This window comes from Gossypium raimondii, chromosome 6 (genome assembly GCF_025698545.1).
Source record: "Gossypium raimondii isolate GPD5lz chromosome 6, ASM2569854v1, whole genome shotgun sequence".
Taxonomy (NCBI): Eukaryota; Viridiplantae; Streptophyta; class Magnoliopsida; order Malvales; family Malvaceae; genus Gossypium; species Gossypium raimondii.
In genome coordinates this window covers 58153844-58442201 of record NC_068570.1, presented here as the reverse complement: position 1 = coordinate 58442201, position 288358 = coordinate 58153844, and the positions used below count along the sequence as shown (strand labels likewise).

General features: G+C 32.0%; 30 protein-coding genes, 1 long non-coding RNA gene, 7 other non-coding genes and 3 pseudogenes across 57 annotated transcripts; 28 read left to right on the top strand and 13 right to left on the bottom strand.

Annotated features, from left to right (window-relative positions):
• The first annotated feature begins 42201 nt into the window (after positions 1-42201).
• On the top strand, positions 42202-43546 carry LOC105774563 (gibberellin 3-beta-dioxygenase 1). The gene is made up of 2 exons (XM_012597096.2): positions 42202-42783; positions 42885-43546. Exons 1-2 carry the CDS (start codon positions 42326-42328, stop codon positions 43519-43521), a joined length of 1095 nt encoding a protein of 364 aa, XP_012452550.1. The 5' UTR covers positions 42202-42325; the 3' UTR covers positions 43522-43546.
• An 8167-nt stretch (positions 43547-51713) lies between these two features.
• Positions 51714-55870, bottom strand: LOC105774810 (plastidic ATP/ADP-transporter). 6 transcript variants are annotated; one of them, XR_008196700.1, is made up of 7 exons: positions 54883-55870; positions 54217-54471; positions 53961-54104; positions 53523-53870; positions 53045-53440; positions 52696-52821; positions 51714-52229 (listed from the first exon to the last, which is right to left on the bottom strand). XR_008196700.1 is itself a non-coding variant. In XM_052632257.1 (6 exons), exons 1-5 carry the CDS (start codon positions 55621-55623, stop codon positions 53081-53083), a joined length of 1848 nt encoding a protein of 615 aa, XP_052488217.1. In that variant the 5' UTR covers positions 55624-55870; the 3' UTR covers positions 51714-52229; positions 53045-53080. The 6 variants fall into 6 exon arrangements, 3 of the variants coding, with proteins under 3 accessions (XP_052488217.1, XP_012452836.1, XP_012452835.1); XR_001127553.2 differs by having other exon boundaries at positions 52696-52818; XR_008196699.1 differs by having other exon boundaries at positions 51714-51870; positions 52696-52818.
• A 16420-nt stretch (positions 55871-72290) lies between these two features.
• On the top strand, positions 72291-76633 carry LOC105774426 (boron transporter 4). Its single transcript, XM_052633011.1, has 14 exons — positions 72291-72451; positions 72922-73048; positions 73138-73220; positions 73299-73491; positions 73573-73711; positions 73786-73951; positions 74044-74210; positions 74297-74470; positions 74560-74655; positions 74741-74857; positions 75021-75340; positions 75445-75727; positions 75812-75949; positions 76368-76633. Exons 2-14 carry the CDS (start codon positions 72945-72947, stop codon positions 76398-76400), a joined length of 2013 nt encoding a protein of 670 aa, XP_052488971.1. The 5' UTR covers positions 72291-72451; positions 72922-72944; the 3' UTR covers positions 76401-76633.
• Positions 76634-80362: 3729 nt separating this feature from the next.
• LOC128041946 (uncharacterized) lies at positions 80363-83102 on the bottom strand. The gene is made up of 2 exons (XR_008197124.1): positions 80936-83102; positions 80363-80664 (listed from the first exon to the last, which is right to left on the bottom strand). It is a non-coding gene; the product is annotated as an uncharacterized LOC128041946 (long non-coding RNA).
• A 9989-nt stretch (positions 83103-93091) lies between these two features.
• LOC105773940 (protein DUF642 L-GALACTONO-1,4-LACTONE-RESPONSIVE GENE 2) lies at positions 93092-96098 on the top strand. The gene is made up of 3 exons (XM_012596160.2): positions 93092-93253; positions 94597-95109; positions 95379-96098. The coding sequence occupies exons 1-3, from the start codon at positions 93181-93183 to the stop codon at positions 95915-95917; spliced, it is 1125 nt and encodes a 374-aa protein (XP_012451614.1). The 5' UTR covers positions 93092-93180; the 3' UTR covers positions 95918-96098.
• A 2332-nt stretch (positions 96099-98430) lies between these two features.
• On the top strand, positions 98431-101751 carry LOC105774180 (cytochrome c oxidase subunit 5b-1, mitochondrial). Its single transcript, XM_012596563.2, has 6 exons — positions 98431-98824; positions 98993-99078; positions 99488-99541; positions 100589-100655; positions 100805-100884; positions 101381-101751. Exons 1-6 carry the CDS (start codon positions 98674-98676, stop codon positions 101441-101443), a joined length of 501 nt encoding a protein of 166 aa, XP_012452017.1. The 5' UTR covers positions 98431-98673; the 3' UTR covers positions 101444-101751.
• Positions 101752-106845: 5094 nt separating this feature from the next.
• On the top strand, positions 106846-110170 carry LOC105774598 (uncharacterized). Of its 2 annotated transcripts, none has more exons than XR_008196708.1 (9): positions 106846-107023; positions 107145-107259; positions 108177-108213; positions 108375-108444; positions 108665-108769; positions 108850-109000; positions 109165-109307; positions 109684-109777; positions 109865-109882. XR_008196708.1 is itself a non-coding variant. In XM_012597142.2 (9 exons), the coding sequence occupies exons 1-9, from the start codon at positions 106993-106995 to the stop codon at positions 109947-109949; spliced, it is 771 nt and encodes a 256-aa protein (XP_012452596.1). In that variant the 5' UTR covers positions 106860-106992; the 3' UTR covers positions 109950-110170. The 2 variants fall into 2 exon arrangements, 1 of the variants encoding a protein (XP_012452596.1); XM_012597142.2 differs by having other exon boundaries at positions 106860-107023; positions 109165-109247; positions 109865-110170.
• A 9002-nt stretch (positions 110171-119172) lies between these two features.
• On the top strand, positions 119173-120236 carry LOC105774678 (uncharacterized). Its single transcript, XM_012597239.2, has 3 exons — positions 119173-119373; positions 119453-119908; positions 120002-120236. The coding sequence occupies exon 2, from the start codon at positions 119458-119460 to the stop codon at positions 119875-119877; it is 420 nt and encodes a 139-aa protein (XP_012452693.1). The 5' UTR covers positions 119173-119373; positions 119453-119457; the 3' UTR covers positions 119878-119908; positions 120002-120236.
• A 2898-nt stretch (positions 120237-123134) lies between these two features.
• LOC105773761 (probable polygalacturonase At1g80170) lies at positions 123135-126615 on the top strand. The gene is made up of 9 exons (XM_012595861.2): positions 123135-123598; positions 124454-124585; positions 124686-124856; positions 124952-124972; positions 125066-125273; positions 125374-125455; positions 125532-125640; positions 125756-125872; positions 125970-126615. The coding sequence occupies exons 1-9, from the start codon at positions 123356-123358 to the stop codon at positions 126249-126251; spliced, it is 1365 nt and encodes a 454-aa protein (XP_012451315.1). The 5' UTR covers positions 123135-123355; the 3' UTR covers positions 126252-126615.
• Positions 126599-131188, bottom strand: LOC105772152 (probable disease resistance protein At4g14610; annotated as a pseudogene).
• A 3519-nt stretch (positions 131189-134707) lies between these two features.
• On the bottom strand, positions 134708-138389 carry LOC105772151 (disease resistance protein RFL1-like). Its single transcript, XM_012593467.1, has 2 exons — positions 138197-138389; positions 134708-134943 (listed from the first exon to the last, which is right to left on the bottom strand). The coding sequence occupies exons 1-2, from the start codon at positions 138387-138389 to the stop codon at positions 134708-134710; spliced, it is 429 nt and encodes a 142-aa protein (XP_012448921.1).
• A 227-nt stretch (positions 138390-138616) lies between these two features.
• On the bottom strand, positions 138617-146342 carry LOC105774125 (uncharacterized). Of its 7 annotated transcripts, none has more exons than XR_001127270.2 (7): positions 145566-145781; positions 145011-145096; positions 143574-143637; positions 141753-143046; positions 141047-141623; positions 140096-140180; positions 138617-138865 (listed from the first exon to the last, which is right to left on the bottom strand). XR_001127270.2 is itself a non-coding variant. In XM_012596485.2 (6 exons), exons 4-5 carry the CDS (start codon positions 143041-143043, stop codon positions 140125-140127), a joined length of 1926 nt encoding a protein of 641 aa, XP_012451939.1. In that variant the 5' UTR covers positions 143044-143046; positions 143574-143637; positions 145011-145096; positions 145566-145781; the 3' UTR covers positions 138617-138865; positions 140096-140124. The 7 variants fall into 7 exon arrangements, 1 of the variants encoding a protein (XP_012451939.1); XR_001127271.2 differs by having other exon boundaries at positions 141047-141608; XR_008196779.1 differs by lacking the exon at positions 145566-145781 and adding an exon at positions 146193-146341 and having other exon boundaries at positions 141047-143046.
• On the bottom strand, positions 145926-148676 carry LOC105774126 (probable disease resistance protein At5g63020). Its single transcript, XM_012596486.2, is given in 3 exon segments — positions 145926-147875; positions 147878-148255; positions 148499-148676. Coding segments are annotated over 2 exon segments (1125 nt in total). The 5' UTR covers positions 148096-148255; positions 148499-148676; the 3' UTR covers positions 145926-146968.
• A 1370-nt stretch (positions 148677-150046) lies between these two features.
• Positions 150047-152911, bottom strand: LOC105773673 (pentatricopeptide repeat-containing protein At1g80150, mitochondrial). Its single transcript, XM_012595751.2, has 2 exons — positions 151095-152911; positions 150047-150510 (listed from the first exon to the last, which is right to left on the bottom strand). The coding sequence occupies exon 1, from the start codon at positions 152504-152506 to the stop codon at positions 151289-151291; it is 1218 nt and encodes a 405-aa protein (XP_012451205.1). The 5' UTR covers positions 152507-152911; the 3' UTR covers positions 150047-150510; positions 151095-151288.
• A 1134-nt stretch (positions 152912-154045) lies between these two features.
• Positions 154046-155317, top strand: LOC105773675 (DCC family protein At1g52590, chloroplastic). Its single transcript, XM_012595753.2, has 5 exons — positions 154046-154312; positions 154399-154456; positions 154574-154681; positions 154864-154956; positions 155113-155317. Exons 1-5 carry the CDS (start codon positions 154135-154137, stop codon positions 155192-155194), a joined length of 519 nt encoding a protein of 172 aa, XP_012451207.1. The 5' UTR covers positions 154046-154134; the 3' UTR covers positions 155195-155317.
• Positions 155318-155813: 496 nt separating this feature from the next.
• LOC105773674 (RHOMBOID-like protein 5) lies at positions 155814-157201 on the bottom strand. Its single transcript, XM_012595752.2, has 4 exons — positions 156651-157201; positions 156412-156575; positions 156148-156317; positions 155814-156077 (listed from the first exon to the last, which is right to left on the bottom strand). Exons 1-4 carry the CDS (start codon positions 156968-156970, stop codon positions 155814-155816), a joined length of 918 nt encoding a protein of 305 aa, XP_012451206.2. The 5' UTR covers positions 156971-157201.
• A 4976-nt stretch (positions 157202-162177) lies between these two features.
• Positions 162178-165631, top strand: LOC105772453 (disease resistance protein SUMM2). Its single transcript, XM_052632783.1, has 2 exons — positions 162178-162408; positions 162701-165631. Exon 2 carries the CDS (start codon positions 162705-162707, stop codon positions 165402-165404), a length of 2700 nt encoding a protein of 899 aa, XP_052488743.1. The 5' UTR covers positions 162178-162408; positions 162701-162704; the 3' UTR covers positions 165405-165631.
• Positions 165632-166432: 801 nt separating this feature from the next.
• Positions 166433-167553, top strand: LOC105771639 (phospholipase D alpha 1-like). The gene has a single exon (XM_052632784.1). The coding sequence runs from the start codon at positions 166671-166673 to the stop codon at positions 167154-167156; it is 486 nt and encodes a 161-aa protein (XP_052488744.1). The 5' UTR covers positions 166433-166670; the 3' UTR covers positions 167157-167553.
• Positions 167554-173782: 6229 nt separating this feature from the next.
• LOC128031843 (probable disease resistance protein At1g12290) lies at positions 173783-176743 on the top strand. The gene has a single exon (XM_052632306.1). The coding sequence runs from the start codon at positions 173864-173866 to the stop codon at positions 176564-176566; it is 2703 nt and encodes a 900-aa protein (XP_052488266.1). The 5' UTR covers positions 173783-173863; the 3' UTR covers positions 176567-176743.
• A 2988-nt stretch (positions 176744-179731) lies between these two features.
• LOC105772452 (disease resistance protein SUMM2-like) lies at positions 179732-183198 on the top strand (annotated as a pseudogene).
• Positions 183199-193836: 10638 nt separating this feature from the next.
• Positions 193837-197223, top strand: LOC105772454 (disease resistance protein SUMM2). Its single transcript, XM_012593712.2, has 2 exons — positions 193837-194142; positions 194410-197223. The coding sequence occupies exon 2, from the start codon at positions 194414-194416 to the stop codon at positions 197099-197101; it is 2688 nt and encodes an 895-aa protein (XP_012449166.1). The 5' UTR covers positions 193837-194142; positions 194410-194413; the 3' UTR covers positions 197102-197223.
• Positions 197224-199015: 1792 nt separating this feature from the next.
• On the top strand, positions 199016-202383 carry LOC105772455 (phospholipase D alpha 1). 2 transcript variants are annotated; one of them, XM_052632939.1, is made up of 3 exons: positions 199016-199099; positions 199968-201849; positions 201946-202383. In XM_052632939.1, exons 1-3 carry the CDS (start codon positions 199016-199018, stop codon positions 202377-202379), a joined length of 2400 nt encoding a protein of 799 aa, XP_052488899.1. In that variant the 3' UTR covers positions 202380-202383. The 2 variants fall into 2 exon arrangements, with proteins under 2 accessions (XP_052488899.1, XP_012449168.1); XM_012593714.2 differs by having other exon boundaries at positions 199950-201849.
• Positions 202384-202894: 511 nt separating this feature from the next.
• Positions 202895-204874, bottom strand: LOC105772458 (pseudo histidine-containing phosphotransfer protein 6). Its single transcript, XM_012593718.2, has 5 exons — positions 204673-204874; positions 204442-204572; positions 204214-204357; positions 203599-203671; positions 202895-203174 (listed from the first exon to the last, which is right to left on the bottom strand). The coding sequence occupies exons 1-5, from the start codon at positions 204739-204741 to the stop codon at positions 203121-203123; spliced, it is 471 nt and encodes a 156-aa protein (XP_012449172.1). The 5' UTR covers positions 204742-204874; the 3' UTR covers positions 202895-203120.
• Positions 204875-211489: 6615 nt separating this feature from the next.
• On the top strand, positions 211490-213889 carry LOC105772456 (protein POST-ILLUMINATION CHLOROPHYLL FLUORESCENCE INCREASE, chloroplastic). 2 transcript variants are annotated; one of them, XM_012593716.2, is made up of 8 exons: positions 211490-211691; positions 212427-212550; positions 212656-212740; positions 212836-212914; positions 213025-213138; positions 213207-213319; positions 213391-213501; positions 213591-213889. In XM_012593716.2, the coding sequence occupies exons 1-8, from the start codon at positions 211616-211618 to the stop codon at positions 213708-213710; spliced, it is 822 nt and encodes a 273-aa protein (XP_012449170.1). In that variant the 5' UTR covers positions 211490-211615; the 3' UTR covers positions 213711-213889. The 2 variants fall into 2 exon arrangements, with proteins under 2 accessions (XP_012449170.1, XP_012449169.1); XM_012593715.2 differs by having other exon boundaries at positions 211491-211691; positions 212424-212550.
• Positions 213890-214143: 254 nt separating this feature from the next.
• Positions 214144-216451, bottom strand: LOC105772457 (phosphatidylcholine:diacylglycerol cholinephosphotransferase 1). Its single transcript, XM_012593717.2, has 3 exons — positions 215969-216451; positions 215592-215729; positions 214144-214605 (listed from the first exon to the last, which is right to left on the bottom strand). Exons 1-3 carry the CDS (start codon positions 216347-216349, stop codon positions 214318-214320), a joined length of 807 nt encoding a protein of 268 aa, XP_012449171.1. The 5' UTR covers positions 216350-216451; the 3' UTR covers positions 214144-214317.
• A 5212-nt stretch (positions 216452-221663) lies between these two features.
• Positions 221664-225615, top strand: LOC105772451 (disease resistance protein SUMM2). Of its 2 annotated transcripts, XR_008196940.1 has the most exons (3): positions 221664-221908; positions 222235-225215; positions 225509-225615. XR_008196940.1 is itself a non-coding variant. In XM_052632701.1 (2 exons), exon 2 carries the CDS (start codon positions 222239-222241, stop codon positions 224942-224944), a length of 2706 nt encoding a protein of 901 aa, XP_052488661.1. In that variant the 5' UTR covers positions 221664-221908; positions 222235-222238; the 3' UTR covers positions 224945-225615. The 2 variants fall into 2 exon arrangements, 1 of the variants encoding a protein (XP_052488661.1); XM_052632701.1 differs by having other exon boundaries at positions 222235-225615.
• A 5942-nt stretch (positions 225616-231557) lies between these two features.
• LOC105773505 (PTI1-like tyrosine-protein kinase At3g15890) lies at positions 231558-235055 on the top strand. The gene is made up of 4 exons (XM_012595479.2): positions 231558-232065; positions 232641-232791; positions 233756-234018; positions 234107-235055. Exons 1-4 carry the CDS (start codon positions 232022-232024, stop codon positions 234762-234764), a joined length of 1116 nt encoding a protein of 371 aa, XP_012450933.1. The 5' UTR covers positions 231558-232021; the 3' UTR covers positions 234765-235055.
• A 3239-nt stretch (positions 235056-238294) lies between these two features.
• Positions 238295-239280, bottom strand: LOC105772150 (uncharacterized). Its single transcript, XM_052632107.1, has 3 exons — positions 239122-239280; positions 238933-239040; positions 238295-238825 (listed from the first exon to the last, which is right to left on the bottom strand). The coding sequence occupies exons 1-3, from the start codon at positions 239278-239280 to the stop codon at positions 238295-238297; spliced, it is 798 nt and encodes a 265-aa protein (XP_052488067.1).
• A 2593-nt stretch (positions 239281-241873) lies between these two features.
• On the top strand, positions 241874-245585 carry LOC105772650 (E3 ubiquitin-protein ligase KEG). 2 transcript variants are annotated; one of them, XM_012594047.2, is made up of 6 exons: positions 241874-241950; positions 242060-242130; positions 243244-243614; positions 243740-243831; positions 243907-244380; positions 244479-245585. In XM_012594047.2, exons 3-6 carry the CDS (start codon positions 243249-243251, stop codon positions 245389-245391), a joined length of 1845 nt encoding a protein of 614 aa, XP_012449501.1. In that variant the 5' UTR covers positions 241874-241950; positions 242060-242130; positions 243244-243248; the 3' UTR covers positions 245392-245585. The 2 variants fall into 2 exon arrangements, with proteins under 2 accessions (XP_012449501.1, XP_012449500.1); XM_012594046.2 differs by lacking the exon at positions 241874-241950 and having other exon boundaries at positions 241964-242130.
• An 802-nt stretch (positions 245586-246387) lies between these two features.
• On the top strand, positions 246388-249293 carry LOC105772653 (uncharacterized). Of its 2 annotated transcripts, none has more exons than XM_012594053.2 (5): positions 246388-246778; positions 247366-247507; positions 247984-248219; positions 248709-248882; positions 248990-249293. In XM_012594053.2, the coding sequence occupies exons 1-5, from the start codon at positions 246596-246598 to the stop codon at positions 249074-249076; spliced, it is 822 nt and encodes a 273-aa protein (XP_012449507.1). In that variant the 5' UTR covers positions 246388-246595; the 3' UTR covers positions 249077-249293. The 2 variants fall into 2 exon arrangements, with proteins under 2 accessions (XP_012449507.1, XP_012449508.1); XM_012594054.2 differs by having other exon boundaries at positions 246392-246778; positions 247987-248219.
• A 2174-nt stretch (positions 249294-251467) lies between these two features.
• Positions 251468-257546, top strand: LOC105772652 (kinetochore protein NUF2 homolog). Of its 3 annotated transcripts, none has more exons than XR_008196683.1 (12): positions 251468-252026; positions 252110-252328; positions 252864-252954; positions 253022-253201; positions 253730-253819; positions 254708-254815; positions 255655-255708; positions 256045-256159; positions 256256-256413; positions 256513-256608; positions 257026-257151; positions 257292-257546. XR_008196683.1 is itself a non-coding variant. In XM_052632245.1 (11 exons), the coding sequence occupies exons 1-11, from the start codon at positions 251863-251865 to the stop codon at positions 257098-257100; spliced, it is 1350 nt and encodes a 449-aa protein (XP_052488205.1). In that variant the 5' UTR covers positions 251468-251862; the 3' UTR covers positions 257101-257546. The 3 variants fall into 3 exon arrangements, 1 of the variants encoding a protein (XP_052488205.1); XR_008196684.1 differs by having other exon boundaries at positions 257254-257546; XM_052632245.1 differs by having other exon boundaries at positions 257026-257546.
• Positions 257547-260244: 2698 nt separating this feature from the next.
• Positions 260245-260315, top strand: TRNAG-GCC (transfer RNA glycine (anticodon GCC)). Its single transcript has one exon. It is a non-coding gene; the product is annotated as a tRNA-Gly (tRNA).
• Positions 260316-260325: 10 nt separating this feature from the next.
• LOC128042208 (small nucleolar RNA snoR114) lies at positions 260326-260412 on the top strand. Its single transcript, XR_008197413.1, has one exon. It is a non-coding gene; the product is annotated as a small nucleolar RNA snoR114 (small nucleolar RNA).
• Positions 260413-264341: 3929 nt separating this feature from the next.
• LOC105774223 (probable disease resistance protein At1g52660) lies at positions 264342-267057 on the bottom strand. Its single transcript, XM_052632176.1, is given in 3 exon segments — positions 264342-265925; positions 265928-266574; positions 266775-267057. Coding segments are annotated over 2 exon segments (2061 nt in total). The 5' UTR covers positions 266571-266574; positions 266775-267057; the 3' UTR covers positions 264342-264507.
• A 1859-nt stretch (positions 267058-268916) lies between these two features.
• On the bottom strand, positions 268917-271213 carry LOC105774034 (probable disease resistance protein At1g12290; annotated as a pseudogene).
• Positions 271214-274916: 3703 nt separating this feature from the next.
• TRNAG-GCC (transfer RNA glycine (anticodon GCC)) lies at positions 274917-274987 on the top strand. The gene has a single exon. It is a non-coding gene; the product is annotated as a tRNA-Gly (tRNA).
• Positions 274988-274997: 10 nt separating this feature from the next.
• Positions 274998-275085, top strand: LOC128042207 (small nucleolar RNA snoR114). Its single transcript, XR_008197412.1, has one exon. It is a non-coding gene; the product is annotated as a small nucleolar RNA snoR114 (small nucleolar RNA).
• Positions 275086-276275: 1190 nt separating this feature from the next.
• Positions 276276-276346, top strand: TRNAG-GCC (transfer RNA glycine (anticodon GCC)). Its single transcript has one exon. It is a non-coding gene; the product is annotated as a tRNA-Gly (tRNA).
• Positions 276347-276352: 6 nt separating this feature from the next.
• LOC128042210 (small nucleolar RNA snoR114) lies at positions 276353-276441 on the top strand. Its single transcript, XR_008197415.1, has one exon. It is a non-coding gene; the product is annotated as a small nucleolar RNA snoR114 (small nucleolar RNA).
• A 1508-nt stretch (positions 276442-277949) lies between these two features.
• On the top strand, positions 277950-278020 carry TRNAG-GCC (transfer RNA glycine (anticodon GCC)). Its single transcript has one exon. It is a non-coding gene; the product is annotated as a tRNA-Gly (tRNA).
• Positions 278021-278275: 255 nt separating this feature from the next.
• Positions 278276-280984, top strand: LOC105771456 (putative pentatricopeptide repeat-containing protein At3g15930). Its single transcript, XM_012592925.2, is given in 2 exon segments — positions 278276-280685; positions 280688-280984. Coding segments are annotated over 2 exon segments (2088 nt in total). The 5' UTR covers positions 278276-278761; the 3' UTR covers positions 280852-280984.
• The last annotated feature ends 7374 nt before the right edge of the window (positions 280985-288358 follow it).

The following is a 288358-nucleotide window of genomic DNA, read 5'->3' as shown; positions in this document are numbered from 1 at the left end:
CCATAAAAAAGTTTTCAAGACATATCACACCATGAATAAGCATTTTCTTTTTGTTTTCTTGCCTTCAAATAATTCATCATTTTGGGTCTAATAATTCATCTCGTCATTAAATTACATCTTAAAATTAATTACGTATTAATGCAACAAGTACTTAACTTTTATGGCTAGAAATTAATTATGCAATTGCTTGAGGAAAAACAACATGAAGATTCAAACATTATATTTATTTTGTTGATAAGACATAATAGGTAAATAGAGAGGATATATATAGGTCTCCTCCAAAGAAAGTATAGACATATCACAACATTCATCAACTTGTTTGCTTTAAATAATTCACCTTATGCTTTAGGTCAAATGCTTACCTATGCTCTAAATGCTGTGCCCATACCCTTTATATTATCTCTTGTAACTACAATAAAATTTTGGATAGATACAATACCCATGAAAATATATTAAAAATAATAAGTAATCATTGGTATAGTGATAAACAACTTACATTACTTAAGTCTTTGTTTGTTGGTATCAAGTCTCAAATCCAAATTTGGATAACTTCTTCCCTTTCCTTTGATACACTTTAACTTATTTATTTATAATTTTACATTAACATTGTTAGTTTATGTTGACATGATACGACTAATTAATTTAATAGTGACATGTGGCAATCACTCAGAATTACATGTGAAAATATAATTTTAAATTTATAAATTTTAATTTTTTTAATTTGTGTTTATTACGTAGTGTTCTGAGAGACTACTATGTGACACCATTAGATTAGCTAGCAGTACCACGTCAGCATAAACTAACGATGTTAATGCGAAAACACCAATTTGATTGATGAAATACAAATTTAGGGACCAACTAGATAAAAAAAAAATAGAAACCAAATAGATAAATGACTAAATTATATATTATCCCATATATCAAATATGAATTCTAATAGAATTCCTTAGTTTTTTTTTTGTGTGTGTGTCCAAAACCACCTATTAGCATATCATACATAGAACGGGGTATCACTCATGTATATATATAGACATACATGTATACTTTACATATACATACATACATACATATTTATTAGCTAGTATTGAAGTGTAGTTGGATTTATTTGTCATATATTTGCATGAGACATGAATATGAATTTAACTTGGTTTTACTATTTCTTGAAGCAAAAAAAGGAAAAGATTTTTCATTTTGGCATAAATCAAAAGTGGAAAGGGTAAATAGAACTTTAAATGGAAATCTCTAATTCAAACTATTACTACAACACTTCCTTTTGTATAAATCAAGAGAATTAAAATGGAAAAAATGGGAGAAAACCAATAATATCAGTGGTCTTTTGGCTATTGGTTTGCCAACATGCTTGTAATAGACCACAAGACAAAGGGCATGTGGCCAAGAAATATTGCTATTCATATGAGAGCTACATCTGATTTTGGCATTTCCTTCATGGGGTTTTCTTCCATTTTTCCCCTACTTTATTTATTTATATTATATTTTATATCTTTTTTGTGTTTAGTGCAAATCCTTTTCCTTTGTGCTATGGAATCTTAGTGCAACGCAAGTAGACAAACCCCATTGGCTATTTTTCGTTTCTATGTTTCATTTCTTGTATTTTGTTATTTTTCTCCCCCTTTTGGGACCTCTTTGTTATCTTCTTTTTGTGCTTTCGTTTTATTGGTTGAAGAATATCGAAGGGATGACATTTGATTCAAGCAATTGTTGTGGAGGGGGGGAATTCAACTTTCATAAAGGCTACAATATCTTTCTATTTTTAAATCATGTGAAAAAAACTATTTTTAATAATTTTGATTTAAGACTTAACTATTTAGTATTATCACTAAAAACTGCTTGCTTTTCAGAAAATATAACATATATTTAAATTTAAAATATTTTTTTAAGTAATTCATATAAATTATTTGTAAGATTTAATCATATTATATATATTACGAAGTTTTGGTTAAAAATGAAAATGTTGAATTAAACCGTTGATATTTACTTTTAAAACCAAGTGCTTGGATGGAAATGCTTAGTTGTAGTGGCCACTTCAGTTGCCACTGTGATGAACATACAAAAATAATGTAAACAATAGACATAAAAGATTCTCTACATAATTCGGTTTCCTTATGTATGTAGAGTTTAACTCAGTGAGTAAATTTACTATCTTTTTCACTAATACAACAAGCGAATCATGTGCTACCACTCTCCAATATAAAGACTTCACTTATGTACCTAAAGATCAAATCACTCACCTCTAAATTCTCACCTGAGGATTTAGGTTGTAAACACAAATTATTTACTCTTAAATGCACTCACAAAATACGTTTCTCTATGAATAATAAAGTATTGTCTATGTTTTGTATATCAACCTATACAAGTCTCTCAATATAGAAAAAATTTCGAGACTTGCTAACATATTAGAGATCAATTACAATTCAGCTCTCTACAGAAGGTTCTTCCTTAAGAGGAAAGCTTATGACTTCAAAAATCGAAAAGTAAATGGATAGTAAAAGGTGATAGAAATTTTTAAATACAAATATATTAATTTTAATACAGAATGTGATATTATCGAATATAAGATAATATAACGTAAATCAAAAGGAGGTAAAAGATAAATTCAAAAAAAAAAAGGCAAGAGTCTTGACACCTTTTAGCTCCTTCAACTACTACGTGTTTTTCTTTCAAGAAAAGGAAAAAAGATTTAATTTGATAAATTTCTCCACAAATTTATCTTCCATTGTACATTAATGGATAAAAGACTTGGGTTGAATTAGAATTATCAACTACAGGTAGGACGGTCCAACTTGATGAAGACACGTGGGTTTGAGCCATTAAGGTAGCTGTTTTTGTGTCAGCTCCAACTTCAAAGACAATAATATTGTTGGTATTATTTGATTGAACCACCAATCCATCCATATCCATGGTTCATTGTCCATTCTAGCTTAGCCATTCAACCTCGGGTCTCTCTGATGGAGATTTTTTGTACGGTGGAAACTAGTAATGCTGTTCCTTGGACAATGGTTGGAAGTTGCTAGAATTCTTATCCAAGCATTCTTCTTCACAAATGAAGCTTCAATTGAAGATAAGAGTGAACCTTGTTTGTAGAATTTGGATAAGATTATTGTTGAGTTGAATTTGGATTATCGAATTGATTTAATACAAGTGTCTTAATATATTTTTCCAAAATTCATCGATTTGTTATTTATTTTTAATTAGTTTTGAAAATTTTTATTATTAACTTAAAACTCGAATTTAAATATAAATAATTAAGTTCGGAGTAAAGTATAAAGATTGAACTATTAGATTTGACTAATTCAATTTTTATCTCCAATTGAATTCAGTGTTCTTCTAACTTGAAAATTTTGTTTTTTTTGCTAATTTACTTTTTTGGGTAGGAGATGTAGTAGGTTCATTTTTTGTTAGAACAAGTTTTATCTTTTTGCTTCAACCATTAAAATGAGTATTGTGAAGTTTCGACGAGTTTGGCCCACTTCAGTATGACATGTTTGACAAATCAAATAGCTTGGTTCAACTAGGATGTTAAGACTCCCAATCGACTGCTTGATATGGTTGAGGTGATTGAACAAGAACGAAAGTCCTATTATTTATTTGGTGATTGAAGTTTTATTTTAAAGATAATTATCAGATTCTCACGAGTGTTTTTTTCAAGGACTTATTTGCTGAATTAAAGGAGTTTATTTTGCTACATTCTTAACCTATAATAGGCGGCATTCTCCCTTGGGGAGATATCGACTTAGAGAATTGAATAACTTTAAAAAACTTGAGTATCTTGTTCTTTATCAACTTGTTTTATTTGTTTCTTATATTAAGTGTTGGTTTTCTTTTACCAGAGTTTTTGTGTTAACACTTGGTCGAAATTTTGTCTTGCTGGTTTCGTTGACTAGAGTGTTTATGTTAACACTTGGTCGAAATTATGTCTTGTTATTATCAGGTGGTGAAGGATGAATTTCTTTACTAGGGCTGCATAAATAAAGATTGGTTGTGTCGTTTTTCTTCCTTTACTTATTTTCATAAACCGTCTCTTTTCGTTCTAATTACCGTTATAACGAAGGTTAAGTAAAGTTATCAATTTTATATCTGTAGAGTAATTGTTTTTTGTACTTCTTAATTAAAAATAATAAAAAGTTATAAATATTTAAATCTTAATTATGTTGAATATTATTATAATGGCTTAATACCTATTTGGTGCTTGTACTATTCACAAACTCTTAGTTTGGTGTTTTAGGAATTTTTTTCATCACTTTGGCCCTTGTACAATCATTTCTTCTATCTTGTTATCCCATTTCACATTTCCGTTAAAACAAGTCCCATGTTGTAACACCTCTAACTCGGTCTGGTCGTCGGTCTCAAGCTATAGATGGCACAACACATAACTGAGTAAATCACATTCATAATTATCTTTAGCTTAAAAGAAATAGAAAACATTTCATATATTCATGTTTCAAACCATTCACAATCAAAACCGAGTCTCAAACGAGCTTACAGAAGCTTTTAAGTTAACTCGGGAACAAATAAGGACTTAATTGAAAACTTAACAAAAAGTATGAAAATTTTTGCAAACAAGGGTCATACAGCCGTGTACCCAAGCCGTGTGATAAGCTGTGACCGTGTCGAAAAGGAGTCGCATGGCCATGTAACTCACTGAAGTCGTGTGGGACAAAATGCAAAAATTCATCAAAAATCACATGGCCGTGTGCCAAGGTTGTGTAATAAGTTGGGATTGTGTGCAAACTACGTGATCATATCTACAGTACTCACAAGGGCTGGCATCGGGAACCATGTGAATCATAAACTAACTTACCTCAATGGTCACACGGCTATGCCGCCAACCTGTGTGGAGACACACAGCCGTGTGCAACAAAAATGTACCTTTAGGTGCAATATATCAATTCAACCATTCAAAAACTTATACCAATGCTACTAACCAATCTTACACCTATTCAAAACATGCCAAATCACAACATAAACCAATGTCCTAATCAACTAACCAATATGCCTCAATGACACAATTTCACAACAAAAACTTTATAAACTATTGCACATAATTTTGATGCCAAATCATAGCATTATAAACACTCCTAATCAACCTCTCAAAATGTATCATTCAAACATCTCAAATATTAACCAAATATACTCAACATTTACCATTCAAGCTTCCATTACATTCTAGCCATTTCAAGCTTCATTGATAGTACCACATCAAAAGCTATTAATTTACAAATTAGTCCTTATTTTCAAATATATTTTTAGTTAATTTTCATTTTAGCCCCTAAACTCAAAACTAACAAATATCACTTTACAAATTAGCCCATATTTCATCTCTAAGCTTACAAACTAGCATATTAACGCTAAAAGCTTCCAAATGCATCAATGACAACATCTAAAGTCTTTAACAGTTTCAAGAATTAATTCCTGGACTAGCTAAATTAAGCTTTCGGGATCTCAAAAACATAAAATTTACAAGAAAATGACTAAAAATGACTTACCAATTAAGGATGAAAGCTTGAACGTTGGAATGGGGTTTTCTTCTTTTGTAGAAACGATTGGGAAAGAAAAGATGAATGAAATGTTTTTATTTATTTGTCTTATACATTCTAGTTATAATTAATAAACATTATTTAATTAGCCTAAACTTTAATTACTTAAAAATAAGTGTAATTAAGCAACTTAGTGGATGAATACATCATCTTCCACTATTCCTAATTATAAATGGGTCCAATTTTTCAATTGGTCCCTAAACTAAATTAAATTAATAACAATTAAACTTTTATCATTTTTATAATTTAGTCTTTTTCCCTTAATTAATCATTCAATCAACAAAATTAATGGATCAATATTAACATAACCCTAATATAGACTCGTAAATATTAAGTTATAATATCTACTGACTCAATTATTGGAAAACGGGATTCTAAAACCACTATTTTCAGCACCACTAAAAATGGGTTATTACACATGTGAACTTATCCACACTGTAACACCCCAAACCCGACCTAGACGTTATGGCCGAATCTGGTGATGTCACATGGAAAGGGATTTGAAGACAAGATTGTCGAGTTTAAAAACCGTTACAGTAATTAGCTTTTATTTAATTCGAAAAAAAAACTAGTTGATTTGCTTTAAAATTTGTCTCTTAGCAGAAGCTTTTGTAACCAATTAATTTAGGGAAAATCATTTCTATTTACGAAAAACCTTAGTTTTTTTTTAAAAACAGTGTTTTATAGAGTTGCAGCTTTTAAAAAAAATTAATAAAAAATAGTATAAAGTCTCAAATTTAAAGCCAACCAATCCATAGTCCAAAAGATACATCAAAAACCCCAAATAAGTAATAAATTCTAGGCATTAACGGAAAACAGTCTAAAATTTATGTGTGGCCACCGTCAAGTCCTCCGCTACACCGACCCGTCAAGTCTAGGGATTACTTGTACAGATTAAACAGAGAAAGGGTGAGTTTTCACAAACTCAGTGTGTAATCCCCACAGAAAACATGCTTACAGATAATCAACAGAATTCAGTTAGATACATTCTGGGGCCTGTGCCCAACACAGAATCAGTTTGGGCCTTAGCCCATTCAGATACAGTCTCATAAATACATTAGGGCCTTGGCCCATATCAGATACAGAATGCAGATATAGTAAATCAGAATCCTACCCACCAGCCTCTACACACCATCTCCGTCCAACCCTACACACCATGTGGGGATTAAATCAACCCACCCACCCCTATACACCATCTTTGTCATCAAATGCAAAGACATAATCGAAAGTTGCAAATGAAATACGCTAGATAATGAGCTTAATAGCTTTTCAGACACTTCCTCCAAATATCATCAACCCACCCCGATGCAATGCAACATACAAAATATGTCATGCCATTATGCAATTAATAGTACATACATTCAGATATCATAAGTCATTCTCGGTATAGAAATCAGATAGATAGATCACACATATAGGGGTCTAAGTAAAGCTTACCGACCCTACAGTAGGTCCACAGTCGACTTGGGTGACTCGTGCAACCTTACAGAACTTTTCAGAAAAATGGGCTTACACATCCATGTGGCCCACTCGGCCCAAAATGGCCTTGGCCACGTAATCTATTTTTAATGTAACCCGTGCTAGTTAATTATTCATATATGTTTTCACTATTTACTTATATGTTCCTTCAAAGTTGTCTACTTGAGTCACTGATACTAAATTATTTATATCTTGAGCTACAGAATTCCGAATTAAGATCCGCTTGATGTCTTTGAAACTAGGCTCAAATCAAATTTTTCCATAAAATATTCAGAATTTTTGGTTGAGCCAATAAGTACAGTAAAATCTTTAAACTTACCCCTGTTCTGCTTCTGACAGCTTCGTCCCTTCTTTGCTAAAAATTAATTATCTCTTAATACAAAATTTGGATGATGTTTCCATTTGTTTCTATTGAAAATAGACTCATTAATAATTTAAACATGTAAATTTTAACCCCTAATTATTTTTATCCAATTTTTTATGATTTTCCAAAGTCAAAACAGGGGAACCCGAACTTAATCTGACCTTGTCTTACAAAGTTTATATACCTCACGATTTACAATTCTATTACTTACACCGTTTCTTCTATGAGAAACTAGACTCAATAAGATTTAATTTCATATTTTTTTAATCCTCTAATTCGATTTCCACAATTTATGGCAATTTTTCAAATTTAGCCTACTTCTGCTGTCCAAACAGTAAGCAATTTCGACTTTTCGCCGAATCTTTTTTTTTTTTGCGTTTCGGGTACACACCTAGTTTTTTTTATGCTAAAATAGTCCCCGAGCACTCCAAATCCTATAATCAAGATACTCAACATCAATTTAATGGATTTACAAGCTAAGTGACAACCAAGAACGAACAAAAACCCAACTTATCACCAACGATAACCCTCCATTTAACTATTATTAAGACGAGAACACTGAATTCACCAGTCCGAGCCTCCCCCTATGCCCAAATCACAGAGAAAAAATAGTACTACTTCAGTCGTTAGGAGATTCATGACAGAAACGAAGAGAAACACTTACCGAAACTAAGCGAGCACTAACTGTGTGCGAAAACGAAGGAAAATAAATGGATTAGAGAAAAATCAAGAAGAAGAAAAAGAAGAAAAAGATGGAAAAACCCAGAGAATTTCGGCAAGAGGAGAGGGGAAGAATAGACGATAGAATTTTTTTAGAAAAGAGTGTCAAAATTCGGTTATGGGAAAAAAATAAAAATAAAATCCCGATAACCCCCCAAATCCCTTAATTTTTCCCCTAATTCCCACTACACATCCACTACTCAGAATCTCCCTGTTACACAACTCTATCCCGAAATCTGAGAAAAAAGATAATACCCTTACTTGCATAGGGATTCGAACACAAAACTTCCACCATAATAACACACTAGACCAGCAGGCCCATTCTAATGTAATTTATCCAACAATCAAATAAAAGGCTACTGAACAAGAGTAAGGCCTAATTCATTCAAAATACCAAAATTTGCCCAAGCGAAGCTTGAACTTGGGACCTCCCAAACACTCCCAAAACACATAACCACTATAGCTAACAAATATTTGTGTCTATAGCTAACAAATATTTGTGTCATATTTTCACAATAACGAAATTAGAAATTTTGGGGCGTTACACACACCATTTTAATCCAAACCATTTTAATCACTTTCTTTTCACTTGGATTTATAATTTCTTTTTCCTTAAAATAAAAAACAAAGTATTAAAAGCAAAAAAATCTTTAATTAGGGATGGGCTGATTGGTAAGACTAAGTTTTAGTGTTTATGGTTGCAAAATTGTGGGTTTAATAAAATATCTATTGCTCTTGCAGCATTTGTGTAAAATCTTTATAATAGCTGAAACCAACTTGGTGAGTATAAGTTACTGATGTGTGATCCATTTTGTTGGTTGGTACATATGATTTGAATATTTCCTAATCACCTACACTAATCAAGTTTTTCATCAAACTGAAATTTGAATGCTCATGGTTGGTTCGTATGCTAGTGGATTTTTGGGTTTTAGGGTAAATTAGTTTATAGTTGTAGAAAGTATTTATTTGAAGTGCTTATTTGTTAATGGTGTTTGGTAAAATTGGTTGAAGAAAAAATTTGTTTGATTTGCAAGTTAAATTTTGATCAATCTAACACCCCTAACTCGTATCGTGTTTGGTACGAATGAGAGATGCCATCAGAGTTTGTATGTTGAAAAAATATCGTAAATCATTTAAGAAATCAAATTTTGAAACAATTTAAGAAATTATAGAATTTAAATAAAAACACTTTGGAGTCTTTAAAATTATTTTAAAACTATTCACAAACATTAGATGGGTGGTTGGAAGTGTCCAGGAACAAAAACGAGTTTCGGTAGGCTTAAAACTCACAAAACAGTGTAGTGACACTATCTAGGGAGCTAGGTATCGATACATAACCCCTATGTTCTAGTACTTAGTTCTATGTATCTTACCTAGTATCAATGTATCGATAATTAGCCATTTACTGTAGCTTTCTAGCTACTAACTTATAATGTTCCGCTACCTTTAATATAAGTACTGAAACTTGATCTCCTGTGGCTAAATTGAAAAACATATCCAACACTTCCATACCATAAGAAAAAGGTTCAATTTATTGTAAGACAAGTTTAAACATCAAGGGGTTGAATTATAAATCAAACTTAAAGATTACAAAATTAAAGTTCAATGTAAGTCTTTCTCTACATGTCAATGTTCATGCACAAAATGATACCTAACATAAATGAAATACAATCTCAATCTCAAATGGTGATGCGATGCTCCCAGCCTAAATCAAAACCTTCTTAACAAGTCCACAATATACACATTTAAATGTGATCTCAATGAACTCAGTAAGTACACAAGGATAAACCTATTTATCTTGTTCTTTATTAGTGTTGAACCCCTTTAGAAGTGATTATTATAGTTTTCACTAATATTATATTTTAGTGTTACTAGTAGATTCAAGCCTTATTACTAAATTATAAAGACTCAACTTACATATTAAAGGTTTATTAACTAATCGCATTATGAAGTTTAAATAGATGACTCCTATGGAGTGATAAATTGAAGTTTAATCAAGTGTAGAATTCCTTTAGCTATAATTTTTATCACAATTTCACATAAGTTTCACTTATGGCCCTTTTTGTTCCATACATATAAACGAACGTATATTTTATTTCTATCATTAGGAGCATACAGAATGAAGAGATTTCAATCTCTTATCACCATTGTAAGGCTTATATATAACTTTGTTTGTAGCTTTTCCCTTATAGTTGAGTAGTTAATATCTCTTCTTAATTAGCTTTCTCAATTATTCAATTTCTTTGTATCTTATTCAATTTATAGCCCATAGAAAACTCTAACAAATGTAACTTGAATACTCGTGACCCATTTAGAGAGCACGTAAGTGCTTAGCAATTAGGCATCACACAAATTCCTTCAAAATCACATTAGAGAGCAAATAACTACGAATCCTCCAAAACGCACAAGAGAGAATGTGAGTGCAAAACTCAAAGGAGTACAGATTGCATATAAGTGAAGGGTCCGAAGGTAGCAGGGAAGCTCTAAACACATAGATCCCAAACCAATTATGTATCTAATCACTATTGGAATGCCAATTATATCCTAATTATTTTACTAAGTTTACTAGGGTACATTATGTTCATAAGTAGTTTATATTAATAGAGGCCAATAACACATTTATTATTCATATAGAGGCATAATTCTTAATTTAAGTGTTTAGAGATTTGTCAGACAACTCATTGTTTAATCGTACATAAAGGCACGTTGGGTGCTTTTCATATTCACATAACCACAATTGTTAATTTAGGCCTTATAAGCATAATCAATTTTTTATATAATGGTTTCCATGAAACTATCACATCCTAAAAATCAGGTTAATAGGAATTGAGTTAGTGAACTAAGAGTGGTCACGTCCTATTTTTTTAATAAATGTTGTAGAAATCGTGTCAAGTAAATTGATTTGGTTCAGTGGTTAAGTGTTTTGTTTATGTATTTGAGGTTCTGTGTTTAAATCTCTTCCCTTGAATTATTATTATTATTTTGTTCCTTTATTTGGCTGTTCACATGTGAGTTGTATTTTATTCTTGTTAGCTTGTTGATAAGAATGAGTCTGTTGGTTCAATGGTAATACCTTAGTTTACCCTTAAGTCACTAGTTCAAATATTGTTGTTGCCAAAATTAAATTAGTTTTTGTTACTGTTCTATTGTGCTGCCCAGATAATCAGTGTATGGGTTAAATTTAAACTCTGATTAGTTAGATAGGGTTAGTAGATAATCTGGTAGGTTAGGATTTGGTGTTATTTTATTTTTTAAAAACTTGAGAATTCTTCTCTTCAAATTTCTCCCCCACTTTGATGTTCCTCTGTTCCCACTACTTTATTCCTCTCATTTTCTATTTTCTCTAACGATTTCTTTCTTCTTTTTTTTTTTTTTTCATTTTTCTTTCCCCTTTCTTTCATTTGTTGCCATCTTCCTCTGATACTGATGCTTGCAGCTGTTTTTTCATTACCACATTCTTTTCTATCGTGTCGCCATCTAGACTGTGATTTTCCTATTAAAATCTTTAAGTAAGTATAATTCATTAGTTTTGTCTTAGGAAGGCTGTTTCGGTATCTTTGGGAGGCTTTTTGGTTTAATCTTGGTTGTGATTTTGCTAGGGGTGGATCGTGAGGTGTATACTTTTTCGGCGAGTTGAGGATTTCAGCAATTTCTTTTCTCTTCAAGGGTAAGTTTTCAAAACGTCAATTTAGGGGTTGATTTTCAATGATTTAGCTTGCGAAGGTCGAATGCCTATTATTAATGGCCAAATGTTTTAGGAAGTTTGGACTGAATCGTTGTAAGTTGTTAATTGATTGTTTGTGGATGTCATATGTACAAAATTTGGTGCATTGTTGTTTTGCCAACATTCCAGAAGTAATCAAGTGTATGACTAAACTCGAAAACTCATAAAAAGGACGCGAAATAGAATCTGTCAGATCACGTCACACGGTCATATTGTCGACCGTGTAAGCCTCACGGGTGTGTTGGTCGTGTATCTGATTGAGTGGGCCACACGGGCGTGTGAGCCCATCCCTGGCAAACTTGTTCGGATTGTTTTTTGGGCTGTAAGTTCAGGAATAATGATCTTTTTGTGTATCTGTAAAATGGTTACAATGTAACTAATTAAGACTTTTTGGTATGTTAATGTTGCTAGTATAATTTCTAAAAGCATGCTAAGTTTTGTAAAGTGCCATATCTAATCTATAAATCCGTACTCATCGTTGGCATGTTTTTGTGCTACTATGTTTAACTGTGCTTGTTTGATCTTAGCACAAAATCGGAAAGTTAAAGGACTCAAACTATTTTTTATCTAATACATGATAACGGTAATAAGTTAAGAAGAAAGCCCTAGACCGACCTTTAGGGTGTTTTAAAGAAGGCTTTCTAAAGCTAACTTTTAATGAAACCAATCATATTTGCCTCAGTTTTGAAAAAGCCTTCTATTTTTTACTTGCAATTGTCCCAAAAGATGTTTGACTAATCATTTCCTTTGTTTTCATGTTCCAATTGACAAAAGTAATGTCTTACACAAAAACTTTCCTCAAGCTTTGGCAACAATGGGGGTATCTCTTCCTTCAATCCCTGCATAGAACAAACATTCAAATTGGTTAATGGAAAATCAACACATAACAAAAATATGATTGGCAATGGATAATTACCTTTTTCATTTCACTCATTATAGTGAATCCCTTATTATTGGAGTATGCCCAAAGATCAATCATGAGATGGTTGTAATAACATACTTGATTTATCATGTTTATTAATATAAGGCGTTACCATTATTATTTCAGTTTCTTTTCTGTGTGTATAAATAAACTGTTTTATAATAATGTCCTGAGAATAATATGATTATTCTTAAAAGATCCTTAGTCAAGTATTATTGTTGGATAGGACAACGATAATGCATTAAGACTAACATGCAGTTGATTGATGATAAAGAGTTGTCATTGATATGAAATGTTAGAATCGATGCATGAATATGTGTGTTAGAGAACAACATATTGGATTGACCCATTATGAGTATGTTTCTTGGATTCTTATGTAATTGTCACGACATTACTCATAATGATTAATATGTATATGATCTTAAGACTTGAGATCATCATAATCCCAACATCGTGAGTAGTATATCTTGATACAGTCAAACATACACCGTAGTTGGTTGTTCTATAAAGGCTGATGTTGGATATACCACAATCGATGTAGAGGGATATGGTTGGTCGATATAGAATAAGTCCCTCATACATAATGGGAGTAATATCTTAGGCCACTTGATTAAGTGAGACTAGAAATGCATGGCCATGCTCAAATAAGTTGATATGAGATGTCATACTTATTTGTATATCGTAGTCTGCTTAAGATATCAATGAACATGGAATGGACTATACAAGTGTGACTATTCCATGACTTGTGTCCAATCCAGAGATAAAGGACTTAAGGATTATTGCATAAAAGGTTAATCATAAAAAGGTTATGTCGAATCATGATCTCTTGTGACTTAGGTAGCATTGATGCATTGCTAGATGCCACTCATTGTTTGTAACATTGGAATCATTCTAGTATTACTGCTAACGTTACAGGAACCTACAGGGTCACACCCTATAGTTGAAATGAACGGAATAAGCCATAGTTGGTATTGTTTTGGGGGGTCGCTTGAATTAAATTAATTATAGAATTAATTTAATTCGGTAATCAAATTTCCAACATATTATGTACAAGATTGTTGTACGCATAATGAGGACACGCATTTCGTTAGCATATGAATTCAAATAAATATATGGTTTACCGAAATTATATTATAATTAATGTAATTATAATTTTTGGTTTAAAATATTATTATATTTATTTAATTCCTAAAAAACCCTAAAAATAAAAGATTTATAAGGATCCTGTTTTTCCTTTGCTTGGGTCTAGCAGCCGTCAAAGAAAAATCACTTTCAAAACTGTTTTGGGGATTTCTTTCGTTTGTAGTCAACTGGGTGGATTACATAGAGGCTGAGATCACGATAGATTGTGGCTTGGTTCGACAACAGATCAGACTACTCGTTGTTGAGGCGTTGCTGTCTACTCTGAATAAACATTAGGTAATTTCGCAACCTTTTCACCCCGATTCGTTCCTCACACATGGAGTCCTGGTTGGGATCGCTGAATTTTTATTTTTCCGCTGTGCCATAAGGGTGCCGGCGATCCAACACTTATCATCAGGCAACCCAAGATCACTTTAAAGGTAATGTAGAAAACATGCCCATGTGTGCTTCTTCTCTAACTCAACTACAACCTATGCTATAGGATAAATTTGATCATTATACTTTCTACCAACAACAAATAACAACTCACCTTTGAAGAGTCCCTTCAAAAAACAACCATCCAAATGAATAGAAAGCCTAAAAAATTATTTAAAGCCATTTTTAATGGCACTAAAGCATACATAGTCCATTGAACTTAAGGGTTTCAATTGTTGTTGGTCTTTCCATCATCAAATCCACATTGCCTTTGGATTTTTGTCTTTTAAAATGACTACAACATCTTATAACCTAGAAAACTCATACCCAACTCTACCATTGATTAGCTCCAATGTCCATGTTTTGGCTTTATTACAAATGGTCATATTCACATCGATATTAAACTCTTCCTTAACATGTATTTTCATCTCTATTAACTTCAAGCAAGGCATAATTATCAAATGCCTTAGATAATATTTTGCTAAAAACTTAGACTTAGATTTATTGTTTAAAAAGGTTATGTAATAATTATGTTGATCTACAAAAAGTTTTAACCATGAAAACCCCATCACTGTTATCCTTAGAGGAGAATATCAAGAATAGACAATATCTGGCTTTACATTTGGCTCTAACCTTATGTTTATCATTTCTTTGAAACGTAAAATCAAGCCTCTTTGCAACTGAATATTTGTCCAATGTTTCTTTGAACTGATTTGAACCCTCCAATATGATTTCAAGTTCAAATCTAAGCACTAAAACAACAAGGTTAAATAATACCTTTTTACTATTTTTCATACAAGTTCCCATCTTCATCAACCTCAAAATCACCATCGTTAGATGACTCTAAGTAATTTGTATCATCACTACTACCTAAACCTCCATTGTCCAATCTTGTAGATCTAGCTTTTCCTACCCCTAACTACACGATCTTCCTCACTTGCAACAGATCCAACATTATGTTAGTTCTCATTCACAAATTTTTATACTTGTTCCCTATTTCCCTAATTTCATCATCAGGAACAAGTTCTCTTCCCAAATCCCCATGTCATTAAAGTTTCCTAACTCATCATTATTTTCACTATTGCCCTTATGGGACCCAGACATAGTATCATAATTTATGCCACATATTGTATGGGCAGTGAAAATTGTGGCTATATTAACAAATTTGAATTATGCTCGTCCACATTTTACTTCCACATCCGCAGTAGACCCACCCACTTTACCCATATTTACTCCAACATACCTAAAATCATCATGTGCCTCACTAGAATCCCTAGAATGCTTATCTACCACATTAGAATACTTAGGATCCTCATTTGCCACAATTGGAAATAATGGAACCATCACAATTTAATCATCTCTGGTAATTATATGTTCCACATACATATCCAACTTGCTACAAATGTTTCCTAGTGAATCATATCAATAAAGGAATTATTGGCATGAACGACCTTAATACCACTTTCTAAGTCATATCTAGACTCTAAGTAATCGATATCAACCTCAAAATCAAACTCCTTCCCCAAAAATGATAAACTTGAGTTTCTAATAGTTTCCAAAACTCTTTCTCTTGGCAAGCTATGGTACTACATTGTATGAAATAATTTTCCACTTCATTATGTATAGTTTTCAAACTCAAATATGCAATGTATCTGACACAATCAACTAACATTTGCCATGTATGTGACAAATCAAAAGTAATTTTCCATTAGTTTTAGATAGTTTTCAAAGTTAATAAAAGAGGATTTGAGTGTGAATCAATCCTAAGAACATTATGTATATAAAATGCAAACGGGACCAACATAGTATTTTTTATACAAATTTTCAATCCAATATAAAATGCATATGGGACCTATAGTAAGACTTTTGTCTGCCACAACACACTAACCTTTGTTAACCTCTTTCGAAAATCCTTGCTATAGTGGCCTGTAGAATTGCCCCAAAAGATTCTCTGCAAGCAATTTGAACCCGTGTCAAATGCAATAACTATTGAAATATTTGGTACTACATATACATAAAGTATAAAAAGACAAAATAAGGAATCTAAAAAGCAAAAAAAAAACCAAAATATTATGCTAAAATTGATTAAGAAAATGAAAAATTGACCAAAAGACTAAAATATCATAGCATATATCCAAAAACTATATATCTTTCCTTTTAATATGAAAAATCGATTAAGAGATTTCTCAGTTTGTATCAATGAAAAAATTTATCATAAACCTAACCTTATGTTTAGATAAATATTGTTAAAGGAAGAGAAGGTTAATGAAAGGAAACAATATATTTATATTTTGTTTCGACGATTAAAACTAATAAAGAAAAAGAAATAAAAGATTTATTTTGAATGAAATTTTCAATTTTATCCTTTTGCATAAATAACAATAAGAATAATTAAATTAAATTAAAAATAATATATTTATATTTTATCTTTTGTGTGTGACCTTTTCATAAATAGCATTTGAATACTATTTTAACAAAGAAAAATAGTTTTAAAAATAATTTGATACATTAATCTCTAGATAAAGATAACATTGTTATTTTTTAATATTAATTTAAAAATAGTTAATAATCTAAACAATATATACCAAATAAATTTGAAAATCTTTTAAGAAATAAATTTGAATATTAATCTCATTATAGGTTCTTATCACAACACACTAACCTTTGTTAACCTCTTTCGAAAATCCTTGCTATAGTGGCCTGTAGAATTGCCCCAAAATCCGAAGATTCTCTGCAAGCAATTTGAACCCGTGTCAAATACAATAGCTATTAAAATATTTGGTACTATATATATACATAAAGTATAAAAAGACAAAATAAGGAATCTAAAAAGCAAAAAAAAAAAAAACAACCAAAATATTATGCTAAAATTGATTAAAAAAATGAAAAATTGACCAAAAGACTAAAATATCATAGCATATATCCAAAACTATATATCTTTCCTTTTAATATGAAAAATCGATTAAGAGATTTCTCAGTTTGTATCGATGAAAAATTTTATCATAAACCTAACCCTATGTTTAGATAAACATTGTTAAAGGAAGAGAATGTTAACGAAAGGAAACAATATATTTATATTTTGTTTTGACGGTTAAAACTAATAAAGGAAAAGAAATAAAAGATTTATTTTGAATGAAATTTTCAATTTTATCCTTTTGCATAAATAACAATAAGAATAATTAAATTAAATTAAAAATATAAAATAATATATTTATATTTTATCTTTTGTCTTTGACCTTCTCATAAATAGCATTTGAATACTATTTTTAACAAAGAAAATGGTTTTAAAAATAATTTGATACATTAATCTCTAGATAAATATAAGATTGTTATTAAAAATCTAAACAATATATACCAAATAAATTTGAAAATCTTTTAAAAATTAAATTTGAATATTAATCTCATTATAGGTTCTTATCATATCTACTATTTTTAATACAACGCCTAGAACTATCTATAACCCTTTCCCAACCCTTAAATAGGAAGATAATGCGCTTCGACGCACTCGAACTCATGTCCTCCTACACTGACAATAATGTTAATGCCAATAAAACTAAGAATCAAACAACTGTGAAAAATAAATTTGAAAATTAAAGACTATTAATAATGTAAGAAATAGTTAATACAAATAAAGTAAAACAAGGGAGAATGAAGAATTCTCAATTTCTTTTACTTTTCCTCTCTTACTAAAAACAAATTATCTAAACAAACAAAAGATATCATTTTCCTTCAATTTAGTTAGCTTTCCTTATTTAAAAGGCTTAATATAACATTTGGTATCTAAACTTTTTTTGCTCAATTTAGCATCTGAACTTGACACTCTTTCCTAATTTGGACCCAATTTGGTACATGAACTTGTTAATTGTTTTTTCCTAATTTGGTACCTAAGCTTTTTTAGGTTCAATTTGGTACCTAAATGTATTAAATATTATACAAATTATGCAAAACACTAACGGTGTTAAATCCTTTTTGTTATGCTACAAAATATTATTAGTATTAGAGGAAATTCATGTTAAAAATAGGTATTGAGCTATGCTTAACAATTAATATTAAATAAAGAAAAAAGATTTTTAAAACTCCAAATTAAAAGAAATTTATTATTTGCAATTAATAAAATAAAACTAAAAGTAATTGAACAAATAAAATACAAAAATATCATATCATCTCGCACACGTTGGTCCTACATTAATTATTTTACTACTTCATCAAAAATAACATTGTTAGTATATTAGAGTAATTTGTAAAACGTTTGACAAGTATCAAATTTAGGTACTAAATTAAGAAACGGTATAAAGTTCAGGTACCAAATATTAATCTTATTTAAAAATACCAAACCAAACCCTGAATACCCTGAATTTCAAAGGATTTCTTGATTGTCAAATCCCCAAAATTTCGCCTAATGAATTGAGTAGAAAATTTCAAAATCCCCAAAATTTGGATTAAACTCAAAGCCAGTTACCTAATATTTTTCACTCAGTCATCCAATAATTTTGAAATATTTTGAAATAGGAAATAAACGAAACCCTTCTATTTTCTTTGTTTATTGAACCGAAACAATTTTTTTTTCTGTTAATATTTAGTCTTTTATTTTAAGAAAAATGAAAATATTAATCCATGTGGAATGATAGTTTTAGAGCTGCTAAAATATGAATTTATGTATAGTTAAGGGCTAAAATATGAATTAAGTATAAAATTCTATCATCAATCTTAGAAAATTTGCCTTTTTTTTCAACTAATTTTTCTTTTGACGACGTACAATAAGGAGGTAAAGCCCTAATAGCAACATGATTAACGCGACTCGAATTTAGTCCACACTTAAAATGATAAACACCCTAACAATTAAGCCAAATCACGAGGCTGTTGTTAACTAAAAATTGATGCTTTGTTTAACAGCAAAACATATCAACTTCTTTTTATCAAATTATATTATAGATCACTAAAATTGTATAAAAAATTACCACACTGTATAAATTCTCCCCGAGAGAGGAGGCAGCGATAGCTGCCCCATCTTTTTGTCTTTGAAAGGTAATGGTTTATTTTCAGTTTTGGTGTCTCTATTATATTCAAAATTTTGATTTAGTCTTTACGCTTTAAGTTGGCATACTTTGTCGCTTCCCCAATTTTAGTCTTTGTAAGGTAATGATTGGTTTTGACTTTTGGTGCCCTCTCATATTTTAATTTTAGTCCTTATTCTTTAATTTGGCATAGCTTGGTTCCATTACTTTTATATTGTTTGTTATTAGTATTAATTAGTACAAATAATTTATTATTATAAGGTAAAGAGTAAGCAAATTTAACTTTCTTTCATTACCTTTTTGTCTATCAGTAATTAATTTTCACAAATTGACTCACATTTAATATATAATTTTTCTTTTAACATTATAAGTTCTTTATCATATCTGTTCTTTTTGATACAATACTTAGAACAACTCATAGTCCCTCCCCAACCCTTAAATAGGAGAATAATGTGGTACAGTACACTCGAACCCACATCATCTTGCATTGGCAACAAAACTAATACTAATCAAACTAAAACTCAACCGATTTAATACATAATTTTTATAAATTTGAATGTTCATCATGGATGAAAAGAAATTAATAGACGGAATCCTTTTCCAAGATATACATAGTACACCAAAGACAAGACAAACAACACAAAAAATGTTCTAAATTTTCCACTCACGGGTGAAGAAATTCTAATGATCAGTAAAATTTACATTTCTTGGCATTCATTAAGAAAAATAAAAATGATTGATGTATTTACTATTGGGGTGTCTTATTTGTCTATCTTTCATACAGGATACGACAAATCATAATGCCTTTTGTTTAGTAGAATATAGACAATATGAATATATTTTGTCAATCCTTCACCATATTTGTCTGAATGATCTATAACATGGGGGTGCTGGTGAATGAAAGTGATGCTAACCAATGAGCTTCAAACCATATGCATCTCTCTCATTTCTTTTATTTTTCTTCTTTGGGTTCTATTTTAGAATGATGTTAACTAAAAGGGAAAGTTAAATTAAGTAGGTAAGCTCCGAATTTAGACAAATTGTCTTTTACCATCTATGCTAGAACTCTCAATCATTGAAGGAAATAAAAACTATCTACATCTATCATACTATTAACATTTTTATTTCAATTTTCATTCACTAGTTGAAATAAATGACTAATTCACTTTGCAAACAAAAGGTGCAAACCTGACTTTTAGTCCTTGTATTTTTTATAAAAATTATTTTTGTACTTTTAATTTCAAGAATTTAATATATTTATTTTAATAATATCGAAATAAAATTCAATTAAACCCAATTATGTAGTTTTTTAAAAAAATTACTCACATGATCAATATTTCATGCGTGAAATGTCAAATAAGCAAATAAAAATATTAAATCTGAGGTGTAAAGTTTCAGGTTTCAAATCAAAGGTTGTAAGGTTTTGCGTAAGTTTCAGAGAAGTATAATGAAAGTCTGATACTTTTTTTCTTTTTTGCTTACATAACTTTTATACGACTTTAAACTAGCCATTGAACACTTTTTTTTCTTTTTTTTAAATCTCATATAATTTAATGAAATTTCTTTGATAGTGTTATCAATTGGACTTTCAATCAAAAGAGTATATGGACTCAGTTCATGAAATTAAAAGTAGATGCATTAAATTTTATATGTATGAAGAATACAAGGACTTAGAGTATAATTAAACCCAAATTAATTAACCAAGAATCACGAAAATTAAATTTTGCAGAAAAAAATAACACAAGATGAATATGTATTTGATCAAATTGAAATTGATATGCACTATAAAGTAGATAGACAAATATATAATTTCAATTCAACTCTTTTTTCCTTTAAGATAATCATGAAAATTTTACAATTTTACTATGCTCACATTTGATATTTTATTATTTAATTTTACGATAATATTAATTAATTCAAATAGTTATCATCTTTTAATTATTTAATTAAATATTTTAGTATTTTTTTATAAATTTCATGCTAATAAAAAAGTTATTTTAACATAATTTTTAGTTGGAATAAGTGTTTTTTATTTATTTATAAATTACATTAGTTTTTTTTTAGATGCAATATAAATTACATTAGTTATTGAAATTATTAAGGGTGCTAAATTATATCTTCCTTTTTTAAGTCATTATAAGATAATGATAAAATTGTAGTTTCGATCTCTCTATTATGTTCACATTTAGGATTTAGTCTTTATATTTTAATTTGACATAATTTAATCCGCTACTTTTTAATGGCATTAATTAGTCTAAATAATTAACACTCATAACTATTCTGATTAAAATCATTATGTGAATTTCTCTTAAAAATATTTTAATACAATATATATTATTTGTATGAAGTTGGAATGGATATTTTTAAAACAAATTCAACCTCAACATTTTGACCGAATAATTAAGGGTATCAACTATATATTTCAACTAACAAATGATATTTCAGTAGAAGAATCAAATATATCAAATTAAAGTATAGGTACTAAATTTTAAATTTAAACATAGTAGAAGGACTATCATAATTTAATCTAAAACAATCTATACTGAACACAATTCTTCGTTATTTAATTTAATAAATTTGAGTTGTGATTAATTTAATTACGAAAATATTTTATTAATAAATGATTTTCTCCATTAGATTATAAATTTCTAATTACATTATTTGAGCAAGCATAAAAGTAGTAATGGGAAGTGATTTGAAACAATGGGTTTGTCACTAAATAAATAGACAAATACATATATTCTTATAAAACATATAATTGAAGAAGTTTGATCTTATCTATTTCGAAGAACAGTAACAATTAACAAGTCAACACGTTTCCATTAACATATAGAGATAAAGATAAGAGAAAGTAAAATTATATACATATATGTTGTAATGCATGTAATTAGATACATAAATGAGATTCATGTATTCATATGATACATAGTATTATGAAATGAATCATCTACGCTGTACGTCTGTAATTCATGTATGTATTATATACATTGAATTGTGAATTTATGACCAAGAGTCTTATACAAAGCAATGTTTCAATCAAGTGGTTACTGAATAGGATGTTAGAACGTGGTTGTTGTGGAATCTCTTTTCGATGTTGATAGGAGTATTACCTAGCTGGTTAATGCTATATTTTCAGTGGTTAAAACGCAAAGTAATGGAATGACTGTAACTCTGACTATTGTTGGGGTGTGAAGATCAGAGCTTGGTGGTGATATATGTTTGATTAGTCATTAAGAGTTAGGTCGAATGACGGATGTTTTTGTTCTTTGTTTATTCAGGTGTTTTGTTATTTTAACTAGGAAGGTGATTGATTTTTCCCACTAATTTTCTAGTTTCAATTATGCACATTGATTGAGCAAAATAAAAATTAAAAAAATGATAAGAAATACAAGTAACATAATTATTTTATAACTAAAATTACCAAGAATATTTTTCTTTATTTTATTTATAATATGTTATCCACATGATCAAATCTCATAGTAAAAATTTTGATTTCTCTAACATGAGCTATTTAGGAATCTGATATATGTTCTTGTTCATAGATCAAAGTTTATATTTTTAAATTTTGGCTTAAAAGCAAAATAGGCTCTCAAGTCATATCACTTTTCCCACTTATATATCTATAATTTTTTTGTCAAAAGTGGTTATTGAATTATTAATTCGTCTTATTTTACCCACAAAACCCCCAATAAGAATGTGCCACGTGTCATTTTATTATTGAATGTATGCACTTTTGAGGTAGAATGGAACAAAATTAATAATTTAAGTACCACTTTGACTAAAAAATTTTATGTACTTAAGTGAGAAAAATGACATAATTTGAGGGCAAATTTTATAGTAATTAAGCCTTAAATTTACTATAATGTGATATATTTAAGAAATGTTATATTCTTTATATCTACAAAGCTGTGAACTTATAAATATGTTTATAATGTCAAACTCTTGTTACCCTTGATATTTCCAGAAGCAATCATCTATTATGGGTACTTGATTCATCTTAATGCTATGAATTTTGGTGCTCTTTGTCATGTTTGATGTTGTTATTTGTTGTATTTATTTATGATGATTCCTACATATTATTTTTCTATTGTTGATGAAACTTCAATTTATAAAGATGTTTTTCTAATTGGAATTGACCAGAATTACTTGGGATTTTTGTCCAAAAAAAAAAAAAAGGAGAATAAGCTAAGCTTAAGGGAAAGCTGAAACTTGATGTTGTTGATGTTAGTGTTGCATTCCTTGCTTGAGAAAATTGACAACATAGTTTTGGGTAAAAATGTTAAAAGGGGAGAATTGTTGAGGCAAGTTTTTGAGTTGCATTTGACACTGCTCAGGTTTCATAAATTTTTTTTGTTTATTTGCATGTTTGACCCAAGTATCTTGGTCATTTGCTTGCATCCTTTTATGAATTTTGTGCAACCAATCTCGTTATTATAATTGGAGAAGAGATTGAATCAAGTAAAATTACTTTTCAAGGATTTTAGTGTGACATACTTACATTATATATTTAGATATGCAATCCAAGAAGATATGGGCGGACTTTATGAAGATTTCTCACAACCATTTGCATCATTATATTGTGGGCAACTAATTTCATGAGATTTAGGCAGATTAGGATGTATTAAAGGCTAATTTGTGAAGATGGATTTGTGATCTGAATATGGAAGTCTTATTCAACCTTGAAAGAGCTACTTATTGAGACAATTATGTGAATAATGTCGACTGCTCTTATTATTGCACAGTCACATAACTTGCCTTATTTAAAAATTGGCATTCCTTTGTACCAAAATAGTTGGACTGTGATTTAGTTGATATTATGGACGTGTGTTGATCCATATTTGAAAATAGATTTAGTGAAAAAACAAATCTTTGAAGATTAGATCGATCTGAATCAAACAAATTGATAGAATAGAGTAAACAACCGTTTGAAATTTGACAAAAGTGTTTATGTGGACTTTTTTATTGGTCTAATAACAAATTTAGTCTTCTAGTGTTTACATATTCTATCAATTTGATCTTAAATATAAAATTTTAACAAATTTAGTCCTCAATATTTACAAAATTTATCATTTTAGTTCAAATTCTAAAAAAAACCAATAAATTCAGCACTCGACTTTTATAAAATGACAAATTTTTTTTTTTTTAAATTTCTAAACCCCAAACATAGATGCGCAGACAGATTCTGATGGATCATAGAGAAAAGATTCAACAATGAAGACCTGCATATGGGAATCGTGCTTTAAACTTTAAGCATTGATTGCAAGAGTAATGATAAAAAAGCTTGATGAATCAGTGACAACGAAAACGATGAATATGCAGTAATGTCAACGGTTCTAACTTCTTGCTGCAGTAGTATGGAAGCCGGTAGTGAAAAGGACAGACCTAAGAATGTAAGAAAATAAACTAGATAATAATATTGCTACTTATCAAGATAGAAGGAGATCTTATAGTCTTCAATTATTGAATTTTAATTATGAAATAATTTTTATAAACTATTTAAATTTGTAAATTTTTAAATATCAAAATTTTTTCGGGATAAATCTATTAAATTTTTAGAATTTAAACAAAATGACAAATTTTATAAACATTAAAAGTTATATTAAAATCAAATTGGTAGAAAGGCTGATTGTTTTTGTTATATCCATTAAAGAAAGCCCACGTTAGCATTTCTATCAAATTTCAAATGTTTGTTGAACATCTAGTGATAAAAGAAATTGATTTCTATATTTGCATGAAAACAGTTCAACCACTTAGCACCATGTTAGCCATAGAAAAGCTACATTATCACGTAAAATAGGCAAACTATAGGACAAAAATCAATTGCTTCTTTGTTTAATTATTTAATTTTTTGGTCAGACTTCCCAGAAAAAGAACTTTGAGCTCAATTGAGAAAGCAATTCAATATAATTAGCAAAAAAAGAAAAAAGAAAAACTTTTGTTTGATTACACTTTCATCTACATTTCCCAAGAGCATTATAATCAGTTGATAATTTTAATTTCAATATATAGTATCGTATTCAATCTAGTAAATTCCATTTCCATGGTAGAAATGTAACCTGATGGATCCAATCTTACAGTTCCGAAGCCAGAAAATTTTTTTAGGGGCTAAAATTAATTTTTAATTTTTAATAGCCTATATCTTTATAGTTTTTAAAGGATTAAATTAATTTTTATTATTTTTAGGAGGGGCCAAAGTATAATTTTATCTTACTAATTTAAAATTTTAATATTTTAAAATTCCTAAAGGGTTTAAATAGACAATTTTTCATTTTAGGGAGGGTCGGGCCGTGCCAACCCCCCTAAATATGCCAATGCTCTCATACGTTTTTTGTCACTAAAGAGAGCGAGAAGAGAGAAAAGGAAAGGGACAAGAAGAAGAGAAGTAAAATAAAGGGAAAAAGGAAAAGGAAAGTTAAAAGGAAAAAAGTATAGGGATTAGTTGTGCAATTTAGCCTAATTTTTTTAATCTAAAATGATTATTTAATGTCCCATGTCAGCTTGTTGTTACATTATTTACTACCATTAACAGCTCAATGGTCAAAGTGTTACAAATCAATAACATTACTGACTATTTCTTAATAAATTATAATTTGGTGACTAAAATGTAATTTAAACTATACATAAGTTATTATTTCTATAATTTACCCTAAAAATTAATATCGTTTATAATTATAATTAAAAATAACATTTATAAAATATTTATTTTTTAAATAGTATTTTTATTGTAATTATAAGAATTAAAATTGAAAGATTTAGTTTCTATCTGAAATGTCTAGTTTACCCTTATTTATTTCAATTACTTTCTAAAAATTGACTACAAATAAGATATAGATACGATGAGGGGAAGGGAAAATTATATCTTGGGTGTTGGAGCCGTTGTGCAACTGTAACAACCGGACCTAGTGACGTATATGGCACCTGATGTGCATGTGCTTATGGCATGACTTTTCGGCAATCACCACCCCTAGTGTATCTCTAGTGTCCATGCGCCCCCTTAGCCTCGATAGCTCATGTTTAGTCTATTCTATTAATTAAATTAATATCATGAGTTGAAAATATATAAATATTTGAGTATTCAAAATACGTAAAATCTATAAATAAATAAAAACCTAAAATAGTTTAGAATAGAATTAATTGACTGAATTAAAATTTACGTATAAAAATAATATTTTGTGATTACGTAAAATCTACGCATATAATTATGCATAGTGAATCTTAAATTGTTAATATTTTATATAATTTTTTATAAATATATTTTTTGCTTTTGAGGGTTAAATTACAAATGCAAGTATGAAGTTTTGAAAAGATTTGAATAAAATGATTAAATTAAAAAAATAGGTTTGAGCAAGAAACTTAGGTATGTGTCTTGATTTAAATGGAGCAGTAATTAAAATTGTTATCTGACATATTGTCATCCCATTTTCCATCTTCAATATTGTATCAAAGAAAAGATAATTAAATATTTTTATGAGGTTCTGAAAATTAAATATAAATATATGTTGGTTTTTATGTTTAAAAAGATTATATAAGAAAAGAAAAAACAATTATGTGTGTATGTATATATGATGATGGGGCCTCATAATATAAGATAATTGATATGGGTAATAGCACCCCAACCCCATGATGACATCGATATATTGTTGGCTTGTTGCTATTATGTTGTATGTGGGGTGTCCATGCATTGTAACCACGAGAAAGTGCCGAATGAAACTAAACCAATGGGAAAGCTCGGAGCATTCTAAGCTCCATTATCCAAAGAAGAAAGAGAGAAGCCTCATCTCTCTCTCTATATAATATATATAATCAAGGAACAAACAAAAATTCATTAGATAATTATATGCTTTGCTTTGGGACAACCCCAAAATGTTGGGTTTTTTTTTTTTTTTGAAAGAGTGATGTTTTATCTTTTGTTGTTTTGGGAGACCCACTTGGGTCATTAAGGACAAAAGAACACGAATCTAACCCCTAATACCAAAAGGAGCTTCACACCTTTTCATGGAAATGACCAATTATATATATACATAGGAGCACTCGTCCACATTGTTTATGTTCTAGACAGAAATGCCCTTGCATAAGTTCCAAAAAGATGTTTTTGTCGTCTTGCTTCTTCTCCACCATGAAATATGAGACAAGTCCATCTATCTTGGAAGAACGAGTGGGGAGCTTGGGGGGCAATTAGGTCATACACGTACAAGTGAACGTGGGTAGTATTGTCAACTAGTGGAAGAGATTAGCAATGGGCCAGGATTGGTGTTGGGGGGAAATGTTGATATTGATGTTTTTCTACTCCAAGACAAGACAAAGGCACATGGAGAGAGAAAGAGAGTAAGAGAGGCTCCCCTTTTTTTCTTTTTTAATCAAATATCTAATAATAAACATATCGAATTTAGTGGTGATCTTAAAAATTTTGAAAGTTTTTTACTCAATTTCGTTTATGTTAACTTTAGTGCTCGAATATATTCTACACTTTTATAACTACAAATATAAATAAATATATTGGTTTTATTATTGAAATTTTAGTTTGGGTTAGACTAGTATTGTTAGTGCTAGTTACAGGTGTAACATTCAACATTAGTTACAATTTAAGGAAAGTGGTATAATATTACAATTTGCCTTATCTGATTGGGTTGTTTATTGGACATTGCTCTTTGAATACTTTTTAACAGCGCAATGATGAAGACTTTAAATGCAAGAATTAAGTCAAATAAGGATTGGATTCAGTCTTTTAATACATCGAAGTTCTTTTAAATAGAATATTTTATTTTTAAGGAGTTTGATGACTAGACGATCTTTGTCGAATATATACCTTTGATGCATATATAGAGAATGGCTTGTTTAGGTTAATACATACGAATCATCGAACACTTTATATGTTCAATTAGTAATTGTTTTTTTAGTGTAAAATTGTAAGTAAATTGAGTTGTGTTCATCAATTTGCATTTAACCTTTCAGGGGAAAAGACTTGAAAAGAGAGAAAGATATTGTTCTAAGCATAGGAGTGAGGTTGCAACTTGGTGAATTAGTTGAACTTAAATCACAACTTGTATTTGTTTACTGTGAATCACTCTCTAAGTAAGGTCTCGCAGATGTAGGAAGTTTCTAAACTACATGAACAATTTTTTGCGTCAATCTCTATTTTTATACTAATAGTTACTTCATCTAGTTGCAGTTGAACGAAAATCTAACAAGCAAAACTTATTGAATTTTCAATTGGTATCATAACAAGACACTTGATGTACTAAGTGGATATTCTATCGTTGATTTTCAATTGAGATGGAAGTTTATTAGTTACTAAACCCTTATGTTGGATGGTACAAACTATGCTTACAACAAAGCTAGGATGATGGCTTTTATAAAGTCCATGGATGAAAAAGCCTGGAGCTCAAATTTGACTAGTTTGAAACCACCAACAATTGATATATCTGGTGTGTTGACTCCCAAACCTAAGGTTACTTGGACTAATGAGGAGGAAAAATTGGATAGTGAAAATTCCAAAGCTGTTAATATAATCGTTTATGAAGTTAACTCTCAAAAGTTTTGTAACACCCCTAACCCGTATTCGTCGCCAAATTAGGGTTACGGAGTATTACTAAACAATCAAAAATATTTACACATTATACCATTCAATATTATAATCACATCATAACCCATTCATACACATGCATACAATCCCTAAGTCGAGCCCTTGAGGCTCTAAAAATAACCCAAAAACAATTTGGGACCAATTTGAAACAGTTTGGAAAGTTTAGGAGAAAGATGCAAAATTTGCCAAAACAGAGGTCATGCGATCGTGTGGCCAGGCCGTGAAACAATCAAACTAGGGACACATGGCCGTGCCCCAGCCCGTGTCCTCACTCGTGTAACTCTCTGAGTAAGGTCACACGCTTGTGTGCAAGGTCGTGTAACTCTTTGAGTTGCCCTACACGCTCGTGTGTTAAGTCGTGTAACTCACTAACTTGCACCCTAAGGAAATAATCAAATGACACCCAGCCATGTTGCAGGCCGCATGTCTCACACGGCTGAGCCACACACCCGGGTGTCAGGCCGTATGGACCCAAATGAACCTTAAACGACAAGTTTACCATTTCAAACTTACTTGGGCTCTAAGTAATCCATTTACCACCCAAAAGACCTATTCAAAGTGACATTAAACAAGCTAAAAACATGCTAAATCAACCATTCTAAGTGCCTAACCAATATATCATCATTGCTACCACAAATATATACAATTTCACAACAAAAAGAACTATCATCCAAAGTATGTTAAATCACACCATCTAACATTTAACCAATATGCCTCATATAGGCACCTCAATCATAACATTCCATTAACACATGCCATAAACTTGCACTAAAACATCTTCCTTAGTTCACATATTATATTAGGTTAACTACTTGCATTTAGGATCATACTTTAAAGTTTTACATATCAAAACAAAGGCAATGATAAACAAGCCTATTACATGCCATATAATCCGAAATGAACGTTCTAAAAACTACCGAAAATAAATGGATAGTGTGACTTGAGTGCCGATCTGATCGTCCAACCTTCAAAGTATCTTCAAGAACAGAAAATAACACAAGTAAGCTCATTGAAGCTTAGTAAGTTTGACGTACTAAAACGATAAATCTTACTGAAGTAAATACAACAAATCATTCAACGATAATACAACTATATGTGTTCCCTATCATCCACAATATAAACCAAGTGAATTGTAAAGTTCAATTCAAGCTCAAATACATGTCATAACCATCAAAATCACTAAACAAGTTACAATACAGAGATTTACAATCTGGTGAACGACTTACGGATATAAGTACATAGATATTCCAAGTGAAACACGCCAATTGCTAGTAAGAGCTAATCCATTCGATAACACACTAATTACTCTAAAGAGCTAGTCCACTCAATAACACGCCAATTGCTCCGAAGAGCTAGTCCACTCGATAACACGCTAGATGCTCATAAGAGCTTGTCCAACCAAAAATACGCCAAAACAGGGAGTATAACACAAAAGTTCGCAACAAGTGTTGAACATTGGCCTACTTGGGAAAAATGCACATATCACACCACATCAATCTCCACTCTAATCCCCCACATAACACGCCAACATTTGATAGTACTCTATCCCGTGTTCAATCCAATCCAAGTATTAAATTTCAATAGCATTTCTCAAATAACTTTACATCATCTATAATCAAACATATCTATTATATCACATTATATCATCAAACATTTCATATAGATGTTAAATTATAAACTGTACGAACTTACCTAGACCGAATTGTAGTAGTTGAAGTTCAGGAACTATTTCGCAATTTTTCCTTTTTCACGAATATCAACAGGGTCTTGATTCATGCAAGAGAGTGAACTAACCAAACCTCTAAACCTAAGCTTTCATGGTGTTTTTGGCTATGAAGAAAAGAAAATGAAGAATAAATGTCTTTTACTTCACTTAATTTTGTTTTGATTTAATAAAAGTTACCGTTTTGCCATTAAAACATGTAACATTTTATAATTTTCATCCATAATGTCGTCCAATGTTAATGTTATGGACTAATTATTACATAGGTCCTTCCTAACTTAGTAATTAAGCTATTTGATCACCTAAATGCTATAATTACTATGTTTTACACTTTTTACAATTTAGTCATTTTTCTTTAATTAACTATCTAAACGTTAAAATTTCTTTATATAGTCCATGGGTGAAAAAGCCTGGAGATCAAATTTCACTAGTTTAAAACCACCAACAATTTATATATCTGGTGTGTTGACTCCTAAACCTAAGGTTACTTGAACTAGTGAGGAGGAAGAATTGGATAGTGAAAATTTCAAAGTTGTTAATACAATCTTCTATGAGGTTAACTCTTCGAAGTTCAGGTGAACTTCTAAATGCACCATTTCCAGAGAACCTTGGATAGTTCTTGACACTGCTCACGAGGGGACAAACATTGCAAAGAAATCCAAACTTCATATGTTGACTACAAGATTCGAGATTTTAAGGATGTAGGGGAATAAGTCCCTAATGGAAGCTTATACAAAGCTTTGTGATATTTTAAATTAGGATTTTACACTAAGAAAGGAACAATCAAACTCGAAGCTTGTTAGGAATGTGCCTTTTATCTTTGACAGAGAAATTTGCAATCAAGGTGACTACAATCGAGGAAGCAAAAGACATAAACATAATTATGATATATGAACTCATAGGTTTATTGCAAACTTTTGCGATAAACCTTGATTAGAAAAGAAAGAGTAAAGGCAAAGGTGAGAAGAACATTACTTTTCAAGTTATATCCCCTATTGCAACTAAAGTTGTATCTATCACAACCCATTTTTTAGTGGTGTCGAAAAGGACGGTTTTGAAACCCCATTTTTGATATTCGAGTCCATAAATGTTATTATTTAATATCTATGAGATTATTATTAAGTTTTATTAAAGTTTGGTCCCTTAATTTTGCCAAATTGATGGTTAATTAAGGTACATGGACTAAATTTTAAAATTTATTGCTAAAGATTTTTAATTAACTGAAGGATCAAATGAGCAATTAGGCCTTTTATTATTATTAGTTAGTGGAAATGGAGGTGAAATCCACCATGTTTGATTAGTAGCCTAATTAGATTAAGTAAATTATGCTTAAATAATTAAAACATGGTTAATTAGTACAAGACAAAGTATAAAAGGTAAATTAATTGGTTGTCATATTTTATTTCCTTCCTCCCCATGAATACAAACAAAAGAAAACATATTAGCCATTGTTGAAGGCTCAAAGCTATTCGGTCTTCAATTCTAAGGTGTTTCAAGTCATTTATTTGTAATTTTTATGTTTTTGAGGTATTTCTAAGCTAGCCCATGTACTAATTTGCAAAAATGATAAAGTTTATAAAAGTTTTCATTGATTAATTCTTAAATAAATTGATACTAAATTGTTATATTTTAAGCTTAGAAGTGAAAAAAGACTAGTTTGTAAAGTTTATTTGCTAGTTTTTGAACATAGGGACTAAAATGTATAAATTTTGAATTTGATGTGAAATTTCTATAACTATAGATAATAGAGGGTTATATAAGGATGTAACTTAGATTGGTTTCAAGCTGAAACTCAAATTTGAAAGTTATGGCAAATTCAGTTTTAGGGACTAAATTGAATAAAATGTAAAACTTTAGGGGCATTCGAATAATGAAATTGAACTGATACATGCTTATAATAGGATGATATAAGATGTCAAGAATTGATAAGTTTAATTGAATAACTGTATAGATTGAAAATTGATAAATTTAAAAGATAAATTGTTGAATAGTCCTTGAAATTTTAACTTGTTTGTTGATTTAACCGAGTAAGTTCATATGGTATTACTGTATTTAAATTTTATATACTTGAATTGTGAATTTGTGTATGTTTAATAATAATTTGAACTATTTGTAATTTGGTATAAAATGTGAGATGTGGACTAAATCGTAAAACAAATGATAAATTGACTGATACTTTTTATGTACCGGCATGTTACCTATCGGCTATGTTTATAAATGAGCATGATTAATCTGAGTAAATCTGAATATGTATTATGATGTCATGTGCATTGGGGTGGGTTATGAATATGATATAGAGGAATTTCTAGCAGACTATGCTATATGATTTTGGCAGTTTACCCGTAAAGTATGATTCTGGCAATTAAACTGCATTATCCGTTTCTAGTGGTTTTCCGCGTTATAACTGGTAGCTCGACTGCATAGTTTTTTAGTGGTATATGACCACTAATCCTGTGTGTTTTAGTTGGACGGGTACTTAATAACCCTAATTGATGTGTTAGGTGGACAGAGATGGTGTATATCGATTGGGGGTCGAAATTATTCTGTATGACATTGCAATGCTAAGCATGCATTGTATCTGAATTTCTGCTTTAATATGTTTTGTTTGTGCATTATTTGACTATCTGTTATGTTTTTGGGCCTTGGCACATATTGGGCTTTTAGCTCACCCTACTATTTTATCTTCTAAAGTAATCCTCAAGGCTAGGATTGGGTGGCGTTCAGAAACTCTAAGTCGGATTCTCATAAACAAACTGGTTTATATTTTAAGGTTTATCTTGATTTTAAAACATGGACTGTTTTTCATACTGTTTATAGTTTTGGGACTTTATTATTGGTTTTGGGCTTTTGGTGGGTTGTGGTAAGCTAGTTTGATTAGATTGTCGGATTTTTTTGTTAACTAACCAGGTTGCACGTTTGTTTTCAAAATTGAAAATCTTGAACTTTTCTGTTGCAATTCATAATAGGCAAATTGAGTTTCTGAAAGATAAATAAGTTAATAATATGTTTTTTTTTAAATCAACTGGATAATAAATAACAAATGTTTTAGAAGACTCTCACTTAACAACGGTAAAGTTTTCTAAAAATAAGATAGCAAAACGGGTTTTGCAAAAATGTTTATACAAGAACAAACAATGTTTAATAAAGCAAATAAGTAAATTTCCGAGTGAACGATGTAACTTTCAAAACCTGGTCATAACGGATATACCGGTTTAGAGGTGTTACATTATCACTTACACACTTTATTTTTCTTAAACAATTATCAATTTAGCTTCCATCATTTTTTATTAGTGTGCTTGAAAGAAAGATGAAAATTTAAAAGAAAAATAAATTTTTTTCCTTTCATTATTTGATAGAATTGAAAAAATAAAGAAAATAAAATTTTGAAAAATACATAATTTTCAAATTAACTTACATTTTTTTCATGTTATCATTTCAATTTGAAATTATTTATTCATTTATAAGATTTTATAATTTCAAACTAACATGCATCTTTCTCCCATGTTACCATTTCAATTTGATTGTTTTTTATATAAGAATTCAAGTACAACTCACACACTCACATTCACACATTAATAGGCTACCACACAAATTATGTTACGGATCAATCACATATTTAGAACGGGTGAATACCCTTGATCAATGGACCCAATATTAAAATTCAATTATTTTTATGCATTAAAATAAAAATATATATTACCTCTTTTATTTTTTTCTCATCAAGCATACCAAAAATCATTCTTTTCCACCTTTCTATTTTTTTAACTTTTCCATTAACCAAATTTTATATATATATATATATATATATATATATATATATATATATATAAGATTTTCGAATCATACATGGCATATGAATAAAGATTTGCTTGAGTGTGTATTATATATATCCGAAATGGAGAGAACATGGTCCTTCCTGTGTTTTGTTCTTTCTCTTGTCATTTGTCCCTTCTATCGCCACCTTCAAACACCACTCAACATTACATTATATTTATCTCAAATGTCAATCATAAATAAATACTCATCACCCTTAGCTCCCTCAACATTCATCCATTCTAGTTACTTGGATTTATTAGACGTGTTTAAAAATTAGGCCACTTGTTTGGTTTAGTGGGGGGTCTTTTTAGATTGAGTTCTAGGTAAGGTAATTATAAATATATTTGAAAACTTTTATGGAATGTTGTAAGTAGTGTAGTTGTATGGTATGATAAAAAATAGAAAAATTGAATATATAAAATGTTGATATAAAGAGTATGTTGTAAGCAAAATGCCATAAGAAAACTAAGATGATGGGAGTATGGGAATCGGGAGAGGATTAGAGAGGAGACCAAAGTAGAAGAGAGTCTTTTCATGGTGTTGATAAGTCTCTAAGAGGTTTTCTATGGTAGTTCATGAAATACCATGTATTGATTTTGAATTCCTTGCAAATTAGATGATCTATGGGTGTCGTATCATCATAGGTTATCATAGATAAATTTTCAGTATAAACTATTATTTATGGTAAATGAATGATCTAATCTACCAACGACTACCCTAATATATAACTATTCCCATGAAGAAAGATTTCCTTCTATGTACTTGTATTACTAAGGATAATGACCGCTCCTCTCTTATGTCCAGATGACCCTATTATTCATATTCATGAATTTCATTCATGTGATTATTTTTAAAATAATTATCCATGTGCTAATCAATATTCATATACATGAGTTTATACCAAATACTAATATCACTCATGTATATATTAAATGTACCACTCATATAGTTTATGAATATATAAAAACAAGTACAACCACTGTCACCACTTGAGTTGTCCTTAACATGTACACTGAGCCAATATGTGTATTGGGAACTAATTCCTCCACTTCTTTTTGGGGTAATCAATGCCTCCACTTGACTGTATTGGGAAAAGCAAAATTATTTGTGTTTATATAGGATCCACTAAGAAAATTCAACGACAAAAAAGAAAATTTTATTTACCTAGACTGATTTGACTGGTGCTTAGTTACTCGTTCAATATGATGGAATCAATTCATTTGAGTAAGGTCCTTAACAAAGTCTTCAATAATTGAAGTCCACAATACCTATATCAAATTATTATTTAATAATTAAAAAGTATTTCACTATAATATTTGTTTAATATTCAATAAATAGCAATTTGGCATCGCAAGTGATACTTTATTGAACAAAAAAGACTATGAATAAAAAAGTCAAAAAAAATATAGTCACAACTCAACTTGTGGATAGATTTTAATTTATATATGGGTTGAGTTGGATCGAGCCCAAGTTCAAGTGAGGCTTGACCTGAAAACTTATTTCACCTTTTGTATAATAGACACAAATTTTGTGTCGAAAGTAGAGGTGATCATGGGCCGGGTTAGGACGGGTTCGGACTGGGCCCAAGAAAAAATTTTAGCCCGCTTTCTAGGCCCGGGCTTGGTCCGAAATATGGGTCTAAAATTTTATCCAGGCCCGGACCGGGAAAAAAATATTAAGCCCAGCCCGACCCGGCCCATTTTTTTATGATAGAAAAAATGATTTTACCATTTTAATAGCCTATATTTTTATAATTTTTAAAAGATTAAATTAAATTTTTTATCATTTGAGGGGCAAAGTGTAATTTTACCATTACTATTTTAAAATTTTATAAATTATAAAGAGTTAAAAAAAGAATTTTTATTTTTATTTTAGAGTAGAACCCTTGCCCATGAAATATCATATCAACAAATTTAACAATACTAATAATTAAAATTAAATTTTAAAATTTGAAATATAAAAATTAAAAATTTTAAAATAAAAATAAAAAAAGGGAGGAGGGAAGGGCTTAGGGATTTTTACGGGCTTAGGGAAATGGGAAATGGGAAATGGGAAATGGGGAGGGGAAATGAGAAATTTATTTAAAAATATATATATTTATTATATTCGGCCGGGCTCGGGCCAAAAAAATTTTGCCCGAGGCCCGACCCGTTTTTTTAAACGGGCCTCATTTTTTGCTCAAACCCATATTTCGGGCCTATATTTTTACCTGAACCCTCCCATATTTCGGGCGGGCCATCGGGCCGGGCCGGGCCTCCCAAGTCATGATCACCTCTAGTCGAAAGTAAGAACTAAACAATTTGAAATGAATTAAAAGTTTATTTATCAAACTTTGAAAGTTATAATCTCTTGGAGCTTCTTGAATAGAAAGCAAATAGTTTTATTCATCTCTTCCATTAAGCTTTGATCTAAGGGTGCATTTGGTTCATGAAATCTTACATTTCTGTGGTAATATAAGATTCTGAAATTACATTCCTTTATTTGGACTTTGAAGATTACTTTGAGTCGATAGTCTTGCATTCCTAACAATGTTATAATTTGTTAATATATGGAAATTCTCAATACCACATCTTCCTTAAGTAATGTAAGATTCTCGTGATAATGTTGATTTTATGATAATTTTACCCTTTTGTATAGTTTTTATGTCATTTCTGATCATTTAACCATTACACCTTTTAATAGGTCTAGTTTTAACTACTTTACTCTTGTGTGTTAAGAAAAAATTCTATAACAAGAGCAATTTAGTAACATGTGTTGTAACCTCCCTAACCCGGCCTAAACGTTAGACGTTATAGCAAGATAATGAAGGCTGCATTAGCCACCGAAATGACCAAGTGGCCCGTTTTACTCACGAAAACCCTAATAAGGTTATTTTTAGGAAAAACGCTACTTCCGAGCTTGAAGTACACTAAAAAATTCATTAATTAGGTAAACTTTATTTAGTGCCCGTATTATTAATTGATCACGATATTTTTGAAAAAACAATTAAGTTGTCATTTTTATTTATGAAAAAACCCATTTCATTCTAATGCTACAGAAACTTTAAGTATTCCAAATTTTACTTTAAATCAAGTAACATGCATTTACCGGTTATTAAGTTCAATAGACATGCATGAATGAAAACCGCAAATTAAAGTTTACCAAGCCATAGTCCAAAAATAATTATTTCAGTCCAAACCAGAGAAAAATTATAATTATACATTTAATTAAAAATAAACAGTCTGATGTCTGAGTTGCTGCTCCACATGCTGGCTCTGGTCCTAGTTACGAGGGTTACCTAAAAAGTTTGAAACTAATGGAGTGAGCTTATTAAAGCTCAGTGTGAGTCAACATAATGGGAAAACATTTAGTCAATCAAACAGTTGACAATCATCATTTTAGAATAGTACATGGCAAGACCAATTAGTGTATGAACATATTATGCATATGATGCGATACAAAAAGGTTTCTACCAAACCATCCGCTACACACTACGAGTTCCCCACAATTCGTCTACCAAACTCCAAACAGTGTGAGCCAAAGCTCGATGTGGATAAACCACCAATCAATATTGTAGATAAACTACCGGTAAAAATGCAGACTAGCTGTCGATAACGTGGACCTGCCACCAGTATCAATAATGCAATTAAGTCGCCCAGTCTCCTTGGTACGCCAAGTGCAGTATACTGACTCGATATTTCAGAATTAAATTGCCATTGGTATTCCACAGAACTCCTCCGTCAACCACAAAACCCAACCCAATGCAAATGCAAAATGTCATACCATTAGTGCAACAAATCATGCTTATCAATAACAGTTCAGTGCAATGGCATGCTTATCATGTTTTTCAGTAAACAGTATCGGGGTATGCCTTTGCATACTTTCAATTAACAAAATCAATGGTATATGAACATGCTTTCAATACAATCAGTGTTATGCATAAAAAGTAACACAACACATACTTATAACATTATCAATCATGGAAACTTCATAAGCACATCAAATAGTGTCACAAATTTCAGCATGCTTTTCCATGCGTCAATGATCAATATCCATCATATTGTAAACATTACGAAGTATGTCACAACTTACATAAAATCAATCACAATTATGGCACGTACCCATACAATGCATACATCCTATACATAATTAAACAACCCCCAAACTGGGTCCTAAAAGGTCATCTTGACTTGACCTTGGATTAATGTGGTCCACATCAAGGATCGTCAAGACTTAATCTTGAAAATAGGTTTGGAGAATTGCTTTCTTAAGATTTCTTAAGAATTGATCCAAGGGTCTACAAAACTTGATATTGTGTTGATAACATTCACTTCAAACATCGTTTAGACTTGAGCTTGAAATTGAGTTTAATCTTTGTATTGACAATATTGGATTAGAAAGAGTTTACTCCAAAGGTCTTCAAGGCTTGACCTAGGATGGTTAAGTTTGATTTGAGGGCCTTCTAGATTTGACCTTGGAAGACAAGTTTAGCCTTATTTCTTTAAACAATTAAGGTCAAATAGCAACTTTTAAGAATTCCTCAAGAACTATCATAAAGTTCTTCTAAATTCCTTTAGAACTATTGTAGAGTTTTTTAATGCTACTATTTTGAACTGGTGTCGAATAGTTTGGAGATAAATCATTTTTATAATGTCAATGAAAAAGTTTAAGCACATTGTTAAGAGCACATTTTTGCTCTGGAGCATCATTTTTTTTCTCAGTGAGAGTTTATGGTCATACTTAGTAGCATCATCATTTATTTGGATTAACACTTAGAATTCTACTTAGGAGAATAATTTGAGATGAATAGTTTAAGCATGTGCTTAAGAGCATCATATTTTAGATAAATAGTTTAAGCTCGTGTTTGGGAGCCATACAACAATTTAAACTTGCATTTAGGAACAATGCCTTTTATTGGCCCCTTTGACATGTGATTAGAGTCCAACCATGGTTATTTTGATATTTCAGAAAAAGATAATTACCCCCCACTCCCTTAAAGATCCACCCTCTTGCTTGGGCTCGAAGTTGACAGGATTAAAAAAGTCAAATTTTAAGGTTCTATCTAATATATTGGATCAAGAAACTGTAGTTTTTTCAAAACAAAGCATTTCTCAAGTGGATGACTAACTTAACACATTACCAAATATGTTACGTTGTCATGTTTACTTCATTTGGCTAGAATATAATAAAATTTATTGTTATAGATTTTATTTGTTTAAACAAATTTATTCTTTCATACTGAGATAAAAATTCATATAACTCTTCCACCGAACTCTAAACTTTATATTCTATCTTTATTATTGAAGCCTAAACCTTTAGACAAGTAGTGTACATATAATATTTTCTTTCACATTTTTTTGGTGAAATACAAACATCAACTAACGAGACTCGAATTCAGACCACATCTGGGGCAATGAACACCCTGACCATCAGGCCATGACTCATATTTTCTTTCACATTTCAAGAGTTAAAAAGCATGATTATCAAATTATGCATCAAATTAAATGAAGAATCACACACGCACACACATTTGATTAATTTTAGACCTACTTTAGAAGTAAATTCAGTCGTTACTTGTAAGACAAGTAACTTGGTTTAAAATGATTAGCATGTTTGATCATTACTTGTAAGACATGTATCTTGGTTTAATAATATAGGAGTCAATCCTATGCATTTTAATTCTCTTTTATTTTATTATAATATTAAATATTAGTCCTTTCGATAGTATCATTTTATCAATTTAAGATAAATCTTTGTCATCATGAGAATATAATTTCGTAATTTAAAATTACCACAAAAATTAAAAAAAATTCAACCCAAATCCCAAAAATATTCACATCCTAAGTGAGTACAAATAAGAACTGTTGTGATAAAAAAAAAAGTTTCCCCTTTCGGTGAAAATAAACCACACGGAGGTATTGCTTACACTGCAATTCATCCTTCAAATTTTGTTGACTAAAACTGTGACGGTAGTTCCCTCAATTAAAAATTTCCTTTTGATGGTAGTCTAAATTTTTATATGTTTTTTTATTGAGTTTGTATTACGGATCAATCGAAAACAGTTGAATTATAAAATTTTTATAATATTTTTATATATAAATTAAGTTATTTTTATGAAAATAATTTTATTTTTCAAAATAATAAATTAATAAAAATTAATTATAATAAATATATTTATTACAATTTTTATATTAAATTCAAGCTCCCGTACCTACAGCATAATGTTCTTGTCATTTAAAGGGGCCAATGGATTTTATAATCAAAATCACATAAACTTCCTTATTAAACTTTGCGATAAATATTAAATTTGCTAATGGATTTTGATTTAATATGTAATTTGGTATATAAATTTCGATTTTGTGTAATTATACAGATGAAATTTTGATTGTGATTCATATATACATATGAGGCTTTGATTTGATTCGATTCTACACATTTAGAGAAATAAATACATCTATTTATTTTTCATATTGGATTAATATAATTGTTTATATATACAATATATAAATGTACAATAGTCCTACCAATATGTGTTTGAATCCTGCAATTATCATTATGAAGGTCTTTATTTGAATCCTACGACCTTGGCCCAAACAATATTAATCTCGGATAATAAAACAAATGATGACACTTACAGTTAAACAAAAAAAACACATTAAACCAAAGTTCATGTGTAGTTTTGATATTTATCCTTAAAATTAAAATGGTTAAGATATTTTGTTAGTCCTTGTACTTGTTTAGAATTTGTTAGTTCATATAATTTAAAAGTTAAAATTCAATCCTCCTACTTTTCAATTTAAAAATCTTGGTCCAATCATTATTATCATTGGTAATTTCACGAAAATTATTAACTTATCATGTTTATTTCTTGTCAATCATATGCTACATCATATGAGGACAACCTAACCAAAATTCTAAGTTGATAAATTTTGACAAAAATATTTACAATTTTAATTACTAGAATGAGATTTTAAATAAAAAAGTAGGGATTTAATTTTAACTTTTATTGTTATAGGGACTAAATATCAAGTTTTGTCAAAATACAGTGACTAATAGCATATTTCAACCAAGTTAAAATAATGATAAATTAAACCCAAGGTTACTAAATTATTAGTAAGTTTATGTTTTGGTCACTCAACTTCAAAAAGTTACAAAATGGTACCGAACTATTTGGAAGTTTCCATTTAAGTCATTAGGCTATTAAAATTGTTGATGTATGGGCTTCTCCACTCACATCGCCTGCACCAATTGAAACCTCTTTTTTCCTAATTTTTCTTCTACAATTCTTTTGTCTCCGACATTAATTGCCAATTGACTTGAATCTAAGATATGTTTTTTACCCGTCAATGGATAATGATCCATCATACTGATCGTCAAATCATTGTTTAAGGCTCGCTAGCCGGACTTTTTAAAAAAAACATAACAATCCAGTGATTTAAATAAAAACTTTTGAATAGTTTAGTGATCATTTTGTAACTTATTAAAGTTGAGTGACCAAAATATAAATTTACTAATAATTTAGTGACTTTGGTACAATTTACCCTGATATCAATCTTTCCCAAACTTAATCAAAGGGTATAATGGGCCGGGCCAATACCCCCCTCCAAGGTATTCTTTTAACCCATATATTAAATCAATTTCTCTCTCATCTATCTTGTAAAAAATATTTAAAAATATTAAAAGGAAAAACTTCTCTCTCTCTCTCAACCTCTTGTTTGGTCCTCTATATATAGTCACTAGAATCCATCATATCTCTTCAATTCCCTTCATTTTCTCTATTCCCTTTTTACAACAAAAGTACACCCCCCTCTCTGCTACTGCTCCCTCACTAACCTCCTTTCCAACTCATATTCAAATCCCTTTTTCTTAAGCTCTCGATTTTTTAACTATGCCTTCGAGACTCTCCGATGCCATTATTAGACTTCATCCTGATTTCACTTCCCTTCAAGAACTACCCGAGTCCTACGCATGGAACCAACGTGACGATATTGACTACCCTTCCTTCGACTCCTCAGCCGAATCCGTGCCGATAATCGATCTTAATGACCCTAATGCTCTCCAAAATATTGGCCATGCATGTAGAACTTGGGGTGTTTTCCAAGTCATCAACCATGGTGTCTCCACTACTCTACTTGACATGGTTGAATCCACCAGCCGAACCCTTTTTTCTTTACCAGTTAACCAAAAACTGAAAGCTGCTCGATCACCTGATGGTGTCTCTGGTTATGGTTTTGCAAGGATTTCTTCTTTTTTCTCTAAGCTTATGTGGTCTGAAGGTTTCACTATTGTTGGTTCACCCGATGAACATTTTCGTCAACTTTGGCCCCATGATTACACCAATCACTGGTGAGAACACCCATTTCATCGTTGTGCTATATATACAGTATATGTTTGATTTTGTTTTAGTGGAGTTTTTTTTTTTAATTTTATTTTGATTCTTTTTTCAGTGATGTGATTAAAGAATACAAGCAAGAAATGAAGAAGCTAGCAGGGAGATTGATGTGTTTGATGTTGGGTTCATTAGGGATAACAGCCAAACAAGATATCAAATGGGCTGGCCCGAAAAGTGAGTTCAAAGAAGCTTCAGCTGCTTTACAATTGAATTATTACCCAGCTTGTCCCGACCCAGACCGAGCTATGGGCCTCGCCGCGCATACCGACTCCACCCTCCTTACCATCCTTTACCAAAACAGCACTAGTGGGTTACAAGTACTAAAAGAAGGAGTAGGGTGGATCAAAGTCTCTCCGGTACCGGACGGGCTTGTGATAAATGTAGGTGACCTCATGCATATTTTATCCAATGGCTCCTACCCCAGTGTCCTTCATCGTGCCATGGTGAACCGGACCCGTCACCGGTTATCGATAGCCTATTTATATGGACCACCATCAAGTGTCAAAATATCACCCCATCCTAAACTAGTAGGCCCGACTCACCCACCCCTTTACCGACCAATTACTTGGAATGAATACCTAGACACCAAAGCAAAGTATTTCAACAAAGCACTCTCATGGGTTCGTGTTTGTGTCCCTCTAAATGGATTGGTTGATGTAAATGAACACAATAATAGCGTAAAAGTTGGCTAAAAGACAACCATATTTTTGTTCTTAATCACCTTTTTGTTCTTTTCCTCTATTGATTCAAATTTATACTCTTCATTAATTCATATTTAATTCACTATTGGTATATAAATTTTTACTTATAATTAATTCCATGTGAGAAGGATCTAAATGGATAAATTTTATATCAAATCATATAAAGGGATGAAGACAAAAGGGTCGTCTCTTCTCCTCCTTTTGTCCTTGTTTTGAAAGAGATTGAGTGGAAATATATTTTTATTTTCCATTCAATATTTGAATATTCCATTTGAAAAGACATCAGAACCGACAACATTTTAGCCCCGGATATGGAGGAAGATCCCCATCCAAAGAATAAGACACTGATCAAGATCATCAATTTTGAGTCTGTTCAATAATATAAGATCAAAACATACAAAATGCTGCAATACTTTATCCCAAATTTAATGTGTGTCCTGTTTATTCACTATTTTAAGTTTTGGAAACATGCTTTCGTATTTATATTTAATGTCATTTTCCACCTAAATAATTTTACAAAATATAAAAATTTAGGATGATATTTGATTCATGGGAGGTTACATTATCGGTGGTAATTTTATATTTTGACATCATACGATTCATGTTCGGAGTTCGTAATTATTTCTCTCAATAATATTATCTTCAAAAGAGAATATATATCTTACCAGAAGGAAAATCTCAATACTTAATATTAGTCTTACATTTTGATGTGATTTTTGTGGCAATTTTCCCAATTCATTTTCGATAAATCAAAACGAAAATCATTAATGAATCAAACTCTTTCGTTTATATATATTTACTCTCAAGTGAGATTTTAATTGCATTCATTTTCTTAATTTCATTTAATTAGAATGGTTCCAACGGTGGATTTATTCGTCCAAATCAAATGCCAGTTTAAAATTTAGAAGGGTTTCGGAAAAATTAGTAAGCTTAAAAAATTAAGTTTGAGAAAAAATTAGACTCGTTTAAAATGTGAGTCAAGATCGAATTTGAACGTTCAAAGCTCAAGCCTGACTCGGCCCATTTCCTAATTTTCCAATATATTATATTATGTTGTCTTTATATATTATATAACATATAACAATTAAATCTATAGCAATATATAATACTATAGGTAAACATTTTAAAAAAAAAAAACACGTTGCCTATATATAAAATTAGGTAAAAATATGCTATAAGTCTTTGTACTTTTCAAAAATTCAAAATTTAGTCCTGTACTTTTATTTTCAAGAGTTTAGTTCTTCTACTTTTCCGATTTTAAAATTCAAGTCCAACTATTAACGATTAACACTATTAAATTTTTATTGTTAAATTTATTGACTTGACATTTCGAAATAAAAAATACTCACTTAGTAGTCACGTAATTAAAAATGACGTCATAATTAACCTAAATTTTAAAAAATTAACAATCACGAATTTTGAAATCGGAAAAGTAAAGGAACTAAATTCCTAAAAATAAAAGTACATGGACTAAATTCTAAATTTCCGAATAGCACAGAGACTTATGACATATATTAACCATCAATTTACAATAAATGAAAGAAAATATATAAAATTATTAAATTTTAGATTAAAAATAATGTAAATGTCATATTTCAAATCAGGTTAAACTTAGGCAAGCATAAAGTGTGTTAACCCGACCCATAAGCACCTTTACATTCAAGTACAACTCATACACCTACATGCACAATCAACCACACATATTCCCATGATTTAGGAATGGGATGAACACCCTTGGATGGGCCAAATGATGGGGTTCGTAATTATCAAATTTAAATGTCAAATTGACCCTCAAATTATACCCAGTTTTCGCTTAAGTGCCTAAAGGGTTTTTAGTCAAAAACGGTACCTAATTATGAATTTTATCTCATTTTACTCAAAAACACAATACCAACCAATAGGAACATGGCAAATGGACATTCTTATTAAACATTGCACACTTTTTTTCAACCTTATTTGTGTTAATAATAATTCAGTACAATATGCATTTAAGTAATTTCATATACCGTCAACCAAATAATAAAATTTTACCTTCTAGCTAAATAAATCAAATAAGATGATGTAACATAGCCGTTTCAACAATCCTATCACTAAGGGTAGGTAGTAACCTTGGCTCCAAATAATAAAATTGCATTTAGATTCTTTTAAAATTATAAATTTATAAATTAATCTAATAGTAAAATTACATTTTAACCCTGCAAATTTCTATAATTTAATTTTGATCTACAAATGATTTTCTTGATTTCGTCTCTGACTCCAAGAGCATAGACAGTGGGCAAACAGTACCCTTCACCTTCCAAAATTTATAAAATTAATTTATAATTTAAAAAATATAAATTATTATAAAACCTTAACTTCCTAAAACAATTTTTTGATTTCGCTCCTATCTCACTCATATATTGCATATATATGTGACTAAATGACAGTAAACCCACCCAAACCCTATTGAATTAATAATATAAAATCTAAATTATAAATGTCATAAACTTAAAAAATATCAAATTGAAGAAAGGAACCTAGAGCCCACTGTTAGCTCTATTATTATGGATGAGGGAAGACGAAGCAGGACAAAATTTTGTGTGAGCAGATATGAACAAGAGAAAAAACAAGAAAATGCGGCCATGATTAAATGAACATTCAATCTTTTTCTAAAAGATTTAATAATATTGGAATTTGGAGCCATTATTGCAGAGACAGATGTGTGTCGGTCATTTCGATTCACGAAAATATGTTTGTGTAAAACTTGACGACGATATTACGCCTGCAACCACGTGCACTTCCTCTCTGTCACTATCCTCCTCCTACTCCTACCTTCTCATCGGATTTTGGACTTACTTTTTACATTCTAACTATTTTTTTACGTTAGGTTTTGAGTTTAAATGTGTAAATAAAAAGAGTGATTTTTTGAAAATGTCTTTAAACTATATTTTCAAAAGATTATGGGATTAGGTGATTTTTGTAAAAACATTTTTAATTGGAAGTATTTTGAGTTTGATTTGTAAAAAAATATTTTCAACTAGAAGCGTTTTTCAACGTAATTATGAGAAAATGCTTCCAACTGAAAACGCTTTATGCCCTCAATATCTTTTCATGCCATCTTTTGTGAAAATAAAACTTACTCTTTATATAAATTTCAAGTCTCATTTCCTTTTTTTTTATAGATTCATAATTCATTTGCATTTTATTCCTAGACAATTTACTTACTCTTCTAATTAATAATATAAGATTAAATGCTATACTTAATTTTAAAAATTAAAACAAAACTTTTACAACCTTAAACTCTAACAAAATATATTTTATAAAATCGACCTAGTACCGTAATTTTTCGTAAAATGACTTAATCTTATATATTTTTCAAAATCGACATTTTGAAAAATTTATTCAAATAAAAGTATAAAAGAGTTTTATTTGTCATTTAAATATTTGATTTGATTTTTATTGGAATTCACTCCAACTCGTCTAATTATCAGCTTTAAGGCAGATGCAAGCAGTCGCAATGCTAGAAGGGGTTGAGATGGATGAAGTTAAAAAAAAAAAATTAAGGGTTGGAATTAAATTTAATTTTTCGTGTAATTTTATTTTGTATTAATTTATAATTTCATCATTTTTGAAAGAATTAATTTTTTTTTCATTTTGGAGAGTAAAATGTAATTTTATTATATAATAATTTTTAATTTACCATTTATCAAGAGATTAAATGATAATTTTTCTATTTGAGGGGAGCCAAAACTCAATTTTAAAAGTCAAAATATAATCTTATTATATTAACTTGCGATTTCCTAAAATTAAAATGATAATATAGAAAAATTTCCATTTTTTTTAAGTCCTTTGGTAATAGCTTTGACTCTCAAAATCAGGAGCAAAAATCTGATTTGTCATTTCCCTATTAAAAAGGATAAGAATGACGTGGAAACACAGTTGCGTACAATCTCTTCTCTAGTTATAGATGTAAAACTTTCCTTCCGTACAGTTAACCTAAACAAATCATGCTTATATAAAAGTTAGTATGAGTTTGTAAAATTACAATCAATTAATTTCACTAAAAAACTTTGATTATATTGAAACTCTTCAAATCAATCTTAAACTAATACTTGTTTGACTTGAATACCAAATAATCAATATTACGATAAGTAAATTCGATAAAGAAAAAGATAGCAGCACGATAAATCAAGTAGCAATTGGCACTAACAAAAGATTAATTTTAGACTAATCGTATTTTCTTTGATTCACAACTTTGTTAAAGTTGTTGACGTTATGAGAATCAATCCATTTTACATCAAATCCCCACGATTTATTAGATACACTATCAAAATCATATCATTTTGATTTTCAATTCAGATTCAACTTTCAAATCCCAAATTCCCATAACAACTTCAAAATCCAAACCATTTTTTGTTTTTGTCAAAATGGACATAATTTTGCGGGGTCAGATCCCACACTTACCCAAATATGTTCATCAGCTAATCATGTTGATTGTTTTTTTTTTATAATTTCCATATTCGTTTTCTTCGAAAATCAACAGCTTACAGGGCGGTGGTAAATAACAGCAAATAGTTTATAATAATAATCATCATCCTTATGATTTTGATTCGCTTCTGCGGCCTATAATGTCCTTTCAATGACTCAATTTGTGACTAAAATATTGCTTAATAACCGAATTTCATGGTTAGAACAAAGAACAAAACAAATCATTACAAGACAAAAGTGTGTGTTATTTTTCCATCGGTTACTTCAAACCATTCCATCCAAGTAGCATCTTCTATAGTAATATGAAGAAAATCATGTCTCAATTCAATGGTATCAACCACCAATCACCATCTAATGCTAAAATTCGGGATTGTTTTGGCCCTCTGGATATAAATTTTATGTAAATTTATCAGATACGTATATAGATATGTTCAATTTTTTTGAAACTTTTTCATGCAAATAGGTTTGGTTTACAAGCTGACAAGGAAAACTAGGAATAAAACTAAGCAATAATAGTCTTTTATTTTGTTATATGCACATGTTATATATTGTAAAGGACAAACTGTCTAGCTTGTTCGTGCACTAAGTTATTGCACCACTTGTTGTTTTGTTTATTGTAATATGGTTAGACAACAAGTTTTGAGGAATAAGTTTGTGGCTTTCACATGTTTGGTATTTTTTTATAAGGTCTTATAATGAAAATAATGCAATAATTATATGAAAAGGAAACTAAAAAACAACGAGAGTTTATGACATTGAGAACACTTCTATATGATGGGATGGTCGAAGCTAAAATTAGGGGATAATTTTGGTTAAAGAAAAACTAATAATCGACTAAGTGAAACTACATGCAATAAAAATGTCAAGCTTAGTGAGCACATTGTTGTTCAAGTCTAGGACACTTGAATCATTGTAGTTTAAGTGAGTGTAATTGTTTGAGAGTTCACATTATACGATTGCGAGGCTGAGACGCTGAGGAGGTTGGTTGGGTTTATTGTACTAGATTTTAGTTGTAGATTCATCTTTGGACAGGCTTGCATATGTAGAATTGATACCAAGCTGCATAAACAGTTTTTATGTTTATTCTCGTAACTTATTTTAAAAGAATATACAAAAAATCTATTCATTAAGTTCTTACCAAACACACTTTCACTAACAAAAGGAGAAGTGAACTAAAATTCCAAGTTAGAGAAAGAAGTTTACCTCAAGTTGCAACTATGCAAATGACATATTTGGCACTTAGGCGAAGCACTTGAAATTGTCATTAAGGTACTATATATGGCCTTATCTAATTCTAGCTAAGATAGGCAAGATTATTATCCACTTCAAGACTAAGTTTTATGTCCAAATACGTAGCATTAAGTGAGTTATTATTTGGTTTTGCTATCCCTTAGTTTTCTCATGTTTTAACTATTTCGTTTCAATTTGAATTACGTAAGAGTTTAATCTCATTTGTTAGTAACTTTTATATATATATATATGGTTTTTACAATCAATAAAGCAATGCAATTTTCACCTTTTTCTAAAACCTTATATGGTATCAGAGTTTTCTTCTATAAACAATTAATCATGGCTTAATTGAAATGTCAAATTTCATTTTATTCCTATTGTGCAATGCAAATGTGCAAGCTTAATGCACACTTTAGTATCTGAAATATATTATTTTTCCCACAAGTTTTTTTGGCCCATTTCAGTCTCTAATATTATCAGGCATTCTCAGTTTAGTCCTTAATGTTATCAACTATTTTCAATTCAGTCTTTGGACTTTAAAAAACTCGGTTGGGATATCTAACCAATCATAAATTGCCACATGTCATATGTTAACGTCACAATGACATCATCATCATCCGAAAAATCATAAAAATCTCTAAAATTATTAAAAATTATTAAAAATACAAAATATAAATAAAATTATAAAATGATATATTTTAAAAAATAAAATATGCTAGAATTCTATAAAATTATAAAAAATATAAAATTATTAGAAATTGTAAAATAATGTAAAAATATAAATTATTAGAAATTGTAAAAATTGTAAAAATTATTAAAACTTTTAGAATAGTAAAACTTATTGTATCTTGGAATAAAGTATACATTTCCTAATCACATTTAAATTATTAAAGATTTGATATAATATTTTTATTTAGTTAAAAAATAAAATTATTTTTTATAAACAATTTGACATTCAAATATTTACGAGCATTTGATTTGTAATTGTGATAAAAAATATTAAGAAATTCAATATATATATATATATTCAAATATTTTTGGGCAACAGATGTGTATGTTGATACTTATATATCCACTTCATTTTTAAAATTATTATTTGTGAATTAACATATTGATCTAGAAACACACAATTTGTCTTGAGATAGTATAAAAATATTTGGAATAAATAAATAATATTATTTAAATTATTATTTTAATTGAAATAACATTACTTTTTATTATTTAAATAATTTGAAAAAAATCTAAATTTATAACATAAAAAAATCTTCCAATTATAAATTTTGATTGATTGAATTATAAAATAATTATCGAGATTTCATGAGATCAATATCTCATGTTTAAGTTCTAGTAGATGTGGTATATAATTTTTTTAAAAGTATTAAAATTTTAATATATTTTTAAAAAAGTTTAGTTTTTATAATTTTATAATTTTTCTTATAATTTTAATAATTTTTTATAATTTTTAAAAATATTTTTTTTTTAAGTTTTCAAATGAAATAGACATCATCATATACACGTGACAACATACGATTGGTTAGATATCCCATCAGTTAATTTTTAACATCCAAATGACTGAACTGGAAACATCTGATAACATTAGAGACTGAAGTGAGCCAAAAAAAAAACCTTAATTTTTCTTGTTATGCGAACTATGTTGTCGTTTGAAAAGTCTAAATCGTGCTGTGAACTCTTAATTATGTTGTTATGAAGCATGCAAACCTGCTTATGTTTGCTTGTGAAGCTCGCATGTTTGCTTTTTGTTACTGTTGCTATATTTTAAGTTAGCGCAACTTTTGTTAAGACTTAAGTGGCGTGTTTGAGATTAGGTTGGGAGTCAATGGAGAGTCATTTCGGTAACTAATCTAACTCGTCAAATTCAGGCCGAAACTTTCAGAGCAGGTTTGAAGTGTTACATTGAAGTTAGCGCAACCAACTATTGCACAGTCATCCATAGAAGCTGAATGCATAGCAATTGCTACAGTTGCATCTGAAACTCTTTGGGTCAACCATCTTTTACAAGAGCTTCAGGTTCCTCCAATTCCCCCATCAATGGTTTATTGTGGTAATTTTGGTGCAAGTTTTCGCTGCCAACATCGTCTGTTGCTTAGTAAAATGAAATATTTGGAGGTTGACATTTATTTTGTTTGGAATTATGTTGAACGCAAGTAGCTAGCTGTTTCACATGTCCATGCAGCTGATCAAATTGCATACATCCTCACCAAGGCTCTTCTAGAGGCTTTTTTTTCATCACAATCTCTCCAAGTTAGTTGTTGAACCTCACCACTAAACTTGAGAGGGGTGTATTAGTGAAAGACCCAATCTTATCTGACTCAAGACTACTTAATATTGAGTGAGTTATTATTTGATTTTTACCATCCCTTAGTTTTCTCTTGTTTTAGCTATTTGGTTTCTGTTTGAACTATTTAGGAGCTTTATCTTATTTGTTAGTCACTTATAGATAATGATGTTTTTCACAATCAGTAAAATAGTGCAGTTATCATCTCCTTCTAAAACCTTATAAAGGTGACCTATAAGTTACAGCTTCTCTTTCATGTCAGTATGTTGAACAAAAATATTAGTCTTGAGGTTGTGCCATTTTTGCTCCTCTAGAGTTAGGCCCCGATGGTTAGCCTTTGGTGTATCCTGCAGCAGTCATAAACAAGTTGCAAAGGATGAATGCATGAAGCAACTCGAGTATGTCAATAGGCATCAGGGAAATAAGCTCAAAATGAAATCACAAGAGCTACAAACTGAAGTTGCAAACAATGATGAGCTGGACAAGCTCGGTTTACAAGCTGATATGGAGTTGAAGCAAGTTGAAAGGATCTGAATGAACTGATCAAGCCAAGCCAGGAATAAAATAAGCCATTATAGTCAGTTTATGTGTTTTGCATTTTACATGCTACATCATAAAAGACAGCCCTCTAGGTTTCTGCTATATTTCATTTTGGGAATTCAAATATTTTACCACAAATACTGAGTAGAGTCGGTCATCCTCATACCTATATCCAAAAATGTACGGAACAAGTACATCAAATATGGTTAGTTCAAGAAAGATGAAGAGTTGAAGCAATATAGCACGAAATTGTTATCCAATTCTAACTCCATTATTGCACAGACCTTTCTTGAAGCATATATCCAAATCTAACTTCGAATCAAAAATTATTGATGCATTCTGTTTCATACATTTCTAGCTATTTTTCACAAGCATTCCTTTAGGTTAAAGTTCTCAATTACATGTAAATTTTCTAATCAACAAGACAACAAAGAATATATTCATGGAAAACAAACCACTGGCAGTCATGTTCTTAACACTTGCTTTGATTCCAGCTATCATGAATTCATCTAATTCAAATGCTCATATGCACAAAGAAAAGAATTTAAAAATATATGGAAAATATGACCTATCTTTTCATTGATGAATATATGTATGTATTTAGATAATATAAGAATCATAATTCTCAAAACCTGAATCCAAAGTAAGGAGTGTTGATGGTTCAAGGACAAGAAAGGGTCAAGGGGGTATCGGAGTTGACACTCCGGGACACACTCCAATGCCTGTTGATGGGCTGCCTGCCAAGTCCTTGCCCACTGCTTTTTATAAGCAAAGAAATGAAAGTGTTTTTATGCGCGTATCGAGTATAAACAACTTCAATAAGCAATATACATAAAGATTTTTAGAACAAAAAGGGGTTTTGATTGATGTCCGATTCTAATGCAATATCTGCAGGACACAGTAACTAAGCGTTTTCTCTTATAGCTATTATTTTTCTCTCTATCTATATATAAAAGAAGTATATTCTAGACGAGTTTTTACCTATCACTGCTTATCAGCTTCTTAGTCTTCTGTTTTCTAAATATTTCTCGGAGTTGATGTTTCTGATGAACTTCCTGTTGAGTCATCTGATGCAGCGTTTAGTAATGAACTATTTGCAACAGAGTCATTTCTAGGTTCAGACACGACGGGGATCTTAACAGCATCTCTTTCCATCTCCTTTTCGAACTCTTCTTCCCTACGCAATGCGGTGAATTGTGTGTCCAAAGACTTGGCTGCTGATAGCCATGTAAAAACAATCATCAAAAGTATACCACCAAGGTATGGGGTTGAATTTGCAAGTGATCCAAAGGTCAAGATCATAAACTGTTGAATCAGAGCACCCCCTGATTTCCCTAATGGATTGCAAACAACATCAATGGCAGCCTTCCCTTTCACCTAAAGAAATCATCAAATAGGTTACATGTAAACGACCGGAAGTTCTGAAAAATATTTGAAATTGTGAGTAAAGATTCCGAACCTTGGTGTCTTCATCTAAAGGAATATAGGCCATTTCTTTGCATGGATCAAACAAACTGTACTTAGCACTCTTGCTGAAAATATTTTGCATGGCACCAACATATACAGCTGCAAGAAGAGGGGTCATGCCGAACTCTGCAAGGGCTGGTCCAAGTGGATCACCAAATAATATCAAGGAAAAGAAACCGACTCCAGTCAGAAGCAGGACAGTAGGTGTAATTTTTGCCGCAACTCCCCATCCGTATTTGTCGAATATAAATTGACTTAGTAGCATCATAGTGAATGTAGCTATCCCAGTTGCAGTCGAGAAATCACCCATGAAGGAGGAGTATTCATTTGGACTTGGAAACTACAATATGGAGGGAGAATCATTAGTTAATAAGCCTGTTAAGATTGAAACTATTTACATACAAGCAGAAAAGGAACCATATAATTTTACCTGTGCTTTGAGCTTCGATTTCCAGGTAACTTCGACAAGGTTGATGCTAATACCATATGCAACCACCAAAGTAGCAAGATCCCTAATGTACCTTGATGATACCAAGAATTTCAAGCTCTCCATTGTTCCCATTTTAGGCTTTTCCTGCAAGTAACATTAATCAAATTGTAGACACAAAATAAGCATGTCCCGGAGAGCCTAACAATCGAAGAAAACAAATACGGTAAACAAGGAGAATAGGTAGCCTATGGATTACCTTCTTCTTCCAGCTACGTGTGGGAAGAGGAACAAACTTATTCACCCACCAGTAAAGGAAACAGATAGTGAATCCCATCAGTACAACAATGCTCATCATTCCCTTTAAGGAGATGGCCCAACCGTCGACTCTGGTACCTAGATTTTTCCTCAAATTAGAGAAGTACTTAACAGTTCGACCGGAGAAAATGAGGGCAACATTAGCTCCTAGTCCGAATAGCGGATAGAATCTTTTTGCTTCCTCAACAGTAGTTATCTGCAGAAGGAAAATGAAACCAAAAAAGGTATATAAATGCTTAAAGTCTCAAAACTTGGCAGGTGCCACTAAACATGTAAGGTGAATGCCACCATCATGCTTGCACAAATGAAAAGCAACCCGAACTAGCAATCGAAAGGTAAATCGATGATGCAAATTGAACATAGCTAACTACTTTTGAAATGCAGAAAGCAACCAGAATTAATGGAAAAAATTAAATTTAATGATGCAAATATATCATTGAACATACTAAACTAGTGTTCAAAACCAAAAGCTAGCTAACTCTATCACTTGTGGTTACCATCAGATGAAGAAAACATGCCATTAAAATACATAAAACTAGCATATGCTTATACAATCATGCAGATTAGCAATTTCCAAAATTCAGTAGGCTAAGATCATATAAATTACCTGATTGGCAAACCCCCAGAACAGAACTGAAATGACAACACTGCCCCAAAGTTCAGCCATGACATAGAACAAACAGAAACTCCAAATCCTCATAATTGCAAGAGGACCAAGAAACCTTGGTCCAAGAACTGCTAGAAGCTTATCAGAAAGGGCTTGAGGGTGGATATAATTGCTGAGAGGATACAACAGGAACCCAAATGCACCAAAAAAGGCTATAAAAGGAACAATAACAGTGTAGAAAAGAGCCTTCTTAGACAACACGTTAGCCAACTTTGTATATAACAACATGAACCCGATAGCCATTGGCAAATTAACCCATGTCTTTAAAAATGGTATTATCTCTGCACTGCTTCCTTTAGCTGTTACAACCAAGACATCCTTTGTATCCCTAAGGATTGTATAATTGAAAAGTATACAAAAGAACATTAACCCAAGTGGTATAATCTTCTTAAGTGTCAGAATCTCAATTCCCATGAATTTTGGCTTCTCATTTTCATTAAAAAATGGCTGCTTCCCATCAGCTGCAGAAGCAGCCTTAGCCTTGCAAATGAAGGGTACACCATTTGGTTTTGCTACAACACTTGGAACTCTTCTATAAAACAAACATAACCCATTAAAGCCTAAAGGTTTAGAAGCAAAAAGCCTATGGGTTAAGCCTTGTGATGGATTCAAAAGACTACTAGCTTTGGTTGGTTTGGGAGGTAATGAAAGAAGCCCTCTGGTTTGTAAAACAGCTTCCATGTCTATCTCCCTTAAGTTTCCTTCAAAAGAACTGAAAATTTAAATAAAAAGAAGAACAAAAACTTAAAGCTTTGAACATAAAGAGAGAATCTTTAATCAAAGTTAAAAGACTTTAGAATCTTTTAAGTTCAAAAGTAAAGAATTTTTTTATTAAGGGTCATTAAGAAGAGATTAGAGCAGTTAATAAGAATGACAAAATTTTGCAGATTAGAAGAGAACACATGGAGGAGGGTGATTTACGTATTTATATGGGAAACCAGAAACAAAAAGAAACTGAAGAAGGAATCCCAATACAATCTCACCCAAGCTTTTACCATTTTTGAATGAAAATATCAATTTGGGTATTTAAAAAGTGATCCGATTTTCCTTCATTGCCTTTGGAGGACCAGTTTGAAGATAAAAGTTATGGAATAAAGTAAATTCTTCACTTTTAGTGACACAACGTCGGCAAAGGAATAGATATAAATAATGGGTGATATCTGTTTGGTTAAATTGTTTGAACTAAAAATATTACTAAATTTATCATAAAAGTTATAAGTTTTATAAAGTAAATCTAATTTTTCTTTAAGAAAAACTTTGGAAAATTTGGGAACATAAATTTATCTTATTTTTAGGCACTAACTATAACCTTAAAATAAAAATTTTAAAAACTTTAAAGGATTTAAATGAAATTTTACAAATTAACCTTCAATGGACAATCTATATCAAAATCATCATTATCGATTGGCAAACCATAAGCAGTATCTGATCACTAAACACAAAGGCATTCCAGCATTCAAAGAAATGGCAAATGAAATCGCCACACTGCTTTCCAGCCAACGCTAATTCTTGATGCAAACACACAACATTTTGGTCAAGTTATGGCTAAATGTTTTTAAGTTAATAGGTAATATTATTTGGTAAATGATCCCACGATTGTAAAATAAATTAATTTTTCTATACAATAATATATATATAAGTCTCTCAATTATATAAAATATTTCAAGACTTGTTAAGCGTAAACATGGGCTCTTGTCAACTAAGAATGCAATGTTCCAATCTAATCCAATCTTTCAACTATGTTTATTAAGTGATATGATTTTCATTAATAGGTTAGATACAACCCACATAATCAACACAACTCATAATCATGTCTCAATAATTGTCCAATGAGTGAGCACTCCTCCGGGCAATCCATTACTTTTTTTTATATTTTTCAACATCCTCCTCCTTTGAAAACTGAAGACTCCCTTTCAATGAAGTAGTAGAAAACATAATCTCCCCCTTTGGATAGTCCACCACTTCAAGAATAGCTTTCAGGATCTTTAAGCATTCATTCTTTTCTCCTTTTTGGGTTAACAAAATGTCAATCTAATCTTCATTGAGCAAGGCAAGTAGATCAGCCACCAAAGCCTTTTGCTTGTCAATCTATTTAATCACAAATTTGGTTTCAGCTCGCAACCTATCACAATGCCTTTGGTTGAATTCAATGAAGCTCTAAGTTTAGCAATTGTTCGTTGTCTGATGCCTTTGGGGATGGAAGTAGTGCTTGCGGGAGTGGGCACTTCCTAGAAAGGAGCCTCTTCCTTGTCATCCTTCTCGGGGTCAGAGCCTGAGACCCCTTCATGTTCATTCAAAACACGTTTCCCTCAAGCCATTTGTGAGAAAATTTGAACTTAGGGACAGGCTTCTCATACTGTTCGGTAGCACAAACGATTCTTGAATTTTGGGAGTATAAGACTTGGAAAATCAAAGATGGTGGTAAGGCAACCAAAACCTTGTAAAAAGCTTTTCAACATACTTTGCAATTTCATCAAAAATAAGTTAACCAAGGTCAAACTCAGTCATCTCGACCACTTTTCTCAACAGAATGGCCATCCTCTTACTCGCTGTATCCCTTTGGCTACTTAGAAGCCAATTTCGAGTGGCAATAGTAAAGATAGCAGCATAAACAATGGACAAAGAGAAAGCATGTAAAGTACGTACCTCTTTTTGGCCAATTATGGCTCTTTTCAAAACATTCCTTATGTAAGCACACTATCTGCTATACCTACACCTCAACCCGCTACATCCCATTTCTCCTTCCCACTTGTATCTAAAGCTTCAAACTACTCGGATACGTCGCGTACAACCACACAACCCACGTTAGTGCATCAGAGTACCATGACACCTACATCCAACACTCCCATGGTCAAACATCTCATAAGCTCTCAACCCAACTTTACATCTGTAAGTAGGGGTTTCCCGAACACCTCTAATCACCTTGAAACCTCTTTCCACAACCCATTTGATTATACCACTTTTCCAACCCAATACCCAAACCAATCTCATCCCAACTCCTTTTTTCAAAAACCCAACCCAAATTAAACCCCAACCCAAAATAAAAACAAAATTAAGAACCTGAAAACCTTATCCATTTCCTTTTTTTTTTCTCCTTAATTTTTTATTGTAGTGATAAAAAAATATTAAAAAGTTCATTTTAGACCCAAAAGCTTTATAATTTTATTTTTTTATTTTTGTTCTTTTCATTTTTTTAAAGAGGTTATAAGTACAATCATAATCAGAATTACAATGTATTACAAGACTAATACAAATATTTATTCCAACCTAAATCAAAATATGATGGAAATTAAACCACAATTATTAGTAATTTAGTACTCAACCCTTTGTTTTTTTTCATTAAAAAGAAACCCCAACTCTCTAAAGATAAAGAGGGCAAGGTGGCCCCCAAAAGGAGGGCTTTCAACCCAAGTGGGGGATTTAAAATTAATTTTTCCTTTTTCCAATTCTACTCATAAAATCTTTCACAAATTCTGTTTAGCTATAATTAAATTATTGCTCGAATTAGTATTATTTCATATGAAAACATTAATTTCATTTAATCAAACCCTTCATTGAATGAAAATGAATTAAAAATGGTCACTGCCACTTCCTTCAATGGATTTTATCATTTATATAGGTCTCATTTCGACACATAAGATTAATGGAAACATTAAAGCAATATAAATACTGCATTGTTTTGTCGATTGAGTCTTAACTCAATTAATATGAATATTGTTATCAATGTAGGAGGACGTGAGTTTAAGTGCGTTAAAGCATATTTCTTTTAATTTATAGGTTAGAGAAAGACTATAAATAAATTTAAAAATTAACTATAATGAAATTATTAAAAAAATCCCTCAAATAAATAAGTGACAACATCTAAAAAAATCGATAGAATTTCCAAAGAAGGAAGTGTACGATAAAGTGAGCCTTATACGTATTTAGAAGGCAAATTATGAAAAGAGAGGAAGACAAGTGTACTTTGGATTTTGGATTTTTTCGATTTTCAGACAAAACAAGGCACAATATTGACCATACAAAATGCTAGTCCTCGTACTTTGTTCTTTTCCAAATCAGTGAACAGCAGAAAATTCTAATTTATTTTGTGAACAGTTTAAATTGAATTGCAAAAAATCTTTGCCAGATAAACTCAGCCAATCGTTTCCAAATAAACTCAGTCCATGTTATTCAGCAAAATGTAAGTGCTTTCCTCCATTTCATGACTGGAAACTAATCTTGTTAGGTAAGGCTTAGATTGAAGTACAATTTTCTCAAAAGATCGGAATTAAATAATAAATTTTTGAATGATCAAAACATAATTTTATAATGTTTTAGTTTACAATTTCGAACATCATAATTTTCTTCATTTTAAAGGAAATTAAAGTACAAATTTACCATAAATTATTTTTTAATTTAATCATTTAATAAGAATTTATATAACAATTTTTTCATCTATTTTTGATAATGATGACTCCAAAATTCAAAAAAAAAAACTAAATTCCATTTCTTCCGGACACTAAATTTGAAATATTGAGCAAAAGTTAAATCTTTATCAAACCATATGAGGAAAAAGAATAGAATTTTCTTAGTCATTCATTTTCAGATAAAGAAAATGATTAGCATGTGTGGCATTTAGATTATTTGAATAATATTTGATGTACCGTCGATGTATAAATCTTATGTATTATCAAGAATAATAACATGACATATCATTAAATTAAACAAAAAAATTGGAATACTTGTTAATGAATACTAATAATTTTAATTAAACATTAATCATAACTATTATAAATAATATCAACAACTCTCGATTTAGTATCTTGGGTTTAAGGTCTAAGATCTCGAGTTTAGGGTTTTAGGATTTATTTATAATTGATTATTATTTAATTATATATGTTTAAATAAAATTATTAGTATTATTTACAAGTTCTTCACTATTTTTATTTTATTTAACGATGAAATGTCATGTTACTATCCATTGATGGTACATGGAAGTTATATACGGACAACGTCTCAAATATTCTCCTATTTTATATTTAATGTAAACAAAAATAAATATTAAATACGTGTATATTTGTTTTTTTTTACATTTTTTATATATTAAGAGAAATATATTTTTGTGCATATTGGAATATGTGTCAAACGTAAAATTAAAAAAATTGAAAAGTTTGAATAACATAATTGTTGATACAAGATCTCAACAAAGGAGGTTACAAAGAGATAGAATAGTGAGTTCACCTAAAGTAGGCGGGGAGCTAGAATATGAGGTTGTGGGGAGAGAAGGAGAATATAAGGAACAAGGAGGAAGGAAACTCAAGTTTTCTTAAGAAAGAAGAAGATCATTTGTCTCTCGTGCTTTGGGATATATAGGAGGGTGTCCTCTTGTTTGGTAGAGCCACATAGTCGACAATATGGAGGGTAGGCCTACCCGTGTGGTCTGTTAGGTAGTAGGGCCATTACAAGTCAATTGTTATCATACATGACACTATGTGGTCCTACTCTAACATTTTCCTTGTTGGGACCGTATAAGGTTATGATTTCCATGAAGGGTCCACAGTGGATCATCTTTAGGGTGAATCAAATAGGATCCTCAAAGGGTCAACCATAAATGATTCTGGATAGAAGATCGCTACAAATGATATCTAGTGGAGGATTGCTTTCAGGCTATTCTCATTGGAGGGTTATTGATAAGTCATCTCATGTTCTACCATGTATCCTTACTAAAGTAGGGGTATAACTATAATATAATATTGTTGTCTCAACTTAAATTTTACTTGTGTTGGCTGATAAAAAGATTGAATGTGGAACAATTTCTTTATTAAAAAGGAGAGGAAAATATGATATAAATAATACAATTTTTTAAAAAATATATAGTTTGGTTTAATTCATTTAATGGTTTTAATTGTGAAGGTTCCAATCTAATGAATAGTGAGGCTTAATTTTCTTGATCTCCTTTTGAATTTTCATTCTATAGACTTTTCTTTTCTGAATAAAATTTTATATACTTTTTCAAACTTTTCTTTTTCATTCAGGTCCAATGCTTAATTTGGTAGAAAGTGATGTTATTGGGTTCTTGATAATTTTCATATGTGGTATTATAAACTTGTATCATTCACTTCTCTTTAATAATTAGTTTTACATAGATTTTTACATTGTTCATATATATATATATATATATATATATATATATATCATTTTATTTTTGTGACATTACATGTATTTCTTTTTTTTATCATCATGTTTCCATTCAATTAATAATTTGCATAGATTTTTCATTAGGGCCGAATCCAAGAATTTGATATGGAAGGCTAAAATAAAATTATAAATTATTCGGTCAAAACTAAAAAATTTAATAATTTTGAGAGACTAAAATTGTTATTAATCCATTTAATCAAAGGGCCAAGACCCTTGCCCCCTTCGCTACCCCCATTGTTTAGGAAATTTTAACTATTTACCGAAATTTCTAGCTTATACCAATACCAAAATTTCTAACAAAAATATTAAAAATAAAATATGTGTATATATTTGAAGAGGGATAGAGTGAGAGTTGTCCAGAATTTAAAATCGAGATTAAATGTTAAGCTCTTTTTTACAAAATGTCAAAAACTACTCATAGCCCCTCCCAACCTATAAATAGGAGAATAATGCGTTTTAGTGCACTCGAACCCATATCTTCCTGCATTAATAACAATACCTATGCCAATTGAACTAAGACTCAATTGACTTTGTATTTTAATTTTTAAAAATTGATAATAAATTTATTTTACCTCCACATTTTATTTTTTGGTTAATCTCTTAAATAAAAAAAAGTATAAATATAAAAACTATAGCAAATATATACATATATAAAGCTCAAAGTGAAACCCAAAATTAGGGATGTGAATCTAAATAAAACTAAAACAAGTAAACAAAAGCAAGACCAACATAAATACTAGGGTAAACTACATCATCATTAAATTATTAATAAGTTTGTGTTTTAATCATTTAACTTTAAAAAGTTACAAAATTGTTATTGAACTATTCGAAAATTTTTATTTAATTCACTAGATTGTTATGTTCTTTTTTTAAAAGTCCAACTAGCGAGCTCCAAGTGACGATTTGATGATCGATGCAATGGATTAGTACCTATTGGCGAGTAAAAGAATGGTATTTAAGTCCAAGTTGATTTGATGGCCATTATCGAAAATCAAAGAATAAAGTGATTTTGATTTTAATTTACAAATTCGTGATGTTCAAAATTGTTTCATGAAAAAAAAACCAGCTTGTAAAAGAGAAAAGAAAGAAGAGCTTTCAATTGGTGTAGGTGATGTGAACAAAGAAGCTTTACAATAACACTTTTAATAGCCCGGTGACTTAAATGAAAACTTTCAAATAATTTAATAATCATTTTATAACTTTTTAAGTTAAATGAATAAAACATAAATTTATTAATAATTTAATGACCTTGGTATAGCTATAAACCTTCTAGCTTCTTTTTAGGTATCTAAAGTGTTTTTAGGGTGAAATTTATACTTAAAGCTTTGCTCCTTTAAGCATATTGACTATTTTACTAATCACATTAATTAACTACTAGATTTTATCACACCTACAATGTGTGTGAACAAAAATAATTTATATTAAATATATATTTATAAAACATGTCAACCAATATTATTGGTGAAGTGAGAAGGGATTTTTATATAAATTTTTTGTTCTTATGTTTGATTCTCAAATGATTTTTTCAGTTATTTTATTTGATGTCTAAATAAAAGTATGAAAAGACAAAAATACTTTTATATTAAATATATATTTATAAAAAATGCCTCGCATTTTCGAACCCTTTCAAGCACTTATCGTTACCTGTATCGCGACACGAGAACGTTAGAATTGCAACACCTCCAACAAGCGACAACATTGCAATGAGGCGGTTTTCGACGATGCGACATCACGGGTCCTTCTTCTAGTTAAACTCTATTTTCTTTTTTCATCGAACTTTGATTGTTATAGGGATATTTTAGTCATATATTCACACGAATTTCATCCTATAAAAGGGAATGTCATGTTTTGAGATTAAAAAAGATTAAGATAGTTTTGAGAGATCTTTAAGGGGATGTCATGTTTTAGTCAGAGAGCTTTGTTTTCGGGGTTTAGGGCTTATTTGTTTTTGGCTTATCTCTATCTTGTACTTGTTCAGATTATTTTCCGTTTTAGTGAAATTTTCTTTATCCTTGGTTTTTATCCTCTTCAGAGGAGTTTTCCACGTAAAATATTTGTGTTCGATCTTCTCTACCTTTTCTATTTCGTTGTTTATACGGATCGATCCCCAACAATAATATTAACTATCCTTTAAAATAAAAGTATTTTAGTAATATTATAACTGAATTGATATCGAGTTGACTCATGATACCAACTCAATCAATCATTTTATACATATAGTATAGATGAAAAGATAAATATTTCAAATAAAAAGCAAAAATGACAAAATTTACAAAAAATGTAACTTCAATATGATTAAGTGAAAATTTGAAAATAAAAATAAAAATAATGACCAGATTAAATATATAAAAGTTTTCAAAAAATAAAGTTTTAGAAAATTGAAAATTGAAAAAAATTGAAAAAATAAAGTTTTTCCATTAAATTATTGATTAAATTTTCTTTTCCACCACATGATTACTATAACTAGTCAAGGTTGTCTCTAGCTATGAAAATACCTAATTTCTATAGTTTAGTTATTTTCCCAATTTTTCTAGCTTGGGGATAGCTGAGTACGGCCATTAATGAAGGAAGTTGACAATACGTACGTTTGAATTCACGAATTTTGAAGATGTTATAATGACAACAATTAACATATTTAATATTATTTTATATGGTTTTTACACTTTAATAATTTATTTTATATAAAATTTAAAATTTTAATCATTATAAAATGATATATTAATATAAATATTTTATTAACTTTAATTCTCACCATTTATAATTATATATTCTTGTAGCATGGTTCTCTCTCAACTCTTGTGGCACGAAACTTTCTTATTTATTTGTAACATCCTAAAAATTGGGTTTGAAGAAATTGGGTTTTGAAACTAAGAGTGGTCATCTCTAGATTTTGAGTTTAGATTTTGGAAACTTATGACAAGTAAATTGATCTAGTTTAGTGGTTAAGTATTCGGGGTATATGTATGAGGTTCTAGGTTTGAATCTTGTTTTTAGAAATTTTGTTATTTTGCTTAAACCCTTACCTTTGAATGTTGGGTTTATAAGTTAAATTCTGTCAATTGATATTAAGAATGAACTTGTTGGTTCAATGGTTAAAGTTTTTGTATACTCTTTGGCCCTGTGTTCGAATCCTGGCGAAAGCAATAGGAAATATTTTATTTTAAATTTTGTGTAACTCACTGTTCATGAAAATTGGAGGCACACGGGCGTATGCCCAGGCCGTGTGTGGTTATGTGTTATGCAGGGTTCATACTGGCCAAGGACACTGGCGTGTGTCCAGGTCGTGTAACTCACTGATTGCGGATTGGGACCACATGGGCGTGTGTCAGGCCGTGTGAAACAAACGGGCAAACACATAGGCATGTGTGGGATCGTGTCACAGACGTGTGAACTAACATTTGGACTTTTTCCCTTGGGCCACAAGCATCGTTCGAAACGAACGCAGGCCTACTTTAAGGCCTGTACGATCTGAATTAGGCAATATAACTTGATATTTGATGATCTGATGATGAACAAGTTGTGGTCTACACGTATGTATGTTATGTTTGAACTTAAGTGAATATGATTTGTCAAAATGTAATGTAGTATTGTCTGATGTGCGCGAATTATCCAGGTACAATCTATAATGTAATATAATTATTTTTATATTAAATTATATTAAAATATTTCAAATATTTTATTTTATATTTTTAAGTCTAAGTTTTAAAGGACTAATCTGAAAATTAATTTTTTTTGTTATTCAATGTTACATGGAATAATCATTCTTTAGTGATACCAAAAATAGCTATTACGAGAAGATAAGTAATAAGAAAATGGTGATAATTTCATTAAATGAGTATTACGTTCAACCAAACAAAAGAACAGTTTACCATTCATTGAATAAAGGGAGAATGCTATTACATTCCCCCAACCAAACATGATATTAATACTAGGATTCATAGCTATCAGGACACTTGCCTATGAATCAACTAAAATGTTAGGTATAATCTAAGAATATAGCAACCAATAAAATTGGTGTTTGGTATTTATGAAAGTTGATCAAGTATGGTACATAGCTTGTTTTAATCAACATATGCAATTAATATTGCAACGTAAAGTTTGCTTGGCAGTTGCGATGAGAGAATAAAACAATAAAATAATAAAAAAATGCAGACCGAGTATTTTTGTATCCAATTAGATTCAACCACCTGTGTAGGGCTTTGCTTAAAGAGCAAATTCACGAGACAAACTTCAACAGTACAAACTTTGCTAGCCAAACCAATCCATGATAATTGCATCCGCAAAGATAATACAATTTGTATGCACTCACTATTTACCCAAATATTCTTTATACGAGGCTAGTAAACACCCCTAAAGATATGTATATAATAAGTTATCACAAAAAGCACAAAGAAAAGTCTCGAATAATGCTCACAAAATACCAACTTAGGGTGAGTTTGGATGGGCAGTGCATTTACCTGCAGTTAGTAAAAATAGCGGTGGTAGTGAGATTAAATACTGTAGCGTGGGACAAAAAGTAAGCTAAACACACCGCACCCAATCACCCATCCAAACCCACCCTTAGCTCCCTTTGATACCTATGGAGGAATAAACTTTATCTCTGTATAGGCTTGTATTGTAATCTCTTGTTCAATAAACTCCTAAAATATCTCTTTATTAAAGTCAAATGATAATCACAAAGGGAAAGAGATAAAATCCCATATTTTAAGGACTTTCATATCCTTCTTAATTGCTCTAGTTTCTTATTAAAAAAATTCCTATCTTATTGCATAAAATTATGGTAAATTTCACTTATCTTACAAGTAAAAAAGATCATGTTATACTTGACTTTATTTGATAATATGTTTTGATATAACAAATTAAAATGTTTTTGAATAAAAGTTAAAATTGACAAAATGATAAAATCAAATTAAAATGGTTTCATTTGAGTTAAACATTTTCAATAAAGTTAAAACTATTTTAAAACAAGTGAGTATTGCTCCAGGCGAAAAAGTATCGATACTTTATGGCCAAGTATCGATAGTTTTTAAAATATCGATACTCATTCTAAAATCGATACCAAATTGACATTCTGTTTTCAACCAATTTAGCTAATTATTGATCCAGTCTCGATGCTTTTTATATGGTATCGATAAAAGTCCATTTGTATCGACATCTTTAGCTCAAATGGTCATTGAACTTTGCATTAAATGCTAATAGTATCGATACTCGTAGGCAAAGTAACGATACTTTTTATTACAGTTGAATTTAATGATTTGGTATTTTCATCCCTAATAGCTCTATTTATTTTCTCAACAACCACAACGGTTAGAAATGAATTAGAGGGTATAAATACCATCTTCCAAAGGACCTACAACAACAAGAGAGATCATCAAGCATAAAGATCAATCAAAGTAACTTTTGTGCTTAATTCTTTCATACATTTCTTGTACACGCTTGTGAGCTTTCATTGTTATTCTTTAGCTCAAGTGTATTCTTGTTTATTTGTGCTTAATTGACAAATATTCTGATCTTGTAATGATTACTTCTTAGTTTGCTATTTGTTGTTCTCTTTGAGAGAGTTGCAATATTAAGATTTTAGGTAGAAATCTTAAGGGAGATTGTAAGATTAAAATTTGCCCTCAAAGGTTGTTAAAGCTAAGGTAGTGGAGTAGGCAATTGAGATCGAACCACTATAAATCGTTGTGTTCTTTGTTGAATATTCTTTCTTTGCTTCCACCATTTTTCTTAAGGGCCAATTCACTTCCCTCCTGACGATTTCGAGTTGCTTAATCAAGTTAACACACCAACACAGACTAATTTAAGAATCATGGTGTTAAAACACAATTAATTTCTCAAAAAAACACACAATTAATGGTTGAAATAAACATTTCTTTAAGAATAAATAGACTAAAAAGTTTCCCTATAAATTATTGACTAAAAGGTCAGGTTTAATCCATAGAAATAATTGGTGTTTGGTATATATAATGAGCACTTCAAAAATTAAGGCCTTAATAACACAATTAATTTACGTGTCTTTGATTAAGTCATGGAGAGTTTCAAAATTAATTATTATTCAAAACAATGTAAACCTTTTACCACCCAAGTCAAATCATATGTAAAACTAATTATGCTCATTAAATTATTATTATTTTAAATTAATTATTATTGCCAAATATTGTACCAAGTTAATAAATTAGGAATATAAATTCAACAGTTTGAGACGTGTTGGACACCGTCTTCAAAAGATATTTCCTCGTATAACATATCTCTCAAGATTTTACCAGGCTCTTTCGTTATAAAATTAGAACATGAATCGATAATATATTATATAATTAGATGACTTAATATCAATAGTTAGTTTTGGTAATTTGCATGTCTGTTTTATGGTTCATGTTTAGGGTTTGTGGTTGTCCCTCTTAACAATGTTGTCTCCTATGTTCAAATATAAGTTCTCCTCTTAAGAATGCAATATGCCTATACGTTCTCTTAAATTCAACCATGATGTGTGCTGTAGTGGTTGCTCACATCATCCCTAAACCATTACGTGGGAAGTTCAATCCTCGCCCCGTCAATCTTTTTGAATAACACCCATGACGAAAAGATTAACGATTGCTACCAACAATGAATACTCTAATTTCGGAAAAAGAAAAAAGAAGAAGCTAAATTCCGTTGCAAATACTATGTATGACATATGAAAAACAAAACCTACCTATACAATATACCTAATTCCCCCAATTTGTACACAACAAATTGTTTCTTTCAGCATACAAAAAATAAATCTGTCATCTATAGTTACCCCTCAATTTGAGATCCTATCTTTAGTTGGTAATCTGTTCCATAAAGCCATCGAAGCCACAAGTGAATATCTCGGAATGTACAATTGGGAACCAATATATAAATTGAATTATTCACATGTAAAATACTATATAAATTTATAATATTTTATAAATATAAAATTATTTTAAATAAATTGAAAATATTTTTTTCTTTATTTCTTTTCTTATATAATAATAAATTTAATCTTGTCGTTTACATTTTTTATTAATTTTCTCTTTATTTGTTTTTCGAGTTAAATTTTGGTTATTATTAATCTTTCAAAAAATAGTTAAATCCATTTTTTAATAGAAATGCTAACTAAAATATTAGTTTTTAACATTGTTGGCCTGGTAAGTCGCATGGTAGTCCATGTGCACATTATGCTAACATAGCACAATTTGTCTTATATGTGATGCCAACAAATAATTATAAAAAATTAAAAATTAAATCAAATTAAAATTAAAAAATTCGTAAAAATTTATAAAATTCAAATAAAAAAATAGCATGAAGTATACGTGGATTGTCATGCTGGCTGCCGTGTTTAAAATTTTAACATTTTAGTTAGCATTTTTGTTAAAAAAATCATTTCAACTCTTTTTCGAAAGGCAAACTTGACTCTTTTTAAAAGGTTAAGGACCAAATTTTGCTTAAAACTAATACGAGCCAAATTGACAAAAGATGCAAACGTTAAAAATTAAAATTGACATTATACCTAAAAAGAATTAAATTCACAAATACCCTTTCAACCCTTAGTTAGACCTTGTCCTAGCCAAAAGCATCTAAAATTGAAATAAGATTGGTAAATGTAATGCATAATATTTTTTGGTCCTCCAACTTTATAAAAATTTTATTTTAATTTTCTTTTAATAAATTAAACTTTTTTATCAAATCACCCTAAAATGAATAAATGTTTTTTTAAATTTTGTTGACATTACATACATGTATGACACATCAATATTTAATTAATATTTTAAATTTTAAAACATATAAATTATTTTTAAAATTTTAAAATCATTAAAATTATTTAAAAATTATAAAAAATATTTTAATATTTTTAAATTTTAAAAAATAATTATATGTTGATGTATCATATACATGGAAATCCACGTGTATGTCACATCAGTAAAATTAACAAACGTTAACATTTTAATCAATTTTGAGGTAATTAGACAACAAAATACAAATTCAATGACTAAAAAAAGCGAAACATTAAATAAAAGGTTAAAATGTGAAAAAGTCATAATACCTAAATATAATTTATTTCCTTTATCCTACAAAATTCTCTTAATGCACTAAATATATATAATTCTATAAGTATTAATGAATTACATGATGATGCATCAACAAGCAAAACTAAAAGCTAAATTCACTTAACTTAATTCTCAATAATATGTTTAATAATATACATCAAATATTAACCCATAGAATAATTATATTATCAAAACTTATTTAACTAAAAAACTTTGTACAATTCAACCCAAATTCTATTTTTTATCAAATAAATTTATTCAAGTAATAATTGTCACAGCAAAATTGGAATTTTCACTTAAAAATGCGATAAATATTTATTTTAGTACGTTTGAAGCGTATTCTCCTCCTATTTAAGGTTTGGGAGGGACTATGAGTAGTTCTAAGAATTGTATCAAAAAGAACAGATATGATCGATAAGAACTTATAATAAGATTAATGTTCAAAAATAATATAATTAATAATGAAATAGGAAGATATTTTAATGGTTAAAAATATTTTCACTTATATTTTATATTAATTGATATAAGGTAAGCACATACGTCACCATAACAAACCAATTAACCAAACCATAAAACCTAAGTTTCAATTTTTTTAAAAAAATTATAAAAAAATTCAACTTAAAAATCAAAAGATGGGACAAAGTTCTTAATAAATGTTAATTTGGCATTTTTAGATTTGGCCTTTCTAGAGTCATTCTCAAATGTATATTAATTTTAAAATAGAGTTATTATTTATTAATTAATTATTATTTTGAATAACATTATTTTAATTATATTCAATAATTCAAATAAATATGATTTTATGCTAATTACTATAATTAAAAATTAATTAAATATAAAATGCGTTAAATCACGTCCAATCAATGTAATATTAGAGACTAATTTCAACACGCATCTTAATCTTTTTTTTTAACAAACTAATTTATTTGTCATGTAATTGTCCTCATATATAAATACATATTATATTACAACTAGACCTGTCCATGGGCCGGGCCGGGCCCACAAAAAATTTCAGCCCGTTTACTATGCCCAGGCCCGGCCCGGCCCGAAATATGGGCATGAGATTTTGCCCAGGCCCGGCCCAAAGAAAAAATATGGGGCCCGAGCCCGGCCCGTTTTTAATTAAAATTAAAATTAAAATTATTTTTTTAATAAAATTAAAACTAATTGTTATTAAAATTAATTGTTAGTAAAATTATCAAATTATTAATTGTTAATTGTATTAATTGTTGTAATAAAATCTAACATTTGATTAGTAAATTTATCAAATTATTAATTGTATTAATTGTATTAATTGTTGTAATAAAATCTAATATTTGATTAGTAAATTTATCAAATTATTAATTGTATTAATTGTATTAATTGTTGTAACAAAATCTAACATTTGATTAGTAAAACAAACTTGATGTTTTATTATTATTATTTTGTAACACTAGTTAAGGAAATGAAAGTAAATAAACTTAAAATAAAAAACAATTATATTTTAAAAATAAAAAATATATATTTAATATTTTTCGGGCCGGCCCGGCCCAAAAAAATCTTGCCCGAGGCCCGGCCCATTTTTTAAACGGGCCTAAAATTTTACCCAAGCCCATATTTTTACCCAAACCCTCCTATATTTCGGGCGGGCCGCCCGGCCCATGGACAGGTCTAATTACAACCTACATTAATATTTAAGTCCAATTTTACACGTGGCATAGTTACTTTTGTGACAAGTGGATAGTCTCTTTACCATTTTTTTACATTGAATTAATGTCAACCTTGGAAGTAGGAATATATTAATCCATGTCCGAATTTTTTTTACCTAATTAATTAATTTTAAAATATTTTATCTAATATATATTTAAATTATTTCTGTGTCACCCCCAATCGGATTTTTAAACATGATAGTTCAAATTGCAATTTACATGTACTTCATGCTAATTTTTTTTAAGGTTTATATATTTAAAATCATTTGTTGACATAACATGTCAACATGCGGACTGCTATACTAACATTGTTAAGAAAATTAATGTTTTAGTCAAGATTTACATTGAAAAACATAATTTGACTTTTATCAAATTTAGCTAAAAAAGGGGTCAAGTTGACGATAAATGTAAACATTGAGAGCCAAATTTAACATTAAAAACCAAATACAACTTTAATTGAAAAAGTAAATTTAAGATGACTTGAGTTCAGATATCATATATTTTCAAAATTATCAAAATATAAAAAAACATAAATATCCTTAAATTAATATTTATTTTTGGTGTATAAAATAAATTAAAACTCAATCAAAGCATTAATATATAAAATAAAAATGACATCAATTTCAACATTAGAAAGATAGAGTGATATCACTCCAAAATCCAGTATTAATTAAACTATATGTTTTTGGTTTATTCGTACGGCTTTTATAGTATTATAAGTGATCTAAATAAAATTAATTTAGTTTTTGCGTTATATGTTATCGAGCGGTCGATTTTCACTCATGAGAATGAAGCATATTTCGTAATCAATTGTTTATCTCATTTGAAAAATTAAAACGACAGACAAAATTAAAATTTCTTTTAAAGAAGCTAAAATGAAATATAAATATTTAGAGGATCAAAGTATAAATTTATCATTTTATTAATCTATAACTTCATGAATTGTAAAGGAGTTTATTCTTAAATTTTACCATTTTAAAATCTAAGACCCTACTTATCCTTCACGCCACCTCAAGTTTTATATCTTAAAAAATTTAGACAGAGGTCGAAATATAAATAAAATAGTCAAAATTGAAACATAAATTGTTAGAGAAATCAAAATATAATTTTATTATTACGTTATCTTGTAACCTCACAAATTTAAAACGAATCTATTTTTACAATTTTATCATTTTAAATCAAGACCCTTACCTACCATTGACGTGGTCATGTTAAAAAATAAGTTTTATATCGATTTTTGATTGGTTAAGAGAATCTCTAATTTTAAGGAGTATTATACATCAAATAAAATTTGATTGAACGGTCCATTCGGTTCGATTTTTAATTTTTAAATAATAATAATTTAAACCTATTGAAGAAAAAAACGTACGGAGGTTGGGTTTAGGTGAATAGGCACCACCAAAATGAGGCAACATCAAGGAATTTCCCTACAATTTTTGGCCAATCTCATTGGCTATATTGCTTTCTCTTCTCAGCCCTAAGATTAACAAAACTAAAATAAAAAAAACCATACAAATACATGAGTTTGTCACTAACAGTTTGAACTTAGAACCCCAGTCTAACATCCAGAGACTGGTGGCTGTTCTATATAAGCATGTAGGGAAACTCTTGTTCTTGGGTTGCCATTGTTTTTTATCATTTTGTTTGCCATTGTCTCTCAATATATTATTATTGTTATTTGGTTTCTGGTAAAAACCCTGTTTTCTTTCTTTTTTCCGAATCTTTGTCTATAAACCAATCTGCATGTTTTGAATCATTTGTTTTATATATATGCATGTAAGGCATATATGCATATGCATATGTTTTTATGTTTATAGTGTAGTTTATAACATGTGAGGGGTGGGTGGGTTATGAATGTGAAACCAAACATGTTAGGCACTAATGTTATGTTTGGTTGACAGGAAAATAGTGATGAAAGTAAAATCAAAGTTTTCTTTTGAAAAATCTTGCCCTGTTTTTTTCTTCTTCCAAGTCAAAGTTTGTATGTGTTAAATTGTTAGAATTTCATAAAAAAAATATGACTTCAATATAATAACAATCCAACTGGTTCATATTTTCTATTTCAGTTTCCAAATCTTTTCCACTAGAAATGGAAAACTTGAAAGCCCCTTTTAAGGGTATTGCAAATGATGTTAAAGGAAGAGCAGGTTGCTATAAACAAGATTGGATTACTGGTCTTCGTTCAGGACTGGGGTATAATACATCTCTATGTATTTGATAAAATGCGTAAAATGAAAGTAAATTTTGGTATATATTCAAATATTTACTCTCCTTTTTTGTAGGATATTAGCCCCAACTACCTATATCTTCTTTGCTTCTGCTCTCCCCGTTATCGCCTTCGGCGAGCAACTGAGCCGAGATACAGGTTTGTCACTGTTCCATTCACGAAACAGTATTCAATGGTGAAGTTAAAAGGTTATGTTTAACATGGATTTGGGTTTAGATGGGAGCCTAAGCACGGTTGAAACGTTGGCATCGACTGCCCTTTGCGGTATTCTACACTCAATATTCGGTGGCCAACCACTTTTGATTCTTGGAGTTGCAGAGCCAACTGTTATCATGTATACATATTTGTATAACTTTGCAAAAGGAAGAGACGAATTGGGGCAGGAACTATACTTGGCTTGGGTCGGATGGTAAAACGAGTCTCCGTTGTTATCAGTTTTGCGGAAATTTTGGAAAGTACTTGATCTTCTAAGTTGATATATGTTTTGCAGGGTTTGTGTTTGGACTGCTCTCTTGTTGTTTCTGCTTGCAGTATTCAATGCTTGCACGGTAATTAATCGGTTCACAAGGATTGCAGGCGAGCTTTTTGGCATGTTGATCAGTGTTCTGTTTATTCAAGAGGCTATCAAGGTAAAATCTGATCAAAAGAAAATAAATCATCTACTATATGAAGTTCTAAACACCTACCGATGATTCGATTGCAGGGAGTTGTGAGTGAATTTCAAGTTCCCGAACATCAAGACGCGAAGTTAGAGAAGTATCAATTTCAATGGCTTTACACAAATGGATTGTTGGGAATCATATTCTCGCTTGGCCTTCTCTATACTGCCTTGAAAAGTCGACGGGCGAGGTCATGGTGGTATGGCACAGGTTTGTCAAGCAAACAAATTCATAGCATTTGACTATTTTCAGATTTAGTATACAAAATAAGCTCTCATAAATGGCTGCTGAATGTTGTACAGGGTGGTTTAGAAGCTTCATTGCAGATTATGGGGTACCTTTAATGGTTGTAGTGTGGACAGCAATGTCATTTAGTGTACCAAGCAAAGTTCCTTCTGGGGTTCCAAGAAGGCTTTTTAGTCCTCTGCCATGGGAATCTGCATCAACACAACATTGGACCGTAATTAAGGTAACCATACTCGTTTATCGTATATGTCTTGCAAGAAAAGGCTACAAGGTTCAAGGTTGACAGTGTTATAAATAATCAAATTGCAGGATATGGGAAGGGTCCCTTCATTGTACATCTTTGCTGCATTTATTCCAGCTGTGATGATTGCGGGACTTTACTTTTTCGACCACAGCGTTGCTTCACAAATGGCACAACAAAAGGAATTCAATCTCAAAAATCCATCTGCATATCATTATGACATCTTGCTGCTTGGATTCATGGTAAACCTCATGCTCGAATGGTACCACCACCCGAATTATAAACAATCTTATCGTATACTCACGTTTTACCACTGCTAACATGCTTGCAGACTTTACTTTGTGGACTAATCGGCCTCCCTCCTTCGAATGGAGTCCTACCACAGTCTCCTATGCATACTAAGAGCCTTGCAGTTCTCAAAGGGCAGGTGGGTACATACATTCTAAAGCAAAGTTTCCTATCAAATATAATTGACGTGGTTACATGCTTAATTTTCTGTGTATGAAATGCAGATCATCCGACGAAAAATGGTGGAGAGTGCGAAAGAAAGCATAAAGCAGAAAGCTAGTGAATCCGAAATATACGGCAAGATGCAAGCGGTCTTCATTGAAATGGACAGGAGTCCAGAAGTAAGTGTCTAAGTGATCCTTTATCTTGAAACATTGCAAATGACATCTTAGTCCACAACTCGTAGTTTTGCTTCAACCCCAAATTGCCGGTCCATATTCTCTGAATACATAGCGATAAGTCTTATACAATGCCTGCATCTGACCTTAACTATTCCAATTACAGACTGCAGTTGTTAAAGAGTTAGAAGACTTGAAGAAGGTTGTTATGAAAGGTGAAAATGAAGGAGAAATCAAAAAGGAAACATTTGATCCCGAAAAGCATATCGATGCCTACTTGCCGGTTCGAGTTAACGAACAGAGAGTGAGCAATCTTTTGCAGTCACTCCTAGTTGCTGCATCAGTATGCGCTATGCCTGCAATCAAGTTGATACCTACATCTGTTCTTTGGGGATATTTTGCATACATGGCCATTGATAGTCTTCCCGGCAATCAGTTCTGGGAAAGGATGTTACTTCTCTTCATCACACCTACTCGGCGATACAAGTATGCAGCATTCTCTTTGCTTCAAGTACCTTGATTGTTCACAATAAACACATTCCTAGGCAATTTGTTAATTCCTCTGCTGCATCAATGATCCAAATTTGCAGGGTGTTGGAACATGTTCATGCTTCATTCGTGGAGTCGGTACCGTACCGATTTATGGCGATGTTTACACTCTTCCAGTTCATATATCTCCTCATATGCTTTGGTGTAACATGGATTCCTATAGCTGGAATCTTGTTCCCATTGCCCTTCTTCCTTCTCATCATCATAAGGCAATACATTCTCCCAAATCTCATTCTCCCAAATTATCTCCGTGAACTCGATGCCGCCGAATACGAGGAGCTTACCGGTGCCTTCCCAAGAACATCCCTCAGCTTCTCTTCAAGGGTATTTGCTATCGGTCATTTTCTATTTGTAGAGCCATAAAAAACTAACAAAAACAGCTAAAAATGTTGATTTCTTTTTGGTTAGGAAATGGATATATCTCGTCTTGAGAATGAGGCTGATGCAGTTGAAAGGTTTGATGCTGAGTTATTAGATGAGTTGACAACAAGTAGAGGAGAGTTAAAGCTCCGAACTGTTAGCTTCAGTGAGGAGCGGAAGGGCCAGGTAGGATGCTCCAGTTTTTTTGTACCTGTGTTCGGCATTCATGTGTGACACATAAGCACAATGATATGACTTTCAAAAATCTCCCAAATACGTTAAAAAACTCGAAAAAGAATCTAACCATACGTTTGTGATATGCATGTCTATATCCAATACTCGTACTTGAGATTGAGTAATATAGCTTTTTCGTGCATGATAATTTTTTCACTCTATTACTTTAAGTCTTCGTTTTTCTTAATTTACTTATATCTGACATTCGTATTTGACACATAGGGATATGACCTTGAAGAATCTTTTACGTACATGAATTAACTTAGAAAAAACTAATCATACCCGTATATAAATAACATAACTCTTTCATACATGATTATCTTGCTAATGAATTTTGTATAATAATGTCTTTTATATTTGTCTTTTGCAGGTTTATCCAAAGGATATTGTTGAGGAAGAATGAGATTGAGAGATAAAGTTGAAAAACATGAACATCATATAGGCTTCTTAGATGTTTTCCTTTTTTTTTTTCTCTTCTTTTTTTTTTCCCCTTTTTTCCTCCATGGTTGAATCTGAAAAATTCCACTTAGCCCTTCCATATATGTCAAATGCAAATATATTTCTATGTAAACTACAAAAACATGCATGTAGTGTGTTTTTTTCTACCTTCAACACGCAAATCTATTTCCATGTAAAGTGTAAATCTATTTCATTATTTTTTTTTTCACAAGAAAAAAAAACCTTGGTTGCTCAAACTAGACTAGACCAATCAGTTAGAGTATAGGTTCAGAGAGACATTAGATTGATTGACTAGTGAATCGGGAGAAATCAAACTAAATATTTTTATGAATTTTTTATGAATTTTTTAATAATTAATTTAATTGAATCGTATGAACCAGTTAAACCGACAAACCAATTACTTGATTGGTTTAACCTCATGCAAAAAAAAAACAATTAGGAAATGATCATTTTGAACATAAATTCTGTCTAGTCACTAATAAAATAATAATTTACCGACGAAATTAAAATCCACCAAAATATTTCATCATAAAAAGCATTTTACTTGTAGTATTAGCAACAAAAGAACCTTGGAGGCTAATATTATACATGTAAACGCGAGTAATCGTGAGGCCATAGAGATTTTCGATTGACAATGTTGTTGTCAAGATAGTAAAAATACATTTTAAAAAAAGATTGGAGAACGAAAGGTCTTATAATAATAAAATTTCGTCACTAAAAGTAAAAAAAATACAAAGAGTTAGGGTCCCTAGCATAAGCTATGCAAACCTCAAACATTGTACCTATTTGATGATGACATTTGAGGTAGGGTGTTGAGAAAGATATACTAAGTTTGTTTTTAAGTGTTTTCAACTTGGGATTTTGTAAGCTTCTACGTTTTCTTTACAAGTCCACTAGTTTAAGTTATGGCCCTCAATCTTTTGTCTTTTCTTTCATTACACATTTACTATAGGTGAAATCGATTCTTTTAAGAGAATTTTTTGAAATATTGTTTGATTAAAGTTGATAAACCGTCCCTTAATAGGTTGGTATCAGGGGCGAAGTCAGAAAATTTTTCTAGGGGGACCGAAATTAAATTATAATTTTTACGATAGTAAAATCGTAATTTTTAAAGGAATAATCAAAATTTTATCATTTTAGGGGGGTAAAGTGTAATTTTACATTTACTAAGGACTAGTTTAGCATTGCTTTTGAGAAGTGCTCTGGAAAATTAATTTTGAGAAGTACTTTTAAAAAGTTTGATTTAAGATCTAGGTGTTTAGTATTGCTGTTAAAAAGTGTTTTTAAGAAATAAAATGTCTATTTTAGACATGGTGTTATAAAGTAATAAATATGCATTTGAATAATGTTCAATTAGTTAATATTATGATATATTAGTAAGAAAATAAAAAATTATTATAATTTGTTGTTAATATTTTAATTTATGAAATATAAATTTTAAATATTTTTAAAGAATTAATATTAATTATTCATAAAATTTAATTGAATAAATAAACTATATTTTAAATAATAAAATATAACCAATAAAAATTTAAAATATAATATTATATATAAAATAAAATTTAATAGGAAAATAATTACATACAAAATATAAATATTATGTAAAATATATTATAAGGGTTAAAATTGTCATTTGGTCCAAAAGCATTTTTGTCAATAACAAAAGCTAAAAAAAACTGCTTTTGCTTTTAGGTTCAAAAGCACTTCTAACTCCAAAAGTTGTTTGTTCAAAAACATTTTTCAAGCAATGCTAAACAAAACCTAATATAAAATTTTAAAGGGCCAAAATGTAAAAATTTTTATTTTAGGGGGGGCTGGGCCCCTCCTAGCCCCTAGTTGGTATTATCCCTAGTGGGGATTTTGTCTCTCGACTCTACTGAGAGCCCGAGTGTTTGAAGAGGCGACAAGTTCAATAGTGGAAGAGTTTCGTTGGGTGTCTGTAGAGATGGATTCTACATGTGCACTTGATCACCCACCAAAGAAATCTCAACATTTGCATTTGGTGGGATTTGAACATGTGTCCTATAACATAGAGGGAATTTATGAAAAAAAAAAAAAACCTCACTCAAATACCGACCTTATCACGATTTACCAAGACAAGCTATTACTAACAATGCCTAAAACACAAAGCAAGAAGGTAAAGACTTAGGCCCCATGACTTTTGGCATCAAAACTATGGGGCAAAAGTGTTTTTTCACCCAAACACAAAAGTTGATATTTAAGTATTTTTAGCTTTTGGCATTTGTGTTTGAGAGTGAAAAGTATCAAAATACTCTTGTTTATATTAATTATTTAAAAGGTATATAAAAATAGATTAATATATATTTTATGTATCATTATATTAAAATATTAAAGTATAATTTATTATTATATTTAAGTTTTTAAATGATTTTATGTATCATTAATTTTACAAATAATATATATTAATTACTTAAAAGGTGTTTAAAATTTATACTTCATGTGCCATTATGTTAAATTATTTAAACATCATATCATTTAACTAACTTTCTTTTGCAACAATGGAGAACACTGAAAATTAATAAACAATACTTTTTCATAGTACTCTTCTCTTGCACTTTTGAAACCCACTTTTCAACTGCAACAACAATAGACAATTACCCCTTAGAAACTTTGTGGTTACAACTCCTCTCTATCATACATATTGCTAAAGTACAAGTTGTCAAGACTCCTACCCCTCTTAAAAAGTATAAACCCGAAACTCTATTATCTCGTCTTGGAAAAGGTCACTTTATAACTATTATCTCATTTCAAGAAAGGTCACTTTATAACTTTTCCCTCGACTTGGGGTGACAATTGTTAAACATATCTCACCAACCAGGTCTTAGACAACCTCACTTGTCAACACGTCTCAACAAGCATGATCCTCACAATCACATGCTTGGTTGACATGTGAAACGTTTCTAGTCTACTTCACCAAAGATACGTGTAAAACCTTCCTACATGAAACACACATCTGACTTTATCATGTTTGCAATTGATATAAGTTATTTGCTCAATCTAATCTCATGTATTACAAAAAATTTAAATTACCTATAAACAAAAGTTGTCTTCTCGCATTATAATCTATGTAATATAATTTAATGTTTGTTAAACCTCAAGTAATCAATTAACCAATTTTTGTTTATATAATTTATTTTACTTACAAAAACATTTTAAATAACTTACAAAGAATATTAAATAAACATATGATAATTTTTTATTCAATCAATTCGAAAGATTATAACTACATCACCGGGAAATCATTGCACTAAAAATGCTAACAATCCAATTAAAGCAAATCTTAGCACACCTCCACCATCATAGAGGTGGTGGAATTATGTACTTTAATGGTAAGATATGTCTTCACATAAAGACATATATAATGGTAAAATACTAAAGGCAAAAAAATCAACAAGGTGAAATCTAATGGCCTACGACACAAAATTCATCTATTAATATTGTTTGAGTCTTAACTCGATTGTTATTGGTATTTATGTCAGTGTAAGAGGACATGGATTCGAGTGCATTGAGACGTATTATCTTCCTATTTAAGGGTTAGAAAGGGGTTATGAGTAGTTCTAGACATTGTATCTAAAAGAACAGATATTATAAGAACCTATAATGAGATTAATATTTATTTTTTTATCCATTAGTTGCATATAATACGCTAATATTGACAATATCATATTTATAAGAGATAATATTATAATTTTATACTCAAATTTGGTAACTATATCTATTTTTCTATTTATATTTTTTATTCACTTTAGTACCGATTTTAATAATTAAATTATTTTAGTTTTTAAACTTGAAAAATGTAAAAGTTTGATGACGTAATACAATTTTAGAGTATCGCATACAATATTCTAATAATTGAATTAGTGGTTGAACCAGTCAAATTACTAATTCCAATTCAATATGTTTGATCGATTCAACTGCTAAACCAATAATAATTGTAATACCAATTATTTGCCTGGGCCCACATAATAAACCAAAACAAATATAATAATAAACAGGCCCGCACAAAACAAAAGCACAGCCCAAATCTTTAAAATACAAGCCCAATTAAAATAGCCCAACACAGCAAAACTAAAAACCAAAAAACAAAACCCTAGCCGCATGTTTGCCTAGCAGCCTCCCCGCCTCCAGCAAAGCCTCCAGCCGCCGCACGTCTCGGGGCCGATCCTCCACGCGCGCTCCACGAACGCCTGCAAACACAGACTCAGAGAGTCCATCAGCAAAAATATAGTGGAAAAGAAGTTAGTTTTGGGCTATATAAAGCCATATTTTTACTTTGTAAAGGGAGGAGGGGAGAGAAATCAGAGGAGAAGATTGAACAATACAGATTCGATTTTTTTTAACAAAGGTTTTTTATAGTTTTATTTAATCGGTGTTTGTCATTCACAATTATTCTTTTTCCTTATTTTTGTTTTTTTCTTTTTTTATTCGTCTAAAATATAAAAAAAAAGGGAAGCTTACCTCTTTCGTCGGAGTCGTCGAATCGGCGCCACCTTGTTGAAGAATGTTCTCGAGAAGAAATAGAATCTAAGAAGAAGAAAAGAATCTAGAGAGAAAGAGCTAAAGAGCAGAGAAGCTGAAAATTCAATATTCAATTTCATGCCCAACCTCTTTTCTGTTACACGTAATATAGTCAACCCATTACCTAATTCTACTAAACGCACCCGTTTTGTTCAATCCAAACTCACCGTATTACTAAACGTATTTAACAAAAACGCAGCACTTTAACTAATTATTATAACCCACATAACAATAATAGAACCATAATAAGAACCATAACAATTTCCCCCTTTAAAAGAAATCATTGTCCTCAAGGATTAAAGGTAGGGAACCTGCGTTGTAACTCAGATAACTTCCCCCAGGAAGCATCCTCAGGAAAAGTGTCTGTCCATTCAACCAATACTTCCACTGTAGCATGATTGCCTTGTCGGACCATCCTCCTATCCAACACTCACACTGGAGACTTAAGGAGAGCACCATCCGAGGTAACCGGTGGTAGCGTGGGAGCACTCACTGCTGAACCGATATGCTTCTTTAGCTGGGAAACATGGAAAGTGTGATAAATTCGAGCTAAAACGGGCAATGTCAAATTATAAGCCACCTATCCTACTCGAGCTTCCACAGGAAAAGGACCAAAGTATCGAGGTGACAATTTTTGGTTTCTGAATTTGCGCAGAGAGTGTTGACGATATGGCTGAAGCTTCAAATAAACTAAGTCACCCACCTGAAACTCCCTTTCTGTTCTTTTTCTGTCAGCCATTTGTTTCATTCTGTCTTGAGCTCAGGACAAGTGAAACTTAAGAACCTTCCGTATAATCTCTCTATGCTGTAAGGTTCGATCGACTGAAGCTACTGGGGATACACCGACCACATAAGTTAGATGTATAGGTGGGGGTTGTCCATAAAGAGCCTCATAAGGCGTTGTGTGAATTGCTGAATGGTGTGTTGTGTTATACCACCACTCACCATGGTAACCATGATAACCATGCTGAAGGTTTCTCCCCAACCATGCATCGCAAGTATCCCTCCAAACATCTATTTAACACCTCGGTCTGCCCATCTGTCTGGGGATGATAAGCTGTAGATTTCTTCAACTTGGTTCCCATGTGTTTGAACAACTCCTGCCAAAACTGACTCAGGAAAATTTTGTCCCTATCGGAGACAATGCTCTCTGGAATCCCATGAAGCTTGTAAATATGGGTGAAATACTCTTGTGCCACTGTAAGAGCCGAGAAGGGATAATCAAGTGCCAAAAAATGTCCGTACTTGGTCAAACGATCAACCACTACCAAGATGGTTGATTTCCCTTAAGACAATGGCAGTCCCTCGATGAAATCCATGCTAATGTCAGACCAAACCCGTTCTGGAATAGGCAACGGCTGCAACAGACCAGGCGATGCTGCATTGTCCGACTTACATCTTTGACACGTCACACACTCGTGAACCCAAGCATGTACATCTTTGGAAAGCCCCTTCCAATACAATATAGTTGATATTCTTTGGCGAGTTGCATGGACTCCAGAGTGACCTCCCAAAGGTGTGTTGTGGAAGATGTCAAAAATCTACTTTCGCAATGTGGCATCCTTGCCAACCACGACTTTGTTTTTCCTACGCAAAAAGGTGTCATGCCATGAGTATTTGGAATGCAACAGTGGCTGCACACGCATTTGCTCACAAAGTCGCGCAAGTTTTGGATCACTCTCATACAAACCAACAATCTTGTCCCAAATTGTAGACCAATCTGACTCCATAGTGCCTTCACATTGCAACAACTGATGCTCCGTTTCTGAGGGTTTCCTAGATAATGTATCTGCTATTGCGTTTTGCGCCCCTTTTCGATACATGATTGAATAATCATAACCAAGCATCTTAGCCACCCACTTTTGTTGATAGGGTGTAATAGCTTGTTGTTCCGAAAGAAATTTCAAACCCTGATGATCCGTTTTTATGACAAAAGGTCGACCCACAATGTAAGAATGCCATTTTTTTACTGCTAGTAACACTGCCATCATCTCATTATCATATATGGATAAAGCTTGGTATTTTACTCCCAAAGCCTTACTAAAGAAGGCTATTGGCTTTCCCTTTTGTTGAAGAACAGCGCCCACTCCTTTCCCACTAGCATCTGTTTCAATACAAAATTGTTCCTGAAAATTCGGTAGAGTTAGAACTGGGGCTTGACAAATCGCTGACTTGAGGTGCTCGAATGTTCGTTGTTCTTGTTTGGTCCACTCCCATAAGACCCCCTTACGCAAAAGAATAGTGAGCGGCTTAGCCATTAACCCGTTCCCCCGTATAAACCTCCTATAATAACCCGACAAGCCAAGGAATCCCCGTACTTCTTTAATTGATTTTGGAGGAGGCCAATCTAATACACTCATTACCTTTGATCGATCCATGCTAACAGTCCCCTGGGCGATGATGTGGCCTAAATATTCCACATGTGTAGCTCCAAAACTACATTTAGACCTTTTAGCAAACAACTGATTTTCTCGAAGTAACCGCAAAACTGCTCGTAAATGATCCAAATGGTCAGACCAACCTCTCGAATAAACAAGGATATCATCAAAAAATACCAACACTGATCTTTTTAACATAGACCGGAACACCGAATTTATCAAGGCCTGAAAGCTCGAAGGTGAATTGGTCAAGCCGAATGGCACGACCAAGAACTCGTAATGACCCTCATGGGTTCGAAATGCCGTTTTGAAAACGTCCTGTTCACTTATTCGAATTTGGTGATAACCAGAACGCAGGTCCAACTTAGAGAAAAAATATGCTTGTCCCAATTCATCTAACAACTCTTCAATGATAGAAATGGGAAATTTGTCTTTAACTGTCAACTGATTCAGTTGTCTGTAGTCGATACAAAGACGCCAACTCCCATCCTTCTTCTTGACCATAAACACTGGAGAAGCAAGAGGGCTATTGTTGTCTCGAATAATCCCAGCCTGTAACATTTCTCGAACTAGTCTTTTAATTTCGGTTTTCTGCACTGTTGGATACCGATAAGGCCGCATTTTCACCAACTGGGATTCATTGACTAATGGAATCTTATGGTCGTGGAATCTAGGGGGTGGTAGTTGAGTAAGAACCTGAAAAATATCGTCAAAATCTGCAAGCAATTTTTGTAACTCAGGAGGTGAAGACTCCAAATTCAACTCAATCACAGTCTGGTTACAAGAAGTTAAAAGCATTGGACAAGGCCCAAAACCTGCCAAACTCATACATTTAGAAAACCGGCCACTCGAAACAATCTGCATTGGCCCCGGAACAGTACCCTTTAAATTGCATTTCTGGTTTCTAAACTGAAATCGCTTAGTCAGCTCTGCAAAGTCCCACACAATCGGCCCTAATTAAAGCAGCCACTAAATTCCCAGAACTAAGTCAAACCCTTTGACTGAGAGAACTAAAAAAGTAGTTGTAAATTGATTTCCCTGAGCTTCCCATCATATTGCCTTACATACTCCATGGGTGGTTAGTTTGACACCATTTGCCACCATCACCTTTAAGTTAGGTTCAGGTTTAATGGCCAATTGTAACCGTTTAGCCACCCTAAAATCGATGAAATTGTGTGTACTACTTGAATCTACCAAAACTACCACTTCAACTTGATCGATCATTGCTGGAAACCTCATAGTGTTGTGACCTTGTGAGCCATGCAACGCATGCAAAGATAACACCGGCGTAGAACTTCCCGACCCTAACTCCATAGATTCCAACTGCTCAGGACAGTCCTGGAAATCATCTTGAGAAAGACTCATTACTTCAAAATGACCGTCTTCCTACGGTTCCACCACTAGCTGATAAACCTGAGACTTAGAACACTTGTGGCCAGGAGAATACTTGAGACCACACCAGAAACAAAGGCATTTCTTTCTCCTATCTTCCAACTCCGCCTGCGATAAAGATTTTGAAGGAATTTTCAAACTGCCTTTTCCAGTTATTGACTCGTTTGTTGAACTGAAACTATGATTTCTAAAATTTCTTGCTACAGGCAACAATGGTCGGCTCCCATTCGCTCCTACAGGCAGTATATTATCATGCTTAGCTGGACCAAACATAATATTTTCCACTTGTCGAGCTAAGTTGAATCCTTCAACCAATGACTAAGGTTTAAACAACCTGAGATATTGGCCTATCTCAGGCTTAAGATTACTGAGAAATATACTCAGCGCATACATTTCAGGCAAGTTAAGCTGATTCAGCAGACTCAAGAACCCATCATGATACTGATCGACAGAACCGATTTGTTTAAGGGACACTAACTCCCCTATTGGATCAAGAAAAGAGTCTGACCCGAATCGTTCCCTCAGCCCATCGTTCCCTCAACCCCCTGGCATACATTTCTCATGACAGTTGATACAACCCTCTATGTCTCCTAGCAAAGAAATGATGCCACTAAAAAGCTTTACCTTCCAAATGTAGCATCACAAGCGAACCTTAGCATGGTCCCCGATCTCTTCTGCTTCAAAATATTGCTCAAGTTTGGACCACTATCCACGGAAGTTGTCGCTATTGAACATCGGACATGCCATACTAAACGAGCCACGATCCGTTTCAACAAGTATTCCCCGTGACAAGGAATTAGAATGACCCAAATCCGCCATCGGAGATACTATCACATGTTCCTGCCACGAAAATCCGGGCGCAGATCTTAGAATACCCTTGCCCTTGCTGCTACCCGCACATCCCACGGCCACTGAAGGTCCCTAACCAAAATATTGCTCAAACAGAGTATGCAGCTCGGAACAAAGTTCAGTACGTACCTCCGATTTGATATCTTCCTGAAGTCCCTTCAAACGAGCATCTAGCTGAGAAAACTCTGATTGGATGTGAGAAAGTTCACCTTGGATCTGACCCAGTTCTTTTTGCATCCTCGTGGTTACATCGTCGCCGGTCATGAAGATCGTATAGCTCTGATACCTTTGTTGAAGAATGTTCTCGAGAAGAAATAGAATCTAAGAAGAAGAAAAGAATCGAGAGAGAAAGAGCTAAAGAGCAGAGAAGCTGAAAATTCAATATTCAATTTCATGCCCAACCTCTTTTCTGTTACACGTAATATAGTCAACCCATAACCGAATTCTACTAAACCCACCCGTTTTGTTCAATCCAAACTCACCGTATTACTAAACGTATTTAACAAAAGTGCAGCACTTTAACTAATTATTATAACCCACGTAAAAATAATAGAACCATAATAAGAACCATAACACACCTCCGTCGCGATCGGAGCCCCAGCGCGCGGTTGAACGGCGGCGCGGAGAATGGGTTGAAAACCCTAGCAGAGCCTTTGCTCTCTTTTTGTTTTTTTTTCTTTCCTTTATGCTGCAAATGAAATTAAAAAAAAATTGTTTTAAATTGTATTAGCAAAACGGCGCCGTTTAGGTGGCCATGACCCACGCGGTGACTCGACCCGGAGGGGAGGATTTGCGCGTTCTGGCCTTGAATGGGAAATTTGTGCATTTAGTCCCTCCTTTTTGCGACGCACTTCAATTAAACTCATTTTGTGTTTTTTAAATTAGCCGCATATTTCATTTCTGTTTCAATTTGGTCCCTCGCTACGCAATGTTTTGGAGGGTGGGATTAATTTCCCTTTTAGTCCCTCATAGTTGTTCGCGTGTTCAAGTTTGTCCTCTTTTTATGTATTTTCGGATCTACCCCATTTTTTTTGTTTTTTAAGTTCAATTTAGTCCATTTTTAGCTTTTTTTTTTGTATATATTCTTTTTTTATGTTTATCATTATACCATTATTTATTATTATATTATCTACTATCACTGTTATTATCATTATTTCTATCTTCATACACGCATTATCTTTTTATATATAATACATATATGCATTTTTTTGGCATAGTTTTGTAATATATATAATGCATTTTATGTAGTATATGTATACCTGCATACATTTTATACATTTTTTATTTTCATTTTATTTCTTAACTTCTGTATACATATATATACATTTTCATAATTTCTTAATATATTATATTTCCATTTTATAAATACATACATTTTTACAAAACATATATATCTTTTATATTTTAATTCCAAAAACATTTGTTTTACTTTACTTTTGTAAATATATACACATATACATACTTTTATACTTTTAATTTATTTTCACAATTTTAATATACATATATACATGCATTTTATTAGTTTTTGGTTTTATATTTTCATTACTTTTTTATATATGTATATTAATATATGTGTGCTTAATATATGCACACACCTATTTTCAAATTCACTTGTAAATTGTGCTTGTGCATATATGCATTATGTAAATATTTATACATGTACAAATTAAATTAGAGTATCTGCTTCATAATTGTACATCAACTTTTTAACGTACCTTTTAGAAAATGTATATTTTGGTTGCGTCAAAGCATTAAAATCATCATATTTTATAAATTTTTAAAATATTTGGCATTCATGATTCTCGAGAAAGATCGTGTCCTAACTTACTGGATTTCGATTATTTTTTTTCTCGATGGATTTAGAGAGCCAAGTATTTATTTTGCAATAAATTTACACAAATTTCAAATGAAGGCTTATTCTCGGGAATCCAAAAATGTCGGGTCCTAACTTACTGGTCATGACATTTTGTTATCTCGAAATAAGAATTTCTAAATCAAAAGACAAACTTAATTTTGAAGATTTAAAAATATTGTGCCCTAACTCACTGGGTGTGATGTTTTATTTCTTTAAAATAAGAATGTTTTATTATTTTGATTCCTTCACGAGAAAAAGAGTTTTCTTTTAAAATCTTCTCAAATTTTCGACACCAAGACATTAAATAATCAAATTCGGTACCGATTTTGGGCGTTGCGAGGGTGCTAACCCTTCCTTGTGCGTAACTGACTCCCGAACTTGTTTTCTCAAATTTCGCAGACCAAAATTATTTTTAAGGTGAGTCGATCACACCTCAATCAAGGATCGGTGGCGACTCCAATTTTTGTTTAAAAGTCGACAACTAAATTTTTGTGTTCTTAAAAAATGGTTTCGGCAATAATTAAATAAATAATTTAAAATTATGTAAATTTTCAATTTTTACCAATATGCAATTAACACCATTTTTTTGCACTTCTACATTTTGTTTTTTATTCTTGAGATCTATTTCATAGGAAACTGCAAATCCCTGCCAAAATGTAATTTAATATATAGTTGAAACTTGAAATCCTAAAATTTTGTCAGAGACCCCTTCTGTCAATCACTTGTTACCAGAATTTGATCCAATAATTAAGTTAGTAAATTGCATGGAACAGACAAGACAATGTGAGTAATATAAAAGAATGATTTGGACATATCTTTATTTTATATTGGTTAATTGTATAAGCTATCAAATTGGGATCTTGGACCAACATTTTACCCAGAAATATTCTGCCTATCAATCGCTTCAAACTTTATTTCTTATTTAACAACAAAACATTAAATAATTTAGTATAGAAAACCAGGGCTTTTTCTTTTTTATTCTTTCAGTAGATGATGAGAGATAAACATTTTGTTTTTTCTTTTGCATGTAATTGTTTTTCTTTCAAATCCTGGAATAGTTCATTGAGAGTCAGCATTGTAGCAGAAAACAAAAATCGACGCAATGATTATTTTACGTTAGTGGAGAGATAATCTATCGTCTTTTAATCTCGTATAATAAGATTGTACTTAAGATTTAGATCATTTTGTTTTAAGTTTTTCTCTTGAAAACTTAGAGTGTAAACTAAGCGACTCACTTGTTTACTTACAAAATGCATTCATAGTCATGAATTCTTAATGAATAAATTAAGTGCTCTACATGTAACTTACTCGAGCTTCCAATACATAAAAGTTTAAGGGACTTGATTCAAATATTTTTATAAAATCCAAAATGATTCAAAGATCTCCAAAATAAGTTTTCAAATCAATCAAGCCAATCTCCACAAAATAAGAGATTTGATTTGCTTGATCTTGATTGATTCAATCTTCAAAGATTTGTTGCTCCGCAAGATTGATCTTCGAATATGGGTCAGTGTACATGTCTATAATATCATCTAAGTCATGACCCAATTATTTTGGTACAAAGGATTTTTTATTCTAAATAAGACAAATTATGTGCCTTGTGTAGTGTCAAGAGTACCGAGCATTGCGTGAAGCACTGCTCTCATATCTGTCTCAACAATTACCTCTTTCAAGGTTGAACATGACTTTCATAAAATTCTAATGAATCCAGCTTCACAAAGTTTCTATCTTGATATATCCAAATTTCATCAAATCAAATACACTTAATATAAGGTTACAAAGCATTAAGATAAAATCTTCATAAAATTAGCTCATATCTTCTTGAATTGCATATCTTAATATATAAGGTAAGTAGATCAGATTAAGATCCTTGAAAAGTAGTTTGTTTAATCGAATCTCTTCTCCACTTATAACCATGAGATTGTCTTCACAAAATCCTCAACAAAAGGAAATAATCAATATATTTTAGTTAAACATACTAATAGATAAGTAAAATTATAAAATTTAAGCATGCCACTGCTCTAGAAACTTGCCTTGGCAGATTGTATTGATGTGAGAGGGAGAAATCCATTAATTATAGAGAATTACAATAATATCCACACTCGATGCATTCAAATAAATTAACCGATCACAAGTTAATAAACAGTTCTAACGAAAATTCATCTCAAATAATTCTACGTCTGAAAAACATCTTTTGAGAGTTTACTAGTACAATAAAATTTAAGTATAATTACAAATATATGCTTGAGCAACTACAAAGTATAATCAAACTAATATCGAACAAAAGGACTAAAAATCAAAATAATTTAGATTAAAACTCACATATGATAGTCACACATAGTGAAACTAAAAAGCTCACATTACAACTACACATATTAAATCTTAAACTTAAGTGCTCAAAACCCAAAATTCACAAGTACAAATTAAACAAATACCTTATTGACAACTTAAGATTTTTGAACTAAAATTACCCATTAATCTCCATATTTTAAAATTTAAATTCATAAATTTTTTCGATTTGATCCAACTCGACCCAAACTAATGCGAGTATCAAACATCTAAATGATTTTGCATGTAAATTGTTAATTGTTTTAGATGCAACTTCTTGAAACTTTCATCCAATCTCAAAGTCCCCATCCCCATAATGTTATTGCACATGTCAACAATAATAAACTTTAGAATTATTGCCGACAAACAAAGAATAGAAAAAAGAAAAGAAAAACAATTGAAAGTCCTAAAATCAATGCCAAACTCAAATCAAAATCCTCGCTTGCATTTGCACATGGTTTGCCTCGGATAAGATCTAAAATCTTGCCCCAAACCCTTTTTTTTTTGTCTATCAATGTGTTGTAATATGACTTGATTGTGATGTTTTGTTGTTAATCCCCCCACGAGCAAACCTAATTAAAAAATAATGGACTATAAAAGTTGGCTTGACAAGACAACCAAATTCAAGTAATTCAATTTGGTCCATCTTCCCTATCCCATGTGCCTTTCCCAAAAGGATTTTGGTCATTATTATTTGATATTTGTTTGAAAATTATTTATTAGACAAAAGAGTAATAAAAGTAACTCTGTTGGAATTACATTTTATGGTTTCTACTTAAAAAAATGGACTAATTAGTTTTTATATATTGGATCAAAAAGTAAATTATTTTTTTATTAAAAATTTTATCTATTTTTATTGTTAATAACTGGTTCTTACACGTCAGCATGAGATACATGTGGCACGTCATGTGTCATTATTTAATTATCTCGTTAGCCATGCCCAGAACACGCGGGGAGGTAATATAATTGTGAAATTATATTTTAACTCTTATCAAAATCTAAAAAAAAAATTCCGACTTTACTCCTGGCTATGCCAGATTTTAATAGTAAAAATAAATAAAAATTTAACAAAAACGACCAGTTTACTCTTTGATCTAAGATTTTCAACAGTTCATCAAACATGCCCTTAATCTCTTAACTTGACCATTTTTTTTTCTAGTTTTGATCCATATGATGACATAGCACATTGATATTATGCTAAGACTTCATCTAAAAATTATAATGTTTTTATAAATTTTTTGTGATAATGTAACACAATCTCGTAGTGCCATGTCAAATAAAAATCGAGAAAAATTGCTAAAGTTAAAAACTAATATGAACAAAAAATTGAAGGACCAAATTAAAAAAATACCAAATTAAGATATTAAATATTATTTTAAAACTATATATATAATCAAGAGTATAAATTACTTAATCTCGTGAAATTGAAATAGTTATTTTTCTTACACAAAATTAATCCTTAACCGACACAACAATTTGAGGATAAATATCCCACGTGGCTTTGAAATAGCTTGTCCTAAACCTTCACCAGAAGAACACCAAATCTGAAATCATTTTTTCACATCTAAATTACGTTTCATTTATTTAAGAACCACAAGCATTGTAGCAAGCAATTGAGTCCCCAATTTTTAAGACAGGCTTATATATAAATAATCCAAATGTATTACCAAATTCAGCCATTTAAGGTTTTTAATTAAAATCGCCTACCTGGAATTAGTATTTACTTAAAGATTGATGAACCCGTATGTTAACCTGATGGTCAGGATAGTCGCCATTATAGGTGTGGTCTGAGTTCAAGTCGCACTAATCGCGTTAATATTAGAACTTTATAACTGTTATATGTTTATATATATAATATATTAAAATCCTTTTACTACACTCTACAAGATAAAAAGAGCATGTTACTAGTGACTAAAGGGGTGTAACTAAAGAGGCAGGAAGTATCCCTTTATTCAATTTAAGTTTTTTCTAAATAATTTTTTTGATTTTGACTCTTAAATTTTTAAAATTGTATTTTAGTCCTCTATAATGAATTGTTCATTATTTGGTAAAATTAGTGACTATATAAAAGATAATTATTTGATTTATTCAGGGATAAAAGGGATATGCAGTGACTTTACTTGCAAAAATAATAAAATTGTATTAAAGTCATTCTAAAAATTATAAAGTTATAAATTAGCAGTATAATAGTAGAATTGTATTTTGCCCTTCCAAAATTTATAATTCAAATTTAGCTTACAAAATGATTTTTAGCTTTATATAGTAGTAGTGAAGGTTTTTTAACAAGCAAATTAAAAGAATTAGCACGTATCCTTAAGTTGTATTTACTAAAAAATTAAAATTAAGGTAAGAGTAAAAGAAAATTCACTATCAATGTATCAAACAATAATTCTTATATAAATATAGGTTGATTTTCTTTAAATAAAGTTACAATTTTATTTTTTCTTGTTAAATAAAATTATTAATATTTATTTTTAAATCTCTTAAAAGTTTTTATTTTCATTAATTGTCACAAATTAGTTAATTAACACGGGATAACTTTTAATCTATTATTAGATTATGTCACACCCACAATTAGGGTTGAGCAAGAACAACTGAAAGCTGACTTCAAACAAGGTATTTGGATAGTTTACGGAATGCAAGTTTAAAAACCAAAGTTACCCGAAACCAAACCTAATTCTATTTTCTATTTAATATATAATTAATTTTTAATTTTTATAATATAAGAATAAATATTTTATACTTAAAATAGTGAAAACAATTTAAAAGTTCTTGAAAATTTATTATTTTTAGAAATATTTATGAAAAAGACCTTGAAATTTTGTTAAATAATATTCAAAATCCATAAACCAAAGTTCATTTGGTCAAAATAAGTCAAAAAATCTAAAACCCAAAATTAATATGAAAAACTAAAAACCGAATCGAGCTTAATCGAATTATAACGAACAGTTCAACAAATCTAAAAAAACCCAACCGAATCGAACCAATATGACCCTTACCCTAAAATAGGATTTTGCAATTTCTATTTTGTTGGTGAATTAAACCCTAACAGTAACACGACTTGAATTCAGACCACAGCTGGAGTGATAAAAATCATGACCATTAGACCAACACACGGAGTTCTAATTTCTACTTCCTATTTTCTTTAATTAGATACATTGTTACTTGTTAGTAGATTAAATAAATATTAAATTAATCACTAAACTATATATAAAATACAATGGCATTCATGTAGTTTTGGTAAATAGTAAGGGCTTTCTTGTAGAACTAAGCAAATAAAAGCCTCACACTAGCCCTCATGATTTTCCCATTCAAATTCTCTACTTTTTCCTTCCCTTTTTCTTTCTTTCCTCTCCCTGTTTTGGCCCTTTTTTTTAAAAAAAATGCAGAGAATCATAGCAGTGGTGTTGTTTTTATTTTGCGCCACTTCTCAATTAGCCTCTTCTCTCAATGATGGTAAGCTCACTTCTCTATAATCCATGCTAAAGCTTCTTTGCATTGCCTTTTTTTTTCATTGAGTGTTACTTTTATGTGTGTATATGTAGTAAAATGATTTGATATATATTCGTGAGATGTGGTGATTATTTATCTCGTTTTTTAATCATATGATTGAGAATTATGTAATTTTTCATAAGAATGAAACGCATTTCATGGCTCTTCGAAATATTACTTTTTCTTTTAAACTCTTAACACACAAGTGAGGAAGATGAAGTTGAAATCTTGTATTGTTTAGCCTAATTAAATGCATCTCAAGTTCCATCTTTTTTTCTCCTTTTCCATGTTAGTTGGAGACCATTAATCACCCTCCATCTACTGTTCTTAGACAGAAATAATATTATGGAAGCCCCTGTATTAAAAATTAAATTGTATTTTATCTTTTTTATTAAAAAAATAAGTAGATTAATCTTTATACATTAGATAAAAATTGATCTTTTTTTATAAAAATTTCGTTTATTTCTACTTGTTAAAAATAACATGATTGACGAGATAATCAGATAATTACATGTGATGTATCATATATATCTTGCTCTAACGTAAAATAAATTTAAGAAAAATAAATGAAATTTTTAATAAAATAATTAATTTGATTTTGATCTAACATAATAAAAAAAAATTATACAAAAGTTTGTATAATATTTTAGCTTGTCGTAAGACAAAAGTTAATAAAATTGCATGCTACATATGCTGCACCCTTCATCCACGTGAAACCAGATCGATTTGGCACATTTTCCACGACAACCTGACAGTAAATAACATGCATAGCTTTGGCATCTATCTTACCAAACTGACCCCTACATGTTTTAGCCATACATAGGCCTAGATTTTAAGAGTTTTTAAAATTAAGTGTTTTTTACTCGTTATATATAGCATTGAATTTTAAGTTAAATGTTAATTCAACTAGAAATTCAACTAGAACGACTAATTTGGCAGGTATTTCCTATCATATTTTAAATATTTTCGTGTCATTGCGGATTAACTTAGGATACAGTAAAAAGTGAAAAACTATACATTTGGTCATTGATGTGCATGTGCATGCATTAAAACATTTCCTTTTGAAAGAGAATCTAAATGGGAAATTGGTTTCTTCATTAAAACCATTTCCAACATAAGAGCTATGGTCCAACATAGATTCTTTGATGGTCCTTAGAACATTTCTCAGTAGGACCATCTTGACATTATTGAATAACATTTGTATTTGTCATTCAACATCATTCCTTTCTCACATGAGATTCATAAAAAATTAGGGTCACACTTAAAATGAACTAAAATTCGATTTTTAATTTTTTAATTTTTTTTAGGTTTGTTGCCAAATGGAAATTTTGAGTATGGGCCGAAGCCATCGGAATTGAAAGGAACTAAAGTGATGAGCCCCAAAGCAATACCGAATTGGGAAATTTCAGGCTATGTTGAGTACATCAAATCAGGTCAAAAACAAGGTGACATGTTGCTAATAGTACCTGAAGGAGGCTTTGCAGTTAGGTTAGGCAATGAGGCATTGATCAAGCAGAAGATTAAGGTGATTAAAGGCATGTTTTACTCTCTAACCTTCAGTGCGGCTCGGACATGTGCACAAGAGGAAAAGTTGAATGTTTCGATTTCTCCGAACTACGAGAAAAATGACTTTGGTTTGTTCCCAATTCAGACGATGTATAGTAGCAATGGATGGGATTCGTATGCGTGGGCATTCCAGGCTTCTGAGTCTGTAATTGAGATCTCGATACATAATCCGGGTGTGGAGGAAGATGCTGCTTGTGGCCCTCTTATTGATTCCATAGCATTGAAGACCTTGTACCCTCCAAAACGCACCCGAGGTAAAGACAACCATTAAACTCGATTTGATTATAAAAAATTAATAGCCTGAATTTATCTAATCGAACTTAGAATGAACTAAATTTGAAATGATCCGAATAAGTAAACTTAAATGACTTAAAGGTAAGATGACAAGGTTTGAAATGGTCTGAACTGAAAATAACCAAAAATTGATCCGAACTCAAATGATTTGAAAATTTAAAACCCGAACTGATTCAACCCCCGATGGAAAGTTTGATGATAGCTAACATGTTTGATCCAACATTTGCAGTGAATCTACTAAAGAACGGAAATTTCGAAGAAGGTCCTTACATCTTCGCAGGACCAATATCCGAAGGTGTCATAATTCCACCCCACATTGAAGATGATCACAGTCCATTACCTGGTTGGATTATCGACTCCCTCAAAGCCGTTAAGTACATCGACAGCGACCACTTCACCGTCCCCGAAGGCAAGCGAGCAATTGAACTCATTGCCGGTAAAGAAAGTTCCCTCTCACAAGTCGTGAGGACAACGATTGGTGGGGACTACGTCCTTTCCTTCACCATTGGTGATGCTAACAATGCATGCGAAGGTTCCATGGTGGTCGAGGCATTCGCTAACAAGAACACTGTCAAGGTCACGTATGACTCAAAAGGCAAAGGAGGATTCAAGCAAGCGAGACTTCGATTTAAAGCTGACTCGACACGAACCAGGATAATGTTCTATAGCACGTTTTACACCATGAAAAATGACAACTCGGGTTCTCTCTGTGGACCGGTGGTGGATGATGTGAAGTTGGTTAGTATTCGAAAATTGCATCATTTGTAAAATTCATGTTTTAAATTTGTTTTGCATTGATTATGCTACAAATTAATGTGTTTCATCCATTTAATTAGGGGTTTACTTTAGGATTATTTAATGTATCAAATTAATGAGTTCACCACCATTGTTTACATTTATGTATCTACTTTCTTCGTTAAATTAAATGGTGTGAGCGAAGTTCTTTTCATCCTTTTTCAATAATCACAGTACATATGTAATATAAAAGTTGGACTATTCGTTTAAACTCGAAGACTTATTCGATTTTGAAGAAGTTATGAACAAAAATATCATGTCTTAAAAATGGGCTTAAAAAATTAAGTTTGTTTAAAATTTGATACGAGCTTGGGTTTCAATAATTAAGGTCCTAGCTTGACTCGACCAATTTTTTAATTTTCTTTTATTTTTGTTGATGTGCCTTGGTATTGTTAGAGAGCCCTACGAAATCATTAGTTGAAGGGCACATCACATAAGTCAGGCATTGTCCTCGGTTCAGATTTTTTTCTCTCCCAATTTTATTAAGAGCCATTGCAAATTCATAAAGTGAAAGCGCCTTCAAGTCCTTAAATAGGCGAAACCATGACAAACTAGAAAGCTCAAGTGATAGCATCCTTCCTCATAAATTACCTGCCATGGAGTCGAGTCCAACTATGTTCAAACTCTTTAATTTTCAATTCTTCAACTATGTGCGTAACCTCATAAAGGAGCCAACAACACCCTTTATAAAATCTTCGGGGCCCAAGAACCATCCAAGACACTCATTATACTCTTTCTCTCTTAATTGATGCTTTCTCTTTCTGTCTCTCTATCACCATACTCAACCACCTATGACTCTCTACTCTTCGATTGAACCATCCTCCACCACCCTTTCACTGAATATCAATAATTAGTGCGGTGAACCAACTCTCAATCTCCAAATTGTCACAACTAATATAATGAATACCAAGTCAATTTCTAGTGATGAGCTCCTCAATGCTTTCGGATGGGATTTGTAACTAGACCAAACCTGGTAATAAAGTCTGTGGCGATACTGTTGGCTTCCCGGTGGATATTCTAAAATAGATACTTCATCATCTATTGTTAGGATGCTTTAATATGCCTGATCATAGCTGAAGTGTTATCCTTTGCAATGCATTAGTAGCTAGAAACATTTCAATCACCTCCTTGTTGTCACTCCAACAATCATTCTTCGAATTCCCAACTACCATGCCAGCAACGTACCATCCAGCATAGCCCAAATTTCAGCCCATATAGTCCTGAGCTAGTTCCCAGAGTCCTACAGTAACCCCTTCCACTTGCCCGAAGAGGTCATATTTTGGCAACCAATTCCCACCAGCAATGAAGTTGTAAGCGTTTGATCCAGTCCTCCATTAGATAAGGGTGGACAAATACCTGCAATTTTAACAACAATTGAAGAAGGAAGCAATCTAGCAGAATATTTTTGCCAATTCCAAATGCCCAGATTCATTGTTCATTTCATACACCCATCAAAAATCAATGCATTGAAGCCTCAAAGGTCCTACATTTGGTACCAAAGTATCCAACCAAAAGCCTGCATTTTGCCCCACCTCCTATTCACCATTATATTCTAAATTTGAAATGTAATTTAAACTTAATAATATTTTTATTTTTAAAAAAATCTAAAATAAAAACTATTTGTATGTATCGTTGTTGGAATCAGATTAAATTAGTCAATTAAACCGGTTGAACCCAAAACCAAACAATATACTTATTTAAACAAAAAAAGTTTAACCACTTGAATTGAGAATCATTCCGAACTAGAATTTTTTGCCCAAAAATAGGGAGTGTTTGAGTAAAAATATAGGCTCGAAAAATGGGCTTAAATAAAAAATAATGCCCATTTTTTAAATGGGTTAGACTTCAGGTAAGCTTTTTTTAGTTTAGGCCCACACCGGCCCGAATTTACAAAAAAAAATTTGCTACAATTTTTTTACTATTTTGCCACTATTTTTTCATTTTGCTATCATTTCACTATTATATTACTACTATTTTATTATAATTTTTGCTGCTATTTTATAGGTATTTGCTTGCTAAGTTGCACTCATCTTAGTATTATTTAAGTAATTTTTTTATTTGTTGGGAAACATATATCTTTACTATTTTTAGTATATTTGATGTATTATATTTTTTAAAATTTATTTTTAGATAAAATATAAAAAATTTTAATATTGGCGGGTCAAGCTCGAACTTTAATATTTTGATCTGGGCAGAACTTCAGTAATATTGTAGGCTTATTTTTCAAATTGAGTAAAGCCCAAATTTAAAAAACTAACTTAAATTTTTTACTTGACCCAACCCGAACTTAACCCTGCCAAACTCTACTCCGAAATCATAAAAAACCAAAAATCAGGAAATCCTTTTTAACATTCATATTTTTCATTAATTTTTATAAAATTTTATTTAATTATTGAATTATTATTGGACCGGCATTTTCCACTAAACATGGCAAGATCACCCGAACCACACGAGAACCCCAAAATTCTCTCCCCCCCCCCCCCCCCCAACACCAAAGTTCGCACGTGTAACAAAATTGGAGCGTGCAAAATTGACCCAAAGAAGCAAACCGTTAACCTTCCATCGCCGGCTTCAGCCCTCTCCATATTTCTTTGAAACCCTCATTTCCCTCATTTCGCCGTTCCTTTTGCACTGAACAACGAATTTTTTGGGGTATTTTTCAAAAGAAGCGAAGGCATCACCTGAGATAAGGAAACACTTAAAACCCTAAAATCTTAGAATTCAGAAATATGTGGAGAAGGCTGTTGACTTCACAGCTCAAAACCCTAGCCACAGCTCCATGCAGATCCGCTTCTAAAACGGTGCCGCTTCCATTCAAATCTAACGTTTCATCATCGCCTTTCTCCTATCTCCTCACACGTCACTTCTCCGCCTCGTCAGGTAACCCTAAATTTCCGTAGATCCTCGCCAACGAATCATTTTGATTTTGTCAACGAATCATTTTGATTATTAGGTGTTGTGGGTGGAAATTAGAAGAGAATTCGTATTCGATATTGATTAATGATTTTTCCGGTGTTCTTAATTTTTGGACTGGTTTTGGTTGTGTAGCGGCTAGTGCTGTAAAGAAGACGGTTGAGGATGTCATGCCTATCGCCACTGGTCATGAGCGCGAGGAGCTTGAGGTTGAGCTTCAGGTGATTTGCTTTTTCCTCCTCTACTGTTGCTATTTGGTCTTTAAAATGTGAGAACTTTTATGTGATGTTACATTTCTGCGATAGACAATTTCAGTTGTCGACTATATTTAGGGGTGAGCGGTCATTAGGTTTGGTTTTGAAAAGTCGAAAACCGACTTAACTGATGTTCTGAAGATTGTAACTAACTAACTAACTGACTGGTTTTGGTGATAACTGAACATAATAGAATAAAAAGTCAGCTAAGTCAGTTAAACCAATACACAGACACACATTGACTTCAGTTGTTGGCTATATTTTTATAAGCATTATGGCTACATTTAATATACTGCTCTCTCAGTTTTAGGCCACTGCTTTCTCATTCTCATTCCCATTCTGATTTTTGTTTTTTGTTTTGTTTTGTTTTATATAGGGAAAGAAAATCCTTGAAGATGTGAACAACCCTGTTGGTCCTTTTGGCACGAAGGTTAGTATGGGTTGCAAAATGTCATTCGCATTGTATAAAAATTGGAGAATTTGTATTGGACTGTGCGTGTATCATCTTACATAGAAGCAATGATAGATGGTTTTTGACACAATTTTTTTTAAAAAAATTTTGCTTAAAATTTGCCATTTTTTAATGCAGTCATTCCTTTTTTCTGTTTGTATGTGATTTTCTGCATAGTTTCATTTACTTGGATTTCTTGTCCAGTTAAATGATTTATGTTTTAACTGATGTTTATATATCCTGTAACTATTTTTGTCCTTAGATTGCTATTCTGATGTCTCATAATGTAACTAAATGTTTAGAAAACGATGTTACCAGGTGCATTATTTGGCCATTTTATCAGTAAATTGCCTTTTGATGTTATTAACCAGTTGGAATTGCCTAGTGTTTCTTTCCAGCTATTTGTTGGCAATTATGTTACCTTTTGGTTCTTTATTCTTTTTTGGTTTCAAGTAATGAATATTAGCAACTTTGATATAACTTGTATGAGTCTTTAGATTTAGTTTCCCTCAAGCAAGGGGTTCCTTTTTTCTTTCTTTTGTCAGCATGTCCTCTCACTGGTGGGCTGCTAGTCACCAGTAGACTAGAACTAGGGGAGGGTGATGTTGAATCTAAATGCAAAATCTGGCTGTCAAAATATTTTATTCTTAGGTGACATTAGGATGATTTGGTTTAGTTTCGCTTCCTCCATTGAGGTTCCACCACTTATCTGGAAACGCCGGAATATTATAGATATCAGACAATGCAGATAAAGGAAAATTGTTTCTACATTCAATGTTTTATTTTCTGAATGTGTTAAAATTTTTTGAGCACAATGTTTATCTACTATATTGTTGTACTGCAATGTTTTATGCATTTATGTTAAATCGTGGCTAACTAATAATCTTCTTCTGTAAACTTATCATTTTGAGTATGGGCTTCTTTTTTATGGTGCTAAAACCTTTCTACTGGAAATCTGAAATAATTGACCTTTTATGAAATCTTGATTGATGTCATTTTTTGACATTTGATTTTATCTGCTTTTAGGAAGCTCCTGCTGTTGTCAAGTCCTACTATGACAAGAGAATAGTTGGATGCCCAGGAGGTGAAGGAGGTATGTTTCTTTCATCAAATCTCTGTTTCTGCTCATCTTGGTCTGAACTGTGTGTCTTCTTGTATGCTTTTTCTCTATAATATACAAAATTGTGTCATTCGGCTTGAACTAATATAAATTCATTTGACTGTTTTAAAAAACAAATTCAGAGGACGAGCATGATATTGTCTGGTTTTGGCTGGAGAAGGGCAAGCCACATGAATGCTCTGTTTGTTCACAGTATTTTGTGGTGAGTAGATCTATTTGAGCTCATGTCTAAATGTCTATTTCTTTGCATTCAGTGGGTCCATATCCAGTTTAGATATTTCTGTTAGCCCATACATGGATTCACCAATAACTCTAAAGATTTGAATTGGTTGTTAATGATCTGGGGTGTTATGGAAGAAATAAACAATCTGTTAGATTTAACTACAAATGTTTGAGCTATATGATATTTTATAATTTTTCCGTCGTCCCTGAAGGACGCAATTGAAACTACAATGACATTCAGATTTTCAGATATACATGAATTGGTTTGAGGTTAGGGTCATAAGTGCTATAACTGAAGTGAGACATGGAGACCTCAAGGTTGACAGACATTTCATCCCATTCCCTTAGGTTATTGCCCTGCAATTCAATTTAAATGAAAATAACACAAGTAGCATTCTTACCATTCCAACCCCAATAGTACAATGGTTTTTCAAGCATCGTAGCTTTTCTTAACTATATATGTTGATGTTTGGCAGCTCGAAGTTGTGGGCCCTGGAGGACCTCCAGACGGACATGGTGACGACGATCATCATCATTAATTGCAGCTTTCAGGTTTATTTTTTCCTATTGGAATAAAATTGGAGAGGATGGAACCAAGTCCAGTTATAGAGTTCATTGCACCTTCAAGTGTTTAAAAAAAAATCTATCATGTTTGGTTTTTGATTGGCCCTTGGTCTTGTTTGGAGATGGTATCTCTATTTTTTCGGTTTTTCAGGGTGGTCATCTTTTTGAACTATAAATCATCTTAGGTTTAACTTCAATGATTGCCAAATAATTGATGGCTACCGTCCCCATTGTTTCATTACACATCTTGGTGTTGAATTTTGAAGGAATCTTACAGGTTTAATCGCTTTCGGATTCTTGCACTTCCTTTTTTTTTCCCTTTTAAATATTAATTAGGTGGCTAGGAATTGTCGTAGTCCTCAGTTAGATTATCAATTGGATGGGTCAGGTTGATTTTGGGTTTTGAAACTTTCCAATCATTTTCGGGTTGTGATCATTTCAGGTTTGTATAAATTCAGATATGGTTCACGCCATTTTTGGGTTTTTTTTTTTGCATATTTTTCATGTCTGTTTTACTTTCTATGTTTGGGGTTCGTGGTTATTCACAATAATATTATCTCTTAAGATTTAAACACGTGTTCTCTCTTTGAAAGCAAAATATGCTTTATTACTACATACAACACTAAATGAAAATTTTTAGTTTGTGATTGAACAAGTGAGATTCTTTTTTATTGTCAAATCAAGTTTGGTAAAGTTTGGGTTTAGGCTAATTAGGTTGATTATCCAGAATTGCATTAAAATTAAACACATCACTTCAGTGTCCTAATCTGTTAGGAATTGGGACCTTTCTTTGTTCTTATTGACATGTTACTGTCCATCAAATGTACATACCAAATTTCCAAGAAAGCCTTTTAGGCAAATATTTGGTATGAGATTTTAGGACTTAGAATCATCCACAAATATACACTGATAGTGTCCCAAACCTAATATACTCTCAATTTGTTGCTGCAAAAATGGAAATATGTTACCCTGTTATTTGTAAAGTGTCCTATTAATATATTCCTTTTAAAGAAAAAAAAAGCTGCCTCAATACATTTTCAAGTATTGATACCATCAAAATATCTGACAGTTTTGAGTACTTACTTAAAATAACCTATTATTCATTGTATCCATTCCATTTATACCTAACTGGATTAGTGTCCATAATCAATATCAATTCATCATGTGGGTGGAAATTAAAATAAAATATATTAAAATTTATTAGTAGTTAAAAATATGGGGTTTTTTTAATTTTTTAATTTAAAATGGTGAAAATCATAATATCCATATAATTATATATTTTATTTTATAAGTTGGTTTCTTTGTAATTTAAGTGACTAATTAGTATAGATATATTAGACACTTAAATTACATATTTATTTTAGAAAAAAAGAGTAAATCTTAAAAATTAAGTATTATTAGAAATAAGTTAACATTTTCTTTAAATAAGTTGCGTGCATGGATTAGCAGGAAATTTCCTTCAAAAAACTAAAATTCAAAACATTCATTTCAGATGAAAAGACTTGAAAGACTGTGTGCAGAAAGATTCAGAGAAAATCATAAAATGTGTGATATGGTGTATAAGGATATAATATTCAAAACATAACTTGTCAGTTGTCCCTTCAATCACTGATCTTTAACCTACATTCACTCATTAAATTATGTTTCCTATTCCGAAAAATGTTCCTAGTAATGACAAAAAGAAACCCTAGCTATAATACCCTCCTATGCATCAAAGGGAACCAGCTTCTTCTTCCTTTCTTTTTTATCTTTTGGTATCGGGTACTTATATAAGACATTAACCAGATATGGATTTGAGTTGGGTGGATTCCAAAACGGAAGACAAAGCTTTCACCCCTGGTTCACAAAATATTAGCTTAAAATTTTAATTAAAAATATCAAATAATGTACGGCTGAACTCAAAGTTAATGGAAGAATAAGTTTTCTAAAACTATATATACATTAGCCTTAATAGATGATTGCCGATTCCAGTGATTAGTTTGATAAACTGGTTCTATTAATTGATTTGACAAATTAATAAGTAATTAGTAAAACTTAATTGATATATCTAAAATGACAATTAAGAGTATAATACATTTTATTATTAAATATTTATTTGTTTATAATACACTATTATCAAGAAATTAAAACATCAATTATGGAAATTATTTAGTGAATATTTTTAAAATTTAAATAAACAATTTTTTAACTTCATTATTTGTAAATATTAACCTTGTGGAAATTGGTGAATATTAAACGTGTATCAATATAATTGTAAAATATATTGTTAGTGATAATTATGTCACGCTCTGAATAAACATGTCAAGTAGTATATTTCAATTAATATAAAGTTGTATAACAAATCATTTTATACCAATAAATTAAAAATAAATTAAGAGTAAATAAGTATTCAAAAAATAGATACATATGATAAAAATGAGTAATTTTTGAGCAAGCATAGTTAGATATATCATTCCACATATCTCATCCCAAATCAGCTGTGAAAAGAGTTGGCCGTCCCAGCGTTTTTTGTTTTGGAGGTCTTAGCTCAACAAGTTCGTGCAAATCTCCATTCACCATTTGACTACCAATTCCTCTACTTGTGCTCGAATCAACTAAAAAAATCCAAAATTCTATTTACCAAACACCCCATTATATTATTCATGCAATTCAATTTTCTTTTGTTATTATATATTATTCACGTAAGACTAAGCAATTTCTTTTTCTTTTCCTTGTTTGGAATACTAAAACTATTAAAATTTTATTTTATTTCTCTAGGAATTATGAGAAAACAATTGAATTGATCAATTTTCTATTGTTACAGATCTATCACTAAAAAAAAGATTTTGATTTTCCTAAAATTTCCGATATAAATGAATTAATAATATTTGATTAGAATTAAAATGATAGATTAAACTGATTGAATCAAGAATTGGTCAATGTATTAATCTAAAAATGATTAGAAATTAGAACATTCAATTAAATCGACGATTAAACTATATTTTTATTTTTAATATTAATATTTTAATAATTTTGTAATCGAATTAACCAAACCAACAATTCGATAACCTAATTGATTGACTCTTATCGCTTAGAATCAACTCTATTTTCCAGCATCAAAGTAAAAAAAGGAAAAAGCATCGAGACCAAGCCTATATTTCTCTATAAACTAGTATGTAGGTTCATCTTTAACCCACATTCACTCATTAGTTTATGTGTTTTTATTTTTTCACTGAACACGAAAGATAAAGTGAACCCTATAGGTAGCTGTTCCTGCATGGTTTTCAACAAAAAACGTCTTCTCAATCCATTATATCTTGTACCACAATATTTTTTTTAATATTAATGAATAAACCATAAAATTTATTATGTATAATGAGATAAAACATACGATGTGAAAACTGAAAACCCTTTTTTTTATTTTTTTTAAAAAAATCTCCTATGGAATCCTTATAGCTTTCATTTTCACTGCATTTTGGGAGCCAGCTTTGCAGATGAAGTAGAAGAAGAAAAAAAAGATTGTAATTATTCTCTATTTTCTTTTTTGTAATTTAGTTCAAAAGATTCCAACTTTTCAACTATATAGTTTTATTAAACACAAATTGGCTGCTGTATTATTAATAAATTAAGCTACACTCAAAGGGTAGTGCAAAGCAGCATATGTTGTCTTTCAGCTATATAAACCCTAAGAATCAATCAACTAAACTCTAAATTTTTATCATTCCTATATGTATATATGTATGTACACACTAATTGATTAATTGATTCTTGCCCCCATATGAATGTCGTGGTAGGGTAAAGGAGGAGTTGACAATTAAAAAGTTCCCTCAATTTTTTCTCCAAAAAAGAATAGGAAAAATATATAAATATTGACAAGTTGACCTATATAAGACAATAGATGTCACCATTTAACACACTAACCAATTATGGACTGCCATGTCAATTTTTTTCCCCTGAAGTCAACTAGTTAAATATAGAGTTTGGTTTGTTTATGCTTAGGAAAAAAAAAGTTTAGAGTTGGAATCTAATCTTTCCTAAAATATCATGGAGTTAGATTGTATTTTATCTTCTTTACTAAATAAATAGATAAATAAGTCTTTATATATTAGATAAAAGAGAAAATTAGTCTTTTATTAAAAATTTATCCATTTTTACTATGTGGCACATTATATGTAAATGTCTGGTTATTCTATCGGTCCTAGTTTTTAACTGTATAAATAGATGAATTTTTAACAAAAGGATCAATTTACTCTTTAATCTAATGTACATGGATTAATTTACCATTTTTAAGTAAAAGGAAAAAAATACAATTTACCTTCTAGCACAAATACCTTTGTGATACTTTTACCCAATTGACAACAAGAAGATGATATAAAGGTGGAGTGCATATATATATATATATATTATATATGTATATATATAAAGCTGCATTTTTAGGTGGATACTGACGGGATAACATGGGCTAGAAACACTAACTTGAATGGAAAATGAGAAAGCAGTTAAAATGGTGGGTCTACAACTCAAAATCAATAGTAATTTTTTTGGTATTTTTTATCTTTGTTTTATTGTTTATGTTTAGGGCTTATAGATGTTATGTTGTCTATAGGATTCGAGTCCTCATTTTTTTATAATATAAATTACCTTACCATTACATTGACAGTAAAAAGTTTAAGGCTTGGACTTAATATACTTATGGTGTTGGCCATGGATATATAAACAAACAAAACTTTTATGGTGGGACTAGGAGTATTCAGCAAACCAAATATATTATAATGGCAAACAAGAAAGGAGATAGAGGGAAAAAAAAAAAGGCCACATGCTTTTTTTTCCTGCTGTGTTTTCCCACATAATAAAATCCCAGGAATGGAGAAACTACATAGTTTATACATGTGTAACATGTATATATATATGTATATATGTATGTATGTAATTATTATTTGTGTCATTGATACCTTTCAGGATATATCTATTATACTAAAAATTTGTAAGGATGTTATGAAAGTTGAAACTTCTATGCTTTTTCTACTTAATGGGGGTATCAATCAAATCATCAAAGAATTCATAAACAAATGATTTCAGAAAAAGAAAAAGAAGATATTTCAAATATATAGTTAATGCTTTTTTCTTGTTTTCAGTAATATTCTCTTGAGTTGTTTCTGTGGGGAGATTTGCTTTTTATTTATTTTTTAGCCACTTCCCAACAAGCATAGATTCTCACTATATTGTTACAAATCTCTATGGAGGGATGGGATGTTTGTGCTCTTGCCCTTGCTTGGATCCCTATGCTATATGGAAAAGATTTTTTTATTTTTTTATTTTCTTTTAAACCCTTCCTTTTCAATGATGCCTTTTTTTTTTTTTTGAGTTTTCTAGGCAAAATTTTAGGCTACAAAAATATATAGCCAGTTGTACACAGTACTCACCTGTTTTATTCCATTATCACACACACACTCCTTCCTATATTTGCTTATAAATAGGCAATACCCCTTGGGTTTCTTCATTGTATCACTTCTTTTCAGTCCTGTTAAAAAACAACAACAAAATCATGAGCTATTCACATTATACCATGGCTTCTGGTTAGTTATGCTTTCTTTCTCTCATTTCAGCTTTCTTGAATTCATTTGTACTGTTCTTAGCAATGGTTTTTAGAGCGTTGTAATAGCTTGAAAACTCCATTAATGGTGTTAATGTTTTTAGGTAGTAGAACTGGTAGAAGGACATTTGAATTTGGAAGGACATATGTGGTTAGACCAAAAGGTAAACACCAAGCTACTATAGTGTGGCTTCATGGCCTTGGTGACAATGGCTCAAGGTAATTGCATGTTAGCCTTTTGTTATATTGCCTCAACCAATACATTGAAACTTTAGTATGAAAGTTTATGGTGAAAGTAAGATAGAGGAGATAGCATTTTGCTTCTTCTACTAGGCACATTAGTCTTTATACATTAGATTAAAGACTAAAAATTAGTATCTCAGCGTAAGGCACACACGTCACTGTTTGGTTATTCTATTAATTATTCCAGCTTTTAATAGAAGAAATAGATAAAATTTTTAATAAAAATGATTAGTTTGCTCATTGATCTAATTTACAGATACAAATTTATCTATTTTTTAGTAGAGGAAAAATATAATCGACACCTAATATAGAAATCTCTATGATATTTTTACGAAAGTTTATACATATATATATATATATATATCTAGTAGAGTGAAGCTGTTTTGATCACTGTTTAACTCAACTTCATTCATTGAATTCAGATAAATTTTACTGTTCTATGGATTTAATTTTATCTCAAAACAAATAAAGTTGTTTGAGAATGTCAACATCATTTTGTGTTTTTCCCACTGTTTGAGTTGTTTTCTTTTTATTTTTACTGTCAATTGGAATAAGTTCTATGGAGCAAAACAGTGAAGCTGTGAAATAATATTCAATGTATAAATATATATATTCTTCTGCTTCTGTCTCATGTGATGTTAAGCACTTAAGCTTAATTTGGAAGACTTAGAAATGTCAAAAAAGAGTATATTCCATGTTCATAGATAATGGACCACAAATTAACCTGTTTTTTTTCTGCCAAATTGGGATAAGAAAATTTATCTTTTCACGAAGGATATTCATTATATTTTTCTTTAGTAGTATAGTCTTTTCAGTTAAATACTTTCTATTTTCTTACCTTTTACAATATAAACAACACTTCTTCAAACTTTTGTTCCTAATTTATTTTGCAGTTGGTCTCAGCTCTTGGAAAGTCTTCCTCTTCCAAATGTAAGGATGCTTTCAAAAATTACTTTTGAACTTAATTTGTTTTTGATTTGCATATTGCTTTGTCCTACTTAAAAGCTCAGTTGAATTTGTTGAACTATGACATACAAGTTTGATCATCCATGATTTTCATATATATATATATATATATATATATATTTCAGATAAAATGGATTTGCCCAACTGCTCCTACTCGTCCTGTGGCTTTACTAGGGGGATTTCCTTGCACTGCATGTAAGAAACTCTGGTTTTATCTTATCTTACTCGAACTTGGTGCGAGTGCTGAACATGGGTACATATCTGACACGAGTATGGTCAAAATTTTAGAAGGGAATACTTGAATGTCATATAACCATGTACATGTCAGACATGTATGCCAGACACTTTTATCACCTGGTTCGTGAAGATGTCAATGCTTTGGCACTCATAATTATTTAATTGCTTGGCATATCAGGGTTTGATGCTGGTGAGCTTTCAGAAGAAAGTCCAGATGATTGGGAGGGTTTAGATGCTTCAGCAGCACATATTGCAAACTTCTTGTCAACTGAGCCATCTGATGGTATTTTAAACTCTCCATGCCATTCCACTATATATATATAGATTGGTTTTTGAAACTGGCGTTTGCTTCCTTTTTGACAGTTAAGGTGGGTATTGGAGGCTTTAGTATGGGTGCTGCAATGGCACTCTACTCTGCAACTGCTTGTGCTCTAGGAAGGTATGGAAATGGTATCCCATACCCTATCAACCTTAGAGCAGTTGTTGGGCTTAGTGGATGGCTTCCCGGTTCAAGGTACGACATCTTATGTTACTCTGGTTCGAGTGTGAATATTTGGAGGATACTTGAACAATCTATCCCCATTCCTGTGCCCAAATACATGTTGCAAATCATGACAGAGTCTGAACCTGTATCACTTAAGTGCCATACGAGAACTCTAATCAGGTGTTGGCTTACAGGGGCTTAAGGAACAAAATACAAGTATCACATGAAGCTGCAAGGCGAGCTGCATCCTTGCCGATTTTGCTTAGCCATGGAACCTGTAATTATCTTTTTCCATGTTTAAGCATGACATATTGCAAAAATAGCACACAATAGAAAGGTAAAAGTACTATGAAGGATCCTGAACTACAAATCGGATTGCATTTTTTCCGTTCTACTAAAAAAATAAACAAATTAACTACTGTATGTTAGATCAAAGAGCAAATTAGTCTTTCTATTAATAGTAAAAATAGATAAAATTTTTACTGAAATAACTAATTTGCTCTTTGGTTTAATATAGAAGTACTAATTTACTCATTTTTTTAATAAACAAGACAAAATACAATTTAACTCCTAATACAGGATCCTCCACTTTTACCCAGAAAAAATATCATCTAAAGATGCTCAAAATACATTGTTAACATCCCAACATGACAAAAGTTTTGCTTGTTTATTCAACCAAATAACCATTACCACGTTATAATCTTTTATTACAGGTGATGATGTTGTCCCCTACAAAATTGGAGAAAAATCAGCTCATTCATTGAATATAGCAGGATTTTGGAATCTCACTTTCAAAAACTATGAAGGGTAATAATAATCATTTAGGCCTTTTAAAAATATCTCATCATGAAAAACATCTTTTAAGTTTTTTTTGGTCTGAATTTGACTGTTCAGGATTGGCCATTACACAGTCCCTAAAGAGATGGATGAGGTCTGCAATTGGCTTACTACAAAACTGTGTCTCGAGGGATCTCGTTGAATGTAACAAAACATCAGTTCTTAGTTTGAGAAACGAACAATGGCAGACACAAAGACAAAAACTACATATGTACAAGTAGATGGGGTATATGGTATAGTTGAAATTAGCCTTAATTAACTTGTCCTCAAAATAAAAGTTTTGGTTTCTTTAAAACTTTAAATCCAGGATGTAGATCTGCAATAACTTAGTCTTAGTTAATGAGATATAAGAAATTAGTCCCATTTGGCTTCTGTCTCCATTTTTCGGAACCATCCGGGTTTCAAGACATCTCCTCTACATTGCCCTGTGCACCGGGATTCGCTCATTTTCTTGGTGTGAAGCTACATGTGCCGGTTGAACTAAATAAACTTAAAGATGACAACCAAATCCCGGTGCATAGCGTGAAGCAAAAAAAGTATTGAAATTTGGGTCGTTACAGTTTTACAATATGATATTATATACAAAACATAATTATTTCATTTTGATCATATAACAAATTTTATAATATGATACAACAAAATAATACAAAGGCTAATATTTGATCAATTTCTTGATCAATTTCCTTCCCTTTTTCCTCTTCTTCCAACAATCCAAGAACACTAACAGTGTCACCTGTATGTTGAACAATCTTGCTCACTCCTTCCCCGATGCCTTGCACTACTTTCCTTATCCCTCGGACTAAACCGCCACCCTTTGGTAGTGCCGCAACAATCGACTGCATCGATGCACCAGCAACCATGCTGCCAACATAATCATCCGCTGTAAGCCGATTGCCTTCGTCACAAGCACGAACCGTGTTTGAATCAGAAGATGACATAATTTTCACACCAAAAGATAATCTCTAAATTCTCAATGTCCTATTAAAAATTGTTGTAAATGTATGTATATATAATAGCCAATATATACAAAACCAAAGCTACTTGGGTTTTACAGGTAGCCAGCCAACTTAGGATGTTTTGACATTGTTAAAGCTGATTCGTTGCTATGTTTTTATCGTTGTAAATTTGTACGCTTCATCCGTCCTATACTGTTAGTACTAAAGTTTTAAATAGAAACCATCTTATGTAGAACACCATGCCATTATTACTTGGGCACGTTACAAAGTTAAAAAGGTAATTTTGGATACCGTGAAATTAATAATAATAGTAGTTGCGATTTGTGAGTATAGTTACTTTAACGGTGAGATTAAAATCAGTTATGAAATATATATTTAGATTCAATTGTAACAGTGAAAAGAAAAGTGAATTAGAGTGTGTAGGCTAACTGGCCGATGGGTCTCTGTTGACCAAGCAATTTCTTCTTCTATTGTTGTATGAAAGGTTGAATCTGAATTAATTACGATTTGCCAAGTGCTGATGAAAGCTTGAATTGAGATCACCAGTGATAAAAATAGGGTGCATTTGTTGGCTATAAATTTGTTTTTTATTATCACTTAAGAGATTGATTAAGACTAAATAAATTTGATAATTAAACTTTGATTAAATAAAGAATGTCAAGCCAAAGTACACCTCAGAATATTACAGACAAGGTTGAAGAAATGGCTGATCAAGCTCAGGTAACAATATCTCTATATTTCTTATATGATCTTATGTTACTTAGACTCGGGTGTAAATGTTATACATGAGTAAAATTTTTGCGGGTTGTCTTTATATTTGACGTTTAAGTATACATATATTGTTGTTGTACAGATGAAGAAGGATGAGATGATGAGCCAAACATCCATGAACTCTCAGTCTTCTGATCAGAATGCTAGTTATACTTCCCAGGCCTCCAACTTACTTCAACAGGCATCACCCAATTTTTTTTTTTTTCGTTTTGAACTAAATTTATGTTAAATTAATTGACCTCGAGGGATTTCTGATTCTTTCGAAAAAAATCTTCAAAGTGCCGTCTGTTAAGAGTTGTTAGATCTCTCAATACATCTAATATTGTCCCAAATCGACTCCATCGAAAGAAGCACAAATTCATAAAGTGAGAGTGTCTCACTGGATTGAGTTGTGCACATGGCCACAAGGAAATGGTCCTCATTTCCTAAGGTAAAATTTGAACCCAAGCCCTAAATGGCATCAAATATATGCTACCATGTAAGAGCAAAGCCAAGAATTCTTTATTAGGGTCGAGATAAATATATAAATTGTCGCGACTCTAAAATTTTTATGATAAAAAGATTAAATTGAATTGATAGTTTTTAAGGGGTCTAAAATTGCAATATAATCCTTTTACCAAGGGCCAAAGCCCTGCCTGCCTTCCTTTGGATTTGTTCCTACGACCACACGGCCTGATCCAATGAAATGTTTCTGTTCAACTCCATTTTCGGTTTAAACTTTCAACAAAGTCGGGAAACAAAATCTTAACCTAGGACGGTATTAAATCTATTTAGAGATCCATCGATTCTAAACAGAATACCCTTCAATTTTTTTTTCAAAAATAGTTGATGTCCCCTCAATAGGTAAGTATTTCTCTTAATTAACAGCTTTTACCTATATATATATATATATGAGTGCAGACAGGAGAGCAAATGAAGAACATGGCACAAGGAGCTGCTGAAGCAGTAAAGAACACTTTAGGAATGAACAATGCTACTAATAATGCTTCTAATGTCCCGGACACCAACCATCCAAGTAACCCATTTTCCAGGGGTTGAATTTTTCCTTACCCGGGTAATTTACATTTGAGGTCACAGAATTTAGCATCAATTATCATGTACGTCACATATTTTTAATTATATCGAATTAAGTCGATCAACTTTAATTATTAATAAATTAATTTCTGTATGTTAGTTCTATTAAGTAATTTTAATGGAAAATTTTGACTCGGTAAACCTCATTCAGATATACATTCGAGCTTGCTTTGACATTAAAGTTATTTAACAAAATTAACATAAATTACTTAATTTGTTAATAAAAAAGTATGATGATAAAATTCAATGAAATTAAAGATTTGTGTCCTATATGAAAATTGATGTTAAGTTTAATAACCTAAGATGTAAATTATCCTTTCCTCAAAGCTTTTCTGCTTTGACTTGCTAGAGCATTTGCTATTATAATTTTATAAATATAATTATTTTTTTCATTTTTTATTTTTGAATTTGAGATGTAAAAGGCTCTCTTGTAGTCTCTCTATGCTTTAAAAATAAAATTCAATTTGTTAAGATTTAAAATTGTGCAAAAGATGCCACATCCAATATTCTGGCACTAAGTTGGCTTTTTGATTGTTATACATTGTAGAGTTTAACATAAAGAGAAATTGGGTGAATTTATCATATTTGTTCAAGATTGCGTGACTAGATTTGTAATTAGAGGTAACTACACTTAGATGTGCAAAGGTGAGACTGCAATTTAGTGTTGCAGTTGGACTTAAATCATTATTTGTAATTGGTTCTTTGAGGAAGGGTCTACAAACATAGGTCAAGTTCAAACTACGTTAATAATCTTTGTGTGCATAATGTCATTGTTGTTGTCTCGACTATTGTGGCTACATCTTTTACCACAACATAACCAGAAGAACATTCGATTCGTAAAAGAGCAAACACTTAGTTGATTTGATGAAGATCTTGTATTTGGGAAGTTCAAATAGAAGTAATGAAGGTGTTCTAGTAGGCGCAACCTAGACAACTGAACTATTCTGCAAAACTAAAAGGTGTTGTGCCCATAGCTGAAAACACAATAGCTGACAGTGACAACGATGATGATGTGGACATGCAAATGGTTGAAACATATACAAAGTGACGCTAGACAAATGAGATCGTTTGTGTAATGTGAATGAACAACTCATTGGTGAGGTAGCAAGTCTCAAATAGAAAAATTCAAAGATGGCTAAACTTGTTGATAAAAAAAAGTGTTCCATTATCTAAACACAAGACTAAGCTAGATGTTACAAAAGCAATTCTTAAAAAGCTTGGCACTAAAAGTGAAATGTTGGATGAGATATTAGGTTCTGAAAGAAGAGGATGCAGGACTTTGTTTTGCTGTTGATTCATTTACACCATGCAAACCTTTTGTTACTGCGAGTTGCCATTGTATACTTGAACATCAGTTGCAACTTAAGAAAGAGCTGGTAAAACATTATAACTTGTCTTATTTATTTGATATGTTTGGATCAAATATGTTGGACCTTTAATTGTTGATTTTTTAAGACTTTTTAGCAACACATTAGTGAAGACTTTACATGTGAGAATCAAGCCAAGCAATGATTGGATTCAAACTTTAAATACAATCAAAGTTCTCTTAGATAAAATTTGGTCTTAAAGGAGCTTGAAGACTAGAAGATCCCTATTGAATAGATGCTTCATTTAGGACTTTTTTAAGTGGCTATTTTAGTAGAACTAAAGATTGATATTGATTGTAATTGAACAAACATTTTATGCATATATAATGGATGAGTTGTTTATGTTAGAAAGCACTTTATTTGTTCAATTAGGAACTATTTCTTTGAGAGCAAAATTATAAGTAAGCTAAATTATGTTCATTCGTTAGTTTACATCTAAAGCTTTCAGGAGGAAAGACTTAAAAGGGGGAGTGATCTAATTCAAAGTATAGGAGTAAGGTTGCAATTTGGTGAGTGAGTTGGACTTAAGTCACATTTCGTATTTGTTTATAGTGAATTACTCTCTGGACAAGACTCTACAGATGTAAGAAGTTTTTGAACTACGTGAACAATTTTTTGTTATCTATTTCTATTATTCTACTAATAGTTACTTTGTCCAGTTGCAACTGAAGAAATATCTAATAGAAAAAAATTATTTTATTCTCGTGTAGTTCTACCCAGGTGCTTATATAGAGGTTGTCACAACTCAACAACAACCACAAAAAGTCGTGAAAAAAAGGAGCATAAATGTTTTATCATTTCACACACTGAAGTGATGGCACATCCACCAAAACCTTTGGTATAACAATGGTTACTCAAAGCATATAACTGGAGATATGTCAATTTTAAAGGATGTACTTGTGAGCTCTTTGATGGTAGAGTGCCCTAATTTGGAGATGAAAAAAATGGTAGAGTTACTAGTAAAGGTACACTTAGTATTGAATGATTTCCTAACCTTAAAAATGTCTTGCAGAAAGACTTGATAAGCATATTGTGTGATCAAGGTCTCCATGTGAGATTTAACAAAAGCAACTATTTAACAAGAAAATAAGTATTTAACACACAATTTTAACAAGAGGGACTATATTGTTCCTTCATCTAATGCAGCGGAATTAGTTTATCCTTTTTATTAGAGGGATCAAAATGTAATTTAAAATATAGTATGAGAAGTGCTATGATACTTTTACTGAAAATTTGAGAGAATGGGTCGGAACTTTTTAAAACCAGTAATTATATAAAGGGAGATTTAAACGCCTACTAACAAAATATTATTTATAAAACAAAAGTACTGTTGTCAGAACTAGATTAAATCGATTAATTGAATTGAAAATTAGTAATTTGCTTGGTTCAACTATATAACTGAAAATAAAGCAAATCATTATCATAATAAAAACGATAATTCAACCATTTATGAATTTTTCAATTTTTTTAATTTCATTAGCTTTTATTTAATTATTATTAACAAATTTCATTAGTCTAATTGGGTTCAATCATTAAACCTACTCAAGTTTCAGGTGACTTATCCAACTTAGGGTGAGTTTGGATGGACGGTGCGTTTACCTGCGGTTAGTGTAAAACCAGCGGTGACGGTGAGATTAGATATTGTAGCAACACTGTAGCGTGAGACAAAAAGTGGGCTAAACGCACCGCACCGCACCTAATCGTTCATCCAAACCCACCCTTAATCTATTAAGTTTCACTCATTTTAATTTGAGTTTGGGTGAAGATTTTATAATCTCAACCTAGATTAAAACTAAATCAAATAAATAATTGGCATAGTTTTTTTAAACTAATTTCAATCGTGGATCCAATTCTTTCAAAATAGGATAAAATTGGGAAGCTTTCGAGAGGGGGAATATTAAGATGATCGTAATCAATGCATGGAAACGATTCCCAAGGCGAATAAAATCAGCAGCAGCCCACTCACTCCCCCCTTTCTTTACAGTTTGCTCCCTGCTTCCTTTACCGCTCTTCAAGAGAATGGACTCCACTCCCTTCTTCGTACGTCTCTTATAATCTATTTCTCTTTTTTTCCCCCCCTTAATTAGTTGCTTTTGCATTTAAATTAGGATAAATAAATTAGAGATTAATTTACATTGCAGTGATGGGCTTTATTTTAGATTCATTTTAATCACAAAATAACAAATAAATTGGGGTCATAAACATGGATAATGAACAAGAAAAAGGTGTTGATAGAATATTATAAAGCCAAAAAAAAGTGATTTTAAGAGAAGAAAAACAAAATGGAATTGAAATGGTAAAGCAAAGCAGCTGGTAGCCGCATAAAAAAAGAGAAAAAGAAAAAGATGGTCAAAATCATAAAAATAGAAAACCTCGAACTACATGTTATTCTATTTATCATCACACCACCCTCATCTTTATTGAAACTCTCCATTTTGCTCTTCCTTTTTTCCTCACTTTTTTTTCCTTTCATTTGCCTTTTTCTCTTCATGCATGATTCCTTAATTAGTTCATTAAGTAACATTTGTGTATATATATATATTAGAGGACTGAAATTTAATTATAAAGTTTTAAAAAGATAAAGTATAATTTTTATATAATTTTTTTGGGTTCGTGATTACTCTTTTAAATAATGTTATTTTCAATATTCGAACTGAATTCTTTCTTTTAAAGTGTAATGTGTTTTACCACTACATTTGGAGAAATTATTTTATGGACTCTTCTAACACATCATCCATGGTCCCTTTCTAATTATATAATGGCATTTCAACAATTTTTTCCATGTCATTGACACATAATTTTAGTAATTTTTTTACCCTAAATCTCTAATCCCGAACCTTGACCCTAAATTCTAAATCATGAACCTCAAACTCGAATTTCAAATCTTGAACTCTAACCCCAAACATTGAATCTTAAACTTGGGCTTAGGGTTCGAGGTTTAGGGTTTGAGATTTACAGTTTGGGTTCAAAATTCAGGGTTAAAAAATCACCAAAATTATATGTCAATAACATGGAAAATGATTCCTGAAATGTCATTAAATAATTAGAAAGAGATCATAGATGATGTGATGGGAATGGTCCATAAAATAATTTCTCCTACATTTGATATTATATTTTCATAAATTACCTTACATATTCAATAAATAAAATGGTTTTTGAGTTGATAGTAAATTTGTAGGAGAATTCCTTTACTCAAAATTGGAGCTTTTTAAGTACAAAATAAAGAAGGAGAACATTCAAATATACGTAAAAGCAACAACAATTTTTCTCTCATTTATATGTGTTGACTGCCATTGTTGTAGGATATTGAAAGTGACAATACCAAAATAATTGAGCTAAATTTAATTGGATGTGGCCCTCCTTTGGTTTTTTAAATGTTCAGAATATTCATTACATTCCAAGAAAGAAAAAAGAAATACTTCTCATGATTCTTGACCGTCAAATGAAAATGCAATCCATTTTGTTCTCTTTGTCCTGTGAAAATTGTGGGAAACGATTACAAATTATGTCGTTGTTGATTGAATTTTAATTCGATTAATTAGTATATGTATTATTATCAATGTAGGAGAATGTAGGTTCGAGTGCGGTAAAACGCATTATCCTCCTATTTATGACTTGGAGAGGGGCTATAGATAGTTTTAGACATTATCTTAAAATAGAGTAGATATGACCAGAATATGTAATGTGTAATGAATGGTTAATTTTTATTAATAATTTATAGGTAAATTATACCGTTGTTCATTTTAAGTAAGGGCTGTTTCTATTTTGGTTATTTTATTTTATTTTTGTAAAAATAAAATTTATCAAATTGATCACTTCACCGTTAAATGGTATTGAAAGATTACTGCAATCAAAATAAGAATGACTCTTGTTTAGAATAACAGACAAATAGTTTATCCTTATTTTAGAATAATCAAATTGCACTGTTAGTCTTTCATTATCATTTAACAATAAAATGACAAATTTGATCCATTTTTATCTTCAAGCGACGAAAGTAGAAAATAAATAAATAACCAAAATAGAAACAACCCATGTTTACAATGACTGTAACTATTTCTCACCCTCCTTTCTCAAAGAGGAGGGTCCAAAGGGCAGTGGTCTCCAAGAGCCTTTTGTGTAATGTTCAGGGTTTCAGCACACTTGATGGAACAAATTTCTTTAGGGTTAGCTTTGTTGTGCTTATAGGGTTACAGAATCTCCCGTTTGCTTTTGTGTGGGATCCTCATTTGTTGGACTGATGTTAGATATGGCAAAAAACCTTATAAATTTTTGGACAAGTCGAGATGGTTCAAGAAAATCTTTTTCGAGTCAGAGTCAAAATTAGAAGCTACTGCATCGAATAAAATTAAAATGAAAGAATTAAAAATCGAGATAAACAAAAAATCGTCACGTCCTACACGGCCAACTTGCCCTAAATTGCATGAATCATTATGGTCATTATCCCACTTGAGTTTTGTTATTCCTCCACCCTTCAAAGATAACCTTTCAAACGCATCCTTCAAATTTATTCCTTACAAAGGCTTTATTTACTCCTCAAACACACCCCTCAAAAATATTCCTCGACTTACCATCGTGTAGGTCAATGTAGACCTCACTCACTAATCGCCGTCTCTGAGCTCAACTATCGCATCCCATTTGAAGTGATTGACTGCATGTCCAATCCTTACCCTATTTAGGCCTATGATGGGAAACCACTTAATCACTTGTACTTGACCCACCAATAGACTTAACATGTAATATCTCGGAATTGCAGCTAAGAGTATAAAAACCCTCAACTTCACAAGGAAAAGGGACTTCTTACTCGACTTTAATTCTACCTCTTCCCAAAACTCCCTTCACGGTAACTCTCCCTTATACTAAACAAGATGAACCACCCATTTCCGCCTTCATCTCCATCCTATTAAATTCGAATACTACCTAGACTAAATTTAATTATATTTCGAATTCGGAATATTAATTCTTTAAACCACATATAGTATAATTTCCCCACTTTAATGTCACAAAAGAAATATGCATCGGGTTACTAAAAAAATTTAATTAAAAAAAAAGAGCTAAATTGTTTCTATATAATCCCAAAACCCTAGAAAGGAAGTCGAAGCCGAATCATTTGTTCAAAATTTCCAGTCTTTGGAATCATAATTTTTCTCTTTATCCCTTTTCTTTTTTTAGATATTTTATTATATTATATATTTAATTTATTTAATTTATCAAGGCTAAATGTGAAGAACACGAAAAAGTACATATACAGTCCACCATTTATTCCTTTTTCAGTGGTCGAAGTGTTTGTATATAAAGAGCTTCTCAATAAGCCATTACTTCAAGGGTTCTTTCAACAAGTACTTCATCATTATATCATCCAAATTCACCATATTTTTCCCATTTTATTTAGCAATTTAAGGTTGGTTTTTCATTTTATTTCTTAATTACATCTGTAACTTCGAATCTTAATAATGTGTTTTGTGTTTTTGTTTTGTAAGAAAACATGAGCAGGCCAGGAGATTGGAACTGCAGGTCATGCCAACACCTCAACTTCCAAAGGAGGGACAACTGCCAACGCTGCGGTGAATCTCGATACGGTATTAGAGTCGGCTCGACATTGGGGTTCACCGCAGGCTCGGACGTTCGACCTGGTGACTGGTATTGCACGGCTGGAAACTGCGGCACCCACAATTTCGCGAGCCGGTCTACTTGTTTCAATTGCGGCGCGTTCAAGGACGAGTCGGCTGGAGGTTTCGACTTCGACATGTCCCGATCAAGAGGGTTCGGAGGTAACCGATCCGGCTGGAAATCAGGGGATTGGATATGTACCAGGTTAGGGTGCAATGAACATAATTTTGCTAGCAGAATGGAATGTTTCAGATGCAGTGCTCCAAGAGAATTCAACAATAGAGCTTCATATTAAATCACATGCATGCTACTATATCCATTTTTGGGTACATTTCTTTCGACCTTATATTATTAAATATTTCTTCTTCTTTTTTAAATTCTAATTCTAATTAATATTTTCATTGGAATTGATGTTGTAGGTGTTTTGAGGCAATTAATAGGAGATTATAATGAGAGAATGTTACTGGCTTTGATGATGAACACCACAAGCATTTTGTCATGTTTCTTTTATAAGATTCTTGGCAATGTAGTACTTTTTCTTGTGATGATTATTTATGGTTTCAATTCTATGGTTTTATTGTCTTTTATTTTAGAGAGTTTTATTTATATTTTGTAATGGTGCTTTGGCTTTATTAAAAGAAGATGATTCTCTTCTGTCTTTTCTCTTTTCTTCTTTTTTTCATTAATAGTTAAAATAAAATAATTATTAAAAAATATTAAATCCGATTCAACTGATTCAATACGTTTTTAAATCAATTAAATCGATTTACTGAGTAAATTAATTTTTTTACCTTATTCTAAACTTGTCATTTGGTCAATTTCTAAAAACACTACTTTTGAAATTTAATTGAATTTATTACTTGAATTTAATTGAATTATTATGCAAAGTTCACTATGCTAAATAAATCCTTTAGAAAAATAACAAATTAATAAAACCATAAATTGATGTTATAAAATAAATGTAAAGGATTTCCCTATACCTATAAAAATTTGAGGTGAAAAAGGTGAAATTAAATATTAAATTTATGGGTAAGATATTATTTCGTCTTAATTAAATCTGGAATCAAATCGGATTAGACTTAAATATCTTCATTTTTGGGCTAAAGTTATTCTTTTAACATAGAAAACAACACACTTATATTCAAAATATAAACTTTTGGGTCCGAACATTTTTGAATTTCTTGAATTGTTCGTGATAATTCGGTTCAATTCTTAATTATTTTTATATTTTTATTAAATATTTTAAAAATAATTATTCAGATAAATAAAAAATCAATAACTCTTATTTAGTATTTATCTGAAAAATGATTTTATATGAAAATTTTAAATTATATTCATATTTTAAATATAAAATATTTATTTTTACATTATAAAACATTTAAATTATTTAAATAAAAATAAAATTAGATTTGATTCAAATAATTACAATGTTTTAATTTTAATTTTATTTAATCAGTCCTACTTTGGGCTGCATTTTGAATGGTAGATGAGATGGCCAACTAAAATAATGGGGCCCACCCGTTTTCTAAATATGCGTAACTTACCTTTACCAATTCAAGAAAAAAGTAAATATACATTTCAGTACTTGCACTTGGTTTTAAGGTTCAAATTGGTACTTAAAGATTTTTTTTGTCAAATTAAGTACTTGAATTTGGCTTTAACCTTCAATTTGGTGCCTAAAATTTACTTTGATCTAATTAGATACCTAAACTTGGCTTATTGGTTCAAATTGATACTTAAACTTGATTTTCTTTTATCCAAATTAGTACTTAGTTATTTGAGTCAATTAGAACTATGAAGTCAAATTCATGCATCAATTTGAACAAAAAAGTCAAATTCAGGTATCTAATTGGATAAAAAAGTTTGAGATAATGACATATTAGCCTCTAAACTTTGATCAATCTTTTAATGTGGTACCTCTACTTTCAAAATGTCCATTTTGATACCTTGTTTTTGTGTCATTAATCAATCTGGTACCTCTAACTAATGGCATTAATTTCTGACATGTCAGCACACGTGTCCAATTATAAGGTGATTTGTGTACTTTTGTTAGCATATTATTTCATTTTTTATTTACGTTTTCTTTATTTCAATTTTGGTTAATTATTTATTTTTGTAATTTTTATTTTTTAGTCCTTTAAAGTTGTTAATAAGCTTGTTGACATGGCAAAATGGGCCACATGTCACCTTTTTATTGGCCAAAATGCCATATAACAAAGTTAAAAGTGAGAAATTATTTTATGGACCCTTCTCACCACATCATCCATGGTCATTTTTCAATTATTTAATGACATTTCAGCAATTCTTTTCCATGCCATTGATACAGAATTTTGATATTTTTTTATTCCAGAACCCTGAATCCCGAATTTAGAATCCTGAATCTCGAATCCCAAACTCAAACTCGAACCCAAAACCTCGAATTTTGAGCCCCAAGCCCCTAACCTTGAACCTCGAATCCTTAAGGGTTTGGGGCTTGAGGTTCAAAGTTTGGGATTTTGGGTTCGAGGTTCAGAGTTCAAGGTAAAAAATTACCAAAATTATGTACCAATCACATGGAAAAAGTTGATGAAATGTCATCAAATAATTGGAAAGGGACCATGAATAATGTGGTGGGAAGTGTTCATAAAATATTTTTTTGTTAAAAGGAGGTACCATATTGATAAATGGAAACAAAGTTCAGGTATCAAAATTAACTTTTTGAAAGTAGAGGTTTCACATTAGAAGATTGGTCAAAGTTTGGAGGAAAATATGCTATTATCCCAAATAGTTTAAGCCCCAAATTAACTAAATGAAAAAAAAAACCCCTTAAGTAATTAAGTTTAAGTATCTATTTGAATCTTAAAGTCAAATTCAAATACCAAAATGTATATTTACCGAGAAAAACACCTTAACTAATTCATCAAAGCTCTTTAAATTAAATCAAATTTAAATTTCAAAAAAAAATCCATGATTCATTATAAGCTATAGTAGAATTTGACTTAAGGGATTAAATTATGCCATTAGTGAATTTAGTTTTTATATTTTTAAATTTAATTTTTTATAAAAGATAATTGTTTAATTATTAAGTTATGCTATTTTTAAACTTTAATGTAATAAATATATTAACACATATGTAATATCATATCGATTATTACTTTCACGTATTACTCACTAAAAAGCTAGTTAATGGATTTTACGGCTATCATTTTGTTAAGATCGAATTTCAAAACTCGAAAAGTATAAGAACTTAGAATAATCAATTAAAAGAATACGAACTAAATCTCTAAATTTACCTAAAGTATAATACTAATAACTAAATTTAACCAAATGAATTTAACATCTACCGTTTAGGTAAAGACTAAATTTCAAATTTTGAAAAATATAAGGACTAAAGTTGATCAAATTAAAGTGTAATTCATATCTTATGCAGAGTACATGGACTAATAACAGCATTTGACCTTTTTAAAAATAGTTGAAAACGATACCGTTTCAATCACAACCGAAATTCTCGTGACCTGATCTTTGCAGTTCTTACTAGAGACTGTGTCCACAATAACACAAAGCCTTACCAAAACAGTAATAAAATGAACAAAGCAAACTAAAAACCAAACAAATAAAGGCAATGAAAAGAATCTCTTTTGATTTATAGTGAAGAAACCAAACCATAAACATCCCATGTTTTGAAGCTTCCTACATTTTTTTCTAAAACCCCACACACCATTTATCAAATCTCTGTTACAGCTCTTCTTTCTTTCTTTCTTTCTTTCTTTTGCTTTGATGTTTCATATAACAACATGAAAAATCTGGGTTTAATCGTGTATTGTTCTTCATGTTCAACATGGAACATCATCGTTTTCATTTGCAGTTTTATGTTAATGCATTCAAATGTTGTAGTACATGCAGAAAGCTTTGATTTTGACTCACTTTTACAGCTCCCAAAATCTGGGTCATCAGCAAGAATCCGACCCAGAGCTAAACAGGTTCTCTCTGTCAGTGATTTTGGTGCTAAAGGAGATGGTTACCATAATGACACCAGGGTATCAATTTCATGCCTTTTTCTTTTTCATATTATATATAATTTTCAGTTTTAGAAATGACGAGTATGTTGTTAATTTAGTGTACTTGTGAGTTGAATGGTACCCTTTCTGAGAAATTGAAGAATTTATTGATTGTGGTAAAATAATCAAGGACAGGGTTATCTCATTTTTGTAGTAATTTGGGAATGTTTGAGGAATGAAGGTGGGATTTAATATCCTTCCAAGCAGTTTTCTTGTTTAATACTGATTGGTTAGTAATGTAATTGAAATTTATTATTAATATTTTGCAATTTGGGTAGAACTGTATGTATACATTCTATAGTCTGGTTTATTAAATAAGGATAACTGATATAGGGTAAAAGAACCATGGAGGCCCTTGTACTAGGAGTCAGATTGCATTTTGCTCCCTTTACTCAAAATATAGACAAACTAGTCCTTGTACATTAGATTAAAGAGTAAATTGGTTCTTTCTATTAAAAATTTCATCTATTTGTATTGTTAAAAACTGGCTTGGTTGTGGAATAACCAGATAGTGATATATGACGTGCCACGTATACCTCATGCTAACATAGATGGACCAATTTTTAATAGTAGAAATGGATGAAATTTTTAACTGATTGATCAGTTTTCTCTTTGATTTAATGTATAGGGACTAATTTGTCTTTCTTTTAGGGGAGGGGGTAAAATGCAATCTGACTCCTAGTATAGAGGCCTCTACGGTACTTTTACCTTGATATAGCAATCACCAAATGTTCTTTTTTTTTTTTTGTAAAGTTTACATTTTGATGTTAAATTAACCAACTTGCTAGACATAAAATTGTTTGCTGATATTGTAATATGTCCCTGCTTTTTCAGGCTTTTGAAAATGCCTGGAATGTAGCATGTTCTTTCCCAGGCAGGATAAGGATTGTAATACCAGCTGGATATACTTACCTGGTTCATCCTGTTGAGCTTGGTGGGCATTGCAAGTCAAAGATCACTTTGATGGTAAATTTATAACCAACATTTCTTTATCATATGTCATTCTCTTCCTTATATTAGTACTTAACATTCCTTCCGGTCACCGCTTGGAATTGTCTTTAAATAGATTTCAGGTACCATTGTTGCTCCAAAAAACCCCAATGTCTGGGATGGTTTGAATCCTCGCAAGTGGCTTTACTTTCGTGAGGTTAAACACCTACATGTAGTTGGGGGAGGAACTATCAACGGAATGGGACAACAATGGTGGGCTAGGTCTTGCAAAAGAAAGAAAACAAATGTAATGATTGATGCTCCAAGTTTTTGTATCTATGTTTCTTTTCCGATATTTTTCTCTGAACTATCCTTAAAGTGGCTTTGATTTCCTTTTTGCAGCCATGTCGGCATGCTCCAACCGTATGTCCTAGTTAGTGCCATGTAACTTCTTTCTTACTAGCATGCCTCAGGGAATGTTATGTTCCCCTAATTGTTTTCACAAATGAAATGTAGGCTTTGACTTTCCACAAGTGTAAGGATCTGAAAGTCCATGATCTTATGCTGGTCAACAGTCAACAGATGCATATAGCATTCACTAATTGTCTAAGGGTTTTGGTATCTAATCTTAAAGTGATAGCACCCTCTACTAGCCCCAATACAGATGGAATTCATATCAGTTCATCCCGTGGTGTTGAAGTCAAGAATAGCGTTGTAAGAACAGGTTGGATCCTTTTCCGTCTTTTCTTATTTTATTTCTACAGCTTTTATACATATGAACATTGAAGTTTCTTATTTTGATTTTACACTCAATATTCTTTTAGGAGACGATTGCGTTTCAATAGTTGGCAATACTTCTCGTGTCCAAATCAGAAACTTTGTTTGTGGACCTGGTCATGGTATAAGGTAAGATCATTTTTCAGACTAGTTAAGGTCAGGGTTAGCATGAGTAAGTTGATTAACTTTGATGTGCTTTGATTAGCATTGGAAGCCTGGGAAAATCAAACTCTTGGGCACAGGTTCGTAATGTACTTGTTGATGGAGCTTTCATTTCCAACACCGAGAATGGGGTGCGGATCAAAACATGGCAGGTATCATCAAATTCTCATAAATGTCTTTGTCCCGTGTTCATGTGTGTGGAAAATGGGATTACTGACTATGGAATTTACGCTTGATAAATCTGGGTTTTTCTTATATCTTTTCTAGGGAGGTAGCGGTTATGCTTCCGATATGCAGTTCATGAATATATTGATGGAGAATGTAGCGTATCCGATCATTATTGATCAATATTATTGTGATTCAGACCTGCCATGTGCTAACCAGGTATCGGTTCTTTATAATGCTTGAGGCCTGCAAAGAATTTCATAATTTGTAGTCGTGATGGGATTACACACTGTCTTATCGTTCTTGGAGTATGCAGACATTGGCTGTTAAAGTGGACAATATCTCCTATGTGCACATTAAGGGAACATCAGCTGTGGAGGAAGCAATAAGATTTGCTTGCAGTGATAGCCTTACATGTGAAGGGTTATATTTGGAAGATATTCAACTCGTTTTGGAAACTAGAGGCATCACTAAATCTTTTTGTTGGGAAGCTTACGGCTCAAGTTCGGGTCTAGTGCAGCCCGCTCCATGCCTAACATGCAGTGATGGCTTCATTAAGCAGAAAGTTCCTTATGGCCTGCCTATTGGTTCCTTTTGAGTGGATCGTAATACTTCCATCCAACCATGTTGGAGTCAGCAACGGCATAAGCATTGGAGCATTGCTGCAGAGCTTTATTTGCTTGAAATCCAAAAAACACCTTCTGGATGTGCAACAAATTTCTCTCAACAAGTGATCTAACAGAAAAACGAACTTACCGGAAACTTGTACTGCCAAAATGTAGGGGAATTATAGGTACCTTATAATACACTTTCCCCTCTTCTGAGTAATGTATGTAAATAGCAGCTTAGCAAAGATTGTAATCATGCTGTGTTCCACATATATATACATATGTGGATTCAAGAATTTGACATTGTTTAGGGAAGTTTTACCTTTAATAAACAAGTGGAGTACTTTTTGATCAGTTTGCAAAGGAAAACTTAGCATAGTTTACTTTCACGAAACTGTTGAAATGATAGCCAAACATAAATAGAAGCAGGAGATAAAAACTTATCGGACAGAAGTGAAGCACTTTGCCATATTTAAAACTTGAAACTAAGAATAAGATCTGAAAAAGGGCAAAAAAGTCTGTCGAGTTGCTTCATTTTCCCATTCTATTTCTGCCCACCAATCCTCATTTCCATCAATGGTGATTCGATTCCCTTTTGCACTGTCAGAATTGAGGGGAAGCTTCTTCAGTTCAGGACAGATGCCTACAAAAATGCATTTCAAACATGGGAAGGGTAGGACATCCCAATATACGCTCTTCAATTTCCATAGACTGCATAAAACAAGTTTTTCAAGCTTTAAATATGGTATAGGGTATGGAACTCTAACATCAGCCACTTCACCAAACTTTCCTTGGCTCAATATTTCTTCAATTTTAATACACTGAACTAATCGAAGGTACCTTAGATTTGGAACAAGAATCAGCCAAGTCACGTCTGTCAATTTGTGACAATCTTGAAATGAAACGCTAGTCAAGGTGTGAAAGGGTGAAGTGTAACTAGTACCCGGAGAGACCCAAGTGTGCAGCTTTTCCATTTTTATTTCCTCTACATTCTCGCAATTCCGTAAATTTAGTGTTTGTAGACACTCCACATTTTCTAAACATAAAACATTGAACACATTTGACTCTTTAAAACCACTCAACCTTAATTCTTGGGTGCAGCATCGAAACAAGTTGAAGCTAAGAAATCTTTCTAGAGCAAACATGCTTGTGAATGGTAGCATACTTAGTATATTCAAATGTTGCACACGTTTCAATTCCTCTATAAGATTTTCATTACCACCATTCAAAACATTGTCTTCCTCTGGATAATCCTTGTCAAGCTCGTTATTCTGAATATTTGCAGCCTGGAAAAACTAGATATCAGATGCCGTGGGATTCTTCTGAGATAGGGTATGCAACTCAAGTCCGACATTTTCAGTTTTCTCAAGGACTTCAACTCTATTGGCAACTCCCTTATAGCTGTATGAGATAGATCAAGACATTCTAATGAAATCAATTGGGAAATTCCCTTAGGCAGTACTTGTAAAGGACTGTTATTTGACAAGTTGAGAACAGTTAAATGAGGTATAAACTGGAGGAACCCATCATTGATCACTTTCAACTTATTTTCCTAAGAAGCAAGGAATGAAGGTTAGGGCATTTAGGTGTTTCTCTGGTAACTTCAATATTATTTTTCATGACTGACATTCTTTTTGCACATTCCCATATCTTAACATCTGGTTCTTCAAATAATTGAGCCCCTGCTTTTACAAAAAAATTATTCTCTTTTGCTTCAAGCTCACATACTATCCATAAAACCATGTCACGGATTACATCATGCATCTTGACAAAATCTTCTCCATCCCTTTCCCATAAACATGCATTAAGAAGAGAGTTGATAATATAGTCTCCTTACATTTCAGCTTCACTAATTCTATCAAATTCATTCAACATCTCTTCACAAAACCAATACTCCACTAATCTCTTTCTAGGAATACAATAATCTTCTGGATACAAACAACAATATAAGAGAAAACATTTCATTGTCACATTAGACAAATTATCATAACTGAATTTTAAAAGTGGAAATACCTCATTTTCCATTTTCGGTGATGTACATCGATGTACATCGCTTTACCATCTCAATTGCATATTTCCAATCCCCGGGTGTTGTCTTGCAAGCCATGGCACTGTTGGAACACTGGCAGCAACAACCAAACAATGAAACACTAAGAGCATAAGCTCTTCAAACAGCAAGCAGAAACACAAAGCATCAAGAGCATAAGCTCTCGGTTAACAGGCAGAAAAAAGAAAAAGAAAGAACAATGGCAGCAGCTCTTAGAAAAAGAACAAAACAGAGAACAAAGGAGGAAGAAACAAAAATAATTTACTTGCTCACAAACGTGCAGCAAGGAAGCAATCTAAGTTTCACAACTGATATGCTTAATTTTTCAATAAGAAAAACAATACATTTATAGCCAACCACATCAGTTATTACTACCTAATACCACTAAGTAGCCTAGTAACTTTAAAAACATTGCTTGTACACATGGATAAGCTGACTTATCAGCTCAACCAACCCATCAAAACATCAACATCAAAGTTCATTCTCAACCAAACTAAATTACAGAATCATTATAGTACCATGCATTTTAACAAAAACATAATAGCAGCATGGTTGGCCATTTTTAACACTCCTCCTTGGACTCCATGCTGCAAATACCAGTCATTCATCAAGTTTTTTGAACTTGGCAGCTCTTAGATGCTTTGATTCAAGCTGACCAATTCATTTTCAACCTTGGCCTCATTCACAAACAACAAATCTGACTTACACACTTGACTATCCCAGTCTTTTGTGCCAAAGATTTGTTCACCAAATGGAGTCTTCTCCTCCTTCACAGCCTTGGTTGACAACTTGTTTCTTCTTGCACAAACAGTTCCTGAGTATAGTTGCTTGCCTTCATTCTGCCATTTTGGCTTGCAACAATACAACACACATTGAGCTTCCACATGTTGCTGAACTCACACCTTTGACAGACTCACATCTTTGCATATTGTCTTCAACAGGTGTCTTCATCAGCTCGCACTTTGCTAAGCTTGCAGCTTTGACATCTTGCTAAGCTTGCACATTTGGAAAGCTCACACCTTTCCTTGAAACTCCTCCTTCAGCTTATTGAAGCTTGTTTGGAGGTCTCATAAGTTTGAGCCGATGTTGAGCAGGGGAAGCAAAATCAATGGTCCCTTAAGACTTAGGCTCATGATACCATTTGTTGGAACACTGGCAGCAACAACCAAACAATGAAACACTAAGAGCATAAGCTCTTCAAACAGCAAGCAGAAACACAAAGCATCAAGAGCATAAGCTCTCGGTTAACAGGCAGAAAAAAGAAAAAGAAAGAACAATGGCAGCAGCTCTTAGAAAAAGAACAAAACAGAGAACAAAGGAGGAAGAAACAAAAATAATTTACTTGCTCACAAACGTGCAGCAAGGAAGCAATCTAAGTTTCACAACTGATATGCTTAATTTTTCAATAAGAAAAACAATACATTTATAGCCAACCACATCAGTTATTACTACCTAATACCACTAAGTAGCCTAGTAACTTTAAAAACATTGCTTGTACACATGGATAAGCTGACTTATCAGCTCAACCAACCCATCAAAACATCAACATCAAAGTTCATTCTCAACCAAACTAAATTACAGAATCATTATAGTACCATGCATTTTAACAAAAACATAATAGCAGCATGGTTGGCCATTTTTAACAGGCACGACCAATTGTAATTAATGCAAGAGGCAACCCACCACACCTTTCGTCTACTTGTTTAGCTAGTTTTCGAATATCTGGATGGCTATTGAGGGTTTCATCTCCAACCTTGTCTTGGAACAATTTCCAAGCCTCTTTTGGCTCCAGGTACTCCACTTTGATTTTCTCCCGAGCTTCCATTTCGCCACATACCTCCAAACATCGAGTGGTGCAAATAAGTTTGGAACCATTGTCTTGGCTTGGTTTTGGTATCCCAACTTAGTTCAAATCCACCCTTTCCCACAAATCATCCAATAATACAACAAATCTCTTGATGCGCAACACCCCATAAATATCTACAGCTTTCTCTTCAACACTTTTATTCTTCCAGGATTCAGCTGAAAATCCAATGTTTCCACCGATCTTATTTTGAATCTTTCCTATATCATAACCATTAGACACCAGCGCCCAAATTACAACATCGAAACCATTCGGTGTAGTGCTGAACTTGTTGTTGATTTGGGTCAAGAGAGTTGTCTTGCCAACGCCCCCCAAACCATAAAGGCCAATGATCCCCACATCTTTGTCCACAATACAGTTCCATACTTTTTCGATGGTGGGTTGTAGAGCAATTGGCCGCTCTTCAGGTCTTACCACCACTGAAGCTGCAGGTTGACTTTCCGCTACCTTGTCAAAAACTCCTTTACTTATGAGATCATTTATTGCTTGAAGCATTTTGGCCACTTTTTTACCAAACTTGTAGGTAGACAAGCAATTCTTGGAAGCAAAGCCGCCGAGACACAAGTTATTCATTTGTTGAGGGCCATTTGCAACCAATTTTTCAGCCTCAGTTATCATAGTTTCAGCTTTTGAAAGCCGTAGCTGAACTCGCTCAAGTCGCTTCAATTCAATAGTCGTTGTTTAGCCATATCAACCATCCTTTGCACGTCGTCCCTTTGTGCTCTCAGATCTTGAAGAGCTTCAGTTAAAGTTGGAAGAGTTTGTTTAAGCTTGCATACGTAATTAGCATGCCCGATAATGGAACCCCAGCTACGAATGATGAAATTCTCTAAAGCAACTCCTACTGAGAAGCAATTGTTCATGATTCAGGCAGGTAAATAAAAGATAAAAACGAGGGAATGAAAATGAAGGTTAGATGGATGAAGAGTGGAATTGTTTCTAAATGAATTCTTAGGGACAGCTAGAAACATATTGCCAAAAGATTACAATTAAAGACGGGTAGTGTGGAAAAATCAAAGAAGGTCACTTGGTCTTTTTATAATATAAAAAAATGTACTTCAAGTTAGGTTATACTCTTATACTAGAGGTTTACCCTGAGCTAGGCTGAATTAAAATTTTAGGCCTGTTTAATAGGTTTGGATTTAAATTAACTCTAAAAATAGATTTAAAATTTTACTTAAGCTTAACTCGAATAAAAATGTCTCTAAAATAGTAATAAAATAAACAATAAAATATAAGTTATACAATAACAATAAAATAATAGTAATATAATAGTGAAATGGTAATAAAACAGTAAAAATAATAATAAAAAAAATAGTAAAAAGAAAGTTGCAGTTTTTTTTTTTACATACTCAGGCCAAGTCGAAAAAGCCTTACCTGAGGCCTAGCCCATTTTCTAAACGGACCTTATTTTTTTGTTAATGTCAAATTTTTGAGCCTATATTTTTACCCAAACCATCCCACTTTTCGGGCAGGATCACTTGAGTCGGCCCACGAGTAGGTCTATGTTATACTAGTTTTCTTAATTGATAAAATATAATATGATTCTATATTTAATTAAATGAAACATGTGTATTATTATAAAATAATATTTTTTATTTTTATTTTTATTTAAGTTATATTATTGTTATGATATTTTTATAAAAATTATTCATTTATAAAAAATATTATATGTATAATATTAACCATGAAATTTTGTTAGTTTTTATCTATTAACATATATTAAATAACAATTCTATAAACTTATTTTAAATTTTATATCCAATGTTGAAGAATTTTCTTTGAATAAGCTTTTTTTTCTAAATTTTAATTAATATGATTATTTTTAACTATATAATTCTATTTTTTAAGTTTACTTAGAAAATTAGAAAATTTAAAATTACAATCCAAATTTATTTAATAAAATGTATAGAAAAATATTAATTAATTTTTTATAAAGGAAATTCATCAATTCATTACATAAATATGACTATAAAATTAGGAAAAAAAAAACAACAAATAGGTGATGAAAGACCAGTTTCATCAACACAAAAAAGGCTTAAATCTTAGTATCAATATAATATTATGGCACATTGACAATTAACTCTATCACAACTCAAGCACAATATATTTAGAATAATTGCAAGCACTTAACACGATAAGAAAATCAATCCCAAATGGTCTAAAATGGCAGGCAAACATTGCAAAAAAAACCGAGCATCTACCAAACTGGAAAAGACAACGACAAAGTCCCTAAAATCACTTGCAAAAGTAAAACTATATGCAAAAGCAAGACTAAAAACTTGTACAAGATAAGACAAAAACTTAAAAAAAATAAAGATTTATTAAATAATGAAAAAATATATATAATACTTAAGACAACACAAGTTTAAACTAATTTGTGAAATAATTTATTATTCTGAAATACTCTCAAAACAGAAACAAATTAAGAAGTTGGTGAACAACTACCATTCAAGTATCTATGACCAACTTACTTTCTAAGAGAAACTATTAGTGGCCAATAGGGGTTCAGTGACAACAGACACTATTATATGTCCATCATAACTTGTGAAAACATTAAAGAAACTCACAAAACATATTAGCAAACTAAAAAGAAAGCATGTAGAGTGAATGAGGAAAACAATAAAAAGAAAGGGTTAGTGAGAGGGAAGGGGGAAAAGACGAGTAGTAGCCAACGCGAAGGCTAGCACCTTCACTGAGCAAAATAAGGGAGAAGAAGCAAACGGCTTGAAGAAAAAAAAGAAAAATTCTTAGGGTTTTTTTTTAGTTACAAATGAGGAAGTTGAGCTTTAGTTCAACCAAAAACCAAAACCACTATTAGTTATAAGATCTGCGTTAAATCTCCAGCTCATTTAGACATCACTTCTGTTGTTATGTTCATTGACCTTACCACATGCCTGATTTGAACCTGCCAATCCCTCTTCATCCAGCTACAAATCTCCAACCCACCTTATGAGTTCCCATTTTCCCTATTCCAAGTATTGATTCCACAACACTTTTGCTATCACTCTCGACTAACAACCTACACACCCCTTTGTCCTATGCTATTCTAACCCCATCCAAAACTGCTTGAAGTTCAGCATCTAAAACCGAGCCAACCCCTAAGTTGCAACCATAACCAAATACCCAATCCCCTTTCAGATCTCTTACCAAACCCTCAGCCGTGGCATTACTAGATTTAACATCAACTCCACCATCTGCATTCAATTTAACTTATCCAATCGGAGGTTTTTCCCAACCCATAGAATTTTGTTCCCGCAAGATCGCTCTCTTTTTCGTTGACAACATAGCCCAAGACCAACTAGTCATGACAATATCATTTGTACTCAGATGTTGGTTAGCAAATATTTCCTAATTCCTACCTTTCCATAACCTCCAAACAACATTAGAAAACATGATTTCCCACCTTACCCCCCTTAACTAACAAATTATCCTCATTCTTAATGTTAACCAGTAACCACTGTTCAAAATCAAGGGTAAAGAAATCATTAGACAAACCATCAGGAACTAACCTTTTCCAAGCTGCTTGCGTTAATGGACAAGTTCTTAGAGCATGGTCGATATTTTCTAATACATGGCCACACATATAGCAAGATTTATGTTCGGATAATCCCCTTTAGCATCTTTCTTCATTAGTCAATACTCTACCATGGATGCATAACCACAGGAATTGTCTTATTCGTTGTGGCACCCTCACTTTCCAAATCATTTTCCATTTCCATCCAAGAATTCTGATTGAGAGTTTTGTAACCCCTGCTACTGTGTAACTACCAAATTCAGCCGCCTTCCAATAGCAAATATCTCTTCTTTCACTTTCCAAATGTGGACAAGATTCAACAAGCAAATTGATAATCTGGTGAGGTAATTCATCAATGAAACACGACCAGTTCCAATCGCCTTCTAGTGTCACCACTGCGTAGACCGTAGCATTCGGAAATGTTGGTTGCGGTACAGTGCAATAATCTGTCAATGGACCCAAGTCCCTAAACCAGGTATCTGTCCAGAATTTCACCTCTCGACCAATTACCACCTTCCAAGCCATATTCCCCTGAATGTCCTTCCAAACGCTTCTCAGAGACCGCCAAATATAGCTGCAACTACTAGAAGATAAACTCTCTGGTAAACATTCAGTTACCTTATATTTTGATCGCAAAACTTTCACCCATAAAGACTCCATGTTGTTATTCAAATGAAATAGATATATGTATAAATAAGTTATCATATAAATTTACATTTTAATTAATATTTTCATAGTATACTTAGAACTGTATTGTTAATAAATTTGCATACCAAAAATTTTGGTTTAAATGCTGTTGAAAATATGTTAAAAATATTATTTCATGAGAGATATTAGGAAACTTTGATGGACTGAAATAGTGGAATGATAGCAAAAATAGAAATAGAAACATATTGGAACAAAAGATGATGAATATAGTAATTCTCTCTTATGGAAACCTCTTTATTTTGTCAAAAATGAAATATCATACAACAACGACTCAACAAAGCACTACGCAGTCTTTAGGATTTTGTACATTTCATTTAGGAAAATATCTGAAAGAGGGCAAAAAAGCATCTCGAGTGGCTTCATTCTCCCATTCCACAGTTGCCCACCAATCTTTGCTTCCCAAAATGGTGACCTGATTCCCTTTCGCACTGTCTAAGTTGAGAGGAAGCTTCTTCAGTTTTGGACAATCACCCAACAAAGAAATACTTTTCAGACCTGGGAAGGGTAAGGCATCCCAATATATGCTCTTCAATTCTGGTAGATAACCTAAAGCAAGTGTTTTAAGCTTCAAAAATGGTTTAAGTTACGGAATTCCAACCACATCTGCAATTTCACCAAGTTTTCTCTCACTCAATATTTCTTCCAGTTTTGCACATCCAAATATCGAAATGTGGCAAAGATTAGGAGCAAGAATCAACCAGGTTGTATCTACCAACTTATTACAACCTCTAATTACAATATGGCTTAATGTGTGAAAGGTTGAAGTATAATTAGTATTCGGAGACAGTTTTTGTAACACTTATTATCCATGTTCATCGCCGAAATAAGGTAAAAAGTATTATCAAACATGAAATACATTTTTATCATACAATCTGAGGTTTTTTTATTTTTTAGAAAAATTTTTGACATAATTCCTTTTTATAAACGTTCAATTCCTCCTGCAAATTTTCGAAACACAATTTCAAACAAATTCGATATTTCAACCAATACAATTATATATTTAAACACAGTTAAATCATTCACAACATTCTAGGTAACTTTGTTAATAATTTAAAGAAAAACAACCTATCAATTTAATATCCACTAACATTTAAAACCAAATAATAATTAATATATATATTATATATCACTTTACATTAAGTCATCTATACATGCCATAATTCAAAAGTATTGGTTACAAAATACCAAAAGATGTAGATAGTGTGGATGATGTTCCGACTCATCCAATTTCCGAGCTGATTGATATCACTATAAAACAAGGGAAAATAAAGGCGAGTAAGCATATAGCTTAGTAAGTATGTATGTAATTGATAAATAAATTTCTAGCATGATATCATAGATAATATAATTTTTATCACACATAAATCTATTATTTATTCAATTGTAAGCAAACTGTTTTTCTGCGTCATAGTCACTAAATTATTTCTATCCGAAGCTACGGAACTCCAAATTAAGATCCGTAAATTTTTCCTGAAACTAGACTCATATACCTTCTTACCATAAAATTTTTAAAATTTTTGGTTTAGCCAATTAGTACAGTTTATTCTCTAAATGTTCCCCTGTTTCACTGCTTGACATTTCTGACCTCTCTTCACCAAATGTCATTTATCTCTTAGTACAGAATTCAAATGGTGCCCACTTATTTCTTTTGAAAATAGACTCAATAAGAAATTTAAGCATGTAAATTACAAAACATAATTATTTTTGTACAATTTTTAGTGATTTTCTGAAGTCAAAACAGAGGATTTCGAAATCATTCAGACCTTGTCTCACTAAAATTTCGATATCTCAGAATATATAACTCCTTTGGCCATTCTTTCTCTTTTTTGTGAAAGAAGACTCATTAAGATTTAATTCCATGTCTTATTCAACCACTAACTCAATTTCTATAATTTTTGGTGATTTTTCGAACTAACATCACTGCCACTGTCCAAATCTGTTCTGTTTCAAATTCACTTATTCACATAACACTATAACCATTTATTTTGTAAGCACAATACAAAACTTCATCACTCTAGTTACTCTTTTGCAACTTATCACATTTCAATCATATATTCACATTTGTTTACCATACCCGTATCACTTTGAACATGTCGGTATAATAGCAAACATTCGGTGGTTTGCACATAGTACCACTCATCTAATTATTATCATCCGATACACGTAGTAGCCTTCACATAGTACTACACACGTGATCAAGCTTTTCGGTTCACGTAGTTGCCTACACATAGTACTACACACGTGAATAAGGCCTTCCAGTTCACATAGTGGCCTGCACTTAGTACTACACATGTGACCATTATTTATCGATACACGTAGTAGCCTGCACTTAGTACTACACACGTGTTCGCAGACATTTTATTCAAGCCTTTCTTATTCCGACAGTTCCACAGAAATTTCTACCCATCAATGATTTATAATTTATCCATAACAATTCATACTCTCAATATTTCCATCCAAACTCATAACAAATTTAATAATTCAATTCAAACCACTTCAATCATTACTCGCAATTGATATATCCACAATTCAAGTTTTTTAACAATTCAACTATCAATTCCAAATATCTAAGTGTTATATAATATTTCATATTCAACCATTTCTCATATATTATAACAAAATATATATAAAAAATAGTTATGACAATTTATTAATTACATACAACTTATCTCGGTGCAAAATATAGGAAATTTTGCAATTCAATCCACAATCTTTTCTTTTCCCTTATCGAGGTTGTTTCCACGTCTCTCTTGATCCATAATAGCAAATTTAGGTTGTTTAATATTCAAATTTATCAAAACAGTCCTCGACTCAACTTTAGCAAAAATTACAATTTTGTCCCTAAACTTTTACATATTTGCATTTTTGTCCCAAAGTTCAGAAATTAAATTTTATTCCTTATTCTTATGTTTGACAACATGCTGAACACTTTTTCCTTCTATGGCAACATCAAATTCTCACTCTAACTCTTACTTATGAGCATTAAATATTTTTACCGATTATGTTATTTTGCTCGGTTTCACTTAAAATCGGCTAGCAAAAGTTGTTTAAAGACGATAGCAGCTAATTCCAAGTCATGCGTAGGATAATTCTTCTCGTGTGGTTTCAGCTGTCTTGAAGCATAAGCTATTACTCTGCCCTCTTGCATTAGTACAGACCCAAGACCATTTAACGATGCATTACTGTAAATTATAAACTATTTTCCTCTTTCAGGTTGCACCAACATTGGCGCCTCAGTCAATAATGCCTTCAATTTCTCAAAACTTAGTTGACATTTTCAATTTCTCAAAACTTAGTTGACATTTATCAATCCATTCGAACTTGACACTCTTTTGCAATAACTTAGTCATAGGAGAAGCAATCATCGAGAATCCTTTAACAAAACGTCTATAATATCCAGCTAAGCCCAGAAAACTTCTAACCTCGAATACATTCTTTGGCGGCTCTCAATTAACAATTGTCGAAATTTTACTCGAATCAACCCGAATACCATCACTTGAAACTATGTGTCCCAAGAATCAGACTTCATGAAGCCAAAACTCACTTTTACTAAATTTAGCAAAGAATTTCTTCTCTCTCAAAATCTGCAACACAGTTCTCAAATGTTTGGCGTCTTCGGATTCATCTCAAGAATAGATCAAAATATCATCTATAAACACCACCACGAACTTATCCAAATACGGTCAGAAAATTCGGTTCATTAAATCCATAAAAATAGCCGGAGCATTAGTTAAATCAAAAGGCATCACAAGAAATTCATAACGTCCATACCCCGTTCTGAAAGCAGTTTTTGGCACACCTGACTCTTTAACTCTCAGCTGATAGTAGCCAGATCTCAGATCGATCTTTGAAAACACAGTTGCCCCTTTTAATTGGTCAAACAAATCATCAATTCTTGGCAACGGGTACTTGTTCTTTATAGTCACTTTGTTGAGTTGACGATAATCAATATAAAGTCTCATAGAACCGTCTTTCTTTTTCACAAATAACATAGGAGCACCCTAAGGAGAAAAACTCGGTCTCACAAATCCTTTATCTGTCAACTCTTGCAACTAATCTTGTAACACCCCTTACCCGTGTTCCTTGCCGGAACAGAGTATGAGGTATTACTAGAACTCAAACACTTGTAATTGTTCTAATTACGATACATTGTCACTAAATTTTTTTTTATAAATTTTGACAGCATTTCTACTTATTTTTACATAAAACCCCCTACAAATTTTCAAAACACAATTTCAAACGATTTCAATATTTCAACCAAATACAGTTATATGTTCAGACACAATTTATCCAATAATAAACACCAACATTTTAAACTGAACAATATTTTATATACATATTTATACTTCATTACATTAAGTCATCTATACATGCCATGTTTCAAAGTATTGGTTGCAAAATACCCAAAAGATGATGATAGTGTGGATGATGTTCTGACTTCGTCCAATTTCCGAGCTGATTGATGTCACTATAATCAAGGGAAAATAAAGAAGAGTAAGCATATAGCTTAGTAAGTAAACATATAACAAATTAATAAATTTCTCACATGATTACATAGTAACATAATGTTAATCACGCATAAATTTTATTGTTTGTTCAATTTCCAGCTGCATCATGGTCACTAATTTATTTTTATCTGGAACTATAGGGCTCCAAATTAAGTTCCGTAAATTTTTCCTGAAACTAGACTCATATACTTTATTACCATAAAATTTTCAGAATTTTTGGTTCAGCCAATTAGTACAGTTTATTCTCTAAATATTCTCTTATTTCACTGCCCGACAGTTCTGACCTCTCCTTACTAAAATTTACTTTAACTCTCTGTAAAAAACTCAAAAAATGTTCTTGTTTGCTTCTCTTGAAAATAGACTCATTAAGAAATTCAAGCATGTAAATTTCAAGCCATAATTATTTTTGTACAATTTTTGGTGATTTTCCAAATTTGGAACAGGGGATTTCGAAATCAATTCAACCCTGTCTTATTAAAATTCAAATATCCCAAAATATATAACTCTTTTGCTTGTCCTATTTCTTTCATGTGAAAATAGACTCATTCAGCTTCAATTTCATATATTATTCAACCTCTAATTTAATTTACACCATTTATGGTGATTTTTCGAAGTTACCCAACTGTTGTTGTTCAAAACTGTATTATATATAAATTTACTCTTTTGTAGTTTTGATATTTCCTTCCATCTTACACTTGGGTTGATTAAATACCAAACCCAATATTTCTCACATGATCTTGTCCATTTTATATATATATACACCTTTCCAATTTCCCTGTTGAACACTCGAAATGTTATCTGTTACTCGGTGGATTCAGCACTTAGCAACCACCAGTAATTCGGGGAATCAGCACTTAGCAACCACCAATGATTCGGGGAATCAGCACTTAGCAACCCCTTTCACATTCAAGATACGGTGGAATCAGCACTTAGCAACCACCAATGATTCGGGGAATCAGCACTTACCAACCCCTTGGGGAAATCAGCAATTACCAACCCCCTTTATATTCAACGTATTCCGGCTTATTCCGAGTGTTCAACCGGAAACCTTGTTTTTCAACACTTTATCACCTTTCCCAACTTAACCACATTTTTTAGGATCTATACCAAGTATTTATTCTGTGTTCAATTAAATCTCAACATATATTAAATAATATCAAAATAATGCATTAATTCACATGTTTACTTACCTCGGTGCAAAATATTGTAATTTTGCAATTTACTCTGCGATCTTCACTTTTCCCCGATTGAGGTTGTCTCCTCGTCTTTCTTGATCTATAATAGCAAATTTAGCTTATTTAATATTCACATTTAGTAAAAAAAATCATCGACTCAACTTTTTACAAAATTACGACTTTGTCCCCAAACTTTTGCATATTTACACTTTTTTCCCCAAGCTCGAAAATTAAATTTCATTCATTATTCTTATGTTTTGGAACATGCTGAACACTTTTCCCTTCTATGGCAACATCAAATTCTCACTCTAACACATACTTTTGAACATTAATTATTTTTACCGATTATGTCAATTTATCCGTTTTCGCTCAAAATCGCTTAGCAAAAGTTGTTTAACATAATTTCTAGCTTCATATTCTATCATAAAATAGCAAAATAAACACATTTCACCTATGGGTAATTTTCCAAATATGAACCCTAACATGAATTAATGGTAGAATAAGATAAATCGAGCTACGAGGATCTCAAAAATGCAAAGAACATTAAAAACGGGGCTAGGATGCACTTACTATGAGCTTGAGAAAGTGAAGAAACCCTAGCTATGGTGTCTTCCAAAATTTGGCAGCAACTATGAAGAAGATGAGCATATTTTGCCATCTTTTCCTCATTTAATTTTATTTATTTTCCAAATGACTAAAATACCCTTACTTTTAAAAAAATCTATTTCACTAATTCTATGCCCATTTTTGTCCATCAATTAACTAATGGTCTAATTCACATAAGGACCTCTAATTTAAAATTTCATAACAATTAGACACTTCTAATATGTAAAACTCAACTTTTGGACTTTTTACAATTTAGTTCTTTTGACTAAATTGAGTGTCCAAACGTCGAAATTTTCGAACGAAATTAAATTTTTCCGTGAAATTGTAGACCATAAAAATATAATGATAATAATATTTTACCTCGTCGGATTTGTGGTCCCGAAACCACTGTTCCGACTAGGCCCAAAATCGGGCTGTTACAGATCTTTTAATTCTCTCACTTCAGTTGGAGCCATTCTATACAGAGCAATAGAGATCGGTGCAGTACCAGGTAACAGATCAATAGCAAATTCAACTTCCCTAATCGGAGGTAACCCAAGCAATTCCTCTGGAAATACATCTGGAAACTCACAGACTACCGGTACCGATTCAAGCTTCGACTCCGATATCTTAGTATTTATCACATAAGCAAGATAAGCTTCACACCCTTTTCTCATGTATTTTTGAGCCGATATATTCGAAATCACCGTAGGCAATTTACTTGATTCATCTGTTTCAACCCGAAGAATTTCACCATTTTCACACTTCAATTCAAGGATTTTCTGCCTACAATTTACCTTGGCATCATGCAACATCAACCAATCCATCCCCAGAATAACATCAAACTCATCAAATGGTAACAACATTAGATTAGCCGGGAAGCAATGACCTTGAATCCTCAAAGGATAATTCTTGCCAACCTTATCGACTGCCACATATTTGCCTAAAGGATTTGACACTTTAACCACAAATTCAGTATTTTCAACAGGCAAATTCTTATTAGATACTAAATTCACACATACATAAGAATGAGTAGACCCGGGATCAATCAAAGCAATAACTTCAGTATCATAGAGAGAGAATGTACCAGTAATCACATCAGGAGATGCTGCTTCCTCACGAGTACGTATATCATAAGCTCGAGTAAGTGTTCGATGTTCTGGTCTCACAGCTGTATCTTTCATTACACTTTTACCACTAGCTCTGCTTCCGGTATTTCTCAGTGGTCTACCTCTGTTAACAGTATCACCCGATCTAACATTCTGAAATTTTTCTTCTTCAACTTTCTCAGGGCAATCTTTAATGTAGTGTTGTCGAGAACCACACTTGAAACAAGCTCGGCTAAGTAACCAGCACTCACCAGGATGTTGCCTACCACAATGCTGACACTCAGGTTTATTAGGCTTCATACTCCCCACACTTGCTACTGAAGTAGCTTGAGCTTCAGGACTCGAATATGATTTTCCCCAGTCTCGGCGTGAATATCCAGTTGAAATTGTCAATCGAGGATTCATCTCTTTAGACTTCTTTGACTGAGTTTGAAATGATTTACTCATTGGTCTCTTTCTTGCATCTCGAGCCTCAATCACAACTTTTCTCTTCTCTTTATTCAATTCTTCAGCCTTGCAAGCTCGATCAACCAGTACCACAAATTCCTTCAGTTCTAACATCCCAACAAACATTCTGATATCTTCATTTAACCCATCTTCAAACCTTTTACACATAATAGCTTCTGTGGGCACACACTCTTGAGCATATTTACTCAGTCTAACAAACTCTATTTCATACTCTGCCACAGACATTTGACCTTGCTTCAACTCAAGAAATTCCTTACGTTTTTTATCGATGAACCATTGGCTTATGTATTTTTTTCTGAATTCCTCCTGGAAGAAATCCCATGTAACCCTTTCTTTCGGAACCACAGATACCAATGTTTTCCACCAACGATATGCTGAATCTTTCAGTAAGGATATAGCACATTTTAAACATTCTTCAGGAGTACATGATAATTCATCAAATACCCGGATAGAGTTTTCAAGCCAAAGTTCTGCCTTCTCAGAATCATCATCTATATTAGCCCTGAAATCTTTCGCCCCTTGTTTTCGGATTTTATCAACTGGGGGTTTACTCGGTTTTACCAATTCAACACCTTGTGAAGCTACAGGAACTGGTTGGGGAATAGGAGGGGGTGGAGGAGGTTGTGCATTCGGATTTGCTCGAATAAATTCAGTGTACCAATTGTTCATCATATGAAGAAAGGCTTCTCGAGCCCCATCCTGACTTTGTGTTTCATGTCTATTTTTCTCAGGCGCGGTCCCTTGCGTGGGAGCCGGCACATTACTTTCTACATCATCTGCTACAGCTCGGTCAAGATCCATTTACTATATAAAAACACAATTTTAAATTGTCAGAAATCATCACACTATCACAATATATTTATGGCATGTATAGATAGACTTTCACACACATTATGCTAATCCAAGAACCGGCTAAACCGTAGCTTTGATACCACTAAAATGTAACACTTCTTATCCATGTTCATCACCGAAACAAGGTAAGAAGTATTATCAAACATGAAATACATTTTTATCATACAATCTGAGGTTTTTTTTTTTTTAGAAAATTTTTTGACATAATTCCTTTTTATAAACGTTCAATTCCTCCTGCAAATTTTGAAACACAATTTCAAAAAATTCGATATTTCAACCAATACAGTTATATATTTAAACACATTTAAATCATTCACAACATTCTAGGTAACATTGTTAATAATTTAAAGAAAAACAACCTATCAATTTAATATCCACTAACATTTTAAACCAAATAATAATTAATATATATATTATATATCACTTTACATTAAGTCATCTATACATGCCATAATTCAAAAGTATTGGTTACAAAATACCAAAAGATGTAGATAGTGTGGATGATGTTCCGACTCTGTCCAATTTCCGAGCTGATTGATATCACTATAAAACAAGGGAAAATAAAGACGAGTAAGCATATAGCTTAGTAAGTATGTATGTAATTGATAAATAAATTTCTAGCATGATACCATAGATAATATAATTTTTATCACACATAAATCTATTATTTATTCAATTTCCAGCAAACTGTTTTTCTGCGTCATAGTCACTAAATTATTTCTATCCGAAGCTACGGAACTCCAAATTAAGATCCGTAAATTTTTCCTGAAACTAGACTCATATACCTTCTTACCATAAAATTTTTAGAATTTTTGGTTTATCCAATTAGTACAGTTTATTCTCTAAATGTTCCCATGTTTCACTGCTTGACATTTCTGACCTCTCTTCACTAAATGTCATTTATCTCTTAGTACAGAATTCAAATGGTGTTCCCACTTATTTCTTTTGAAAATAGACTCAATAAAAAATTTAAGCATGTAAATTACAAAACATAATTATTTTTGCACAATTTTTAGTGATTTTCTGAAGTCAAAACAGAGGATTTCGAAATCATTCAGACCTTGTCTCACTAAAATTCCAATATCTCAGAATATATAACTCCTTTGGCCATTCTTTCTCTTTTTTGTGAAAGAAGACTCATTAAGATTTAATTCCATGTCTTATTCAACCACTAACTCAATTTCTATAATTTTTGGTGATTTTTCGAACTAACATCACTGCCACTGTCCAAATCTGTTCTGTTTCAAATTCACTTATTCACATAACACTATAACCATTTATTTTGTAAGCACAATACAAAACTTCATCACTCTAGTTACTCTTTTGCAACTTATCACATTTCAATCATATATTCATATTTGTTTACCATACTCATATCACTTTGAACATGTCGGTATAATAGCAAACATTCGGTGGTTTGCACATAGTACCACTCATTTAACTATTATCATTCGATACACGTAGTAGCCTTCACATAGTACTACACACGTGATCAAGCTTTCCGGTTCACGTAGTAGCCTACACTTAGTACTACACACGTGACCAAGGCCTTCCGGTTCACATAGTAGCCTGCACTTAGTACTGCACACGTGTTCGCAGACATTTTATTCAAGCCTTTCTTATTCCGACAGTTCCACAGAGATTTCTACCCATCAATGATTTATAATTTATCCATAACAATTCATACTCTCAATATTTCCATTCAAACTCATAACAAATTTAATAATTCAATTCAAACCACTTCAATCATTACTCGCAATTGATATATCCACAATCCAAGTTAATTTTAACAATTCAACTACAAATTCCAAATTTCTAAGTGTTGTATACTATTTCATATTCAACCATTTCTCATATATTATAACAAAATATATAAAAAAATAGTTATGACAATGTATTAATTACATACAACTTACCTCGATGCAAAATATAAGAAATTTTACAATTCAATCCACAATCTTTTCTTTTCCCTTATCGAGGTTGTTTCCACGTCTCTCTTGATCTATAATAGCAAATTTAGCTTGTTTAATATTCACATTTATCAAAACAGTCCTCGACTCAATTTTAGCAAAAATTACAATTTTGTCCCTAAACTTTTACATATTTACATTTTTGTCCTAAAGTTCGGAAATTAAATTTCATTCCTTATTCTTATGTTTTGCAACATGCTGAACACGTTTTCCTTCTATGGCAACGTCTAATTCTCACTCTAACTCTTACTTATGAACATTAAAAATTTTTACCGATTATATTATTTTGCTCGGTTTCACTTAAAATCGGTTAGCAAAAGTTGTTTAACATAAATTCTAGCTTCATATTCTTCCATAAAACATCAAAATACATACATTTCACACATGGGTAATTTTTCAAATTTCAACCCTAGCTCAAAATAACAGTAGACATAGATAAACCGAGCTACGGGAATCTCAAAAATGCAAAGAACATTAAAAACGGGGCTAGAATGCACTTACTATGAGCTTGAAGAAGTAAAGAAACCCTAGCTATGGCTTCTTTAAATTTTCGACAGCAACAAAGATGATGAAACCCATTTTTACATCTTTTTCCCATTTTAATTCTATTTATTTGCTAGATGACTAAAATACCCTTACTTAAAAAAATTCCTATTTCACTTATTTTATGTCCATTTTTTTGTCCATCACTAACTAATGGTCTAATTACTACATAAGGACCCCTAATTTGTAATTTCATAACAATTAAACACCTTTACATATGGAACTCAACTTTTGCACTTTTTATAATTTAGTCCTTTTTACTAATTTGAGTGCTTAAACGTCAAAATTTTCAAACGAAATTTTCAAGAAATCTTTCCGTGAAGTTGTAAACCATAAAAATATAATAATAATAAAATTTTCCTCATCAGATTTGTGGTCCCAAAACTACTGTTCCGGTTAGGCCCTAAATCGGACCTTTACAGTTTTTCCATTTTAATCTCCTCTATACTTCCACAGCCCTCGAAACATAATGTCTCTAGCCGCTCCATGTTTTCCAAGCATAAAACATTAAACACATTTGACTCTCTAAGATGCCTCAAATGTAGTGCTTGGGTGCAACATTGAAACAAGTGGAAGCTCACAAACCTTTCTAGAGCAAACAAGCTTTTAATTGGTGGTATCGTTAGTATGTTCAAATGTCGCAAACTTTTCAACTCTTCTATAAGATTTTCATTGTCCCCATTCAGAACATTATCTTCCATTGGATAATCTCCACTTGTCGTGCACCATGTTCTAAATATTTGTAATTTGGAAAAACTAGACATCAGATGCGATGGGATTTTCCTGAGATCGTATGTGCAACTCAAGTCCAACATTTTCAGGTTTGTCAAAGATTTCAACTCCATTGGCAACTCTGTTATGCTAGTTCAGGATAAATCGAGAGATTGTAGTGAAATCAATTGTGAAATTCCCTCAGGCAATGCTCCTAAACCTATATTCTCTGACAAGTTTAACACCATTAGATGAGGAATAAACCGGCAGAAGCCATTGCTGACCACCTGCAACTTATTTTCGCTAAGAAACAAAGTTCGAAGGTTAGGGCATTTAGGTGTTCCTTTGAGAACTTCAATCTGGTTTTTCATCACTGACATTCTTTTTGCACCTTCCCATGCCTTAACATCTGGTTCTTCAAATAATTGAGCCCCTGCTTTTACAAAAAATTTCTCCTCTTTTGTTTCAAGCTCACACGCTATCCATAAAGCCATGTCACGAACCACATCATGCATCTTAACACAATCTTCTCCACCTATTTCACCACCATTTTCCAATAAACAAGCACTAAGAAGAGAGTTGATAATGTAGTTTCCGTGCATTTGAACTTCACAAATTCTATCAAATTCATTCAACAGCCCTTCACAAAATCAATACTCCACTAATCTCTTTTTGGGAATACAATGATCTTCTGGATACAGGCAACAATATAGGAGGCAACATTTCATTGTCACTTTAGGCAAATTATCATAACTGAATTTTAAAAGTGGAAATAGCTCATTTTCCATTTTCGGCAATGAAGATCGCTTCAACTTTTCAATTGCATATTTCCATTCCCCAGGTGTTGTCTTGCAAGCCATGCCACGACTGATTGTAATTAATGCAAGAGGTAACCCACCACACCTTTCGGCTACTTCTTCAGCTAGTTTTCGAATATCTGGATGACTATTGATAGTTTCATCCCCAACTTTGTCTTGGAACAATTCCCAAGCCTTTTCTGGTCCCAAGCACTCCACTTTGATTTTCTTTCGAGCTTCCATTTCGCCATATACCTCCAAAGATCGAGTAGTGAAAATAAGTTTGGAACCATTTTCTTGGCTTGGTTTTGGTATCCCAACTTGGTTCAAATCCACCCTCTCCCATAAATCATCCAATAATACAACAAATCTCTTGTTTCACAACACTCCATAGATATCTACAGCTTTCTCGTCAACACTTTCACTCTTCCAGAATGCATCTGAAAAGCCAATGTTTCCATCAATTCTATCTTGAATCTTTCCAACATCAGAAAGTTTAGACACCAGTGCCCAAATTATAACATCGTAATCATTTGGTGTGGTGCTGAACTTGTTAATTTGAGGCAGGAGTGTTGTCTTGCCAACGCCCCCTAAGCCATAGAGGCCAATGACCCCCACATCTTTGTCCTCGATGCAGCTCCATACCTTTTCGATCATGGATTCTTGAGAAATTGGCCGCTCTTCAGGTCTTACCACCACTGAAGCTGCAGGCTGACTCTCTGCTACCTTTGCAAAAGCTCCGTTACTCCTATGATCATTTATTTTCTTAAGCATTTTGGCCACTTTTTACCAAACTTGTAGCTAGACAAGCAATTCTTGGAAGCACAGCCGCCGAGACACAAGTTATTCATTTGTTGAGGGCCATCTGCATTCAACTTTTCTGCCTCTGTTATCATAGTTTCTGCTTTTGAAAGCCACAGCTGAACTCGCTCAAATGGCTTCAATAGTCGTTGTTCAGCCGGATCGACCTCCCTTTGCATGTCGTTCCTTAGTGCCCTCAGTTCTTGAAGAACAACAGATAAAGTTGGAAGAGTTTGTTTAAGCTTGCATACTTAATTATCATGGCCAACAATGGAATCCAAGCCACGAATGATGAAATTCTCTAAACCAATTTGGACTGAGTAGCAATTACCCATGATTCTGGTAAAGTAAATTAGATTAGATTAAGAATACTAATACGAGTAAGGAAATTACTAAATAATTAGGTTAGATTAAACATAAAATACGAATAAGAACATAACAAAATATTAGTAATTACTACATGCAGCCAATACGATGATGATGACGATGGAAATAATATTTGATAAAGTGACATGAAAATAACAACAAAGCCACATTAAAAATCATAAAGAAGAGAAAAATATCAAGCAAAAGTGAGTTTACCGCAGGAGGATTTGAGTTGAAGCCGTAGACCAAGTTCCACGATTCTTTCTTTTTCAATTCCCTTTTTTTCTCTTACACAACCGATTACTTCCACGACCTCATATCTCCGGCATACTTGGCCAGCTTGACCACCACGTCGAGGCCCCCGTTATCCTCAATTTGTCATCCTCTCTACTCCACACGCACTCTTGACTTGACTCTTCCTTTTTCTTTTGTTTCTAGAATTTTTTAGGTCAAATTCTATTATTAGACCTTGTGCTTTGTGTAAATTGTAAATTTAGTACATTTACTTCAATTTGATCAATTTTAGTCCCTATATTTTTCGAATTTTGAAAATTTAATCATGCCCAAACGGTAGCAGTTAAATTTGTTTGGTTAAATTATATTATTAGTCCTATATTATGCAAACGATAGTTGTTAAGTCAATTAATTGATTTTTTTGTGGATAATATGAAAATAGCCAATTGGCATAGTATTCCACATGCGATAATATGTCTGACGCATCAAATTTCTAGAACTTAATAAAATTAATATCTATCATTTGATCAGAACTAAAATTTTCAAATTCTAAAAGTACATGGATTGAAAATTACCAAATCAAAATATCCATAACTTATCAGCAGAAAGTATCGGATTAGAAAGTATTGCTACAAAGATTTAATGACGAAATTGTAAACTTATAACAGTTGAGTGGATTTGGATATAGTGTATCTCATGATAAACAATGACTTAACAACCACATGAAAAGTGGTAATAATGGAACCGGGGATGAGAGAAAATTTGCCATGTATATTTTACAAATGCCATGGCTATATCTTTTCAAGTCAAAGTACTCAAGGAACATTAATTAGATCTTTAATTCTTCATTTCTTGCACATGCTTGGGGTGAATTGGTGTGTAAAAACCAAGCTAGCGGACACCACTTTCGAGCAGTTCTGAAAGTTGTTTGAACCATCTTATCTACATAAAGGGTTCCATCCAAATGGTCACACTCATGCTGCAAAATACATGCCTGCCAGGTCGACTGTAACGACCAAAACCGGTGACCTCGACATTAAGATGTCGCTCCACAACAGATCGGAACCGAGCAACACTGCAGAATGGCGGTAAGGAATCGATATGAAATTGCAAGCAGAGATAATTTGAAGCTCTCTAGAATGATCTAGTTGGTTTAAGAGATGCAATCATCCATGGATGATTTTGTAGAACTAGTAAAACTAATATGCGATCATCAAGCATCTGGTCATTTCAATATTGTTTTCTCTCATGGGAGCATACAAGAAACTGGAATTGTTACATGACAAATTCAATTGTTGCAGTGATATGTTTCTATTTATGTCCAAATTCGATTTCCCTTTATCCAACCTTTATGTTAAAAATTAATCTTTATACATCAACATAGAAAAAACAATACATATAAAGACTAGAATTCTATGATGCTTTTACTGTATAATTCTACTCTGGGTATATAATTCAAAAGAAAGATCATCAATTATCTCATTTATTTGACTTCACAAGCAAAAATAAGTGGAGAAATATACCCTTCCATTTAAAAAATAAATTAAATAATTTATAAATTCGTTTGTAAAATTTTTAAAAAAAATCTACTAAACTACTATTGGTGTAAGGAACACAGCAGTGCCATTTCACAAGCAAAAAAGAATGATAGCTTGAAGGAACACATTTACAAGTTTGGTTGAAACCTGTGGAACACAAAGTTAAGGAAAAAAAAAAGTTATAGATTTCTTCCATTAAGCCCCCATTATAAAAACAAATATGACACTATTTCAAGCCTAAACCAGTAGCTGCATTTTTCTCTTTTGTTTTTCACCCAAGGATTCAGTTTCACAGGCTGTTGTTCACCCTTCTTAGAGCCTTGTAAATAATGCACTTCCATGGAAGAAACAAAACTCAAATTCTTTTAACAAGTAGAATGCATCCAAGTGCACCTCCCGATCCTGCCGAAAAGCAAATGGTACCGATGCACATCGAGTGAAAGTGTTTGGTTGAAGCTGAAACATTTCATACAATCAACACCTTAGAATCCAAGTAACAACCAATATGAAAGCTTACGGTACAAGTACCATGGAGACCCTTGTACTAGGCATCGGATTGTATTTGGCTCCTCTACTCAGAAAATGAGAAAAGTAGTCCCCATACGTTAAATCAAAGAGCAAACTGGTCCTTATGTTAAAATTTTCATCAATTTCTCGTGTTAAAAACTGGTGTAAAGGGGCTAATTTCCTCATTTTTTGAGTAGAGGGGGCAAAATGCAATCTGACTCCTAGTTTAGGAGCCAAAGCTTACATATGAAAACAGGCATTAGCAGGCACAGAAGATAAAACACACCTATGGAATTACAAACACCATATGCAAGCTTCACAGGGATAAGAATTCATGCCTATGGAATGTCAAACACCATATGCATGCTTCACCGAGATAAGAATAAATGCCTATGGAATGTCAAACACCATATGCATGCTTCACTAAGAGACAAATGGAATTGCAATAGCAAAACATCGTTCATTGTACCAAAGGTGCTGCATGTTAAGGAATGAAAGAAATCAGGATAGAGTGCAATTGCATGATGACTTACAGGAATTTGGATTATGCTCTCCATTGGCATTCTCATTAATCTGAGACTCACACCAAATTAATTCAACAAAAATGGGATCTGCCGCTGCTTTGATGTTATTGTGAACCGTAAAAATCTATCTCCAATTAGTTTTGTAAAACTACAACTGCACGGACTGAAAGAATTATTAGCTTCTTTTAAACCGTGTTTATACATTAATCAAACTGGTTGGGTTTCAATCCATCACTTCTTCGACAAATAGATCGCAAAGAATCAAATTGACTTGAGGAAAAAGGTGGTCTATGATTCCTAACCAATCTCATTATCCTCTTAGCCTTTTTCAATTCACCATTTCTCATTAGGCCTTGAACCAGTGAATGAATAGTATCCACACTTGGAAACCAATTCTTTCTCATGCAGTCTATACACCTTGTATAGGCCAAATTGTACTCACCCCCCTTGCACAAATAATGAATCATAGTCTGGTAAATCTTAGCATTCGGCTTATACGTGCTATGAAATTCTAGAGAAGAATAAACCCTTTTAGCCATTTCAAGATAACCGGCCTGGCAAAAACCTTTGATTACCAAATTGTAAGTAACCTCATCAGGCTCTATACCAATTTTCTTCATCAAACGCATTACATCATTAGCTTTCCATGCTAGTCTCCTATTAATCAAATACTGGACCCTAACGTTAAAAGTTGTAAGATTAGGTTTACACCCCTTATACACCATAAGATTCCACAATCCATTGCCAATCTCGCAACGGTTCTTTTGATAGGATGCAGAGATAAGTGTTGTGTACGTAATAACATCTGGCTTTATTCCCAACCGTTCCATCTGTACCATGTACAAAAAAGCGCTATCAAGAAAATCCATTTCGCAAAACGCCTTGACAACTATATTAACCGTATATGCATCCAATTCAACAACTAACTCCTGTGGAACCTCAGCAAGAAAAGCCTCAATGGCTCTCAAATCATGAGTTTGAGACAAAACCTTAAGTGTAGCATTTAAAGATTTAACGGTTCTCTTACATCCGTACAAATGCATATCACGGAAAGTATCAATAGCATGCTTAACCATTCCAGCCTTACCATACAACATTATAATCCTCATTATGAACCCTTCTCGCCTACCTTGCGGAAGAGTTTTCTGGTGCTCAAGTAAATGCTCAATGTGATCAAATCGGCCAGCCCCAGCTAATCTTGAAACCGTATCTTCAAAAGCAAACCTGTTTTCAACAACAAGTTTGTTGTGGGCATTTGCTTTGAATAAATTGAATAACTTATCGGGGTCTCTTTCGGATTTAAGCTTTGAAAGAGCAGATTCTTCTAAAGGTATAGTCTTCGGAAATTGCTTTGAGTGAGCTGCAATGCGAAAAAATCTGCGAATTTGTCGCAGAAATAACATGTTCTGATATCCTCTCATCCATAAGACACCATCTACAAAACTCTTAATTACACATTTAACAAAATTAAGAATCACAGTCCCAAAGACATGAACCTAATAGAATCAATCATACCCAGATATTAAAAGAACCGATTCTCCAAAGGCACCATTATCAACAAATCATCAAAAAACACAATACCCAGATTTGAGTTTGAAAATGAAAACCAAAACCCAATATCTTGAATGAAATGAACAGCTCAGAAACATAGATTAAAAGGCAAAGTATATTAAAAAAAACCCCACAAAATAAACTTCAGTAAAGAGAAATGAAGAAGATAAGTTTACCGAAGAAGTTAAAAGGGATCTGAAAGAGAGTTCATTTGTATTGCTACCTGCTGGTTATGATGGTGGTGGTGATGAGGGCTTGGGGTTTAGGTTTTTCCACATCTGTTGCTGGGGTTTAAATCTATGGGCGTTTTGGTTGACCGGATCAGAATCCACACCGCCTTCTGCTAAACATGGGCCGAAAATATAGGGTTTATGGGCTGTTGGTAGGTAGAGGTATCTATGGCATGGCTTGGGCCGGATTGAAAATTATATTTTATGGAAATTAAATATATAATAAAAATGTTTAAATTATATTTTATGGAAATTAAATATATAATAAAAACTTTTAAATTATTTATGCTTAAATTTCAAAATAAATTAAAATTATTAATTATTAAATAAAAACATATTTTATTAAAAATAATGTAGATGAACCTAAAAGATTTAGGTTAATAATTTGTGAATATTAATGGAATTTAATAAAATTTCAAACTTATATTTAAGACTAGACAAAAAAAACTTATACTATTAAAATGTCCATGGATTAAATAATTGTCCAAATTTCAATTGACCAAATATAAATATAAAAATATGTTTTTATTTAATATTCACAAATTTTATACTTATTTATTACAATTTATACATAAATAATTTAATAATTTAATTTTTATATTATAATATATTTAACTTTCTTTTGAAATAAATTATTATTTCTGTCTAAAATTAGAAGTGATCATGAGTTGGGTTGGACCAGATTCAGACCGAGCTTCAATAGAATTTTAGGTTCGTTTTTTAGGCCCAGCCTAAAAGTTGGACCTAAAATTTTATCTAAACCCGATCAAGATAAAAAAAATGCTAAAATTCGACTTGAACCGCCCATATTAATTTTTTTATATTATTATTTTTATACAAAACAAATTTTTAAAAATATATAATGTATCAAATATATTAAAATATTAAGATAAATGTTTCACAACAAATTAAAAATATATTATTTGTACTTAAATAACATTAAGACAAATATAAGTAAATACTTCTAAAATAACACCAAAACAATGAAACTAGTTCATTTGGGTTGGGCCGAATTTTTGCTTAATCTCATTTTTTAAATTTATATTTTTACCTAAATTCTCTTATTTTTCGATTTTTCGAGTCCAGCTTTCAAGCCAGGTGTCGGATGATCAGTTATACCTAAAACCTGATTTTTGTTTGGAGTTCTAAATAATGGTGGACAAAACTACACGTAGAGCCATACAATACAAATCTCCACTGAACCTTGCTTTTAACACTAAAAAAAGGAAAAAAGAAAAACAGAAGCTTTCAACTACTGCTGCCTTTCAATGGCGCTTCCACTTTCCAATGGCTGCACACGGTTAACCTTGTCCCCTCCTGCTCGATTCAGACACCAGTCAACCATTTTTGCAACTCTATCCCCTTCACGGCCCGATACTGTGAACTGGGTCGAAGCCACTTCCAGTTTTTTCGACCAAGATACCAGACCCATCATGTTGTTCGATGGTAATTATAATAATCGTCTCCTTATTTTCCTCAAACAAAACAATTCCTGTTTAGTTTTAATTAAATTCTTGTTCTGTTTTCAACAGGAGTTTGCAACTTATGTAATGGTGGCGTCAGGTTTGTTCGTAATGTTGATCGAAACAGGTCAGTATATATGTGTATATGTATATATACATACATATATATATATATATATATATATTTACAGTTTTACAAGTATGGGTTTTAAAATTATCTATGTTATGATTATTTTTTTTATAGGAGAATAAGGTTTGAAGCTCTTCAAAGTGAATCAGGGAAGAAGCTATTGAGGAGATCTGGTAGAGCTCCTGATGATATTTCTAGTGTTGTTCTTGTTGAAAAAGATAGGTATTGTTTTATTCACCACTATCAATCTTAAAATTTGTTGGATTGTGCTTATTGTCTTGTTTTTAGCTACTGCAAAAATGGTTTTTCCACTATTCTTTCTTGTTTGATCATTAAACCTATGTAACTCCGACTCGAATGTGAGTATCGGATAGTACGAAACTGATTTTGATAACGGATTTCAGATCGTATATTAAATCAGAAGCAGTGTTGAAGATCATGGAATACCTAGAATTGCCTTTCCCTCAGCTTGCATTCTTTCTACAGTTTGTACCTTTGTAAGTCACCCTATTCTGTTTCTACCTTCAGTGTCATGGTCCGGCATAGTTGTGCCGCAATGCCGGACCATAACACTTAGCTTGTATAGGTTGTCAATGGAGATCTCTGTCATCATTTATTTGTTTTGCTTGTTTTGCTGTTTGCATCAATTGCAGGTTCGTAAGGGACTTCATGTACGACAATGTCGCAAACAACCGGTATGCGATTTTCGGGTATTCGGATTCATGTGAGATATGAATCAATACAATGAATAGTAAGTTACAATGCCCTGCATTTCTTGATCGATAATGTAAATGATGAAACGTTCCGAAATCTTTAAACTATGATTACAATACATATATTAAACATACCGTGTTTAAATGTGTCGTTGTTCGTGTTTATTACACTGTTTCGTGCCCTATTAAACAGGTAGTTTCTATGGGGGAAGATAATAGCCTCCTCAAAGTAATGTTTGATTGAAACAAGAACAATTGAAGATTTGTGCATGCATATATAAGAATGCACCAAGGGTATACATTTATATCTATAATAGTCCTATATAGCCTATTGATTATAATCCTTTGAATGAGGACTAGGGATTCAGGGTTCAAATTCTGCCTCATGAAAATCATGTCGAAATGTACTGAAAGCTCGAAGGTATCGTTCCCATTTTACTCTGCACATGAAAACAGGATGAAAAGGGAGTTTATGATACCATACAAAGAATAGTCTCCTAATCCACCATGCAAGGCTTGGTTTTAAAAACTATGGCCTTCTAATCCTTTGTAAGCCAACTGCAAATCTGCAAAAAAGAATGCTAGAAAGTTAGCTGAAAGTGGGTGAATTTCATTTTGAAATCTTTGGTAGATCGAGTCATTTACCCGGTAATTAACAGGACTAAGGAGATACCAAATAACACATACTGGTGCACTTGGTGCTTTGCAACCTTATGTTTTATCTGATATCCCTCTGGAACATGCTTGCTGCTTATGTATCCATACTGAGGTCGCATTAGAAGGACAAATCCGGCAAGCAGTCCGGATACAAACCCTCCTATATGAGCGGAATTATCGACTCGAGGTAGAAATCCAATGGCTAGATTCAGGCAAATAATCAACAACATGGTCGACAGAGCTGAACACTGAATAAACAAGAATTAGATCCCACAGTGCGGGTACTAAAAGAGAAGAGATTGAAGATGTTGTGTTCACCTTGTTCGTATAGTTCGACCAGTTCGTAATGAGCTCCGAAAGCATGGATCCCAACAGGCCAAAAAGCGCACCGGATGCACCAACGGAGACGATTCTTTTCCTAGCCAGAGATAAAACAGACGTCAAGCTACCTCCGAAGCCAGAAATCATGTATAACGGCCCGATTCTCACTGCAATTATTCAAGTAACTCGGAAATAAAAAAAAATAAAAAACACACACACACACACACCCATTATTAGCATTTTGAAGATGAAAGTTCTTACCGAACCCAAATTCACGTTCCAATCGGATTCCAAGGCCTAAAAGGCTTAACATATTTATTAGTAAATGGATAAGTCCAGCATGAAGCCACATGCATGAGAAGAGACGCCAATATTCCTTCCCTTCTACCACTTGAGTCCAATCAAGGCCCCCTAGTGTCTGCAGCCTGTAGTTAAAAAACAAATATTATATCATGCATGTATATGCATGTATGTATGTATGAAGATGATCAAATTCTTACGTGATATATGAAGGGCCAAGAAGAGGGTTTTCTTTAAAACTTTGAAACGAGTACCTTCCCAAATATTCATACAAAATACATTTTGAAGTCCCACTTGTATGTGGACAATCATTGACATACATGGTATAAATAAATACCGAAATGTTAGCCACGAACATGAGAGGCATGAGCCATGGTTTCCACAGTTTCGATGGTGGAGGAGGAGGAGGTACTTTCGACTTATGACGTGCCCTTTTCGATCCTTTCTCGATATCATCGTCAGACGGTGTTGGTTCTACAGGTGGTGATGGTGATGGTGATGGCCGTGACGGCCGCCCCATCCCTATGATTATGAAGAAGTAACGTGATGGAAAAGGGTTTTGAGGCCGTCGCCGTCGTCAGACAGGGTGGTGGTGGAAGGTGCGATTATGCACCAAAGAAAGGGAGGGAGAGAAACAAAGAAGAAATGAAGAGAATTTGGGTGGCAATGAATGAATTTTGCTATGTTGGTATAATTGGTTTAATCTTTGGTGTTGTTTTTTCTTCTTTTTCCCACTAATACAACTTGTTTTCCTTTTGGGCAAAAACCATCTTATTCATTTATCTAATTTATTTTTTTAAAGATATCTAATTAATTATATATACTATATATAACCAATTTTAAGTCGTGATTATACTAAAACAATCGAAAAAAGTTTACCTAAAAACAAAGATAAATCAACAATCTTGTTGGGCTTTTTTTAAAAAATTCGACTTGATTATTGTTTTTATTTTAATTTTTACAATGCGAAGTTTAGAGTTTTGATTGTTAGAATCAAATTGGATTGATCAAGTAAAATGGAAATTAGTTCGATGGTTCTACTGATATCATAATAATTGGTTTTTAATCATTCTCAATTTTGAAATTGAGCACCTTAGTCCCTCTTTAAAAAGTGGAGTAATTTAATCCTATTAATTTGAAAGTGAGCAACTAAGGACAATTAATCATAACGTTAATGTTTTTTGTCAATTGTACATAAATTTTTATTGGTGCAATGACAAATTTAGCCTCAATGTTTACATATTTTGTCATTTTAGCCTTAATTCAAGATAAATTTGTTAAATTAGAACTAAGTTGACAAAATGCATTGATTTTGAGGGCTGAATTTGTTATTATACCAATTAAAATCATGTACAATTGATGAAAGCATTAAATTGTTCTTAGTTTCTTACTTTCGAAATTGGCAGTGACTAAATTGCTTTGATATTTTCGAAAGATCAATTTGTTCAATTTCAAAATTGAGAGAGATTGAAGAAATAATTTTACCCATATAATTAAAAAGGAGTAAAGAAATAAAAATCAAACAACTAGATTGAAGCTAAATTAAATATTTAATTTTATTGTTATAATTTATAAAATGAAAGTTTATGCTATTATTATTTATTTGTATCTATTAATTTAAAAATTTAAAAATTTTAATTTTATTGTGATTAAATCGAGAATCAATAATCTGAGAGATCTTTAGTACAATTCTTATAACATTAGGCCATATGGGATATAATAATGGTCAACAGAATAAATTTGAATTTAAAAATCTATTTAAGTGTGTTTAAAAAGTGATCCAATAATTTAATTTAAATTTGATCATTTATAATTACACATACATTACATATTTGTGTATTTATTTTAGGGTAAATTATAAAAATAATCACTTTTATTTACCTCAAATTATATTTTAGTCACTTAAGTTATCGTTTTGTTACGAAATGGTCACTCTATTGTTAAACTATGTACCTCTCTAACGACAGTCCTACGTGGCAGTCTAAATATGTTTTAAATGTTAACTTGGATGTCTAGTTGTTGGGATGAAAATATGTTTTTAATTAAATAAATTTAATTTGGACCACCACGTAGGACATCCAAGTTGCCATTTAAAACTTATTTGGACTGTCATGTGGTACTACCATTAGGGAGGTAATAGAGTTTAATGGTAACGTAACAAAACGATAACGTAACATTTTAAATATAAATGAGTAAAATATAATTCAAAATAAACAAAACCGACTATTTTTATAGTTTATCATTTATTTTATTTGGTTTACATATTCAAAACAATTTGAATTTTAGTACTTTTTTAATGAAAAATTGAAGTATTTTAAAAAATTGCAAGTGGTCCATTAAGGAATTTTAAGTGAATTGTGAAATTACTAAAATTTATAAATATTATTTTAAGGATTTTATTATATTATATAAAATTATTTAAAAAATCATCATTAATTATTCAATGAGCTAATGTGTCACGTTAACAATCCGTTAGTGGATTAACAAATTTTTTAATAACAGTGACCAATCCAAATAATTATTTTAATTAGAGAGACTAAACTAACAAGAAAATTAAAGTGACTAGAATAGGAACAATGCCATTTTAAGGTGACCTGTGTTGTAATTTACTTTTTTTAAGGCTTAATGACAAATTTAACCACTAACATTACATGTTTTGTCAAAATGGTCCTAATTGTATTTTTGAGCTTGTTTTGACCATCAACATTTGTTTTTTCTTTTTCAAACTGCTTTTTTTAATGGGTAAACTACACATATAGTCACTTTTGTTTACTTTAGGTTTCATTTTGGTCACTTATGTATAAAATATTACGTTTTAGTCACTTCTGTTATCGTGTTGTAACATTTTAATCACTAAGCCGTTAATTACCGTTAACGGTGTAACTGACGTGGTACGTTAAATCATCATTTCAAACAAAAATTTTAGGTTAAATCATACAACCGATCCCCATATTTTTTTTGGGCAATTTAATTTTTTCTTTTATATTCTTTAAACTTTACTCTCTCTTTTTCTCTTTATTTTCCATTATCTTCTGTTTCTCCTTCTATTTTCCTACCTTCTCCATGTCTTTTAACATATTAAGAAGTCGAATTGGCAGTGAAGAAAGAAGTGGGAAGTCGAAAGCCATCATTGCCTATAATCAAAACCCATAAACCAGTTCGACTTTCTGATATGTTAAAAGAAATGGAGAAGGTAGGAAAACAGAGGGGGAAGCAGAAGAAAATGGAAAATAAAGAAAAAAAAAGAAAGTTAAAAGAACATAAAAGAAAAAATTAAATTGCTCAAAATGAAAAAAAATATAGGGACCAATTGTATAATTTAACCTAAATTTTTTGTTTGAAATGATAATTTAATGTGTCACGTCAGCTTGCCGTTACACTGTTAACGGCAATTAATGGCTCAAAGTGACTAAAACGTAACATTTTAAATATAAGTGACTAAAATGTAACCTGAGATAAACAAAAGTAACCATAGATATAGTTTACCCTTTTTCAATATATTCATGAAAGTATTGTTAAAAAAATTAACGTAGATGATGTGGAATATTTAAAAATAAGGTCAATAACGTTAACATAAAAATTTTATAGAGGGTTAAGATTTTAAATAAAAAGAAATACATGGATTTAATGTCTCAAAATTAAAATGTAATGACTAAATTTTAAATTTCAAAAGAGTATAAAATTTCAGACATATTTAAACTTAAAATAAATGAAAGAAATACATGTTATTCTTTATTTACAATTCTCTATGGTTTTCAAACCAGATTAAACATAAATACTAACTAAAATATTAAAATTTTAAATATGGTAGCTTTGCATATGAAGTATACATTAAGCGCCATACAGATTATTACGTCAACATAGTTAAAATAAATATTTTACTCAATACTTTCATTAAAAGAATAATTTAACTCTTTTTAAAAGAATTATATAAAATAAGGGCTAAATTAATAAAAATATAAATATTAAAAGATAAATTTAATATTATGTAATAAAAGATTGGGAAATGAGAAAAGTAGAAGGTTGGTATCAAAATTCAAAACCCATAATTTAATTAATCTCCAAAAGAATAGAGAGGCCCCATCACCCACCTACCATCAATCAATACAAATGAGAAAATTTTATTTTATTTTTAAAATTTTAAAAATTTAATTTAGAGCTTTTAGTTTTTAAATTTTCATTAATCTCGTAAAAATTTTAATTAGACTTCAAATTTTGTTTTTTTTATTTCATAATTTAAAATTAATTAACTCGAACTAATTAATTCATAAATAGGTAGAATTGAGGCTGTTTTACCAAAATAGGCCAAAAATAAATTATATTTGCAAAAATAACCCAAGTTCAAAAACAATAACCAAAATAACCTAAAATGAACAGCACCCACTCTTTTTTTGCACAAATGATTGCCTAATAATTGTGTCAGAATTAAAAAAATTAATTTTTTGGGTTTTGGCCTGTCAGTGGCCGGAACCCATGTATTTTTTTTAAAATTTGTATAAAATTGATATAAGAAAAAAGAGAAAGAAAAAAAAAGAAAAAAATTATTTTTACAGTAAAAAAATTCCTTTTTTGTCGAATAAGATATAAATATCTGAAAAAGTAAAAAATTTTGGGTCTTTGGCTTTGTCAATGGCGGCACCAGTCAATTAAAAAATATATATTTTTCTTTTTTTTCGTGTCAGTCGAGATATAATTATCTGAAAAAATAAAAAAATTTTGGGTTTGGCTCATCAATGGCGGCACCAGATACAATTTTAAAAAAATTCTTTTTTTAAGTCGAGTCGAGATATAATTATAGGAAAAAATTAAAAAATCTTTTTTTAGTGTGAGTCGAGATATAAATATCGAGAAAAATAAAAAAATTTGAGTCTTGGCTTTGTCAATGGGCACCCAGTCAAATTTTAAAAAAATTAATTTTTTAAAAAATTGTCTTGAGTGCCGAAATGACAACCGACCCAAAAAATTTTTAATTTTTTCGATAATTATATCGACTCATTCTAAAAAAAAATTTTTTAAATTATCTTGAGTGCCGACCATTGACAGGGCAGACCCAAAATTTTTTAATTTTTTCGTATAATTATATCGACTCACTGAAAAAAAAAATTTTTTTAAATTGTCTTGAGTGCTTGCAATTGATGTGAAGCAAGACCCAATTTTTTTATTTTTTCGTATAATTATATCGACTCTTACAAAAAAAGAAAAAAATATTTTTTAAATTGTCTTGAGTCTTGACATTGACAGCCAAAGACCAAATTTTTTTACTTTTTCGTATATTTATATCTTATTCTGAAAAAAAAGGAAACTTTTTTTTTACTGTAGGGTGCCGGCCATTGACAAGCCAGCACCCAAAAAATAAATTTTTTTTCTTTCTCCTTTTTCGTATATCAGTATTATACAAATTTTAAAAAAAATACATGGGTTCCGGCCACTGACTGGCCAAAACCTAAAAGTTATTTTTTTTAATTCTGACACAATTATTAGGCAATCATTGGTGCAAAAAAAAGAGTGGATGCTGTTCATTTTAGATTATTTTAGTTATTGTTTTTGAACTTGGGTTATTTTTGTAAATATAATTTATTTTTGGCCTATTTTGGTAAAACAGCCTAGAATTGATTTTCTCTATTTTAATATTTTTAAAATTTATTTAATTCAACTAATTATTCTAATCAAATCAATCAAACAAAAAAATAGATAATTTAATGGATTCAATTTTGAAAATCTTTTAATGAATCTTCATGGAAAATGCTTCTTGAAATAATAGAGGAGGTCAATGAAATAATAGAGGTCAAATCACAGCAAGCCTGATCGGTTCTTCATAGTTCTTCAAAGTCCAACTATCTTTCACCAGAATTCTGCTGCTGCATCTGCTCCAACTAAACAAAAGAGTCGAGACCAGTGCTAATTTGGTGGATCTTCTTCCACCCACTACCTGTCTTCTTCGTATCTTTGGCTAAAAAAGTAAGCTACTTTGATTTCCTTCTCTGGGTATACACTCTGTGGATCTGCTTGATTTATCTTTACTATCCATAATGAAAGCTCTTATGGTTGAAACCCTATCCTCTTTAACTTCATTTGATGTGCGTCCTCTTCATAACTGTGCCACAATCGCCTTCTACCTCAATCTGTTTAAACCCCATCTTCTTTAACTTCATTTTTCTTTGACTTTTCCACATTACCGAACTTTATTTTTAACACAATTCTCTTTCATCCACATCTCACTTGTTTCCTTTATTTTATCCTTCATTACCAGAATCATGGGCAATTTCTGCTCCGTACAATGTAGTTTCGAGAATTTCCTTCTTCGTGGCTGGGATTTCATTGTCGGTCATGCTAATTATGTCTGCAAGCTTAAACAAACTCTTCCAACTTTATCTGCTGCCCTTCAAGAACTGAGGGCGCTAAGAAATGACGTGCAACGGGAGGTTGATGTGGCTGACCAACGACTATTGAAGCCATTTGAGCGAGTTCAGCTATGGCTTTCAACAGCGGACACTATGATAACAGAGGCTGAAAATTTGGTTTCAAATGGTCCTCAACAAATGAATAACTTGTGTCTCGGTGGTTGCATTTCCGAGAATTGCTTGTCTAGCTACAAGTTTGGTAAAAGGGTGGCCGAAATGCTTCAAGAAATAAGTGATCATAAGAGTAAAGGAGCTTTTGAGAAAGTAGCAGAGGATCAGCCCGCCGCTTCTGTGGTAGTTAGACCTGTAGAGCAGCCGGTTGCTCTAGAATCCACAATCCAAAACCTATGGAGCTGCATCGAGGACAAAGATGTGGGGATCATTGGCCTCTATGGCTTAGGGGGTGTTGGCAAGACAACACTCTTGACCCAAATTAACAACAAGTTCAGCACCACACGGAATGATTTTAAAGTTGTTATCTGGGCGTTGGTGTCTAAAGATTACGATGTTGGAAAGATTCAAGATAGGATTGGTGAAAGTATTGGTTTTTTGGAAACCTGGAAGAATAAAAGTGTTGACCAGAAAGCTGTAGATATCTATGGAATCTTGAGTGACAAGAGATTTGTTGTATTATTGGATGATTTATGGGAGAGGGTGGATTTCAACCAAGTTGGGATTCCAAAACCAAGCCAGGAAAATGGTTCCAAACTTATTTTTACTACTCGATATTTGGAGGTATGTGGCGAAATGGGTGCTCGAAAGAAAATCAAAGTGGAGTGCCTGGAACCGGTGAAGGCTTGGGAATTGTTCCAAGATAAGGTTGGAGATGAAACGCTCAACAGCCATCCAGATATTCCAAACCTAGCTAAACAAGTAGCTGAAAGGTGCGGTGGGTTGCCTCTTGCACTAATTACAATCGGTCGTGCCATGGCTTGCAAGACAACACTTGGGGAATGGAAATATGCAATTGAGATGTTGAAGCGATGTGCATTGCCAAAAATGGAAAATGAGGTATTTCCGCTTTTAAAATTCAGTTATGATAATTTGCCTGATGCCACAATGAAATGTTGCCTCTTATATTGTTGTCTGCATCCTGAAGATTATTGTATTCCGAAAAAGAGATTAGTGGAGTATTGGTTTTGTGAAGGGCTATTGAATCAATTTGATAGAATTAGTGATGCTCAAATGCAAGGAGACTATATTGTCAACTCTCTTCTTAGTGCATGTTTATTGGAAAGGGATGGAGAATATTTTGTGAAGATGCATGATGTGATCCGTGACATGACTTTATGGATTATACGCGAGTTCGAAGTAACAGAAAATAATTTTTTTGTAAAAGCAGGGGCTCAATTATGTGAAGTACCAGATGTTAAAGCATGGGAAAGAGTAAAAAGAATGTCAGTGATGAAAAATAATATTAAAGTTCTCAAAGAAACACCCGAATGCCCAAACCTTAGAACCTTGTTTCTTGGCCAAAATGAGTTGAAAGTGATTAGCAATGGTTTCTTCCAATTTATACCTCATCTAACTGTATTGGATTTGTCAAGAAACTTTGGATTACGAGTGCTACCTAAAGGAATTTCGGAATTGATTTCACTAGAATGTCTTGATCTATCAGCTACTTTCATAGAAGAGTTGCCAATAGAATTGAAATCGTTGACAAAACTAAAAATGTTGGACTTGAGTTATATGCACAATCTCAGTAAAATCCCACGACAATTGATATCTAATTTTGTTAAATTGCAAATATTCAGAATAGGGCGTCTGAGGAGTGGAGGTTATGGAGTTGACAATGTTTTGTCTTGGGGTATGGAAAAGCTTATAGAGGAGTTGAAAGGTTTGCAACATTTGAATATACTATCGATACCGATAAAAGGCATGAGTTCTCTGGAAAGATTCCTGAGCTTTAACTTGTTTCGATGCTGCACTCAAGCACTAGAACTTAGTGATTTTGGAGTAAAAGTGTTTAATGTTTTATGTTTAGAAAATATGGAGCATCTAGAGACACTAGAATTCTTGAATTGTGAAAGTATGAAGGAGATAAAAATGGAAAAGCTGCATCCCTGGGTTTTTTCAAGTACTAATTATACTTCACGCTTTCACACATTGAGCACAGTTCGAATTTTCGAATGTAACAAATTGAGAGACATGACCTGGTTGATTCTTGCACCTAATCTAAGCTACATTGGGATATTTGGGTGTAAAAAAATGGAAGAAATATTGAGTGAGAGAAAACTTGATGAAGTTACAAGTGTGATTGGAATTTCATATCCTAAACCATTTCTGAAGCTTGAAACACTTCACTTATTTCGTCTACCAAAATTGAAGAGCATATACTGGAATGCCCTACCCTTTCCACGTATGAAACTTATTCATATATTTGGCTGCCGATGGCTGAAGAAGCTTCCTCTCAACTCAGACAGTGCAAAAGGGAATCTCCTCACTATTGAGGGAAGCAAACATTGGTGGGCAAGAGTAGAATGGGAAAATGAAGCTACTCAATATGCTTTTCTCCCTTCTTTCAAGCCTTTAGCTTCATTCAAGCCTGCATGATATGTAAAAAATCCTAAAAACTGCAAAGTGCAAAGTGATGCATTGTTGTGTGACGTTTGAATTTTGAAGAAATAAGGCTGCTTGCAGTTTGCAATATCTGTATTAAAAAAAAAATAGCTGCTGCCTTTTTCTGTTTTGCTATCAATGTTCCATTTGTCCTAAACAATAATGAAATGTAATGGCACTTGAGTTGATCATTATCAAATATTTTCAATTCAGTTTAACAAGGTTTCAAATGGCTCCACAAACACCCAGAAAATTATCAGCTTATGGTAAAATGTTCATTAAATCAATTAACATAGTTTTAGAGTTTTAAATGTAAACTCTAAATTGAAGAACACCTGAGCTAAGTGAAGGAAAATGTTTTTCAATCCTTTTTGTTGAAAATTAGCAAATTCCATCTTAGATTTATTTTTTTTGAAAAAACATTGAAATCTTCAACCATTTTAGTTGATTCCATCACCCAGGGTCAATCAATAGACAATGCCCTTTGCTCACAGCTCTAAGATAAGTATGATGCGGTGTGGGAACCTGCAATCTCGACATGTATATGGATGCTGCTTGTAAGATAAGATCTTAAATGATTACAATTTCTATGTATTTATAAATACATGACTATTAATTAAAAAGGGACAATGATAAATTTAACTCTACTGTTTACCTTTTTTGTGACTTTAGTCCTTATTTCAAATGTTAATGTTGTTATCTTAGATGTTCCTTTTCCTATGGCAACTCTACCGGTTCATCTCTATGTCTTGTTTTTGTTTTCCTTGGTCTGAAATATATGCCTGTTAATGGCAGTTAGTGGCAAATGTTGAGGACGTGATCGGTATCGGTAAAGGACTGGAGAAGCTTTACATGACCATTGATCTCGAGAATGCTAGAGTTGGAACGACACAAAAAGTCAAAAGCGACTACCCTTTTTGGAACCACTCTTTCCACATTTACTGCACACATATGGCTAACAACGTAATCTTCATCGTCAAACAAGCCAGTTCTATACTTCTTTTGGAGCAAAACTAATTGGCAGAGCATATTTGCCTGTTGGGGATATCTTATCAGGGGAAGAAGTGGATAGGTGGATTGAACTAAAGGATGAAGACAAGCAAAACTTGGATGATAAGGCTAAAATCCATGTCAAGATTCGTTATTTCGATGTTTCCAAGGACCGGAACTGGAACCGTGGTATCGTAAGTCAGAAGTTTCCAGGAGTTCCGTATATGTATTATCCCCAGACACAGGGATGTAAGGTGTTCCTATACCAGGATGCACATATACCTGATGGATATTCCGAAAATTCCTCTTGCTGGAAGCAAGCATTACGAGTCACATCGATGTTGGGAGGACATTTTTGATGCGATCATGAATGCCAAACACTTGGTTTACATTGCCGGTTGTTCTGTTTATACTGAGATCAAGTTGGTACGTGATTCGAAGAGATCTAAGCCGGGGGGAGACACCAAGCTTGGTGACTTGCTTAAGAAGAAAGCAAGTGAAAGTGTTCGGGTTCATGTTCTTATTTGGGATGATAGAACATCTGTTGGTTCATTGAAGAAAGATGGGTTAATGGCCACACATGATGAAGAAACCAAGAAATTCTTCGAGGACAATGATGCCAACTGCATGCTATGCCATCGTGATCTCAGTGGATCTATCGTCCAGGACTTGCAAATCACCACCATGTTCACTCATCATCAAAAGATTGTTGTACTGGATGCCGCGATGCCTAATGGAGATACGAATAGGAAATGAATTGTGAGCTTTATCGGCGGTCTCGGTCTTGCGATGGAAGATACGGCATACCTTTCCATTCCATTTTCAGGACTTTGGACACGGCTCACGCTGATGATTTTCATCAGCTAAACTTTTCTGAAGCTTCAATTGACAAAGGTGGTGTTGAAAATTGGCCAACCATGCTGCTGTGATATTTTTGGTTGAAGTGTATGCAGCTTGTAAACATGCTGCAGCACGTATGCTTGCTGTAACAGCAAGGTTGTTGTTTAGTTTCATTGTAATTAGACTTAGTTGAAAATGAACAACCTGATAACAGCTTGATATGTTTAAGTGTTGAACGACTAGTTTTAGGTGGCTTGTTAATGTGTACAAGCAATGTTTATCAAGTTACGAGGCTACTTAGTAGTAGTAGGTAGTATTTGGTGATGTATTTGGCTATAAATGTATTGTTTTTCTTATAGAAAAAAATGAGCTAAAAGCCATAAGCTCCCTTGCTATATTTCTTGCATCTTGCTTCATTGTTATGTGTTCTCTCTTTTCTTCCTCTGCTCCTCCGAAACGCCAACAGGTAGTCCAAGGGAGCCTTGGCATGACATCCGTTGTTGACTTAAAGGGCCGATTGCTTGGGATGTTTTGTTCAATTTCGATCAAAGATGGAAACGACAAGGCGGAAAAGGCGTACTACCTGATATCAAAGACCTTGAAGGTACCATCATTCCCCCATCTCCAGTTACATACCCTGATGACCTTGAGACTTGGAATGTACAACTATTTAGATCAATCGATGGCGGTGCCGCTTTCAGTTTCCCTGATTCACCCAAAGATGCTGCAAGAGCTGGACTCGTTAGCGGAAAAGACCAAATAATCGATCGAAGTATTCAAGATGCTTACATTAACGTTATCCGATGAGCCAAGAACTTTATCTTTATCGAAAATCAGTATTTCCTTCGATTGGAGTTCTAAAAAAAAAAAAACCCCAAATGCCCTAACCTTGTTTCTTGACGAAAATAAGTTGCAAGTGATCAGCAATGGCTTCTTTTAAAATAAAAAAAAAATTAAATTTAGCCTGTGTTGAAAATGGCCAACCATGCTGATGTTATGTTTTTGTTAAAGTGCATGCTACTATGATGATTTTGTTGAGTGCATACATGCTACAGCAATAATGCATGGGCTTTTTTAAAATTATATATACCATATATAACCAATTTTAAGTCTTGATTATACTAAAAAAATCGAAAAAAGTTTACCTAAAAAACAAAAATAAAACCAACAATCTTGTTGGGCTTTTTTAAATTTTATTTTGACTTGATTATTGTTTTTTTAAATTTCTATAATGCAAAGTTTAGAGTTTTGGTTACTATTATTAGAATCAAATTGGATTGATTAAGTAAAATGGAAATTAGTTTGATGGTTCGACTGATATTATATAATTGGTGAAAAAATTTTAATCATTCTCAATTTTGAAATTGAGCAACTTAATCTTTATTTAGAAAAGTGGAGCAATTTAATCTTATTAGTTTGAAAGTGAGCAACTAAGGATAATTAATAATGATATTAATGTCTTTTGTCAATTGTACATAATTTTTGATTGGGGTAATGACAAATTTAGCCTTCAATGTTTACATATTTTGTCACTTTGGACTTAATTCTAAAAATCCAACATTTACACAAATGTTGTAGGATAAATTGTTAAATTAGAACCAAATTAACAAAATGCATTGACTTTGAGGGCTAAATTTGTTATTATACCAATTAAAATCATGTACAATTGATGGAAATCATTAAATTGTCCTTAGTTGCTCCCTCTCAAAATTGAAAGAGACTAAATTACTTTGATATTTTCAGAAGGGCCAATTTGCTCAATTTCAAAATTGAGAGGAATTGGAAAAATAATTTTACCCATATAATTAAAAAGGAGTAACGAAATAAAAAATCTGACAAACAAGATTGAAGCTAAATTAAATATTTAACTTTATTGTTATTATTATTTTTTACAAGATCTAATTTCATTCAAGTAAAAGATTCTCGCCAATTGAAAGGATCTTTGATCAATCCAGAGATCGTTTCAATTCCATTAGTAATAAGGATTCGGAATATCAAACATTGATCAATCAAAGAGAGATTCAACAACTAAAAGAAAGATCAATTCTTTTGGATCCTTCCTTTCTTCAAACGGAACGAACGGAGATAGAATAAAACTGATTCCCTAAGTGCCTTTCTAGATATTCCTCAATGTCCCGGCTATTCACGGAACGTGAGAAGTGAATGAATAATCATCATCTACTTCCCGAAGAAATCGAAGAATTTCTTGGGAATCCTACAAGATCCATTCATTATTTTTTCTCTGATAGATGGTCAGAACTTCATCTGAGTTCGAATCCTACTGAGAGGTCCACTAGAGATCAAAAATTATTGAAGAAAGAACAAAATATTTCTTTTGTCCCTTCCAAACGATCGGAAAATAAAAAAATATATTACCAATCAATTCATTTAAAATTAAATTAAACTTTCAATCTTTTAAAAACATTCCATTATATAATAGACAATCATATTTACCTAATCTTACTGTGTTGAATTTGTCAATAAACTTTGGATTACGAGCACTACTTAAAGGAATTTCACAATTGGTTTCACTAGAATGTTTAGATCTATCATTTACTGGTATAGATGAGTTGCCAATAGAGTTGAAGTCGTCGACAAAACTAAAAATGTCGGACTTGAGCGGTATGCGCAATCTCAGAAAAATCCCACAACATTTGATATCTAATTTTTTTCAAGTTGCAAATATTCAGAATGTGGTTGCTGCAAAATAGAGATTATCCCAATTAAGACAATGTTTCGAATGGGGATAATGAAAAACTTATAGAGGAGTTGAAAGGTTTGCAATGTTTGAGTATACTAGCGATACCGATACACAACATGCTTTCTCTAGAAGGATTCATGAGCTTTAACTTGTGTCGATGTTGGACCCAAGCACTACAACTTTACTGATTTTAGAGAATCAAAAGTGTTTAATGTTTTATGCTTAGAAAATTTGGAGCGTCTAGAGGCACTAGAATTCTTATGTTGTGAAAGTATGGAGGAGATAAAAATGGGATGTACATCATGCTTTCACACATTGAGCAAAGTTACAATTATAGGATGTAACAAATTGAGAGACATAACCTGGTTGGTTCTTGCTCCAAATCTAAAGACTCTTTCTATAATTGCGTGTGCAAAAATGGAAGAAATATTGAGTGAAGGAAAACTTGGTGAAGTTGCAGGTGTGATTGGAATTCCATACCTTAAACCATTTCTGAAGCTTGAAACACTTCTCTTAATTGGTCAACCGAAATTGAAGAGCATATACTTGAATGCCCTACCCTTCCCATATCTGAAACAAATTATTATAGAGTTATGCCCTGAACTGAAGAAGCTTCCTTTCAACTCAGACAGTGCAAAAGGGAATCTGCTTACCATTAAGGGAAGCAAAGATTGGTGCGCAACGGTAGAATGGGAAAATGATGCAACTCGAGATGCTTTTCTCCCTTCTTTTAAGTCTATTCGGTAGAATGTGAAAAGGAAGTCTCTTCCTGTATGAAATGTACAAAATCCTAAAAATTGCATAGTGCTTCATTGTTGTGTGATGTTTGAATTTTGAGAAAAAAATAAGTTGTAGTTTGCAATGCCTGTATTTAAAAAAAAGATAATGAAATGTATTAGCACTTGAGTTGATCATTATCAAATATTTCATTTCAGTCTAATAAGGTTTCAAATGATTCCACATGCACCCATTTGTTGGTGCTTAAAGCAAAGGAAGAAAGCAAAACAGAGGAAAATCGAGCAAGAGAACTGATATGCTTTTTCATTCAACAAAAGCAATACAATATATGTCATTTTCTTATCCAATACTCAACTAACCCCACTAAACATCATAGTAATAAGAAAAGCATTGCTTGTACACAAGCTGATTTGTGTCAATCAGCACCTAAACACATCAAACAACTTAACAACTAAGTACATTTACAACTAGCTGTCATAACAAAAGAACTAACAAAGAAACTAAGTTACAAGTGAAGTAGACATGTTTGCCATGCAGCTCGATAGAGTCAGCATGAACCAAAGCTTCAGCTTGCACTTAGCCAGTTGTGGAGACAACTCACACTTCGCTAATTGTGGAGACGTCTCGCACTTTGCTAGGTGATCGAGTTGTTGCATGGTTGGCCAACCTGTAACACTCCTCCTTGGCCTAAATGCTGCAAACACCAATATCTGATCTGAGGTTTGTGTTCAAACCTAGCTTCAAATGGAGTCTTACCCTTTAGAGCCTTGGTTGGCAATCTATTTAACAAATATACTGAGGTATTCAAAGTCTCAACCCAAAATTTGTTTGACAACTTGCCTTCAAACAACAAGCACCTAGCTATGTCCATTACAGTCCTGTTGTTTTCTTTCACACACTTCATTTTGTCGTGGAGCTGGTGGTGGATTCCTACTTCTTCACAAATAACACCATGGTCTTCAACTTTGGACATGCATGTTTTCAACTAAATCAGACTTGCACAGCTGACCAAGGGACCTATAATTAACATGCCCCATTCTCCAATGCCATAGCTTAGTTTCATCTACTAAGCATGCATAGGCTTTAGAGGTTACTAATTTCCAATCCACAACAAAACTTCTATTAGACATAGCAATGGATACAAGTTCACATCCACATGGATCAAGAATCAAACACTCTTTATCTTTAAACACAATTGAATAATCTCTTTCAAGTAACTGACCAACACTTAGTAGTTTTTGATCAATTTCAGGTACAAAAAGAACATATGAAACAAGCATTGTATCTTATGGAGTGTTAATTTGTAACAGCTCATTTTCCAATGGTATCAAAAATGGTTTCAGGATCACAAATTTGACGAGTGAGTCTGTAAATATTATCATTTAATATTTACAAGTCAATATATAGTATTATATAGAATTTTGGTATAATAATTTTTACTATTTGAACAAATAGTTAAGTACAAGTGATTTGGAAAATGAGGTATCGGAACTTTTTTTTGTAAACCAAACCTGCAAATATATTTAAATATTTATGAAGTTATTATATAGGTGTATTGAAGTTTGGTCCGAAAATTATAATGTTTGGCTAGTTAATTAAAGAAAAAAAGACTAAATCATAAAAGTTGCAAAATTCACTCGCTATTAGTTTTCATTAATTAAATGACTTATTTAGTTAATAAGAGAGGACTTATATGGTAATTAAACAATATTGATAAAGCATGGATGGTGAAATAGGTGGAGAAGATTGTGTAAAGATGCATGAAGTGATTCGTGACATGGATTTATGAAGAACATGCGAGTTTGAAGAGAAAAAGGAGATAGTTATCTGCAGTTGGTGAACTTACCTATATATATTTAGGGGTGTGGTTAGGTGTAAAAATGTGAAGAAAATGATGGATTAAAACCCAACAAATATTTTTATAATATTATTTTATTTATTTTTAGAATTTTTAGAATTTTAAATTTATTTCATATCTTTTTAAATAACCAGCTTATTGAGCCCAAAACAAAATAAATAAAGATAAAATACATATATGAAGGCAGACAACGAATCTAATCCTACTTATTTGTCAAAATTATCCTTTTTTCCGTGTATCGGGTCTTACACTCCATTGTATCTATACTATTAATAAAAACTATTAATAGAATCTCTGATTAAGTTGGTATCACTGTCAATCGGGTCACCAACTTGACTAAAAAATTACGAGAATGCAGGTTGAAAAAATGGAGAAAAACCAATCATTCATAAACATTGATGAAGGTTTCTTCAAAAAGTTAAGAATTAATAATCCATTTTAGAAATTGAATGTGTTCGATCTTATACATACGCGAGGAAGGTAATAAAAAAATAAAAAAGGTAAATTCTTTTTTTACTTTTTATCACTTAGGAGCGTACAAGATGAAAATCTCATGCACGATTTTGAATGAGTAGTATATTTCTAACAGCCTCACCTCCTCCTTGGCAACTCCCCCTCACAAAGAAGTATTGTCCGAATTGCAAATCATTTATCAAACCTGACTTTTTGGCCATCAACCTTTGCATAAGAATTCATTTTAATTCTCAAAAACTCCAACAATCGAGTCCTTTGGGTAGTCACAACAGAGGAGTTAGAACCAGTGAGGTTACCAACCTTATTATCATCAATGAGGCAAATTACATTTTTCCATGCCTCAGACATTTTGGCTTTATAGGCTGATTTTGGCATCCAACGCCATACTTGGAAACCATAGCTTCACGCCACAAAGAGGAGGGTACAGTAGAGGAAAATCTGGAAGATGTTAAGGGTAAAATATCAGAAATTTTGGTAAATTATAGTTTTTTTTTTTTTATGTTTTCAGGAAAGATTCAGCTAAATAAAAATTCTTAATTCTTAATACTCTCATGCCTACTTATTTTATTACTGGAGATTATTAGTGCATGATTCATGCCAATTATATTACATATTATAAGATTGGGATATAAATGTTAAAAAGATAATCTACCTAACCTGATCTCGTCATCCATTTGACATTTGAAAAAAAAAATCAAAACAATGAAGCCAATGAAAGAGATGTTTGCTTTTGCCCATAGAAATCTTTTCTCCTTCATATAAAACAACTCCCTTTAGTCTTTACACTTTACACCCACAGCCTCATTTTGTTTCCTTTGTTTTTAGCCATCAAAGGCTTTATTAAGCTGAACAATGGGCAATTGCTGCTCAGTCCAAATTGGTTTAGAGAATTTCATCATTCGTGGCTTGGATTCCATTGCTGGCCATGCTAATTACATATGCAAGCTTAAACAAACTCTTCCAACTTTATCTGCTGCTCTTCAAGAACTTAGGGCACAAAGGAATGATGTGCAAAGGCAGGTTGCTGTGGCTGAACAACGACTATTGAAGCGACTTGAGCGAGTTCAGCTATGGCTTTCAAAAGCGGAAACTATGATAATAGAGGCTGAAAGAGTGGTTGAAGATGGCCCTCAACAAATGAATAACTTGTACCTCGGCGGCTGTGCTTCCAAGAGTTGCCTGTCTAGCTACAAGTTTGGTAAAAAAGTGGCCAAAATGCTTCAAGAAATAAATGATCACATGAGTAAGGGAGCTTTTGAGAAGGTAGCGGAGAATCAACCCGCAACTTCAGTGGTAGTTAGACCTGAAGAGCAGCCGATTGCTCTAGAATCCACAATCCAAAAGGTATGGAGCTGCATTGTGGACAAAGATGTGGGGGTCATTGGCCTCTATGGCTTAGGGGGTGTTGGCAAGACAACACTCTTGACCCAAATTAACAACAAGTTCAGCACCACACCGAATGGTTTCGATGTTGTTATCTGGGCTTTGGTGTCTAAAGATTACGATGTTGGAAAGATTCAAGATAGGATTGGTGGAAATCTTGGGTTTTCGGATGGCTCATGGAAGAATAAAAGTGTTGACCAGAAAGCTACAGATATTTATGGGGTCTTGCGCAGCAAGAGATTTGTTGTATTATTAGATGATTTATGGAAGAGGGTGGATTTGAACCAAGTCGGGATACCAAAACCAAGCCAAGAAAATGGTTCCAAACTTATTTTCACTACTCGGTCTTTGGAAGTATGTGGCGAAATGGGAGCTGGAAAGAAAATCAAAGTTGAGTGCCTGGAATCGAAGAAGGCTTGGGAATTGTTCCAAGACAAGGTTGGACATGAAACTCTTAATAGCCATCCAGATATTCCAAACCTAGCTAAACAAGTAGCTGAAAGGTGCGGTGGGTTGCCTCTTGCACTAATTACAATCGGTCGTGCCATGGCTTGCAAGACAACGCCTGGAGAATGGAAATATGCAATTGAGATGTTGAAGCGATCTGCATTACCAAAAGTGGAAGAAGAGGTATTTCCACTTTTAAAATTCAGTTATGAGAATTTGCCTATCACTATGAAATCTTGCCTGCTATATTGTTGCATGTATCCGGAAGATTATCGTATTCCTAGAAAGAGATTAACAGAGTATTGGTTTTGTGAAGGGTTGTTGAATGAATTTGATAGAATTAGTGAAGCTCAAATGCAAGGTGACTACATTATTAGCTCTCTTCTTAGTGCTTGTTTATTGGAAAGAGGTGGTGAAATAGGTGGAGAAGATTGTGTAAAGATGCATGATGTGATTCGTGACATGGCTTTATGGATAACATGCGAGCTTGAAGCAAGTGAGAATAAATTTTTTGTAAAAACAGGGGTTCAATTACTTGAAGAACCAGATGTTAAGGCATGGGAAGATGCAAAAAGAATGTCAGTGATGAAGAATAAGATTGAAGTTCTCAGAGGAACACCTAATTGTCCTAACCTTAAAACATTGTTTCTTAGAGAAAATAAGTTGGAGGTGATCAGCGATGGCTTCTTCCACTTTATACCTCATCTAACTGTTCTCAACTTGTCAGAAAACAGAACGATTAGAGCATTGCCTAAGGGAATTTCTCAATTGATTGCACTAGAATGTCTTGATCTATCTTATACTGGTATAACAGAGCTGCCAATAGAGTTGAAATCCTTGAAAAAACCGAAGATGTTGGAATTGAGTTACATGTACTATCTCAGAAAAATCCCACCACATCTGATAACTAGTTTTTCCAAGTTGCAAATATTTAGAATGAATCATTGCCAGATAACTGAAGATTATCCAGAGGAAGACAATGTTCTAAATGGGAATAATGAACTTCTCATAGAGGAATTGAAAAGCTTGCAACATTTGAACATAATAAGAATTTGGATAAAAGGCATGTCTGCACTAGAAAGATTTCTAAGCTTCCACTTATTTCGAAGCTACACTCAAGCACTGCAATTGAGTAATTTTAGAGAATCAAATGTGTTCAATGTTTTATGCTTAGAAAATATGGAGCATCTAGAGGAATTATGTTTCCAATATTGTGAAAGTACAGAAGAGATGAAAATGGAAAAGCTTTCTACAAGTATTAATTATGCTCCATGCTTTCCCACATTGAACCGCGTTTCAATTCTGAATTGTAACAAATTGACAGACGTGACCTGGTTGATTCTTGCTCCAAATCTAAGGTTTCTTTCCATTTATGGATGTGCAAAAATGGAAGAAATACTAAGTGAGGAAAAACTTGGTGAAGTTACAGACGTGGTTGGAATTCCAAACCCAAAACCATTTATGAAGCTTGAAACACTTGACTTAGGCAATCTACCAGAATTGAAGAGCATATACTGGGATACCCTACCCTTCCCATGTCTGAAAACTATTTGTCTATGGTGGGGATGTCCAAAATTGGAGAAGCTTCCTCTCAACTCTCACACTACAGAAGGGAATCAGGTCACCATTTTGGGAAGGGAAGATTGGTGGGCAACTATAGAATGGGAGAACGAAGCCACCGCCGGTGATGCATTTTTGCCCTCTTTTAGAACTGTTTTTAAATGAAATGTACAGATTTCTAATCACTGCAAAGTGCTTCATGCTGTTTTTATCTCTTTTTTCTCTCTCTCAATCGGTTGCTTCTATTTCCATTTAGCTACCATTTTACTTCTTTGTTCTATCATAGAAACACCAGATTTTGTACGAATCTAAATCATTATTCCTAAATATGATTTTGATAAACTTGTTTTTGTTCTATCAAATCTCATTCGACTTAATTTTGGGTATAGGCCTATTATCGATTTTACCTCTGCAAAACCCGAATCAAATTATTGGTAACACCCAAAATATCATTTTGTCTCTGTAATTTCATCAACTATCATATTTTGCTGCCTCTTTTTGGTGGTGGACTGTTTCATTGTTTGCATTTTGGTTAGACATCAAGGTTGGTGATTACTTTTACTAAGGTTGTTGAAATTGAATCAAATTGACCAATCCAGTCGGTCCGGAGAAAGAGGTTAAATCAGTTTATCCACAAACCAATATGGACACAATTGAACTAAGTTTTTATATTTTAAATAAATTTTTAATAATTTATTTAATCAAACCGGATCAATCAATCAGATTAGTACTGGTGGCCTAATTGATCTAACCATTAATCTTATTACAAAAACATTGGTTTACAACATAAAAATAGAGAGAGACTTGATATACTTTCTAGCAACCTCAAGTAGAGAATCAAAGAGCAAAAGTAAAATAGATACTAGTAAGGCACATTGTGCTATTAAGGAGACTTAGGGTGGGTTTGGATGGGCAATTGGGTGCGGTGCGGTGCGTTTAATTTAATTTTTGTCTCACGCTACAATATCGCTACATTGTTTAATCTTACCGCCACCGCTATTTTTACACTAACCGCAGGTAAACGCACCGCCCATCCAAACTCACCCTTAGGTCTGAATAAATATTAATTCAAAAAATAAATAAAATTAAAAAAGATAAAATGATTTTTTCATGTAAAAATCCAAGTTTTCCGTATAAAAACCAAGGAAATTTTTTATAAAATATCATGTTTTTTTCTCCTACTCGAAAAAACTAAAATTAATTCTAAAAAAATAAAAAAAAATAAACAAGATAAATTGTTTTTTTATTATATAAAAACTTTAGATTTTCCTGTAAAACCCACGTAATTCCATATAAAACCTTAGATTTTTCTTTTCAGCACTCTATGGCTTCAATCTGCTCTGCTAGTTATTGGATCAGCCTGAAATTCCGACCAAGGTTTCTCCCAGCCAAGGCTAACACTTTCACTGTTTGGATCTCGTAAAGACTCACTAGAAGCCCCGATTTCGAAGTGACCTAAAGACGAGTCTTTCCAAGGACGAACAAAGCTAGAATATTGTTTAAGGGGGGAGGGCCAAAATCGAATAATAATTTTTTTAAAAGGCAAAAGTATAATTTTATTGTTATATTTTTTTATAATTTCATAAATTTAATTTAGATCAATTGTAATTTTTAAAATAAAAATATTATACATTATTCACAATTTTATCGAAAATTAATCTAAAACAAAAAAAAATAGAGCGAAAGATGTCTTGAGTTTTGAGTATTTAGATTCCAGTCTTATCATACGCAATTATAATGTGTGAATCTTCATCTCATTATATGTATATGTTATATATAAATTTTGTTTAATTCTTACATATTTAACCTAATTTTCGTTCACTATAATTTATAATGATTTAATTCTACATTATAATTCTATATATACATATATAGTATTTGATTTGTGAATTTCTTGAAATGGTGATGGTGAATCTCCAAAAGAATAGAGAGGCCCCAGCACCCACCCACCATTATTGCTGCTTTGCTTTGCTTTTGCCTGTGCCAATAAGGAAATGGGAAAAAAAGTAAAAGGAATCAATCCCCATAATTTAATTAATCTCACCTAACAAGGAATCAAATCAAATTCCACCATGTTCTGATGAAAAGTAAATGGTTACCAAGCCATTTTTTTTATTTTAAAATCTTACATCAATAAATTTAATAAAAATCATTTTAACAGTATCAATAATTAAATTAAAATTTAAAATTTTAAAAATAGAAAAATTAAATTGTTGAAAATAAAAGAATATAAGGACTTATGGCTTATTTTAACCAAATTATAATTATAATAAAGTAAATTTAAAAATTATATTATAAAATAAGCGTTTCATATCGGGTAATGATAGAAGTATATAAGGGTGAGTTTAAAACAAATTTAGTATGATATGCATTATAAACTAAATAAATGTGTGATGATGAATAGTATAATTTTATCTCATCTTGATTAAAATAATATTTTTATCTTTTTCGGTATTGTCATTTTACTATGACTTGAAAATTTCTCTTTGAAAAACATTACTTTATTGCTCTATTATTTTTCGACACTTCAAACTTTACAATGCTAGTATTCTTAACTTTATAGTTCAAGTGAAAAAACACTATTATTTAAAAAATTAATTAATTTAATTTTAGTTTAATAATTAAATTAACATTAAAAGGTATTGTTGTCGATTCAAAAATTTATCTGAACTCGTACTTTTATATATTTTTAAATAAATAAGTAAAATTTAAAAATGATGAAATTTAAACCAATAATAATATCATTTTAATATTCAATTTTATCATAATAAAAGTAATTAAAATGGCGTGGAAATGCCACACTCCACTTTAGGTAAAAGTATCACAAAATCTCTTATATTATACTCTTAATTACATTTTAACTCTTCTACTACAAAATGAGTAAATTAGCCCTCATATATTAAATGAATGAGCAAAATAGTTCATCCGTTAAAATTTCACCATACGTATAAACACAAAATCAACATTTAATGGTGGAATTTTTGTATCTATTACTTTTCGATTTGAAAATCTTAGTCCAATTATTAGTAATGTTAATATTATCTGTCAAAATTTATTAACTTAGCATATTTATTAGGCTATCTTTATATTGTATGACATATATTTGTTAGAAAATAAATATGTTAAGTTGACAAATTTGGTCAGAAATTACCGATGATGGTAATAATTGGACTAATATTTCTAAATTGAAAATATAGGAGGATTAATTTCAAATTTTATAGAAGTACAATAATTAAGAGTAGATTTTAACATATTATATTAGAAATAATAGTTATTAAGAATTTAAAAGAGAAAAAAAAAAACTTAAAAAGCCAGCTGTGATCCGATTAAAAAAGTTGAGCCACAGTCACATTCACAACAATCATAGAGAGATCGTAGCAGAGGAACTGACAGAAGAAGCAAAGCTGGAGATGAAGTAAATAACCAAAATTTTCTTCATAGTTGTTCAAATTCCAACTATCTTTCACCTGGAAACTACCAGAATTCTGCTACTGCATCTGCTCCAACTAAACAAAAGAGTCGAGACCAGTGCTAATTTGGTGGATCTTCTTCCACCCCCTACCTGTCTTCTCCGTATCTTGCTCCACCTTTGGCTAAAAAAGCTAGCTACTTTGATTTACTTCTCTTGGTATAGACTCTGTGAATCTGCTTGTTTTATCTTTACCATCCATAATGAAAGCTCTAATGGTTGCAACCCCACGTTTTTAATTTTACATGATGTGCGTCCTCTTGATAACTGTGGCACAGTCGCCTTCCACCTCAATCTGTTGAAACCCCATCTTCTTTAACTTTATTTTATGTGCATCCTCTTCATAACTGTCACAACCGCCTCCTACCTCAATCTGTTGAAACCCTTTCTTCTTTAACTTTATTTTTCTTTGAATTTTCCACATTACCTAACTTTATTTTTAACACAATTCACTTTGCATCCGTATCTCATTTGTTTCCTTTATTTTATCATTCATTTACCAGAATCATGGGCAATTGCTGCTCCGTAATGTAGTTTCGAGAATTTCCTTCTTCGTGGCTGGGATTTCATTGTTGGTCATGCTAATTATGTCTGCAAGCTTAAACAAACTCTTCCTACTTTATCTGCTGCTCTTCAAGAACTGAGGGCGCAAAGAGATGACGTACTACGGAAGGTTGATGTGGCTGAACAACGACTATTGAAGCGACTTGAGCGAGTTCAGCTATGGCTTTCAAAAGCGGAAACTATGATAATAGAGGCTGAAAGATTGGTTGCAGATGGCCCTCAACAAATGAATAACTTGTATCTCGGCGGCTGTGCTTCCAAGAGTTGCCTGTCTAGCTACAAGTTTGGTAAAAAAGTGGCCAAAATGCTTCTAGAAATAAATGATCACATGAGTAGGGGAGCTTTTGAGAAAGTTGCGGAGGATCAGCCCGCAGCTTCAGTGGTAGTAAGACCTGTTGAGCAAACGGTTGCTCTAGAATCCACAATCCAAAAGGTATGGAGTTGCATCGTAGAAAAAAATGTGGGGATCATTGGCCTCTATGGCTTGGGAGGCGTTGGCAAGACGACACTCTTGACCAAACTCAACAACAAGTTCAGCACCACACCAAATGATTTTGAAGTTGTTATCTGGGCGTTGGTATCTAAAGATTACAGTGTTGAAAAGATTCAAGATAGGATTGGTGAAAATGTTGGTTATTCGGATGGATCCTGGAAGAATAAAAGTGCTGACCAGAAAGCCATAGATATCTATGGGATCTTGAGTAACAAGAGGTTTGTTGTATTATTGGATGATTTATGGCAGAGGGTGGATTTGAACCAAGTTGGGATACCAAAACCAAGCCAAGAAAATGGTTCCAAACTTATTTTTACTACTCGATCTTTGGAGATATGTGGCGAAATGGGAGCTCGAAGGAAAATCAAAGTGGAGTGCCTAGAACCGGAGACGGCCTGGGAATTGTTCCAAGACAAGGTTGGAGATGAAACTCTCAACAGCCATCCAGATATTCCAAACCTAGCTAAACAAGTAGCTGAAAGGTGCGGTGGGTTGCCTCTTGCACTAATTACAATCGGTCGTGCCATGGCTTGCAAGACAACACTTGAGGAATGGAATTATGCAATTGAGATGTTGAAGCGATGTGCATTGCCAAAAATGGAGAATGAGGTATTTCCGCTTTTAAAATTCAGTTATGATAATTTGCCTAATGCTACAATGAAATGTTGCTTCCTATATTGTTGTCTTTATCCTGAAGATTACTGTATTCCCAAAAAGAGATTAGTGGAGTATTGGTTTTGTGAAGGGCTATTGGATAAATTTGATAGAATTAATGAAGCTCAAATGCAAGGTGGCGACATTATCAGCTCTCTTCTGAATGCTTGTTTATTGGAAAGGGATGGAGAAGATTGTGTGAAGATGCATGATGTGATCCGTGACATGGCTTTATGGATTACACACAAATTCGAAGCAACAGAGAATAATTTTTTTGTAAAAGCAGGAGCTCAATTATTTGAAGAACCAGATGTTAAGGCATGGGAAACAGTAAAAAGAATGTCAGTGATGAAAAATGAGATTCAACTTCTCAAAGAAACACCCAAATGCCCTAACCTTCGAACCTTGTTTCTTAGCAACAATAATTTGAAAGTGATCAGTGATGGTTTCTTCCAATTTACACCTCATCTAACTGTTTTGGATTTGTCAGAAAACTGTTATTTACGAGCGTTGCCTAAGGGAATTTCACAATTGGTTTCACTTGAATGTATTGATCTATCTTGGACTGGTATATTAGAGTTGCCAATGGAGTTGAAATCGTTGACAAAACTAAAAATGTTGGACTTGAGTTATATGTCTGATCTCGAAAATATCCCACAATATTTGGTATCTAGTTTTTCCAAGTTGCAGATATTCAGATTGTGGTTTAAAAGGTTGTTGCTGCAAAATAAAGATTATCCTAATGAAGACAATGTTTTGAATGAGGGTAATGAAAAGCTTATAGAGGAGTTGAAAGGTTTGAAACGTTTGAATATACTAAGTACACCCATAAAGAGCATGTTTTGTCTAGAAAGATTCCTGAGCTTTGACTTGTTTCGACGTAGGACCCAAGCACTACAACTTATTGATTTTAGAGAACCAGAAATGTTTGATGTTTTATGCCTAGGAAATTTGGAGCGTCTAGAGACACTACAATTCCTTGATTGTGGAATTATGGAGATAAAAATGGAAAAGTTGTCTACATGGGTTTCTTCAAGTACTAATTCTACTTCATGCTTTCACGCATTGAGCACAGTTCAAATTTTTCAGTGTAAGAAATTGAGAGACATGACCTGGCTGATTCTTGCTCCAAATCTAAGGAATCTTGATGTAACAGGGTGTTATGGAATGGAAGAAATATTGAGTGAGGAAAAACTTGGTGAAGTTGCAGGTGTGATTGGAATTTCATACCCTAAACCATTTCTGAAGCTTGAAACACTTGACTTACGTCATCTACCAAAATTGAAAAGCATATATCGGGATGCCCTACCCTTCCCATGTCTGAAGCATATTCTTATAAAGTATTGCGAAGAACTGAAGAAGCTTCCTCTCAACTCAGACAATGCAAAAGGGAATCTGCTCAGCATTAAGGGAAGCAAAGATTGGTGGGCAAGAGTAGAATGGGAAAATGAAGTCACTCGAGATGCTTTTCTCCCTTCTTTCAAGCTTTTGTACTAAAAATTGCGAAGTGGTTCAGTTGTTGTGATATTTGAATTTTGAAAGTTTATGTATAATATGTGTAAATTTAAAATTTAGTCTTTTTAACACTATTAAGAAAAACCAAATTTTTGTTAATTATTAACTAATCTAATATTTATTTAGTATTAATTTTAGTATATAAATATAAATAATACAATTTATGGTTTTACATATATAAATGTAAACCCAAAAACCATAAACAGCAAAAGAGATTCAAACTAAGAGCCTCAACATTGGTCCGTGAAGGTTATGTACACACAATGTGCCTTGACAAATTCAAACTAAAAGCCTCAACATAAATGAGTGCACTCTAAGGGCACATATAGATGACAAAAACTTTAACGGGTTTGCGAGTGCCAAACAAATTGGATTGTGAGGAAACCAATAGTTTGTCTAGGATTGGAAAATAATACAAACTCCTCTATCCAAAAGAAAGAAAAATGGAGTGTATATCCTTGGCTTGTTGGTTGAAGCGGTCGCTTTGGTTTTGAGTATCTAAGTTTGAGTTTCATCATGTACAACGTATGCATATGCTATGTGTGAGGTTTTTTTTTTTTTTTTAGTTTTTCGTCCACTATGCTTTGTATTGATTTATTTCGAACATACATATGCACTTGTAAATGTACTGTGCTTATAAGAGTTAATTACACCAAACATCCCAAACTATGACCCTTATTCTAAATTGGTCCCCAAATTTCAAAATGTTCTAATTATATTCTTAAATTGTCAATGTTATATCAATCAAGTCCTTTTGTTATTAAAACCGTCAATTTAATAGTTAAATGGCATGTCAAATCTTATGTAGCTAAATTTAAAATGAGATTTTAAATAAATAAAACGTTGTTGCATAACTTTTAAAAGTAAAACTAAAAATAAACTAAAATTGAAAAAAGCGAGCGAATGATTAAACTTTTGTAAAAGCTTTGAAAACCTCAAAACAAAGATTTCTAAAACATATATTTTATAATATTCATTTTTCTTAAACTTTTCATTTTAAATTATGTCACATAAAATCGGTATGTCATTTAATAGTTAAATTATGGTTTTAATAACAAAAGAACCTAATTGATATAACCACGATAGTGTAGGGATGTAACTAGAATGATTTGAAGTTTAAATATCAATTTAGAATGAGGGTCATAGTTTAAGGATATTTGATGTAATTAACTTTATTTATAATGGAACTCTAAAAAAGGCATAATGTCAATTTTATCCCTCAACGTTTATATCTTTTGTCAATTTGGTCTTATTCTTTTTTTGAGCTAAATTTGACCTTCAACCTTTTAAAAAAAGTCAAATTTGACAATCAATATTTCAAAAAGAGCTAAATTGTTGTTTTTTCAAATAGAAATACGAACTAAGACGTTAAAAATTTAAACATGGTAGCCCGCGTTGCAATCCTCATGTACTTCATGCTATTTTTTAAAATTGTTATGAACTTTTTATAATTTTTTGAATTTAGAATAAATTTAAATTATGTGTTGACATGCATATAAGATAAATAATGTCATGTCATTGTGAAGTATATGTGAACTACCATATAGGTTGCTACACCAACTGTAAAAATAGAATGTCGGTAATGACAATATATCGTAATGAAAAGAGAATTAAAAAAAATAAAGAACACACAGATTTTTACGTGGGAACCCTTTCGGGGAAAAAAACCACGGGTAGATGAGAAGAAAATTCACTATGTCGAATTCGAATGATTACAAGAAGAGTAGACTATGTCTATTTATAAGCTTGTAAAATTATATTCTAATAGGAGCGTAGTAAGATTGAAACACCTTATTCTAATCAATATCATATAGATGGAGTTTAATAATATTTAAAAAACCTTGTTCTAAAATAAAATAAAAGAAGTGTAGTTCTATATGGATTTTACTTTTATTTTATTTTACCACTGTAGTTTATTTAAATAAGGATTCGGGTCACTCAATTCTAACAATCTCCACTATGACACGAATTCTCAATGAATAAGTTCTTCATCGTGAACTTTTAACAAACAAGTTATTCATCGTGAACTCTTAACGAATAAGTCACCACCACTTCCATAAAATCTCTTAAGGGTTTAACTTCAACAATTAACACCAACCAAGTCTAAGCAATGCTCAAACTCGGTTATAGGAAGTGACTTAGTCATCATATCTGTAAGATTTTCATGAGTACTAATTTTGTTCACAACAATATCACCACGAGTAATAATATCATGAACTAGGGGTGTGCAAAATTCTGGTAAAACCGAAAAAATTCGGTTAACCGACCGATTCGGTTAATTATTTTTTGATTTTTCGGTTAATGGTTAATTCGGTTTGAAACCGGTCGGTTAACCGAATTTTTTCGGTTAACCGAAAAAATTAATAAATAAAATTATAATATATAAATAGGCCCACTATTCTCCTAAACCCAATCCAAACCCAAGTATTCAATCCAACCCAATTACCCAACCCAACCCAATCATAAAAATTACAAATAATTTAATAAATAAAAATAAAATTCTAAAACTAAAACTAAAACTAAAACTAAAGTATAAAAGTCTAAAAATAATTTAATTATGTATGATTCAATTAGGTTAATTTGGTTAATTCGGGTAATTCGGGTAATTCGGTTAATTCGGGTAATTCGGTTAAGTCGGGTAATTCGGTTAATTTGGTTAATTCGGTTAATTTTTAACCAAAAATAAAAAAACATATAATTTTTGGTTAATTCGGTTAACCGACCGAATTAACTGAAAAAATTTTGGTTCGGTTAATTTTTTTGAAAAAAATTCGGTTCGGTTAACGGTTAAAAATTTTGAAAGGTCGGTTAATTCGGTTAATGCTATTTCGGGTCGGTTAACCGGTCAGTTAACCGAATGAACACCCCTATCATGAACAAAATGATACCGAACATCAATGTGTTTTGTTCTCTCTTAAAACATTTGATCTTTTGTAAGAAATATGGCACTCTGATTGTCACAAAATACTGTACTGATTTGAAGGTCTTCATTGAGTTCAGTAAAGAGTCCCTTCAACCAAATGGCTTCTTTACAAGCCTCAGTAATCGCCATGTCCTCAGCTTCAGTGGTAGACAAAGCGACTGTAGTCTGCAAAGTGACTTTCCAACTGATTGCACAACCTTCGATTGTAAAGGCATAACCTGTGAGAGATCTTCTTCTATCAATGTCTCCAGCAAAATTAGCATCAACATACCTAATGACTCCATCTCTAGTTCTTCCAAACTGTAAGCAAACATCAGTAGTACCTCGTAAGTAACTTAAAATCCATTAAATTGTTTTCCAATGTTCTTTACTCGGATTCACCATGTATTTGTTAACTGCACTGACTGCATATGATAAATCTAGACGTGAACAAACCATAACATACATAAGAGATCCCACTGCACTAGAGTATGGAACATGTGACATGTACTCAATCTCATCATCTGATTATGGAAACAAAGCCAATGAAAGTCTGAAATGGGCTGCTAAGTGAGTACTAACAGGCTTAGCACTCTGCATATTGAACCTGCAAATAACTTTCTCAATGTACCCCTTCTGACTTAGGTACAATTTACTTGTTTTTCTATCTCTGAGAATCTCCATGCCAAGTATCTTCTTTGCTGGTCCCAAATCTTTCAGCTCAAATTCTTCACTTCGTTGGGCTTTGACCTTTCTTATCTCTCCTTTATCTTTTGCTGCTATCAACATGTTATCAACATAAATGAGTAGATACACCAAAGAACAATCACTATTTTTCTTAAAGTAAACACAACTGTCAAAGCTACTTCTTTTGAAATCATGAGAAGTCATAAAGGAATTAAACCTCTTGTATCACTGTCTTGGTAATTGTTTAAAACCGTAAAGGGACTTTTTCAGCAAGCAAATATAGTCCTCTTGTTCTGATACTGTAAAACCCTCTGGTTGTTGCATGTAAATATCTTCCTCAAGTTCTCCATGCAAAAATACAGTTTTTACATCTAACTGATCAAGCTCCAAATCATGCATGGCCACAATACCAAGCAAAGCTCGAATTGAACTATGCTTCACAACTAGGGAGAACATATTTGTGAAGTCCACTCCTGGAATTTGGTTGTAACCCTTTGTAAGAAGCCTTGCTTTATATCTGGGTTCTTCAACTCCTGGAGTCTCTTCTTTCTTTTTAAACACTCAATTACAACGAACAACATTTTTACCTTTAGAAAGTTTCACAAGATCTCATGTTCTATTTTTGTGGAGTAGTTCTATCTCCTCTTGCATAGTAAACATCTACTTTTCTGAGTCTTCACAGCTAACCGCCTCAAAATAATTAGATGGCTCTTGGTTTGCAGCTATATCTTCAGCCACATTTAAAGCATAAGCAACTAGATCAGCCTCGGTGTACTTCTTTGGAGGTTTAATTTCTCTTCTAGTTATATTTTTGGCGATAGAGTATTTTGGTGAAGAAGCAACTCTATTCTAAATTTTTTTACTAGCTTGAGGAGTCGACTCTGTTGTAGATTCTGGATTAATCTGATACTCCACCTGCTTTTGGTTTTCTTTATTGGAAGAGTCTTTAAGAGATAAGTTAGGTTGCATAGCAGTTTCATCAAAAACAACATCTCTACTGATCACAACTTTTCTATTTTCAAGACACCATAACTTATACCCTTTTACACCAGCTTTATAACCAAGAAAAACACATTTAATGGATCTCGGTTCCAATTTTCCATTATCAACATGAGCATACGTAGGACACCCAAAGATTTTTAAATCAGAATAGTCAGCAAGATTATCAGACCATACCTCTTATGGAGTCTTTTTCTCAATAGCAACGGATGGAGATCGGTTGATCAAAGAACATGCAGTAGAGTCTATTTCGGCCCAAAATAACTTTGGTAAGTTGGCATTTGACAACATACATCGAACATTCTCCATGATCATTCTATTCATTCGTTCTGTAACGCCGTTTTGCTGTGGAGTATGATGAACTATCAAGTGTCTCACGATCCCTTCTAACTTGCACAGTTTATTAAACTCATCAGAACAGAACTCTAAGTCATTGTCTGTGTGAAGGTATTTTATTTGTTTTCCCTTCTATGTTTTAATCATAGTTTTTCAAGACTTAAATACAGAAAACACATTACTTTTCTGCTTTAGGAAGAAAGCCCAAACTTTTCTGGAAAAATCATCAATAAAAGTTAGCATATAATTAGCTCCACCTCTCGAAGGCACTCTGGATGGCCCCCACAGATCAGAATGAATATGCTCCAACGTTCTCTTTGTGTTATGGATTCCTCTGGTGAATCGAACTCTCTTTTGCTTTCTACAAACGCAGTAATCACAGAATTTCAGTTTGCAAATTTCTTGCCCATCAAGAAGTCCCATTTTGCTCGATTCTGCCATGCCATTCTCACTCATATACCCTAGGCGCATATGCCAAAGTTTAGTAATATCACCATCTGACAAAGAAGGGAAAACGACAGCTCCATCACCAGTAACAGTAAAACCCTGCAAAACATATAACTTGGCAGTCTTTCTCTACCCTTTCATCACAACGAGGGAACCTTTAGAAATCTTCAAAACCTCACTTTCAACTGTGTATTTGTACCCTTTTGAATCAAGAGTACTCAACAAAATTAAATTTCTCTTCAATTCTGGAACATGTCGTACGCCACTAAGTGTTCTGACAACTCCATCAAACATCTTAACTTTAATTGTTCCAACACCTACGATTTTACACGAAGTATTATTTCCAATCAAAACAATACCTTCAGACACTGTTTCGTAAGTTGTAAACCAATCCTAATTGTGACTCATGTGAAAGGTACAACACGAACTAAGGATCCACTCCTCGCTCACATTAGAATTGTTGACAGAAGCGACTAGAAGTTCACCATCGCTGTAGTCTTCTACAATATCAGCTTCACTAGAATTTTCTAGTTGTTTTTCCTTTTTGTTCGTAACTCCCTTTTGATCTTGTTCTATAGCTTATTGCACTCAGATTTAATGTGCCCTTTCTTCTTGTAGAAGTTACAAATTTTACCTCTATTTGAAGACTTTGATCTACCCTTAGATTTATCGCGAGGATTTCGTTCCTGTGTCCTTCCACGATCATCATCAGCATTCCGATCTTGTCTTCCACAAATAATGAGACCCTCTTTTTTAGAGTCAATTTTAACCAGAAGATGCTTCATATTATCATACGAGGTCAAAGAATCATAAACCTCATCAACTGTGAGAGACTCGCGGCTATATAAAATCGTGTCTTTAAAGGTTGAATAAGACGGGGGCAACAAACAAAGTAGAATCAACCCTAGATCTTTCTTATCATACTAAACCTCCATGACCTCCAAGTTTGAGAGAATTTCTTTAAATACTGGTAAGTGTTCATGCACAGACGCACCTTCCTCCAAACGATGAACATAAAGACACTGCTTTATATACAGCTTGCTGGTTACAGTTTTCAATATACATATTTGTTCCAGCCTCTTCCATAATCCAGCGGCGGTCCTTTCTTTCATCACATCCTGTAAAATTTCGTTAGACAAATGCAGATGTAATTGTGTTAACGCATTTCGATCATTGCGCTTCTTCACTTCCTTCGCCAATGTCGAAGGCATCTTATCTATCCCTAGCAGTACTTCCTCTAAGTCTAACTATGCAAGAACTGCCTACATCTTTATCTGCCACAACGCGAATCTGGTATTGTGATCCAACAGCGGAATTTCATACTTCAAACACGCCATTACGGTGATTGAGATGAATAACCCGGAAGCTCTAATTTCAATTTGTAAAAATAGAATATCGGTAATGACAATATATCGTAAAGAAAAGATAAATAAAAATAAAGAACACACAGATTTTTACGTGGAAACCCTTTCGAGAAAAAAACCACGGCAGAAAATAAGAAAATTCACTATGTCGAATTCGAATGATTACAAGAGAAGTAGACTATGTCTATTTATAAGCTTGTAAAATTATATTCTAACAGGAGTGTAGTAAGATTGAACCACCTTATTCTAATCAATATCAAATAGATCAAGTTTAATAAGGTTTAAAAAACCTTATTCTAAAATAAAATAAAAGAAGTGTTGTTCTATGTGGATTTTACTTTTATTTTATTTTACCACTTGTATTTTATTTAAATAAGGATTTGTGTCACTTAATTCTAACACCAACATAGTTAAAAAAAACTAATGTTTTACTCAACACTTCCGTTAAAAAAGTAATTTGACTCTTTTAAAAATTTGATGATCAAATTTAGTTATAAAAAAAACTACATTGATAAAAAAATTAATGTTAAAGGCTGAATTTGTTATTATGCGAAAAGTTGGAAAATGATAATGCAAGATTCATCAACTCAACAAATTTAAAACATTATTCTTCAATTCGATTCGATTAGATTGAATATTCATATTACATAAATTTATAGAAGCTCCAAAACTTAGTATGTTTTCCTTGATACATAATAATTTCGGCTTTATAATTTATAAAAAGATTTAAATTATAAAGACATAATGATAAAATTAGTCATAAATTTTTACATTTTTGTCAATCTTTTTTTTTTTAGTTAAATTTGAGTTTAATGCAAAAATCATATCCAACATTATGGTTCAAATCACTGTTGGTTTTTTTCTTTTCTTATTTTTCGCTCAACTCTTGTTTTGAAGAAGATAGGGTTTGCACCGAAATGGAGAGGTTGGATGGAGGAGTGTGTGTCCACTAACAAGATTTCAATTTCATTGACTAGTTCATCAACTAATGAGTTCCGATCAAAGAAGGGCTTAAGGCTAAGAAATCCACTTACTCTCTTCCTTTTCGTAAAGGTTGTGAGGCCCTCCATTTGTTGATTGATAAAGTGATGTAGCTTGGTTACATTGAAGGGATTGCTAATTTAATTCCTCATCTGCAATCTGCTATTGTGTTTATCAAGGCTAATTGAAGTTTCAGTGAGTAGTTTGAAATATGTCTTCTAATGTTTTACAACATTTTCAGGTCTGAAAATAAAAATGAAGAATGAAAATGTTTAATGTTTAATGTGGGATGTGAAGAGAAAATGAAGGAGATAGTTGCCTTGTGTGATTCTGGAGTAGGTAATAAAAAAATAAAAATGGTTAAATTAATAAAAATTAAGTGTTCCTAATCTTTTAGTCCCTGGCGATGGCGCCAAAAACTTGATGGTTACTAAACTAACTATAAATACGACAAAGGCAAACGCACCTATCGAACAATAGTATAGCTATGGTGAATAGAGAATATCGTATCCATCAGGACTAAAAGTATTAGTAATTACCGTTTTTCTATTATTTAGCCGACAATTTGGAGTGATATGTTTTAATCTAAATTTACTAAACTAATTTAACTAAGAACGCAACTGAGAATGAATCGAGGAAATAATCGAATATCAACCAATGAGAGAGACAATATCTAGTAAAGAATCCACCTAGACTTCACCTATTATTATGAATCTGAATTAAACGATTTATTCACTTATTACTTGGTCCATAGAAATCCCTAAATTATATCAATATTTCTTTCGAGAGTAGGAACAACTGACTCTAGGTTGATTAATTGAAATATCTTTTTAATTAAAACCCCTATCGTCGCATTAACTCGATGTATGAATTCCCCTAATAGATTTGACTCTAATCCGGTAGATTTATATCATCCTATTTCTAGGATTGCATACAACTCCACTCAATTACGTTAGATCTACTCTTAAACAAGGTAATTTGTTCCACTAAATTAAGCACATTAAACATGAATTAATATTCCGAAAATATTAAAACAAGGAATAAGCATATATAATTGAGAAAAAGATTTAAATATTTATCGCATAAAAATAGATATTAAATAAAACGATTCATCGTAGGTTTCATCCTCCCTAGATGTCTAGGGAATTAGTTCATAATCCTGAATAGAAACATCTCAAAGTCAGAAAAACCACAGGACATATAAAAACTCAATAAAATTTCGAAAGAAATTAAAAGGAGATCTCTTCAATTTTGATGGAGATCCGCTTCCGAGTTGGCTCCAATGGTATTCTTCGAGTGCTTTCTTTGATCTTCTCTGATGGCCGCCTCATGTCTTCTTCTAATGGTTATTTATAGACTTTAGAATACTCAGAAGCCTAAAAAATAGGTTTTTCCGCGTGTTTGGGAAGCAGGGTGCAAATTCGACATGAGCTAGCACATGAGCGTGTGTTCAACCAGTGTGGATCTTGAAAATAACTCTTTTTGTTCGATTTTGGCTAGTTTTTCGCTCCTTTCGCTCCCAAATGCTCTCCTAAGTATAGAAACATGAATTTAAAGGATTTGGAGCATCAAATTTACTAATTTGCATAATTAATCATCTAAAAACGCATTAATTAAGAATAGGATTAAAATATGTTACTTTTATAATTTATTAGTAGGTGAAATCTAGGGGTGTGGTTAGGTGTAAAAATGATGAAAAGAAAGATAGATTAAAATGTCTCATATATTTTTATGATATTATTAATATTATTTTAATTATTTTTAGAAAGTTTATTTTTTAATTTATTTCATATCTTCTTCTTTTTTGTGCTCCATTACATCTATACTATTAATTAAACTGTGACTCTGTTGGTGTTACCTTCAATTAGGTTACTAATTCGATTAAAAAGTTACGAAAATACAGGTTAAAAAGATTGAGAGAAATTAGTTCTTCATAACCATTGACGAAGGATTTCTCAAAAAGTTAAGGATTAATAACCCACTTTAGAAATCGAATGGATTCAATTTTATACATACGTGAGGATGGAAATAAAAAAATAACAAAGATAAGTTTTTCTTTACTTTAATTTTTTCTGGTGTCATTGTCATTTGGCTATGACTTGAAAATTTCTCTTAAAAAACATTACTTTAATACTCCATTATTTTTGGGACATTTCTAACTTACCAATGCTAGCATTCTTAACTGTATAGTTCAAATGACAAATAAAACTTATTTATTTAATATCAATTTAGTAATTAAATGAACATTAAAAATTATTTTTATCGATTCAAAAGTTTCTCCGAACTCATAAGATTATAGTTAAATAAGTAAAATTTACAAATGATGGGATTTAAATCAATAATATTATTATTTCAAATATTCAGTTTTATCATAATAAACGTAATTAAAATGATGTCACACTTCACTTTTGGTAAAAGTATCACAAAATTTCTTGTACTATATCATCGATTGCATTTTAGTCATTTTATTGCAAAATAGGTAAATGAGCCCATGTACCTTAGATGATATCTATAAAATTTCATGTTTATATAAGGTATAATAACAAATTTAACCTCAATTTTTACAAATTTATTCAATTTGAGCCCTACTCTTTTATTGGAGTAAATAAGATTTTTTTAAAAACTAATAAAGCTAAAGGGTCAAAAAATCTTAGTGAAAAATTAAAAAAGTCAATTGACCCGTTTTAAAATTTAAAATTATTAAAAATCATAAAACTATATACAAAATTTATTAAAAATTTATAAATTATTTTATTAAAAAAACAATACAGACCCATTAAAATCTAATAATTATAATATTTTAAAAAATTTGGCCTTCTACTTTTTTATTGGATCGATATTGTTGTTTTTAAAAAATATATAAGTTTTATAAATTTTATTTATAATTTTATAATTTTAAAATAACTTATAAATTTTAAAATCAATTTTTTTTTAACCTATTCAATTAGAAATAATAGTTATTAAGAATTATTTTTAAAAGAAAAAACCTAAAGTGATCCGATTAATAAAAGTTAAGCCACAGATGTAACAATCATAGAGAGAAAAGATAATAGCAGTGGAACCGACAGACGAAGCAAAGCTAGAGCTGAACCAGATAACCAAAAATTTCCACATTTCCAGGCACGAGACTTAGATAATCACAGCTAGCCTGATCGATTCAAATTCCAACTATCTTTCACCAGGAAACTACTAGAATTCTGCTACTGCATCTGCTCCAACTATGCAAAAGAGTCGAGACCTGTGCTAATTTGGTGGATCCTCTTCCACCCACTACCTGTCTTCTTCGTATCTTTGGCTAAAAAAGTTAGCTGCGTTGACTTCCTTCTCTGGGTATACACTTTGTGAATCTGCTTGTTTTATCTTTACTATCCATAATGAAAGCTCTAATGGTTGAAACCCCATCTTCTTTAACTTTATTTCATGTGCATCCTCTTCATAACTGTGCCACAACCGCCTTCCACCTCAATCTGTTCAAACCCAATCTTCTTTAACTTTATTTTTCTTTCACTTTTCCACTTTACCTAACTTTATTTTTAACACAATTCACTTTGCATCCACATCTCATTTGTTTCCTTTATTTTTTCTTTCATTTGCCAGAATAATGGGCAATTGCTGCTCCGTACAATGTAGTTTCGAGAATATCCTTCTTCGTGGCTGGGATTTCATTGTTGGTCATGCTAATTATGTCTGCAAGCTTAAACAAACTCTTCCAACTTTATCTTCTGCTCTTCAAGAACTGAGGGCACAAAGAAATGACGTGCGAAGGCAGGTTGATCTTGCAGAACAACGACTATTGAAGCCATTTGAGCAAATTCAGCTATGGCTTTCAAAAGCAGAAACTATGATAACAGAGGCGGAGGAATTGGTTTCGAATGGTCCTCAACAAATGAATAACTTGTATCTCGGTGGCTGCATTTCCAAGAATTGCTTGTCTAGCTACAAGTTTGGTAAAAAAGTGGCCAAAATGCTTCAAGAAATAAGTGATCATAAGAGTAAAGGAGCTTTTGAGAAAGTAGCGGAGAACCAGCCCGCAGCTTCAGTGGTAGTAAGACCTATAGAGCAGCCGGTTGCTCTAGAATCCACAATCCAAAAGGTATGGAGTTGCATCGTAGAAACAGATGTGGGGATCATTGGCCTCTATGGCTTGGGGGGCGTTGGCAAGACAACACTCTTGACCAAGCTCAACAACAAGTTCAGCACCACACCGAATGGTTTCGATGTTGTTATCTGGGCACTGGTGTCTAAAGATTACAATGTTGGAAAGATTCAAGAGAGGATTGGTGGAAATCTTGGGTTTTCAGATGACTCATGGAAGAATAAAAGTGTTGACCAGAAAGTTACAGATATCTATGGGGTCTTGCGCAACAAGAGATTTGTTGTATTATTGGATGATTTATGGGACAGGGTGGATTTGAACCAAGTTGGGATACCAAAACCAAGCCAAGAAAATGGTTCCAAACTTATTTTTACTGCTCGATCTTTGGAGGTATGTGGCGAAATGGGAGCTCAAAAGAAAATCAAAGTGGAGTGCCTGGAACCGGGGAAGGCTTGGGAATTGTTCCAAGACAAGGTTGGAGATGAAGCTCTTAACAGCCATCCAGATATTCCAAACCTAGCTAAACAAGTAACTGAAAGGTGCGGTGGGCTGCCTCTTGCACTAATTACAATCGGTCGTGCCATGGCTTGCAAGACAACACTTGGGGAATGGAATTATGCAATTGAGATGTTGAAGCGATGTGCATTGCCAAAAATGGAAAATGAGGTATTTCCGCTTTTAAAATTCAGTTATGATAATTTGCCTAATGCTACAATGAAATGTTGTCTCTTATATTGTTGTCTGTATCCCGAAGATTATTGTATTCCCAAAAAGAGATTAGTGGAGTATTGGTTTTGTGAAGGGCTACTGAATGGATTTGATAGAATTAGTGAAGCTCAAATGCAAGGAGACCACATAATCTACTCTCTTATTAGTGCTTGTTTATTGGAAAATGTTGGTGAAATAGATGGAGAAGATTGTGTGAAGATGCATGATGTGATCCGTGACATGGCTTTATGGATTACACGTGAGTTTGAAGCAACAGAGAATAATTTTTTTGGAAAAATAGGGGCTCAAGTATTTGAAGAACCAAATGTTAAGGCATGGGAAAATATAAAAAGAATATCAATGATGGAAAATAAGATTGAAGTTCTCAAAGAAACACCCAAATGCCCTAACCTTCGAACCTTGTTTCTTAGCCAAAATGAGTTGCAAGTGATCAGCGATGGTTTCTTCCAATTTATACCTCATCTAACTGTTTTAGATTTGTCAGGAAACCTTCGGTTACGAGCTCTACCCGTTGGAATTTCACAATTGGTTTGTCTAGAATGTTTTAATCTATCTTATACCGGTATAGAAGAGTTGCCAGCAGAGTTGAAATCGTTGACAAAACTAAAAATGTTGGACTTGAGTTATATGCACAATCTCAAAAAAATCCCACAACATGTGATATCTAATTTTACCAAGTTGCAAATATTCAGAATGTGGTTGGTGCAAAATAGAGATTATCCTAATGAAGACAATGTTTTGTATGGGGGTAATGAAAAGTTAATGGAGGAGTTGAGAGGTTTGCAACATTTGAATATACTATCGATACCGATAAAAAGCATGTTTTGTCTAGAAAGATTCTTGAACATTAACTTGTTTCTATGTTGGACCCAAGCACTTCAACTTTGTGATTTTAGAGACTCAAAAATATATAATATTTTATGCTTAAAAAATTTGGAGTGTCTACAGACACTAAGTTTCAGCAATTGTGAAAATATGGAGGAGATGAAAATGGAAAAGCTGCTAATTAATGCTTCATGCCATCACACATTGAGCACAGTTGAAATTTATGAGTGTGACAAATTGAAAGATATGAGCTGGCTGATTCTTGCTCCAAATTTAAGAAATCTTAAGATATATTTGTGTGATAAAATGGAAGAAATATTGAATGAGGGAAAGCTTGGTGAAGTTGCAGGTGTGATTGGAAATCCATACGCTAAATCATTTTTTAAGCTTGAAACACCCTGCTTATTTTGGCTACCGAAGTTGAAGAGCATATATTGGGATGTCCTACTCTTTCCATGTCTAAAACTTATTCGTATAAATGCCTGCCGAGAACTGAAGAAACTTCCTCTCCACTCAGATAGTGCGAAAGGGAATCAACTCAGCATTGAGGGAAGCAAAGATTGGTGGGCAACAGTAGAATGGGAAAATGAAGCCACTCGAGATGCTTTTCTCCCTTCTTTCAAGTCTGTTCCTACATGAAATGTACAAAATCCTGCTTCTCTTTCTATTTTGGCATCAAATGTTCCATTAGTTGTAAAGGATAATTAAATGTATTAACAGTTGAGTTGATGATTATCAAATATTTTATTTCAGTCTAACAAGGCATACCCATTAAATCATCAACTTATGCATCGAATCAATTGAAGAACACCAGAGTTTAGTGGAGCGAAATATTTTTCATTTCTTTTTGTTGAAATTTAGCAAATTCCATCTTAGATTTTTAAAAAGAAACATTAAAATCTTCCACCATTTTAGACGATTGGAAGAGGCCCCATCACCCATACTCAATGAATAGACAATACCCTTTGCTCACAGCTCTAAAATAAGTATGATGCGGTGTGGGAATCTGCAATCTCGACATGTATATGGGCGCTGCTAGAGGTGTCCATGGGCCGGGCGGCCCGGTCCGGCCCAAAATATGGAGGGTTCGGGTAAAAATATAGGCCCGAAATATAAATTTGGCAAAAAATGAGGCCGGTTTAGAAAACGGGCCAGGCCTTGGGCACCACTTTTTTGGCCCGGGCCCGGCCGGCCCGAATATAATAAAAAATATTTTTTATTTTTAAAATATTTTTAAAATACTTTTTTTATTTTTTATTTTTAAAATAAATTTTTGGTGTTTATTAAAAAAATGAGCCGGGCAGGGCCGGGCTCAGGCTTAGGAATTTTTTCCAGGACCGAGCTGGACAAAATTTCAGGCCATATTTCGGGTCGGGCCTAGGATGCGGGCCGAATTTTTTTTGGGCCCGGCCCGGCCCATGGACACCTCTAGGCGCTGCTTGCAGTCATTGCTTGAATTGTAAATTAGAAATAAATATTCCTAACTTATTTGAATTTGAAGAATAAAATTTTGAATTCAATTTGTTCTAATGTGTAATGTGATATGATAATTTTAGTGATGTGAAATTTGATTCGATTTCCAAAAGCTATTAACATTATTATTGATGTAACATTATTTTACATTTACATATTATATATAAACAACATTATTTAATTTCATATATTTATTTTTAAATGCGCATAATTAAATAAAATTAAAATTTTATGTATATAATTGAACCAAAATCAAAATTTATGTATTACAATAAACATGTGTAAATTAATTTAAAATTTATTCCTTTTAATTAAGCAAAACCAATTTTTGTTAATTATTAACTAATCTAATATTTATTTAGTATATAAATATAAATAATACAATTTATAGTTTTAATCAATTTAACAAATTAAAAAGAAAAAAAACTATGGAACAAGTTTAAAACTCGTAGCCAGTATCTACCCCTTAGTGGACCTATAGAATGCGGAGGATAAATTATTAGGTACCTTAAGAAATCAAAAAAAAAAAAAAAACTTTATACCATACTAATGCTATGGTTAATTCCAAGAAATTCAAACACATTTTAATTTCAACTAAAACCCCATAAATTATTTATGTTAATCATAAATATAATAAAATAAAATAAATTAACAAAATTTTCCTCAGCGGGGAAGCTTTGTACCGTTCTACGGGCTGGTTTTTCGGATCTTTCATTTTCTATTTATTTTTTCTTTCACATTCCCACCTTAATTTATAAATACATTACAAATTCAGTGTAAATTTTGTTTTACAGATATAAATGCAAACCCAGAAAATTTCAGAAACCATATACGGCAAAAGAGATATCTTTTAAGCTTTGGCTGCTTCAAATTCTTTGTTGAAATACCCTCTCTTTTTTCTCCATTACTCACTCTGCTTTTGAAATTTTTCTTTGCACTGATCATCTCTGTTTCCACTGTTTATTTTTTAGGGTGATTTCAATCATTTGTTCTTTTTAGTTTTAGTGTTAATAAGGTGAAAATATTTAAAAATGTTCATCTGGATTCACTTAATTTTGTTTCAATCTTTTTAGGTGAGAAATGGCGAGAACTTCACTTCATGGGAATTTACATGTTACCATCTATGAAGTTAATAAGCTCGAAGGTGGTGGATTCTTCCGAAAGGTATACAATATATACATACATATATATTATAAGTACGTGAATTTTGATTCTGTATTAAAACTATACATAAATTTTGTTTTTAATATGTAAAATCGTAAGTGAATTCTAATTTGGCTCAATTGTATACATCGGTTCTCATTTAGTTTCTATATATATCATTCGGTTTTATTGATGTAATAATATTTTATGTTCACGACGATAATTATACTTGATGTGAAAATAAGAGAAACTTTTTTCGGTAAAAATATCATGGAAGCCCCTTATATTAAAAGTAATATTACATTTTGTCATTTTTACTTAAAAAAATTAGTCTTTGTACGTTAGATCAAAGAGCAAACTAGTCTTTTCTGCTAAAAACTTCATCCATTTATATTTTTAAAAATTTGTGGGGCTGACAAAATAATCGTTTGACGTATAAGAACCAAGTTTAAGCAGTAAAAAAGGAAAAAAAATTTTAACAGGATGATTAATTTGCTCATTGATCTAATGTAAAGAGATTAATTTATCTATTTTTTGAATAGAAGCTCGATAATTTTTTTTTTCAAATTTATAGCATTGAATTAAATAAATACTAACTGAATAAAAATCTGAGTTATAATTTTGTTTCTTTATCCCTTTTGATTCTTAAGAGCCACCAAAAGATGAGATCTTATATGATTACAATTTCTATGTATAAATGCATGAATATTAGTTGAGAAGGCAGACTATTTATTTTCTTTTCGACTTTAGTCCTTATTTCAAATGTTCATGTTGTTATCTTGGATGTTCTTTTTCTTATGGCAACTCTATATGTTCATCTCTGCCTTGTTTTTGTTTTCCTTGGTCTGAAATATATGCCTGTTAATGGCAGTTAATGGCAAATGTTGAGGAATCGATCGGTATCGGCAAAGGATCAGGGAAGCTTTACGCGACCATTGATCTCGAGAAGGCTAGAGTTGGAAGGACAAGAAAAGTGGAAAGCGACGACCCTTCGTGGAATGAGTCTTTCCACATTTACTGCGCACATATGGCTAACGACGTAATCTTCACGGTCAAACAAGCCGGTTCTATTGGAGCAAACGTAATTGGCAGAGCATATTTGCCTGTTGAGGATATCTTATCAGGGGAAGAAGTGGATAGGTGGATTGAACTCAAGGATGAAGAGAAGCAAAACTTGGAAAATGAGGCTAAAATCCATGTCAAGATTCGTTATTTCGATGTTACCAAGGACCGGAACTGGAACCGTGGTATCGTAAGTCGTAAGTTTCCTGGAGTTCCGTATACTTATTATCCCCAGAGACATGGGTGTAAGGTGTTCCTATACCAGGATTCACATATACCTGATGGATTTATTCCGAAAATTCCTCTTGCTGGAAGCAAGTATTATGAGGCACATCGATGTTGGGAGGACATTTTCGATGCGATCACGAATGCCAAACACTTGGTTTACATTGCCGGTTGGTCTGTTTATACTGAGATCAAGTTGATACGAGATTCGAAGAGATCTAAGCGAGGGGGAGACACCAAGCTTGGTGACTTGCTTAAGAAGAAAGCAAGTCAAGGTGTTCGGGTTAATGTGCTTATTTGGGATGATAGAACATCTGTTGGTGCATTGAAGAAAGATGGATTAATGGCCACACATGATGAAGAAACTGAGAAATTCTTCGAGGACAGTGATGTCAACTGCGTGTTATGCCCTCGTGATCCCGATGACGGTGGATCTATCGTCCAGGAGTTGCAAATCTCCACCATGTTCACTCATCATCAAAAGATTGTTGTAGTGGATGCCGCGATGCCTAATGGAGATACGGATAGGAAACGAATCGTGAGCTTTATCGGCGGTCTTGATCTTTGCGATGGAAGATACGACACACCTTTTCATTCCCTTTTCAGGACTTTGGACACAGCTCACGCTGATGATTTTCATCAGCCAAACTTTGCTGAAGCTTCAATCAACAAAGGTGGTCCAAGGGAGCCTTGGCATGACATCCATTGTCGACTCGAAGGGCCAATTGCTTGGGATGTCTTGTTCAATTTCGAACAAAGATGGAAACGACAAGGAGGTAAAGACGTACTACTTGATATCAAAGACCTTGAAGGTACCATCATTCCCCCATCTCCAGTTACATACCCTAATGACCATGAGACTTGGAATGTACAACTATTTAGATCAATTGATGGCGGTGCCGCTTTTGGTTTCCCTGACTCTCCCGAAGATGCTGCCAGAGCTGGACTCGTTAGCGGAAAAGACCAAATCATCGATCGAAGTATTCAAGATGCTTACATTAACGCTATCCGACGAGCCCAGAACTTTATCTATATCGAAAATCAGTATTTCCTCGGAAGCTCCTTCGATTGGAGTGCTGATGATGATGACATTAAGCCTGAAGACATTAATGCTTTGCATTTGATTCCAAAAGAGCTTTGTCTTAAAGTAGTTAGCAAGATTCGAGCAGGAGAGAGGTTCACAGTGTATGCTGTAATCCCTATGTGGCCTGAAGGTATCCCAGAAAGTGGATCAGTACAAGCCATATTAGATTGGCAAAGGAGGACCATGAACATGATGTACAAAGAAATCGCTCAAGCTCTTAAATCGGAAGGACGTGACGAGGATCCTCGAAACTATTTAACATTCTTTTGTCTCGGCAACCGAGAGATGAAGAAGGGCGGAGAATATGAACCTACAGAAACACCGGAGCCTGATTCCAATCACGCTAGAGCTCAAGAGGCCCGTCGTTTCATGATCTATGTTCATACCAAAATGATGTTGGGTAAGTAAAATGAACCTCGGGTTTAAGTCGGTTGGTTTATATTGTCACGTCTAATAAATCTAGAGTTCGATTTAACTATGTTTTCCATTTATGTAGTTGATGATGAATACATAATAATTGGATCAGCCAACATCAACCAACGATCAATGGACGGTGCGAGAGACTCCGAGATAGCAATGGGGGCGTACCAACCATATCATTTATCGATTAGGCAACCAGCAAGGGGTCAAGTCCACGGTTTCCGTCTGGCGCTATGGTACGAGCACCTCGGCATGCTACATAACAGCTTCTTGACCCCAGAAAGCAAGGAATGCGTGAAGAAAGTGAACCAATTGGCTGACAAATATTGGGACCTATTCTCAAAGGACGACCTTGACCAGGACTTGCCTGGTCACCTACTAAGCTACCCCATTGCCATTTCTAATGATGGAAATGTATCTGAGCTGCCAAATTTTGAGAACTTCCCTGACACTAAGGCTCGTATTCTTGGTGCCAAATCTGATTATCTCCCACCTATACTCACCACCTAATGAATGGAACTATGTATCGAATAAAAACCCGAACCACAAATGGGTGATCAATCTGCTACGTTGAACCAATAAAAAATTGGTTTGACCATTAAAGACCTTAAAAAATTAAGGTTTTTTTCTTCTAATTAATGAAATTTTCACTTTTAATCCCTTAGTTATATATTACAAGATATCAAGTTAAATGCATTTTTTTTGTTGATTAGTATTTGAACAATAAAAAATTGAGAGCTGAATATAATGGCTGCGGTTGGGGCTGGCTATGTACTTTCTGATTTGATTGATGGAAGTGTTTGGAAAATGTTTTACAGAGATCAATCAACAGTCAGTTTTTGACAATTCATTTCACTTTAACTGTGGACAGAGAAGCCATTAAAGCTGGCAGATTTTCTTCATACAAGTTATTAAAAAATTTAAAAAAAACTTGATTTAATTAATTTATATTAATTTACAAATTAATTAATTTTTTATTATTTATCGAATCAATATTCAAATAATCAATTCAATCTCAGAAAACATTGCATGCTAACTTTTTCCACTACATTTCATTTGCATTCAGAAGTTACAAATGAAGCAAAAATAGGAAGAAAGAAAAAATGAATGACTTTATATTACATCCACAATTTGCAAGTGGCAATTGCAAATAAACCCCTCAAAATAGTACAAAATCCTGCTTTGGGGTTTGCTTGGATTTTAGCTAATAACTGAATTCAAGGATCATGGCATTAAAATTGTTTTGGGGTTTTAGTGCTGCATCGGGTATCTTACTCCTGCCGCTAGTACTCTTTGCTGTTGTATCTGAATCATTATAATAGCAAAAAAAAAATGGTATGTAATTAATTAATACTGATAATTAAAATTTGCACTTTTCCTTCAATAATATGAAATTTGGGTTAAAATATGAATTAGCCCTATACTTTAATAAACTTTTGGATTTAATCCTTACATTTTTCTAATTTAAAATTCTGAGTTCAATCATTAAGTTCTTTTTATCATATTTTGTCATCTTGGAATATTAATTAGGCTGTTCTCGATTGACAATAAGTAAATAAAAACTGGTTATGATTGGATTACGAATTTTAAATTAAAATGCAAGAGGTTTTTATTTTTAACTTTTAAAGTATAGGATTAAATCTTGAATTCTGTAAAATTACAGGGATTAATGACATATTTTAACATATGAAATGAAATGCAAAAGAAGAAAAATCAGTGAAAATAGTACCTGGAAAAGTTCATGCAGTTTGTTCTTGAGGAAACAGTACTCGTGTTCTAGCACCTCTAATGCACTCAAGCACCTGCATCCATGCCCAAACACCATCGTTAGCACATCTTAACGTTGGCCATGAGTTAAAAAATACCCAACACTCAACTTTTTATCACTTAATTCAACAATTGTTAAAAGATATCAAATTTTTTATGGTTCGATTTAGAAGGTAAATATAATCTATGTTGTGAGTTATATATAATATATATAGGTAAAAGTCCCAACAAAATCTTTATATTAGAAGGTTTACTAAAAAATAAGTTATTTAGTATTTATATATTAAATCAAAGAACAAATTGGACATTTTGCTAAAAACTCCATATATTTTTATTCTTAAAAATTGATATGTGTACATTAAAATAAGATACACATGACTCGTCACGTGTAACTGTATAGTTGATTTATCAATCAAACTAATTTTTAACGATAAAAAATATTAATTTTTTAAAAATTTTGATAAAATTAATTAAGCTGTAATCTAATGGTACGTTGAAAAAACCAAGAAGGTGGGGGCCTTGGAGCCCAAAAGTAGAGGCAGAAAAGAAGGGAGGGGAGAAAGCGGCATGCATATACCCAGCACGGTTGTTCTGGTCAGAAGCGGCTCGAAAGGCAAGGCAAACATTTCTTATCCTTTTAGCACCAATACTGGAACTACTCCCCATGAACTGATTCAAATGGATTCCCATTTTGTTGTAATCCGAGAACTCTCTATCCATCCTGTTGCCATAAACATTACCATATTCATAAATAAACTCAACAAGGAAAAAGCAAAACAATGAACAAAAGAGAATAAATCATTACAGTAATGATCTGAGGTTCCGTAATAACTTCTCGGATTCATGGAAGTAAATGTTGACAACTTCAGATACGAAGTTTGGGGAAGTTTCGTCTTGAAGCTGTTGAAGTTGCAAGAATTGCTCGTCTAATATCCCCTAATGAACATAAAAATAAAAATAGAAAACACCATTATCATGAGCTTTGTAATACTAAAAACTAAACCAAACCAGCAATCAACTATGTCTAAGTACACACCTGGTGGAAGAGGAAGGAGAGCAAACGATTCATGTCGGCTCGCAACCGATCGGCAGCCAACCCCAACATCCACAATGGCAGACCCGTTTTGGCTAGTGGTATAAGTTGACCCAAAAACGAAAATGGATTTGTTTTTTCTCTCTCTCTAAGTCTCTTTTTGTTGGTTGGTTTCACTCTTTTCAGGGGTTTAGGGTTCTTTTTTGTCAAGTGGGAATATCTTCGCACTTGAAAGCCTTAAGTTCAACAGCTATTTATAGTGTGGGAGATTAGCTAGCTTGGTTGGACCCAAGCTTCAACTCCCAAAACTATAAAATATCTAAATTTCAAATTATTATAATTATGGGTATTATATCATTTAGGTAATTTTATAATTTTTACATTAAATCTCAATTCAAATATGATTTAGACATGATTAAATTATAAATAAATTTGAATCATAGTTGTTAGAACTCACTAGTATGTCGATTCAGGCAAATAGTTGAACCAGTTTTTAACTGATTTTTGAGTAACTGATTTTAACTAATGGTTAAACTAATTTTCTCCATTTATTAAATATTTTTTGTGAATTTTTAATAATTTTTAGTTAAAATTGAATTGATTAGTCGAATCGAGAACTGGTACTGGTTGTCTGACTAATTTGATCACTAGTCGATTTTAAAAACCTTGGTGTGAACCTACTACATTAATAGTTTGGATCTAACATATTAAAAAATAACACTCTTAAATTTTATTGACACTATATGTGCGAATGTGCGTTTAACACGTTAGGTACATATTGTTCATGTGATAGGAACATTCGTATTTATAATTTGATCTCGTGTTTTGAATATACTCTAAATCATATTCAAATTAGCATTTATTGTCTATATTAACGGGTAAATTAATGAAAGGACATGATTGATGTAATATCAATACTTTAATAATTTAATTTAAACATTTTAAAATTTAAGAACCAATTTAAAATCTGAATGATAATTTAAAGACTTTTAGTACAATTAACCCTTAAAAATATTTACTCATCCATACCCCTATATGCGTTTACTTATGTGGAAATGTAAATAACAAGAAATGTTATCCATCCACCATCGTGTAGACTTATATACATTAGATTACATTACATACAAGAAATTCAATAATGATACCTTTTGTTATATTTCGTTAAAATTTCATTAATTTTTACGGTTAAAAACTGACTCAAATATGTTAATATAAATTACATGTGACATATCATATGTTATTGTTTAGTTATTTAATTTAGTTTTTAACTTTATAGATAGATAAATTTTTAACAAAAATGATTAATTTACTTTTTAATCTAATATATAAAAAATATTTTTATTTTTTAATAGAAAAATTAAAATTTAATTTAATTTTTAGTGCAAATATTCGATTCAGTTTTAAAAATAATCGAAGGTGAAATATAATTACTGGCAACATTCACGTGCACTGCTGTTTGTGTCGCCATGCTATGGCAAATGCGGCGCTCCCATCTCTGACGCCCTCGCCCACGCCCACGGCTTGGCCGACAATTGCCTGCATTTACCTCGCCACCTTTTAACACACACTAAAGAAATAAATTAAACAAAATAACCAAACATGAACACCCACATAAATTTATTTACTTTTTTCACACATGCAGCCAAAACAAACACACACCCACACACACAGTGGTTTCTGCTGCTTCACTTTTGACATTTCTTTTTATCTCTCCCTTTTCTCGAGAAAATGGTTTGAGGTTTACAGTCGGATAATAATTTACAATCTGCATTGAAGCATGGGAGAGAAGGTTAAAAATACAACAGGAAGCGCCCGCTAAACAAGGGGTAAACTGTGACAGATTGAATGGGAGGACACGTGGCGAAATGGGTAGTGCTTTGAATTTTCTATTGGTTTTTTTTTTTTTTTATGTATATCAATATGGTGTGGTAGATGATGATGATTAGACTTTTTGAAGAGAGTGGATGGTAATGAGTAAATATTTGGAACCAATTTAGTGTGGGTTTATAACTCAATAATGCAAGCACTAAAATATAGGTGTGATTCTTTCCCTTTATATGGGACCATCAATTTAATCAAATTTTATTACATTAACTTCACCTTTAATTTCCAGTTAAAGTTTAACTTTTTATTTTTACTGAATAAGTAGACAACTCTCCTTTTATCAGTTTATTTTAGTTCCATACCTATTCAGATTAAGGATGGCAATAAAGTAGAATGGATGCAGATATGGTCAAATTCACCACCATTCTATAGTCGGTATACTCTACTTTTCCACTCTTTTGTTTCTCTATGTATGTATAATCTTGAAAATACAATCAGATGCATCCATCTTTACCCTGTCACGCTCCATTTTAGTTTACTTTTTATTAACTATTTCTACTATTTTCAACTTTTTCAAGTAAACCTAATTTTTTAAAATATTAAAAATAAAACATATAGATTTTTCCATAACACGTCATTATAATTTTACAAATATAATTTCATATAATGGGACAGGACGAAGTAGGTTAAGAAACTATCATAAACCACTCTATACTCACTGTATAAGAAAAAAATCACCCCAATATCCCATCTTGCATCTACTTTTCAAAAATAATCGCTCTGTTCAAAATAGATCGATTCTGAGCCTAATCAACAATTCAAATTTCGTCATAAACTGAATTCACCTAAATTCGAAAATATATTATTCAAAGCTCGACTCGTATAAACCGAGTCTCAATCTGAATGGATAGCTCAACTTCTAATCTTTTAAATGTAAGAAAGGAAAATACTACACACCCTTATCACATTTTTAATTAGAAATATATATATAAAATATATAAAACCCCTGAAATCTGAAAACTTGGATTATCTTTTGCATAGATAGCTCAAAAGGAGTTGCTTGACTAATCAAAGACTAATACTCCATTTTACTTCTCCTTTTTTTTGTTTGTATTAGTGATAATTAAAAGCTCAAATAAAGAAAAAGGTGACACTGTCTTATAAAATAGAGAGACTGTGGGGGTGAAAAGAACAAAGAGAGAAACACATTGACATTGGGAGAAGATGAAGTGAGTAATTTATTGAAAATATTATTAAAAATGTGGTCGAGGAATGAATGATAGCAGTCTCAAAGTCAGGTATATGATATGGGTTTAACCATTATTTTATTCATAGTTTTGATTGGAGGAATAAAGCATATGCATGCATTCTTTTGCTTACACTCAGACATTCATTCATTGCATGCTCACTTCAAAACCATGCTTTTCTTTTGACGTAAGCAAATGCTTCTGTTTTCTCTCATAATTAACTCTTAGTTTTTTGCAATATACTAATTATGTATATACTTTTTAATATTACCTATATAGAGTCTACATTATCTAAGCTTAAAAAGGGTATAAACTATGTGTATCCCAACCTATAAATAAGAGGATAATGCGCTTCAGCGCACTCGAACCCACATTCTCTTACATTGGCAATCGAATAATTGACATTTTTAGCAACAACATCAACACTTAACCATTCGAAAAAATATATATTTATTAAAAAGGGTTTGCTAAAATGACAATAATATGCTTGTTAATTTGTGTTAAATGTAATAATTGACATGAATTTCAATGTAATAAAAATAACCACATCAACATGAAAAGTGTTTTTTAAGAAAAAAAAAGAAAGACTGTTAGTGAACTCGAGAAACAAAACATGTTTTTAGCTTTTAATGTAGTATTTAAAATGTTAATTAAGCAGCGTTTGCATGCGTAAAATTGGCAATCGTGTCGTTTCTAGTGAGACTAAAGGTAATAAAGAAAGCATGCTTTGGTCTACAGATTACTGAATAATGAACCCCCAAAAACTTTTGTTTAAAGGAAGCACTTTTTGAAGGTGTTTCTACCAATGCCATTTAACGTAGCCTGAACTACTAAAACCATCTTTAAATTCCTTTTTTTTTTATGGTTTTCGGTCGTGTTTAGAATTACCCATAATACGTTTTAGTGCACTCGAACCCATGTCCTCCTACATTGATAACAATATCCATGACAATCGAGTTAAGATTCAATCGGCAAAATAAATATATTTATATATACTATAAATTTTTACACATTATGTTTTTCATTTGTTTTATGTAATTAAGTATTTCATATAAGAAAGGTAAAAAACATCATTTTTTTGATTATATTATTCCATTAAAATCAAATATAAAATAATCTTTTAATCAATTTAATGTTGAACTGACTCATAACACCGGACTCGGAGATTTCAATACATTAAAGTTTTACTAACTTTGTAATCAAATTGTTTAACTAAATTAAAATTGCATTTCAGTCCTTATTGGATGAAAAAGAAACCAATGTTTTTTTTAATGAATATTGTTTGTGTCTTTATTGGCTTAGAAATTCCAAATGTTGGGGAGAGTGAGTCCTATAAAGTTGAAATCATGTCTTTTTATTATTCCATTGCTTAAGTTTTTAATTGGTTTCAAAACCCATGAGGTCATCCCAGCCATAACTTCCATTTTTAATAATTGAGAGCACTCATTGCTCTCTATATTCATCATATTATCTATTGTTTATGTATATGGTTTATTATAATGTTTGGTACTTAAATTTGATTTTAGTGTTCAAATAGGTACTTGAATTGGTATTCGTGTGTGTTTAAGTTCGATCGACTCGAAATAAATTTTTAATAATTTTATATATTTTTTATTAAAACTTAAAATATAGCCAATAACTTAGCATGTTTTTATAATATTTATATTATTATATTTACTTACCGATAATTGTCATTACATGATATATTAAACTTAAATATTACAATATTTAAAAGTGGGTCAAGCTATTTCAAGGTCGATCCATATTTTAAATGGACTTAATTTCTTATGCTTAATATTTTTGTCTAAACTCTTCCCATTTTCAAATGAAATTTCATGCTTGAACAGATAACTCGACTCTTGAACATCTCATATACAGATGCATATATCATCCAAACAAGTATGTCTATTAGAAAAAAATAGAATTCGGACACAAATATTTATTCTGACATAATTGTTCAAATAGATGCCTATTTGGTTAAGTTGTTAACTTAAAACTTGAAACCGATTTTAATTTTTTTTAATTTTTAATATTTTATTTAATTGAACTGGATGAATTAGTCGAACTGGTAAACCCATGGCCTAATCAGTTAAACCATCGGTTCGGTTTTAAAAATCTTAGTCAGAATGTTTGATTCTAACATATGCTAATAGGTGAATAATAAAATTTTGATTTGATAAAAACATTAAAAAAATAAAAAAAATTGGTTCAACCACCCGATTCCCAAGTCAATCGGTCTAACGGCATTTCCTGAATCGGTACCCTTGTCGATTTCATGCTAACCGGTCCAATTCAAGTTTTTATGATTTTTAAATAAGTTTTATAAGTTTATACCAATTTTAATATTTTTTACATTTTTTATTATTTTAAGAACTCTAATACATTTTGTTAATTTTAAATATTTTAAATAAGTTTTATTAGTTCCATAATTTTTTATAGTTTATTAGATTTATTATAATTTTTATAATTTTTTATATTTTATAAGTTTAATAAGTCAATATCAATTTTAATATTTTTAATGTTTTTCTAATATTTAATTTTTATAATTTTTATAACTTTTATGACTTTTAGTCATTTTATAGGAAATATTAAATTAAACCAAAAGATATCATGTGTCACCATTTGATTGATACATCAATTTATTTTAACGGTCAACATGGTCAATGACGGAAACTATTAACTAAAGGACTTAATTGATTATTTTAATTAACAGAGAGACTAAATTATGCGAATTTAAAATGAAGTTTAATTTATTTTTAAAATTTTCTTAAAGACTTTTTGATATATAAGTCGTAATTTATATCCTATGAAAATTAAATATATTATAATATAAATATTAAAAATACTTTTAAGTTGTTACCTTTAGAAATTTAATAAAAGAAATTTACAATAATAGTAAAAGATATATAAATAAAATTACTAAATATTAAACAAATATTTTAAATTGTACAACTTAATCAACTATATCATGCATAAATCTCACATCCAAACCGAAAACTCCCCGGCCGAAGACCTCGATTTAATTGAATTGTGGAGTCGGGGGCATAAGCAAAATTCCATTACTAAAAAAGAAGGCTTACAAGAACACAGACTTGAAGAGAGAAGGTGGGCAGCCCAATCAACAAGACTAGGAACCATACACAAAAGACTGACTCCAATGGTATTTAGGATCAACAATTGGAGCTTGGTTGCCAATGCATTGGCACCATGTTTTGAATTACCATTGCCAAATATTGCAGCCTCCCAAGCTTTCATCACAATGTTCTTTTGTTCTAATTGACACCCCCATTAGTCCAAAAGCCAACCCCTTTCAATTGATTTAATAAAACTTGAATGCCAAAGTTCATAACTTTGCAAGAGCAAGATCAAGTTTTTATTATTATTGCAGTTTGAAAAGGTGCAAATCATAAAAATTTTGAACTTTGACAACGATGGTGTGATTAAAATGATAATGGGGTTCTAAAGAAAAACTGGGTTTTACTGTGGGAAAAAAAAGAAAAAGAGTGTGGATTGTAGAAAGAAAAAATGGCAAGGAGAAAAGGACAAAGAGAGAGATGAGGTGATAAGGTGCTGCTGTGTTTGATTACAAGAGATTTGAGATATGAAATCAAATAAAATCAAAGATATTTTTGTGTTACCCTTTTGTTTTAGCCCTTTAATTTTCTAAAATAATCTGCTTGTGTCATTTTCATGGATTAGATATTATTTTTCAGTTTTTCTTTTTTTCTTTTTTCCACTCTTCATATATTTCTTCACTTCATTCTCCTTATCTAAAAACCCAAAGTTCTCCTCTTTTTTCACTATTCAGAAAAAAAAAGAGGCTATTAGTTCTCTAAGAAGTTAAAAACAATTGCAGAGAAACTGTGAGAGAAAAAATGGCTGCAAATGCTTCAATCTTTAGGTCTCCAGCTCAACCCTTTCAACCCTTTTCAGCTACTTACCGAGTGAGAGGTACAATGGGGCAAAGTTCAATCCTTTCCATTTGTTACTTATTCAATCAATCTACTGTTTTTTCTTTTTATGTTTCCTTGATTTTCATACTGTTGTGGTGGGATTTTGTGTTGTTTTTTATTCTTTGAGAAATTATTGTGTGGAAACTTGCTTAAGTGATCTTTTAGTGTTGTTTGAGTTCCATAACTAGGCCTAGCCAATGGCATTTTTGCAGCTTTGTTGTTCCTTTTGATTAAACAGAAGCTAATTTTCATGTAAGAAAGATCAATTATTTCAGGGTTCATCACTGCAGCTCTTTGTTGTTCTCAATTGACCCTTAATAAACATCAAACCATCGTTCTTGATTTACTTTGGGAAATATATTGAAAAAAAATGGAATCATCCAATCATTTTATCTTCAATTTAAGAGTTATTTAATGTTGAATCATGGTTTTCCCATATTGTATTAAACATGACTTTTATGCATAAAGTGGCAAATAGGTAATCGTTGCTCGGACTATTCATTTTTCATAAGGTACTCTGTCCAACACACACAAATGAGGATATGGCCTCCAAGAATCCTTCAAATACATGGAAAAACTTTGAAAAACTGATTATACCCATGTCGGATATGCACCCGAGTCTGAGTAAACACAGTTCCCTTGCATAACCAATTTGAAATTATACCATTTGAGCCATACAATCCAAATACCATGCAAAATAGCTAAGAGTTCTGTATTTTTTTTTCAATAGCAGCTAGTAGCTTCATGGGTGCTTCATTGCCAAATAAATCTCCAAAGAAGAAAAGATCAGCCAATATTAATGGGAAAGTGAGTGCTACTGCTACTGTTACAGCAAGTCCTATGCAAGAAATTAAAGAGTATGAACTCAAGCTCCCTTCTTTTTGGTTAAAGCATAAGTGGGAAATATAGAGGAATTTGCATGCCAAAGTTATATGTACCTCTCACTGTAAACTCATCGACAGGTATCCGCTCCCTTCGTGGGCAATGTTCGAACTAGGGAAGGCTCCGGTATATTGGAAAACCATGAACGGTCTTCCTCCGACCTCTGTAAGTTCACCATTTCTAGTTTTTTATATGCTGCTTAAGCTACTCTTGTAGTCTGTTTTTTTTTTTTCTATAGAGATTGCCTTTTTTTATGACAGGGAGAAAAGTTGAAGCTTTTCTACAATCCAGCAGCAAGCAAACTCACTCCGAACGAAGAGTTCGGGATTGCTTTTAACGGTAATTTCTCATACCCTTTACCCCCCAAACGGATAATTGTTGATTCCCACGATTTGGTTTCCATTCCCGAGCTCAAAATGACTAGAATCCGATGAAATCTAACTCTGCAGGAGGTTTCAATCAACCTATCATGTGTGGTGGTGAACCTAGACAAATGCTAAAGAAAGCTCGAGGCAAAGTTGATAATCCGATATACACCATCCAGATATGCATCCCTAAGCATGGTTTGTGTCTCTTTCCCGAATTCCATTACCTTTTGTCAGGAAATTTAACTCGATCCTTTCTTTGGCAGCTGTGAACTTGATCTTCTCATTCACAAATGGAGTTGATTGGGATGGTCCTTACAGACTCCAATTCCAAGTTCCAAAAGCATGGCAAAACAGACCGATCGAATTCTTTAACCAGGTATGAGTACAAGGATACGATGTTCCGAGCTCTCGATATACATTTCGTACTCACACGTATTGTTGTTGCAGGGTTTGGCAGAGGAGCTGAGTAAAGAAGGTGCATGTGACAGAGCAATATTTCCAGACACAAGTATTGTTGTGGATAGATGTGCTATGATTGGCAACTTGTCTAAAGAAGGAGTAAGTTTTAAAAAAAAAAAATTATTTTATGGTCTTTTTCAATGTTCGATTTATGCATGAACTCCATGAATGAAACATCGCTTTTACAGGGTGATCGATGCAGTCTTGATTGGGTTCCTGGATGTATGGATCCTGGTTCACACTTGTATAACCCTTTGGCTAATGTAGATGATGGAACTTGCCCTATTGATTCTGATGTTGAAGAGTAGTGGTCATACACCTGCATTTCATACAATGTAATATTTTAATTATTCAGTATAGTTTTCTTAAAGATTAAAATGTGACCATTGTTGTATAGAATGTAGCATTAAGCATGAAGATATATTGAAAATGGGAAAATTTTCCCTAAGTCCCTCTTATAAAAAAATCATTCGAGGTTATCCCATCATTCACTTGAGATTGATTTGCCATAATTTATTCGATCATTTTCTAACAAAAAAATGTGTTGAAACCATAGTTATCTGAACCGAATCAGATTGACCAAATGGATCAATTGGACAATAAACCAAGATACCTGTCCAAAGCTCAGTACGAACTAGTCCAATTAGACTAAAAACTGATTGAACCGATTTTTAATTTTTTTTTTATTTTTGTTAATCTTTAATGATTTATTTAACAAATTATTTAAATTAATTAGATCAATTAAACCGATAAACTAAAGACTTAGCCGATTCAATTATTGATCCAGTTCTGAAAAACTTGGCTGAAACTGAACATTTAAAAACAAAGTTCATTTGGCTACTACTACTGACTATTGATTACATTACACTGCCCCATTTTGCCATTTCTAGCTTTTTAGCCTAACTTCATGGTACCTCAAGCAACTGCAGGTTTTCTCCTGCTCTCTATATACTTGCCCGCGAGCGAATCGAATAAAATCCCGGCACCGACGCCGACCGCCAGATCGATCGTGTAATGACCCCTCGTACCGAGCAATCTAACGGCTTGAAGTACATTGAGTATGTCAAACAACCATGCCAATTCCCATCTCTGCATTCGCCTCATGTCTAACGAAGCGATCACCGATCCGGCAACATGGCCGGAGTAGAAGAGGAAAAACGATACGTTCCCCACCGGAAAATCCATTCCTGACCCCACAAATTCCTGCCATTGATGAACTCTTACAATCATATATATGTATATCAATGTTTTGATATCATAACATTTCAAATCACAAAAAATAGAGGGGAACAGGAAACGATTCGCAGACCGATCGGGTAGGTCAGATTTTGATTAAATTTTCAACATCCGAACTGACCTCGAAAAAGGAAAACTCCATGATTCCAGCTGATTCCGACCCAAAACAATACATATTATAAAATCTTATAAAAATTTGCTTAGTTAAAATATTAGAAAATCATTAGAAAATTAATTAAAATATATAAAAATTGTAATAATTTAAAAGAATGATATTTGGGTAAATTGACCATTGGAGTTTGACCCAAACTCTAAATCTAAAATTAAAATTAAAAAATTAAAAGTCTGCTCATTTAGGTCGGAATCCAATGGTTTGAGGTTTTTTTAATGGGTAAATATAACTTCTAGTCCCCAACTTGATAATTATGTTCATTTTGATACCTGAATTTTTCCATTTTTGCTAATTCCAAATCTCTAAACTTACTCCAAAACTTGATAAAGTATCACTTTGAAATAAGTATAATGTGGCACAATCTCATAGTGTTACGTTATAGAATTTTTGCACTCCTAAGTTCAACTATCAAATTTAGGTGTCTAACTATCAAAATAGACCTAATTGTCGAGTTTAAATACCAAACTGGAAAAAAAAATTGTGTACCAAAGTGAACCTAATTATAAAGTTCAGGGACTAAAACTTATAATCACCCTTTTGTAATCCCTAGTTCAAATCCAGGGGAGAGCAACCGGGTTGCCATTTTAATCATTTGATCCATACTAGGGAGCGTGAGCACCGTGGGTGGTGGCAAAACACTTTGAAACGGCGGTAAGTTGCCAAAATAGATAAATACTAAATGACAAAGCTGCGTTACACGGCGCAGCTTAAATGAGAGTACCCGGCGGCGGGCGGCGGGCGGCGGGCGGCGCGTCATAGAAAATAGATTAAAGAATTAAACCTGAGGTAATGGCAGCTGCGTTGTGTAACCAAGAATCCCACGACACGTAAACATGAACAGAGCAGAAATTGTCGCCCTAGGTCGACCTTCAACTACCCATGTCCCTATTATATAGACTGATTGCATCGCAACAAATACCTACAATAAATATAAATATAATCAAAGTTCATCAGACCATTAATCTAAGCACAAATTAAGGGATTTCATTTACCTAATTTGAAAATGTTTGAAAAAAAAAAAACAATGGGGTTTATAAGTTTTTAGCATGCAAGCAAGAAATTGAACATAAAAACAAAACCACATTGGCTTGTTCTTTAGTATACTTAGATCAGATCAAAGTAAAGGGGGAAAAAGTTGAACATATTTAATTAAAATACCGTGTTCAGAGCAGCTAAAAGGGAATTAAGTTCCGGCCACGAAGCCAAGGCGCGGTGGAAAGATCGTGTGACGACGAACCCCAGATCATACGGCGGGGATGAATCCGGCACCATTCGGAGCGTGTACTCCACGTATATGAAAAACAAGAACCACGCCGCGAAAAAACAGGGTAAGCGGTGGTATTTAGCGACATAAACGACGTCGTCGAGTGTCCACTTCATGAACGATACTTTCCCGTTAGAGATGTAACCACCATTGCCATGATTCACGCCGGTTTTCTTAGCAGCTGTACCGTTGACCTTGCCGTTGGATTTGGGGGAACGTTTGAAACCGGGGCTGAGAACGGTCGTCGTGGCGGCGGTTGCCTCGGCGGTCTTCATGGCTGCCAGTGGTGTTCAACGAGAAGAGAGATGAAAAGAAAGTGACAAAGTTTTTTGTGAATAATTTGTGAAAGAAAGAAAAAAAAAAAGGGGGGGGAAATTATAATGGCGGGGTTTCCTAAGAATTGTCGATGAGAAAAGCAATCCTAGAAAACATAAAAGTCTTTTTTTTTTCTATTTAAAATATTTATTAATTTTATTATGAAATTATTTTAAAAAACAAATAATGAAATTTAGAAATAATTATGCATGAGATTCCAAATTAGTTTAATATTTTTATCATATGTTTCGGAATATTGTCTTTTCTTATATATTAAATAATTTGAATTTTTAATAAAAGGTATAATAATAAGTTTAGTCCTTGACATTTATATTTTTTTGTTAAATTATCATAATTTTTAAGGTGATTTCGATTATTAACTTTTAAAAATAAAATTATTTTAATAAAATCAAATAAAACATTAATTTTTCTAATAATGTTAGTGTGATAATGTACACAATAATAATCCAAATGTATTTTATATTGACATTACATTATTTATTTTATGGCACTTCAACAAGTAACTTAAAACATAAAAATAAAAAAGTCAAAATTCATAAAATTTAACAAAAAAACATATAGCATGCGTTGATTGCCATTTTTAACCTTTTTTTTTTTCATTTTTAAAACTTTGTAGTACCATATATTGACGACATCAAAAAGTTCTTAAAAAAAAACAGATCATGACTTAATGGTTAAGGGGAAAATTGGGTGGTGCCGTGACGGTTAGCAAATATCCATTTTTATAAATAATTTTTTACTAGCCTCATTTTGATAGATAAAAACCAATTTAATTATTTGTAAAAATTAATGACAAAAAATATATAAAATAATGATTAAATTTATCTGAAAGAAAAAACTCCAAAAATAATTATTCTTTTGTCATATATTTATAAAGAAAAAAATAGCAGAAAAAGTGGGTGTGATGAGTCGTAATTGTAACATTTATTTCTTTTGGTGGGATTATTCTTGGTAATTAATGATATGTTTGATTGAATGTAGGATTAATGCAAGTCACATTCATAAGTTGAGGACCAAGAAGATAATATGTTAAATGTGTATATATATATATATATATATATATTTAAAAGATTAAGCATATGTTATTAATTTAATTATTATATTGTATAATATTAAAACAGTTTAAATTAAATTAAATTAAATTCTTGAGTTATAATATAATTATATTAAATTATCGTTTTAAAATTTTAAGTATTTTATTGGTAATTGAGTCTTAGGCTCTGTTTGTTTCATTGAAAATAACATTCGGAAAATGATTTACGGAAAATGATTTACTTTTTTGAAAAGCTAATATTTTTTATGTTTGGATGAATCAGATAAAATATTTTCTATTGTTTGGTAGATTTCTTAAAATATATCATAAAAGTTATTTTCAATGAAACAAACATACATTTGAGATTTCCTTATTTTCTTATTTTTTATTATTTAATTGATTTTCTTTTTACCTATAATTTTATATTTTACATTGTTTTTCATATATTAAAAATATTATGTTGAATTCGAGTTCATTACAACGTAATTTTTAATTATATGACTACCAAGTGAGAATTTTTTATTTAAAATGTGACATTAACAAAATTGACAAAAAAATTAACGATGTCAACAATTGGACTTGTTTTTAAATTTGAAAAGTAAAGGGACTAAATTCTAGAAAATAAAAGCACAAAGACTAAATTACAAATATGTGAAGTGTACATAGAATTATGACATATTTTAACTTTTACACTACAAAACATTTATTATTAATATATTTATAATTGTAATAAATATTTAGTACTATTATATGAATAAATATAATATTTTAAAAATAAAAAATAAAATTTATTATCAATATAAAATTATCTATAGAGGAACTCTTCTCCGCAAAATAAAGCGTAAGTCATTTTACAAGAAACCTGTAAGTCATTTTCATTTGATCAAGTTGTTTCCCGTGAAACAAACACAAGAAAATATAGAAAATATATTCCGTAAAACCTTTTACATGTAAATAAATGGATCCTTAATTCGATTTATGTTAATTAAATGAGCAGGAAATTTTGGGGTGTTAAGTATGTTGAATGATGGGCAATTTTCATTTTAATAAATTTAAGGAAGGATAACGGTAGGTAAATTTAGAGGAGAATTTTGGTAGAATAGAAAATATAATGCACCCATAAATGTAACTAAATCATATATTAATGTCTTTGTAAATGGATCTCCATAAGTATATTCTCAGGTGTCCAATTAGATTCCTCAACTGTTTCATTGGATAAAGTCAAATATATATATATATATATAATTATTAGAGACGAAATTAGAAATTTAAAATTTTGGGAATAAAAGTCAAAAATTTTGCTTAAAAGGGTCTAAATTGTAATTGAGGGACTAAAATTATTATTACTCCATTTAGTCAAAGGGAGACAAGGTCCTGGTTACCCACTAGCTATCCTATGCTCCTAGAAATTACATAAATACCCTTATGGCAAATAATTATGAAAGCTAGTGTAATGAAGGATTCAAATACGGAACCATAAAAATTTTAAAAATATAAAACTATATTTAATAGTAAATTATATTTTTTAAACAGTAAATATTTAATTTATTTAATAATATAAAGACTAAATTAATAATTTAATAATAAAGAAACTAATTTAATTAACTAAATCTCTCTATTACATTCACTATTAGAAAAAGTATATGATTTCATAGTCCGCCGAAATGATACCTTCTCAACGATATCAACCAATAAAAATGTAACCCGTGACATTTTTAATTTGATATCATACATTTTTTAATAAAATAAACAAAATTAATAATTTAAATATAATTTATTTAAAAACCCTTATTAAAGATGTAGATATATTATCTTATTGATGTGACTAGTTTTGGTTAACTGCTTTCTTTGGGAGAAAGATATTAATAAAAATTAGAGAATTTGTCATTTTGTCAAAAACTGATATTATATCAAGTATATAAGCAAACATTGATTTGTTGATAGAAACAATTCAAAATAAATTAAAAAATATTTTATATATAAAATATTAATTTTAAAACAGATTAAATAAAGAAATAATTAAATTAATAATTTATTAATAGTTATTTAAAATAAATAAATGAAATAGTTGTAGGAGTTGGACCATCCCTCTACTCATTTTTTAAAAAAATAAAATATATATTATAAAAATAAGTAAACTAAAAATAAAAAAATGGAGCAGATCATGATAGGCGGGGTGAAGCTAGAATAATATTTTAGAGGGGTCAAATGAAATTTTAATTTTTTATAGTATATATCTTTATAATTTTTAAAGTATTAAATCGAATCTTTATAATTTTTAGAGTGGTCAATGTATAATTTTATCTTTATTAATTTAAAATTTTAAAAAAATTTAAAAACTCTAAATAATAATTTTTTATTTTAAGGGAGGTTAGAGTCCATCCTAAACACCTGAATCGCTTCTGATGCCAGGGAAGGCACCAAGGAAGGAGGTGATTAATTGAGTTTGCCCAACAAAGTAGGACAAAATTAACTATATTTAAATTACATAAGAAAAAAAAACTATATTATAATATTTTGATAAATTATTATATAAATAATTAAAATGTGTCAACACATGCATGCAAGAAACCCACAGTCTTCAAGAAAACAACAGTTTTCAAAACTAAAATAATAAATAAATAAATAATAGGATGGTGGTAGGTAGGGTTATAAAGAAAATCTCTTGAAAAATTAGCAAAAATGTATGGTGATGGTTGAGTTGGAAATTTATTTTTCCAACTGCTTTTTATGTTTTCTTTGATTTATGGATTTTGTATAAATAATATTTTATTAAATAAAATAATATTCATTAAATGAAATTATATTTCTAATTTTTTAATACAATGATATTCGAAACATAAAAGAGTTTTAATCTAAAAAATTCATATTCGAAATAAACAAAATTCAATATAAACTTAACTTAATCCAACCACCCAGTTATCATCTACACTTGCTCCTTACCTAATGATGGTTCCAATGGGGTTATAAATATATTATTTTTCTCTTCTTTTATTTATTTTTAAATTTATTATTTCAATTTGATAAAAAAAAGGTAACTCTAAAAATAGTCGATTTTATTTGTCTTAAATTACATTTTAGTCATTTATATTTGAAATGTTACGTTTTAGTCATTTACGTTATCATTTTGTTACGGAGTAGTCATTTTGCCATTAAGATCCGTTACCTCCTTAACGAAGAGTGTTTTATCATTTGGGTGATTGAGTCTTAGTTTAGTTGACATTGACATTATTGCCAATGCATGAAGACGTGGGTTCAAACGTGTTGAAGCATATTTATCTTCATATTTAAAGGTTGATGATGGGTAATTCTAGTTTAGATTTAAGCAAGTAACATTATTGTTCGGCTAAAATATGTCATAAGTTATTGTACTCCTCATAAAATTGGAATATAGTCTACATACTTTTATTTCTAGAAATTTAGTCCATCTACTTTTCGGATTTTAAAATCCAGGTCAACTATTAACATTGGTAAGAGTATTTTGTTAAATGTAGGTTCATTATAGTGTCTTGTAACTTTTTAGTTACATTGCTACTAAGCAGTATTTTTAATTCAAAATGTCACACTAGCAAATTTAACAAAAAAGTTATCAATGGATTTGAATTTTGAAATTTAGAAAATAATATGACTAAATTCCTAAAACAAAATTATAGAGACTAAAATTTAAATTTGTGAAGAGTACAGAACTTACGACATATTTTAACCTAAAGTAAATAAAATTATGTGCAAATGCAACACTCGCTTTATAGTCTATAGGTTAAAATATGATGTTAGTTTCTATCCTTTGATAAAATTCAAAATTTAATATTTGTATTTAAAAGTTAAAGATTAAGTGCACTGATTATTGGACTCAGATTTTTAAATTAAAAAATATATTGAAATTTTAACTTTTTAAAGTATAAGGACTAATTTTCAAAATTTATAAAAGTACAGTGACTAACAATTTATTTTAAGGCAAGCTACACAGATAGTCATCCAATTATCAACAATTCTATTTTAGGCACCCAAAATAATAATAATAATTTCAATTTAGGCACTCATATTACATAGTTGATTCATTTTGGTAACTCCCGTTAAAAAATATAACGACTATCTAACATGATATTTTTGACACATAAACTAATCCTTAGATGCCACATGGCACAATTTACCATATCATAAGTGTTGTGTTGTATGTACTAATTCGTATACAATAATTAAATAGTTGAAACACCCCTCCCCCCATTAAAATCTAAACTAGAAAACCAGCTGTGATCCAATTTCATAAAGAGAAAAGATGGTAGCAGAGGAACCCAGACAAGTACCTAATCTAGCGTAGAGCTGAACCAAATAACTAAAAATTCCAGATTTCCAAGCAAGCCCGATCGATTCAAATTCCAACTATCTTTCACCAGAATTCTGCTACTGCATCTGCTCCAACTAAACAAAAGAGTCGAGACCAGTGCTAATTTGGTGGATATAACCGGTAAGTCTTCGACCCACAACCTCTCTTCTTCGTATCTTGCTCCATCTTTGGCTAAAAAAGTTAGCTACTTTGATTTCCTTCTCTGGGTACACACTCTAAGAATCTGCTTGCTTTGGCTTTACTATCCATAACGAAAGCTCTAATGGTTGAAACCCCATCTTCTTTAACTTTATTTTATGTGCATCCTCTTCATAACTGTGGCACAACCGCCTTCGACCTCAATCTGTTGAAATCCCTTCTTTAACTTTATTTTTAACTCATTCACAAACAATTCACTTTGCCTCCACATCTCATTTCTTTCCTTTATTTTATCCTTCATTTACCAGAATCATGGTCAATTGCTGCTCCGTGCAATGGAGTTTCGAGAATTTCCTTCTTCGTGGCTGGGATTTCATTGTTAGCCATGCTAATTATGTCTGTAAGCTTAAACAAACTCTTCCAGCTTTATCTGCTGCTCTTCAAGAAATGACGGCACAAAGAAATGACGTGCGAAGGCAGGTTGATCTTGCAGAACAACGACTATTGAAGCCATTTGAGCAAGTTCAGCTATGGCTTTTAAAAGCAGAAACTATGATAACAGAGGCGCAAGAATTGGTTTCAAATGGTCCTCAACAAATGAATAACTTGTGTCTCGGCGGCTGTGCTTCCAAGAGCTGCCTGTCTAGCTACAAGTTTGGTAAAAAAGTGGCCAAAATGCTTCAAGAAATAAGCCATCATAAGAGTAAAGGAGCTTTTGAGAAGGTAGCGGTGAATCAGCCCGCAGCTTCAGTGGTAGTAAGACCTGTAGAGCAGGCGGTTGCTCTGGAATCCACAATCCAAAAGGTATGGAGTTGCATCGTAGAAACAGATGTGGGGATCGTTGGCCTCTATGGCTTGGGGGGCGTTGGCAAGACAACAATCTTGACCAAACTCAACAACAAGTTTAGCACCACACCAAATAATTTTGATGTTGTTATCTGGGCGTTGGTGTCTAAAGATTACGATGTTGGAAAGATTCAAGATAGGATTGGTGGAAATCTTGGGTTTTCAGATGACTCATGGAAGCATAAAAGTGTTGAAGAGAAAGCTGTAGATATCTATGGGGTCTTGCGCAACAAGAAATTTGTTGTATTATTGGATGATTTATGGGAGAGGGTGAATTTGAACCAAGTTGGGATACCAAAACCAAGCCAAGAAAATGGTTCCAAACTTATTTTCACTACACGGTCTTTGGAGGTATGTGGTGAAATGGGAGCTCGAAAGAAAATCAAAGTGGAGTGCCTGGAATCGGAGAAGGCCTGGGAATTGTTTCAAAACGAGGTTGGATATGAAACTCTCAACAGCCATCCAGATATTCCAAACCTAGCTAAACAAGTAGCTGAAAGGTGCGGTGGGCTGCCTCTTGCACTAATTACAATCGGTCGTGCCATGGCTTGCAAGACAACACTTGGGGATTGGAAATATGCAATTGAGATGTTGAAGCGATGTGCATTGTCAAAAATGGAAAATGAGGTATTTCCGCTTTTAAAATTCAGTTATGATAATTTGCCTAATGCCACAATGAGAAGTTGCCTCCTATATTGTTGTCTACATCCTGAAGATTATTGTATTCCCAAAAAGAGATTAGTGGAGTATTGGTTTTGTGAAGGGCTATTGAATGAATTTGATAGAATTAGTGAAGCTCAAATGCAAGGTGACAATATTATCAGCTCTCTTCTGAATGCTTGTTTATTGGAAAATGGTGGTGTAATAGATGGAGAAGATTGTGTGAAGATGCATGATGTGATCCGTGACATGGCTTTATGGATTATACGCGAATTTGAAGCAACAGAGAATAATTTTTTTGTAAAAGTAGGGGCTCAATTATTTGAAGAACCAGATGTTAAGGCATGGGAAAGCGCAAAAAGAATGTCAGTGATGGAAAATAAGATTGCGGTTCTCAAAGAAACACCCAATTGCCCTAACCTTCAAACCTTGTTTCTTAGCCGAAACAAGTTGAAAGCAATCAGTGGTGGCTTCTTCCAATGTATGCCTCATCTATCTGTTTTGGATTTGTCAACAAACTATGAATTACGAGCATTGCCTAAGGGAATTTCGGAATTGATTTCACTAGAATGTCTTGATCTATCCTGGACTGGTATTGAAGAGTTGCCAATAGAGTTGAAATCGTTGACAAAACTAAAATTGTTGGACTTGAGTTGTATGTTCAATCTCAGAAAAATCCCACAACATTTGATATCTTGTTTTTCCAAGTTGCAAATATTCAGAATCTTGGCGTATTCTAAAGATTATCCTGATGAAGATAATGTTTTGAGTGGGGGTAATGAAAAGCTTATAGAGGAGTTGAAAGGTTTACAACGTTTGGACATACTAAGGATACAGATAAAAAGCATGTTTTGTCTAGAAAGATTCCTGAGCTTTAACTTGTTTCGATGTTGGACCCAAGCACTAGAACTTGGTGATTTTAGAGAATCAGAAGTGTTAAATGTTTTATGCTTAGAAAATTTGGAGCGTTTACAAACACTACACATCTCCAATTGTAAAAGTATAAAGGAGATAAAAATGGAAAAGCTGCATTCCTTGATTTCTTCAAGTACTAATTATACTTCATACTTTCGCACATTGAGTCAAGTTCGAATTTTTTGCTGTGACAATTTGAGAGACATAACTTGGCTGATTCTTGCTCCAAATCTAAGGACTCTTTCTGTTATTGCGTGTGGAAAAATGGAAGAAATATTGAGTGGAGGAAAACTTGGTGAAGTTGCAGGTGTGATTGGAATTTCAGACCCTAAACCATTTTTGAAGCTTGAAACACTTTCCTTACAGTTGCTATTGAAATTGAAGAGCATATACTGGGATGCTCTACCCTTCCCATGTTTGAAACTTATTCATATACTGAAATGCAAAGAACTGAAGAAGCTTCCTCTCGACTCAAACAGTGCAAAAGGGAATCAACTCAGAATTGAGGGAAGCAAAGGTTGGTGGTCAACAGTAGAATGGGAAAATAAAGCCACTCGAGATGTTTTTCTCCCTTCTTTCAAGTCTCCTTATGAATGAGATGTAAAAAATTGCAAAATGGAAAATTTGATGACAAAACAATCAAAACCATAACGTGCGCCACTAGTGGTTTTAAGCTAGAGAAGAACCTAAGCTAGAGCTGAAGCAAATAACCGTCACAGCAAGCCTGATTGATTCAAATTCCAACTATCTTTCACCAGAATTCTGCTACTGCATCTGCTCCAACTAAACAAAAGAGTGGAGACCAGTTCTAATTTGGTGGATCTTCTTCCACCCACTACATGTCTTCTTCGTATCTTTGGCTAAAAAGGTTAGCTACTTTGATTTCCTTCTCTGGGTATACACTCTGTGAAGCTACTTGCTTTATCTTTACTATCCATAATGAAAGCTCTAATGGTTGAAACCCATCTTCTTTAACTTTATTTCATGTGCATCCTCTTCATAACTGTGCCACAACCGCCTTCCACCTCAATCTGTTCAAACCCCATCTTCTTTATCTTTATTTTTCATTGGCTTTTCCACATTACCTAATTTTATTTTTAGCACAATTCACTTTGCACCCGCATCTCATCTGTTTCCTTTATTTTATCTTTCGTTTACCAGAATAATGGGCAATTGCTGCTCCGTACAATGTACTTTCGAGAATTTCCTCCTCCGTGGCCGGGATTTCTTTGTTGGTCATGCTAATGATGTCTGCAAGCTTAAACAAACTCTTCCATCTTTATCTGCTGCTCTTCAAAACCTCACACATTAACACAAACACTCAACCACTAAACTAAATTGACAAAATTTTTAAAACCTTAACTCAAACACAGTACGTGAAAGCTCTTAATTTCATTAAACCAAATTCTTCTAACCTGATTTTTAAGATGTGACAAACAAGTAATTTATTTTTCATCTATTTTGATTCCCTATTCACTTGGGAGACCAAGAGAGTTTGATTCGATTTTTATTAAATTTAGATTGATTTTGGTTCGGTTATTATTTTAAAGTATATTTGATTTTGTTTGATTCTCAATTTACATGTTAAATGCAAATATCCTAATTAAACTCAAATTTATTTTTATTCAACTCTTTCTTTTTTTTCCTCCAAGTTGTTTGCTTCTTATATCTTGTTTTACGTAGCGCGATGTCAATCTCTGGGTTGGTTATCACTCGTCTTTTTTCTTTCCCATCAACCCTTTCTTTCTTTTTTCTCATTCATTACACGTATTCTCTCTTCTTAATTTGTATATTTATTTTGTGAATATTTTTGTTGTCTTCACAAGTTGTAATAGACAAATGATGGTGCTTGTGTTAAAACTCCACCGGTCATCAATAGTTTTTCTTGGAAAGTGGATGGTTCTTTGTCAACTTCTTAATTTATTTTTGTTTTGAGGTTCTTTCAGAATAATAAATGATTTGATGTGTCGATTTTGTCTTAAGTTTTATTTGGTTTTTGTTTGTTTTTCCATTGTTTAATAAATCTTCAGTTTTAGGAATTTTTGTTTGCTATTGTAGCACGTTTTTTAGTCTCGTGTATGCATGTAATCTTAGTTTTACAAGTGTTTTTAGGATGATTTTATTGTCGTCCTCTCTAGTTTGGTAAATACACAATTCTTTTGACGATTTTTGCTTGCCACTTTAGACTATCCGAGGCTGATTTCCTTATCGTATTAAGTGTTTGCAGTCACTCCAGATATGTCATGCTTTAGTTGTGACAAAACCAATTATCAACGTGTCATAATGTTCTATTGATGCTAAGGTTGAAGTCTTTGTTGTGTTGATAGAGCTTATCATTCATCATCTACGACGAGTGTTTACTCTGAATTGTATGGTTCCATTCATTGAATGAATTTACCTTTAAAAAGAAAACTCTTTGTAATTAATTTTTAATTTGTATCCTATGAAATATATATTTTATATTTAAATTAATAAAAATAGCTTGAAATACCAAACCACAAATTTACTTTTATAGAGGGAAAATTGATAAAACAAACTAATTCAAATTTAAGGGATTCAGTTTAAATTAGTTCGATTTTTTCTTAAATAAAAATATTGCACATTGTAACTTTTTTCAACTACTTAGATTTTTTTTTTGTTTTTTAAGTTATTTATTAGGGTAAGTCTAGTAATTAATTTTCTGTATTTAATGGGCTCATTAAGAGGGTAAATGTTGACCACGAGTTTAAAACTGCTCTATACCCAGAATTAGTTTCAAACCCTCGACCACAGGTTAAGATAATCCAAATATTTAAAAAAAAAAAAAAGACCTCTTACTTGTTGCATTAAGATAATGAGAAAAACCTCCTTTATCCCAATTTCCAATATGCATAAAATCAATTGCTTGAAGTTAAGGTGTTAATTTCCTATTAATTGGCCAGCTAAACAAATTAAATTAAGGACTTTTTTTTTTTTAAAGTGTATATCTTCCAATAAATGGTTCATAGATGGTTAGACCAAATATTGCTAAATATATGAACAAAAGTTTGGTAAGATTATCATCATTTCATGACAAAATTAGCATGCAATTAGTGGATATGATTATAATCAGGAAAAAAATAGTTCGGGGTTATTTGAAAAATAATTTAGGGTAAATTACACTTAATGTCACTAAATTATTAGTAACTCGTCAAATCTTGACCTCGCTTGGAGTCTAAAACTCTAATGTACCAAATATTTTTCCTTTTAATATTGTTTGTGTTGATATTTGCATTCAATGTATCTTATGATACAATGAATTTTAAGAGATTAAAGAGTTAACCTAATTTTTGTCTCTAAACTTAGCAACTAAGTTCGTTTTAGTAACTATATTTTTTCAATCCACTTTTGTACTTAAATTTGACAACTAAATCCATTTTGATCCTTAAACTTGAAAAAAAAGTAAAATTTTGATAATTTGACACTTTGAAATTATATCACATCATCAAATCTTGATAAAATCTAAATTTATATACCAAAATGAACCTAATTGCCAAATTCGGTACTAAAATGAACAAAAAAATACATATACAGACTAGACCTAATTACTAAATTTAGGGACCAAAATTATATTAACCCAAATTAAATATATTCCTATCCATCTTATAATTGAAATATATAATAAGCTCTTGCATCAATCATTGGTAGGCCTACCAACTAAAGTAAATTGGCTTGTAATGTAGAAGAATAATATGTTGTATTAAGGTATCAAACAATGAAGGGCAAGAAAAAAATTAACTCGAATCCGAACCGAGTTAATCAATTAAAATTTAGTATCGATTAACTAATTAAATTATTGATTGAATCTAATTTAATTAATATTATTATAACAATTAAAAATTATAAATTCAAACCCATATTTTTTCGATTTAAAATATATAAATTATTGTATAGGAAGGGGTACAAGATTGATGCAAATTTCAATAATGTTTTAGATTGAATGATTGGAATTAGGATATGTTGATTTCAATGTTAGTTGTAATCACGTGCACGGCCCTCCAAAGTCCAACCTAATCTAATGTAATCCTAAACACCATTATTTAATATTAAAAAGAAAATGTTTTTTTTTTAATTTTTCTTTTTTATCTTCTTGTGTTCCATAATAAAAACAATTTCTTTATAATCCAAAAAATTCCTACCATTAAATAAAAACATGAATATATACTCGAGTAATTATAAAATATAATTAAATAATTAATATGCACCGACAAACGAATCATCAGAAAATGCATAATTCACATGATGGGATTGAAGAGCCACAAATATGCAATTGCATGCGACGGGACTCAAATCTAAATACTCAAAGATCTAAAGGCTCAACATTTGCTAATAGTGTCAATGTTTCATTTGTATACTCGTAATCAGATTGCATTTTGCCCTTTCTACTAAAAAATGGGTAAATTAGTCCTTGTACATTAGCTTGTAGAGTGAATTGATAATTTTGTTAAAATTTTCATCCATTTTTGCTATTAAAAATTTGTTCATGTACTTCAACATGAGGTACACATAGTATGCTGTGGGTTACTATATGGTTATTTCGTCAATCACATCAAATTTAAACAATACAAATAGATGAAAATTTTAAAAGAAATGACCAAACTGCTATTTAATCTGATGTAACGGACTAGTTTGCCTATTTTTTGAGTAGAGGGGACAAAATGCAACCCGACTCTTAGTACAGGGACTTCCATGGTAGTTTAGCTGATAATATTTAAATTTAGATATTATCTCTATACTGTATTTAAAAGATTGGTTAAGTTGGTGTCACCCATCAATCGAATACTAAATTCAACAATTATTGAAACCCTTTCATTTTATAAAATAATAAATATTACTACAAGGGTTTTAGATAATGTAAGATATAAAGAAAAAATTGTTCTCGATGAGACTCAACCCAAAATACTATAGTTTTAATATATTAACTTTATCATTTCAACTAAAATTTTATTTATTTTACGTAATAATTTTTCAGTGCAATCTAGTAGTTTCTAAACATATTGTGTTTAAAAGAATAGATATTATTGTAAAATATTCGCTATTCAAATATTTTTTGAAATTCGCTAATTCAAATATCCAAATTTATTACCTAATTTTATTTTTTCCAGTTCTTTTGCTGATAATAAATTTAGATTTAAAATATTTGGAGAGAATATCCACACTATATTATTTCATTCAAATTTGAATACAATTTCATTTTGTTATTTAAATATCATCAAAAATTACAAATATTCTTTTAATACTAATTAAAAATCTTAACACGCAGATATGCGCGTGTAGAAATCATAAATATTAAATATAAATATGCATTTAAAAATAACTTACAATAAATAAAATTTAAATAATAGTATAGATATACAAATGATGGAAATAATAAAATATACATAGTAAAATTAAAAATATAAAATTAATAAATTAATATTTTAGTTGAGTGGTAAATTAAAATGTAATTAGTTCAAGTTCAAATCCTACAATATTTTTATTTTTATTAATTTTAAATTTAAGAAAATTAAAATATAATCAAATAATATAACCGGGCTAAGTCAGAAATTTTTTTATGGGATCTCAAATTAAATTGTAAATTTTAATGATAGTAAAAGTGCAATTTCACAATTTTAATAGTCAATATATTTATAATTTTTAAGGGATTAAATCAATTTTTATTATTTTTAAGAGAAGTCAACGTGCAATTTTATATTTACTAATTTAAAATTTTTAAAATCTTAAAGAACTTAAATAAAAAAAAGTTTCTATTTTAGAGAATTGAAATTTATCAGTCTCGTCAATGAATATAATTTATTTTAATTATAGAAAACGGTAACCTTCTTGTTTGTTAAGTAAAAAGAGCAATTGCTGCGGATTATAACAACCCAGATGTTGCTGTCAGTGAAATCAGCCAACATGTTAAATTATATTAATCTCATGCATGGCAATTACTTGTTTCATATGTGATTGTGACCTGCCCCATTTGTTGTTTTTTAATTTTTTTAATATATAAAAGATAAATATATACAATAATAATTATTATTAAAAAAATGACCTTATCCTATTGTTTATTTCAAATATTTATATCTTTGGTCACTGTAGGTGTTAGTTAAGAATTTTTTTTTCGATTTAGCTTTAATTCGATTGACATAGATATTATTGTTAATGTAAGAAGACGTGGGTTCAAGCACGTTGTAGTACATTATTCTCCTATTTATGAATTGGGGAGGGACTATAGGTAGTTTGAATTTGTCAATGCAATAGGACGTGGGTTCGAGCGTATTGTAACGCATTATTCTCTTATTTATGGGTTGGAGAGAGATTATAGGTAATTTGAGTCCCAATTTTATTGTTTTTGGTCATTAAAAAAAAAAGAAATATAGTCCCAATCAAATATAAGTTCTTCCCTAAAGCTTTAATGGCTCATCAATTGATGATTAATTTGTAAGAACAACTATAAGTTAAGGACTGAGAAGTTATTTGACAATTTGTTATGGAAAGTAAAACAAAGAAATTAAAATAAAAATATAACTGATGTCTGTTTTATTTTATGTTGAAAGAAGAAAAAAAAGTGTAGTAATTATTTATTTTATATTAATATAATTTTTAAGAAAAAAATAAAACCTTGTTAATAAAACATAATTTTTTTTAAAAAAAATCAATTTATTTTATAGTAAATTTATTTCTATTTTATAGTAAACCCAACTAGAAGCGTTTTCTGAAAATTCCAAAAAAGATGCGTCTAGCTAGGCTCGCTTTCCCTGACATTTCAACAAAAACTCGTCCAACTGGACAAGCTTTCCTAACAACTGTGCAAAAAGTAGACGAGCTTTCATACTATCTCACTAAAATCGACCTATTTGACAAATTAAAGAAAAAAATGGCATATATGACTAATCTAACCTCGTTAATGATATTCAAATTATCAATTTTAAGTTTTTTCTTTGAATTTTTTGGTCTTTTATTTTTGTTAAAAATTATTAAAAAAAATTCTAAAAGTCAAGTGATCCTTTCCAAATTAATGTAGTAGTAGTTTTAATCAAAATTTAATTTATCATATTTCAAAATTTAAATATTTTTATATTACATTGAGTAATCATAAAGCTAATCAAATTTGAATGTCCTTTCCATATTTTCCCATTGGAGAAACTATGGAAGCATGAATCTACGAAAACTGTTAAAAAAATGAAAAATAGTTGGAAAATGGGACCAAGTGGGTGCAATGTTGATATTTGAAAATTGAAAAAAGGTAAACCAGCTCCACCCCCCATTAACAAACCAGCCATTGCTGTAGCACCAACAGCATCCAATCTCATAAAGCAAAAACAAAGAGACAATCCTTCCCTTATACTCTTCTTCTTCCTTTTCATTCCTTCTTCATCATCCCCTTTTTCACTTTAACTGAAAACTGCTGCAACATTCTCTTTTAAGCAAAAGCAAATCCTCGTCCCCCCAAAAAAAAAGAAATAATAATTTAACAAAACCCCATAAAGAAAACCATGTTCTTCTGTAGCAATTCACTGCTCAAAAGCGTTATGTTTAGCATCTCTTCAGAATCTGTTGCTTAGAAAGTGAAGAAGTTGAGAGTTGAACTACCAATAGAAGAAAAAAAAAACCAAGTCTTTGAAAGTGAAAAAGGGATTTAAGAAAGGGTTTGGGATCTTGGGTTTGATAATGGCGTTTTGTTCCATGATTTGTTGTGGGAAAGGTGTGGATCGGTAAGTCTATTATTAATTTACTATCTATTATCATTGTTTTATCGTTTTTTTTGGAGATTTTTATTTCCTTTGGAAGGTGTTTTCTTTTAGTGAATTTTGGTTTTAGATTCGTTTTTAGGGTTTGTAAGGGTTTAAGAAATCTGGGTTTTTTTTTTAGTTTTTGGAAAATATTTTCTGGGTATTGATTAGATTTTCATTTCCTTTTGTTGAAGAAGAAGAAGGTAACCTAAAGTTTTGAATTTTCCCCCTTTTGGAACTGTAATTTGAGATAGAAAATACTTATTTAAGCTTAAATGTTCATATCTAGGAGTAAAATTAACCAGGATATATTGTTCTTAATCTTATAAGAAAAGGGTCTTTTGAGTTTGACTGAAATTTTGGTTTTGAATAGTAAATCGTAAGAATGAAATGCATACATTATGATTAAATTAGTTATGATCGAACACGTATTTCAAATTCGCATCTAATGTAACTGTGATTTAAGAATAATCATGAATGTCATTATCTCGAAAGCTACCTTAATGATGTTTTCGTGTGTCCGCCGTTTGGGTTTCAACCTCATATTGATTCTGCAGGAAGAAGGAGAAAGGAAAGAAGCAACCGGCATGGCGGATTTTTTCGTTGAAAGAATTGCATTCAGCTACCAATAATTTTAATTATGATAACAAGCTTGGAGAAGGTGGATTTGGAAGTGTATATTGGGGTCAGCTATGGGATGGATCACAGGTATATGAATAAAATTTTCCTTATGCATGATATGTTTATTTATTGGTTTTGGAATTCAAGTTAATAGATTGTTGATCTGAAAAAATTGCGGTAATAGCCGCTGTTCATTCGGGCGTTAATCTTTAGTTCTGAATCTAGTTTACTATTTGTAAGAACTGATATAGTAGCATAAAGGAGCATCTGTTTTACTTTATATGTTGCAATATCGAGTTCTTCGTTGAAAATATGATTTCAACTTCTCTAGGATGGGATTTGCATTGATAGCGGTGTTAAATATCATGCTATAATGACTGATCTTTGGTTGGTGGGGACTGGACTTTGCTGGACTCGTTTGTTTACCATTTGAAAGTTGAAATGGCAGTCTATCAATCTATGTTGTTGTACCATTCTTTTCTCTGGTTTGAGGTAGTATTAATGAATTGGGTTTCGAAGTAGTTCACTTGGAAAATAAAAATTGTCGAATGCATGTCATAAATCATCGCGCGGTCTCCTCAGTATTTGATGGAATTTTAGGTTTTCAAAATAGCATTGATCTTTTCTCTAAACACAGACATGCTTGTAGGAGTGTCTCTATCTGCATGGTATCCGTTAATAGCCATTTGGATGATACCTTTATTTTGATTTCGTCCTTGTTCTTAGGGGTGAAGCCAAAATTTTTTAGAGGGGCCAAATTTGAATTATAAATTTTTGAGTGAGCTAAAAATGTAAGTTTGTCATTGTATTAATGTAAAATTTACAATTTTTAAGGGATTAAACTGTGAACTTTTTTTTTCCAGGAGGGCATAATTTAATTTAAATTTTAGGAAGGGCCGAAATACAATTTTACCATTAAATTAACTTAAAATTTTGAAAATATTCAAGGAACTATAGGGGCAATTTTTCATTGTTTGGGGGCCAAGGCCCCTGCCTGCTCCCATCTAGCTTCGCCCCTGCTCGTTCTCACCTTGAAATTATGTACTTGCAGATTGCAGTTAAGAGATTGAAAGTGTGGAGCAACAAAGCCGAAGTGGAATTTTCCGTTGAGGTCGAGATATTGGCGAGAGTCCGACACAAGAATCTGCTGAGTTTACGTGGATACTGTGCCGAAGGTCAAGAACGTCTGATTGTATACGACTACATGCCGAATTTGAGCTTGCATTCACATCTTCATGGACACCATTCATCGGAATGTCTTCTTGATTGGACCCGAAGGATGAACATTGCTATTGGCTCTGCTGAGGGAATTGCGTAAGTGTTGGACCCTATTTTATTTTCTGTATTATAACTTGTTCCGACACGAATGTTAACCTCAACCTCGTTCAATTGATTGCGTCAGCTATCTTCATCACCATTCGACCCCACACATAATCCATAGAGACATCAAAGCTAGCAACGTGTTACTGGATTCAGAATTCCAGCCTCAAGTTGCTGATTTCGGGTTTGCTAAGTTTATCCCGGACGGTGCAACTCATGTCACTACTCGAGTCAAGGGCACCCTCGGCTATCTTGCTCCTGAATATGCTATGTTAGGAAAAGCCTCGGAGAGTTGCGATGTGTACAGCTTTGGCATTCTATTGCTAGAACTTGCAAGTGGCAAGAAACCCCTCGAGAAAGTGAATAGAACAGTGAAGCGATCGATTTCCGAATGGGCACTGCCATTAGCTTGTGAAGGGAAGTTCGATGAAATGGCAGACCCAAAACTGAATGGGAAGTATGTGGAAGAGGAGTTAAAAAGGATCATCCTCATCGCACTTGTTTGTGCCGATAATCGGCAAGACAGAAGACCTACCATGCTTGAAGTCCTCGAGCTACTCAAAGGTGAGTCCAAAGAGAAATTAACTGAACTAGAAAGCAATGAACTATTTAAGACTCCGCAAACTGTTTGCGACGATGACGGGATAACAGCTGCTGAAGAGAACTCAGACATAATTAAGGAAGAGAAGGATTCGAAACCTGCGAAGGATTCCGAGCAGGAAAAGACTGAAGACGGGTGATGCTGTGGACAAAACCGAAGTATTTAGATGTGAAATTGTATGTGTAATTTGTTTTTTTTTTTTGTTTTTTTTTTTTGTTTTTGTATTGACAATGGCTGTTTATTATTAGGATTGGCAGCAAAATTGGGGCATGTTGTAATATGGAAAGCATGTTTTTTTATGAGTGGTAGAGGATCTTGTTTAGGTTGTTTCATGTTTGGTCTTCAGTTTTAACTGATGCTTTTTGACAGACATTTTGAGTTAAAATGATTATTGCTTTGTGAGATGAGCATTTGAATGAGACCATCAAAATCCAACTTTTCCATTGTCTTTTTTTCCATAATTTCTGTCAATTTCCAAAGTGGTCCCTTCCAAAAAAAACAAAAAAATAGAGTAATTTAATTTCTGTTAATTTTGAGAATGGATAACTAAGGTCAAATATTTTCTATCAATCATACATAATTTTGATTGGTATAATAAGTTTAGTCCTCGATCTTTATATATTTTGAGAATAAATCTCAAAATTATACATAAATTTTGATCAAATTTATAATATTATAGAGTAACATTGATTTAGTACAATTATGTATGTGAAACTTTTATTTTGATTCAATTTTCACATTTTATTAACACTATTATTTATGTGGTACTATTTTTTATCATTATAGTAGTGGAAAAATAATTTAAATTTATGCAAAAATATATTTTTATGTGGAAACATTAAAACTTATTTTCTTTTAGTTTAGTAAAATGTCAACCAACAATTTCCACGTGGCTTCAACAAAAATAGTATTGCATAAATAATGTTGCAAGTGTTACGTGAAAACTGAATCGAAATTAAAGTTGTATATATAGAATTGTACCAAATCAAAGTTTGTATATGATATTGTACATTGGATTAAAGTTTATATTTACTTTTGAGATTTATCCCTATATTTTGTGTAAATATTGATAGATTGTATAAATATTGTGTTAAATTTGTTAAATCGGGACCAGAGTGACCAAATATATAAATGTTTTAAACTAAATTTATTTAATCAAAACTAAATTGATAAAATGCATAAATATTGAGGATTACCATAAAAATAATACAATTGACAAACAACAACTTGCCTTTAGGGACTTCCCTTTCCCATACTTCATAACCCAGTTCAACACATCAGCCCAAGATTCATGCCACAAAAACTCTCCACATGCCAGCAAAATTCTCACCCAGAGCAATTTAGACAAAGAACAAGAAGCAAATAAATGATATCTAAACTCATCCTGAATGCCCCATCCCAGAATTCTGAGTTTTTTTTGTAGGCAATCTGTCTTGGATTGCCAACCATGTGATGGATGCATGTCTTGAAATTGTAGGGCTCCCTCATACCACTCTATGCCAAGAAGTTTTGTCAGGCTTTTGTCTAGTTCTGTAGGGTGCTTTTCTCTGGTGGTGAAGTTTGTCTATTTATATGATACGAGTATTGTTCATTGATGTGATATATTAGGTAGGTCTCATGCATGTTAACACGTTTCTTACTCTAGATTTAACACGTGTCTATGCGGTCCCATACACGATACAAACATCAATTATCATGCAAGCTCGATAGAATCTATCCCAAGCCCATTCAAGTTTTGAGGTGGTGATAGAAAGTACCATAACAAGTTCTTTACCAAATTCTGTTAACATAACATCCCTAAGCTCTAAAAGCTTCTTCCTAGTCCAGCTGTGCTTAGGTAGAGACTGTACTTGCTAAATATTTGCACCCTTGAGAACATATAACTCAGACCAAACCACCCAAAGAGAACCAGCCTTGATTAGGATAAGCCACAAACATGTCATCATGCAAGCTTTGTTCCAAACCGAAAGGTTCTTGAGACCCAAAATCTAAACTAGCTTTGGCACCCTTTAGCAGAAGGCTTATACCCTTTCCAAAGAGAAGAATTACACAGCTTATTAACTTTAGAGGGAAGAAGAAAAATATGATACCATAATTTTTGCATAGTAAACAGAACATATTGAATAAGTTGGAACCCAATTAAGAGTGTTCTAATCTTCAGCTCAATAATCTCTTCAAGTGAAAAATTTTTTGAGGAAATCGAGTTCACGAGTTCTATTTTATGATCCTAATTCAATTTGAATTTTTTTCGAATCGAGTCGAGTGAAATAAAATTTGAGTCTAGTCGAATCGAGTGAAATTATTCGAGATAAATTAAAAAAAATTAAACATGTCAACTAAAAATATTATTACAGTATAACTAATTTCATGTTAGAACACATAAATTTTAAACCATATATATTTGGAAAAAAATTTCAAAGCAAAAAAAAATAAATTAAAAATTTTAATTTTTTTTATGTAAAGATTAATTAAAAAATTAAAGTTCAACCTGGTGGAGGGTGTGGAAATAAGTGCTTGCAAAAAAATTCTACTATCATATGATGTTCCTTCCCAACCAGGAAATGCAAAAATAAAGCACATGTTGAAGTCACAAATTACCATAATATTTTGAGTTGGTTCACCTTTCTGTCCGATATAAGGCATTTGACAAGAAGGCAAAATGCATGCTTTTATGTGTGTTCCATCTATGGCCCCAATACAATCCTTTAAAATAAATACAAGTAATGAGATAAAAGTTAGAAATAATTTATATTTTAAAAATATAAAGATTGTGTAAATTTTACCTTAAAGTGAGGCCAATATCTTGTATCGTGTCGAATATGGTTCGGTACTTCCTCGAATTGACCGTCGGTGGGTTTAATCGTGTCTATTCCCATTCGAGCAAATATATGCAACATAGCAGTAAAAATTCGACTAACAGTTTCCTCAGATTGTTGAAATCGCTCTATAGCATTTGAATTTGATTCTCTATTTCCAAGAATGTACAATGATAATGCTAACTTCTCCATCGCCGATACTTTCCCATGCTTTAAGCCATAATTTGTTTGCAAATAATGCAACAAGCTGTGAAATATATTTTTTGGCATCCTAAAACTATTCATGCAATGATCATCATGCCCATTTAATACTTCGTCCACCCACATTTGACCTGTATAATTTGAATCCATACGCGGTTGCATAATGAAATAAGTTTCATGGTGTACTAATACACTGCTTAACACATATTCTTCCTCTTCATGATAATTGTTGTGCTCAACTTGGGTAACAATTGTGGCTATTCTTCGTTGAGCTTCTTCACTTAATTTAGGGGTATCATAATTCATATTAAAACTATTATACATATTGTTAAATTCATCCATAACCTGAAAAAGTAATCAAATGAAAAGAAATTAATATTTTGTGACATTCTATACAACACAGAAACTTGAATAAAAGCATAGCATAAAAATATCAAACATAAAAAATATCATACATTAGTTTTACATATAAAAAAGTAGTATAGTTATATTACAATAATAATTCTTATGCTGGAGGTAGTTGATGGTATGTTTGGAAGGGAAATGAGGATGTTGCTACCAAGGATGAAAATGATGCAATTGAATTTTGTTCAGCATACTCACGTCGAAGCCACCAAACCCTAACATCTGGATCTAAGTTTAAAAACACTTCTCATTTCACCGGTATTTGGAACACTTTGATGGAAAAATAGTACAGTTCATCTTTTTTTGGAATTTCATCTCCCAAAACACGCAAAGTTTCCATTGCATTTGAAATAGTATATTGAGAATGAGGAAAAATAATTTCATTCACTGACTTTCTTGGACTAGCCAGACTCCCACACAATTTCTCAAGTTGAGTAGTTAATATAATTCTTGATGATTTTCTACTTGAACTTGATTTTTTTCCTTTACCATGTACAATCCCAAGTGTTTGCTTTCTTCGATTAGGAATTTCATGAGAAGGGTTTGATGGTACCTCATCAGGAGGAATACCTTCATTCTCGTTACTATGTTCATCTGAATCACCAAATCTCTCATTAAGTGCATCATCTCCCATAGGAACCCCACTTGGAAGAACACCATATGAAGGTGCCCATGCATTCTCTCCAGTGGCTACAATGCCACCAAACATTTGCCACATTAACTCATTCAATCGTGGTTCAATTCCTTTCTTCTTAAATCCTTTAAAATCAGGATTTTCCTACATAGCAGGTTAAATGTTAAATGTTATACTAAGATTTTTATAATTGTAAATTATTAATTTCAATAAACTTTATACATTAAAATAATGATAAAGTTAACACTAACCTGTATTTTTGTAGCCCACCATTCTTCAGTAGCATTGACTGTCTTTTTAGATGGACACCATCCAATACCTGTAGATTCCTTAAGCAACTCCCTCCACAACTTCCATTCCTTTTTTAATGTATCCCACTTATTTTTCAATTAAGGTTTTCCATAATTTTTTTTTATTTTTGCTTGAAAAAGAGCAATTACATTTTCCCATCCTTTTGAGTTTAGATGAGTTGTCGGTCTATTACCAGTATTGACTTTATTCACGCAAAGTTCACAAAATATCAATGTCAGCTCATCATCCCTAACAGCTTTTGTTGCTAAGGTACTATCTCCCTCCACAAAATTTCGTGTCTTTACCATCTATTATTATTTTGATTTTAAATGTCAACTGACATAAAACTATAAATATATAATTAGATATAATAATATAGTTTCATAAAAATAAGAATAATACATCACGAATGGATGAAAGCCATAAGATGAACACTAAAGAAAAATTCTCAAAAATCCATAGTATAAACAATAACGAGAATATAGAAATGATAATTGATTATGACTATATTTTCAAAATGAATAAAGGCAGACTACTCAAAAGATGAATACAGTTTTACATATTCAGAACCATTCAATGAATTATGGTACCAAATTGTTGGTAAACCATTGTTATTCAAAGTTGCTGATAAACTTAGGTTACAAGAGCAGAAATATCATCTTTATAATGTATAAAGTTCATATAAATATACCTTTCAATATATATACATTATAACAATACCTATATAAAAGAACAATAACAAAAAACAGAGAGAGCCCTATATGTTAAGCTCAGGCTAGTAATAATAATTAAATGGTGAAAATATTTGTTAAGTCCCTCTATTAAGGGATTCGATCAAACTAGTCTATTTACTATTAAAAATTAAATAAAATTAATTTATAATAAAATTAATATTTACGGTTTAAGAAATAATAAAAATATTTTATTTATAGAATCATAAAACTTTCAAAATATTAGCTATATTAAATAGTAAATAACATTTTATGAACAATACATGTGATTTTTTTAAAAATATGACGTTATTTAATTTTTTTAATAATAATAAAATATTATTATAATTAAAAGGGTTTCAAGAAAAAATTATTATGTGCATAATCATTTAGAACCAGACACTTTCCTCTTGAATTATTATGTGCATAATTAGATCAATTGCATAAGATTGTAATCTCGTCAATGATTAAAAAACATGTTCATATTTGATTGCCAAAATTTGTGAGAGAGGAAATTAGATTAGATATGGATCATCTCACCTTGAAGGAAGAACAACACTTTTTAATCTACCATCCAATGTTGCAAACAATCTGCACAAAGCCATTGCCTCCAATTAGGCAAAAACATCCATCCTTTTATTTTTAACAAAGAATTTAACTTCGAGGAAAAACTGTTTTAAAGAATAAATATACCTTGCATCACTATACAGATTACTATCTGAGAGTGCACTAATTAATGTAGACTTCCCCTGTTAATTGAGAAAAAGGGTAAATGTTGAGCATGAGAAAATAGAGGGAAAAAATACAAGATATCTCTAACTTGTTAGTCTGATTGAAACAAAATGCAGTTTTGGTCAGAATTTGGCCACCTACAGCATTTGTGTATCCTACAATAGTAACAGTAGCTTTGTGATGGTTGCCGGCGGTGTTACTGGTCGAACCTCGTCGGCCGAAACTATCTCAACCTGAGGTCGAGTCTGATCTTCTTCTTCTTCAAAGAGTATTGTTATTCAACGGGGATAAGACCTTACCGGAGGTGTCCATTAAAAAAGAAATTTCAAAAATCAAGAACAACAAAATCAAAGAAATGCAGACAAAGCAAAATAAATGCTATCAAATCAACAAAATCAAAACAAATGATGAAAGCATAAATCGTTAGAGCTTTGTTTGCATGTTCTATGCAGAAGTCTATGACAATAAATTAATGAAAAATACCTTCAAAAAGCAGACTCTAACAAAAGTAAAGGATAAAATGTAGCAGCTACAACCAAGAACAAAGCAAAAAAGAGGGGAGAAACCAGCAAGAACGATGGGAGAAATGGCTGTTTTGTTCCCAAATTTGAAAACAAATAAGATTGGGAAAGAAATTAGTTTAACTTTTAAGGATAAAATGGTAAAATAATAAATTAAAGTATGGGTATTTTTGTGCGCTAAAATACCTCATCGCCTTCTGGTGATGGAACTTTACCACCAAGAAAGATAAGGCTATCCGGTCAAGCAGTTTGTCTCAATCGTCTTGAAACCAAGACATCCAAACAACCATTGAATTCACTGTGGTTGTGGTGCAGTGAGATTGAAAATCAAGGCAAAAAATTTTAACGCACTGTATTGCAAAGGAATCCAAAGGAAGCCTAAATCTAATATATTACCAATTATCAAGATGGATCTTAGGTTGTATGTATACAAGACTAAAAGAACATTAAAGTCCCTTTGGATGGGGTTTGTTTATAGTATGGTGCATTTAACTTTTTTTTTTACTTTATAATATCGTTATAGTATTTAATCTTACATTTATTGTTATTTTATATTAACTGCACCGTAAATTCAAAATGACTCCAATAAAATAAAGTTGTGTTAACTGTAACTTTTGACACTTGGGATTTAATTAAGATATCTTTAAATTTGATTAATTTTACTTTTAAATTTGATTTAAAATAAAAATAAAAATACTCAAGCTTGCTAAAACACAATAAATACAAAAGGAAAAATTAAACCTTAAAAAGAGCCAACTTGATCCATGTTTTGAGCAAAAAGCCCAGAAATTTAGAAAATAAAGATAAATAATAATAAAACAATATAAATACTAAAACTATATATATATTATATACATAGGAAAATGAAGTGTTACTGTAACTTCCACGTATCTTTCAGTGGAGGCACAGTGTTACACAAGTGGCACAAGAAGGTTCATCTTCAAAAGATCCAAATGACGTGGCAAGCAGATGATCCTCGCAGCACCCAATATTCCATGTTGCCAGCAGTAACAGAGTAACCAAAACTCTCTCCTCTTGTTATTTTTCTCGAACTAGGAATCAAATTTGTCAATTTCTTTTAACATCAATTCTACTTTTAAAAAATTTCTTTATTTTTGTTTCAGCTATTGAAGTTCCGATTTCGCTTTGGGGAAGCCTCAACAGCCCGTTTTATCTTCCATTTTTTGCTTGTGAGGTTTGTTTCCTGATAAACTGTAGGAAATAGAACTTTTTTATGTTTATAATTTTTGACTGTTTGTTTCCAGGGAATCAAAATCTGGGGAAAATACTTAATTTCTTGAAATGGGTTATTATCAAAATGATTTATTTTTTTGGGTTCTGCAAGTTTGTTTGACTATATATTTCATTCACGTTTGAAACTGTAGGGAAAACCATTTTTTCCTCTTCAATTTCGAACTCTTAATTTCCAGGAAATAAAAACAAACAGAGAAGGGATTTAATTTTTCGTAATGGGTTACTACCAATTTATATTTTGGATTTCTAGGCAATAGATAATTTTGTTATGTATCGCTATAACATCAAAAACTGGATTTTTAGTTTATATATATACACACACACTATATACACATATACATTTGATATGCTTAATTTGTTGAATTGGTATTCCCTTGAGAGTTAAAATAAGGAGCAGGTTATTAAAGAAAATATAATAGTTTGTTTTCTTTCCTACAAATTGGTTTCATTGATTGTTAATCACTTAGCTGCCTTTGATTTTCTTTGTACTAAACTTTTAGTAAGAGCATGAGCAAATCATAATCTTAAAGAAATGATTATGAAGAAGAAAGGAGGTTTATTTGTTTTCTACTCCTAGCTTTTTTATTATCAAATGGATTTAGGGCATCAAATTGGGTCACATAGTATTAAAGCTCCTAAAATATATGCCAATGGTGCATTAAGTTCTTTAGGTCATGAGTATCCAGATTCGAGACCAATCATGCACAATTATATGTATAGGTCTTTGAGGCTCATCATGTGTGGGCTTTAGTCTAGTTTGTCTAGTTTAGTTTGTTGGCTTTAGTCTGGATTGTATCAATTCTTAGTTGGTTTGTAATGGTTTACTTCTACTTGCGGTTACTCAAACAGTCTGTTTATATTAGTTTGATACATGTGGTTACTCAGATTTGTTGTACTTATTGCAACACTTCAGAAAAGTATACCGACCCCATGTTTGGCGTATTGGTTATTGGTCATGGATGTGTGCGTGGCAGTGGTTTGCTCCTACTATTGGTATGCGGGTAGTACAAAGAAAAACTATGTTCTTTACTTTTTCTTATACCATGTTGTGTAGGAGGAATGCCTCAACGGATAAAAGCACCCAAGCAGGTCCCTTCCTTTGAGTATGAACTTTTTGAAGGGGACCCTGACCTGCTTAGGACTGTTGTGGCTACACCAACTCAAACTGCACCATGGATTGACCCTTCCTCATTGAAACTGAAGCATAGGATCGGTCGAGGACCTTTTGGCGACATTTGGCTGGCTACTCACCATCAATCAGGTTTTGATTTTCAAGAATATCATGAAGTTGCAGTTAAGATGTTGCATCCATTGAAGCAAGAACATATGCAAAAGTTCATTGATAAGTTTGAAAAGTTGTTCTTGAAGTGTAGAGAGCTCCCTGGTGTTTGTTGGTTGCATGGTGTCTCTGTTGTAAATGGAAAGGTGACCTTGCATACACACACACACATACACACACACACACATATGTATATGTATGTATGTATGTATGTATGTATGTATGTATGTATATATGTATGTTCATTCTAACTCTGTATTTGATTTTACAGATTTCCATTGCTATGAGATTTTATGAAGGATCTGTGGGTGATCAAATGGCTCAATCAAAAGGAGGCAAGCTCTCACTGCCTGATATCTTAAGGTAATAAATTGTTATACATATTTCTACGCTCTGAAGCACGGGGTGCCATTAAATTGAGCTCCTTGATATTTACAGGTATGGGAGCCAATTAGCAAAAGGGCTCATCCAGTTACACTCAATAGGGTTGTTGGTTCTCAATATGAAGCCTTCCAATTTCCTTATAAGTGATCATGATCAATTAGTTCTTGGAGATTTTGGAATCCCTTATCTACTTCTCGGGATTCCGTTGTCAGACTCTGATATGGCACTTAGGCTTGGAACTCCTAACTACATGGCTCCAGAACAGTGGGATCCTGAAGTACGAGGTCCTTTATCTTTGGAGACTGATGTTTGGGGATTCGGGTGTAGTGTAGTGGAGATGTTGACTGGTGTTCAGCCATGGTTTGGGAAATCGTCTGAAGAAATTTATCACTCGGTTGTGGTTAGGAAAGAAAAACCACATGTACCGAGTGGCTTGCCTCCAGCTGTTGAACATGTTATCAATGGTTGCTTCGAGTACGGTCTTAGAAATAGACCGTTGGTTTCAGACCTTTTACTTGTCTTTGAAAGGTATGTGCTTTTCACCTTTCTTTTAGATTCAACGGTTTATTATATTTTCATGAGAATAACATATTTTAACCACTGATAATTTGAGGCTCGATTTGCAGCTCACAACATGCTATTCATGGCGATGGAGGATGGGTTGGCCTCGGAAGCCGACCAATCAAAGAAAAATCAGTTGGTAATGGTTACACCACTTGGTATCTCTCCAAGGATCACCTTCAAGTGGGCGATACAGTTCGGTCAAGAAGCCCTCTGAATGCCCGCAGACCTCATACCGTGGATGTTCGGGAAGGAACTATTGTTGGTTTAGATGGTGATGCTGATAAGAATAGCTTTGCTCTGGTGAAAGTTCCCGGAATGCACAATGCTCTCCGAGTCCAGGAGTCAACACTCGAGAGGGTCACATTTGGTTTTGCCGTCGGCGACTGGGTCCGCTTGAAACAAGAAACCAATACCCATTCTCCTGTGGGAATACTACATGCCGTGCAGCGCGACGGAGCCGTGTCAGTGGGATTTTTAGGACTAGAGACTCTCTGGGTAGGCAAGGCTTACCAGCTTCAAATGGCTGAACCTTACTATGTCGGGCAGTTTGTGCGGCTCAAACCAAATGTGGTTACTCCTCGGTTCGAATGGCCACGGAAGAGTGGAGGAACATGGTGCAGTGGAAGAATTTCAGAAATACTTCCAAACGGGTGCCTCGTCGTAGAGTTTCCAGGTAGATTTGTTTTCGGAAACGAACCCAACAGCTTCCTAGCCGACCCCAACGAAGTGGAATCGGTGTCTTTCGATACTTGTCCTGGTATAGTCGAGAAATACCATCATGTTGAGGATTTCCATTGGGCGGTGAGACCACTAGCAATTGCCTTTGGTTTATTTACAGCCGTGAAGCTCACTATATCGATGGGGCGCGGGATAAGCGCACGACTGAAGAAAAACCGGCCGAATGGCCAAGACAGTGGCGTCCGGAAGTCGGGATGGAGGAGGATATTTAGAGATGCTAGTTCCACCACCAAGTAAATTAAGGAAGAAGTGTTGATCTAAGATGAAACAAAGCACATATAAATAAGGTTGTGAATAAGTAGCAGACAAAGGTGTGTAAATATATATAATGAAGTCTGAATGTGTTTGAAAGTGGGATGACATTGAGATTGCTTGCTTGTATCGGCATTTTCAATATGCCCATTCTGGTTTTTAACTGAAGTTTCTTAAAATCCATAAATATTTAAAAACAGATAGGAAAAATCATTAAAAAGTAAGGAAATAATAATAAAAATATGTAAATATTCATTTTGTATTTAATTAATTTTATCGACTTAAGTGAATTAACTTCCTTTTTAACCGAATATTCTCCATTTATGTAAATTAAAAATTTTAATTATTTGTTTTATATTTAAAATAAAATTGGTAGTATTTTAAATTGATAGGATAAAAATATTTGGTTGAATATTTACATGCATTATTAAAATATTAACATAGATAATATATAAAAAGGAATTTAAATACATTTTATACTACTGTTTAATTATAGATTTTACAAATATACTTTTTATTGTTTAAAAATTTATTTTGTATTTATATGTAAGAATTATGATCTTATTAAAATATTTAGTTAATTAAATTTATTTATAATCATATTTATAAATAAAATTAAAAGATTTTATCAACTTTAAAGCTCCTTCTATTAAAATTTTACACACAAAAATTAAAATTTATATTGAATTAATTTATATTTAAAATATTTTAAATAGAATATTCTATTTTAGTATAAATATAAAATCTTAATTTTTATATAATAAATTTGTATTTAGTTTTATAAATATTTATATAACTCAATATAATATATTTATTGTATATTATCTATATATAAAAAATCTGGAGCAGCAACGCGCCAACCCGCAGCTCCTTTAGAATCTATTCCACGCGCCCGTTACCCAGATTTTCAAAAGAAAAAAAAAAACCAAAAATGAAAAACGAAAACCGCACCGTTTTAACCCATTTCCTTTCTTCTCCAACCAGTCCACAATCGCGATATAAAGAAACCCCTCACATTTTAAGCCAAACCTAAGTGCGAATTTGAATCCCATCGGTTTCTCATCAACCAAACAGAAAATTTCAGTCTACAATTCGAATTTTCGTTTTCTAAGTTAAAATAGAAGGGGAGTGAGGGATTGAGACTGATAGCGATAAGGAGATACTGTTTTTTTATTTGATTTAGCGAAGGATGTCTGCGGCAGTGTGCGGGAGCAAGAGATCGTTCTTCGAAGATATCCCGTCACCGCCATCGGCTTCTTCCTCTAAGAAGCTCCGGCGCTGCTCGCCGTCGTCTCCTTCTTCTGTTCGTTTGTCTCCGTCGCCATCTGCTCTCAATCACCTCCAATCTATCTTCCCTCACATGGACCCCCAGGTATATCGCCTTTTTTAGTTAATGTTGTACTTGTATTCGTTAAGTATATTCCTTATCGTATTTAACAATTTTGATTTCAGAAATCTGTGAATAAGGTAAAACTGTTTCTTGGTTTCTTGCTTTAGTTTTCATTTCTTGTTTAAACTCTCATCCAATTAGATTTTATAATTGTTTCCTATTGTGTTTTAAAGGAAAAGAAGTAAGTTTTGTCTTCATTTGATAGTCTAACAATTGTAATTGTGTGGATTTAGCCCATGAAAGGGGCTGCTAATTGAAAACATCTGATGTTGGCATGTATTCCGGTCCTGGATTAAGTTGGAGCATGTAGTTGGTTGCTTGTATGATTATCATTAATCAATTCTTTGAGTAGGGTTTTCTTTATTAGTTCCATGACTGTAAATAAAATTGTATATGATGTTTTACTTATTTTACAGAGTAAAAGATTTAGATTTTTTGTCTTCTTTCTGTTACATAGATTTTAATCGGTTTAGTTTTATTTTTCCATTATTGATCGAGGGATTGTTATTGGCTGTTGAAATAGTGATTCATCCATTTCTTACATTATAATTAGCAATTATTCGTTTCAGCTTCTGGAGCAAGCGCTATTAGAATGTGGCAATGATATAGACACTGCCATCAAGAAGCTGGAGGATCTTTGCTTAGGAGCAGCAGAGGCTAGAGGGGGAAAGACTTGTACCGTTGAGGAACTGGGCACAACTGCTGAGCAGGGTATACCCCTTTTTTTTTGCAATTGTATTCATTTAAATTTAGCATTGCCAGCTGAGTTTCCAATCAATATTATTTTTACTTATAGTTTAATGGTTGGTTTGCAAAAGCGTTTCTATGATGAACTGGAAATGTTATATTATGCATCTAATTGATGAATATGCTTTACAAATCAATAAATGCAAAATTAAGTCTTCCGCCACTAGTTGCCATTTCTTCTTTCAACTCTTATCAGAATCAATAAATTGAATCAAGTGAAAAATCTTCATTTTAGTTTTGACATCCTATGTCCAAGTCCTTAGCTTTATGCATCCAAGTTCCAATATTGTATTATGGTTATAATCGACAACATGTACTACATTGAAGGCTGATACCACAACATCAATTATTCTGTGTTAATTGTTGTGCTGTGTGTGATATGCCATCTGTTTAAGCTGGACAGTCATCACTTTGTAAATGGAATCTCACATCTGCATTAGCAGGTATATTGACTAATAATGGAGAAGCTGTTGCTGCTGCTGTGACTATTCAGAATCCATCAGCCTCTGAAAATATGCCTGCTGATGGTGCTGAATGGGTGGACTTGTTTGTGAGGGAGATGATGAGTGCCACAAGTGTGGATGATGCGAAATCCCATGTCTCTAAATTGCTTGCAGTTTTGGAGAATTCCATAAGTAAACGTGCTGCAGAAGAGACGGCACAAAATTTTCAAAAGGTGTTATCTCGTAACCATCTTTGGATCTCTATCTATCATTCTTTTCTAGACTAGCCAGAAGTCTGCAAACGTATGAAGCAACTTTTAGACAAAATGCTACACGGACACTCAATGTTGGTTATTGACATGAACATGATTGAAATTAATAGGAATCAATATGATCTGCAATGAAATGTGTGTGATTATGATGCTAAGGTCAGCCTGCCTTTACATCAATGTGTCAGACATGTGCGAGGTCTTGTTGGTGATTGTGAATAGGTGTAACCTGGTGGGTCTTTTGGTCATGTCGAGTGCAGAGCTGGCCTATTTAATCGGTCGTTGTATTGAACATACAAGTGTCAGATGTTAGACACCTGAGTTCAATCAACATAGGTTTTCCACATCATGAAATCAAACACAGGCTTATAATAAAATTTCTTTTTAGTACTGAACTGAAGCTGTTAAAAATAAGTAATAACTTTGTTTACTCATTTGTGTTCTTTTTTCCAGGAAAATCTCATGTTAAAGGGACAAATCGAAGCGATGATTCAAGAAAATACAGTCCTCAAACGTGCAGTGGCAATCCAACATGAACGACAAAAGGAGTATCAAGATAAAAACCAAGAGTTAGAACATTTAAAGCAATTGGTGTCTCAATACCAGGAACAGATGCGAACTTTAGAGGTCAGAAGCAAAATCTTTTAAATCTCTTCAATCAATAAAATGTTGCCCGTAATATCGTGTCGATTTTAAGGAACTCATCTCTATGTTTCGCTTGTATTACTTGACAGGTAAATAACTATGCATTGATGATGCATTTGAGACAGGCACAAGAAAGCAACTCGATCCCGGGACGGTTCAACCCGGATGTCTTCTAAAGAACAAAAAGATGAAGTGGTTTAAGGTAGTAAGCTGTGACTGGTATAATTAGCACAACAATGCTTTTTTCATAATCTGTTTTTTGCTTTGAGTTGATATATGCTTAGTAATAAGGTGTTTGTTTGATTTAGAACCTCCCTCTTCGGTTTGTTAAAGGACTCCTATCATTTTTAATATTTCAAAGTGATTCAATTGAATGATAAGATTACTTTTGTATATCCAGAAATTACCAACCATTGTAATTGTTTTAAAAATCACCATTTTACTCCATATCCAGAAATGTGTTCTCATTTTTCTTGGATACGGTATATCATTAGTCCTTAGAATTCCTGTCCCTTTCACTTTCTTTTTCTATCTCTCATTTCGCAAAATCTTGCTTCTCTTCATTTACCTAAATTATCTCATCAACAAAATCAAAAGCAGCATTCTGCAAATCAAAACCAAAAGCTTTATCCTTCCATCTGACATTGGTTATTAAATTGACTTGATGTTATTGTACTCGTTTATGGATACTAATCTTTTGTACTGTTTGCTGAATTATCACTTGAAATTCTCTAATCAGATTTTTTTTTTTAAAAAAAATTTAACATTCCAGTGACTTAAAAGAAAACTTTTAAAATAATATGCTGATTATTTTTCAAACAACCTCGAACTGCATTTTTTTTTTCATTTTTCCTGATTATAATCATATCCTAATTGCATGCTAATTTTGTCATCAAATGATGATAACCATTCCAAACCTTTGTTCAGATAATTAGCAATATTTGGTCCAACTATCTATGGACCATTTATTGGAAGATAGGCACATTAAAAAAAGAAAAGAAAAAGAAAGGGTCCTTAATTTACTTTGTTTAGCTGGCAAATAAATAGAAAATTAACACCATAACTTCAAGCAATTGATTTTGTGCATATTGGAAACTTGGATCAAGGAGATTGTTCTTATTTTCTTAATGCAACGAGTAAGAGGGTCAGTACTCTTCGTTTTTGTTAAAATATGTATGTTTTATATTTAGGTTCGATTATATTTATATAATATATGATCTTGTAGATATGTAAAAAATTTTAAAATATACAATTATATCTAATAGTCATACTAGATTTGGGTTATTGATAAATTGAAATTTTTCTCTTTAATTAAACAATAATTGGTTCATTTATGAGATAAATTGAGGAAGCCTCATGTTAATCTTGTTTAACTGAAAGAATCTTATTGAAGTTTTATGAACTGGCTTCCATTGTTGGATTTAGTTGTTCCTATAATTTCTTCTTGCTTTTGGCGTTTCATTTTGAAATATTAAGAGTTCCTGTCTAATGCATCTTTAAATATATGACACTGTAAATTCCGGAATACCAAAAGAAAAAGTTCTTTAATAAATATATTCATGTCAAATATATGTTCCAACAAATGATCGTAACGATTTAGTTGAAAAATTTACGGTTAATGTGCGGTATTTTGTTTAGAAAACACGAACCAATTTTTTAATATAGTTTTTTTATATTTTCTATATGTTAAAATTAGTCTCTACGTTCTTATTTTTAAAAAATTTAATTTTTCGAGTGAGGTAAGGTTGTAGATTAGTTTTAACAAATGAAAAACATAGAAAAATCATATTACAAGAAATTAAAATGAAAAATAAAAAAAGTTAAAAGAACATAAAAGAAAAAAATTAATTGTTAAAATGAAAAAAAAGGATCAATATACAATTTAATCTAAAATTTTTATTTGAAATGATTATTTGATGTGTCACATCACCTTACAGTTTTGCCATTAATAGTAATTAATGACTCATTGATTAAAATGTTATAACATGATAACGTAATTCCTATTCGAAGAGTGCATAATCGCATGGATAAGCCACGCTACCCCGTCAATTTGGGATCCAATTCGGGATTTTCCTTGGAGGGTATTAGTAAGGAATTGGAATGTAATAATATTGATTCACATAGGAGGAAAATGTTCTCTATTGATTCAAATACTGTACCTATGGGATAGGGATAGAGAAAGAGGAAAATCGAAGATTTCACATACTACTTTTGATCAAAAGATCAATCTGATTTATTTCGTACCCTTCGCTCAATGAAACCTATGGGACTTAGGGAATAATTGAAGTGAATAAAAAAAAGAAATCAAAAAAAGAGGGGAAAAATAATAAAAATAATAAATAAGTAAGTACAAATGAAGTAGAAGAACCCATATTCCAAATGAACAAATTCAAACTTGAAAAGGATCTTTCTGAATTAAAATGGTAATATTTCAAATATAAATGACTAAAATGTAAATTGGATAAACAAAAGTGACTAATTTGGTAGTTTACCCATATATAAAAAATCTTGAGCAGCAACGCGCCAACCCGCACTTTTTTAAAAAAATACCAAAAATGAAAAACAAATAATTCCATTCCCTTTCTTCTCCAACCAGTCCATAATCGCCATATAAAGAAACTCCTCACCTTCTAAGCCAAGCCTAAGCCCGAATTTGAATCCCATCCGTTTCCCATCAACCAAACAGAAAATTTCAGTACGAAATTCTAATTTTCGGTTTGTAAATTAAAATAGCAAGGGAGTGAGGGGTCGAGACTGATAGCAACAACGAGATACTGTTTTTTATTTGATTTAGCAAAGGATGTCTGCGGCAGTGTGCGGGAGCAAGAGATCGTTCTTACTCACCGTTTAATTCACCTTGTTTTATTTATTTTTTCCAGTTTTAATTTTGCCCCCTAACACTCTCACCGATATTTATCCTTCACTTTCTCGGCAACCAACCACTCGAATTCGAACCCAGGAAATGTCGTCATTCGATTACCCTATACTCTCACGTAGTGACATAATTTCAATCCTGGCGGAGTCACAGATCGCCGCCGTCACTGACAACGATTTCAAGAATATCAAACCCGATTTCGTCTCTAATCTTTACACGCGCCTCCTTATCTACCTCGACGCTCTCAACGAGTCCGCTCCTTCTCCCCATAGAACTAATTTCCTTTCTTCTTTTTCTTTTGATATTTTTTTATAATATTATTTACTTTTTGCAGGGAAGACCAAGGGCAAGTTGAGTTTTCAGCATTGGAGCAAATTGAGAACCCGGATCTTCTAATCGGGTCATTCCAGGTTATGAATTTGTATTGCAGGCTAAGAGAGGTGATGGCTTCTCTTAATTGTCCGATGCAATTTAACCTTAGGGATTTGATCAAACCTGATCCGCGTCGGACCGAGCATTTCCTCAGCGGAATCCTCAATTTTTGTCTTTATAAGTACGCATTGCCTGGCTTGAAAAGTTTTGGTTTTGATTTGCTTCAGTTTTAGTTGCCTCATTTAGTGGTTAGGTTTAGAAACAAGAAATTGTTATATAGCCCTCTTTAATCAGTTCAGTTGTAGGTTCAAGTAGTTTGGATGTGAAATGTTTATTTAAATTTACTATGTCAGCATAGAACATAAATGGTTTTATAGTTTTCAATAATTTGAAATGTTTTATTAACTTCTGAATCCTTGTAATTAGCATGGAAAAGCCTATATGATGTGTCACGTTGTGGTTTTCTGGGATGATTGATATATCATTCTGCTATAAAAGGAATGATGATGTTAGGCATGATATTCTAAGTAGTAATTTACGTTTTTAAACCATGCAATATGCAGATATTTTTAATCCCAATTTTCTCAGATTAGTTTTCTTTTCTGATGGCCTTTTATTAGAGATTCTGGTTCAGAGTAAATTTCCTTTAATCAGTTTTCCAATCTTTTCCAGCCTTGCATGCATTAAGGTATTGTGTTTGTTGATTTCCATCTCAGAGAAACAAAAATGAATCTTCTAAGACCGATTGTAGAGGAACTGGCCCTTCTAGATGATCAGCGGAAGGAGTGGGAGGCTAAGATTTCTCAGGTATTTGCAGAATGACATGTGATACTTTAGCATAAAGATCAATTTTCACCGTATCTCTGCCATGCAGTTGAATGAAGAGATTGCAGGTTACAGTGAAGCAAGAGAAAGGGAGTTACCACTAGTTCAAGAGATAGAATCAAAAGTTAAAGAATTGCGTGAGATGATTGCTGGCCTCAACAGTAACCAGATGTCACTGAGAACTTCTTTTCGGAATTTGAAGGAGAAGACTGGGCAAATGGATGAGAAGGTTAGAATGTTAGTACTCCTTACAAAAGCTTTATTTCACTGACGTAGACATGGTGGCAAGTGTTCAACTTTGAGAGGAGAGTTAACCTATACATGTTTTTCAAGTTGACATTTAAGAAAATACTTATACTCCAAAGTTTTTGACCATATTATGTGCTTAGATTTAGATCTGTCATCTGTGTCTACAAATTATGGATAACTAAAGATTTTGTGCTGTGTGTTGTCAATGTATTTTCACCTAAGTAAACCATGTCTTTGAACCTGAAGGATTTTTTCATTGTAGTGTTTGATCTGGGTTCCTATTAAAATGGTGAGATACATCATATTCGTCACTTGTGTGGAGGATCTTCTTTTTTTCTTTTTTATGATTAGACCACCATTTGATCCTAATGTAGATTCCCTTTCTCAGTAACTGTTTTAAAATTTTAGGTTCAATGTGATTTTGGCTTTATACGTGCATTATAGTTTCTCCTCTTTAAGTGTGAGTGCTATTTATTATTGCTTTTTATGACAAGCCTCTTCTTTACAGATTTCTAAGGCAGAGTTTGACCTGGTTCAAAGTGTCCAAGAAAATGCAAATCTGCGTTCAAAAATAGTTCAGTCACCAGATAAACTACAGGTGCATATCTCCAAATGGGATTCTCGTATGAGTTTATTTTTTTGTGGTTTGTGTTTTTATATATGGTTATTTATTTTTCTACCAGTGGTATTGTGCAATTACACTTTTAGTCTCAGGATTTGGAAAATTCTAGCTTACACCGAGACACATTATACATAGCTGTCCTAATTGTTGTGAACAAAAATTGTATCTGGCATGCATGACTAGGGCATCTAACTTTGATAGAAAACATAAAATAGAATCATGTTCCACTGAGGACCTAATTATCCTGCTAGCATATGTACCCTGATTTATGTGTTTGCTATCAAGCTTGAAACCACCTTTATATTACTATAGTATTGTTGTCATCTAACCTTTCATGCACATCTAAAACTTTACATGATTTTCTTTTCCTTTTCTGGTTGTAGGCGGCTTTTTCTCATGCCCTCTTATTGCTTGTTACTTTCGTCTTTCGCACTTTTTATTTAATCATTATTTTTCATCTTTGTTAGAACCATGGAGTAGTTGCATATCCGATTTGGCACCTTTCAATTCTTATCACATCCTTTCAAGTAGAGGTGTCTATACTTGTACATTTTTCTAGTATCTAAAGTTTCAGTTTTGATTCAACTTTGTTTCAGTTTTTGATTCAACTTTGTTTTAGATCTTTCAGGCATATGGCAAGCGCCATAATCATCATGCAGCATTTAAAGTTGTTTTCCTTTAGCATTTATATGAAAAGTAAATATAGTGCTAATCACTTTTCTTTGGTAAATTGTCATGTTGATTGGAGTATTTAATGTAGGTTAGTTAGCTTGTTATTCACTGCTTTGTGGATGGTATGACTGCCCTTTTGCACTAAAACATTATTCTCCGTGTTTCTTTCTATACTTTTATTTTGCCAAAAAGAGAGCTTTAGAGGAGAAGAAATTAGCTCGAGATGAGGCAAAGTATGCTGAAAGGTCGGCTATGCAGTCTTTTCAGGAGAAAACTGCCACTGTTGAGGTCTACAGCAAGGTATGCTTATTGTCATAAACCATGGTATCACGTGTCATTGTCAGACTTATCATCATTCATCTGAAAGCTGAGTGGATGAGAGTTTAGCTTGCATTATTTCATTTAATTAAATGCATTCCTACATGTGACAGAATGCATCACGACAATGTTCATAATTTATTATTCTTAATATTAGAAGAATGCACAGTTATCTGTTTCATGTAAGAGTTAAAAATTGCACACCTCACCTTTTGTGCAAGATCCTGTTGTCTTCTGTTTGAATCTCCGTCCTCATTGTGTTCAATCATATGTTATCGGTGAACTTCTTGCTTCACTCTCTCTTTTGTATCCTGTTCTGTTGGAAAAATCCGGAATCATGTATTGCTCCTAAAAGATAGGATTCTGTTGGGAGCCTTAGACAAATAATATGAGCAGGGATGAAAGCATGTTCACATGCATGCATTTGAGTTATGAACAGATTGATCTATCATTGGGCTATCAAACTTTAGATTTTCCCTTAGGAAGCTTGCTTCTATTTTCTTTCATACTGTTAAATCTGAACTTTTGTGTATCTATTAGCAATCAAAGTAAGCACTTTTTCCTTCACATTTCAACCAATTATTGTTGAAATGTGTACATTTTTATCAAACAAAGGTGACAAAATATCTCAAATAGCAGAAATAAATGAAACATTACTAGTTAACGATACATCAGAAGAGCCAACTAGAAAGATATTCAGAAAGCTAAATATCTGGAAAAGCATTAAAGTGCATGGGCATCTAGTTGACATGAACGCATTATAAACTTCATATGGTAGAAAGCGACGGATAACTTATTATTGATATTGGGTGTTGCTACAGGCTCTAAAGAAAATGTCGAAGCACTTTGCCTTGATGCAAGCTATACATGAACAGGTACACAGACTGTGGGCCAGTTCCCTTTTTGTGCTTTTCTCTAAAACTGAGTAGCAATGTCTTTGGCCTCCACTATTAAGTTTTCTATGGCTTGTCTTTTGGAACAAAATCCTCTCCCATCCCCTTCTCAGAAAAAGAAAAAAAAGGGGGGTGGGGGGTGGGGTGGGGGGAACAAAATAAACCTACTTGATTTTCAAATAAATATCAGTTTTAGCTTTTAATAAAGTTGCAACTCTTAATTGTTCCTAAAAGGAAAAGTTTTGATTTTTGAATGCTAGCCTTTTTACTTTGCTTGAGAACCACTTAATAAGTTTATAGCATTGTTCATTTGAATAGGTGAACTCTGCGAAATCAGTTGAAAAAGAATGCAAGGGTTTGAAAGCTAAGTTAAGTGATGATGTTGTGTTAGACAAGTCACTTGAAGCTAAACTGATTGAACGGCAAGGAAAAGGCAGGTTCTTATTCCAGCTATGTTGTATTATTGTCTGTTTTTAAATTTAAACCACTATGTAGCTGCTTAAACCTTTTATCTTTATTATTTTACTAGTTGTACAATTGGAAGAACACAAAAGGCAGTTACAAAAAGAAAGCGATCTCAAGTTTGAGGAATCTACCAAACATTTGAACAGTGTGAAGTCGGAGGTGTTGTCTAAGCGGTGTGAGCTGGAAGCAAGGCAGAAGAAGGTTGAAGATGTGGTAGCAGAGGTAATTGACATGTCTTTTTATTCCATGGTACCACATTGTCTCTACTTTCTACCAGAAGTTGCTCAACAACTCCCCATTTGTATTTCTTAAATTTATTAGGTGGACTCCATAACGTTAAAGACCAGTATGGTAAGAGAATCTGGAGCTGCTAAAGTTCAGCAATTGATTAGTAAGTGTGAAGAGATTGTAAAACAGGTACTGTATCGCTTATGTTAACCTTGAATCTGTCTTTACATGTGTGCTTATCAAAAAAATTGAATATTTGTTCTTTGGTTCATTCAACCGGTAAAAATCTTGTTGAACTAGGACTATTAGAAGAGCTCGATTTAGTTAGAATAGAATTATTGTTTGATAATTATCAGAAAAAATAAAGAATTATTAGTAAATATTTTCTTTCAAGCTATGGAGGATGTGAGATTGCAATATCTGGCCGTCAAGAATAATAATGCCTTGTTGTTGTTGTTATTATTACTACTTCTGCTGCTGTTGTTGAGCTGTGTTCGTCTGTGTTGTCTTATGCTGAGTTCATTGTATATTTGAAATTTCATTTGTTTTAGTTGATATAAGGCTTGAATCTAACCTCATGAGCTGAAAATGTTAATTTGAGTGCAGTTTCAACAATATTCATCTTCTATTGGGCTCCTCTTGCCAGTGGATGGGAATGGAACAAATACAACATTTGATTGAGTAGCTATAACCAGCCTTCAACTTTAATTTGAGGAAGCCACTCGATTGTGTGTAAGTTGTTATTAGTGCGTAGCAGTAATATATATTGATTTGGTCTCTTATTGCTACTAATTTCAAATAATTCTAATATCAACTTTTTATGGTGTTCCGTAGAAGATATGTAAGGTAGTTACAGTTTAAAGTTGTAACAGGTTTTAGTAGATCGAAGTCGTAAAGCATCCAAGTCAGGCTCAGCTCAACTGGATTTAGTTTGTACCCTTTTATATGTATGTATTTAATTATTGGCATGTACCTAGGTTGAGTCTCAAGACTCGGTGCACATTTGATAGTTTTGATAGGTTGAGTTTTGTGATCTAATGGATACTTTGATTCTTTTGGTATGTTTTGGTGGTATGGACCTACAACGTCTTAATTGATAAAAGTTTAGATTCGATTCTTAACTCCAAGTTTGATTACTTTTAATCTCTAAATGTATCGAATAATATCATTTGGCATTCATTAAACATGTTTTTGTTTGAATGCCAAGTTGCTTAGTATTGGAAGTTAAATTTTGTTTTAGTTGTACGGTAACCTAATGTGGCATCATGCATTTAGATCTGGCGACTAGGTCGAGTGTAGGGTGTCATAGCATACAAACTTAATTGACTACTAACTAATTACTTCAGTTACTAACAACTTAATTGTAACATGTATACCACTCTTCAACATATATAACACGTGGTGGTTATTGAAAAATATCAATCTTTAGTAGCATGTGTCATCAATCCAAGTTTCTTTCGTGAATAAGAAAGGACACCTTCAGTCAATGGCTCTGTCAATATGTCAGCAATCTGCTCACTTGTTGGCATACAATTAACCTCAAGCTTCTCATCTGCCACATGATCTCAAACAAAATGTAACTGAAGCTCCACTTGCTTTGATCTGGCATGTAACACAGGATTACTAGACATAGCAACCACACTTGTATTGCCACACAATAGTACAGGAACTGTTTCAAGATCAACTCCAAGTTCTGCTAAGAGTGGCTTAATCCAAACCAACTCAAAAATAGTATTAGCTACACTCTTATATTATACCTTGGCTGTAGATAAAGCTACCATAGGTTGTTTCCGTAGGCACCATGAAATAGGATTACCCCCAAGAAAGATTATTTATCCTGAAGTGGAACTTCTATCCCTAATCAGCATCTAATATGCCACTTGCTCGTAGATTGAGGATGCTTGAACAATAACCCTTGATATGTAGTCCCCTTACAATATCTCAAGATCCTCTTCACTGCTACACAATGTGAGGTACAATATTGGTTCATGTATTGACTAACCTTATTCCCACTATATGTGATTTCTGGTCAAGTAGCTGGAAGATACTGAGGCTTCCCAACTATGCTAGGATCTTCCAATAAGCTGCCATCAATGGTTAACAGCCCTGGTGAACTAACCATAGGAGTAGGCATTGACTTGCAATTCTCATTCCTGCATCTTAAAGCAGCTCAATAATGTATTTCTTTTGGTGCAACATCTTCCCACTAAAACTTTGTGTCTATACTCCAAGATAGAAACTTATTTCTCCAAGGTCATGATTCAATTTCAGCATGGTCATCCCCACTGATGACAATATCATTTGCGTATACCAGGAAGTATGCTCTTCTTTATTCTTTCCTTGGAATAAATAAAGATACATCAGCTTTACATTGTAAAAATCCCAAACTAACAAGGTACTTTTTGAGTTTTCAAACCACGCTTTTGGGGCTTGATTTAGACCATATAAAGCCTTTATGTAACCGACAACCAATTGTCTACCACTACCATATGTCTTCTCAAACCTAAGAGCTTGCATCATATACACCTGTTCCCTTAAATCACCATTTTTAAAGGCATTATTAATGTCAATTTGCCTCCCCTTCCAACTATTAGTGAGAACTACTTTCACTTGGAATTCTGATTGTGCTATCTTTTACGACAATGCTATAGTTCTCTATGAAGTCAAGTCATTATCAGCAGTCTTAGGAGTAGTCTACTAAGCTAGCTTTATAACAAGCTATACTACCATCAAGACGTCTCTTAATTTTGAATAAACATCTACAACTCATTGCCTTCCTCTTTGCTTCATCAAAACACTTCATCTATATCTCAAAATTCAAACTTGTTAATAGTTGAAGTGTTTTGAGATATAGATGAAGGAAAGATTGGTGTTGCTATTGAGTTTGAATTTTGAGTTGTGAGTGAATTAATAGAAGGTATTGATGTTGAGGAAGCTAAGGTGTTTGAAGAACTTAGATTTGATGTTGAATGGGTTCTTATTATAGGTGAAGGTAAAGGATTTTGTGCACTAGAGTTTGACGTCAATGGAATGAAAACTCAAGCACCCCTCGTCAGTTACTTAATTGGTCACAGTTCTTAAGATGTTACTCATAACCTTAGGTGGAGTAATTAGTGCTGTTTTTTTTTTTTTCTCTTTTTTTATTTTATTTTTTCTTTATTTTTTGAGAAGAAAGAAAGTAAAGCAACTTTGATGATGCCGAATCCACCGAAAATAAATTTCACACCTAAATAGAACAAAAATATATTCCAGTAGAGTTGATCCCATAAGGACTGATCCATTTCAATCTATAATTCATTGTAACAATAATGTGTCATAGGCAAATTTCGTACCTACAACTTACGCCAATTATATGAAACACAAAGGGGATTAAATTTGAATGTAACTAAATAACAGAAAAATGAAAGAGTAATAAAAATGAAATAAAAATAAACAAACCTAAGTTAAATCCGAATAAAGAAATATGACTAGAAACTCTAGCTTCAGGCGTGATTTTGACTTTGGCTTTGACCTAGTTCAAAAAAATGAATTTTCTCCTCCAATCATTGAGTCGATTATAGTGATCGAGGAATAGTCTTAGACCACTAGCCCTTCTATAATGGTAAATTAACTACGAGAACAACCCTCAGTTAACCTTTATTAAGTGAATAACCTTAGAAGCATCTTCCACGATTTCATTCTTCACGGTTTCATTCTTCAGTAGCTTGCGAAGTAGTAGAACCATGCTCAAATTAATGCTTAAATCCAACCATTCATTCAATTAATTACATTAATTAGATACATGCTTTCTCTTTTTTATTTTTTACCTTTTGTTTTTATCAACGAGCACCAGTGGTCTAGTGGTAGAATAGTACCCTGCCACGGTACAGACCCGGGTTCGATTCCCGGCTGGTGCATTCTTCAATTGAGCTGTGACGATAGCTGCGCTGTAGCGGAGTTGGGTTCTTCGCAATCGTCTGATTTCAAGACGATATCAACGGCGCCTCTGAGCTTTCATATTTTCATTTACTGAACTTTGATGTTTAGTAGACTCATGCACAGCAAATCCATGGACCAACACAAGCAAATCCGCTGCCGAGCCCTAACAAGACCACCCATATTGTTTTTGCACAGTTATTTCCACTTGTATGTATGAACTTGGTGACATGGACCATGTACTCAAACTGTTCGATCAAATTCCCGAACCGAAAACTGTCTTCCTTGGGAACACAATGACCCAAGGTTACTGTAGGATAGATTGTCCAAAATATGGGATTTCAATGTGTTAAAACTGAATGTTAAGCCTGATAATTACACCTTTCCTTTCCTCTTCAAGGGTTTTTGACAGAAACGTTGGGTTTTCACGGGGAAAGAGTTGTATTGTTATGTGGTGAAATTTGGGTTCGGTTCTAATGTTCTTGTGCAAAAATGCTTTGATCCGTATGTACTTCCTGTGTGGACAAATGGAAATGGCACGTGGGGTTTCCGATGGTATTCGTAAAACGAATGAGATGTGATTATAACATGATATAATACCACGTTAAGTATTGCTTGTTAGAGTGAAAAGAAAACTGAATGTTAAGTCTTCATTTGATATTCGAACAATTGTAATTGTGTGGATGTAGGCCATGAAAGGGGCTGCTAATTGAAAATCTCTGATGTTAGCTTGTATTCCGGTCCTATTTTTGCAAGTTCTAGATTAAGTTGGAGCATATAGTTGCTTAATTGTATGATTATCATTAATCAATTCTTTGTCTAGGGTTTTCTTTATTCGTTCCATTACTGTAAATAAGATTTAGCTTTTTTGTCTACTTTCTGTTGCATGCATAGCCTTTAAACTCTTTGGTTTTATTGTTGCATTGTTGATCGAGGGATTATTATTGGCTGTTGAAATAGTGATTCATCCCTTTCTTCCATTATAATTAGCAATTATTCGCTTCTGCTTCAGGAGCAAGCGCTATTAGAATGTGACAATGATATAGACACTGCCATCAAGAGGCTGGAGGATCTTTGCTTAGGAGCAGCAGAGGGTAGAGGGGAAAAGACTTGTCCTGTTGAGGAACTGGGCACAACTGCTGAGCAGGGTATACCCCTATTTTTTGCAATTATATTCATTTAAATTTAGCATTGCCAGCTGAGTTTCTGATCAATATTTTTTTACTTAATAGTTTAACTGTTGATGGATGGTTGATTTGCAAAAGCGTTTCTATGATGAACTGGAAATGTTTATATTATGCATCCAATTGATGAATATGCTTTGCAAATCAATAAATGCAAAACTAAATCCTCTGCCGCTAGTTGCCATTTCTTCTTTCAACTCTTATCAGAATCATTATCAAGTGACAAATCTTCATTTTAATTTTGACATCCTATGTCCATGTCCCTAGCTTTATGCTTCCAAGTTCCAATATTGTATTGTGGTTAGAATCAACAACATTGACTACATTGAAGGCTGATACCACAACATCAATTATTCTATGTTTAATTGTTGTGCTGTGTGTGATAGTGTGATAGGCCATCTGTTTAAGCTGGACAGTTCTCACTTTGCAAAGGGAATCTCGCATCTGCATTGAAATTGCAGGTATATTAACTAATAATGGAGAATCTGTTGCTGCTGCTGCTGCTGTGACTATTCAGAATCAATCAGCCTCTGAAAATATGCCTGCTGATGGTGCGGTGCTGAATGGGTGGACTTGTTTGTGAGGGAGATGATGAATGCTACAAGTGTGGATGATGCCAAATCCCATGCCTCTAAATTGCTTGCAGTTTTGGAGAATTCCATAAGTAAACGTGCTGCAGAAGAGACGGCACAAAATTTTCAAGAGGTGTTATCTCTTAACCATCTTTGGATCTCTATCTATCATTCTTTTTCCAGACTAGCCAGAGGTCCTGCAAACGTATGAAGCAACTTTTAGACAAAATGCTACATGTTTGATGCCCCAACTTCGGCATAGGCCAGCTGTAGACTTGATAATTTTCTTATCTATATTATATCGGTATATGTTTGATAAGTTACTGCCTTTCAAAAAAATATTTGATAAATTAGTTGATAATTCCTATTAAATAAATTTGAGTTATATAATTTTTACCTTCGTAATTAAGTCTATTTTGAAATTTATACTTTTTTTTTCTTAGATAGCTAGATGTTTAATGGTGGGTTTGGATGGGCGATTGAATGTGGTGCGGTGCGTTTAGCTTACTTTTTATCTCACGCTACAGTATCGCTATAGTATCTAATCTCACCACCACCGCTATATTTACACTAACCGCAGGTAAACGAACCTTTCATCCAAACTCACCCTAAATCTATTTTAATCTCTAGATTTAGAAAAAAAATCTAATAGTTTGGTGACATGATATGTTAAGATTATGTCACATCAAATTGTTATATTTTTTCAAGTTCAAAGACTAAAATGAACTTTGTTGTAAAGTTTAAATACTAAAGTGAACAAAAAAAATATAAATATTAAAACGGATTTAATTTTCAAGTTCGAATAAAAATTACATTACCCAATAAAAGAGCTTAGTTTGGGTTTTTAAAATTTATAAAATATTAAATTGCAGTTTAACCTAAAAAAATGAAAATTTTGATTCAACCTTAAAAAGTTATTATCTTTTAATCCTCATAAAACATACAACTAAAATTCGGTCAAAAAAGTTCCTAGCTTTGCCTTGACTTCATTGTTGAATGTTGTTCATATGATAATAATGGTTCAATTGGAATGATATTCAAGAATAATTGTAAAAATTCATTTTAATTTAATTAGTTGAGTGGCTCCTGGTGTAAATAATCATTTAGTTGTCTGTACATGATTGAATTGAAAGAGGGTAAATTGCAACCACATTTACTAAATTGCTAGTAAATTTACATTTTGATCACTCAACTTCAAAAAGTTACATAATGGTCACTAAATTATTTGAAAATTTTCATTTGAGTCATTGGATTGTTAAAATCATTGTTGTATGGCCTTGTTGGTTCACACCGCCTGCACCAATCAAAAGCTCTTCTTCCCCTTCTCTTCTACAGTTCAATATTTTTTTCATGAAATGGTTTTAAACACACGAATCTGCAAACAAAGTCTAAACAACTTTCTTTCCCAGTCTCCGGCATTGATGGTCATATTGATTTGGATCTAAGGCATGTTCTTTTATTGGTCAATGGGTATTGATACATCATATCAAGCGTGAAATCATTGCTTGAAGCTTGCTAACCGGACTTAGGAAAAAAAAACAACTTAACAACCAATGACTTAAATAAAAAATTTTGAGTAATTTAGTGATTTAAATGAAAACTTTTGAACAATTTAGTGATCATTTTGTAACTTTTTGAATATGAATTACCAAAACACAAAATTAGTAATAGTTTAGTAACTTTGGGTGCAGTTTCTATTCGACCAATTAAGACTCCATTTGGATGGGCATGAAAGCAACGATGACGATGAAATTAATTATTGTAAGAGGAATTAAGTATTGTAGTGGTTATTGACATAACAATATTTCCTCTCTTTTTTATTGTTCTCATTAAAATGAGAGAAAAATTTGATATTATAGTTCAATTTTATGAATGAAAAATTAAATATTAAAAGAGGTTTTTACTGAAATTCTTTTTGACTTTAAAATTATTAAGATAAATCTATTCAAGTGTCAGAATATTAGTTTAAAATTAAATGCCCATTGAGGGAGAGTTTAGTTAAAAGTAAAAACCCGAAAATTTGGTTTAAACAAAAAAAATTAATCCATTTAATATAGGCCAAGGAGCTCCAACATCCGTAACTTAAATCATAATATTATTTTATTTTTATATATTATGTAATTTATATCACATAAAATTAAATATGTAAGAATCATTATATTATGATGTAAAACATACAAATTTAATAAATATTAATACATTAAAAGTAAAATAATTTAAAAATAGAAAATATATACATGTAAGCCTAAAGTGAAATAATTTAAAATATATTTGCAAATTGCAACTAAATAAGTAGAGTTATTTTCTCAAAATTCAAACATCACACAACAATGTACCACTTTGCAATTTTTACGTTTTTCTATATTTCATACAGGAAGAGACTTGAAAGAAGGAAAAAAAAAGCATCTTAGGAGGCTTCATTTTCCCATTCTAGACACAACATGCCTTTTCTGTATCCTTAGTATACTCAAACGCTGCAAACCTTTCAACTCCCCTATAAGCTTTTCATTACCACCATACAAAACATTGTCTTCATTAGGATAATCTCCGCATCCCGACCACCACATTCTGAATATTTGCAACTGCGAAAAACTAGATATCAAATGTTGTGGGATTTTTCTGAGATTGTCCATGTAACTCAAGTCCAACATTTTTAGTTTTGTCAACGATTTCAACCCTTTTGGCAACTCTGATATACCAGTAAATGATAGGTCAAGACATTCTAGACAAACCAATACTGAAATTCCCACGGGCAGCACCCGTAATCTAAGGTTTCTTGACAAATCCAAAACAGTCAGATGAGGCATAAATTGGAAGAAACCATCGCTGATCACTTGCAACTCATTTTGGCTAAGAAACAAGGTTCGAAGGTTAGGGCATTTGGGCGTTTCTTTGAGAACTTCAATCTTATTTGTCATCACTGACATTCTTTGTACACTTTCCCATGCCTTAACATCTGGTTCTTCATATAACTGAGCCCCTGCTTTTACAAAAAAGTGATTCTCTGTTGCTTCAGAACTGCGTGTAATCCATAAAGCCATGTCACGGATCACATCATGCATCTTTACACATTCTTCTCCATGTATTTCACCACCATGTTCCAATAAACAAGCATTCAGAAGAGAGTTGATAATGTGGTCACTTTGCATTTGAGCTTCACTAATTCTATCAAATTCAATCAATAGCCCTTCACAGAACCAATATTCTACTAATCTCTTTCTGGGAATACAATAATCTTCAGGATGCAGACAACAATATAGGAAGCAACTTCTCATTGTGGCATTAGGCAAATTATCATAACTGAATTTTAAAAGTGAAAACACATCATCTTCCATTTGTGGCAATGCACATCGCTTCAACATCTCAATTGCATAATTCCATTCCCCAAGTGTTGTCTTGCAAGCCATGGCACGACCGATTGTAATTAGTGCAAGAGGCAGCCCACCACACCTTTCAGCTACTTGTTTAGCTAAGTTTGGAATATCTGGATGGCTGTTGAGAGCTTCATCTCCAACCTTGTCTTGGAACAATTCCCAAGCCTTCTCTGGTTCCAGGCACTCCACTTTGATTTTCGTTTTAGCTTCCATGTAGCAACATACGTCCCAAGATCGAGTAGTAAAAATAAGTTTGGAACTCTTTGTTTGGCTTGGTTCTGGTATCCCAACTAGGCTCAAATCCACCTTCTTCCATAAATCATCCAATAATACAACAAATCTCTTGTTACTCAACATCCCACAGATATCTATAGCTTTCTGGTCAACACTTTTATTCTTCCAGGATTGTGGAAAACCAACATTTTCACCAATCCTATCTTGAATCTTTTCAACATCGTAACTTTAGATACCACCGCCCAGATAACAACTTCAAAATCATTTGGTGTGGTGCTGAACTTATTGTTGAGTTTGGTCAAGAGTGTTGTCTTGCCAACGCCCCCCAAGCCATAGAGACCAATGATCCCCACATTTGTTTCTACAATGCAACTCCATACCTTTTGGATTGTGGATTCTAGAGCAACCGCCTGCTCTTCAGGTCTTACTACCACTGGAGCTGGAGGCGGATCCTCTGCTACTTTCTCAAAAACTCCTTCCCACTTAAGATCACTTATTTCTTGAAGCATTTTGTTCACTTTTTTCCCAAACTTGTAGCTAGACAGGCAACTCTTAGAAGCACAGCCGCCGAGACATAAGTTATTCATTTGTTGAGGACCATTTGAAACCAATTCCTCCGCCTCTGTTATCATAGTTTCTGCTTTTGAAAGCCATAGCTGAACTTCCTCCAATGGTTTCAATAGTATTCGTTCTGCAAGATCAACCCTCCGTTTCACGTCAACTCTTCGCGCCTTCAGTTCTTCAAGAGCAGCAGATAAAGTTGGAAGAGTTTGTTTAAGCTTCCAGACAAAATTAGCATGGCCAACAATGAAATCCAAGCCACGAAGAAGGAAACTGTCTAAACCACATTGTACGGAGAAGCAATTGCCCATGATTCTGGTAAATGAAAGATGAAACAAAGGAAACAAATGAGATGTGGATGCAAAGTGAATTGTGTAAAAATAAAGTTAGGTAATGTGGAAAAGTAAAAGAAAAATAAAGTTAAAGAAGATGGGGTTTCAAACAGATTGAGGTCGAAGGGAATCATAGTATCTAACTTTTTTAGCCAAAGATACGAAGAAGACAGGTAGACTTACCGGTTAGATCCACCAAATTAGCACTGGTCTCGACTGTTCTGCTTAGTTGGAGCAGATGCAGTAGCAGAAATCTGGTGAAAGATAGTTGGAATTTGAAACGGTCAAGTCTTGTGCATGGAAATGGGGAAATTTTTGGTTATTTGCTTCAACTCTACGCTAGCTTAGGTACTTGTCTGGGTTCCTCTGCTACCATCTTTTCTCCTTATGAAATTGGATCACAGCTGGCTTTCTAGTTTAAAAATGGAAAAAATTTCTTAATAACTAGTTGTTCCTAATAGAATATTAAAATACAAAGATAGTCACCAACTATATTTTAGCACCTAAAATCAAAAGTTTACAATTTGACCTAGATTTTTCTTTTAAATTTTGATTTTCCATGTAACTAAAGTAAAATCCATATCATTATTATTCATTAAAAAAATTGTCATTTAGTTTTCAAACTTTTACTTTAATTTAAATGAGGTATAACCTTAAAAATTTGGGATATTTACATTAGCACTGAAGAGGAAGAAATTGGGAAGGGAAGATGAAGGAATCTAGGTTAAGTTTCATTTTCAAATCGAATTTGGGAATTAACGTAATAGTGAAAAGGAAGAAATTGGGAATAGAAGATGAGGAATTTGGTTTAGGGTTTCATTTGCAAATAGGATTCGAGGATTTCATGAATGGTTGGAGAAAGGGCCCTGTTCAAGTTCCTTAAGCTTGGGTAACATCTACAGCCCGTCAACGTTCAAGCAGTCATCATGCGGGGCGTCTCTGCCACTATTGATGCTCTTTGGCTCGTCCAGGTTTTTTCTTTTTCAATCATTATTCCTTTATTGTTATTAGATCCATAGAAAAATGGCTTTGATTGTTTATCATCACATTTCCCCTTCTATATGTATAATAACACCTCAAATTCGACCTAATCGTCGGGTCTGAGTTATAAGATGTCACATTCGTTGTCGAAGCAATTACGATCAAATTACATTCATTTTGAATCATTATACATGTAAACACAAGTATTATAAGCAAAATATATGATATACAATTATTATTGGGTCTTACACAAACTTACGAAGACTCTAATACTAATTTGAAGTGGAATTAAGACTAAAATAAAACAAAACATTAAAAAGCAATTGGAAAAATAAAATTCCAACTCATCCATCACCATATATTTTAGCTAATTTTTCAGAAAATGAGACTAATTAAAGCTAATGTTGAGATTCTTTTTATAACCCTACTTACCACCATCCTATTATTTATTTATTTATTATTTTAATTTGGAAAACTATTATTGTCTTGAAGACTGCGGTTTCGGAATGCATGTGTTAGACGTGTACATACACATTTTATATAATAATTTATCAAAAACTATATAAAAATATTATAACATTTTTTATACAATATACAAAAGCATCTCAAGTATGCTTTAAAACAATTTTAAAAATTACAATTAAAAATTAAATTTTGTCATTAAATTATTTAAATTTTTTATTTAAGTAATTAAACTATTCGAACAAAAATTATTTAAGCCAATTGGATTGGTAAATTATTTTAAAGTTACACCAATAAACCCCAAGCTACGATTTGATAATCGGTATGGTGGATTAGTACCCATCAATGAATAGAAAAACATACTTTATAACAAATACTCCTTTAATTTTAATTTTCTTAAAACTAAATCATTAAAAGGACAATTATAACAAATTTTATATATATAAGGTAGTAAGTCTCACGTGACATGGAGGCTTATTTTATTGACATGTTGCATACCTATTATAACGACACGTGACAAATTGTGTTATTTATCTCCAATTTTATTATTCTAAAATAAAATAAAATAATATATTAAAATTATGATACATTATTTGATTGATATCAATAATTTACAAATTTAAATATTTAAAATACAATAAGATTTTAACAATCATAAATAGTATCAAAATTTAATTTGATAAAATATTAAATATTTGAAAATAATATTATTTCAAAGATATATTATTTATAAATCTAAAATACTAAAAATGGTTTTATTATTAATGAAAATTATGTAGGTGACAATATCAATAACAAAAATGTTATTTAAGTATAAAACTAAAACCAAATTTTAAATAATAATAATTAAAATCAAATATTAATCTATGCATACTATCATCATTACACAATTATTTTCTTAAATTATTTATTTTAATTACAAGCATCATATTCACTTACTTAAATAGGTAAACTCCAAAATCATTAAGCACAAAACATTAAACAACTACAAAGTTGTAATGCTTGGATCCAACATCGAAACAAGTTAAAGCTTAGGAATCTTTCTACACAACACGTGCTTTTTTATGTATCGTTAGTATATCCAAATATTGCAAACCGTTCAACTCCTCCATAAGCTTTTCATTGCTCCCGTACAAAACATTGTCTTCATTAGGATAATCTCCGCATCCCGACCACCACATTCTGAATATTTGCAACTGCGAAAAACTAGATATCAAATGTTGTGGGATTTTTCTGAGATTGTGCATGTAACTCAAGTCCAACATTTTTAGTTTTCTCAACGATTTCAACCCTACTGGCAACTCTGATATACCAGTATATGATAGGTCAAGACATTGTAGACAAACCAATTGTGAAATTCCCTCAGGCAGCACTCGTAATCTAAGGTTTCTTGACAAATCCAAAACAGTCAGATGAGGCATCAATTGGAAGAAACCATCGCTGATCACTTGCAACTCATTTTGGCTAAGAAACAAGGTTCGAAGGTTAGGGCATTTGGGCGTTTCTTTGAGAACTTCAATCTTATTTGTCATCACTGACATTCTTTTTACACTTTCCCATGCCTTAACATCTGGTTCTTCATAGAACTGATCCCCTGCTCTTACAAAAAAGTTATTCTCCGTTGCTTCAGAATTGTCTGTTATCCATAAAGCCATGTCACGGATCACATCATGCATCTTTACACATTCTTCTCCATTTATTTCACCACCATTTTCCAATAAACAAGCATTTAGAAGAGAACTGATAATGTCGTTACTTTCCATTTCAGCGTCACTAACTCTATCATATTCATTCAATAGCCCTTCACAAAACCAATACTCCACTAATCTCTTTTTAGGAATAGAATAATCTTCAGGATACAGAACAATATAGCAAGCAACATTTCATTGTGGCATTAGGCAAATTATGATAACTGAATTTTAAAAGTGAAAACTCCTCACCTTCCACTTGTAGCAGTTCATCTTCATCATGTCGCTTCAACGTCTCAATTGCATAATTCCATTCCCCAAGTGTTGTCTTGCAAGCCATGGCACGACCGACTGTAATTAGTGCAAGAGGCAGCCCATGGCACCTTTCAGCTACTTTTTTAGCTAGGTTTGGAATATCTGGATGGCTGTTAAGAGCTTCATCTCCAACCTTGTCTTGGAACAATTCCCAAGCCTTCTCCAGTTCCAGGGGCTGCACCCAGAACATTTTAGCTCCCATTGCGTCACATACGTTTAACAATCGAGTAGTAAAAATAAGTTTGGAACTATTTTCTTGACTTGGTTCTGGTATCCCAAATTCGTTAAAATCCACCTGCTCCCATATATCATCCAATAATACAACAAATCTCTTGGTACTCAAGATCCCATAGATATCTCTGGCTTTCTGTTCAACACTTTTATTCTCCCAAGATCGAGGAAAACCAATATGTTCACCAATCGTATCTTGAATCTTTCCAACATCGTAAAATGCAGACACCACCGCCCAGATAACAACTTTAAAATCAATCTGTGGGGTGCTGAACATGTTCTTGAGTTTGGTCAAGAGTGTTGTCTTGCCAACACCCCCCATGCCACAGAGGCCAATGATCCCCACATCTTTGTCGTCGATGCAGCTCCATAACGTTTGGATTGTGGATTCTAGACCAACCGGCTGCTCTACAGGTCTTACTACCACTGAAGCTGCGGGCGGATCCTCCGCTACTTTCTCAAAAGCTCCTTTACTCTTATGATCACTTATTTCTTGAAGCATTTCGGCCACTATTTTAGCAAAGATAAAGCAAGCAGATTCACAGAGTGTATACCCAGAGAAGGAAATCAAAGTAGCTAACTTTTTTAGCCAAAGATACGAAGAAGACAGGTAGACTTACCGGTTAGATCTACCAAATTAGCACTGGTCTCGACTCTTTTGTGTAGTTGGAGCAGATGCAGTAGCAGAATTCTGGTGAAAGATAGTTGAAGTTTGATTCGATCAGGCTTGCTGTGATGATCTAAGTCTTGTGCTTGGAAATCAGGAAATTTTTTGTTATTAGCTTAGGATCTTGTCTCGGTTACTCTTCTAGCATCTTTTCTCTCTATGAAATTGGATCACATCTGGTTTTTTAGTTTCAAGAAGAAAAAAAAAAAATCTTATTCGCTAAAATATAAGGTAAAATACACGTATAGTCAACCATTCAAACTCGGCTCCATCGTTAAATCTAAATTAATATTACATTAAATGTCATTCTCGAATCATGAACTTACAAAACTCTAATATTAACTCGAGATTAAATTAAAATGAAACAAAATTAAAAAGGCAACCATCACCATATATTTTTTTGCTAATTTTTCAAACAATGTGACTAATTAAAGCTAATCTAGAGATTCTTCTTTATAACCCTACCTCCCACCATCCCATTATTTATTTATTTATTATTATTTTAATATGGAAAGCTGTCATTTTCTTCAATACGAATATATTTAATATAAATAAATAACAATAATATAATATTAACCCCTTCCCAATATACAAAAGCAATCTGCTTTACAACAACTTAAAAATATATATGATTATTAAATTATTTTAAAAAATTTATTTGAGTCGTTAAATTTTTCATTTAAATTTTAATAAAACTAATTTGTGAAAAGGACAATTATAACAAATCATATATATATTATAAAGTCTTTGATCCCAAGTAACATGGTGTTGCATACCTATTGCAATGGCACATAACAATTGTCTTATTTATCTCTATTTTTATTATTTTAAAATAGAATATAATATTAAAATTATAAATGATATTAATAATTTACAAATTTAAATATTTAAATTACACACTGTTATGGACAGGTTTTATAAAATTTATAAAATTTAAACAATTAAAAACATCATATTAATGTATTAAAATTTAATTTTATAAAATATTAAATATTTGAAAATAATATTATATATTATTTATAAATTTAAAATATTAAAACTAATTTTATTATTAATTAAAATTGTGTAGGTGAAGATATCAATAAAAATTTATTATTTAAGTATAAATTAAAACCAATTTTAAATAATAATTAAAATCAAATATTAGTCAACGTATATTATCATCATTACACGATTAGTTTCTTAAATTAATGGTTATGTATAAATTATTTATTTTAATTACATTGTATCCACTTATTTAAATGTGTAAATTTACTTCTAATTTTTTATTAAATTGAACTAATAAACTTAAAAATAAATAAACAAGAAAAATAATATATGTTCATTCAATTATGATGAACTCGTACATCACATGGGAAAGAGAATTAATAACAATATATTTAAAACCCCATTGTAGCCATCTAGGCAAGGAACGAGTGTAGATAATAATTGGATGGTTGGATTAGGTTATTTCATAATATATACATCAGCAGCAAATTTAGGGGTTAGTAGAGGTTTGGTCCGTCTAAAATGTAAAATTATTATTTAGATTTTTAATTTTTTTAATTTTAAATTAGTAAAGTTAAAATTACACTTTGGCCTACTTAAAATTATAAAAATTGATTTAATCTTTTAAAAATTATAAAGATATAGACTATAAAAATTAAAATTTTATTTTCTCCCCTAAAATTTGTTTTGACTTAGCCTTAATATACATAAAAGAAAAGAACAATATCATATTATAAACTTGAAAATAAATCTCAACTCAATCTTTAAATATTAAAATTTAAGCCCAATTTACATTTTAAATAGACCTAATTTTATTGGTTAAGTTTATATTTTAACATAATATTTTTATTTTAATCCTTCGAAATTTTTAAAGAAATTTTTTAGTTTAAAGGAATGACATGACTTTCCGACAAATCTATCAAATAAAACTAAAGAGAGTTTTGATGGGTTGCCATATTTGTGCACCGCACACATGGATCCCCCACCAAGGGTCTTTTATTTGGCACGTCCGGGACGGGAGGGGATCTCATCAATGGAACTCGTGACTTGTCGGCTCCATTCGGTCCCGCTCACGACTAATTGACATGATGATGTTATCTCTCAACAATTCTAGGGTAATAGATTATACTTTTTAGTGTGAAAAAGTTTAGGTTGGAATTAAAAAAAAATTCGGAATAATCATGAATTTTAAAATAATTAATTTTTAAAAATAGTAAAATAAATATGAAAAATATTTATTAAAAAATGATTTTTTTTCTTTGAAAAGAATTCCATAAATGAAACAAAACATTAAAAAGTGGCCTTTTATAAAAATATCAAAAGTATTGCATTATTTACAAAAATATCTGTTTTAAACAATAAACGTAGTCGCTATTATCATTGGTGGCACTGAACTGAAATCTGATTATATAAAACGTTCAGGACCTGATGAAGCAATGATCCTTTTGGACTGGATGAAAAAAGTGGTCACGCGATTCCCATTGGCGGCTCCAATTTTAAATGCTTTTAAACTTTTCATTTATTTACATGTTGAGTTTATCCCTTTTTAAATTAAATTTAAATTACCTTAAAAATGTAAGAATAATAAAAATAAGCCGTTTTCAATTTTTATTATTTTTTCAAAAAAAATAAACTTAAAAAGCTATATTTGTTAGTGCTAACTTTACAAGGCATCTTCAACCCGATTACAACTATGACAAAGTGCGTTAAACTTACCATATTTTAGTAAGCATATCACTTTTTAAGACAATTGAGGATTAAATTGAAGATTTTCAATATAATTCAAATTCAATAAAATAAAATATATGATCTTCAAGTAAATTGATGTTGAGAAGATTTTTGCTTTTATAAAGAGTATTGAAGACCCATTTTATGGCTACTTTATATGGTAATTGATTGTAATTTAACAAGAGATATTAATTCTAATATTTGCACTACTTGTTGTTTAGGTTATTAGTACGAATTAGAGAGCCCTATACTTGTTTATATAGAAATTATTTTATTGTGTGTAAATTGTAAGTAAACTAAATTGACCCTATTCATTTACATCTAAGCTTTGAAGCCTCCAAATTGAGTATAGTCCTGTCACTTAGTTCAGTTGCAACTTAATGCATGTTGAGATTAATAATTGAGAGACAAAAATTAACAATGGTATCAAAACTAGACACTTGATGTACTAAGTGGTGATCCAACTATTGATTTTTGTTTGAGATGGAACATTCTTTAGTGACCAGACATCCACGTTGGATAGCTCCAAATATATTTATTGGAAAGCCATAATAAGAATTTTCATTAAATTAATGGAAAAGAATGCTTGATGCTTGATTTTGATAGGTTGAGAACTTCCTTCTATTGATCTTTCAGGTGTGAGGACTCCCAAGCCTGAGACAATTTGGACAATTTTTAAGATCACACATGAGCGAACTAACACCATGAAACAATCAAAGCTTAATGTGTTAACTACTAAGTTTGAGGCCTTGAGGATGTAGGAGAATAAGACTATGATACTATTTTATAATAAACTCTATGATATTTCGAGTCAGGCTTTTGTATTAAAAGAAAAGTATTCAAATTCAAAGTTTGCAAAAAAAGTGATTTGATCTTACTTGAAAATTTCGCAATCAATGTGACATCTATGGTGGAAACTAAGGACATTAATAGGATGAAGATCGATAAATTCATAAGTTTCTTACAAACCTTTGAGATTAACTTTAATGTGTCACAAAAATGCTTAGAAGGAATATGAAATTTAATTCCACTAAAAATACTCTCTTTTTGTTTTTTACTTTTTTTTTTTTTTTTTGTGGTTACAAACTCTTTTTCCCATCTTTTGCCTTCTTCCATCACACTATGAAATTCCCTTCAATTCTCAAAAATCTTTGTTCATTTACCTAATTATCTCAGTCAATAAAATAAAAAACAACACGCGTGTAACATTGAATATTATTTTCATAAACAGAAGCTATTGTTTATATTTCTCCGCATTATCAACAAGCACCAGTGGTCTAGTGGTAGAATAGTACCCTGCCACGGTACAGACCCGGGTTCGATTCCCTGCTGGTGCATCCACCAATGAAGCTGTGACGATATCTGCGCTTTAGCGGAGCTTGGGTTCTTCGCAATCGTCTGATTTCAAGACGATATCAACGGCGCTTCTGAGCTTCTTTTTTTTTACTGAAAAAACTTTGATGTTTACCAGTTTCATGCACAGCAAATCCATGGACCAACTCGAGCAAAATCGCTGCCGAGCCCTAACAAGAACACCCATTTTGCATTTACACAGTAATTTCCTCTAGTGTGAATAAACTTGGTGACATGGGACCATGTACTCACACTGTTCGGTCAAATTCCCGAACCGAAAACTGTCTTGGGAACACAATGACCAATGGTTACTGTAGGATAGATGGTCCAAAATAGTTTGGCGGAGAGCCAGAGGTTGCGTACAAGTAAGGAAGTTGAGGACGCAATAGAGACAGCTGAAGATAATAAGGTGGTGGTGAATGTTTTAGTGTCGATCCCTTATTCATTGTGCTGAGGAGTATATATAAAGAAGGTTCCATGGTTGATTGTGTTAACATGATGAACCTACTATCAAACCATCATTGTGTGGAGTGCATGGGGAGGATATCTATGATGAGACTCATTTTATCATTCCTTCTAAGTTGTGGTGCAAAGTTGCTATGTTGAAGTAGGGTTTGGTGGCTTAACGATCTTTTTCAATAGAAGAGCATATGGTTGAGACCTTTCCGAATGGAACGAGTAGCTAATTCTCAGGGATCGCCGACTGAGACCCATATAAGTAAAAAGAGAGATCTACTAGAATCAAGCCTTTCGTTGATACTCTAGTGACTAGCCGGTAGGTAGTGAGTAGATGAGTGTTTGTGCAGGCTTTTAAAATGACTTGCTATGTTGCCACGTGCCCTAGGTCGGAGGACATATAACAAGTTAAAAAATGAGAGAAAAGAAAATAATGTTTTTTTATTATTATGTAGTAGAATTGAAAAGCAAATATAACTTTTGAAACTAGCTTTAAACTAATGTTATACACATATACTCATTTCAATAAAATAATTTACATATGATTTTAATAACTTTAATAATTATTTAATTTTTCTGTAGAAATAAATTTGTATTATTAGATATGTTTTATTAGTAAATTAGTCCTGCTACCTATTTAGTCAATAAAAACATGCCGCTTGGCACATTTTTATCAATACTATATACCTTTTTTGGATAAAGTAAGATAAAATAATAGTTTAGGTTTAATATGAGATTTGAGGTATAAGATAGGGCCTAATTTCTAGTAAATCCGATTAAATAGTACTTATAAGGGCTATTTGATACCAGCAGCAAGCACCAGTGGTCTAGTGGTAGAATAGTACCCTGCCACGGTACAGACCCGGGTTCGATTCCCGGCTGGTGCATCGCCGGAGCTGTGATGATTTTCGCGCTCTTTCGAAGATGAGGGTTCTTCGAAATTAGCTGATCTTCAGACGATAATAGCAGCGCTTCTGAGCTTCTCTTTTTACACCCTCTCACAGCAAAAAGAACCCATTGTCTCAAAATATTTTCAATCCTTTATCGCTTACCCGCTTCTCTCATCACCTTGTTGACCTACCCTTCTCTCTTATAGAAACCTTCAAATCCATGGACCAACTCAAACAAATCCACTGTCGAGCCATAAAGTTCAGGCCTAACGAGAACACCCATTTTGCATGACACAGTTATTTCCTCTTGTATGATTAAATCTGGTGGCACGAGCCTTGCAGTCGAACTGTTCGATCAAATTCCCGAACCGAAAAGTTTATTCCTTTGTAACACAATGATTAAAGGTTAATGTAGGATAGATTGTCCAGAACATGGGATGTCAGTGTATTTTAACTTGTTGAATGTTAAACCTGATAATTACATCTTCCCCTTTCCTCTTCAAAGGCTTTGACAGAAATGTCGGGGCTTCATGAGTTGCATTGCATTGTCATGTGTTGAAATTCGGGTTCGGTTCTACTGTTATCGTGCAAAATGCATTGATCCATATGTACTTGTATGGACAAATGGAAATGGGTCGTTAGGTTTCCAATAGTAGAAAATCGGTAAAATTATTGAATTCTTTTTCTGTTTATACAGTTAGAAATTGACGTGACTAGCAGAATAATCAGACAGTGATATTTAGTGTATCATGTGTATATCATGCTGATGTACATGTTGACGTACATGTATTAGTTTTTGACAATAGAAATTGATGAAATTTTTACCAAAATAATCAAATTGCTTTTTAATTTAATGTACATGAATTAATTTATTTATTTTAGTAAAAGGATAAAATACAATTTAACTTTTAGTACAGTGTTTCATCATCGTACTTTTACTTTATAAAACTCATGTGATTACTTGAAATTTGAATGTGATTGATATAGTAATAGCTAAAATGAGTAAGTGTTTTAATGAAACGAAGAGATGAAATTAAGATTTCTTAAAATAAAGTGAATTTTAGACCTTGATAGAGTAAATATAAAATTGAAAAATGAATAATTGAAAGGGAAGAAAAATATAAAGATAACATATATTTTGTGTAATTTATAGTAAAGATGAAAAAATAAAATAAAATAAAATTATTTTCTTTCTATTCAATCTTATGTTATATAAGATGAATAAATTTAATAAATCTTTAATTTTTGTTGAAATAAATTTGTATTATTAACAAATTAGCCCTTAAATTATAGCTCGATTCTCACATTAATTCTTAAAGTTCTTTTTATTAGAAGCAATACCTAAATTATATATTGATCAAATCATCCTAAAATAACGATACCAACCAAATGAATAAGAACATGTCGTAGCACATTCTTATCAACACAGTATACTTTTTTGTATAATTAGGTATGTTTTAGACATTGATTATTAATAAAGCCTAGTACTTACGACAAAATATGTATTTTAAATATAAAATGATGATATGAAAATTCATTTGTAGTATATATTTGAAATCTATTTGTCCAATAATATTTTGAGAAAAAAAGGTGCCAAGAAGCACCAGTGGTCTAGTGGTAGAATAGTACCCTGCCACGGTACAGACCCGGGTTCGATTCCCGGCTGGTGCATCCTTCCCGTTGAAGCTATGACGATAGCTGCGCTTCAGCGGAGTTTGGGGGTTCTTTTTATTTTAAACGTCATTTTCCGTAACTACTAACGAGGTTATTTTCCTTTTGTTGTTTGAATCAACCGGTGATATGGACCATGCATTCAAGCTGTTCGATAAAATTCTTCATTTCTCAACATCTTTTTTAAATTATTAGTTTAATTGTTCCAGAGTTTTTGCAAATGGAATTATGGTTTTCTAAGATCTATTTCATTACAATTGCAACAAGCACCAGTGGTCTGGTGGTAGAATGGTACCGTGCCACGGTGCAGACCCAGGTTTGATACCTAGCTAGTGCAACACCTTCTAAGCCATGATGGTAGCTGCGTAAGATTATCTTGAGTTGTGCATACGTTGAATTGGACCAAGCTAAATTAAATAAATAAGGGTTAAACTATTTTAAAAACAAAAACTAATCAATGATGACTCTCCATGAATGTCTATATAAGCCATATAAGTTACAAAAATAATAGCTAAAGTTACTGACATGAGTAAAGCTAAAGCACCAGTAGTATTTATGTCATTCGTGGGTGTGGCTAACTCTCCATGAGGTAAGGCTAAGGTTCTTCGCAATCGGCTGATCTTCAGACGACAGTAACAGCGCTTCTGAGCTTCTCTATTTTTTTACTCACTTCGATGTTTAGTCTCATGCAAAGTAAATCAATGCAACTCTCATGCCAATTTTCCAAAAATTCAATCTTTAATGGCTTCTAAATCGCTTGCCCACTTCACCCATCACCTTGACCCACCATTCTCTCTTATAGAATTCAGCAAATCCATGGACCAACTCAAACAAATCCACAGCCAAGCCATAGCTTCAGGCCTAATAGAAACACCCATTTTCCTAAACAAGGTTATTTCCTTTTGTTGTATGAATAAATTCGGTGACATGGACCATGCACTCAAACTGTTCGATCAAATTCCTGAACCGAAAACCGTCTTCCTTTGGAACACAATGATCAAAGGTTACTCTAGGATTCATTCTCCAAAGCATGGGATTTCAATGTATTTAAACATGTTAAGACAGAATGTTAAGCCTGATAATTACACCTTCCCTTTCCTCTTCAAGGGTTTTGACAGAAATGTTGGGTTTTCATGTGGGAAAGAGTTGCATTGTCATGTGGTGAAATTTGGGTTTGGTTCCAATGTTTTTGTGCAAAATGCACTGATCCATATTTACTCCCTGTGTGGACAAATGAAAATGGCACGTTGGGTTTTCGATATTAGTTGTAAAACTGACGTGATTACTTGGAATGTGATTATAACAGGATATAATAAAACGAAGCAATATAATGAAACGAGTAAGCTTTTCGATGAGATGGTGAAGAATGGGGTGGTTCCTTCTTCGGTTACATTGGTTTCTTTGCTGTCAGCTTGTTCTAAATTGAGAGATTTGAAGATCGGTGAGCTGGTTCACGAGTATATCGGAAAATGTGAGATAAAGCCGAATTTGATTCTGGAAAATGCTTTGATGGATATGTATTCAGCTTGTGGAGAAATGGATGTAGCAATTGGGATATTTGATAGGATGAAAACAAGGGATGTGATTTCATGGACTACTATAGTCTCGGGGTTTATAAACAAGGGAGAGATTGATTTGGCAAGAACTTATTTTGATCAAATGCCTGAAAAAGATTATGTTTCATGGACTGCAATGATTGATGGGTATATTAGAGTGAACTGCTTTAAAGAGGCATTGATATTGTTCCGTGAGATGCAAGCTTCGAATATACAACCGGACGAGTACACCATGGTGAGTATTCTTACAGCTTGTGCTCATCTTGGGGCATTACAATTAGGAGAATGGATAAAGGCTTATATTGATAGAAACAAAGTCAAGAATGATGTCTTTGTTGGAAATGCTTTGATCGACATGTATTTCAAATGCGGAAGCGTTGCGAAAGCTAAACGAGTATTCTTTGAAATGCCTCGGAGGGACAAATTTACATGGACAGCCATGATTGTTGGTCTTGCTATTAATGGCCATGGAGAAGAAGCTCTTAGCATGTTCTTTGAAATGCTAAGAGCTTCAATAAAACCAGATGAGATAACTTATATCGGTGTTCTTTGTGCCTGTAGTCATGCCGGTTTGGTAAACGAAGGACGAAAGTTCTTTGCTAGCATGACTGCAGAACATGGGGTCGAACCGAATGTAGCCCACTATGGGTGTATGGTTGATCTTCTAGGCCGAGCCGGACACTTACAACAAGCTTGTGAAGTTATAAAGAATATGCCAATGAAACCGAATGAGATCATTTGGGGAGCTCTTCTTGGTGCTTGTAGAGTACATAAAGATGTCGGAATTGCCAAAATGGCAGCTAAAAATATTCTCGAATTAGACCCCCAAAACGGGGCTGTTTATGTTCTGCTGTGTAATATATATGCATATTGCAAAAAATGGGATAGTCTACATGAGCTAAGGGAGTCAATGATGCATAGAGGAATCAGGAAGACCCCAGGCTGCAGTTTGATTGAGATGAATGGAGTTGTTCACGAATTTGTGGCCGGCGACCGGACACATCCTCGATCAAAAGAAATATACTTGAAGTTAGATAATATGACAAGGGACTTAAAACTTGCAGGGTATTCCCCGGACACTTCCGAGGTGTTCCTCGACATAGGAGAGGAAGATACCAGCATAGCAAAAGGTTGGTGTTGGCTTCCGGGTTGAGTAGTTCGGAACCTGGGGTTACCTTAAGGTCTGTGAAGAACCTTAGAATGTTATCGTTAGAGACCGAACTCGATTCAATCATTTCAGGCTCGAATCATGTTCATGTAAAGATTATTGGTTAGAGTTGAATTAGACAAGAACTAACATTCATTCATTTAGTCTGGTCTGAGTTAAACAACAATGATTTGTACTTTGGGTTGTATTAAGAATTATTAAACCCTCTTTTAGTTTGGCTAAGTTGTTTCTGATCAGTGACGAATCCAAGTGGCAACTGCCAATAAAATTTTAAATTAATAATGATAAAATTACACCTTAGACTCCTTAAAAATTATAAAATTTTGATTTAATCTTTTTTTTGTGAAAATAATAATAATGCAGAAATTACATCAATTAGTTTGGTCTAAAGCTCCCCTCGTTTTATCTTGATATAGAGCTACTAAGACATCATGAGGACAATTGTCATAAGATCTGGAGGCTTGTTCTTTCTTCTAAGCTCAATTTGACCAAACAACCAGCGATCCAGTTTTCTTCTCTGGGAATAAGTTGAATTTGTCAGTGCCCTTCCGTATTCATTATCCTTTGGACTCTCCTGAGAATGGTAATGCCCGATTCCCTCAACAAATTACCCTGTAATGCTTGAACAACCTCCAAATTATCAGTATAAACCATAACTCTATTAAAATCATTTCTAAGTGAAGTAAGCATGACATCCAATATACCCTAGAGTTCAGTCTCGAAAACGTTATATTTTTACTATGGTAAAAATATACAATTTAATTCTGATTTCTAAAAAAATATTCCAACCTCGGCCCCTATTTTAAAAAGTTTTCTTAGTTTTACCTTATCCTAATTTTAATTATTTTTCTTGCCAAATACCAAAAAAGAAAGAAAGAAAAAAATTTATTTAATAATTGAGAATTCATTAATACTATTTGATTTTTTTTTTAAATTATGGAGATTTTCGTGAATCATGTGATGCACGAGTTAGAATGAGTAAGACATTTATGATAAGGGTTTCCAATAAATGCCTGAATCATTAATTTTCATTTAATTGCGTGGTGGAAATAACTTTGGATCGACTTTTAGCACATTATTCACGTCAAGTGAGATCAAAATTTATCAATGCCTTACTAACGTTGATTCATTATTTTCCACATTAATTCTTATGACCAGTCAAATTTAATAATAGTATTAATAAATTCTTATTTAATAGGCTCGGGCCTAAAATTTTACTAAAGCTCGACCTAAATTATAAATGTTAAATCTGAACCTAGATCGATACTTGTTACGAGGTAACGATACCTTGGGAAAGGTATCAATGCTCAATCAATTTTTCTTTAATTTTCAAAACATTGAACCTTAAAACGTTATCGGTATCAAGCAGGGTATTGATATTTTTTGTGAAAGGTACCGATACTTTATTAAGGGTACCGATAATTCAAGTTGGGTCGGGCTGAAAATATCTTACCTAAAATTTTTAGCCCAAACCTATTTTTCAGGCCTATATTTTTGTTCAAACCCTCCCACTTTTCGAATGGACCTTTGGGTCTAACCGTACTCGTGTTTTTTTAAAAAGATCACAAGTATAAATAGAAAATAATACATGTTGGATAAACTATAGCTATAATCAACTCAATACAAAATATAATGGATTGAAAATTGAAATATATACGGATCTAAATCAGAATAAATTCGAATAAAACACACGTGTATCGAAATTAAAATCCGAAATAATTAAATAAGCTAATAATGGTATGAAATGTTGAATGCAAAACACATTGTGGTCCTCCAACTCTTTTCCATCGCAAAACCATTATCTTTTGAAAGTGACTTTCCATTATCATCCTATATTCATCACATGTGATTACAATAAAGTATTCTTAAACCCATTAACTATTTTGATGGACTATTTACCAAATTAAGCATAAAATTAAATCAATTATATTTAATATTAAATTTACAAAAACTTTATTATTAGTAATTAATTTTCATCGAATCAATTTTAAAATTTGAATTTAACGTTAAAAGAGTAACATCATTATCTTTGTGTATTACAATGTATTTTTCTTGTCAAAATACGTGTATCGGGTTAGGCAACGCGGACGCCACATTAAAAAAGTATCAATTTTGAATATCAAATGACGCATTAAGCATAAACTAAAGTTAAGAACTTGTTTGGATATAACACAGTAAGATAAAATTTTAGAAAAGTACCTAAAACAAGGGATTAGTGTAATTAATTGAATAAGACCTTTTTTTTTTATCTAAATCGGTGGACTTAAATTAAGTCGATTGAGTTTTAGCTTAATTGGTATGGGTATTATTGACAATGCAAGATGATGTGGGTTCGAGTGCACTGAAACCCATTATTTTCCTATTTATGGGTTGAGGAGGGGCTATTAGTAGTTCAAGACATTGTGTCAAAAATAGCAAATATAATCAGAATCTATAATAAAATTATTAAAAAAATAAAAACCTTAAAAAAAAATCTTACTAGAATGTTCTAAAATTTTGACATTTTAAAACTTTTACATGATAATAATGTCAAATCCACTATATGAAAAATCATACAAATTATATTTATATTAACCCATCATCATTTACATTTATATAGAAATTTTATCGATATTCAATATAAAAATCAATTATAATAGGTTAAAAGAAAATAAAAGAAAAATATAGGGATTAGTTATGCAATTAAATTTAAAATTTTTGTCTTCAAGTGATGCTAAAACTCGTCATATTAACTTATTGTCGCACTTTTATTGATCAAAATGCAATAAATCGATAATATTAATAATAATATTATTAATTTTAAAATTTGATGAGCAAATCGTAATTTAAAGCATGCATAAGTGATAATAAATTTAATCGATATTTTTATTATTTATTTTAATTAATTTTGGGCATGATTTTTACTGGCATTTAATTAACTATTTTCTATGTAAGTATAATTATTGCCAATATGGTAGAAAATAAATGGATATGTGGATTGTACAAAAGATTTGATCTGAGAGCTCGAGTTGGTGCATAAGATATATTGCTATACTCACGAGTGAATTGCATCTTGACTTCTCTACTGTAAAAAGAGTAAATTAGCTCTTATACATTTCAAAACATGTAAATTAATCCTTTCATTAAATTTTATCTATTAAATGGTGACATGACACGTTAATTTAAATGATTAATTACTATTTTGTCCTCAAACTATAGTTAAAATATCATTTTGATTTCTTTTAAAAATTTCTTAATAATAATTCTAAAAATTTAAAAATATTATTAAGAAAAATAAAAAAATCAAAATGATATTTTAGCTATAGTTCGAGACCAAATTAATAATTAAGTATTTAAATTAATGTGTCACATCATCATTCAACGGATACAATTTAATGGAAGAGCTAATATGCATGAAATGTATGAAGGATGATTTGTCCTTTTTTAGTATAAGAGTTGAAATACAATTTACCCCTAAGTGTAGGGGCTTCCTAATACTTTCACATTTTTATTATGACTATATTATAAATATATATTTAGAGATAGTGGAGAGAGGGGGGCGGCGCATATGCGCATGAACAACCACCAACATAGTTTTTCCCTTTTCTTTTAATTTTCTTTTAGTTATTTCTTTTCTTTTCTTTTTTATTATTCTTCTAATTATGAGTAGTTAGCTGATTTTTGATCTGGTGTTTGAATCGTGAGATTCGAAACTATACTTAAAATCTTTCACTTTAGTATTAGGTTCAATCGTTTCATAAAGTCATGATCGTATCAAGTCAAATAAGGCTCATTGATTCAGTGTTGTGCAGTATATAGTTGGAAGAATCATTACGATCCGTAATTGTTGTAGTTGGTCTATTGAAGAATAAATTGACGTGACCAATTGAGTGATTGGTTGGATCCGACAAAAGAAATAACGATTGGATTTAAATGACTTACGCGGTTGAGGTCGTTGATTTGAGTCAAGTCCTTCTAGTTCACAAGGCTATCGAGGAGTTAAATTGTGGACACGGATTCAAGGTTGTTCGTTCAATAAGGACTAGCGGTTGGGCATTCCCACAATTAATTTATACACTGAAGGGTTAGTAGTCTGAGGCATTTCCTCAATCACTATAACCGACTTATCAGTTGTCAATGATTAGTTCGAAACTGGAGCCTAAATTGTGTCTGAAGATAGAATGTCGTCCATTTGGTTTATTTAGTTTCATTTATTTTTACTTCAAATTTATTTTTATTAAATTTATGTTATTTATTTTATATTTCGATTTAATCGCCCTACTATTTTGTACAAGCTAGCATGAGTGTTGCCTACGACACATACTGGTTATAAAAAAAATACAATTTTAGATATCTCAGTCCCCGTGGGATTGACATTCTTATATTATTATTTGTATTATGTCTAAGTGTAGGGATATCATTTTGGTGTATTCGACACTCATCAATAAGTGACTAAATTTGTAATTTACCCCTTAAAATATATTAAATTATTTATGTTTAGAAATTTAATTAAAAATATATATAATGGTAGTAATATATATAATTAATAAATAAAAATAATTATATCTTAAAAGTAAAAAAAAAAAGTTGGTCTAAACAAGAATGTACTAGCCATTTATAAATATGAGAGAATTTAGACAAAATTTGAGCCTATAATTTAAGTCAAATATATCATGCATGGACCCGACTCGGACTTAGCCCTTTGAACACCTCTACTCATTAAGTACAACATTGGTGCATTTATCAAAAGACACCTTCCGATTTTAAATGTAATATATTTAATTAAATAAACTCCTTTCAATTTTTATATATGTATATAACACTAAGTATCTATAACAGTAATAAGATTATGAAAATATAAGATTGCGGGTGAAAACATGTAAGAATATAGGGTGAATTTTTCGATGTTTAGTTGACGGAATATAAACTGTTTAGAAGCATATTTTACTAACTTGTCCCTGATATAGTTTTTTTTAATAAGCTTAATTCATTTAATACTTTTTTAGTCTCAATTCTCATAAAATTATGATAATTCTTTTTTTATATAATTTATATATTAATAAGTAAATATGTGATGTTGAAATAAATTTATAAATCATAATTATAATAATTCATGAAAAGTGATTGCATCATCAACAATAATAATTTATAATTTATAATTATAATAATTAATATACTGTTAAATAAATAATTTTTAGAGTAAATATAATAATTGTAATTCTAAATTATGACATCTAATAATTCATTCTTAAGAAATAGAGATTTTTTTAAAATTTTAATTAGACTTGAATTTTATTTGAAGAAAAATGGGAAACTTAATAAAATAATAAAAATAAAGGGTAAATTAGTGGTAATAATACTATTTGATAATGTGAAATAATCAAAATGTTTAAAATTCAAACAACGTAGTCTTATTTCAGAATGTAAGATTAAAGATCGTAATTTAAACAATACGTTACGTGAAAAATAGAGAAAATGATTATAAAATTCAAGTGTTTCGCAATATTAAAATTGACAGAGATGCAACACAAACAAAAGGTGTTTATGAAAAAAAAATTATAATTGGAATTTTTAAAAATATTGAAAACATGTTAATATAAATTATTTTTATGACCTTAATGGAATATAATTTACAAAATACGATAAATATGAAATGACATGAAATATAATATAAATAAACACATTTATTAAAATTTACACAAAAATTATTGTATCAGGTTTTTTTTTTTTATATAAATTATAATAACAGGACGAAGCTTGGGACAACAAATACGACTAGTGCGACTCGAATCCAGGCTACATCTGGGACGGTGAACATCATTGACCATCAGGTCATCACATGTGATTCAGGTTTTATAAAACATATAGAATATGATTATATAAAAAATTAACACGAAAATACAATAAGTGTTCATTTTCTAATGTTGATGTATCCGTGTTATTTTATAAACTTAATTGATTCTAGATGTAAATATATTGTTTGTAATTGTAATTTTGTTTGCATATTACATTGATAGATTCTTAACGTAATTGGATGTATCTAACTGTTGTAATCTTGTAATGGTAACTTAAAGAGAAAGTTTAATTAATAATCGTTGTACGATTCATTCATTTTTTTTTGATACCTTTCATGTTCGTTTTATGGAACATATTCAAAGTTTATGGTTGATCTTTTCAACAATGTTGTTTACAAGGTTCAGGTATATGTTCTCTTTTTATGGGTGCAATGTGCATTACCACTATATTCAAACTCTATTAGAATTTAAATATAAATATTTTTAAATCCAACTTAATTTATGAATAAGTTTGGGTGCAAATTAAAAATAAAATAAAAATATGTAAAAATTAGAAAATAAAAGAAAATGTTGTTTTCATTATTTACACTCTATATGTTTTGCAAAACCAAAAGCCTTTTCATATTTTTATTAGTGGAAAACAAAAATTATAAATCAAAATATATTCTAAAAATAAAAATATTTAAAAGTTAAAAAGTTTTTTCTGCCAGATAACACGTTTTTGTACAAGACAGTTGCACTGACCTACAATTATTAGATACAATTATTGGATATTTTTAAAATAATATTGTTTTAAAAAAGTTAAATTTATTAATTAACCATACAATTGAGGGAAAAAAATAACAAACACTCGCCGTAGATGATAAAAGACAAGTCACGTTGATAATTGGCTTTGTCACAACTCAAACACAACATATCTGGAGTGATTGCAAGCACTTAAAATAACAAGGAAACTAGTCTCGGATGGTCTAAAGCGGCGAGTAAAAATCGACAAAAGAATCGAGCATTCACCAAACTAGAGAGGACGACAACGAAATCATCACTAAAATCACTTGTAAAACAAAGATTACATGCATAAGCAAGAGTAAACTATGTGCTACAAGAGGAGACAAAAACTTCTAAAATTGAAGACTTATTAAATAATGAAAAAAACAAACAAAAAAACATATAAAATTTAAGAAAACATGGGCCCAAATCAACTCGTGAAATAATTTATTATTCTGAAATACTCTCAAATAGGAACAGATTAAGAAGTTGACGAAGAATCACCCACTTTCCAAAAAAAAACTATCGGTGACCGGTTTAGCGAACGGCAAACACGGTCATCTGTTCATCACAATTTGTGAAGACAATAAAGATACACACAAAATAGATTTACAAACTGAAAAAAATAGAAAACATTTGTAGTGAATAAGAAGAAGAAAGAAAAAAAAAAGAGTTAATGGAAGGGGAAAAAGGCAAGAGATAGCTAGCTCGGAAACTGGCATCGTCGCTAGGCAAAACAAAATATAAGAAGCAAACGACTTGTAGAAAAAAAAATTAAGATTTTTTTAAAATAATAATTTCTTAATTTGTCAAAAAATAAAGTGAAATAAAAAAAAGTTTAGGTTAATTTTGTTATTTGGATTATCAATATATTTCGGGAAATTTTCTCCATCGTTCAAAATTAATGAAATTGAAATATATATATATATATATATATAGTACTAAAATTTAATGAAACTGAAATTAATTTATAGGAACAAATTTTAAACATGATTTAAAGTGACTAAATGAAGCACTAATTACCCATTAAAATGATGACAAAAGAGAATCTAATCAATTATTTATATAAGGTCAA

Excerpts from the sequence above, each read along its gene's own strand:
- LOC105774598 (XM_012597142.2), top strand. The coding sequence starts at position 106,993 with ATGAGCTATTCACATTATACCATGGCTTCTG. Across the intron at positions 108,214-108,374 it reads AAAGTCTTCCTCTTCCAAAT|ATAAAATGGATTTGCCCAAC; the intron begins GTAAGGATGCTT and ends TATATATTTCAG. Across the intron at positions 108,770-108,849 it reads GTCAACTGAGCCATCTGATG|TTAAGGTGGGTATTGGAGGC; the intron begins GTATTTTAAACT and ends CCTTTTTGACAG.
- LOC105771639 (XM_052632784.1), top strand. The coding sequence starts at position 166,671 with ATGCACATATACCTGATGGATATTCCGAAAATTCCTCTTGCTGGAAGC.
- LOC105772151 (XM_012593467.1), bottom strand. The coding sequence starts at position 138,389 with ATGTTATTTGTGAAAAAGAAAGACGGTTCTATGAGACTTTATATTGAT. Across the intron at positions 134,944-138,196 it reads GCTGAGAGTTAAAGAGTCAG|GTTATCTACCAGAATTGAAG; the intron begins GTGTGCCAAAAA and ends CACTTGCTTTAG.
- LOC105772457 (XM_012593717.2), bottom strand. The coding sequence starts at position 216,349 with ATGAAGACCGCCGAGGCAACCGCCGCCACGACGACCGTTCTCAGCCCC. Across the intron at positions 215,730-215,968 it reads TTTTAGCTGCTCTGAACACG|GTATTTGTTGCGATGCAATC; the intron begins GTATTTTAATTA and ends TATTTATTGTAG. Across the intron at positions 214,606-215,591 it reads CGCAGCTGCCATTACCTCAG|GAATTTGTGGGGTCAGGAAT; the intron begins GTTTAATTCTTT and ends CATCAATGGCAG.
- LOC105774125 (XM_012596485.2), bottom strand. The coding sequence starts at position 143,043 with ATGGATCTTGACCGAGCTGTAGCAGATGATGTAGAAAGTAATGTGCCG. Across the intron at positions 140,181-141,173 it reads TGCTATTGATCTGTTACCTG|ATCAAGAAAGACGAGGAGAC; the intron begins GTACTGCACCGA and ends TTGCTATTATAG.
- LOC105772454 (XM_012593712.2), top strand. The coding sequence starts at position 194,414 with ATGGGCAATTGCTGCTCCGTACAATGTAGTTTCGAGAATATCCTTCTT.
- LOC105772458 (XM_012593718.2), bottom strand. The coding sequence starts at position 204,741 with ATGTTGGGGTTGGCTGCCGATCGGTTGCGAGCCGACATGAATCGTTTG. Across the intron at positions 204,573-204,672 it reads TCTCCTTCCTCTTCCACCAG|GGGATATTAGACGAGCAATT; the intron begins GTGTGTACTTAG and ends TATGTTCATTAG. Across the intron at positions 204,358-204,441 it reads CGGAACCTCAGATCATTACT|GATGGATAGAGAGTTCTCGG; the intron begins GTAATGATTTAT and ends TTATGGCAACAG.
- LOC105772453 (XM_052632783.1), top strand. The coding sequence starts at position 162,705 with ATGGGCAATTTCTGCTCCGTACAATGTAGTTTCGAGAATTTCCTTCTT.
- LOC105774426 (XM_052633011.1), top strand. The coding sequence starts at position 72,945 with ATGGAAAACTTGAAAGCCCCTTTTAAGGGTATTGCAAATGATGTTAAA. Across the intron at positions 73,712-73,785 it reads TTATTCAAGAGGCTATCAAG|GGAGTTGTGAGTGAATTTCA; the intron begins GTAAAATCTGAT and ends ATTCGATTGCAG. Across the intron at positions 74,471-74,559 it reads TCTTGCTGCTTGGATTCATG|ACTTTACTTTGTGGACTAAT; the intron begins GTAAACCTCATG and ends ACATGCTTGCAG.
- LOC105774810 (XM_052632257.1), bottom strand. The coding sequence starts at position 55,623 with ATGGAAGCTGTTTTACAAACCAGAGGGCTTCTTTCATTACCTCCCAAA. Across the intron at positions 54,105-54,216 it reads CACGTAGCTGGAAGAAGAAG|GAAAAGCCTAAAATGGGAAC; the intron begins GTAATCCATAGG and ends TGTTACTTGCAG. Across the intron at positions 53,871-53,960 it reads AATCGAAGCTCAAAGCACAG|TTTCCAAGTCCAAATGAATA; the intron begins GTAAAATTATAT and ends TCCATATTGTAG.
- LOC128031843 (XM_052632306.1), top strand. The coding sequence starts at position 173,864 with ATGGGCAATTGCTGCTCAGTCCAAATTGGTTTAGAGAATTTCATCATT.
- LOC105773675 (XM_012595753.2), top strand. The coding sequence starts at position 154,135 with ATGGCGCTTCCACTTTCCAATGGCTGCACACGGTTAACCTTGTCCCCT. Across the intron at positions 154,313-154,398 it reads ACCCATCATGTTGTTCGATG|GAGTTTGCAACTTATGTAAT; the intron begins GTAATTATAATA and ends TGTTTTCAACAG. Across the intron at positions 154,682-154,863 it reads GTTCTTGTTGAAAAAGATAG|ATCGTATATTAAATCAGAAG; the intron begins GTATTGTTTTAT and ends AACGGATTTCAG.
- LOC105772451 (XM_052632701.1), top strand. The coding sequence starts at position 222,239 with ATGGTCAATTGCTGCTCCGTGCAATGGAGTTTCGAGAATTTCCTTCTT.
- LOC105773940 (XM_012596160.2), top strand. The coding sequence starts at position 93,181 with ATGCAGAGAATCATAGCAGTGGTGTTGTTTTTATTTTGCGCCACTTCT. Across the intron at positions 93,254-94,596 it reads AGCCTCTTCTCTCAATGATG|GTTTGTTGCCAAATGGAAAT; the intron begins GTAAGCTCACTT and ends AATTTTTTTTAG. Across the intron at positions 95,110-95,378 it reads CCCTCCAAAACGCACCCGAG|TGAATCTACTAAAGAACGGA; the intron begins GTAAAGACAACC and ends CAACATTTGCAG.
- LOC105772653 (XM_012594053.2), top strand. The coding sequence starts at position 246,596 with ATGTCTGCGGCAGTGTGCGGGAGCAAGAGATCGTTCTTCGAAGATATC. Across the intron at positions 246,779-247,365 it reads TCCCTCACATGGACCCCCAG|CTTCTGGAGCAAGCGCTATT; the intron begins GTATATCGCCTT and ends TATTCGTTTCAG. Across the intron at positions 247,508-247,983 it reads GGGCACAACTGCTGAGCAGG|CAGGTATATTGACTAATAAT; the intron begins GTATACCCCTTT and ends CATCTGCATTAG.
- LOC105774180 (XM_012596563.2), top strand. The coding sequence starts at position 98,674 with ATGTGGAGAAGGCTGTTGACTTCACAGCTCAAAACCCTAGCCACAGCT. Across the intron at positions 98,825-98,992 it reads TCACTTCTCCGCCTCGTCAG|CGGCTAGTGCTGTAAAGAAG; the intron begins GTAACCCTAAAT and ends TTGGTTGTGTAG. Across the intron at positions 100,656-100,804 it reads ATGCCCAGGAGGTGAAGGAG|AGGACGAGCATGATATTGTC; the intron begins GTATGTTTCTTT and ends AAACAAATTCAG.
- LOC105773505 (XM_012595479.2), top strand. The coding sequence starts at position 232,022 with ATGGCGTTTTGTTCCATGATTTGTTGTGGGAAAGGTGTGGATCG. Across the intron at positions 232,066-232,640 it reads TGTGGGAAAGGTGTGGATCG|GAAGAAGGAGAAAGGAAAGA; the intron begins GTAAGTCTATTA and ends TTGATTCTGCAG. Across the intron at positions 232,792-233,755 it reads AGCTATGGGATGGATCACAG|ATTGCAGTTAAGAGATTGAA; the intron begins GTATATGAATAA and ends ATGTACTTGCAG.
- LOC105774563 (XM_012597096.2), top strand. The coding sequence starts at position 42,326 with ATGCCTTCGAGACTCTCCGATGCCATTATTAGACTTCATCCTGATTTC. Across the intron at positions 42,784-42,884 it reads CATGATTACACCAATCACTG|TGATGTGATTAAAGAATACA; the intron begins GTGAGAACACCC and ends TTCTTTTTTCAG.
- LOC105773674 (XM_012595752.2), bottom strand. The coding sequence starts at position 156,970 with ATGGGGCGGCCGTCACGGCCATCACCATCACCATCACCACCTGTAGAA. Across the intron at positions 156,576-156,650 it reads CTTGGCCCTTCATATATCAC|GCTGCAGACACTAGGGGGCC; the intron begins GTAAGAATTTGA and ends TTTTAACTACAG. Across the intron at positions 156,078-156,147 it reads GGTCGAACTATACGAACAAG|TGTTCAGCTCTGTCGACCAT; the intron begins GTGAACACAACA and ends TTGTTTATTCAG.
- LOC105773761 (XM_012595861.2), top strand. The coding sequence starts at position 123,356 with ATGAAAAATCTGGGTTTAATCGTGTATTGTTCTTCATGTTCAACATGG. Across the intron at positions 124,586-124,685 it reads AGTCAAAGATCACTTTGATG|ATTTCAGGTACCATTGTTGC; the intron begins GTAAATTTATAA and ends GTCTTTAAATAG. Across the intron at positions 125,873-125,969 it reads ACCTGCCATGTGCTAACCAG|ACATTGGCTGTTAAAGTGGA; the intron begins GTATCGGTTCTT and ends TGGAGTATGCAG.
- LOC105772150 (XM_052632107.1), bottom strand. The coding sequence starts at position 239,280 with ATGGTAAAGACACGAAATTTTGTGGAGGGAGATAGTACCTTAGCAACA. Across the intron at positions 239,041-239,121 it reads ACTCAAAAGGATGGGAAAAT|GAATGGAAGTTGTGGAGGGA; the intron begins GTAATTGCTCTT and ends ACATTAAAAAAG. Across the intron at positions 238,826-238,932 it reads GGTGGGCTACAAAAATACAG|GAAAATCCTGATTTTAAAGG; the intron begins GTTAGTGTTAAC and ends CCTGCTATGTAG.
- LOC105774678 (XM_012597239.2), top strand. The coding sequence starts at position 119,458 with ATGAGCAGGCCAGGAGATTGGAACTGCAGGTCATGCCAACACCTCAAC.
- LOC105772455 (XM_012593714.2), top strand. The coding sequence starts at position 199,016 with ATGGCGAGAACTTCACTTCATGGGAATTTACATGTTACCATCTATGAA. Across the intron at positions 199,100-199,949 it reads GTGGTGGATTCTTCCGAAAG|TTAATGGCAAATGTTGAGGA; the intron begins GTATACAATATA and ends TGTTAATGGCAG. Across the intron at positions 201,850-201,945 it reads TCATACCAAAATGATGTTGG|TTGATGATGAATACATAATA; the intron begins GTAAGTAAAATG and ends CCATTTATGTAG.
- LOC105772652 (XM_052632245.1), top strand. The coding sequence starts at position 251,863 with ATGTCGTCATTCGATTACCCTATACTCTCACGTAGTGACATAATTTCA. Across the intron at positions 254,816-255,654 it reads CTGTTGAGGTCTACAGCAAG|GCTCTAAAGAAAATGTCGAA; the intron begins GTATGCTTATTG and ends GTGTTGCTACAG. Across the intron at positions 256,160-256,255 it reads GATTGAACGGCAAGGAAAAG|TTGTACAATTGGAAGAACAC; the intron begins GCAGGTTCTTAT and ends TTATTTTACTAG.
- LOC105772650 (XM_012594047.2), top strand. The coding sequence starts at position 243,249 with ATGCCTCAACGGATAAAAGCACCCAAGCAGGTCCCTTCCTTTGAGTAT. Across the intron at positions 243,615-243,739 it reads TCTCTGTTGTAAATGGAAAG|ATTTCCATTGCTATGAGATT; the intron begins GTGACCTTGCAT and ends TTGATTTTACAG. Across the intron at positions 244,381-244,478 it reads CTTTTACTTGTCTTTGAAAG|CTCACAACATGCTATTCATG; the intron begins GTATGTGCTTTT and ends CTCGATTTGCAG.
- LOC105773673 (XM_012595751.2), bottom strand. The coding sequence starts at position 152,506 with ATGAGAGGATATCAGAACATGTTATTTCTGCGACAAATTCGCAGATTT.
- LOC105772456 (XM_012593715.2), top strand. The coding sequence starts at position 211,616 with ATGGCTGCAAATGCTTCAATCTTTAGGTCTCCAGCTCAACCCTTTCAA. Across the intron at positions 212,915-213,024 it reads GTTCGGGATTGCTTTTAACG|GAGGTTTCAATCAACCTATC; the intron begins GTAATTTCTCAT and ends CTAACTCTGCAG. Across the intron at positions 213,502-213,590 it reads GCAACTTGTCTAAAGAAGGA|GGTGATCGATGCAGTCTTGA; the intron begins GTAAGTTTTAAA and ends TCGCTTTTACAG.